At 39.9% G+C, this 242,906-nt stretch overlaps 1 long non-coding RNA gene across 3 annotated transcripts; it reads left to right on the top strand.

The window, feature by feature from the left end:
- Positions 1-54,054: 54,054 nt before the first annotated feature.
- LOC126865998 (uncharacterized) lies at positions 54,055-229,974 on the top strand. Of its 3 annotated transcripts, XR_007689751.1 has the most exons (8): positions 54,055-54,233; positions 54,668-55,086; positions 55,357-55,471; positions 55,578-55,861; positions 70,968-71,017; positions 227,127-227,386; positions 227,477-228,263; positions 228,372-229,974. It is a non-coding gene; the product is annotated as an uncharacterized LOC126865998 (long non-coding RNA). The 3 variants fall into 3 exon arrangements; XR_007689750.1 differs by having other exon boundaries at positions 227,477-229,974; XR_007689749.1 differs by lacking the exons at positions 70,968-71,017; positions 227,127-227,386; positions 227,477-228,263; positions 228,372-229,974 and having other exon boundaries at positions 55,578-56,695.
- The last annotated feature ends 12,932 nt before the right edge of the window (positions 229,975-242,906 follow it).

A 242,906-nucleotide genomic window follows, 5' to 3' on the forward strand; every position in this document is an offset into this window, starting at 1 on the left:
GATTCGTGGAGAAACGCGGTCGGATTTTTCGGCGAAAAAGCGAAGGATCTTTCGAAAGAGACCGGCGACAAAGGGGCATGAATTTAGAGAGGAGATATTTTAATACGACTCTTTGCCAGGGCGGTGGAAAGCGTTTCGGAATAATTGCGACGACAACGGAAGTACTTCGTCGATAGACAGAACATACACGACTCTTTCCACCCTTAACCGGGCGGAGGTCTGCAGAGGTTTTGAGGGACTGGGGGGGTAACTTCCAACGTTCAAACAAATAGGAACTTTGTTTGCCGAGCGTACAATAGGTGGAAACCGAATGATATGTCTAACTAAATACGTTACCGTACCGGTATCAAAGGGAGAACCGAACCTTTATGATGGTTTCTGGTTGGCTCGCGTCTCCGCAGTTTGCCGCTCACCCTTCTGTGGTTGCGCGTATCTATACGTGCACACGATCCTCCCGTAGCCTCATCCTGCCCTTGCCATCCTACGAGAGCGCACAGACACAACGGCATCGCTTTCCGGGCGATGCATCAATTGCAAAATTGAAATTTCAGCATCAACAATAATTACCATTGTCACCGCACCGACGGCTGCTTCTCGTTCGTTACCGAATCGAAAGTGGTTCTCACAGAGTCTCTTGCCTCTCTCGTCACCAAGAATTCGACTTATAGATTACGTGATTCGCTAGTCACCTGTATCTGATTTTATTCAAGTCGCTGCTTTTAAGTTGTTTCGAATTACTTCAAATATTTCGTCGTGTGTTCTCTTTTATCCTATGCGCCAGTAGGTTGTCACAAAACTTCTTCTGAGTTTTTATTTCGATCAAGCGATAGTTAGATACAGCGCAATAGAAATATAAGAGAAAGATACATTTTTATCTTTTCTTTGCCTCGTTTTCTTCCTCGTAAGGCTCAATGGAGTTTCTTGAAAACATCCTACGGAGTAAGGTGAGAACCACTGAAAATTCAGAACATCAGCAAATGAAACTTTGCCTAAAGGCTCAGAAACATCGCGAAATAGGTAGCTGCTTCAGGCAGCAACGCATCAGCGTTTCCTGATGCGTCCCCCGACCATGTATCACGAGTAGCTGCCGTTTCCGGTTTATCTATCGAGCCGTTGAACGGTATGACAGCCAGCTCGTCTACACGCTAATATGTCAAAGGCAGGCAGAGTACCGAAGACAATTAGCGCAGCGATTCTACGAGACGGTAGCTGCTACTCTCCCAAAGTCCTCGTTTCGGTTATTTGGAAAGTCGACTATGACTCCCGGTTGCTTCCTTCGTTCCGAATGAAAGGCTAAATGCGAGTCCTTCCTGTACGAAGGTGCTTCATCCTTCAACCCTTAACGGAGTACGTGTATCCCAAGAAAATTGCTGCCTTTGTCTCATCTTTGCGACTGCCAAACCTGTTCACCGTATTTATCGTAACGAACGAGACGATTTTTCAATTATTTGGTAGCTGATTCCGGTTCCGCGGATAGTAGACGCAAATTGCTCACTTAAAATTCCTATTTTAAGGTTCTCTCTTTTTCTTCAGAGAAATCAGTTGACACTTTTTCTCTTGCAATTAATTATTTGTTATTAATTGTATATAATACGTGGTTTATGTTCGAATTCACACTTTAGAAAGAAGTATCTTCTTTGATCCCTTAAATGATCTTTAATAAGGTGTCGAGATTATCGATACAATCCTTCATATTCCCGAAAACTCCCCCAAAGCAGCGATGCGAACAGACACAAGCTTAAGCCAGATTACAGAACGCATCTGACTCCCACTTGCAGTAATCTCGTATCACGTGACAAATATGTCAAGCGGATTGAAACAAGTATTTTGTACATGATTGAATGCCTCATAGCTTTATCTCCAAACGAAAGCAGCTTAAATCCCATATATACCAAGCTAAAAAACGTGGTTTCGAGTTCGCTAGCGTAATATTGCAAAAGCCACCGCACAATACACATTACGCGCTATTCGTTTTAAAGCTCCACATACCTATACAACCTCGTATCACGAGTTTCAACAATATCGTCATATCGCATATCTACATACATCTACCAACATCGTTAATTCCATTTCTACCGAGTATTCCACCGAGTATTCCACAGAGTATCCCAGCAACAGGATCCTTCAGTGGAATCCTTTTCCTCGCGGTCATATCCATCGACTGTAGCCATTCGTCTTTCTTGAATGGCAATCGATGGTCGCGCTCGAGATTCGAATTCCAGCGAGCCTGTAAGACGATTATCGCGCGTAGAGGTAAGCTCTCTCACAATTAGAATCAACGCATCCATTGGTTGCGAGCGAATCTCGGGCCGGGGCGCGAGACAAAAAGAGAGAGAGCTCGCGTGGTCTCCCGTGGGAAACCGTTCCTTTCGTGGCAGTGAGAACAGAAAGAAATAAATAGTGAAAAAAGAGGTACGGCGGACATGTGTGGGGCAAGGTGAGGCGGAGAAGGAGAAGGAGAGGGAGGACAAAATCAAATAGAAGGAAGAGGGGACGAATAGCTGGGTGGTGGAGGAGAAGAATCGGAGGTAGGTCGAGGTAAAAAGTTTGGCGACGAACGTGGCCAACTCGCCTCATGGCTAAGAGGAGAGCAGAGGAGATCAGCTTTGTCGGCAGCCTTGCTAATTAGTTTACTAACTTATCGACTCTCTTTTCGCATCTATACGCCTCCACTACCATCAAATCCCACTGGGATGGAACATTGACGCTGCATTGTCACCATATGGTTGAAGTGTTGCACACTCGACAAAATAAACGTCGAAATCGTTCGATTCCCTTCGCCTGCTGAGATAAAGAGAGAGGGAGAGAGAGAGAGAGAGAGAGAGAGAGAGACCGCGTGATCACATCACAAGACAAGACAAGAGAAAGCCCGAAGAACTCGAACTCTGCAGCCCCATCTGCCCTGATGCGGCCTCGATAGTCGCTCGCGTTCCAGGAGACAAATTAAGTTCTTGCTCCTCGCGTATTCCCTGGACAATCGTTCCCCTGTGCTCGTCGATATCTAAAGGTTGGGATTGAAGCATTATCAGCTAGACGGGTGTAATTAGATGCCAGCAATGAAAAACGATCGACCCTCCTAAGTCTTCTGGTCTGACATTTGATAGAAGATTGGGTTAGATGTAAAAGATATTAAAATTAGGCATCTTAATGTTTCATTTGATATTCCAGATCTCTTTTTCTGTGAAGATCCTCTTAGAAACTGTTGTTCGCTCTTTCCTAACATATCTCTATCATGAATCTTTTTTATTTCATTTTGTTCTCTAGCTTTTGAGGAGAGTCTGCAATTTACCTACTTGTTAAAAATGTCTTACAATTTGTGATAATGGTTTTATCTTTAAAAGCTTATAGTATGCGATACACTTGGGAATAGACTATAGCGTAGACCTTTATCTTTGAACCAATAACGTCTCCTTCAAGCTGTGTAGCGTCACCTCCATACAATATTTTTATCTAGATGAAAGGGATATTTTGCAGTTACATAATTTAATAAAATATACGAATATAGTAATATCTAAATATTTATTAGAAGCGATAACAACAATTTGATGAGATATTTTGCCTGACGCAAAATGCGAAAGAAGAAAGACAATTTCTCTAGGTATAAAGCACAGTTGTCTTTTAATGCAACTCGTAACCTGATCCAAAAGATATTTTCATTTCCTTATTTTCTCTTTTTCTTAATATGACATACATAAAATACTCTTCTGATGCTATAAACACGCATTTTTGATTAACCGAGGTTCATCAAATCCGCGCGATACCATAGTCGCGTATTTTTAAACAGCTTGCATATTGTCAGCTATTCGAAGCTTATTCCCAACGAAGTTATTTCGCTTTTACAACCGGGAACAACATTTCCATGGACGGTGTTGGATATTTAGCAGCACGCGAGCCATTATTCCCTTTATTTCCAGCCCTTACTTGACTCGCGCTACGAATTAAAAAGCGGGAAGAAGACGAGAAAGGGCGAAGTAACGGGCGAGCTGACTCGACGCGGAGGCGGCGCGGCGGCCAAGCGAGCGCGTCGAAGCGAACCGATGAAATTCAGACGAGGGATAATTTTTTAACGTTATTACTTGCCGACCGTCCTGCGAATCGGTTCTCTCTTCCACCCTTTCCCCGGTCTGCACCGTTCTCTCACCCTTCGTTGATTGGCAATTTCGCGTCTTGAATTTTTATCCGGCTCGTCGGAATCGGGGGTGCGAGCCCGGCAACCCCTTCGTTTTTAAATTATCCGCGAGATTAATCAAGGCGTCATTTTTCACGTCCAATTTGCAATAAAAAGAAGCTGGCGAACCAGGAAGCGGTGGGAACGAGACTGGAGGGGGATAGAGGCCCGGTGACGTTAGAAGAGTAAACCTTATTCTTAATTGATATATTTTGAATTAATTAATCCTTCCGAGCGTGATGAGCCAATGGCGAGAACGCGCAAAATAGGACTCGCCTACCCTTTTTTCTTAATTAGCGCCAGTCGTAAATTTTTTTCATTGGACACTTTTTTCTTCGATTATTAGCGCATATATTTTCCAACCCTTTATTGGCTCTGCAACCCTTTCGTCGCTGATGTCCGACATCTGCTGGCGTCCGGGGTGGTTTGCGCAGCTTCTTGTTGTCCCTTTGCATCTTGCGAGAAAGTGAGAAGTACAGTCGATACGAAAAATTTAATATATTTCTTGTTATCAACGTGAAATTAATGTCAGATATTTCTCATTATATAATATAATAATATCGTATATATAAAGTTTATTAGGTCTGCGATATAGCAATAAATAGATTAAAGAATATCTAATAATAATAGAATCATGGATTGTACTTCCCGTAAGATAAATTTAAAAACTTTCTAATGTCAGTATCATCCCCAGATACAATTACATTCTCAATGTATCGATATTCTCAGTGTTCCACTGAAAAATTCATGTCAACGAGAGGGGAATGAATTCGCGGCAGAATTTCATTTTCAGCATTGAAGCGAACAAATTACTTAAAGAAACGGGGAAAAAAGAAAGTTTCCTTGTAAATACGAAGTATTCCGTCGTCTTCGGTCTCACGGTAAAATACTGTTTCCACGAGAGGGTTGAACTCCGATTCTCAAGGGTGTTCAGGATGGAGAATGCCACCGCTTAATAAGAAAGCAGCCCGATGGACTAAAGATCGAAGGACAGAGGCGTTGAAGCGAAGTAATTAAAAAATATACGTCGATAAAATAATATTGGCTACAAATTCTGTTGCAAGCCCACAACGAGAGCGAGAGAGAGAGAGAGAGCGACGGTTTATCTTCCTATATAAAATATAAAATTTTATTCGTTCTCTTGCGCCTACCCTCCAACCCCTTTCCTTCTTTATTTCCACAGTGGTTCTTCGATGTTTTCGAAACTTTTTCATAAATCATCTCTAGATATGCACGTTCTGTGCACTTCTGCACAAATATTCCGATACTTATGCAACTTTATATTTTTATTAATATAACTATACGCAGATATTTTATCCGTTAAATGTTAAAACTCTTACTTCGCATTGAAAACTTTTTTATCTTCCAGTGATATTACGTACACTTGGACGATATTGCATCTTTAAATGTTTTATGACTGCACACAAATTTGCATTCTACTCACAACTAGAAATATCCAGGAAAGACGTCGGAAATCGAAAGGTTCCTCCTTGTTGGCGGTTGATCGCGAAAAATTCCGCCGATGGAACCCGTTGGTCGAAGCGGAGATCCTTGTGGCTGGCAACGTACACGGTCGCGTTCCGGCGGCGAGGGGGAAGGGGCGCACCATGCCGCGGGGTGTCCGCTCGTTTCCATCCTGGGAAGGCGACGGAAACGTTATGCAAATGGGTTTTTACGGGGAGAACTTTCGTCGGCGACGAAACGGAGAGGAGAGCAGGAGGATGCTCGGTGGGGTTGCGCGGAGAGGGATGCTGTGGAATCAGTCTGCCGCTCGTCTCCCGCCCCCTCGAACCGCGCCGCGGGATCGGCCAAGAGGCCGGATCATTTTTACCGAAATTAAATCGAAAATTAGACTCGCATTAAAATGCGCTCCCGATAGGGCTCGCCTCGAATCGCCGGTGGCTCAGCCAAGGAGGAATAAAGAGAGGGAAGGATAAAAGTGGGAGAGAGAGAGAGAGAAAAAGAGGTAGAGAGAGCAAGGAGGAGCGGCAAAGAGACGACGGATAGGTAGAGAAGAAAGGAGAGCGCGTAGAGGGCTTCGGGGGGTTTAAACCGAAGGAATTCCTTGCTCATGCAAATCAGAGATTCACGGCAGGCCGCGCGGGTGGACCGGGATTGTACGAGTTAATCAGGATCCGTTCGCGCGGAACACGCGGCAACGGGCACGGTTGAAAACCACTGAGAAATAAGAGTCGAAACGAGGACGCGCGCGCGAGCCGAGGAGAAAGGGATAAAATGAAAAAAGTTGGCCGGCGAACAATCGTGTATAAATCAGGGGTGGTTAATAGGTAAGAACAAAGGGTTAGAAGCTGGCGGGTTTTCGCGGTGGCAGGCTCCGTGGAAGGAGTACCGGAGGGATGCGCTCTCGGGGGTTGAACGTGCACGGCTCCAATTTACGATTCATTTCGTCGAAACGGCCGCCACCGTCGGCGCGCCTTATATCGCCATTTTCCCGATCTGAATAATTAATTTTAATAACGAATTTCCAGCCCTAGCCGCCTTCGTCGAACTTGCCCCGACCGTCACATTCGTTCCTCTACTCGGAGAACGACAGACTGCTCGGTGCCTGTCTACGACGTTTGACGGAATGTCTCTATTGTAAGATATATTTTTAAGCGACCAAGCGGATAACGCGCCGCGTTATTTGGTTTGCTCAGATTCCCTTCTCGCTACCTTTTGCTACTGTCGCGTTTCAATTCACGCGAATTACGATTTCTTCTCTGGGAGACGGATGAATTTCTTGTGAATGTATTTTAGAAAACAGGAAAAAGTTAGAATATTTGTTTAATTGGATAGAATGTTATTTCTTCTTTCGATTATTTAAAGATGATATAAAGTTGATACGAGATTTACCAAATTAAGTGAAGTAAAGAGAGAATGAAAATACAGAGAGGAATATAAAGCTTTAGGTACATCCTTGCAATTTTGACGAAAGCAGAATTATTTGAAAAAATCTATTGCTACGTTACTATTTCTTCTTATCTTTATTGATGATTCCATGATCTAAATGCGTAATACCAGCGGTTAGCAAAATTGTATCCTACATATTATAATCAACGTTACCTTGTGCATAGTATAAATGTCAGCGAATCGATCAGTCAGTTAAACTGCTCAAACATCGTACTTCAAATTTTTTTGCAATATCATCATAAATATCGCCACCATATCGCCACTTTTGGATAATGAAATTACGTGCCGTAAGCGAAACGCAATAACTTACGATCAGTTCGTGGTCTCGAGACTGTGTAACTAGAACAAGTTAGTTAATGAGCTGTTTCGAAGGTGAAATTGATACTCGACTCGAATTAAATACCAACATGACTGAATTATTGATTATCGCGACGCGTATAACAAATTGACTTGCGATGCCAGGATCGATCACTTTACAATCTGACTTGCTACCGATTATGGATTGACCACGTTAACAGTTGACTCGTAACTGATTCCCTAAAGAGTATGCCTGCCATTAACCGTTTGAAAAAACATTTCTGAACTCTACTGGTACTTCTGTCGCTTAAAATATTCTTCGAGCCTGTTTCTGACGCTAATTTCTTCGTAATGATTCATGCAAAACCATTCGATCAATAAATTCTTCACATCGAAACGAATTATATTATCGTTAATCATAAGCAGCCTGCGAATATTCATGCATTTATGAAAAATATAAAAGTGCGAGAATGCACGTAACATAGAAAAAGATACAAAATATCCTAGGTATAATACTTGTTATAATATTTAGCGAGTACGATCAACTTCTGCTTAGATTCTATTTCTATAGTTTTGCCCATACGAACAGAAATTCTTGTTTTATTCAGTTTCTGAATTAAACCATTCCAAATTTGCCAGGTTTCTTATAACATTTTACAATTAACATGTACGATGAAAATTAAAACATTATATCTTACGTGATTTTACTACGGCTATAAAAATGCATTGATTTTTATCCTGTACTGTCAACGTTTTTCCAGTTTACGGTAACGATTCTTAAATAGTAATCCCTTTTGCAACGATAGGATAGAATAAAAGATGGAGCTGCGATATTCCATTCCGAAAACGATGGACAAAACGGGACACAACGATTAACGGTACATAAACGTCAATCTTATTTATCGGTAACTAAAGTTATTGAGTTTTTCGTGTCATCGCGCGACGGAACCGGAACGATCACATGTCAGAATCTCTGTTCATAGCGGGATTAATCCGCGATATTTACAATATTTCGAGAGACCCGTCATTTACATTACTTAATTGACAGGATTGGTCGATAGGATCGTGAATATGAAATTTCGAAATTCGAAGAAAGCTAGTCGCGGTCTGGAGATCGATGAATACTTGATCGATTCGTGTGTCGAGCGACGATACGATCGTCTCGAACGACGAAATCGATGCCAAACGAGAAAATAAATATCGAAAAGTATTTCGTTTCGTGTTATAACGCTAGGTACGTGCCGCTGCCATGACGGTGAATAAATCTCCGGTCGGAACCGATGATAATATCGACTTTGAAAAATAGAACACAGCGTGATAGGAACCTCCCGAGATTCGATTACAGTGGTACTGGTCGGGCAGAAGTTTCGAATACGAGTGAAATTTACAATCTAATAAAAGAACGACACGTACCATAGAAAATTCAACAGCCACGAAACGATACGAAGTGCAGAGGCGGTCAAGTGTTACCAGATAATGGATGAAAGGGCAATGAAATTTCAAAATTACCGGATACGCGGTCAAAAGTTCAATCACGCGATCTGATGTTTCATGAAACGGTTATAATCGTTCGAAGTCTTTTTCAAATGGATTAACGATGACGCGTGAAATATGACATTTTTCTTTCTAAAAAGAAATTGGAATTTATTAGCACGATTCTCTATGTGACAACACGTTTTATGGAATTTCTGACTAAATACGATTATTCACAAAAATGAAAGAATGGAGAGCGTAGAAAGATATTAATTAGAATATCGGCTTTGGAATAAAATATCTTCTTTGTATGTATTCGAGTGTCATCGTGTTGGCAGTTCCTGACATTTAGTAATTTTATTATTTTAACTATTAATCTTTATGGATTCGAGCTGCGATATCTTATAAGACACATATCATGACCACTTTCATTATTAGTTTCCTCATTGTAAAAGAAACTTGACCCTGTTTCATTGGTCATTTCGAAACAAAGAAAAGTGCATTAAGGGGTTCGTTCTACTTAAAGACATCATCTTGTCAGGGTTGTGATTTTCTATCAAATTTTGCATAAAAAGGAGACTTCCCAACGAATATTTCAAATGACATGTTGCTCTTAAATTCTATTAGAAATCATACGAGAAAGCGACGATGGAGTATGTTTACCAATCGATCGGACGATAGCTTCTTGCCGCGATTAAGCATCGTGTATGTTAAATCGTCGTGGTTCGGAGAAACTCGGTATCTCCGTTATGTCTCCAGTGATACACGAGCCTGGAGCGGATGGTTAATTGTCAAGAATTCTCTCGTCTTGATGTTATGGCATTCCGATAACTTTCACGGATCGAATAAGCGCAATACTAAAATGAAACGACAAACCGTCACCAAGTCCGACACGTTATCGATCATTGCTTCGACTGGTACAAGCGTGAAGAAGAATCTGTATTGCAGCTAGGCAGTGCAACTTTATAAGTTGCGTAAGTACTTGCGCCATAATAAACATTAATAATGCGTTTAATATTTTGCACGTACAAGAATATACATATATGTTATCGTGTATTAGTGTACATGTGATTGTCACGTTTAATATGCAATATGCAACTATCTGGTATTCTATACTGACGGCGACAGTGGTTTTGAGTTGATGGTTGATAATATTATAGCCAAGCCAGACTTTACCTGTGCCACAAAATCAAATTAGGGAGATAATTTGGTTAACTATTGGTATCCTGTTGCTAATTTTCTGTGTCTTTTAAAGTACCTTCGTTTGTCAAGAGAAAGAGAAACAGATAGAAATGACACAACGCTGTTATGGTAACAGGTTTGTAGTCCTAAAGAATTGTAATTTTTCGAAGGATCCTCTCTATATCTGTAGTTTTTCTTTTTAAATTGTATGTAAATCTTTTTATTATTTTTTGAAATCAAATGTATTAGTTACTCTATGTTAATGAATTATCTGTAACTTAAAATTCTAATATGGTTGGTCTATAACTGGTGACTTAGTTCGAAAACATTTTTTATTTTTTACGTAACCGATATAAGCAGAAGTAAGTAACAGTTTCTAATCAAGTTTCGATAGTGACATGTTATTAACATACAGCAAGACAACGCGGCATTTCCTTTTTCAATAAACGACATTTTTCCCTCAAATATCTGTCGTAAAATTTCTGTTCGTCTCTGTATTGGTAAATTCATAATTCTGATTCTCTGATTAGCTTAGAGAAATCCATCATGTCGATATTGTAGATTTTTACGATTTAATCAAAGCATTTCTCTCTTTAACATGTATAATAAATACATGCAATTTTTATCGCCTGTTCAAGTTCACGTCCTATGTTTTATAAATCATTTTAATTGAGCCTGCTAAGATCTTCTGATTATAAAGAAAAAGATGTAGCGCCGAATATTCACTTTATTATATTCCATCTTTACGAGATTCATAAAACATTAGAATGTAACAAGATCGTTGAAGATTTAAGGAAGAATTCATTTTTTGAAAATCATTTATCTTAATAACTTACGAAATGCGACGATTATTACTTCCATACGCACGTAACATTTTCTTCCAAGTTATCTCTATAGACATCATCTATCTACAATCTGCGATAAAAGCTACAAACCATATAAACCCCTTCTAGAAAAACAAACATAGGAAACTCCACTTTAAGATTTTCACAAGCTGCATATCTGCAATTCTCCATGATTTACGCACTTCTAACAACATCAAGATCTGCCATCAACGTTCTTCGTCCAACATCACACAGTGAACAATGAAACACAACATCCCCGCTTGATATCGATCTATAGAATCTAAAAGCAGAATCAGCCATGAAAAACGGAATCGAACCGGGGAAGGGAATCGAAGGAAGGTAGGAAACACACGGCAGGTCCGTACGATTTTCTAGCCACTTGGTACCTGATGCGACAATACAAGAGTGGTGGCAGCGGTGGTAGTGGTGGCCCAGTGATATACAACGCTATCACCCTCGTATTTACTGCAGTGTCAAACCAGGGCGACAACTTGGTTACAAATTAGTGCTTTGCATCGCGCGCCTGGCCACGTCCCGCTCTTACACCGTACTCTCGGTATATATGTATGTATATTGTATATGTATATATCTACATCGGTGGCCCTTCCAGCGGGCTGTACGAGTCTCGTATGTTTATGTTGCTGGCAGCTGCGCCGCAGAACCTTGCCAATATTGGTTCTCAATTTAATGATCAGCCGGTTGCGTGCACCCTTCCTAACGATTCCGATCCGAGGCCCCGTAAAGTCACCCGCTTTTGGAATCGGAATAAAGTTTCGATCGACGAACGTGTGCGTGCCAAGGGCTTTCGAGGAATATATGTCGCTGATTAAATCTAATTGCGTTTCTTGGAAAATACATGTATACGTATGTCGAATTATTGCTTTTAATAAAAAGGTGGTTTTGTGTGGGAATTCGAAGCATTATGTTAGAAGTTAAATTTAGGCAAATTACGGAGCGAATTTCCGAGAAATTTGTTTCAGTGATCGAATTTAATCGTACACGTCAAGTACACGTATCGAAATATCGCTTCATTTAAGGATAGTTCTTGGGTAGGGATATAAAGTTAAATATTTGAAGGAGGTCTTCCACAATGGTTAGTCAAAATATTTTACGAACGCGAATAATGGAGCGATCTGTTTCTTTTGAAAAAATCACATACTTCGGACGAATTAAATTACAAACGCTATTAACATTCGAGACTTAGTTTCTTATTCGACGGATTATTTTTACAGTTCCATTATTCACGAACTTCCTTCAATCGATTAACCTGTTAACTGGAGAATTTAGTTTCAAAAATCCCTTACGAGGTGTGCAGGTAAAATCAAGCAATGACGAGTATACACGTCGATCTACTATAAATTTTACGCAAAAAGTAAAACAAAACGAGGAAGGATTACATTTCCATTTGGTAAAAAATTAACGATTCATTCTTGAGAAAAGATATTGTTATTAAACACTTAAAAATTACCAAAAAAAACAATCCGGTGAAAAGCCGGTTCATTGGGGAAAATAATCAACTCAGTTTATAAAAAGCAATACATTATACGGGGCATAATCGATATACCAAAAAGAATAATCAAGTAATCAAATTCTTCTTTTTCAAACTTTCTTTTTTTTTTATAAAATACATAATATTTTTACTGCAAGTATAAAGAAAACATATCACTAAATGTCATTTATATTGCTTTTTGCTAAAATTTTCAGTTCTTATAGTAAATGGTAATTTTATATTTTACACGACGAGCATACACGTCAACGGCCGAAATAAACCGAAACAAAGTTTTCGACTAACGTGTATACTGGTTAAATAAAATACCACAAATTATAAAATTGACTCGTACACATCGCTTCAAAGTACACAAATATTAAAAAAAAAAAAAAAAAAGAAACAAGGGTCTGATCCCATATGGATTTTTATTAACGTTTATGGTTCAGGAATGTTCCCAAGAAAGGTATTTACACCTGCTCAGGTGTTTCTAATCGATCAGAATATCGTCGTAGGAATTCTAATTCCAAGATCTAAATCACGGAATCGATGAGATCGATAGGAAGAACTGAGAACCGCTTGCCAGTAGAAGAGGCGATATATCAGCCACGGGTCAACAATGTGTAAGCAGTATCGTCCCCGAGCCCCCAGGTCGTTCGACCCAAGTTCGCTCTCGGTGACACTTCTGGAGTTTCTGCTCTTTGGATGGTGCACACCAGAGATACATGTTATTGACCGTCTGTGTGACTACGCGTGTATGTATAGGCTGTATAAAAAGTATATGTTGCTACTATTATGGATTATACATTTCTGGTTCGATACAGATTAAGTTGAACAAACTAATATTTCATCCAGGGATTCAATTAAATTTTTTGTTTGCGCTATTATAGTAACATTCGTCAAATTTTGGAATGTGAATTCCATGGGGTGGAGTGGAAGTCATTTCAAATTCAAATTCACATACAAATTTTCAAGTTAAATTAGTAAAAATCCCTAGCCCTATCCTTTGTAGTCCTATGTTCAGTCTAGTGTAATATGGTGGTTTTAAATTCGAAGTACTTAACGTTTGGTTAAATGACGGGAAAACTTTTAGGAATAATTACATTAAACAAAATATCTCGAACTTGCAATATTGATCTTTATATTCTGCTAACTTGTTGCGTGTGCTCAATTTAATATAAGGTTTGAAAAACACTGGAAAGTAAGGGCAGAGAAATAATGGAATCCCTGAATACTCACATCCGCAATTAATAGGTCCCCTTTTTTAAAGATATTAAAAAACAAGCAATTTATTCTACTACAGAAAGAAAAATCATAAAACTTTCAACATCCACGTGCAGAAGTGCAATCAACGTTTGTTGATCATTGAAAAGCGGACCAATTAATGTTTCGGATAATTATGAACATTTCCAAGTGGACGTTTAACGTGTACTCAATAAATGGCATCGATATAAAAATACGGGGAACCGTTGGGCCTGTGTTAATGAGCAAAAACGTATCGTCCGCCCCCGCGGTGGTGGGTAGCAGCGGCGTCGGCAGCAGCGGCGACCAGGAGCTTTTCACTCGTGAAAAGTGGAAAATTGTAGCAGCGGTATCGAACCGGTCCATCGTGCCGTGAATCGACAAATTACTTTTCATTGCCGCGATGTAATCACGGATTCAGGTGTCGCCCTCATTACTGGCGGGCTCCGGCAGGAGGGTGCGGAAGGGTGGGTAACAGGAAAGGGGCGGTTGCCTTCGAGGGTGAACGGTGGAAGCAACAAATTGAGGTTTTGAAAAAAAGCACTCGCCTCCGCGTCGCTTTACCACAGGGAAACCCATTGATTTCCCCCATTCAGCCCCGTGCGATAATTAAATGCATTTTATACAGTTCTTCGTGTGGTCGGTATAACGGCGAGTAATTAATAGACATTTAAAATTTTTAATAACGCCGCTTTTATGCGTGCCGTACTGAGCGTCCCCCCGAGTAATTATAGCCAGTGAATGGATCTGTTGCATTTGACTTTTAATGCCTGCCGGATCAAGCGGTTACACCACACCTCGGCGACACTTATCAACCGGTGCTAATGACGAGAGAAAATTTTCGTGACATAGGTTTTTCACAGGCCTGAAGCCGTTTTTTTCGGGGCGAACTCCGAAGAAAAACACACACCCGGCCGAGAAAGAAGGACGTACAGAGCTCCGTTACATCTACATGTCTAACGAGCTGTACCAACCTTTTTTTCATTTTTTTATCGTTTTTTTCTCTTTTTTACTTATCGCTTTTTCTGCTCGATTCTTTCCCATCGTCGCGCGTACTTCATTACGTTATAAGATTTGGGATTCCTGTTTTCACGTGAACCGGTGAAGCGCGAAGTAATGATAAGGATTAATTGGAAGCAAGTTAACGACTCTACACTGACAATATTTCACATCTTCAAAGGTGAAAACAGATCCCACTTGGCGGAGAGTTTACATAAAGTCTTCATTCGGCCAGTGCGATAAATCAGAGCTTCTTTTCCGTCCGGGAAGAAGAAGCAGAGAGGAAAGGAAAAAAAAAGGCTGTTGACTCTGCGTCATTAAAATTAATGATCGCGTGATCGCTAAACGCGTTTGCGCTCCATCTCTCACATTCTCAAATCTGGTCAAACCGAGCGGCGATAAATCACGAAACACCTGTTTCATAGGAACCAGTAACTCGCAAGACTTACATTCAATTAAGTTCTTAAGCAACGAACGTTGAATTAGGACATACGAAGATTGAATTAGCCGCTTGAACGTAATTGTTCGATGGTAACCGAACCTGCTCTCGAACGGAACATTATAACCTATATTCTAAATAATTTCGTGCTTCCTGTAGAAAGTCTTTGCGTTTCTCGGTGTCGAGTGCTACGATGAATTTTTTCACTCTTGAAACTTTCCAGTATATGAATAGGAGACTACTCGATCCATCTTTGAAATAATTATTTTATTTCACCTATGACTTTTGCGCTATTTCTACGTTGTCTTTCCGATGATATTAAACATAAGATTGACGACTGTAATATACCAACTTCATATTAAAATAACGAGGAAACTAAACTATTTGAGTAGATTATCGGATAGCAGAGGAAGACTATTGTTCAAAGCTGTAGCACATAAATTTGAATATTCTAAAGAATTTGGTTTATTTTCCAATTTTTCTTCTAATACTTCAGGAAAACGAATACTTATCGACAACCATCGGTTCGCTTTTAAGATCAGTTTCAGCGCCTCGAGTTCGCGTGCTATTTCGTATTTGAAGAAATCGAGCCGGCTCGTAAAGTCTCGTATAATTTTAACGGTGGACAGGTAACGCGTCTATACTCGTCGAAAACGCCGCCGATCAAATTACTGGCGTCAAGGCTGTGTATCGAGAAAGTGTCGAGACTTGGTCTATAAATTTGGCCAATTTAATTGGTCGCTGATTTATCATTATGTAAGCAAATGGAACTCGTTGTAAATTCGCTGTGACAACTAGCTGTGCAGTCGTCATGTCCAATGATAATGCGCGATTAATTATTATAACACCGATTCTCTGGGAAACACAAATGCAAAGAATTCGACGAAACGTCCTTATCCTGTTAGAGAAACGAACTTCTGCTCTTTTATCCGAAACAAATGAAAAGAAACAGAAAGAAATGAAAAGAAATGAAAGATAGTAATAAATGCAACGAAGGTGTTGGAAAATAATCAGAGCATGGATTGGAGAGTTTTCTCGAGTCAGATTTCATAAGATAAAATGGCGAGTGGAATAAATTAAGTGGGAAGTTCCAGTTCGAGATTTTTAACATCATTACATTTGTATCGATAGTTATTGAACTGCGTATTTTTACGCAATTTCATATTTTTACAAACGTAGCTAAAGAAGTGGAATCTAAATAAAATATACTCTACTTAATAAATAAGATAATAACGATCTTTATTTCGGACATTTTCTATATTTTTTTATATTTACACCCTAAATAAATTTCACATAAGTGGATAAATATTCGCAGTGTAATAATGACAATGGCTCTTATAGAACTCGGTAGAAACTTAAACACTCTATCCGACTAGGAAATGCACTTAAAACCGTATGCCCTTTTTCAGAAAGTTCCTCAGTTAATCAACAATAAAAGAAAGAGAAGGAACTGAAAGTGTTATTAAGCAAAATATTGAATTACGAGGAAGAGACACAGCAACGAGGAAAAGATATCGTGCGATATAAGAACGATATAGGGAGCTGGAATGATATCGAGTGGGTCCTCTGTCTTGATATAGACCACCATGAGCGAGCTGGGCCCAACCAGTAGGCTTTAAATCGTCCTCACACCGGGAGGGCAACCGGTGCCCCTCGGTACCACCTAAAATATCCTCGACCTAAGGTATACCGATCGAACGTGTCCACCACGACTGTTCTTCGTACCCTACAAAATCGACGTTCCTCCGCCTTTAAATCATTCAACCCACTAGGTGTGGTGCGACACGGTCGGTAGTAGGACTTCCGGGAACGATTACGCGCTGAAACGACTTTACCATCCTCTCCTGAAGACATCGTCCGAGAAAAATCAATCCTCGATACTGGAAGTCGTATTTATGTTTCATATTTTATCGTACTTTCATGAATCCACGTTCGACTGTGCAATATCATGCAACGAAGAAAATGTAAGAGTTCTGTTCCACAAATTGTTGAATTCTAGGATACATAATTCTTGCATATTTGGAACTGTGAAAATGGATAATCATTGGAAAAGTACATAGAATCAGGCGAATTGTATGATGTTTTAAGAAACCAGGCGTAGTTAAAGTTTTCGTATGCACCAGCTTAATAAAATTAAGCCTGACGAGGATATCGCTTAAGATTGTGACAAACTCGAGGAACTATCGTGACTGAAATTCGTGGACGTCGGGTCGCGTCGAAAGATAAACGAATCAGTTTCGTGCAAGTGTCAACGAGGTTGATCTTCTTCGGAATCGGCACACTTGACCAGCGGCTGTCCTCTTGTTTCAATACGAGGAGCCCAATTTGTCGTCGGCTTCGTGTCGTGAGCTCGCATTGCATGCTCCAGTCTTGCCTCCTTCTTTTTCTTCTTTTTCTTCCTTTTTTCCCTGGTTTCCTTCGAGTTCACGCAAGAGCCAGGGCTGACAAATAAGCCCACCGTGCAGCAGTGGAACGGGCGAACGAACAAATAGCTTCGCGGCCGGGTGTCAGAATCAAGATTATGACAGCGCGTCGGGTATAAATTTGAAATTTAAGAGAATTCTACCTTTAGTGGGGCGCTACACTGACCGCGCCCCCCCCCCCCCCCTCTTGGCCAAACGGCGGTACCACGTAAATCACGGTGATATGCGGGTTCGCCCAAAATTCCCGGCTAATCTCGAAATCAAACAGCCAGGAAAGACATAAAAATGCTTTATCGCCGGAGGTTGAAATACACCTAAGCCACCACCCTCTTCGGGCCCGGGCGTACGATCGCCTTGTTCGAGATGGGACACCAATGTAGCACCACACTATTTTCTTTACGAAAGATGGATGAGATTTCGTTCCACAGCGTTCAAGTTACTCGAGGATCCGATTCGGGGACGAACGTTTCGTGCACTGTTTCTCCCGTGTCCGTTATCTCCTTTGGTAAAGGTGTTTCACGTTAGTCACTCTCCGATCGATGTAAGCGATCATTTATCGAGAATCGATCGTTGGTCGGTACTAAAGTATAGTTGTGTTTCGTATGAAACAGAATTTAGTAGTATAGAATTTCCAGATCTGATCGAGGATATCTTGGATATTTCTAGGTTATATTTATTCTGAGTTTTTCTTCTCTTTTCGTAGATCCTAATCGTGTGACTTTCTACCGTTATTTTTAAAATACTTTTCTACGCTTCTTCTAATATTTTCGATCCTTTTAAGACATCGATGAAGCACACAGTGTCGCAAACGCTCTTGACTTGTTGCTATTCTTTCCCCATTCCGTCAATATTCTTGGCATTTCTACCTATTAAAGAAAATTTTGTTTTATTTTAAGAGATTTTAAGAGATAACAAATTATTCCACTGCTTTATCATTATACTTCTCATTCCATGTAAAACAATTTTCATATGAAATCGATAAATAATATTGTTTGAAGCTTAACATCACCAATTATACGAAGACTAATTACTACACAGCGAACCGAGAATTATTCAAAACCTCTCCAATTGTCTCCTCTCTTAAAAAAAAAAAAAAAAAGAATTCCATTGAAAGAAAAGGGATCTGAGGAGAGTAACGATATATTCGGTGCACAGTCATTGCGCCGGAGCGTTTTACGTCGGTTTCGTGGACCGATACGATCTCGGTATCACCGTTCCGACGATTACGCGAATATCAATGACTTCTGGGAACAACCGGATGGATTCGAGCGAAGTATGCAAACAAGAAGAAATAATTGCAATCGGATATTCGGAGGCCGAAGAAGGGCCCCGAAGGTGTATCGTATCGGCGGACGGTGGTTATTGACGACCGGCCAAAGCAGTGGCGATGCATTGGCGGACGAGCATAAATTTCGCCCCCCAAACTGACCGTTGCGTTTTTCGATGCGTCTTAAATTGCCTGGCAACCGTATTCTCGCGGCCAAGCCAACCCCAGAGAACGCATGAAATGCGAGGCGACGCGGACATTAATCAATGTATTTATAGATAAAGTCCTTTTGAACGTAAACTGAAACATTTCGAGGCTACGGGATCCCTGTACATGCTGATTTTATGCGCACCGGATTCCCCTACGCGTCAACTACCGAGACAATTGAACATCTTCGCGATCTCTCAAGATCTTTCATACTCTTTGGTCTTGACACGAGCAGTAGACGAACCAATAGCTTCCAGTTTATTAACCTTAAATCTTCTAGGTTAGAATTAGATCTGGTTGAGCCACGTATAGGTTAGGACGATAAACTGCATCAAGGTTAATCGTTTGATTTTTGAGTTAGAGTTAAATATTAATCAGGTACTTTGGTATCAAAGTCGTTTTAATGTTTAGGCGATTTAATTAATTTTTTAAATAGGAACTGTTGAAGTAATTACTTCAAGAAGAACTCTACAGCTTTTCTTTCGTATACCCGTGACCTAGAGACCGCTGTTACGAAGAGAATAGGATTTAGTGAAACAAAAAAAAAAAAAGAATTCAAAATAAGGAGAGGTGCATATTATTGTGCCCTTGAATGTAAATGTTGTTTTGGGTTACAAGGTCTAGAAACAAAAGAGCTATAAGTAGATTTCTATTTCTGTTTCTTGTAGCCCTCAGCTAGAGCTACACACCAAGGTTAACTTTTGGTAATGTCCTTTGCTATAAATATATGAACGTGCTCCCTATTGTATTCTATTGTATGGTAACACTGAAAGAGTGAGGATCAGGATCACCATACTCTGTACTTGTACTTATACTTACACTTATACCTATACTTATTTCAATATATTTTTCTATTACAAATTCATCCACTCATCATTCATCTTATTTTTGATCCCCTTGAAAGCTTATGAGCATGGATATATTCATTCAACTAAACATAAACAGAGCTCTAATCTATTTCACTAATTTTCAATGTATTTAAAGTAAAAATGAAAAAAAGGAAACAATCTTTATTTACTGTACACGATTCTACAAAGTCGAATAACACCTGAAACATACATTTAATATCCAATATTTATATTCTGTGCATCTACACAAAATCCATAGTCTATAAAAAACGTACATGCACAAATCCGAAATTCAAGCAGGATTAACCAGATTCAAAGAAAATCAGTGATACTTCGTACATATCGTTCCTTGTACAACACACTACGCTCGACGGATTTCCTTGAAGATCACCGCGTTCGGTGCTCACGAAAGAAGAATTCGTAGAAAGGAAGAAATAGAGGCGACAGATTCAGCGTTCAAGGCGAGCAGAATACGCGGCGGCGCAGCGTTCGGTTCACGTGGTGAACCCTTCGAAAGCCATCGGCATATTGCCATAGGCCGCGTGCGGTTGGCCCCGCTCTTATGGGGCCCCCACGGGCCCATAAATATCGAATTTTTATTTTGAATGGGAAAACGAACGATCGGTCGATGCCGCGCGTCCCTGGCCCACACTAAATCAGCGTTACTTTATTAAGTATTACCTTTAGTTAACAGATACTTAATCAAAAGGTGCACGCCGTACGCCACTAATTTGACTTTGGCCCCCATAAATATTCGAGGACCGGCAAGCGTCGGCCCTATGCCGCCGTCGAGCGCGGCGCATCGCCCGAAACCGGCGCTGCCCTCCAAATACCAGACGCACCCGGACGTGAACACCGACAGAACGACGGATGAATGGGCGACCAATGGCTTCGTACCGATAAAATACTCCTGTAATTAAATGCGAGGCGGCAGCATTTGTTTCGCTCTCTATGCGCGTTCCTACGCTCGCGGTCCTATCGATCACGGTTTTCGAAATTTTCAACGGCGGCCGAGATGCACGCGGAACCAGCTATTGCCCACGTGAACCGCGCCTGACTCTTTCCACAGACAAATGCCGCATCAAATTCTACGGATAAAAAGGGTTCGCTTGTCCTCTATATCTTTATCCTTGATCCCCGATGTATCGCTCCTGTTCTGGACTTGGATAACGATTGATGGCACAGTAGGAGTTACGTTATCTCGATCTAATTAGTTACAGGGTGATAGGCTGACCAAGTTTTGATCAGCTAAGCGGATCGTTGAAATTGTGATCACGTTCGATATGAAAAATTATAATTTATTACTATATCTATTTATAATTCTATATTGCCGAATTAGAGATTCTTTTTAAAGTTAGTATATCGTATACAATCCAATTTGACATTCAATGCAAAATGTTCCGCGAAACTCGTACAACTAAATTTGCTGTGAATCGTAAATAATTTAATCTCCGTTTAATATGATTCAGGTGATGATTCTTTTGGCTCAAAGTGATGGAATCTAACGTCTGATTGTTAACTGTAAGCCAGGGAGCGATATTTCGGTGATTAATCGCACTGTATTCGCAAAAGACGCGGCAGAAACGTATCGTGTGCTTGAATCTTCGGATGGCCAAGTAAGGGGAAGAGAGCTGGAACAAGGGGCACGGAGAAAGGTTATGGCAACGAGGGCTGCTGAAGCACAAATCAATTAGTGGGGGGCCTCGGGCTCTTCGGGCACCAGAACTACCCTTTCTCGGCCGTACAACCCCGGATCTCCCTTCTTCTCTTGACGTAACGAGTTACCATGGCCTTTCTATCCGTTTCTCTTCCTTTCTCCCTCCGTCTCTCTCTCTCTCTCTCTCTCTCTCTTTCTCTCTCTTTGCCGCACTCAAGGTAGCCACAGCGAATACAGATTGCGTTTCAATCTATACGCTAACGAGTGTTTAGTGTTTACCGAACCGCGAGTCGACCGCCTTTGCTTTGGCCACAATTTCCCGTGGCCCCTGTCTACAATAAACGGGGAGGATATGACCGTCTCCAACGCGGTAGAGTCTTAAAATACGCTTGATTTTCCATTTACCCTTCCTAAGTATCTCGAACAACTCGAATCTGTGTGGAAACGTATGATATTTCTCTTACAAATACGGTTGTCGATAGAAATTTTATTTCTGTTTGTCTTGTGCAGGAAATTAGTTGGATACTTAGCGCAGAAAACGTTTACGTATACGTTGTATGTTTTACGTAGAACATTGCAAGGTTTGAAACCAATCTGAAAATGTATATATTATAGAAGTTGCAAGATATTCACAGGAAACATATATTTATAATATCGCATAAAGTATCGAAGCTTATTAATATAACAAATAATTGGTTATTTAAATATTTCTGCGATCTTTGATGTGACTTGATGCGTGTATCTTGTAATTTGTATGTACGTTTTCAGATCGGCTTCAAACTTTGCCAACATAATATTACGTGTAAAATATTAAAGCAATAGCTTTTACTAAAATGAGAATTTCAAATTTCACAGTTGTCACGGTTCGCGAACGTAACCATTTTTCAAGGAAATACTTTTAGTATATCGATCCAGCGTAAAATTCTTTTATACAGGTGTGATGGCCCGAATAATGTCGCCAGGCGTCGTTCGAGAAGCTCCGTAATTATATTCGCCGTTAATTACACGGACGAACGATGCCTTCGAGTGCGTTGCTCGAGGTGAAAAGCAACGGACCCTTTGTCGCGGCTCCGAGCTGTCCACTTTGCTTTCGTCCGGCATTTTTCTGACTTTACGTAATATCCTGAGCGGCCAGCCTAATGCAAACAAGCTGCCGTGAAGCGTGCGTCTCCTTTGCAATGACACGCTCCTGTTTCTCTGTGTACGTGCATGTGAATCTGAATAGTGTTGGTATGGTATACACGGATACTGTCTGTGTCAAACATGCATGAATACTTTGAACGAGAGTAAGAAAGGCAATAGTATTGCGTTATCCATGGATCATGGATAATTTCGAAGTAATTTTCTTGATGTGTCGCACAGAAGTTTGTGTTACGTTTGTTTAAATTTAATCTTTAGATATTGATCTTTTCTATTTTGGATATTTTTCAACTTAAAAGAACAACAGGAAGAAATATTTATTAATCACTATGCGAATGTTATAAAAAGATAAAATCAGGAAAGAAAATTCCGTATACATACACTACGCTTTCCCCTAGAAAGCATCGAACAGTTAAAGATTGTTCGTAAATCGTAAACAGGAAGGATAGAGCAGAATTGCATCGGGCAAGGAATGTTTACAACTTATCTGACTGCAATCATGTAGCGTATAGTATAAGCTTATGCGAGATATTTAGTCGCATATCGTGGCGCCACACCACCCAGGGGACCCTCTCATTATTTGCTGCCAGGATGAGCCTTTATTAGCAGTTATCCTGTTCGGTCTCGAATCTATACGTTCGCATATCCATAAATTTGCGTTTACGGTGACCGTATCTTATGCAAATGAGACGATTTAATCCGTCGGATATTTCAGGGCATTTTTAATAACCCTTTCGCCCCTCCTACCCTCTCGTTTGAGAGGTTCGCTGATCGCTTCGTCGTTCCTACAACACGATCAATTAGTGACGATTCATCGTACTGGCTCTTCAATCTTGTCAGGTTTTCGAGGCCCCAGGTTTTTGCCAGATGCAGTCATTTACGACTCCTCTCGTCAAGCAATGAAACCCTCTAAAGTGTATTTCGATATTTGATTCATTCCAATATTTCTGTATCCTAAAAATATCTTTAGCGCTTTAATATAATGTTGGTAACGTTCAAAGTTTAAAAGAAAAACACTGTTACAAAGAACGTACGAATAATTTATTAGACGATGGGAAACGTTAAATTTATTCGGAAAGATTTTTAAAGAAAATTTATTTTCAGAGGTTTTATTACAAGTAAATTGCACAAGTATTTATAACCATCCACGTTATTTGATTTCTTTCAGTACTTACGCATGTAATTTAAATTGCATCTATCTTACCATCTCTGATAAAGACAACACAATCATAAAATTATCAAACGATTTATGTTACCAGCTGCATTCGAAACGGTTGACCGAATAATAGAGTCATTGAAACGATGATTCGTTCCATTGCCTTAAACAGCCAATGGTTAATTCTCCCCTGAGAACCTGAAGATTCGAATCAGGCAATAAGAAGTCGAAGAACTTTATTAGAGGGCTTGGACGTAAAATCTCGATAGTGTCTCAAGTCACGAGATCGACTATATATTCCAAAATGTTCTTTGATTCGATTAGATCGATTCGCGTTCAGATGGAAGACTATGGAGAAAAGAAGGCAAACGGAATCGAAAGATTATGCAATGCTTCTGTAAATCGGGCCTCGAAATCATCGTGTATAGTGAATCGAGCCGACTAAAGCAGCAATTTCGCTCGATGTTTCGAGCCGGCAAAGTGCGATAATAAGCCCGCGGGCAGTCGGTGAGAATCTGCAATTCGCTCCGCTCAAATTGAATACTCCGTAGGCAGAATCTGGACTCTCCGTCGAGGGTTAACCTAAGATCAGCGATCCGTGATATAGTTGAGCTTTGTAGTCGACTGTACAAACGCTCATTTACTTTGTTCGACAACGAATGTCGTTTCATCGCGCTTAAGGGGAGAAGACATTACATTAGCGTGAAAAGTAGCGATATTCTTCGAAATTTCTTTCAGATGAACAATACAGGCAAATAAATTTATTGCTTGTCGTGGTTAATATATCTACTGAAGAATGAAATATTTTCAGCCTATGTTGTCCATCAGTTTTTGGATCATTTCACCTTGGAATATTTGTTACGGCAAAAATCGATACTCTCTCGTTGGCAGTGATCGCACCACACGGTAACTATAAAATTAAAGAAGATATTTAGAAAATAGAAATCTGTGTTTATAATAAGTATGAAAGAAAGAGAAATTACAGTATCTCAAAAAATTAAGAAAATATCGAAGCGCTTATTCTTTCAAATTTCCAAGCATTTATTTTATGTTCAAAAGAATTTATAAACTTTAGAAATAGTATCGACTTTTCAAAATGTATGTCATTTCCACGGCAAATACCTTAGACATATATTTCTCTTGAGAATACACCATCACGTAATCATCTTAAAAGAATCATCAACTAAAATTACATAGCAGCAATATCTCAATCCAAGATAAATTACTGGAATCTACCAATCGACCACTCGATAGGAACATTCTTTTAAGTAATTATCCTGTTTTTCCATCTTGTTGTTTCGCCACGAAGCATTAATGCAGAGAATCCACGGCCAGGCAGTTACAGTCGCTCCTCGTGTACGGAAAAGCTTCGTTAAGCGCGGAATTGCCGGTCGTCGTCTATGCTTAAGATTATAAGCGAATGAACGTTATAATATCCTTCGACGAGCCACCTTAACGAAAGATACGATAGTGTTTGCTATCAGGGGATCTTCAACAGGCTTTTTACGCCAGCATACCTGTGCTGGCACGTGCCGCACCTCGTTACAGACTGCGAAATAATATTACCGTTTTCGACAGTGCAGATTTTCTGACACGCGCAAGATTAATCGATAGATTGTTTAAAACGTGTTGCCATCCTGGATCACGTTAATTTAATTACAGCGTATATACGTGAATTGAAAATGGCTGAAATAAATTTTAACGGCGAAACCACTACGAAAGATTGCAATCGACAGCAGCTGCTTTGAGAAATGAGTTCGTGCGTCTTGGACAGCTGGAAGTACGATTTAAAATTAATTCGTAACTTTGAATATTAGGTGTATGACTCGGTGAAATTTGTTGAAGTGTAATCATCTAGGTTAAAAACAAGAAATCATACGTATAGTGGATACGGATAAAGTGTCACAAATAAATTTATGATAAGAATATTTATATTTTAAACGCTAAGAAACGAAACACAGAAGATAAAAATACTGAATCTTTGGAATTGATTAATAATTTCATCAGCGTCGAGTAACTTGCGACCTTAGAAAATAATTCACTAGAATTACTGTACGGAGGCATTCATTTTCCAATGTACTGTACAATTATTAATACTGTTGAACATATTAGTACATTTTTAAAGAATTGACTAGGAAAGGAAGGTGACACAGATTTATTAAATTTATTTTATCTCACAGATTTAAATTCCCACGAAGCAAACAAGTTAATAATCGTTCGTCTGAATATAACCATAAAATAAATAACAAAGAACCGAGTAAAACGATATACTTTCATCGTCACCTCGAATTAATGTATCAAAAGACGGTAATTGTTTCTGCAACATACCATACACCCATGGGTGCAGCTCACGAGATTTCCAGCGGATATAAAGCCCGATTACCGCGGATATGCTGAATTGCGTTGGAAAATCGGAAGAAATTCCCGTAGGTCTCGTTCAATCGTCGTTTCGCAAGAGTGATTTTGTGGAAACTAGAAAGAAAGGAAAAATATAAAGGTCGTACGTGTAAATGATGGCACGACGATAAATTAATCCAACGCAGCGTCGACGGTGCTGCGAGCTCGTGGTATACCAAATTCGCAAGCTGTTCCCTAACCCCCACCCTACTGCCCCACCCCCGCGTATCCCTTCGCCCGACCACTTATCCATGATTTATTGAAATTACATCTCGACACGCGAAAAAAGGAACGTTTTCCCGCGGCATTATCTTCCGTTCTCTCCTCTGGCCCGGCTACGAACGACAATCCCCCGTATCCGTGACAGGACAATATAACTATCATCTCTTTGAAGATTAACGATCTTTTCAGGTGAGCCGAAGGGCGGAGTTGTACAGATCGACCGAACGTCTTTCTTCGCTTTCGCGTCTTTGTGCACGGGTTACCAGCATGTTATTTCACGATTAGAAACGGCTGTTAGCCGGAAACGTACTGCCTTCGATTCGTTCTGTTCGCGTTACTCGATGACCTACGAAACTTCTAAAAGCGTGATATTTTCACGTTAATCTATCCCATTGGCTCATTCAGTTTCATCGACTCTATGATCTATTACAGAACCTTCAAGAGAACGTAATCTCTCTGCGCTTTCATAAAAATCCAATTCTATCCTATTCATCAAACGATGTACGTGTACCAGAAATTAATTATAATTTTCTTCGTCAGCACGTTGCGACGTTATCGCCCAAGGCAAACACTCATATTTCAAATGAAACCAGTCTTCAGCGTGACCCAGTCTTGGTCATGCGAGATCCAAATGACCATTGATTAGAAGCAATAAACGCGAAGTAAACCGTATCACCGGGTTTATATCCACAGACATGACTAGGAAATATAAACCGAACCTTTGCTGACGATTATTAGAGTACCAGGTTCTCCAGAGGAAGCTATCGACCGGCCTTGTCGCCAATTAGATCCTACAGAACATTGGGTCGAGTCGGTTTTCCATCGATGGCGACGATATGTAAACAACTTCGCTAGAAAAACCAAGCTTCATCGCGATATTGGAATTCCCGGTTTTAACGCTGCCTTGAATTAACACGCGATAGCGGCTCGTTAACGTTCGCCATCACGGCAACAACTCCGACGCGCGTTGTTCCCCGCAGGAAGGCCACCAAGCAATCTACACAGAAACCATAATGGAGTGCGTGCTCCGTCCGCGCGATCGAACTGGTTTATCGATGAAGGGAAATCATAGTTTGCGGAGTTTACACGAGAGGCGAATCTAACGAAATGGCTAAATGAATAAATAAGTACACGATGACTGTGGTTGCACGTGTTTCTTCACCGATAGATATCCTCTACAAGCCTCATTAGATAGCGTTGGGTCTACTTAGCTTCTTATCGGGAAGAAACCGAACCATATGGGACGACATGGTGTTATCTCTGACATCATTACGTACAAATAAGTACTGATTTTGTTCATTTTACGAGGTTGTACAATGTTTGGTGTTAGGCAGTTAATAGATAAGTGGATTTACAAAGTTGAATTTAATACTGTTGGCTATACTATATGTAGTATTAAATAGTATACTATGTAGTTTTAAAAATAATCAGCCATATCGTCATCTCTCATATGTTCTCCAAGTTGAAGAAATTTCTTGATGAAATCATGGCAAACATCTGCTTTGACATTGATAGTAGTTGTATGTGATATATAGGGAACAGTTGGTGAAATCATATTTCGTCTTGTGTATTTTTTCGTTTACGCACGAATAAATAGAAATTATCGATAACAAGGTGAAGTCTAATGGATCGGTTAGTCTTTCGATTGATATCATAATCGAAAATGGTTAAATCTAATAGATAAGCGAGAAGATGATTTGAGCACAGCCTTCAGAAAATCCCCAGTGTCAGTAACATGAAGCGATCAAGAAGCTACGTAATCGCATCATTGAAACAATTTCAAAGTTCCTTTCTATACAAAATTACTCCATTAAAATCACTGTATTAATTATCGAAAGCCAATACGTAATTACAGCAAATCTCACAGCAAGTAACCCGCATCAGTATCTCGAGTATTGGGCTCAGATGACACAATACGATCGTAAAAAGAGAAAAGGAGAGTTTCAGCAGAGCATCCCCTGCATTCAGCCAGCTACTTTGCCGTTCCCTCGTACACCAGACGCTTCCTGTTTCTCGTTTCCGTCGAATTGACGCTCTCCAGATCCAGATAATCGAAGCATCGCTCATTCGAACGCACGTATTTACTGGCGCGGAGAGGGTGGAATCGGCCTGAGTCCCGTTGTATCTGGGCGCTATTAACGCGAACAATACCGGAACCAGTCCGTGATGTATCCTGTCCTTAACGCCTCTCTCTTCTCCGTTCCCATTTCTTTCTGTTTCTTTCTTGGGCCCCTCTCTCGCGCCACCGAACAGCCTCGAGTGGCCGATGCTTTTTCTCCCGGGCAATTTATCAAGGCTCTCCGATGTTTTTGTGTCTGTCAAAGTATGGCGGCCGGTTGCGTGTGTGCGCGACGCTTCTGCGGCCCCAGTGTACGCACAGGGGCTGCCCGGTCTGTCGTGGTGAAGTGGCAGCTCGACGAAAAGGGTTTCACCGCGATTCCTTCTCGCGAAGAATTACGGCGATCCGGTGCAACTGGCGCGCTCGCACAAGGATTTGATGCATCGCTCGGTGTCACGCTTCAATGTCGCCGTTCGACGTCGCCACGCTTGCACCTGCGAGCTCAAAAACCCGGCAATCGGGCTTCGTTTAATTGAGATAACGCACGGCTACCGCCCTTTCTCTCCGATTCCATCATTCGGGATAAGTTATATTAGAGCATAAAGCTGCGTTTCCTTTGATCCTGCGAAAATTATTAGCGGAGAATAAATAGGAATACTTTTTGGTTAAAACTCTCCGCCAAATTATTTTGAGACTTGTTTTATACGATACGAATAAATTTACTGGTAATATTAATGTTAAGATTGGAAAATACGCGATAAGAAATATGGATCATTTACGTAATGTTAAGTGTAATCAAGCTAATATTTCGATGCTTTCTTCTACATATGTTGCTTACTTTCAATTTTGTTTCTATTCAACTTCCAAAATCTTTTATTCAGAAATCTGATCATCTATTCGGATTTAGTTTAGAATTCAAATTGGCGATTAGATTATACCCAAAGCTTTTTTCCAGTTTAAATGGGGGCTGTCGATTTTTTTCGTTCAATTTTTAGGTAACTAAACTTGTTATCAACGGTGAATGTCATCGATAGGAATATGCTTCTCGAAGTAATTTATATATTTTCTTTTGTCTGATATTTGTCATCAAAGAGTGGCCATTAGTAGACGAGTGGAGCAAAAGAAAGATCTTTGGGAGACACAGCAGGAGGCATTAGACCATGGCTCCCATTAGGTCGACTGGGTTTTTCTCTCGAAAAGAAATTAATGGCCGATCTTCGCACGAATTTTGTTGGTACCAAGGCCAGATAGACTTCACTTCCATAATCTTTTTCCTATAACTCACTTCTACTTTTCACAAATAACTCCACTACTCCGAAATCTAGTAAATGTTACATTAACACATAATACTTGATATTACGTTATGCAACAACATTTATTAACACTAGTAACTTGTAACTTATGGCCCGTAAATCTTGTTAATGATATTTGTCCGATCGTGCAAAAGGCTCGGATAATAAAATATTCAGCAGATAGCGGCGTTAGAACATGATATAGGAATGATATAGCAAGTTCATAAAAGACGATCGCCTAATGGAATTGAGTCCTCCTAGCTAAGGGAACGTGTATTTGCTTCGTACGACAATAATTCGTTTGACCACATTGTAAGAACCATTTATTTATCCGAGTGGAAAATTTATTTTCAGTGTACGGGACAAGACTTTTATTAAACGATCAATCAAACCACAGCACGCGGCAAGAAACGTCCTGGTATAAACGTCGGTGTTAAGCGCTGTACCTTGAAGCTATAGTGCCTCATAGTCGTTCGCACTCGCAGTTGGGAACCACGTGAGTGGCACGTGACTAAGAGGATGTAGCAATTATATCTTGACTCCATCCTCTCCTCCGGTCTTCCCTCTCTCTCTCTCTCTTTCTCTCTCTTTCAACACCACAATCACCTCCTTCTTCTCTCCGTCCTCTTATTCTCCTTCAGCGTCTCCTCAGACGCGGTCCCGTCTTCGTAACGCAACAATTAACGTGGCTTCGTGATATCAAAAATGACCCTTCCTCGAATCCGAAAACCGGCGGCCTACCGTCAAAGGCGGCTGCAATAAATTCTTATTGCCGTTCATCGGGGTATTTACGGTTCCCCGAACACCAACGACAACTCCTCTTCCCTCATTATTTCATCGCCTGATTTCGTCTATCGATGCTCCGACCAAGCGTGCCCACTCCTACGCTCCGATTCGTGAAAAGTTTCAAATCGCCCTTCTACAAGGAAGTAGATACGTCTTTTTAACGTTTAATTGATCGATTTGCAAAAGTGAATCAATCTATCGATGAATAGCAAGTTATATCCTATGTCCTATCTATAGGGTATTTATTTTATTTATTCTACCTATAATACAGGACTGTGATGTTCTTTCAAGTAGCTGGCAGAATTCTTGAAAATTACCCTCGAAATAATTATTAAGCAACAAATTGCAAAAATAATTTCGCGAAGGAACTATACTACTTATAGGCTTATAGGTACTAATCAAGATAAGGTATTATTCGAAAGCTTGAGCGAATCGTATCACTCATACATGACAATTATTATATGAAGAGCTACCGACTACCAAAGTGCGAAATTTTTATCAGAGAAATCGAAACGAAAGATATCTATACAAAGAAATATACAGCGTAAAACGAGAAAAACATATATAGATCTTCGTCTATAAATTGATAAGATAGAATGTATTGTATGTACATATACGAAAATGTATATGAAAAATTATAAATCTATCCTTCCGAAAGCTGCCGATAAATTCCGCCACGAAAGAGAAATAAAAATGCCTGCGTACATCGGGCACGTCGGAAAAGCGTGAAAATCCGTGAAATCTCTTTCGACGGCCGAAGATAAACACAGATCGAAATGCACCGCTTTCACCAAGATGACTTTACCTCGGATCTCCATCAAGCACGTGATAGCCCCACGCACACGTAAACGCACATCGGACGTGATACGAAGGATCTACCCTCTTCTATAACCCGTGCGCACGTCGACTATAATTATCCTCGGGTAATCACGACTCACACCACTGTCTTCCAACGGCCGCTTACCGCAGTCCGGCCACCGTATTCCGCAAAATTAGTATTTCCATTCTCCGTAGAAGAGAAGCGAACAGGGAAGTAAGAGGAGGGATTGAGAGAGAAAGTGAGAGAGAGAGAAAGAGAGAGAGAGACAGACAGAGCAAAAAAAGGACGGACTTCCAACAGCAGCGACTGGTTGTTGGTCTTCTCGATTCAACCGTTCTCCTTCTTCCCTTATCCCTTTTCTCCTTGTAACCCCTCGGCCTCAAGCTTACTCCTATCTGCCGTTGCCGCCACCGCCACTGCCGCTACCGCGGCCGCACGCCGACGTGTTTATTTTTGCAATTTGCCCACTATGTCGAAGACCGACAATTAGATTTCCTGGGCTACGTTGTTCGGCTACCGTATAAGTGCAAGGCACAGGGAGATCGGGCTCCGATCTGTCGGCCCAAAGGGCCTCCGCAAATGTGCCGGAGGAAATGGAGAGGACCACCTACACCTGCCCCGTGTAATTCCTTCTTCTCTTATCTCTTTGAATTCCTCCTTCCTGATGGATCACCGTGATGCGCTTACAAGGTGAAATATCGTACGCCAAACGGACAGGTACACCGGTCCTCGTCGAGCCTTGGATTTATATGAGAGAACCTCTGTTCTTTGATCGAATCTTCCACCCGACCGAAAGGGTAGCGACGAAATTCTTCAACGCACTTCGATCATCGCTATACGAATCGCTATATTCCCGTTACGGTATGGAAAATATAAATTCGCTTTTCTAGATCGAACGATGCGTAGAAGTGTTGTGAAAAAGATGAAACAGGGTACACCGTGAACGAGTTGAGAAAACGACAACGAGGTCATGAACTTGCGCGCGGTTCAATTCGTGTCTTTGTCTCTTCGATGAAGGGCGCCGCGGCAGATATCTCTCGGGGTATATACGCACGCGGTTTGAGGTGGAGGCACTAAATCAAGGCCCCGCATGCTTTGGATGGCGTCTAACAAATGAGCCAATGACAACCAGCCCGGCCCTGGCTCGGTTCTCTCGTTCTCCGCTGTTCCATCTCGCTCCGACTCGCACGAACAAAACGATAATATATTCCAGCGAGCGAGCGAGCGAACGAGCGCGCGAGAACGAGCCGAACGTCGAGCGAGAGCGCGAGAGAGCACGGACGGGATCTGGACGGATCGAGCGAATACTATACGCCGTTTCGAGGCCCACGCCACGGAACGATGATCGAGCCTGAAGGAGAAATGAGGCGGCGCGGCGTAGGGTTAGGTCAGGGGGCGGCGAGGGGAGCAGAGGAGGAAGGGGGGCCAGCTGAGCCTTTTACACGTCACCGGGAACTAATACCTCGACGCACGCTAATGACGGCCAATAATTTAAAATATGAATTTGTATAAATCACCGGTAATCGTTAATTTCTCGGAATGTTAGATCGGCCCCGGTCCATCAGCCGAGCGCAGGACAACTGGCCGGCCCCTTGCGTCTTTGAGGTCCTCGCTGAGGTCATTTGTGCTCGAGAGCCTAGATTAATTGGATTAATTAGGCATTACCGTGCCCCGGGGCACGGCGCTGCATTAGTCGGGAACGAAAGGGGGAACCGTGCGGTAAGGCACGCGGGAGAAGGCCTGGCGCGATGCGACCTTCGTCGTGGAGATCATTTCAGGGGATTCGCGGGGTCTTTGATTTTGGAACAAACTGATTTCGTCTTTCGTCACACGGCGACGGGGACAAATCGTTTGTAATTTTTATCCATGGCCTCTGATAGCCCCAAGCTTCGAATTTTGGCTACGGGATTTTCTTCTCTCACCTAACGGACCTCTCTTTGTATTCTTTCGCTCTATCGAGAGAAATTCGTTGTTTCTCAACGTTTGCACGCTGACGTTGCTACATATGTATATAGAAAGACGGTGACGGGTTCAGGTTTATCCAGAGGAAAGTTCGCGAGAATTAATCGATTCCTCGGTGATTGTCAAACGCAAGTAACGCAGTTATTATTTACTTTTTCTGTTGCATGGTCAAAAGTCATTACTGGCCAGCGAAATTTGACATGGTTTTTACTTTTATTGCGCGACCGTTCGCCTATAATTATTTCCACATCTATCACTCCGACCTGGCAATGACCAGCACGGCCGTGGCTCGAAGATTGAAGATCGGCTCGGTAGAAAAAAATGAGACGCGAAACCAGGGCCTTTCGAGCAATAGCACTGAAGGAGAAGAAGAAGAGGAAGGAAGGCCAAGGGGTGGGTGGAGGAGCGAGGGACGGCGGGGGCCTCGTCTATATGGGCATTCGTTGTCGACTGAATGCCAGTCGGTTTCCTCTTGTTCGACGAGAACACGAAAGGCTTCGATGACGTATGGTTCGTGGAAGAAGGAGAAATAAAGAGCGTGAAGGGAGGAACGAGCGTACCTGTGATTGTCCTCGGCCGGGATGAAAAAAAAGTGTCATTGTGCTCGAGCGAACGAATGGTCATTTGGCCCGAAACCGCTTGACATTTCTTCGCGTTCGTACTATGGCCGCGGCGCGACCGTCAATCGACGAACGCTCGACAGTCATTAACGATTTCAAATACACCTGGCCCCCTGTTTCATCTCTAGAGAGAATCCTCCTTTTCTATTAATATCTCTAACGAGTGAATTTCTTTCAAGTGTCCATCAATATTTCGTCCGACGAAACAAAAAAAGTAAACCGAAGAAAGAAAAAGAATCCTTTTTCTCGTCGTCGTTGAGTTTTAAAAAGTTCCACGAAGTAAAAGCGGATTCACCGAAATCCAGCTGGCTTTCGTTACATCGGCCCATTCTTCATCGAAGAATGTTTCACCGTCATCGTGTAACGTTCACACTCTCTGCTGTGCGTCTTCAAACAAGACGATCGAAATATTCCAGCCTTTTGCTCTCGATAAACGTCGTTGCGTACCACGTACTTGAATATTCCACGATTTCTATGGAATCCGAGCAAATATATCTATCTATAGTGAGCCGGTCTCATGTATTTCTGAAGCTTGGCGAGCGGCCACCATTATGCACATGATAATTAGAATGCGTTAGCGCGTGTCTCAATATATCCGCACGTGCTATACGCGCGCCATGTGAGTTCGACTAGCTAACTGGTCGCGCCGCGTCCACTGGATTGGACCTGGTGCTCCTGTCGTATCATGGGTGGGTGGTGACCACTTCTTCCTCTCGTCTGCGACTCTGCGACGTGACCGTTGTACACGCCGTTTCTACTGACGCGTGCTACGTAAACGCGCTGCCTGTCTCGGCTTTGAATAAATTGGCTGATTCATCGCCGCGTCAAAGGTGGACAACAACAACCACCTTCACGCTTTATCGACAGACTGTTTTTACTGGTGAACTCTTTTTACTCGTGAATTTTGTTCGTTTCTAGAAAATTACAGAAATTAATCGTAAATCTCATCGTTGAGATTCTAAGATTCCTGCAAAATCATCCGTGGATAGATAAACATTATAAATGCAAATGTTTCTCGTGGGTTATTGATATTATCGTTTAGTATTTACGTTGGAGAAATCGAAGCATAGGAATTGGCAGCTTTGGATTTTCAAAGAGTTTACTTCAGAGTTTACTCAAAAAGTATTCACCCCTGTCGATGCAACACATGACGATCATTGAACTACCAAAGCTATCCGAAAATACAATTGCGAACAACGTGAGACTTTTTTTCCTTAGAATTTTCTCCCTAAACAATAATGAGAATCGATCGACGAGCTATTTTTGAAGCGCTCGGAGTTCAAGGTCGACAGGAAAGAGACGAAGCCGTTCTCACGTTTTCAGCGGCAAGAAAGCGGCTACGACGAGCATAGTCAGCAGGATATCGAATATGGTAGAAGCTCGCACAGGAAATCGTTGAAACTCTGTCTGATGATCAGGACAAGCAGGCTTACGCGTTTTTTCCCTGGCTGTCGCGGAGACGCAAGTGCGTGCCATCTGCAGCGAGCAGTAATTCTCGTGACTTTGAATATATCGAGTTTCGGTATCGAGTGCCTTGAGCGGGCAAGAGGTGTCCATAGGTAAAGAAGGACGCCACGTTTTCTCAGGAAGAACTCCGACTTCGGAATCATCCAGCCAGACAGCGATATCTTGTTTCTTTAATAAACGGAAACGGAACGTAATCGTATTATTTGTTTCTACCTTTAAGAACACTACCCTCCTTCTAATACTCGAGTCGACGTGGAGTCACGAGGGGTGGGGAGGCGGAAAGAAGGAGGAATGCGAAGATCTTCCGAGCCGAGAGCAAGACGGAGGAGGGAAGAGAATGGGGGGAATATTTAAGAAGGTATTAAACTCCCCCACCAGCCCTCCCTGCACACCCCGCCGCGAGGATAAGGAAGCATTAACGTTGTACTTTATTCGCGAGTACTCGATGAGTTCTGAAATATGGAAAGTATCGTGAATTCCGGTTTCGGGTAACAAAGTTCCTTCCTGCTGGTTGTCGATTCGCCGAATAAGACGAGTCCCCGCTGGCTCAGACAGAGAGGAACGGCTAATGCTTCTCCACTAAACTTTCAGAGGAAATATTTCCGCGGATGAATAAATGGGTTGATTCGAAACGCTGGGAAACTGATAAAAATATAGAGAAATGAGAAATGCTTTTTTAATTGATCGTACGAATATACATTTGTATATAAATTCTATTGTTAGAAAAATTGAATCGCAATGCTTCATATAAACATTCTAACATGTTTACTAAACTTGTTGGTCGAAGAGTTCTGTGTCTTTTGCTTCCTAATAATTACTATCCACAATTTTAGCAATCTTCTGATATTTACAGGATTTTTAAACGAGCTTGTACATCTTATCAATTTAGCTCCCTGCTAGGATTCATTAATCGAGAGATCTTTTGTTCCTAATATTGATATTGAATGAATCGCGGCTAATAATAGGATTCTGTATCGCGTAACAACGAAAAATACTCGAATTAAATTATACTAACGTATAGAAGAAGGTGTTATTATTGGCGAGATGCACCTGTGATCGATTCTTCAATCGGGCACTACCATAGGTACCTTTATCGAAGATCGATAGAAAACGAGAAAACTCCAACACATATGCAATTGTCAAGAGACACAAAGGCAATACTAATTCCAGTCGTAGCTCCTGCTGCGATATTCTTGTAAAGAATAGTAACGAAAGCAAAACGTCGAAAGATCACTGAATGGACTAGCAGAGTCAGGTGTTGAACCGCGAACCAGAAGAGAAACGCATTAACAGGTGCTATGCTCAGGGTAATAGCCAATATATCATTGCCTGGACCTACCTGAAGGACCTCGCGTATACTAGAAAAGGAAAAGATGCATTCTCCGCTTTTTTCAACAGAAATTTTAGACGATGCGAAAAGATGTTTGAATCGAATCAGACGAGAAACAGATGGCTGATGAATGTTGGAAACACATGTCACATCAAAAATCCTCAATTTTGAACTATCTATAAAAATGAACTGTCAAAGTGAATTGTCTCCTAAAATGGACGTATCAACAAGAAACGCGCTTCAATTGAGAAGCTTTTTTTGCTAACATCTGAAGACTTATTACCTAAATCGTAAAAGAAAAAAGCTAGTTCATCGGTAAATGGCCGTAAATAATTTTCCATCTTGACTTATCATCATCATCATCATCGTTCGCAGCAATTTGATCTTAACATATCTTATATATATAACATATTTTATATATATATGATACATATCATATATATGATATATATATGATATATATATATCATATACATATATATATATATATCATAGACGAACTATAGTACGATTCTTCTTAAAATGAGTAAATGAGGAACGTTACCCTGTAATGTACGCTCCTATGAAAATAACCAGTAAAATAAAATTGCCTGTATATCGCTCAGTAATCTCGAGCTAAGTGCATGAAACCACGGGAAAGATTACTTGCCAACAAGAAGCGTTTAAAAAGTGTCGCCCAACACGGGGATCGCGCATGTACCAACGTGCGATTCCTCTCGCGATCACGCGCGAATAACTTCTACGTTACGTATCTTGTCTCCAAAAGGACCGACCAGTGGCTGAAGGCTCCGAATCGGGCTCAGTTAACGATTACAAATTGGCTGGCCGATCGGTGCCTATTCGCGGATTAATAGAGTGATAAATAATCGAAAGCTGATTACTGGGAACGGCGTCGGTATATACGTATGAATTCCAAACGTTGTCGACGTAACTGTTAGAGTTGACGGGAGTGGGAGAGAAGAGAAATAAAGGAAAAGAGAAGGGCGCAAACAGGCGAGAGGAAGAAAGGTTGAATCGGCACGGCGGCGACGACGATTTCTTAAGGGCCAATGAATCCTTGCGCACCCGCGATACACACCAACCCTGCGTTACGAGCTTGGTCTTAAGTTATACCAGAAGGAACGTAAACCCGTAAACGTGCCCGAGGCCAACATATTACGTGCATTAATTCGCCGTGGTTGACGTGAGAGGCGATTCGTAATACGCGGCCACGAAGAGGGACACGAAGAGCAACCGGTGAGAGGGCTGGGGCCCAAGAGGAGCGCGCGAGATGACAGAAACGAGGGAGAACGCTCCAGTGCGATCCTAGTTTATAACGAGATCGGTAGGGCCACGTCCGATATGTATATACGCGGCGTTGGATTTCTCGGTAATTATAAACTTAGATTCTAGTAAATATTCCCGTCAACTCTCGGCGACGGCAATTTACGAGATTAACCGAGGGTACGGATGGAAGAAAAGGAAAGACACAGAGCAACCGGAGAGGATGTTTAAGCGTGTTTTTCAAGAGTCCTTAGCGGAACAACGCGCGACCAGAAGCGAATACGCGAATATGATTTACTCGCCTTGTTTGCGCGTCACAGACCGCGATTATTTTCGCGATAGGTAGGTAAATAACGTGGATTTTCTCTTGTTAGAAATCACTGTCGATAAACATACATGGAAGACATGTGTATTGCACAGTGTAACTTGGTACATTCTACTTAAAATTTATGAGTATGCTGGATATATTTTTTACACAGGTTGATGTATATCGCTCATAGAATGGTAACAGAATGTTTAAGAGACGCATGGTACGAAGGAACAATATAATTTGACAAAACAAAATCATATTTGTCAAAAGGAATGGATAGATGATTGATATTAACACGGTAAAAAATGTTTAGTACGAAAATTACTAATATCTATATACATTAATATTCATACATATTAATTTTATATCTTCCTTTATGTACCAGAGTATATAATATTCGATAACAATTTGTGATGCGATAACAATTTTTTATTAAGTAAAGTTTCTATTAAATGTCGTCTAGAATGTAATTGAATATCGTAAGACGAGAAGTTAAATGCAATTGTCTTTTATAATTTCTTTCAAATAACACCTATCGGAGCATAATCCGGGCAGTGAGCTTATTTGCAATCATCTATTCGTTCTTGGCGAGATATTCTACGTTGAAGAGTTTTGTTCTTCATTGGAGACGAAAATATTGATGGCACGATAGGGATTGACATACAGACAACATTGAACAGGTAATGAAAATTACACGGCCGCAAATGATCGAACCGCGAACACCAATTACTCGAGTTGGAAGAGACGATTCCTTGATTCGCTTTAGCATCTGTCGTGGCCGCCGCCCTTGATGGACCACCCGTTGTTCACCGTTATGAACGCGCATCAAGGACGTCCAAAAGTGTCGCTGATTTGTAAGATGATCATACGTTACTATGCTTTTCTCTCGTGTCATCGAGTAAAAGTACATCACAGAGGATTGTTGCTCGCGTATATTTCTAATCTGGTGAAATTTTCCGAAGCCTTAAATCGAAACGCCTTTCCTGGTTCGTGAATTGCGAAAGTTTCATTAACATACTTTGATCTATAAACTTGATTATTTCATTAAATCTACCAAATCCTTAATGAAATAAAATATCAGTAGGAAAAGAAAATAAATCGTGAAACTATGAGGAAGTGGAAGTTATTCTTTAATTAGAAAGATAAAAGCTTTCATCGCAGTTTTAGTTGAAATTATGTGTAATTGAAACATTTGCAACGATCAACAAGATAACTATGAATTATATTATCCAACTGAAATAGCTATAGATGTATAAATCGTAATTATTCATTTGGATTAAAACATTAGAATGATTATTAATTAAGATAAAGTGTTGCATAGAGTAAACTTGTAGATCAACATTTCCGACTGTAAATTGTTGCATATTAAAATCGGCACGTGTATGAAATCAATTAATTTGCTTATCTAAAGAAATTAGAAATATCCAGCTTCATTTGCATGACATTACTCCTGATGCATTTTTACGATAAGAGTAGCGCCGTCATTTATATACAGATAAGAAGGCATTTAATATTTCAAGAAAATTTTAGTGATTTTCAATTCTGATTCTAAAAAGATCTAGATGCTTATCAATTCGAAAATTTATCTTTAAAAAATTAATAGTATTGAATTTTACACGAATAAATGAAGAATGTAAGGGAAACGTTTCGCACATAATTTATAAATTTCGTTTAAATAATATTCTATATATGTATAGCCTGCGTTCTCTTGCCGCAATATCGCGAGTAGGGTTGGTTCGCGTGTTAAACGCAAGGTGTGTGAACTACTCATCATTGATGAGTCGGAAACTGGAATCTAATAGCAAACTTAGGGTAAATTTCCCACGTGTTAATTACTGTTTTCTCTAGCCAGCGATGTCGGTTTCACTTATTCTACCGGTGTTATATCACATTACACTAATAGGAAACGTTCCATATTAATCAATGTTTTTCGTGCGGCGCAAACGAGGGGAGCGAATCGTGAAACGTTATCGGTCTAAATGATTCCATTACTAAATCGATTAATGATATTCTTCGTTCAATTTAACGTGAAAGAGTTTACGCTACTTTTGAAAAATTTGCAATACTATATTATTTTCCAAATGACGAAAAAAGATCTCTGAATGCTTAACCATATCTTCTCTTAAGGAATATTCATAATATGAATTTCTTTAAAATATAATATTTCCAGCAAGACAAACGCATCTACACGTAGATACACAAATCACCGTTTATAGAAATTTTGTCGAACAAAGCTAATTACATCCCTTCGTCCATCAGACACTCTAATTAAAAACTTATTAATTTCGAATACAAAGACGTAATACGACGATACGCCTATCTATCCAGCTTAAATTCTCTTTATAAAATTACATAACATCCAAATATCTAACACAGTCATATACAGCATTAGAGATGGTATTTTCTCCATCTTCCACGCAAGTTCCATAACGAATATCCGCACGTGTATTTGCAAGAGGGGGAAGAACAAAGAGTATTCATAGCTCGATTTAAACAAAGACGCTAACCGTCCTGCGAGTGTCAAGCGGACCGACATCACCGAGCTATTCGAATGAATGTTGGTAGAGCGTGGACGTTTGTAATACCATGGAATTAATCTATGCCCGCGTTCGTAATAATAAGGAAATGTTTCAATCTCCGTGATGTATAGCACACGGTGCCGGTTCGTTCACAGTGGGGAAAAGGGTCTTCGTTGTTCCCAAACGACAACGATTGTCGCTGAGAAGCGATCAATCTCGTCAACGAGTCAGACATTGGGATCAGGAATCCCTTTATGACAAGTTCTATCTAGGAGAGATGCCGGTCTTGGAACAATAAAATCTACCAAATCGAATAGTCTTGATTGTCGCGGTGATTAGAAGAATTGAATCGCCTGGCAGTGAATGATTTATGAAACGTAATTAGCTTTGTTCTGTAAAATACCGTGTGAAAGACGTAGCCGTAGGAACAGTGACAAGGTACAGAGGATCGTTTTAGAATTAGTCAATCGTTATTGCTGACGATTAACAACGTTTAAATGTCTAGTGTTAAATTCTTCTTCAAAGGTTGACCACTTACTTAACGCTTCATGGTTTTCGAAGCTTTCTAAGCAGTATTTAATCGCCAGATAATTCCTCGAGCTGTTAACACTCGGTTTACGTGGAACAATAATTGGAGATGAAATAATGTGTAGAATTAGAGGCTATTCAGACTTAAAGTCGTTTAGTTTCGATTAACTTGTATTAGAAATTTCAAGTTTTCTTACTGAATAGCTACGGTGACTTACCATGGGAAAGAATTCCATACACAGAGATTATGGCAATTGAATTTTGGTTACCTTTCGCAATGATGAAATTCATTTGTTTAATTTTACACGTTTCTCGCGCGATGGCAAGGATATTTAAAAATTAATTTATTTATTTCATTTGATTGAAAGTAATTTTCTTAAATATATAGATTGCTCGTCAATTTCATTCGAAATGAAATAGCTCAGTAAAATTGCTGCAAAGTGTTTATAGGAAAATTTTCGTTCAAACGTATTAAAAATTTCAACGAACACCGTAAAAAATAAACGAAACCAGTACCACGAAATAATCATCGATCTCACCATAACGTTCCCTTTGATCGATACCTTTACATATTCAAAACGTAACCGAACTTTGATAGGCGCGCAAAGGCGCATTCGACGACCCGTTGTCTTTTAAGCTATCAAAGTCGAAATACTTTATCGTAGTCACATAGGAACGCGAGTCGTCGTTCGTGGTTCACGTGCAACGAACTCGACGGGATTTCTGATTTATCTGGATAAGTTAGCAGGACGTCATCCCCTCGGTGGCAGCCCTCCTCCGTTGACGGTGCCCCCCCGGAGCTTCGGCGTCCTGCTTTGACTTTGATAACTATACGATAGTTGCTTTCCGCTGGTGGGGTGGAAAGCAGAGACGCGGTAGCGCGGTACGGCGGTTTATCTTCGATTACGAACGTCTTGGCTCTCGGTTTCTTGACTCCAGATTTATGGCGAGCGATTTGTCGGTAGCACCCAGATTAGAATTAGTTTGCGGAACCTCAGATCCGCGTTTGTTTGTGATCCGACACTCCGTCGGGGTTCGTACCGTTGGGAGATCGAGATCTTCTCCAAGAGAAGAGACGTAACCCTTGCTCGCTCGTGATCCTAGAACCAGTTGATCGAGGGCACAGCGAAATTAAAATCGTGCCTCGATGAAGAAATCTCGTGGTTATCAGAAAGATCGTTTCATTCGTTATTTGATAGGCTTTCGCAACGATTCGGTGCTTAGGAAACTCAATCGAGAAGCTCGGCAGAAAGGTGATGGATATTTTTCCTCAAAAATGCAGCGATTATAGGAATTAGACTATTAGAAGATTATTACAACTTGTCAAATAATTATTTCATTTTCCTGAACAATTTGCGTAAGTTGTGCCATTTTTCAATATTTAAAGTGTTTTCATAGAAATTGAAGGTTACCGTGGAAAATGAAATACATGCCATGAATCGATAAAATATAATCGTTAGAATATGATTGTCCGAAATATGTATGTCTTTTTTGACATTTCTGATAGGATTGATAGACAGCGATAAGCCACGATTCAGTCGAACCAAAGACTGTCTATAAATTTCTACAGTATATGTACAGAGGATAATGTGTAAAGCACGTATCACCCTTTCCGTAGGACTTTGGTAGTTTGCACCCTTCTACCGAGCAATATTAATATCTCTAATCATTCACCAACCCCTTCGTACCCTTATCAAGGGACACCATAGCCGTCGGTTGAAACGTGTTATTCAGATTTATCCCATTTGCCTTTTGGGACCGTATTTATCCGTAGAACAAACCAAGTACATAGTCTGATAAAGCGTTTGTTTCGCGAGTGGGATTAATGCTAAGCCGCGAATGAAGGGTTCGAATAATTTTTTGTCTTATACAATCGCAAACTCTCGAGCCGTTTCTGAACAACCAACTAACTACTCCTTGACCACGCTGAAATTCTAAAACTGAACGCTCGTTAGTCAATTGTCAAACTGTAAAGACATCTTTTACAAACTCGGTAAGTGGAAATAATATAGTTTTTGAAAATGGAACATTTAACTTTGCATTAACAAAGAAGCATTTTAAGTAAACCTTAGACTATAAGAGAATGAGAATTTTTGTTAAGGTAAAACGAAACACACGCTTGAAACTTGGTTTCTATGAATTGGAAACTATATACCTACATTGAAGGGGATAAAAATCATTAAAAGCTCGAGAATCTATATCTACTTATTACTTTCACGATATCTCCATTTTTACCAGCAACCTATCAAACAAGCAGACGAAAGTTTTCCAGCTTCCTGGCTGGCCGAGCAGATAAGGTCGTTCCAAGAGACGGCGGATCATTGGTGAGATATTAAAAGCTCGCAGAGGAGAAAGGACATGAACGAAGGGAGGAGACGTTCGGCCATTTAGCCGGGCTGGTTCACCTTTGGCCAGCTTCGTCTGGTTATTAATGAACTCGCTGATAGGAAGTGTCCGTCTCCCGGCGAAGAATCGCCTCCCAGAGCAAGGCTGTCACGTATTCGGCTTCTATTTCCCTTAGCTAACGCTCTCTATATGCAAATACGTACGACCGGTCCCTCCACGTGTCCTCTTTCGCGTGTCTCCTCTCCGCGTGTATGTATGGAAATGCGTATTATCGAGGCCGGCGTGTGTCGAGCCGCGTCTTTACGCCACATAGCTCGTCGGTGTTGGTGCACGACCTGACTCTTTATAAATAGCGACTTTGATATCCAGTCGCGCCTTTATAGGGGATGAAGCCGCCCCTATACGCTGGCCCTATGGGCCAGACAGAGAAAATGCTGACTGCGTTAAAAATTAGAAGGTCAACATTATGTATTAACCGGACCTCTTTTATCAAGCTGTTGTGCGTGCGTAGACTAACACCCCCTATGGAAAAAATACATTCTCGCTTATTCTTGAAATTAGTCGACCTAATGAATGAATTTCATTCGTACGTTTGCTCGCGTGATACTCCGTTTCTCCAAAAGCTTTGGAAATTCGACGAGGTTCCGTGCGAAGCTCGTTAAATTTTCACTTAGAAATGGACTGAGCAATTTTTAAATTAGGGGAAGGTAGATACGCGAGTTTATTCCATCACACAACATCCTAATAATTTTGTTACTATCTTGAATATATATTTTTAAAAGACGCTTTACAAAAGCAGTTACGAAATGTGGATGACGAAACTTCGATGTATCCATTTGTTATTTCATAACTGTTGCTCGGCGAGTTTAAACATTGTAAATATTTGTGTGTAGAAGAGGAATCAGAATCAGTTATTTCTTGTACCAGTACTCTATATCTGGAAGAATCAAATATCGTTTCTTTGTTCTACTTTCAAACAATGGAAATGACTTTAAAATATCCAAAAAATTTAAGTCTGACAAGATAACTTTCACAAATAAAGTTGTTCGATCGTACAAACGATCCAGTAATCGAGATATTCGAATTATCGCGATACTTTGTGCAAAAGAAATGATCTTGGCCCATCTGATCTGATGAATCGAGTAAAAGCATCGTCTCAGAATTTTAAATAAAAAGGCGAGATCTATCGATATTTCTTTCGGCTCGCGTTCCGCGATCGTTGATAAAGCAGCCAGTGCTGTTCAGTTTACCTGCAAGAAAGACACTTTATCTTCCTAGAATGGTCTGACGGTAAATATATATTTTGCTCGGCGCATAGTCGTTTGTGTTTTCACGACACAATAGCATATTCGATAAGGAAACGGTAGAGAAACAATTGCTGTCAGAAACTTGGGGCCGTATGAATGATATTGGAAGCGAGACAGCAGCTGGGTGGCGCTGAGCGCACCTGTCGACTTCCTCAAAGAAACAACCGGAGCAAACAATCTTTTTCTCTTCATCTAATCAAATGTGTCATTCACAGTCGAGTTCAACCTACTTTCCGACATAATTCTCGCTTGAAAAAAATTGCTTCGTGTAACACGCATCCTCTACTTCGGCTTCATCGTTCGTTCCGTAGATAGAACACGTGTTACAATCTGCAGGTGCTTGCTTCCGTTAATTCATGACTGTAATTAACACGTTCCACATCGGAAATTAGGTTTCTGCGGACGTTTAGGAGAAAATTTAGAAAATTCAGCGTATTAGGATTCAGTGGAAAATGTTTAAGCATTTAATTGGCGTAAGATTGCAGTTGCGTTGATTTTTATTTCCATCTATTATCATAGGTTAATAATGGTCCACATGAGAGGTGGGAATAGGAATTTCTAAGTTAGGATAACTAAACTTATGAAATTATATAAAATAATTCAAATGTTCAAGGATAATACCTTGATTATCAACGCAAATCCATCGTGTGTCTAAAATTATTATAAAAGACTCTAATGATTTCTGGAATAATAATATGAAAAATGGAAACTTATCTCACAAATTTCCTAACAAAATCGTTCAATTCATCTGATTATCCTTCATCGGTTCTTGCAAAAAAGGACACATTTCTTTTAAAAAATACACCGATATAAATATAAGCGTAGAACCCATACAAAGTACGGATGAATTGAATTAAATTAGTATCGCCGAAACTCCATGCAATCCAGTCCATACCTACAAATTATCAGACCTAAGCCACAGTGAAACTTCTACTTACTGATTTCGAGAAACCCGGACAACCTCATAGAGATTAGGGCGACTCGCGATGATAAAGAAGCATCCACCAATCACGGGTCCGGATAGATTCGGTCAAAGGTGTACATTTTAGACGCGTGAACGGTTGGCTCTATTAGGGTCGCCATAAGTTACAATTAGGTCAGTTGGGGTGTGCCAGAGCTCTCTCTAGATGTAGGTGTCGACATGGAGGGTGTGAGGAAACTCCAGTGGTCGACCGGGTAATGGTGAAATCGGTGGTCCCCGTGCCCGACGAAGAAAGCCAACTGGTCTCTGCATCTTCGGGAGATATCCAACAGCTTGGTCTATACTGATTTAGAGGCTGTCTAATTTCAGCCTTGCGACACTTACTGTCATGCCATCTATAATGCATAAATAATTACCACTTAGCCTCTTTGTTGTTGCAGTGCCATGTCCGGTCCTCGCCTGTGGTCGATGCTCCACTCCGATGTTTCTTTGTCCACTGGAATCGTTTAGGACCGCGAGATTTATTGGTCTGTAACGCACGGCTTGCCGGAATCATTAAAGATCGATAATTTATAGCTATCAGAACGCTTCTGTTTTCTAGAAAACGATCACCCCGCCGAGATTAACGAGGCTCGCACAAAGGATACTTTAAACGAAGTAGAAATTTCGATGACTAGTTTGCGTTAGGATAAAATTGACGGAACATTTCTTAAGGGGATTTTGTATAGATCGTTTATTTACTTAGAAATATATCGAAGGTGTGTATTTTCTTCAAATTTTCTTCCTATGGATTTTTACAGGAAGAGAAGTCGAATGCACGAGATATGTTTGATTATAATAGGCAGATAGAATTCATGATTATTACGTAAACATTTCCCTGTAATAGAGTGTTTAATGGAAAATATCTTTGAATTTTACTACTACGGAAAAATTATCATGGCAGCCATGCAACAATATTTTTGCACACACTTTTATGAACTTCTAATAAATCCATTATTTTCATTTGAAAAAGATTCAATATATAGCCGGAATCTTATCTAATAAAGTTACAGAACTTCAAATTGATACGTTAAACATCTTTCCTTAACAAGATTTCCCAAGATCGCCACATTTTATCATTGCCACACGAGTCTAGCTCGTTAACAAAGTACAATCTCAAGTGTTGATACGCGATTCCACCTCACATTTCCATCCCTATTGGCCTATTTAAGCTCGAGTCGACGTCGGAAGGATTTAGAAACATAGAACGAGGTTTTAGCATCGGTCGGACGATTGTACGTGTCATTAGATACTAGCCGTCTACTCTAGTCGGTTTTACGGTCGAATCGAGAGAGCAGATCCGATGTTCGATAAATTTTTTCACGTAAAGCCATCGTCGGTTCGATTCGACAATATCGACGCGCGTCCTGTTCCACGAGAATAATCGTCCTCCGAACGAAAAATCAAAGTGGACGTTAAGATAGCCGGGCATTTTGTTATCTTTACGGCCAGCCAATCTGCCGACCATGATTCTCCATCCACTTGGCTGGTCTATGAACGCATGCAGGCGGGAAAACGAGCTCAGGTGGACAACGCGATTTCCAAAGGTACACGACGATACTCTCTGGTCCCCCGTAAACGTTTTACGACACCGAGTTATAATTATTTTATTATCGTCGATCGTAAACGATCGGGCAAGTGAAGGTAATAATATGCAGTAAATACCTTTAATGGACAGCCTGGGACCCGACAGGACGTGTTAAGACGTGGCCGCCGTAAAACAGCAGGACGTCGACATGTTTTCCTGCATCGATCCTCGATTCGCCTCGATTCAACTTAATTTATCTCGAGTCCTTGCAAATGGAAGGAGGACAGGGCTGTGCGCGCCGATTGTCGACAGGCGATTTATACCGATTTTCTTGGTAAACGCGCCGATCCATTCACGGCGAACACGCGGACCTCTAATGTCCTGGCTAATTAAGTACCTATTCGTCCTTCGAGAAAATAATTAGCTTTATGCTTCGAGGTGTGCAACGGTATTAAAAACATTCTGTAATATCTGCCGAAAGTATAGAAAAATTCATAATTCGGTCATTAAATTAAAATTTAACATTTTTATTTTATATAAATATATATGTATAAAATTATATCAAATGTATATAATCTGTCTTTTACGGTCCGCAGAAAAATATTACAAAAATCTGCCAATAGTTCACGATATGTGATTAGTCTTTATTCAATGTCTTGGTTTCCTTTATTTACGCAAAACTCGAACAGACGTTCGATCCGCGGAACTGCTCCGAGAACCCCTGCCGCTCTATTCACAATCACGGATTTGATTTAGCGGTGGAGAGGCAATATAATGTCTCTAACGAGAGTGTAGTATAAGGATAAGGGTAGGAAGCCGAATGGAAGAGGCGGCGAACGAGCTGAAGGAGGACAGCGCATAATACCATAATGCCAAACCAACACAGTCCCGCTCATCAGTATCTTTGATTAGAGGCTCTATCCTCCTGATTTGCTTCTAATAAACCCGTGAAATCGCCAGGGGTTCGTGCTATCCACCGGGCATGTGAGCCTTGAGGATCCGCTAAGGAGGGTAACCATTTTTATCGATAAGCCCGGTATCATTTGAAATTATTAAGCAGCTGGAATTACACGGGGCGAAATTCTCGAAACGGAAGTCCGTGAATGGCGGATGAAACGAATCCCGGGTGGATCTGTTCTTCCTGATTACGCAATTGCGAGAAATTATCGATAATTCATCTCTAGTTTGGTTAATTCTGTGTTTTGAGCGTGTTTTGAACTGAAAATTTGAAGATGTTTCAGGGAATTTTTACGTCTAACAGATTTATTAGATCCATTCGAAACATACGCGAAGACGTAGTAAAGAATATTCAGCGCGGGAAATACAGAGGAATTGTTTCAAGCAACGGAACAAGCGTGAAAATTTCTTCACTGAAATTGAGAATGTACGGGACGATGATGACAAGTTGACGAATTAATGAAGAACTTCATAAACTTTCAAGCTAATGTTCCATAAAAGAAAGATTCAACACTCCAAGCATCGATCTGTTCCTAAATTTGTCGCAGCAGTATAAATTGTAACGAATGTTATGGACTCGAGGAAGAAAGGTTTCACATTTGATAAGCCCAGTTCGATTTAGGAGTAGCCATCTACCAATGCTTGGCCGGTAAATATTGCGGCGGAAAGTTAGCCAAGTTACATCGTAATTTCCAGGTTGAAAGTTCCAATACGGCGGCCGTTTTTTCCGGCGCGTTTCGAATCTGAATCCTTGGAAAGCGAATGAGCCTCTTTCGAGGAGAGGGAAACGAAAGGAGAGTGGGTTGACGGCTGCTCGAAGGCAGCATTATATACACTGGGAATACCTCCCGCTGGCTGCAGAAATCACTGGCGGGACTTAATAAGCGTGGAAAGAGCCGAAGAGATAGAAGATAGCTAGCCGGATGATGCGAAAACTTTGCTATATTAGCCGCTTTGGCGATCCGTAGCGCTTTTGCCACGCCGCGAAAACTTGCGGGATACGGGCACGCGTACCAACATATTCTCTCTCTCTGCCTTTTACACCCGTATCGAACTCCAACTTCCCGTGGAATATGTTTTCCCTCGGAGTTCCGACGAAGAAACGAAATATCGCCTTCCGGTATGGAGACCGAATATTTGTGCTTCTGATTCTAATCGAGGGGAAAGCCGCATAGAAGTTCCCTGTTTCGCTTTAAACCACCGAAATTAGTAGCTAGTCTAGTTCGTGGGATTTTCTTTTCGATTTCGTGCTTATCACGTTGCCCTGAAGTTTTGTCAAAATGTAACTGAATATCGATATAGAGATCAGAGTATAAAAAAATATGATTAGCGATATATCGTAAGTAATACCTAATTTGTATAATCGAGCAGAAATATCACAATACCTATCAAATTCAAAGGTATTTATTATTATTTTAATTCAGTTACTCTAACCATTAGGCAATTTCTATGTCAAAGTTTTAACAGTTCACACGCTAGAATTCTTCTGAAATCAGCGAATGTCCGAAAATATTTCAGCTAAAGCTACAGGAAGGCGTTACTAGCTGATTTTCTTCCAACTCCGGCAAAACTTGCGACGCGTTTCCTTGCTTTTAAATCCGCGAATCCCACGCGGCTCGTATTTAAAAGGTCACGAAAAGAGAGGAGAGGACGGAGAGGATCTTGACTCGGACCAGACTTTATCAGACGCCTTTTCTCTCTTCCTTTCTTTCCGTTCTTTCAGTGGCAAGAAGTTAATGAACGACAAACACTCTCGCTCTCAGTCTTTGATGCACTGGCGTCTTGGCCCACGCGTCACCATAATTACGTCGTGCACGCACGCGTGTCCCATACTGCGTGATCGGGGTGCTAAGTGCATTCGCAGCTTCTTCTAGCCTCGCTATTCCACCGATGCTGATTTCATTTCTCTTCCAATGATCCTCTCACTTACTCAAAATTTCATTTTCATATTTTTTCTTAAGAAGAGATAGATGATATCATGTATACCGAAGTACAATTCCAAAATGAAATGAATTTTTACAATACTTTTTTGAATACGTGTAAATCAAAGACTAACAATATTCGTGCAGAGATATTTGAACGAGTAATTATTCGTATATTGGAAACACGGAGACTGTAATAATGCTTCAAAATTTTAGTGTGACTTTTAAAAATGTTCGAATATTCAATATTTAAATTTTTCGATATTTTGACCTAGGGATCAGTAATCTATATCTCACACCACGTAGGTAAATCTCAGTATATCAGGAAATAATAAATTGTCAAACTTTCGAAGGAGGAGAATAATACTAATAAATATCAAACATCGGACAACCGCATAGATATTCTTATACGTAATTAAGATCCGATACTCGTAACACAATCGAACGAATAAGTAAAACAGTATGTATAACAAAAAAACAAAAAAAGAAAAAGAAAGAAAAATTGGCAACGATATCATTCGTTACGATCATTCGAGATCAGTGCAACAAGTTACGAAGGGTATATCGGAATGACGTTATGATGTCACGATGACATCATTGTCCGGGAGATCTGCTGCCGCTGCACCGAACGGAGTCGGCCAACGCTCCAGACAGGATATTATCGCGGCAGTCATTCGCTAATTGATCCACCGTAGTGTTTTATTTTACGCCGTCCAAACGCGGTTCTCAATATCTGATTGATGCTCGGTTTAGAACCAGCTGTGCACAATATCGTCTTATCTGTAATTGCATTACTTCGATCCTACAGTGTAATTATGCTTGTCGCGCAGATGTCTCTCTGCTACGTGGTTCATGCAAATTTTTCAGCTTGCAAGATTGAGACGTTTGAGCTCTGTTCATGTTGCATTCATTGAGAGACGATCTTCCGTCACGGTTGTTTCGCATTCGTTTCGATAATATCAGTTTTCTTAACTTTTTAATTATCGGCTATACGATGCATGTCACAAGATATAATTGCGTCATTGCAACTGTCTTTGTGCGTATATGATATGTATAAGGTGTTAAATATAAGAATATAAGACCTTAAGAGTTCAGAATACTTATTAAAACTCTGGAACATGATTAACGAGTTAAAAAAAAAATTGTATGTGCGAGTATTTGCCAACGTGACAAGTAAATAATCTACATGTTTAGAGGTCTGTTTGAAAAGAGAAATCGATCGAATATGATGTTAATTTAAAAAGAAGATTGATAGATGCTTCATCTCGAAGCGGAGAAATGAGAACCGTTTCAGTGACGATGCTATTAATTCATAGAGTTCATAATCTATTAGTTACGTTAGCGGAGGAGCGTTAACGAGTGTAATGGCAGCACACGCCATCTACGTGTCATTTAATTCTGACACCCTCACACCATCGATGATCTCATGCCGCGAGCCGACTTGACTTCGCTTAATTGTTTGTTATCATTACCGAGCGCGTGCTATTGAAATTAATGTTGATCTGTCTCAGTTAACATGTGCGCTCCCATAAAACCTGCTTCCGGCGCGTTGGCCCAGCTCACTTGATGGAATTAAGCTGCATGCGTCTCGTGTCGACGCTTGTTCCCCTGAAATAACCAGTTTTTCGACAGGCATCCGCTTTTCGATGTTACGTTCACCTCGACTGCACTCAATATGCTTGTTTGATTGCGTGCGTACGACTACAGTTTACTTAAATTAAATTACCTGAAGCAATTTTATTTTTTCATTTTATTTGCTTACAAGAAAAATCCAATTTTAATTTGTCTAAATTTTATAAAGGCAGCAATTCATAGCGGACTTCACCTTCGTTCTCCGTGCAGAAGTTTGTTCCCGATCAGTCAACTGAACCCTGAAGTCGTTTCTGGTTGAAGTTCATCCCGTTGATCGCAGAGAGAACTTCCTCTCATTGATGGACGATAAACGATTCTAATCTAACGCGACCAGCGAGCCAACGCATAATATGGTCGTTGACCCTCAGCCAATGATTCTGATCTCTCGACCCCAGCGTGTTATTTGATCGTTTGAACATCGAAAATTGTAGAAATGCAAGCTATTGTGCGGAAGTAAATAGCTCCGTCTACAGAGAGTCTACTGCAATTTGTGTTCATTTCCCAACTATGAAGCTAATATTTGTATTCATAGATACTTCACACTGGTTCCACGTTTTCTCTTATATTTGAATTAATTTGCATATTTATCCATTTGATTAAAAAAAGGTTTTAATTTATGGTATCGTACGAACATATAATATATTATACAAAATATATGGTGTTCAATGAGAATATTCATTCGACTATTATATTAATATTATATTATCTTACTCACTATAGTCGTTACTTTATACATACTCGTACCTTTTTAAGTTGAGGATTTTGTAAAATATCAAAGCAACCTACATATTCTTAAGTACCACTTTGTGACCTATAAATAGAGGAATTCGATATGTACAGGTACAAAATTGCATAAAAGAACGAATATTATTCGACATTCGTCAAATGTGTAGATATAGTATATACTCGTACACGATAGCTGGTGAACGACATTATCTTGAACAACAGCTTTTCCGAAGCTGATAGGACAAACCTGATTGGCCTTGCAAAATCCAAGTACATATAATTTGCTTTTATGACTCGATAGCTTCGCGAAATGTGTTCCCAACGACGAAATCGTCGCCGGAGGAATCAGAAAGTCATTCTGGATATCGATCCCAGACGAATCCAAATGGACAACCCACTCGCGATATAATTTAATGATCATCGAAGGTTTTTCAAAGAACGCGGAGCAGTGTTGTCCGTAGCGCTAAAACCGGCTATCGCGATCGGACACGTCCGCAACGGACACACATAGTCGTTGATCGCAGTTTATTACGAATCGGGCACGGTCCAGATACGGCCGATCGTCGTTACGTGTGCTGCTCGATCGACGATATTATTACAGATTGCCTGAACGGCCTGTGAAATTCATGATGAGCCGTTTAATGGCTTTCGACAGCCGCGAAAATGATCCATTATGTTTCGACGCAGCAGCTTGGCCTTTGTTGATCAACCTCGAGCATCATCGATGCACGAGAGAGCTCTATTAAACTGTTGGTGCAATGCTTGCTTCATAGTCGCTAACAGTTCTATTCCGTTAACCTGGTAAACAGAAAAATTGAGTTGATTCGACGAAATCGTTCACGTAATTCAGTTGTACCTCCAGTATTTGAATTAATGGGAATAAATAATACGTAATTCGAATAGGAGAATGTGAAACTTGTTAAGATTTTCAGGAGTTTCGATACTTTCAAGAGTTATCGAAACTTAGAAATTCGAGACAAAATTCAAAACTTACCGATGGTCCGCGGATATTTATGCAAATTCATTGTTTTATGAACACAATTTAAGAAATAAAAACCTAAACGACGAATTGTTTCGTCTATTAAATAAAATATTACAAACAGTATTCCACTTGAAATACTTTATACAATATATTTCTACGAATTATATGCATAATAGACATTTTTATCTTTGCGTTTCTTATACTTACTAAGAATTTCAAGAGTTTTAAATATTCCGAATTATTTGAAATAATTTTGCTGTTTCTAATACACAGTGAGAAACTACGAACCGCTTTGAATTTAAAATTCAAATGGGCCCGCCGCTAGTAGCGACGCTATAATTGTAAATGACCAATCACATCAAACGTCGAAGATGCGAAACGTCATTTCTAAGATGGCGAGGATATTGATGACACGTAGAATTTTCTCGCGATTGAATATAAAATTTGTGATGTTTTTTAAAATGTTCAGTGTATGAGTATGTGTATATGTGTGTTTGTGCTGTGAGCTGATTGCTGCATATGGACTGATATTTAGCCGATAGCAACGTGAAATATCAGGTACCCTCTCTTTGATATTAACCTACACAGTAAAGGCTAGATTTCGTTGTCATGTTTACGAATGCAACATAAGAAAAATTAATACAATAAATATGTCAATGTATTATTACATTCGTATCTGTAATCTATTGTCATTATTTGAGTTTGTTATTGTTCAATTCTGCGTACGAAAATTTTTATATGATTTAGAAGGAACATACGCTGTATGTACATATATATATATACACATATTTGACAGTTTAGTTGCCACTAAACTTTTGGTAATATAATTACAGAAGTACAGATTCGATAGACAATTATTTTAATTATCACTATTGACGATTCAAATATAGTAAGATCGATGGAGTGAAACGTTTCTTTTTTTATTCTTTCTTAGGATCTCTATCTATTTCCAAATTTTTAAGCGTTCCGTTTTTCTATTGTACTTTTTCTAGCGATCCATCTCGGTGCGCGCGCATAATTAGACTGAGTTATCGGCGCCAGATTCGGGGACAATGGCTGTATAAATATTCTCGTCGGGAGCGGTCCACGTACGTGGGCAGATGCGTCTTGCGGATACAGGGTGGTCCTGACTAAATGCAACGTGGATCAGAACAAGGCCGACTCGTAACGAGCGCGTCGCGAAGCGCCTGTTACGGCCACGCTTGATGCACGACGATCTGTCGCGTTTTTGACGCGAGTCGTTACTTGCCACTTCTCAGGCCATCGCCGAATTCCCTTGCGTTTCGTGTACGCGTTGCGATTCCACGATCTTTCGTCGATCCTTGTCAACTAGCAATTCTTCTAACCAGCGAAATAATAGTGTCTCACGTGTCTTCAATAAATCCAAGATATTAACGGATCAAAGACCTGTGTAAGTTACTTGCAGCTTAGGTTACTGTTATTCTTACCATATGTTATGTTATGTAACTGAAATCTAAAAGCGTAATAGTTCTGAAAGAATTTATTTATGTGATGTAAATACAAATGAATGCTCTATTTATCTGGATGTCTGAAGATAAACGGTTTATGTAATAGACATTCATTGATTCTGTCCATTACGTTTTTTTATTCAAATAAAAGAATTTATTTGATAGAAGTTCAATTCGTCCTAATAGAGATTTACTATAATTCTTCTTTATAGGGTATTCTTGTAAGTAGTCCTGCAAAGTATTACTCTGTTTATTAGAGTGCTGAGAAGAACTTAAAAACTTGAAATAGGTTGAAAATAATCTGCTGAGAAAACAATCGTTTACTAAGTAAGTATAAATTATCTAATATATTAAACACCATTTTAATACTACTTATACTGAAAAAATCTAAGAAAATATAAACCTCATTATATCTGTGTAACTCCATCGATAGGTCTACTACTTCTTAAAAACAAGTTACGCTATCAAAAACTCTGTGTTTGCAATCTTCAAGATGTTAAAAGTTATGTAAAAATCTAATTCCATTCTCGCAACGAGAACCACCAACGAGATAGTGAACTGATCGACACATGGAAGAAAGAAAAGCTGCAAGCATTAATAAACGTGCAACACGACATCGTAAGTGGGATGGTAACTCATGCTGGGACCGGAAGAAGAACGCGGTTATAAAATAAATGTAACGAGTCCTGTTCGATAGTAAAAGGCTAATGAGAATAGGTGCGTGCGAATGCTGTGAGACAACGCCCCAATTAACATAACGCATCGTGCGGAGACATTTATTTATTTATATTCGTCTCCAGAGAGTGGTGGAGGCGGTTGGTGGAGGGGGCGGGTCGAGCTTTATTTATGGTCTATCAAGTTAATTAATAACGCTCTCTATCCTCCGTCTCTGTCGTTCTCTTCTCGGGCGTGTGTACGACTCGTCGTCGCATGGAAAAATTAATTCGGTCATTAACGGATCGTATCCGTAACAGTATGATTCGTGTCCCTCCTGAGTCTCCCGAGACGACCGAGAAAGATGAGTTCGGGTCCCATGGGCGTTTTCAGAAATATCGATTAATCAACGAAAGGGAGAGGTTGTGGATACAATTGATGGCTTCTACGGTCTCTATCGCTTTGCTTCGGCTCTGATGTACAATTGAAAAGAAAAACAGGCAGGATATGGCAAGGGACAAGATGATATAATGTGATACACCTCGGATAGATTATTAGTGGATTAATGGATGTTATAGAAATGCTTTTAGCTTTTCGGTTAGTTGCATAATTGATAGATTTAATTGATAGATACGTATAACGATAAGATGCTGGAAATGAAAATTTCATATAAATAGGCGATTCACTATATTACTAGAAACTCATAAATAACAAGATACGAAGGATCTGCGATTGATTGTCTTATTGTGTAATACAAACTACCAATTTCCAATTTAAAAAGAAATGAATTTTTGATATAAAGCATAGACGAAGGGAACAGGCTTGTTAACAACTATTGTATTTTTCTCAAGACTAATTAATAAGAGAGAAATAAATCAGGTGATATGGTAAAACGAATTAAGTAGTGAAATGGATATCGAAAGAATAAGAATAATTAAAAACAAATATACAATGTCTACAGAAAGTCTTAATATTAAATACAAATTGGAAATTTAGAATTCTGCACGAACGTATGGCAAGAGGTAGAATTTATTTCGCAGGCGTAAAAAATGATGCCCACTAATTGCATAAACCAACAAGTGTAACCCAATCCAAAGTGTCTCCATAGTCAAGAGGATGGATAATTACCATGATACGAGGCCCGAAATGCCGGTGTAACACGATCGGGCCACTTCTCGGGAAAGAAGGACCTTTTCAGACGGCCGTTTGAATTCGGCTGACCTTCCCTGTTCGAAGGATACTATCTCCTTTAAACCGTAGAGCCCTCTATAAAACAAAAGTCCTCGTGGCCTCTTAATGACCCGACCTAGCGTGTTTCTCGAGGTCGCGGACCACGAATGCGCCACGTCGTAAAATATCGAACAAAATCTTTCCATCGACGTCTTTCATCTTTCTTTCGACGACGTTCACGGCAAGATCTCTTACTTCTTTTCTCTCTATTTTCCAATTAAACGAATTTCCATTAGAAACGATCGTTGGATCGTAATAAAAAATAAAGATTGTATAGTATATATTTATCGAATCAGCGACGTGTAATCGACGTTTTGCAACGTTTCGCGTGATGTTTCATGTTATGAAACGTCATTTAAACGTGGAATGAAAAGAAATCGTGTATAATAGAGATCGTATGAATCTTGCCGGCGGAATAAATTCTGCAATTCGAGATGGAAGTCGTAACAATTTTTTCTCTTCGGATCCGGTTATTTTAGAGTAACGTTCAAACCAGCCGCAGAAATGTCGCACCTTCGGTCTTAACAACATGATAGAGTGCGAGCGACAGCCAACTTTATCATTCTTGAGCGTGGTGGGTGCGTTAACTGCGGTGCACGCTAGTATTTTGCTGGCCCTATTAATAGATACGTCTGTGTCTATGTAGCCGCAGCATTACAGATATTAATAGCCCATAAATTCAACGCTATTTCCACAGGTAAAAGTTGTACAGCAAAAACTCGCAGGCAATTCTTTGCTATTTCGCGGAAGCTATCGTTCAACTGATACTGACAATAAGCGACGTACGAACAAGGAAATTACATTTCTGACGAACTGATTTCTGATATGATTTTAATTGTTATTTGGTATTCAATAACCAAAATACTAATTATAATATTGATTATATTTCATAGCAATCATTGAACAATTGTCTCTAAAAATGAAAATTTTTAGTGATGAAATAGCGAATAAAGTATATGTTCTGCAAAATATAATAAATAACACGTTATTAGGTTTCAAAAGTTTTTATATAACATGCGAAGATAAATACAAATCACTTCGTAGGAGGACACCGTATCAGTACTTTTTAAACAATCAATTTATTATTTAATCAGTTTGTGTAAAACTAATGATCAAGTTATAGAAGGAAAAATCATATGAAATTACGTAAGCAAACTTTGAATCCTATTAGAGATAGATAAATCTACAAGCATCGTATTAATTTATACGCAAAACGCACTAACCATCGAGCCAACAAAAGCATGAACAGCGTAAACAGATTTCGCTGTCCATTAAAATTCCCCGATTACCCCGTCTTATTACCAAAAATACTCCAACGACGTACGCCAATTTCGTTAACAAACATCATCTTCACGCTCCTCTCTAATACTTTTCGCACCTGCAACAGGACAGGTCTTCGAGAAAAGGTCTACCGTTGCAGACATTCAGTCCGCGATGGAGAGGAACATAAAAACTCGGGTTGCTGGCTTTTCGATGGAGCGTCGCATTTTAATTATTTCGCTAGGTTTCGTGATGACGGTTTCGCGGGGGAGCGAGGAAAGGCGGGCAGAGGTTGTGCACTGGGCGGACACAATGGGGCACCGTCGAACGAAGGTCTCGCGGTTCTCTGCCGAGCCCTGGTATAATGTTTTATGGCTGCGATCAGCCGTAGAAGTATGAAGTGTCGATAGAGCGAGGCAGAAGCGAAGAGCGGCAAAGATCAAAGGGCCTATAGACGCCGCGTGGTAGCTCGGGACACGCTCGCCCCCCTCCTTCCAGCTCTCGCTTGTTCTCTTTCTCCTTTGCCGACTGGATGGGTCTTGCTCCATCCACATCGTGATTTCAGCTATTCTCACCGTCCTTCTCGCTCCTCACGAGACCCGCTTACTCTTCGAGCAAATGTCTCTCTCTCTCTCTCTCTCTTTTTCTTCGTTTCTTTCTTTTCCTTTTCGTTTTTTCGCCTTTTTCCCCTATTTGTTTCCTTTCGCGTTCGCGATGCTTCTTCCACTTCTTCGCGACCGCGACCGCGTCCAACACTTTTTGCATCTTTTTCCCGAAGATTCCGTGCTTCTCGCGAGGCCATTGGTCCTCCATGCAGTTCTCCAAGATCTAAGATTCTAAATGGAAGAATTCTGAGTTTAAGTGGTTGTCAATGATAATAGTTTGAACGTGCGACGATAAGCGAGAGACTAGGAATGATTAGTTAATATTTGATAGCTTTTGTATGATTTGTATCGTATTTGTATTCTAGTATCGGACCTTTTTAGATTTTTATTTTGCTAATGTCGTAAATGATTGGTGCGTTAAGTGGGTTGTGAAACCTTTACGTGATTTATTCGTCGGATAGAATGATAAATTACAATAAATGGACAATGTGGAAGGGTCAGTTTGCAAGTTTGGATTGCAAGTTTGCAAATCGTGGTGTATATTTAACATAAACAATTTCTTTCTAGAAAAATGTTGCAAAGAAGAATTGATGTACTCAAGAATTCATCTAGTAGTAAATTTTCAGAAAATTGCGGAAATATTACCATCTTCTAAATTAAGACATTTCATCTGTTTAAAAAACTTTCAAAAATTAACTTGCTAGGAAAACCTAACAATTTTATTGTTAACAAAAAATTTGCTGCAACTTGTAAGAAGGTTCTTTCAAATTTCGCCGAAGGGAAAGTTTGCTAGAAGCGGTTGAGGAGTGGTAGAAGACGTCAGAGCTTCGTAAGTTGCGAATTCGTTCTGACGACGGAAACCCCGGCCTGAACGTCGCGTTTCGAAACTAATAACGGCCAATTGTCGGCGTATCGCGTACCCGGCGTAATTGGAGGAATAAATTGAAAAATTAGCAGAACGGCTCGGTAGCTCTGAGTCATCAGAGTCCCTCCAGATCCGCCGGTCTGCCGATAATAACAACGACTGGAATGTCAAACGGTCGCTTCGGCCTGCAACGAGCGGCCTAACTCCTTCATTTCCCCGCAAATTGCGAACCTCGTGTCCCCTTATCGGCGTCTCTTTGCGATCTGAAAATTTCATCACGTCATCGGTGACGCGCAACAAACCCAATACAGATTATATACTTTGAGCAACCTATTTTCCAAATTTTAATTTTATATCCGATTCGTCGGAATCATTTCCAAAAAAAGTACCGAGAATATAACTATAGAGTTTGGTAAAATTTGATTTTGTAGCTCTATATTGATACTATAGAGAACTGTTCCACTAACGAAACTCTTTCGATTATTTCATTTTATTCTCATTTTTCAAACTACAAGTTTTCCATCGGTAACCTCAAACTTTAAAGATATACGTAAAGTATTACATTTTCCTTAGTTATGTTCGTGAAAGTATGAAATTGCATAAGAATTTGCGACCTAGTGATCACAATCAAAATTATACATATATAATTCTATCGTTAAATTTGAATTTCAAGTTTGACAATCATGTACCAAGAATTCCTTCTCGAAATAATTAGCAAACTTTTTCCAAATTCCCTTGACCATATACGTAATTCTCTTTTGATTCAAACAAAAAATTCAAAGACATTGGGAACACTGTTTACCTTGTAAACAGTGCAAAGTCTAACCATGAAGAGCGAAGGGGTCAAGAACCCAGTTGCTAATGAGCGGAGGAGGCATCTCTAGTCGCAATCGCATAAATCAGGGCAAAAGGGGCAGAGAACGACGAAGAGATGACAAGGGGAGGGGGGAGAACAACGAAGAAGCAAGTAGGAGAGACAGAGAGAATACGTCGGGCAGGTACGTCGTATACCTGGTGGGTTCAGGAAAACATTGACACGACACGAGGCAACGCACCCGTCCCGCCGATGACACAGCGGCGCACGTGCACTCTGAGTAGTCGGGCATAAATAATACAAGACGCGGACAAAGATGCCGCCCTCTTGACCATTTGTTTAAATTAAAATTATCCCTGGACCGAGCAGAGTTCGTCTCCTCTGGTGTCCGCACGCCGGCTCTTTTATTATAATTGTTAATGGACGCTTGTCTATGTTGCCCCGACCACCTCTGCACGTGGCCTATTCGCGCGCTGATCTGCTCAAACCTCCAATCTGCGTTAATTTGTTCGTTCTGACGCTTAATTTGATTTTTTAGCGCCTATGGTTCTTTTGGTATCGTAAAACATAATTTATAGAGTGTGTCTTTGACCATTATAAATCTATTTGCAGAACGTTGTCTTTAAAATACCAACGTTGTTACTGTTCAATGTTGTTGGATCACAGATGATCTTCGAGATTATAGGTTGAGTTACATAATGGTTTCCAGTATTTCATAATAATTTTTTTGCTGCGTTTTATGCGACGAGATTTACCAATTGTACGTACCGCGAGAAACATATAAATTAAACTCAAATACTTTTGAGCTTAGAACTTATCATCGACTCGAAGAACAAAAAAGCCCGAATACTAAACTTTCGAATAGTCTAAAACCAGTGTACCCTGTTAAAGCCATTATTCTTGACGTATCAACATATCAGAACCGTAGTAGAACCGTCATGCTGTTAAAATCGAGACTTTTATTAGTCGAGGAGATGGGATGGCCCGGTATAGTTATCGAGAAAGCTGATGACATAAAGATGGGCCAGGATCAGGCTGGAAAGGCAACGAGGTTGAAATAGAATCATCAGGAATTCCGGGCATGACCTTAAATCGACTCCCCGATACCAATCTCTATCGATAGCCTCTCGCTTCGAGGACTCAACTGGATCCTGAAAACACGATAATTCGTCGAAGACTTTATGACGGTCATTTCAGACGTCCTGTCGATTCTCATTCGTAGCTAATTGAACGTTTTCTCACAGGGTTCAAGCGAGCCAAAACAGAAAGGGATAAAAGGTTCGTGACGTTCTTCGAATCCTCGAATCACCATCAGATTCGCCGATCTGCTCGCGTATGCCCAAACTAATTTTCCAATTAGCAACGAGTGGATTAACACCGTTGTGTAAAATTGAAATTCGAACGAGCATCGCGACTATCATATAGTGTCGCTATCTTATAACTGACTGCCGTGATGCTGAACCACGTTAAAGTTTCCGTATATCTAACGATCGGCTAGTAGAAGCTAGACGCTATCGGTTAGCCTGGATCACAGGACAGTTTCGTAAAAACCGTGCTAGACCTGCTGGAATCTTTTTACGCGGGGAATACATTAAAATACGCAATAAGTAATTACGAGCTGATGTTACTGTTAATTAAACATCGTTTTCGCTACGATGTTACAGAAAGTCAAGTCGACTGAAGTCTGAAAGTAATAAAGAGGCAAATAGGTAGTTTCTTGCGCCCGGTAATTATATCCATATAAATATAACGCTTCCTTTTATGGCAACGGTTGATGCAACATATTTTCTGTGATATTATTTTCATACAAAATTTCTATGGACATCGAAGTGAAAAGTTATATCATGAATGATATTGTGTATTTCTAAATTCCAGTTATAATTGTCAATCTATATAAGTGAGACGAATAATAGAAGCGCAAAGAATTGAAAACTCGATAAAAGTAAATCAATTTTCCACGTTTGTGACAGTAGGCTGATTTAGGAATTTTTGTATGTTTCATTCTTATCAATTAGCCACACTAAATCAAACATTTTGTCGAGTATCTAATTTGTAAGAAATATTTGTCTGATGATATAAAACTCATAAGCATAAAACTCATTCGCGCTAATAAAAGAAAATAGCAGAAAAAATTATAAAGTTAAACGCAATATAATTGAAACTGTCTGACAACAACCCTTTATCGACGTAAACCGACGTTTCATCCAATATGATGTTCCCGCATTCGGCGAACTTAATTCCAGCAAAGCGTGGAATCTGTGGGAGAGATGCGGGCAATCGAGAGGAGGACAGCCAGAAAAATGTTCTTCGGAGCATTACTCATAGCCCATTGAAGGAACTATCCAAAGGCAAGCAACATCTTCAGAAAACACGAACGTTAACGTGGCCGTGGCCATGACGCATTGGCGCGTAAGAAAAGCACGACGGGACGACCACGGAGAACAGAGTTGCTCGCGCGTTCGTTCTTCGTGGCTCGAAGAGTAAATAGCCCGACAACGGATCCATTCGAGGAGCGAATAAACGGGGGATCCAGTACGATTCGATTGGTCGTTTAGTAGAACGATCACACGCCTGTAAAATGCGAAACTCGTTCCTACAAGATCCGAACGCAGCACTACGCGCAATTTACCTCCTGCTCCGGAGCGCGGTAAAGCACTTTACACCGGGGTCTGGAGCGGTTTTATCGAATTCTGATCTCCTCCCGGTTCCTCTGTCCTTCACCGCCGTTGAATGTGATCCGACTGATAGGCAAACACGATGCCAGATGTTGGGCCAAGGCAATTTGCGCAACGATCGATTTATGACGGTCATATACGTGCACGATGTTCGCTGCTTTTCCCGTTTAATGGAGCTCCAATAAAGTCGTTCCTCGACGAGGCCAATCGCGAATTACAACGGGTCCTCGCGGCGATTGCTTTTTTCATGAAATTTCGAGAGGTTAGACAGAGATACCACGGGACGATAACAGCCGCAAATATCGTGTTTCAACGAACGTTGTTTATGAAATTTGAAAATCCCCGGGAATCAGGATTTTCGTTAGGTGTGTTTTTGGGTCCGATTAACGACGTGCTTTTCTGACGAGAATGACTGACAGTAGGGACCCAGGAATAAGATTTCAGAAAATATTAACACCGCAAATGGCTTCGTGTGTTTTCGATTCAGCGTCATTAAAATATATCAGGCGTTATCTTTCACAAAAGTTTTAATGAAATTCTTATTTATTGCAGAAAGCGTAGCTTGTGTTCTTAATCCACCACATGCTAATTGAATGATTTATGTTCAACCTTCATTCTTTCGCTTTTCTCAATCTCCAAAAAGCATGAAATTTTGGGATACTCAGCAATGTCTTTATTAGATTACCATTCGTCGAATAAAACGTTTGAAACTTATTTCAGTGATATAGTAATTCCGAAGGAACAAATACAATTTTGAAATTTCGTGGGGATTATCTACGATCGCAAATGAAAGTCAAACTTTTCGATTAGTCGATGTCAATGCTCTCCAAATTGTTTCATTCCACTATTCGTTTACCTTCGTGCAAGACCTTGCACTATCTCTGGAGATCGTATCATCGTTGTAACCGCGCGCTGTATGTTCTGTTAAGTAACGAGACAATCCCTCGAATAGCATAAAGAAACGTTCCACGCGATCATTCACTCTAATAGGAGTTGGCGAGCACTGTTCGAATGGAATGATAGATCGGCATGGCGTTGATCGCATCGAGCCCGCGACGAGAATCCGTCAATGTCGTCGGGTGCGGGGAGTTTCCGTGGCCCTCCTCGTTTGACACGGATACCTTTTCTCTCCCCCTTCTCTTGTTCGCCTTCTTCAGAGACTTTGTCTTAGATGCTGCGAGAAGATACCGCGTGGAAGGTGTAATGGATCGCCACACGACCAGCCGCCCCAACCCCCGTAAGGAACACCGGCTGAGATCGGTCAGATTACAGAGAAGCGGGGCATAATGTCCAAACAGTTGCTCGTCAACAACCGTCTAACGGTCCTACAAAACGTCTACCATTGCCGATCGCGCGGCCGACAGTCGAATTCCTCGAACATCGGCCGATCGAGAGCTGAAATCTTCACGAACTGTCTTGGATACCGTTACGAGGCTCTACAACATGGGCTATCGTGGAAACCGACGATGTTCGCGCCGATTCCAAGCTGCTCCGCCAGTAAACCAGATCCCCCGTGATCTGGAAACGAAAATTTTACGGTGGCAACCGTGGTTCGTGTTAACTGGCTCGTCTCTCAATGAAATCGTGGATTCCTCTGACATGACGGTAGGCTTAAAGGCTTACTTCGCTGAAGTCGTATTGTGCGAACCATTGAGCAACTTAGATGAATCAGTAACAGGAATATTAGCCAAGTGTGACGCGCAGATTTCGATACAACTTTCTAGATTCATAGTGTAAGTTACTTGCAACGCATCTGTTTAATGCTACGACGATTAGTAACGTTACAGTCACTCCATATAAGGGTCAATCTTTTTTGATTGTTTATTATTTCCAGCGAAATATTCAAAGTTACTGAATTTTTCTACTAACGTAACAAAAATAATATTTCATTAATTTTTGTTGTAAAAGCCGTACTCGACTCTAGTCGATAATCATGACAATATTGAAGATTCGAAACTAATGCATCTTGATTAGGACGAAGACCCTAATTTATAAAATGCTTCTACTATATTGCTACTATATGAGGACCATTATCGACAAAGAAACACGACACCAAATTGACTTAAAAACCCAGCGAAACCCCTTCGAGTCTAACGAACTTAACAGCAGTACAAACAGCAGTGCAAACATAACCAAGAGTCGATTTAGACTCGGGAAATTTAAGAACCTTCCAATCCAACGGTAGAGACATGGAAGCATTTCAATCCAGTATAGGGCAGCTGAAGGGATTATTAACCAGGTAGAAGGTAGCGAGAAAATCAAAGCGTAGGATTGGTGTTCACGATGAACAGGCTGAACTATCCCACGGTCGAGCTTCTCCTCCCGCAGGATATTCGATTTCGGTAGCTGTGGCTCGCGTCCGTACGGACTCTACGTCGTAGGAAAACGATGGACGTGGATCTGCGGAAAGACGTGGCACGCCGCGCCGTGGGTGTGTACGCGGATGGGACGAGGAGATCCACGAGCACACGGCCGGAAAAGGAAGAGGAGAGGGGCTGGTAGAAAGAGCAAACGAGCTGTGGAAGATGAAAGAAGGACGGTGGTATCTCGTGGGTCGTAGTCGAGAAGAGCGAAGAAGGAAGAAATAGTGGTCGTGGGTCGAGGGGGGTGAGTTGGAGGGCGGGTGGGTGGTGGGGGGGGAGGCAAGAGAGACACAGAGGGAACTTGTTATGCTTTGAGAGATATGGCGGAGGCCTGCGGAATACATAATTTTGTAAAGACAAAAATGCTGCGGTCGTGCCTCGGTGGAGTCGCATTTTTCCTTGTTTCACGAAATGTTCAGGCTCGCCTTCCCTCCCACTCCCTCTTTTCCGTTCGTGGCCTGCTCCTTGTCCAAGCTTCTCCCCGCGCATCATCCCTCTCTCGTTCCTCTAGTAATGCGCCGCGGAATGAGAAACGTTTTGTAAAAAATGTATCCGCATCTTCGCAACGCCGCGGCTCTACCGGCCATGTCCCTTTCCTTCTTCCGTTCTCTCGTTCTCCCTTCCTTGCTGTGTATGGGGTAACATGCTGCACAGAATCGTGCGCGTGTTCTTGGAACGCGATCAAATGAATTCTGATGCACTTGAAGCGTTCGTTTCGCTGTCGATGAGGGAAACATGCGGCACGGCACGTGCCATTCAACTTTTCTAATCTCTTCAATGGCGGAGCGGATTGAACACCATTGTTACTAATTGATCTTTATGGTGTAGAATTAGCTAATCTTGTCTCTCTCCCTCTTCTGTTCTTCAGATAAGAACGTGTGAATCTAGATTGATTTCCACCGATGAAATTTTATGAGTTCGTGAAAATAATTCTTAGTTGCATCAGCCTTGGAAGTAAACGTATACTTCATCCAAATCACATCATCGAAATGAACAATGTTTATTTCTTATAATTATAGAGGGTTAATTATTAAAAACCGTGTTTTTCGTTTCAACATATATTACGTAAATAACAATGACGAATATCACGATCAGAATATCCAGATGATGTTTTTCCGTACGATACACGTAACGAAAAAGTGCAGCGTTGTATTGATAGCGCATTGAGATTTCAGCTTCTCGTTTTCCTCGTTTCCTGTAGGTCGCATGGGTCGGGACATATTTCACGATTTACAGACTAAAGGACACACATTCCCGGACAATAATTCTCGAACTGAGATATCGGCGGGGTCGTAAAGAACGACAAACTATTGTCTTAAGGACAAAATGTAGCCAATAAGTGGTCGTGCCACGGAAATAGGCGAAACGCGTGTAACGGTCCTTTTCTGAGGGAAAAAAAATTTCCATAAACTCCGCCGATCCTTTCGTGTGATCTCCTAGTCCCTTCCTCGTCGTTGGAGTCTGTTCTCTCTTGTCCCCTCTTACTTTCACGCATAGTTGAGATCCCTAACTGATTTTAGTGGTTTCCCTTTGACTTTTTGACGTCTTACAAGGGCCGACAGCCATTCAAATACTTCTGTAACCGCGCGCGGGGACTGTCGCCGCCATAACTAACCTAGGATAACTCTCTGGGAACTTCGCCTCTCTTTCCCTCCGCCGAATATTCGCCATTGCTCTCTCAACTACCGCTCCTTTTCTGCATCAACTTTTGTTCAGGGTTAAAACGGCCCGTTTTGTGGTTAGGAAAACTGTTAGGGTAGCGTGAATTATTGGAATTTGATTATGCTTAAGTTCTCCAGCAACGAAGGTTGGACAACTTTGGCAACGTTGATAGGATCAAACATAATCGCAGGGCTAATTAGGTATCGTTATGTTGCACTTAAAGTTGTGAATAATTGATGAAAAGTTCACTTCAACGTTACACATGATACTTTTATGTTAAATTATGATTTAAACGTTTCTGTAGGTATATTTGTAGCTTTTGTTAATGTCAATGTACGAAAAATGTATCTTGCAATGTGATTTCTGAAAGTTTTTAAGTATATTTCATTTTTTTACGTATAAATGATATCGAAAATTATGATATTGATAATCGAGCTTTTAAAAATCAGGTTAATTGAAAACTTTTCGTCAATCACATAGCTACAACAATGATCTCCAAGGAATGTTATTTAACGAAACTTCTCATTACCGAGAATCTTAATACGTTCCTTCTAACTGGAGGAACCGTCTCAACTTATTGGCAGAAGAGCAAGCGCAATAATTCGAAACGGCTCGATCTTCTTCAAAAGCGGAACTTCGACGATCCACCGAACTACGGTGGAACTTTTCTAGGTCAAACCCCTTCGCGTTCACATAACCCACTTCCGTCCAGAGGTTTTCCAACCACTTATCCGCCCTAACACGACGGTTCTTTCAACACAGAGAGGAGCGGATAGACGGAACGAAACGAAGGAGACTGAAAAGCTGAAACGGGCAAAGTGTGTCCGTGAGATTCAGAGAAACGCGAGTTCGCTTCGCAACTGTGGAGTTTGCATTCTGGCACGTATAGCAGTTTTCAAGATGGGTATTTGATAGGATGTGGACACGTAGGCTATGTATACGCGGCGACTCGGTAGATTAGGATGATATAATTACAACATTAACATAAGTCACCGGACAGGCACGGCCGCGGAATAGTAATCGTGTCGAACACGTGTGCGCGTCATCGCTGTTTCGTTTTACTGCACTTCGTTTCTAGGGACAGTGCCGCCTCGACGGGTTCACGTGCGTTTTCGTCAGTTGGATATCCTTCTCTTAAATACCGAGATATTTATCGCGACGATTCGCGCAGTCGGCCACGGTCAACTTGTTTTCCGAATTTAATCGTTCGACCATAATCACCTACTATGCATAATTATTAATCAATTGAGCTTAACTACTTAACTTGATATCAAAGTTATTGAGAACCTTTAACAACGATTACTCGGAGTAACTTCAGCAAATGGGAGCAAAGATTGATCGATTTTTTTCAAATTAATCGAAATACTGCTATAAAATTTGGAAGATATATCAGAGAGGTTTTGATTATTATTTTTGTATTGTTTAGTTACTCCAAATATACTTGTGTACACATTACATTTGGAACTCGTACATAAAAAATTGTAATAGTTTGGTTTCGTTTAGCATATTGGGGTTAGGATCCAATCGGTGTACAAAGAAACTTTGTCATTTTACGAGAAGCGCAGTCGTCTTCTTTTTATTCTCTTTCTTGTGATCCATATCTTTGTTATATAACGTTTCTTCAGACCCTTCGGAAGGATATTTGTGAACGTGAAAATAGCGATGCAGGTGATCGAATGGCATAATTCTATTAACACAACAAACATTTCAAACAAGTTCTAAAGGGAATGGGCATGATATTTCGGCCTTAAACTTGATCCGTAAACGCGATACGTAGCTCGAGCAGCAAAGTTGATACAAATTCTTTCATTCGATGAACGTGGAACGAAAAATTTCCGCGATTCACCGGCTCGTGGCCCGTTGCAAGGGCGGTCGAGCTTGTCGCGTAACAATTTCCAAATTGCCGTGAAATCCGCGATCCAAACGTTCCAGTGGAGCACAAAGAAAAATCCGTTCCGCGGCAACAAGCAATGAACCAGAGAAAACAGAGACGAAAGAAAAAGGTGGAAGCGAGGAAGATAGAACGGATGGGAAAAAAAGAGCGAGAGGGAGAGAGGAAGGAACACCATGAAATCAGGAACCTGACTGGGCATACAGCGTTCGGAAAGTTGGTGAACTGATGAAGCAGTCAGACGATCATAAAAGGTAGGCAAGTTGAGCGTTGCCTGATGAAGAAATAAAAGTGTATACCTCCGTCTGACCCCGCTTCCCTCTGTCCGCGGTCCAACCGGTCGGAAGGTACAGAAAGCACCGAGATAGGGTTGCGGAGGCAGGCAGATTTCGCTCCCTCTCTCTTTTTCTCTCCCTTTCTGGGTTTATCCGAGTCACCGATCGCGTAGATTCCGAGAAGCAGCCGAAACAATATCATAACTCGTCGGCCCCGGGAGCCCATGGCCGTAAATAGAAATGCCTGATACCGCGAGAGAGAAGAGACTTGCTGGCTGCCCCGGCTGCTTCGTATTCCACCCGCGCAAACGGGGCTCCATGATAATTATGATGCGTCTTGGAGTCCCGCGCGATCGGTTTTTGATGTGGTTGAGCCGCCGAAACGGTCCCCGGTACCGGTTCGCCTTCATTCGTGATAGAAATTTTTGATCGATCTTCGCTAGTTCCACATTTTTTCGGCGGCTCCGCTTGAAATAGTATGGTTGGTGTTTCTTCGTATGATAAATTATTCTCTGAGGATAATGCCCTCCGATCGTTATCGATACGCGGAGGAGAAACTAAATGGTTTCGTGGAAGTACGCTGGCAAGATTTAACGATCGGGAATATTAGAAATCGCTGTAAAATATTTATTACCTTATTATTTTTTATATTAAGTTACACGTAGGGTTAATTAGTTCCGAAGAAATACATCGTCGTTTTGTTGGAAGAATACTGAAACTAGGAAAGTCAATTTTTTAGCAACTCGATACGTATCTGATAAGACAGAAACGTGACGAATGTAATTTCGATCGTGATACTGTTTGATGTAGTAAGAGCAGTTGTGCAGGGATGGAGTTATTCAAAGGAAACTGGATCGTTTTGGCGATGCTTTCATAGATTCTGGTCCCTTTGACGATTTTATCCATTCTCTACGGTCCGAATCTTTCAACATTCGCCACGGACAGCTCCGGTTGGCTAGCTTCGGCTTTCAGGACGAAGAATAGACACTAGAACCACGGGTTGCGCTCGCTTAATCCGCGAATCGAAGCTTTCATGCATAATTCATGGCCGCGCCTTCGCATCCCCGCTTCTCCACGCGGCGTCTTTTGAATCGGAAACTTTTGGAATTCCCTTCCCGACGGGAAATTTATCGCGCTTACGGCATTTACGTCGCCGAGAAAACTCCGCGTTTTACACCTCCGTGCTGCCCCCAAGAAGAAGAACGATGCAACGTTGTATGAGATCTATTTTTCTTTCTTTTTCCTCTCCTCTTTCTTTTTAATATGTTGCTAGCAAAGCATTTTTGGCGCAAAGGGAAAACATTGTCTCGTTCAGCTGAAAAATAGAAACTATTTGGATAAAGTTGCTTCAGAGGTCGGGGCGTTTCACGGGTTTCTATCTTTTATTTTTTATTGCATGTCAAAATGCGATGCACTCGACTTAAAGATACTTATACTTCATTTGAATAACATTACGACAATTGATGAAACACGAACTTAGCATTGTGTGAAACTGACTAATCGTGTATTCTTACGTTTATTTGTTACAGCACCTTTGATGAACACCTCCTGGATTCTGACCAGTGAATGCGCAGTACGAGTAAGTAACCTGTATTTATATTTCTACGTCAAAAAGATTTATTTCGATTTAACCACCGTCCTGAAACTCAAAAGTAGAAAACAAATCATTTTCCATGTTTAAAAACGCTTTATTTAGCGTATCAATCGCTCCATATAGCCTTCCATTCTTGCCACAATGCTCATCATAAGAAACGCAGGTATCGAACTCTAAAAGCTCCAATAAAATCATCCTAATATATTTCCTTTTCTTTTTTTTCTTTTTTGTCTAAACGGCCATAAATTTTCAAATATCACAAAGCAACCCCAGCGAGGGTGGTAGGAAGGAAAAAAGGTCGTGATTAATATTTGAGAATTTATTGGATGACGGTGTTGGATGTGCACACCGCGTTAATCGTGGAAATCGGCCCGAATGGACCGAGGACCGCGACTGATTCGCTGATACAATTTAGGCATGCGGGTGTGAGACCTTCCTCCCCTTGACTCGGTGTCAATTTCAATTGTCCGTTGAAGAGATTGATACGGGCGATTTTGGCTGGCTGATAGCAGTGTCATTCAACGACAGGAGCACGTCTCCCATAAATGCAGAAAACGTCGTTTCTGTTCCGGAGGACTCGAGAGAAGTTTATGAGCACGTTTTTGGTGGCCGCTTTCGGGGAACGATGATTTGGGTAATTCTCGTTGGACGGAAGATTTCGGGGCCCGATTAAGCGGAACGACTGATGAAGAGACTTGGAAATCCAGCTCTCCGGCTGAAAGGTACTGCGTACTTAATAAAGATGATGACAGTCGCGAGAGCCTTTGTGAGAGCTACTCGAAAGGCCTACTAGGCTCTTCTTTTTCGTGGAACCAACTTGTACGCTTGAAACAGCCCTGGTAAATAAAACCGGCGATAATCTGGCCAATTATCTGATCTAGATCTGGCGAGGAAGTAATTTTTATTAGACGTTCTCTCGTAATAATAAGCAGTTGGCCCTTGTACGTGCCTGTGTCTATGTTTCTTATCAAGTAAACTGATCTATGAGCGTGTAATAGAGCTGGATTCAGGATCGATCGGGAAACGATTCGGTGAAACGAGTCAATACTAAGTTCATTAGAAAGTTTTCAGGGTAAAAGAAGTATAAGAAACTGTAAGTGTTTGTCAAGCCACCATTCCCATTGTCAGTGAGCCTTTTTCACGAGCGTGGCTAATGGATTTATGGTCGCAAAATTCGCCGACCAGACATGTCTCGCCTTCGTACAATTTCGGAGACGATATTAGCATTAGAGAGACGAGCAAAGTCTGGTTGTGGGCAAGGTATGGCCCAGGTAGATCATCCTACGCGTTGCTCCAACAACGACAAACCACACCCGCCTTTGGACAATGGGTGACGCACTCCACTGTGCCCCGCTCGCCTCCCTTTTTCTTGAATTATGGCTTAGCTGCTCCTTTCGCGCCGTTTCAACTATCGTTCGACCACCATTCTGCCGATCGAAGATCTTCGAATTACGTATGCTTTTACGTAAGCCTCACAGCTCTGAAACAGGTAGATCTCGAGAAATTAATAGCGGTAGATAAATGGGGATTATAAGTTTCTATTTATTGGATTTTACGATATTAATCGATTCTCAGAGGTGTTTTTATTATTGTAGTTTATTCCTTTCATTTTTCTACTCAGCCTTTATTTCTCCTTGTTTCAGGAGCTTATGAGCTACGTCTAGGGATGCGTGTAAAACAGATTTGAGAAACTTATGTACCAATATTAAAATGCGATATTTGACTGGAAATTTAGAAGTTTCAGATCTTCACTATCAATAAATAACCGATCGAAGTAACTTTTCTGTCGACCTAGAAAAGGACTAATCGATTCTATTACGGACAATCTTTCAATACTTTGTGATATTCGTGCAATAACTTAGCAATAGAAAAATCGAATTTAATGTTTAAAATACGAATTGCGTACGATAAAAATGTGAATATTCCAGTATATCGGCGCTTTAGTACACATATGATGTGTATTGGATGTAAATGAAGACGCACGGATTAATGTCTTTTTAATTAATCATTAGTCAAAGATATAAGGAATAACGTACGCCATGACAAATGTTTTTCTATAGCCTATGAAATAATGATAAATTAATACGTTGATAGTTGTACCAGGGCTCCTGTTGATTGCGCAATTACTCTGGCTGTGATTTAGCATCAGCGCAACTTTACGCTCATCGAAATGTCGTCAGGTTCAACTTATAGATTGTTTTGCATCGCTCGAGATTAATGAAGTTTCGTTGCCATTACATAATTACTGCAAAGATTTTTATTGTCCCATCGTATATCATAATCGTTGACATTCAACGAACACCATTCAAATCATATCTAACTGCAACTTGTAACTCTGAACTGTTTCTCGGATAAACTCTCAATGATTATACAAGCTATATGTAACTTTCGAAATGTCAGGAAGTGGAAGAAATTTAGGAATTTAACGTTAGTTAAACGTTAGTATCAGTAACATACTGTTCTACAACTAACTATACGTTCATCGAAATCTCTTTTCCGACAAGCGAGGAAAAATTCGCTTTCTACAAAATCTACAGCGAATACCGGTAATTCTTCAAAAGAAAAATAACATGAAACATATAGCCCACGCTATGCCAAAACCGCAAATGTGCAAATTTTCCCAATAAAACATAGACTGAAGTCTTCTTTCCTCTTCCTTTAATTACATAAATTAAAATGACAAATACGAAGTTACAACGATGATTACGCTATGAAGCTTCACTCGTCTTCAGGATTATTCGATTATCCTTTATTCAATTGCAAACATCCACTAGCTATTTACATAATCTTCTATTCCCGACACCGATGTCTTACAAGAGATATGAAGACGATGCGACGTAACCTTCGATTTCCTCCAGGAAGTTGACCAAACAGAAAGAAACGTGAAGGGAAGAAGGAGACGAAGCTTGATTACATTGGAAAAACAATTTAGCATGAGCGTGCAGTACAGTGGCGCGCGGGGCCATCAAGCCATCACTGTCACGTCGACAGGCGACTATCCGCGATCTGCACAATAAGTCAATCAGCGGGTCGATCAGAAGTAGACAGACCTCCAGCCGCGCGACGTGAAACTCCTGACAAATGATTCTGCCGATACGAGGCTCGAACCGGAGCCAGTGACGTCTTCATACGGTCTCGCGGTGGCCGTATAGCCCGGTCGCTTGTCCGTCACACAAATCGCCCAACCAGCCTTCCAAGATGTCACCGATTTATTTTACGAGATGGCCCATCGTCCTGGACGCGCCGCGCCCCCTGTTCACGCTTGTATTGAGTCCTTACGCGACGCGTCCCACGGACTCCTGATATACACCGACACGTATCGATGCTTTATTGGGATCCATTACCTTTCTACGGCCGCTATAAGTCGTCTCCGGTGGAACGCGGCTCCGGATATCGGTACAGGTTTCGGCCTGGGCCCCGGGGACAAACCGGGGAAAAAAGGGAAAGAAAGTCATAAGGCATCGCAATCACGTTCTCCGCTCGGAAGATCGAACGTTCAGATACAACCAAGATTTCGGCTATGTTTCCTTGCTTCTTCGATGATTTTGACTTCTCGGTTCTTTCTATTGCTGTACTATTTTATCGTCTCTGGCAGCGTCGCTTCGCAGGATCGGTTGATAATCTGTATGAAGCATTGTTTGAGATTGAATGACGCGTGTGGAACAGGTGTTGGGATTCCTGAAACTACTAGAAAGTTGGTTTTGTATATGTCTAGATGTGTAGGGGAAATTGATTTTCAGTAGTGATATTATTCGGTTCTTTTGGGCATTTTCAATGGAACATCCAGAGGAAGTAGATATATTTCTTTATCCTCGACATTTCTTGCATGTTTGGCATTTTAGATATAAGAAATACATATTCTCAATTCCTTATGACGTTTAAGATGTGAAATTTATCTTACGCTACACCGTCACAAGGATTAAATTGTTAGTTTAGAAATTATGTAAATGTATTGAAATTTCCCATAATTGCAACTAATTTTTAGCGTGATTATTCTCCGTTTTCTCTTGTGCCTACATATTTTAAAGTATCTAAAACAATTCTTCCCAAAATTTCAAAAGAAAATGTACAAGGTTGATTGTCTACTATTAACACAATAGAAGAGTCACCCGGATGACAACTGCCCTTTTCCATAAAACTGAACCACTTTCTAATAGCACCAGGTCCAACAAGCAAATTGGTTGACTTGGTCGAAGCGAGAAGCCTACTAAACGCAAGAATGCCGAGAAAGTGGTGAGGACAAAAGGTGTGGGACCGGCCAGGCAATTTCCTGGTAGCCCCAGCCGGAAGACGGTCCTTGGAATAACCCTTAATTACGGCCAGCAATTAGAAAATTGCGTCAGCCCAACCTAGGCGCGATTTATCATCATCTCTTTCGAACTATCGACCTGTCCGATTCCCCTGTCTGCCCTCAGCGTGTCTTCTCGGGATTGCTCTGGATTTCGAGTCGATTTTACCTGACCAGAATGAACCAGGTAGAGAAAAATAGAGAGAGAGAGAGAGAGAGAGAGATCGGAAATTGCAAAAGTAGCGAATAGAAAGGTTTACACAGGTACGAGACCGGGATGCAACTTTCGTTCCCGTGGTAAGAAAAATTGCCGAACATATTTCACCCGTGCTTCCCGACGGGGCTCCTAACTCTCGATGGCCTGGCCGATATTCGTCCGGTCTTGGAGAAATAGATCGACGATCGGAACCATTATTCAGAGGCGACCGCTCGAAAACCAGAGGACGGATTATGCTGGTGGATCTCCGGGTAAATTGGATCGCATTAGATGCACGCAGGAATTAATGGACTGTGTTATCGAGGGAACAGGTTGGTTCAAGAAAAATGTGTGACGAAAAAGTTTGAATTATTTGGAACTCGATGGCTTATTAATCGCGTAAAACTTGGTTATTTGATTATTGGTAACAGACTTGTACAGGTGAAATTTGATTTCTCTGATATCTGAATTTCATTATATTTCGTTTCATCGTTTATTAATAGGGCACATTATAGAAAAAGAAATTTATTACCTTTATTAGGAAGATTTATAATAGAAATATGAAAACCATGAAAAACTGTAACATCTTCGTTCCAACAATTCCCAAATGTCAAATAATAATTCTCTATATTGCTTAAGAATATTTGTTAAGAATCCATTAATTTCTTAATTCTCTTAGTAAATAAAATAAACGAGCAAGAGATATTCCGTGGTTCGAGAACTTCGGATCCTGAATCGACTGCTATTTTCCACAACATTCCTAGTCGGTCCATTATTTATCAAGTTTTGATATATTCCTATTTATTATAATTTATGCGCGATCAAGCGTGTCCAGACTGACTAAGAATACCGGTTTCTATTAGCAAGATTTAAATCACGATGTCTAGCGGTGCAATTTATCTCGACCACGATTCTTCTTCGTTTGAGAAGTATAGGTATCCACAAAGACAACTTTTATTGCTTTCTTAACACCTTTCAGATGCCCGTACACTTTTAAACAATTCGTATGTATATCTCCAATTCTCGTTGATTCCCAACGACTGCTGAGTCAACATATACAAATTGCTACGATTTCATAGGTGTCTATACAAAAACAAGAAACAGAGAAAGAAGAACAAAAAATTAAAAATCTAGAAGTCTTCCACAAATGATGGTTCCCAAGCAGTAATGTAGTTATTGCTGGGTTACAGTTACTATGAAAGATAAATGCATATCTACACTTTAATTTTCAAATGATACATTTTTTAAATAGATTATACATTTATACAAGTTATACATCACAGGAAATCTAATATACTCGAACCTAATTAATCAACATGTAAATGTAAATACTTCTCCTAGCCACTGTACATATCCTTATTATCTCTGCCCACGCGCAATTTTTCGCATCGACATCGTGTCACCAGGCCGCAATGTAGCGCGTCGATTTTCAATCTCATTCGGGTGCAGCGCGGCGGTGGCATCCCGGCTACAAGAAAAATTGATACGTGGGCCTCTAATGGCCCAACAAAAACGGACCCAACAGGGACGCGACAACAAAAGCGTATGCATATTATGAATGGATGGACGAGGCGAAGGAGGAACGGATGCCAGAAATATATTGCCTCGGTGCACCCACTCTCTACGAGTTGCACACGTGGTCTCGACACGGGGGTGGGGGGGGGGGGGTCAAGGGGGAGACAGAAAAAGCAGGGAGGAGGTGTAGAAGCGCGGAGAAAGAAACGGAGACAAGAAGAAAGAGAAAAAGGCGGGGTCCAAGGAAAACAACAGAGACAGAAAGAAGCAGAAAGGGGAAGAGAACAGAAGAAGAATCAGAAGAAGAAGAAGAAGAAGTTGAAGAAGGAGAAGAAGGAGGTGGAAGTAAAGGAAGAAAAAGGAGGATAAAGTTGCGAAGCTCGCGCATCCCTCCTTTTATCTGCCTTTGTGACGAGGAACAGGCGAGGCCTGCACGACAGAAAATTAGTAAAATCCGGCGGGTAGCGCGTGGAACTGTCTGTCCTGGTGCCCAGAGTCGGATTTATAAGGAGCGAAGCCACGATTTATGCCGGGGCCTTGGTTATTTATCGATTTCGATGGTGCACGCGATATCGTTGCACGGATATCGATACGTTCTTGCCTCGAACTCCGGTCCTGCGTTTCTCTTTTTTCCTCTCTCTTTCCCACTCTCGTTCTTCCTTGTCTTTTTAGATTTTGTCTTTTTAAGTGATTTTCAGTTTTCCACGTGTTTTTAGAAAGTGCCTACACGTTGGCGGAATACGGCGATTGAAGCGTTGAAATTTAGAAAGGACAAATGAAAAGGCCGTATATTCGAAGCAGAAAATTTTGCCGGCTGCCACGGCAAAATCCTATAAGCTGTCTATCGCGTTTCCCGAGCTCCTTGGAACTTCGGAACTTTGACCCGTAAAATTTATCCGAAAACTCAGCGGGAGCTCGTATCGGGAAAGGAAGCGAGGAACCACGCAATAAGGGGATGGAATAAGTTTTCAGTCAACACGTTGAATCTCTAAACACCTTATAAGTCTTTGTTTATGTAATATCAAGAACCAGTAGCGGATGCTACCTTTCCCCTATAACTATTAAAATTACGTACCATTGACTGTATTGTACAACTTAATATATCAGCTCCCATCTTTCTGCCGTGCTATACACAGAGTTCCTTATACGATAGGAGAAACAAAAATTTATTTTCGCAGAAATCTCATATCTTTTAATTGTGAACGATCGATCGACCGTGTCGTCGATTCGATTATTCGAGAACGATGTTCCACTGAAAAGCTAGTTCGAGACGACTGAATAACGCGGCAGTCATCTCTCTGTCCTTAAAGGCCTTCCTCTTCGAGAGAAATCGTCCGTCTACTTTTTCTACGATAGATTAATGCCATAAACGGGGGAGCCTCTCTGAAAGACGAAAGATCAGGCCGATTACCCACAGTGAACGGGGCGCAGTGTTAGGGACGGGAGTGGTTTGCCGTGCAATTATTAATTCCAGGAAATCGATAAGCTCAAAGAGCTCCTCCCGAAGCCGCGCTTGTAATTATTGCCGGCAGAGTAATAGGAAGAAGAAGAGAGCAAGGAGCAGAAGGCAGCCCTCAAAGCACAATGCCACCCTCTAATCACGCATCGACTTATCGACAAGGAGAAGACTGAGAGCTCATGTTTTACCTACACCTTAGGACGTCAACAGTTCTTCCAGTCTGTCTAATAGCTAACCGTTCGACCGGGCTCAAACTACAGGAAGCACTTTCTTCTCCGTTTCACGCCAGTTTTAAACGAGCTACCGACGAGTTTCAAGCTGAGCCATGCTTCATTTGAATACTTTAGACCCCCATCGATGTCACCTAAGTGTGGTGAAATTTTGAGAAAATTGCTTCTTCTTCCATGATATTGGAAAAGTGTATAATCGCTTTTAGATTTGATGCTTTAGATTTGTAATCGAATTCAAAGTTCAGCTTCCATGCTTTAAAAGAAGTTGGTCGATGTTTAGGACATGTAAAATTGCAACAAGTTTCTTATTTGAGTACGAGAGAAGTTTCTGGGAACTTTGGAAAGAAGTTTGGAAACGTGTGGCAAGGGCTTAATAACTTGGTTTCAGCTAGTTAACCTTAGTTTTTGTTTCTAAATTACGAACGGCTCCGCACGTGTCGCGTTCACCTTATAATTAACAATTAGAGCATTTCTTACATTTATGAATATTCCATGAGGAGCGATGTTAAACGGTAGTAAATTCGTTAATGTGATTTCGCGGAAATTTATATGAAGTCGCAAACATGTCAAAAATCTCGAGCTAAAATGGTGATACATTTATGTACAAAAGATATTCTTGTAATCTTTTATTCTTCATAAATCGCCAATATCTGTGATATAATTTAAAATTATTGTATAATCTTACTACTTTCACATTCTATATTAATATTCTATTTTCATTTATAATTAAATTCTTTTAAAGTAATTTTTTTAACGAGCAGAAAATAATTTGAATAATTTTGTGCATTAAGATTAATTGTAGTGGACAATAACAGTATATTTTAAAATGTAGCAGCCGCTCATTGTTGATAACGCTGAACGTTAATTAACGGATCGATCGCAACGTCTCGTTAAAAATGTCAAAAGTAAATCTCTGGTTTATTATCCGGAACGCTTAGCTTTTTACGAAGCTAGTCGGCAGACCCTTCGATGGCTCCGCGCCAAGCTGTTACCGGGCGATTAATGCGTATTTGTGTGTATTTCGTAAGGATCCTAGAATCCAGTAACGTCAAGTTATTTTCTCCCCGGACACGATTTTTCTTCACGAACACTTCCATAACGAATGTCTTTGCAATTATGATTGTATATTTTCGAAGTAAAATCTCCGCTGCCACGGTAGTAAATTTAAATAGCTCGCGAAATGTTTTCAAAATTTACTGGATTATATTATTCATGTTTGCATAGTTGGAAAATTAGATTTCTACGGTTAATTATTGTAGGTTTTAGATTTGCGAAAAATTGGAGAAATGGCAGAAGAAGAAAGAATTTCACAGAGCAATTGTATTAAGCTTTAATACTTATTGTAAGATATTCTTTTTATATATATACTTCTAAACAGGCGTATTGCAAACTTTCTGATGAATTCCTACGTATTAAAATTTTTAATTTCATACGTATATCTGAAGTAGGCATTTATATACACGTATATTTGGTCGTGCAGCTAAATAGTCAAACAAACTGATGAATAAATATTAATTAATATGCTTGGAACAATGACCCATTGTAAAAGATTTTAATACAGGACGCGCCACGATGCATGCCTTGTACAGGATATATTGCACATATTCAAAAGAATTGTAATAAATTTCTGCGACTGCAATTACAGCTAATTAATGACTTGTGGGAATGCCTGTTGTATAAATCATGCGTGTTACTGCTGTCGCTGACGGATGAATCATTCCTTAATATTTATTTTCGCTTCAAGGATAGGGTTGTAATCACCAAAGGAAATGAAGTTTGTAATTTTTAAACGAAACAGTGCACAATATTATTATTCCGAAACTGTTAGGCTATTTATTTCATAAATTAAGTATACGATGTGTTCCGGTATCCTATTAAATTTATGCTAGACTTTTAAATATTGTTAGGATCCCAGAAACGGATTTCGATAGTTCTTGCTTCTTTTGTATTCACGTTTTGTCTTCTTGATACTCCTAATCTTAGGATATGATCAACAACTCCTCATACTTTTATTCAACTATCTACATACAAAATGTACTAGTCGTATACGTAACTAGGAATTTGAAATTAGTTCACTACGTGTTAGATTGCGAATAAAATTTAATTCTGTTGTTTATGAAGTACACCTCTATACGATGACTAATATTTCATTTTTTACATTTTCACATTACACCCAGCATTCCGCTGAAAAATTGACTACGAAGTTACTAAAAATACTGAATATTACCCAAAAAGATAATACCAATGTCCATTAATAAAGATTTACACGGAATAAAATTTTGTTCTTATAATTTTCCTCGGATTAAATAACAATTCTACTAAACATTTACGGTTTAGTTTCCACGATAAGGGGAAGACAAACAAAAATAAAAGTATCAAAGATCGGATACTGACAGTGCGTTTAAAGGGCTTGAAAGGTAGAAAAGAAACGGGAGGAATGTTACGATACCGGAAGCTGAGTGATAGCGGTTGCGATATCGGTCGCGGTACGACCTCTAGGAACGAGCCTCTGACCACGGTGGGCCCTGTTCTCTGTGGCTGTGGCACGGTGTGCCCTATAAGAAGTGATCGTTACTGCACGCCGCCCTATAATCTACACGGGCTAATGACGTCCATTACGTTACTGCGCGCTTCGGACCGCTCGCGTCGTCCTCTCCCTTGGCCACGGTCCCGATGCGCGACTCGGTGTGTTCTCGTGCCGGTACCACGGCAAAGAACACACAGAACACACGCTAGGATTTCACACCGTTCCGTAGAGTAGTTCTCTGAGAGCACAACGACACACGGGCCATGTGATTTCTCGAACGATTTCAATTTTCTGCCAACGCTGTATACGCTTCCCTTCGTCTCTCACGACCTCGGAGCTTTCTCGTTCACGCCATCTCGACCTTTAATCGACTTTAGGTTGGAAACGAACGCCCTAACGTCGTTTCTGATCACTCGGTGAAGTTGTCTTTGACTCGCGCCATTTTTATGGCTCTTTTACCCCCTGCCGGCGGCACCTTTGCGACGCCATAATGGGAACCGCTGAACCTAACGCTTCGACACAAAACAGCTCGTTTTAATTCATCCGCGCGTCTGACGTAGCGTCCATTAAAGGCGGCGCCTTTCTAGGATCCTTTATATCCTTCCCGCTAGTATTTCGATGGGAAATATCGCGCTGTTCGTGGATTACTCTACCTACGAAAGCGAAAGGGTGAAATTTCGAACACGAAGAAGGTAAAGAGGAAACTTAATCGTATTCCCTTCTTATCAGAACGACAACGTGGCTCATCCGGATTGATCGTGGAGCAACGTTCATGCTTCAACTGGAGAACAGTGTCTCCTTCCTCCTTCTGCCTGGCGCGCTTCGTTTCCACGCCCTATTCCATCGTCCCTCGACAGCCATAACTCGGTCGAGCGAAACAGAGGAGCGCGCGAGCGAGCGAGCGGAATCTGTGTGTGGCCGCGCGCAGGCATGTATAAATACGCGAGGAGAGCCGCGTATAACAAGTTATGGCAGATAAATTTATAGCATCTCCAGTGAAACGCCATTACTTTAAATGCACCCCTCTCCGTGCCGAGTGCGCTATCCTTCGCGGTCCTTCGTACTGGCTTGTCTTCCACCTCTGCCCGCGTCCCACAGCACCGTCCGCGGTGTGTATCGGCTTTTACGATTTTTAAATAGCCCGCGCGAATACCTTCGACGTTGCAGGAACCGCGCCTTTTGTCCGGTCTCGATCCACGGATTTCAATGATCCCTATGGATCCCTTCCACTCTGCTCTCACTGGCTGCGATTTTACGGCCGGTGCTTCAATGCCGCTCCACTGTTAGTGTATCTCGAACGCAGTTCCCAAGGGAACGTTTCAATGTGTGCCACTTTTTGCTACGTCGTAAAGAATAATGACGATGATCGCGACTTCGTTGCGTCACAACACAAGTTGTTCCTTGCCTCGCTACCTTTTGCTTGGTTTGATGTCTCAGCATAATAGTTACACTTTCCTTTGATGATTATTCAGATGTTTAATCGGACTTTGTTCGAGTATTCGCGATAAAGAACTTGTAGGTTTTCTATTTATCTTTACAGGAAAATGATCAATTTTTCGTAGAAGTTTAGTTAGGCTTACTGCGATGTATTTTTAGGGATTTTGTTTTTGTTAGATGTTTTCTACATATCCTTCATTCTAATTTTCTCGGTAGAAAATTTTCGTTACAATTTACAGTAGTTCTAATGTTGTCGTTATTATACAAAAACTCATTGGAAAGTGAGTACTACACTTCAAAACCGGCCCTTGTTAGCTTTCTTCGACTACTATGAGTGATTTTGATCCAAACTTGATATTCTTTAAGTATTCTTTTTCAAGAGAATCGCGACAAATAATTGTGCGGCTTTTCTTGCATTTATTAAGATACTGTTATATCGCAAGAAAATATTTCTTTATCTATGTATATACGCGAAGAAAAGTCGATTTTTAGTGTTTCAATTATAACATTAAGAGAAAAGACAGAAGAATAAAAAATACTATAAGTGCACAATCGAAGAATAGTATAGGTTCAAAGAAAACTGCACAGATAAATTCGTGGGCGATAAGTCGAGAGGGTCGTGTCGTTGGTTGAAAACCCACCCCGTTCGCTGCTCTTCGCGAGAGTTCAAAGTTCAACCTCCATAATCTGGCCTAATCATGGCCCGGTGCCCCGAGTCGCTAACTTCTGTGACGTGTGCCAAGTCGTGGCGGGGATTCAGGAAGAGAGAGCGAGCAAGGGCTGGACGAGGGTTGGCGGGGAATATGGCGAGGGATATCAGTATCGCTGCGAGTAGGTTGCCAGGCGGGAATAAACCGTTTATCCCATATTATAATTAGTTAAATTCTTCGGGACGTGGAGGTGTCTTTACACGTCAGTCAGCCCACTTCGCTTCCAGGCTCACCCACCCCCGGGTCCCCATCTTTCCGCCTCCTTCTACTCTTCCTCCACCACCTCCTCCTCCCTCGACGTCGTGCGATCATCTCCAACGCAGACGAGCCAGTCGTTCCGACTCAACTCGTTCGCCTGGCCAGGTCGAGTAGGGATACGTAAGATATTAAACTATCTGAAAATTAGTTAAATCTTGTTTAAAAGTTGGCCGGAGAAGTATTTGCTAGCGGAGAAAATCGACAGCGGCTGCTGCAATGCGGCGAACTGACGCGCGTTCCCTTCCTTTCGCCGATGTTTTGTTCTTCGATCTCCTGCCACGTGTTTCTGTTCATTCCTCGGTTCAATAATTCTTCTTTTTATTTTTCTACGAAAGAAACGAAGAAGTTCAAAGAGTCGATCTATACGAACTCGACGTTTTGCGTTTAGCTTTCTTCTCTTGACATTATTGATCGATGCGGAACGAATACTTCGTTGCTTGATTACTTGCACGGCTATAAAGACGCGGGTTGTGTCTTTCTTTGTTCCTCTGCCAAAGAAATATATGCATTTACAGTGCTACGATAAAGCACGTTGTTTAGCTCTTAACGTAGCAATACAGATAGTCGATAATATTTTCTTGTTTATCTACGGCAAAAGTTTGAAAAGTCAGCGAGGAAGAGATGAGACAAGGGGAGAGTAGCTGTTTTCGGCGAGGCGGCACGGCGGCGTGATAATTTATTCCAAAGTCGTAGCGGTTAAAAATCGAAGAGCCCGATTGGAATCGGAACGGGCGAACAGGACGAGCCGAGCACGCGTGTAATCGAGAACGTCCAATTCTGAACGAGAGATTAACACGGTATTATTATTCTGACAGGATTTTAATTTCGTCCGCGGCGAAGCGATGCCCCAGCTCGCCCGTGAGAAGTTCCCGTTCGGTTTTCTGTGGAACGTGACGCGCGCGCGGCCATCAACTCCGAGGTGGGTGTATCGATATTGACGAGGGTGCGGGCCGTGACGTTTCCAGCTAGAAAGGCCAGAAACACCCCTGGTTGCTTCTCAGCGGGGGCTGCCCACAAATTATAACTACTCGACGTGATGCTAATCTGGAGAAAGTTTGGAAAAGCAGGCTTGATTGATTCTAATTTATACGCGTCGCCTTGCTCGACCAGTCTATGCTAAATCCTCGGAAATCTGTCGAATCCAACGCCATACGCTCTTCAGGAATTCGGACCAGTTTTTCTGGTATTTTTCCAACAAAAAGATCTTGTATCTATGCAAAACGCTGTTATTAAAGAAACCTGTTCTTTCAAATTTTCACATAAAATGCTGACGTAGATACAGGAAAGATTCTCTTATAATACAGTGATATGGAAAAATGGAAATGTTTCGAGTTTTCCAATGGATATAAAGATGTTTGGTATTTTTTTTCAATTCTGTCACTGTCCAGTAAAGTAACTACGTAGTTTGATTGAAATATGTCGATTAACCTATAACAAATAAAATTAATATTTTATATTATCCATGTAATTTTTTCACTATGCAATCACTGGATTAAGGAAATTCAAGGCAACGTATTACGTAATTTAACAATTCTCGCAAACCTAATGAAAATAAAGCACAAAAGACGTTAAATATTACAATAGTAGCCTCTGCAAGACACTAATTCTTGACAAGTCGTCCTCGCTTCTACACCTCTGCGAAAGAGAAAGAAAAGAAAAGATTCGTTTCACAAGATGAAACTAACCACTATACGATGTTAATCTCATTGGAGCACGTATCGTGATTTCGGAGCGGCGATCGGTTGGTGCGAAACGTGTGATTCGATCGGATTTTCAGGTCCACTAGATGAGAACCAGTTCCTTCGGTAGTTCTTTCCTTTCCTCGCTCCTCGCATCGATAGAACTCCCCCTTGGACAAATCCGCACCCGCACGCAACGATCGAATGTGTGTGCAGGGGAACGCGCGCTCGGCCCAGAAAGTCGTCTGACAATGGCGAGTTACCTGTTGAACATACGGACAGGTGACACCCCACGTCCTTTATTCGTTGTATCCGTTGCGTCGTATTTTATCGCTCGGAAAGTTTGATTTCTCGTCGAGCGTGGCCTACAATAAAATACTTTGGTTGGCTCCCACGCCGATCAGCAGTCAAGTGAGGCCGGATTACTTTCATAAATTTCCTCTACCCCTCTATCGGCTCGAGGGATTCGTCGATCGCGACTGGAGAACTACGAATAATCCGAAGGTGCACCCACGTGCAGCCGTGGTATCGTTCTGTCTTGGAAAAAAGCGAAGAATGAATCGTAGTACGTCGAAAGAAGGCGAAGAATGGGATGGATCGAAACGTCGTTAGGTTTTTCTTCTTCCTGCAAAACGCAGGAACAACGATTCAACGGTAAATGGTAGGTAGAATGAAGGAAGAAGTTATGATTTATCGCATGAGTCATTAATATAAAGAGTCAAATTTGTTTGACTTTTGGACAGTTCGACATTAGCGCTGGAATTGTCAAGTATTAGGTTGTCCGAAAAGTGTCCTTTTTTTACATTTTTATACAAACATGAAACCTAATCTGTCGAACGTTGTGATCTTTATTTTGATAGAACAAAATGAATCGTACGTAATTCGATAAAATAATATGAAACGAAAAATGTTGTGCATCCATTATTTCCTTATAAAACGAAAGAAACTTTTCGGACAACCTAATACTATGGTAAGGTACTGTGTTCCTCGTTTGATTTTATTTCAGTCATTTCCAACTAACAGACGGTAGCTGTTTATTTATGTCTGCTTCAGTTATTCGTAAGTGTCAGATTTCATTTTATTTGAAGAAGTTGTCATATCAATAAAATTATTTTGCAACCATTTGATCTCCATGGATATTCATTTTCATGGGTGAGATACTCGATCTTTTGGTAATAAATGTATATCTTGGTACTAGAATTTGCAGAGTTTCAAGAAATGGAAATATTAAGACAGTTATATCGATGAACTTTATCATTTAACGAAGCGTCATTTCACTAATTGAGAAATCGATTTCCAAGCACCAGTATAACAGGTTTATACTGATTTCATCACGTCCAATTATCAACGCCCCATATCGCATAAGTTTTATCGCGAGAGGAAATTTACGATCGGTGTTCGATCAGATTCCACTACATGGAACTGGTTTTATCGTTCTTATCAATTAGAAAACATGTTTTTGCATGTACACAATATTAGCATATTAAACAGGTACGATTGTTTCTAGCTTTGGTAATTACGTCTGTCTTCGCTTCTTGTGTGCCGCGTTTTATTAAAACTCATCTGACTTCTTTTTTGCAACAATTTCCTCTAATACCTGCTCTGTCGATCATACTGATAAATTTCACGGTTTATGTTCCTTCAAATAAGTACGGTATGGCGTGTAACACTCGCCGCGCTTTATCTCATCTAATGTTTTATCCAAATAATTTGAATCGTTTTATTGCCGCACACGCGTATTTCTGAAAAGTATTCGACGTATAACGAGAGCTATATGAATGATTTTCTAGAAAAACAAAGTATGTACCTATAATAGTACTTTGCAGAAAGTATGTCGGAGAAATTGTGTGTAGAATTCAAAATATTTTATGTAAAAGCTTATTTATTTATTTTTGTATATTATTTGTCATCAGTTTTGGGGACAGGTCAGTTTTTACTGATTCTCTGGTTGTCATATTATACAGGGTGTGTCTCATTATAGTTTTCCCACTCTATTATTTTCCAAACTATTCGAAACTATCTACTGTATGGAACATTATAATAGAAATATTGCTGTTTCGCTATCCAAACGATTACCTACATGTCACCGTCAATTTAAACTCTAGAAATTCTACTACACTTGGTTATGAAAATTCATAGTCAGAGATTGTCATAATCAGAACAAAGCATAGCATCAGATATGATTCGTAGAAATTAAATTTTCAGTTCTTATTGTTTTAATTATTCAATCTACTCCATTATTCTGTATGATTCTTCAGATATCGAACTGATGAATGATACATTATCCAATCTTGTTTTATTCTCTAGAATTTATTCTTAACATAGATTAATGTATTCTTAAAAAACTGAGCAATCTACCTCCACAGTATTATCGATCGTCCCGAAGCTATTCGTACACTATGCGTTCTTCGAGTAATAAAGACTGTTATAAATTTATGGAATATCCATAATATAATATAAAACTAACATTTACATAGGAATGTGAGGAATTCCATATCATTTCCGCCAAGGATTCAAAGGCACGTACGAAATGGGGCCTCTAATCTGCACCGAAGCACCTTCGTCCCATCGAGACAGGTACGAAGCCCAAAACGTCATGGGTTTCAGATCGATTCCCTCATCGATGGCTTCTCGAGTGTAGCCTTGGATCTGACGTTCGTTTCTACGAGCTAAGCCAGCACCGATCGAAGGTCATCCGATACACACGCAGCCGAAAATCGAATGCGTTCATCCAGCAGGTATTCCAATGAGGCAAACAAGTCGAAAGAAAGAACGAAAGAAAGGCTAGAAGTGGAGGAAGAAAAAAGGACACCGGGACGATGAGATGTAGACGGATGGCGTGCTAGGATTTCGTAGTCTTGTTTTAGCGTCTACGAACGCTACCAGAGATGCTACCGGAGCCCTTTAGCCGACGCAGGGCGTAGCCTGCAGGTCCGATCATTACCGACATTGTCCGCTAATGGATATTTATGAATGCACCAATCAACGCCGCCACTACCGGGCTTCAATGCAATCAGAATCGATTATATAGATTCCGGCCGCAGACGCAACCTTCGATCGTCCTTGCGGACGCCTGCCTCGAGCTTTCGAAGCCGGCCTTCTTACTCGTGGGCGGTCTTTGAAAAGCTTCGAGGAATCGGGAATCAGCGGCAAATTGTTAGCGGTGCAATTGTAGCGAACATGAAGCAGCTCCTCTTCTTCGCAGACTACTTGAATGGTATAGAAGAGGGTTGATATTCCTTCTTTCTGTCATTTTAACGGAGCTATTGAGAGTGATTCTAAGTGGAGCTTGTAATTTGGCTGTTGGATTGTGGATAAATTATGTTCGTAATCTGAATGATAGTTGACTAATGAATACCGTGTTTCTGTTAGTACAAAGTCTTAGATCTTTCAAAGGTGCAATGTATCATATTACGTTGCTATGAGTTTCTAAATATTTGCAACAGGAAATCTATTATAAAGTGTGGTATACCGTAGTATCTGTGAGATATAGTTTCATCGCGTTTAAATTTTACCGCACAACTTTCGACGTATTATTATATTAATTCATATGAAATATTAGGTAACAAATACAAATTCCAACACCATATAGAAACTCATATTTTTAATTAAGAAAAAAAATATGAGGCAAAAATTACGACGTTTGTTATCTTGCAGCAAATGTCAAGTGACAATGGCTGCAGTACGAAAAATACAAGAAAATATATTTTTTCATAGCACTCTGAACTTTCCAGAAATACATAAACATTCCACTGGCAATAACAATAAGCATTTCTCGATATTCGTTCGAAGAAAACGTGCGTTGCGAAGATACCGGGTTTTGATCTTACCGCCCACGCCTCGGCCAAAGACGTTTTGTTTCCTGTCCTCGAAGAAACAAAGGGGCGATCAACCGAACTAATGAGACCCCATTCTCGGACCTTCGTATATGTGACGTAATCGCGACGTTTTTAAAAAGTCACGAATGCGTTTGCAGTTCGGCACGCGGTGAATGCCGTCACGGGGCTTAACACGGCGTGACCGCAGCGTGTATAATATCGCATGTAGCTGGCGCGTATTGTATGTTTACGAGCCGGCCTGGAGGGCCAAAAGAGCAGCCATAGGCACGTCGGAGAAAGGTGTCGGGCAACACGTGTCCATATCGACAAGGATGTATCGACGACAGCCGCTGCCTTCGGCCATCCGCGTGTGGTCGCAAAGACTGCCTCCTCGCGAATATTCCTTGCCGGAGAATTTCACTTTTTTTATTCGCTTCTTCTCGCGTATCGGCCTCTTCTTCCTTGTATACCGTGCTCCATAAATACTGTGATCGTCTTGCAAGAAAACTCCGCTATGCTATCGAATAATTAAAGCAGATTGATATTATTTGAAAGAAATCGCTAAGATATCGCTACGGTAACCATTAATGTAATATTAATACGATTGTATGGTGGGCAGATAATTAGTCGTGTTACTTCAGTTTAAACTAGGGCCACGAGCGAGTCTAATGTGTCGTATAAACAGCAACACTAATTAATTGTTAGCGAGTAACGACGTAATCGAATTAATTATAATACGCCATTAACTCATTGCTTTAATGGTTTTTTAATGGCTCTTTTATTACAGAATTCGTTGTTTAAGTGTTTAAGTAGCATTGTATTATCCGTTTAAATGCATATACATTATTAGCATAATATTTATCAGGATGTTTTAACATGAATTCTAACCCCACTACGAATCCTGACACTCTCTCGTTTCAAACATATCTTCGATTGTTTTAGGAGAAAGTCTCCTCCTCGTTGTAGAAAACAAAGAGACGAAGCTGTATCGTGAAATTGAAAGAGAATATTTTCACGTTTTATTCTCAGACCGTTCATCTGTATATAACACAAATTCTAATTCTACACCATAACTGTGTTAAATGTTACTTCTATAAACTTTGTAACCAAGCAATAACGTATCAACATCTCCAAACGAGAACGTACCCCTATACTCTGTAATCTGAATTAGCCATAATTCGAAGTTTCTGAGAAAAGTGCGTAGCAGCGAGGCAAGCTGGATTTTCCGCGCAAGATAGGATGCACTCATATGCGTCCGCGTAACGACCGTTTCATGGGAAATAACGTATAAAATGAATTGGCTATAAAGTTGGTAGCTATGCAGCCAGCGAAGTTATTCGTACCCTGGTTCTACGTGTAACTCGTGTACCCTATAACTTGACACCCAAGCCGCATCGGGCCAACCATAACGCGCATACGCGTCCTTCCCAACGTATATCAGTATAATCCATCTTAAATCTGGATCCAATTTCCCTTGGACGCTGGAGTAAATTCGACATTACGAATTTCCCTTGGTCGCGATACACGTCGCGGTGCGATAATCCTGAAAATGAACGTTTCGTTTCGACCAATGGAACTAAAGTCGTTTTAACAGTCACCTGTGAGACAGATCTCCGATCTACGACGCAACGCCGATAATAAAACATCGTTCCTATCTGGTTTGATGCCCCTATCGTTACACATGGCTATCGAAGATACGGATGCGAGAGAATAATCCGCCTTAAACCAGGATATGAGAATTTTAAACTCATCCTGCTATGGTGGATAGCAGCTTCTGTCGGATAAATTCGTCCTGCTAAACTGTGATAATATCTGTTGCAGGGTTTGCTTGAGTTTTACGAAATAATTGCTAGCAACGTCGACGACACGCATTATTTCGGGTTTAATTGTGGAAATGGTGGTCGCGGTAAGAATTGAGAATTTTGTAGGTTTTATCGTCTAACGTGTTATAGGTGTAGAGTGGATAATATTGAATTAACACGACTTTGGTCAGTTTGTACAAACGATAAGAATTCTCCTCGTTCCAGTTAGCGAGATATAATAACGACGACAAGAAATGGAAATATCGTTTGCGTATGTTGTCAGAAATGAAGGATAATTTTCGTTAAAAAGAAAGTAGTCCAAGTGTATTGAAATCTCACGATAATTTTCATTTCTTCGCCGAAACTCTTCATCAAGATCATTGTCACAGAGAAACAAACAAAGGTACAGCATCCTTTGTACAGAGTTTCACATATCCTAGCAACCGCATTAAAAGCTTAGTAGCCGATAATATTTCAGAAGAAAACGATAAGTCAGAAGTCGAACGCTATCTGGCGAAAGGAAAGTGGAATCTCCAGAAGTGGCGTTGGTCCGAAAGAAACTTAAGAAAATATTTTAGAATGATCGGCTTAGATGGCACAATAGATCACTGGGTGAACAGTAGCAGAGGCCCATTGAATCCCTCGGTTTCTGATTCCTTTCAACGTGCATTGAACCTTCGCCCGGGGAAGCAGACGTGCTGCCGGTTTCCTCCGAGAACCGGCGCAGATACGGTGTCGGTCGCCAATGACGACGCGGATCGGTGGATTCTGAGGCAGTGGCATCATCAGAATGAAGAACGACTCGGAGGTGTCCACCTAACGTTACTAATGATCTCGTGGGCCCCGTAGAATACATATGGAGCGGCCAGTCTGAATTAAAATCGCTCCGGCTATAGCGACGGCAACCTACCCTTCTCTTCTCCTATGATTAATGGAGAGTTCACACTCAGAATGCACACACAGGATAATTAAGGGGATATATTCTGGCCACCGAGTCCGTGTGTTGTTTGAAGAATGTAACGGGTGACGGGATCGTCAGCTAAACATTCGTTCATCGATGCTTCTTGCTTTAACCTTATCCACAATTATCATCAGTAAGAAACCGCTGGAAATTTATTTCAAGTTGGAAACATTTTCTAATCACCGTGTCGTTCGATTATTTTATTAGCGTATGGACAAATTTGATGTTTCTAGAGAAATGTCGTTATTTTCCTGGATAAGATGAAGCATGATTGGAATTGAAAGAGTGGAAGGTCGCAAAAAGACACCTTGTATACGGCGTTTGGGCGGCAAGCCTTAAGATCTGCCGCATCACGGTACGGAGGAAGGGTGCTCTAATCATTAATTCAAGGCTTAGGTGTAAACAAACGATAATTTGATAACGTCCAGAGACGGAGGGGCGTCTCTAACGGCTACCGAGCGAACGCGGAAAGGGCGGACGGAATCTTCTCTTGATCCATCCACGCATGATGCGTGTTGAGGCGGTACAGGGGTTTCGACCTGTAACTACAGGTGCTGCACTTGCTCGTTAATTATGTATACGACTTGCAAGAATTACGGTCGATTAATTTTCGCTGATGTCCGTCCTCTAACAGTCGCGTGCGTTCTTTGCAAATGGTATCCGTGTTCTTGTCCTACGATCGTAAAATGCCCCTCTCATTTATGCTGGATTATAGAGGATTCTGCATCCGGCGAAATGTTCGAACAAGGAAACGAGTACGAAGGTTCGAAGAATTTAAAAACCACCGTTGTTGTCGAACCTTTGTCGAACTTGTCGATTTTATTGAACTTGTAATAAATTTCTGAGTTTATAAGTGTGAAGATAGATAGCGGCCTTATAAAATAAACGTAAAACGTGATAATCGTCCTAAATCGTCGGACGAAAGGTTAATTTGTTAAAATTTAGTAATTGAAAGAGATATTAATTAGGTACGATATCTTACAATTTCCTAACTTATATCGTACGAGACAAAACAACAAATATTTACCTGTCTTGACAAAATCAATTTTCCTCGTTGAAGAATAAAAATCAAACAAATCCTGGATTAACAAAACTTGTGCAGTCGTTGATACACTCGTTAGAACAATGGAAAGTTTCTCTTTAAATCGCATTCGCGTTCATAAAAGAAGAAATCGGAAAAGTAAAATGAATTCCTTGGATGCACGTAATCCTTCAAAAGCCCATTTTACTCAAAAATAAGCCACGGCCACTCTAACTTGCTACACTTAATCCTTGTAACCAAGAATGTATCTCACACTTGACGATCGCACAAAGCAGAAAATTGAAAAGTGGATTCATCGGAACATCCAGGGACGTTGAACGCCAGCAGCAAATCCAATGGCAGTAGGTCTGGCGGAACAGGACATTAATTGTGAGGTAGGCTGACTATAGTAACTCGGCGCGAATTTATAACCAGCCTAATCTCTGACAAATTGGTCAGAAAAAATAAACGTCGTCTATTCGGTGGAACGTTGGCCTCGTGCGCACAACGTCATTGAACCTACCAACTTTCATGGTGCTGGAAACGTAAGAGGTGGGGGGGTTTGGGGGTGGAGGTTGGCCCGAGGGGGTGATACAAGCCACCGTAACGGAAAAAGGGGGGGAGAAGGAGAGATTGGGATGGCGATGCTAGTCCGGGTTAGTGGTGATGTGTACGGGAGCGAGAAGAGCGCCATTCTTTTGTAAGAAGCTCACATAAATTGCGACACCCAAGAGTTAAAAGCAGTCTTAAATTACGTGCCGTCGACTCCTTGATGAATTGAGTGCTCCCACCTACCTCCACCTCCGGTTCTATCCCCTTCCGCTACTTCCTTTCTTGACCTCTTCTCTAGCTTCCTTTGCCTAGTAGTCCGGTGATATTATACATTGTTTTTACGTTCCCCTTTATACCCTTGGTCCAACGTTCGCCACCCTATCTTCGCCAGGTAACTAGAGCAACTAGTCGTAACGAACAGCTCCTTTATACTTTTCAAGACTCACTGTTTGTACAGCGTACTCTCTTCGCCATTCTGCACACCGAGGTCTTACTCACTTTCCCTTAAAGTCGACCAGTTTCGCGTCACTGGAAAATTGAATAGCCGAAGGTGAGGCGTAAAACGGGAGAATGAGATGGGATGTTGGTACCGGGGTCACTTGATGATCTGGTGATACGGGATTTGAGAACACTTCTTAGGCAACGTTGGACGTGTTTCGAATATCTTATGGGAGATATTCATTGGTTTAATCAGTTCGTAACTATCTGGTCCGTTAAAGTGAACCATGTTGATGTGGAAACTGTTCATAGGATTAATTTAGTGTACGTACATGTACAGATACAAGGGTCGTTCAGTATCGTTTTATGCCTATTTTGTATTATAAAATGTGTATTTTGTATTTAAACTAGTTGAAGGTTATAGATAACGATATTTACAACGGAGACAGCTTCCATTGTTTTACTTGGATATGGTTGGTTTGTTTAAGTCTCCGTATAGCTTTCTCACAGGAAAGACGTTCAATACTCTGATTCAAACTGTACGTAAATGCCATAAAAGAATAATTTTGATAAAAACGAAGCGTTCTACGACAACGAAATAATTTAGATGGATAGGTGAATAGAATTAATAGAAATTGTAGATAAAACGACAAAGAAGAAAAATGACGCGTTACTCGATCGAATATTTTATACATCTGTGCACTAGAAAATATACAATATACAATTCTATCTTCACATCGTTACTCATATTTTCGAAATTCCTTCACGACGCGAGCATTTCGTTCGAGGCTCGATTGAACTAGTTTTGGTCGGCGGTTGTTCAGGTCCCCGAATCCCGCAGCTCGCGGAACGCGTATAAATTAGCCCGAAATTCGCGTAAACAAGTTGTATCGCGGGCTGAATCGTGGCCACCAATCACCGCAGCTTCTCTTGTCCCGCCGACAAGCTCCTTCAGCATCGTTCTCTCCCCCTTGAAGCCGGCCTCCGCCGCCGCTTGTTCCGTGCCACGGCCTTGCTTCCTTTTGTTTTTTAATATCGCCGTGTATTTTATATTTCTGAAATCCTATCTGATCCTCGTCGACTGATTTATATGCACGATGATACACGCGTGCCGGCATTACCAACGAGGGGGCCCCTGAGAGCAGCCATCATATCTGGGGGAATCATCGGGCCAGCGCAAACAGAAAATAACTGGGTTACCTTTAGTTTTATTTGGCGCTGTGTGTTACGTTGCTTGAGAGAAAGAGAGAGAGAGAGATAGATAGATAGACAAACAGACAGACAGACAGTGGAACGGGCGAAGAGGGGAAAGAAGGGGTTGACACGGCGGGAGGGAGGACGCGCGGCGGAAGAGGAAAGGAAAGGCAGGGTGAGAGGAACAAGGGGATAGGAGGTAGATACGTTATTGTTCTTGGAATGATTCCAAATAAAGATTTCACCGGCACAGTGTGTAGAAACCTGAATAATAAAATTCCGACGATGGGCCAGCGCAGCGCTAACCTCCATTTAACTCAGCTGCCGGTTGCTGTGCACGGGTGTAAAGGCTGCCTCCTCGTAACAAATTGTCCTGTTTGGTTTTACCACGGGCCGCCGTCTTTAAGATATCAGAAAACGTAACGATCCGAGCAGTGCTGATGGAATTAGCACTTTTCAACAGGGACTTTGTTGTATTATTGTCTTATTTGTCGTTCTTCCATTCCGAGAGTTGCTATTTTAACAACTGGAATTGTTCATAGAATTGGATTTTGTTCTATCGTGTTTTGATGACGTGTCCTTATGGGTAATTAATTTTTATCGAATTACACCGAATAGAATAAATTTACTATGAAGAAATTTTTATGACTTGGAGTTCTGTAGATGTTAAGCAGAATCCACTAAATCTTTCCCATATTATTTGGAAAATGTATGTCGTAGTTAATGTGTACGTTGTTTGTGGTATAATTTGATTAATTTTTCCATTTGTTCACGATCTTCATAAAACGACCAAGAACTTACCTATCCAGGCCGCGAATATGCTTCATCGCGTTAAACATCTCATTAATTTTAATTAGTGACATAAAATAAACAATCGATTAGAAAATTACTGAAGCAAAAACTAATTTGTCAAATTTTTATCGCTGCCATATATATTCGGAAATCCATTTATATCTTCCAACAGTATTATTTAACAAGTTCACAGATGTCTGAGATCCAAGTTGGCACGTAGTTTTACGATATGCGCGTGAATCATGCGTTACTGGCTGAGATATAGAAATTAAACATCACGAAATTTTGAAATATTAAAATGAATTGTATACGTAATATTTTACAATACATAAGAAGATCTAGTGGGAAAATTATTTGTGGGCATACAGCATAGATAATGGAGGTTCCATCCTGTTAAATTGCGTTCTGGTTTGTTACAACGCGAAGAAAATTAGTTCTTCAGCCGTTCATGTTTCGTTAGAGATCTGGCATCATAAATTCGTTCTCGTTATCCTGTTTACAATGTACAGCCATACAGGGGAACAGGATGGAGTAATGATGAAGACATGGGTCACTGTAGAAGGAAAAGGGACGAAAGTATGGCGAATTAATATGAAAGGAGTTTTAAAATGGGATTTGCTGAGATTTACACCTTTTTGATCTTGATTATTTTTATACGAATATCTGTACGTACTTAAATCTTTCGAATACTACTCTGAATATAATAAGTAACGGAAGTGCTAAAATTAAAACATTGATTATTCAAGTCAGTATAGAATATCATAGGATATTGAATATTCATGTTGAACATTAAGACGGAGAATAGTAAGAAAATATATGATTATTTTATACTGAATAAAATATAAATGTACTACTTTTTCTCCTTCGTTTTATATTAGTAAACATAGTTTACTATGTATTATACAGGATGTCTCATAATTTTCTGTGTAGCATTTATCAGTACATCCTATCATGAGAAAAAAGATGTTTCTCAATAAAATTATACAATTTAATACAGTAAGATATTGAATGTGGCATTTTCTGTTCATCTCATGTCTTCGTTATAACGTTATAAGTCTTTAATAAAACATTGACGGACATATTTTTGCATAGAATTTTTATCGTATTTTCAGTGCTATTATATATTCACAGAAAGACAGTCCGTATAATAGCATAATAACACGCATAAATGTTATGATGAAATTCGCAATTTTATCCTTTGTCTTACAATTGTTCATTGTATATAAATAATACTAATTTGTATACAAGTAGAAAATATCAAATTTTAAGTTCTTGATAAACATCTTCAATCGTCTAATCATAAGCACTTGTATCACATAATCGAAGTTATAAATTTTAAAAGACAATAGTTTAGAATTCTTCAAGATACTTGAAGTATTTTAACAAAATTTATTTTAACGAAAAGTGTATCTTTCAAATAAAAGCGTGCCATTCGTATCTCCCAATAGCATTAATTTCGAATTAGGTAATAACGAAATTGACAAAAAATTCATTAGTCTTTAATTATAATCTTTAATAAAGCAATGAAGGTATGATACGAGTATCTTTGCAAGATTGTACAAATTTAGATAAATTTACAAAATTACAATTTCCCTGCGCTCGATATCACTTTCGTTTTATTTAGCTCGTTTTTTAAAAGAACGAAGAAAATGGTAGACACAGAACGAAAGAAGGCAGGGAAGAATATCTCGAGTAAGAAACAAAAGAAAGAAGATCGGAACGCGCGGGGCGTTGTTGGTTACCAGGAATGGTACCAGGATACAGAGATCAACCTCGAACCGAGCACGTGATGTATGTCCCCGTCTTGTCGCCCAGATCCGCATCAAGTTTATATCATGGTAATCAAATCGCCTGGCATAAATTTTGCTTATGCACAGTTATGCGCGCGCCATGCGACCACGGCGAAATTGGCTGAATCGAAAGAAGTGCGAACTTCGTGACGATAAAGATCGACTCGCACCGCATAATTCGTGAGAAAATGTATCCAGATCTTCGGAACCGTATCTTCAAATATGATACCTACGTATTATCATAACGTGTACTCTAATTATTCTTCGGGACTCTTCTTTAAATTTCAGACATTCAGATAATATCGAGATATTATTGTAGGCAAATAATGAAGAAATTCTATTTCTTGGTATTTTATAGAATTATCTATAAGTTATTTTTCAAAGAACACCACTCGTTTCTTTGTCAATTCTGATAAAGATTCCTTATTAAGTCGCTATGTATTATATTTCGCTTATTATTCGTTTACTTATTATTTTCAAAAATTACCACTATCATAAACGAATGATTATACGAAGCTATCTCGTATACGTTTCTTCAAACATTACAATTAATTTGAATTTAAAACCAAACGCACTCGACAGACATTGGGATCGCATAATTACAAGAAAGAGGTACTTCGACTCGCGACTGTTATAAATATTAATGGGAGAAAAGTTGGCACGATAGAATTTACTGATCTTCGAAACAGCAGAGAGGGGACAATTAACACCCACCGATTCACCTGCGTTTGTGCACACACGTTCACATGTGCTGGTGTGTATCGTTCGCGATGATCCCGTGGTCGATAGGGGCCTAAATCACCAACGTCTCTTGACTCACCTTCGTCACACCCAGGCGGCACCCAGGAATAATAGCGGACCGGGGCCGGAAGTCCCTCACCTTGCCGGACCAGTTCGTTCAGAAGAATCGACGGTTTCGACGCGTTTGTGTTGACTACGGTTCGTACACGTGGCATTCGATTTCATATACGAAACCTTTGCGCTAATGATGCCTACACGCAGGCAAAAAGTCGCCTGTACGTGGGCGATGAGATTTTCTAATTCGCATCTTTATGAGGGATGCCCGCGAGATGACGAAGGGGCGGGTTTTTAGTCAACTTCAATATTTATAACTTATTGTCTCAAGTTTAGTAGTCGCATAATCGAAAGGTTCTATTGTTTCTTCTTCGAACTAGCTTTCGTACTTTGAACTTTACGATAAGTTCGATTTTGTTCATCGTATTGTACTGGCAAAATCAGTTTGGTAGATAAAATGGTCATTATGGTTATTACGATATTAATGGTTATTATTATACGAATGACTATCCTCTTCTATTACTGCTCTCTGGCCTGGCTTTCCGAGAAAATTGTTTTCATTTGATGTAAATTTTGCGTTAGATTTTATACTTTTGAAAAATGTTCGTATCCCAAACGCAGATTCTCGTTTAATTCATGAGCTCAAACAATTATTTCTACAAGTACCTTAGTCTTTCGTTTCTTTCATTCTTTTAAGAATTTTTGTTCAGAAATATACGCATAGATATTAATGTTGTAGCTTTTTACAAAAAAATTCCTGAAAATTACTCATCTCGGATAAAATGTCCAACTTATCAGGAGAGAACAATTTGTGGTTCCTTTTGAAATACGACAACGATATAAAAATCTACTGTGGCATAACCTTCTAAGTTCGAAGAGTCCTAGACAAGATACGAGATATTATTAATCGTAGTTAGAAAGAAGTTCGATAAACGGCCTTGAGAGGCTATAGAAATTGTGCGGGTATTCGCGAAAGGACAACGATTATAGGGTTCCCGTGGTCAGAGAGCATTCGATGCTCGATGCTGTAGGTACAGGCGACTATAAATCATAATTAGGCTGCAAGCGGTAGCCGCGAAGTGGCTGCAGTCCCATTAGCAGCAACAATGCAGCCAAGCAGCTTAAGACGTCGTTGTTGCCAGAAGAAGAGTAAGTTAGCTGCCTATTCAGAGCCAGATCGTATCGAGACTATAGAACAGGATATTTGCGAACGGAGAATAATGAGTGGAATGCACAATGGGTCGTTTTAAGATATTCCCAACCGAGGTAATTGGAAAATGCACGATGTCTTGAAATATGAAAATCGCCGATAATCGAACTGCTTAATCTTGGCGCGTTGATTGGTTGGGAAATGAAATCTTTGTCGATTAAAGTCTTTGCATGAAAACTGACAATGCCGTTTGCATAATACCATGTAATACTATGAAATAAGAATTTTGTATAGCATCATGCCACTGAAATTAATCGTCAAGTTAATATTAAAGGATATTTGTACGATTGTTCCATCAGTCGTGGTAAATTGATCGCAAATTCAGATGTAAATGCAGCTTAAACGAAATGTTTATCAAACATGCGATTATCCCGACGGTAATTTAATTATTTCTCCGCTAAAAAGGGATAGCAAATAGCCGTTTTGTGCCGTGACTGCATTCAACACCCACGCACACAACGGTACGTCGGTACACGGTAGGTGTATGTGTGTCTGGTACAGAATGAACAAAATCGTGACGAAGCAAATAGCGACTTTTGTCCTACTGCTTCTCTTTACAAACGTGCCGGGGGATTTCAGAGTAAAAAGAAAGAGAAGAGGATCACGCGTCACTGTCCATGATTGCGTTATTCGACAGGTAAACAGATCGATTTCTAGCTTTTTATTTATTGAAGGATAAATATAGAAGTACACAAATAAAAATAGAAGGATATACATGAAAGAATATAAATAAAAATCCTGTGTAATTAAATGTGATGACGATTGATATAAGTTGCGATTTAATTGAAAGTAGGTAAAAAGTAATTTCTTGGAAATACGATGACAGTGCAGAACACGCTCTACCTTTTCCCTCGTTTCACGAAGACGGGGAATCACGGGCTACTAATTGGAACAAACCTGCTCGAGCAAGCGATGAAATTGAGCAGAAAATTTTCAAGTTAGACAAACCAGTTGCCGCGTAATCGTCGATTTAACAGCTGATTTTTTGTTACCCTCTTTAAGCGTGACGCGATTAAACAGGTACCTGCCAGCAATGATTAGGCATTATTGGAGCCCGGATAAAAGATGTCCAAACGGAAGTAACTGTCCTGTTAAAAAATTCTTATTCACATTGAAATTTCTGTGCTGAAAAGTGATCTATATATGTATATCATATTACAATACAATTTTAAAAATATTGAACACTCCAAATTGACGAATCACAGATACGTTAAGAAAACGTGGTTCTTAACAGATCTGATTGCGAGACATTTGGAATATTTCCACTTATGAGTGGACTTAATTTTGAATGTAAAGAATTTTGGACCACCAAAGGTGATCGTCGGTTGAATGGAATCTCTTGTGAACACTCGTGCCGTTGATCGAAGAACACCCAGTTGATGTTATAAAAACTGAAGATTCATCTTTGAATACTTAACTCGACTATTGACGTATCACAATATTCCTCCACATTATAGACAGATGGTATAACCCTACAGAATACACGTCTGAAAAGAAGAGAGTTCATGAAGCACTAAAATTTTTTCGGAATAAAAATAATAATTTCCTTCGCACTCTAAGAAACGTTTAGCTTCACTTTTGTAATAAAATTTGTTAAAAGATAATTCGAAACACTATATCACGCGATAAACGTTACGGTCCATTCAAGAATTCTCCAATTCTCGCTCTCTGTTTATCACGTTATATCAATTTCCCAAGGTGCCTCGAGTTCGCACTTTCGAGCGATAGAAAGCTGCATGCAGTTTTGCGTCGATGCCAACCGTTTCTCTGTCAAATGACGAATGAACAGTAGTCATGACGAATTATTGCACGCGGTACGCCATGCATCAAGCTGCCAGCATTTGCCGGCAGGGAATAACGAAGAACCGAGTCAGCCGAGTGTCTTAAATTTCATACCAACACCTACTTGCCGAACTGTTCACCGACGACATCCCACCATCGTGTACGTTCGACATATCTGATCGTTGAATGAACGCAGAGCCGATGATTCCAATCTGCTGTCAATGGCGGCCAACCTTCGGCCGACGAACCATTTACCAGCCAGCGGGACGCGAATGCTACTTAATCATGTTTCGAATAAGCGCACGGAAGCGTTCGAAGACGAAACCCTACGATTTGTTAGCCAACTGGAATCAAGAAGTGACTGCTGCTACCTTGAAACTGCTGGTACATGCTATTGTTTAATTAAACAGCAGACTGCATAGTGAGAAAATGTCACATGAGTTGTATTTGTGACGAAGCATTGCGTTTAAATTGAGAAATTTAAATTTTGTATAAATTTTTAATACAATTTCGAGATGTGTCTCTTTGCGTTCATATTTATTGGATTTATGCATAAAATAATTAAAGATCATTTTATCTTTAAATTAAACTCCAAGGAGAAGGACTTTGAGAGAAAGTTTTCTTTGTACAACATATTTTTGAAACGGTTTTATCTTCGTGAATACAGAGGACGATAAATGATCTGTATCTATTATCTCAAATACGAAAATCAGTCAATGACGCAAAGAAGAAGAAGAAGAAGAAGAAGAAGAAGAAGAAGACTCTACAACGAATATGGAAGACTATTGTTCTCCCTCCACATACCGATGTCTTCCACACAGAAAGATTTGGTAGTCGAGGACAGGTCTTCTACGTAGCTTCTTGAGGAAATTGTTGAACGATTGAATGGATCATGGAAAGGAGGCGGCCCTGACAAATTTTTCGGATATCGTCGATTTATCAAGCGGCAACGATTCCCGGGCCGAGGTGTCAAGACAGGTTGACATCGTCAGAAGGGGCTCGCGTTTCAACGGCAACGACGTCGAGGTAGACGTCGACGACCATTAGTCGCCGGACGATATACCTCTGATGTATTCCGATGTTGACGGAAAACCTGTAAAACGGCCTCACGCCGGCTTACCGGAGATCTATTAGCGACCGTTATAAATGGTCCGACGTCTCCGTCGATGTCACCGGTGTCGCTGAAAGGAAATTGACTACTCATCCCACTGTACACCCGCGACTCCCACGTTCCTCTCATTGCGCCGCCTACTCGAATCGCACAATTCCAACGGAAATCAAAAACGGTACACTGATCGTGAATCAGAATTCTGTACTTTCGGTCAACTAGTGCTGGATTACGTACGATGGTTACGTGAATTTTGGTAGCCGTGGCATTTAAGGGAAGTTTAAATGTGTGGAAATTGTACAAATTGCATACAATACGTAAAAATATATGCAAAGAAATGAAAGATATCCAAACATCCAAGCATACAGGTGTCTAAATATTCAAACACACAAGTGTTATCAAATTATAACCTAAATATTTCGAGGGCGAGACAAATCTCTAATCGGCTTTCATTTTATTATTTCTATTTACAATGTACAATTATTTTCTTGATTATTATATTTCCTGCATATATTACATTATCCTGCAATTTGAATATAAAAATAGTTCACATTAGAAGAATCTCCCGCACTTGTTCAAACATTTCTCTATTACCTAGTATTCTTTAAAATACGCGCGTAAATAATCCATAACCGAATTATCAAAGGAACGAAACGAGACATCCTTGATCGGCAGGATTGAAAAGTGGCGAGCGGTGAGTCGCGCGGGAGGCTTTTAAGATTCCAGTAGCCGGTGGCGAGCCAATAACGCTGGCGTTAAAATATGGTAATCGAGCCGCGGGATCGGCATATCGACGACTTGACAAACGATGCGACGCCCGGAGCATCAGACCACCAACAGATCTTGCGCGCGCGCGCACGCTCTCGCGCCACCGAGCTCACCATTGCATCCCCATTCTCCTCTTTGCTGCTCCATCTCTCTCTCTCTCTCTCTCTCTCTCTTTCTCTCACTCATCTCTGCTCTTGCTCGACCGACCCGCAATCATTTGTTATGTACGTGACTCGAAGCTGACTGCTATCCTGGCATTCTGCCATTCCTACGTCCTGGCTGGCCGAGTACTGACACCTGGTCGCATGAACCGCGATCAGCATGAGCCTCGCACAAGGATTTTGATGCGATGAGTGTGATTGCTTTCGATAGCCGTTGCTCTTTCGTTGGCCGAGGCAACTGCCAGTAATCTCATGCATCCACTTACCCTCGAATCGACCACAGAAATAAGGGGAAATCACTCGCAGAGGAAATCTCTGGTTTTGGAATTTTAACAGATAAATGTGATACAAGATTTATGAGATCCTTCTGGAATTGGTTTATGCTCCTTCATGGATACAGATAGTGATACAATGAGATTGAAATTAATTTATCGAAGGACTAATAGTTTTTAAAATCGTTCGGACAGTGTCTAGGTTATTTTGTTTATAAATTAGTTGATAGGGTAGTTTGTCCTAAGATTAAGGAGATGTAAATAATTCGTTATTGCAAATGATGAAAGTGTATCGTCTTTTAGACTTAGATCTATGAGCACTGTCAAAAGTAATTTAATAATTGGTTATTTCCAATGATGGTACTAATAATATGTAGGGGACAAATACTTGAAGAAGTATTCAATTTTTGATGATAATCGAATGTTTCTCTTTGTCAGTAGTAATTCACGATACAATGATGTTACTTCAAACGTAGGAATTAGGGACAAATGTAGAGACAATTGCAACAATTCCGTTTCGCGTGTTCTGTCAAGATCGGTCGGAGGGATTGTCTGAAGGGCTCTCCGCAAATCCCTGAAGCCTCTGCCAACTGACCGCATCAATCCTATTACAAGACGCGCCTATCTCGACATGGATCACCATCGGTTGATCGCTTTTGACCCGATACGTTTAGAGAATTGGGTTCTTGTCTCATTGGGTTAGAATCCCTGATGAAAATCACGAATTTTCTCACCTTCGGCTATTTTCTGCTTGGAAATGTATTTTTCACTTAAATAAATATCTATTATACACGTGTTACGAGTATGTATACTAATTACTGTCTTAACTCGAGCAATCTTATCCTTTGAACTTTGTCATTAACAAAGTTCTAAGAAAATAATTACGTTGATTGGAGAAAGCACATTCTAAAATAATAAATAATACAACAAGCTACTAAACTCCTTCTAGACAATATTCGATACATCACAAGCTTGCAAGTACGACAGGAACATGTTCCATCACCGAAGAACGATTAATAAACCACTTTTCCAAAGGATTATCATACTCCAGTCTTCGAAGTTGAAACTTGCACGAACCTAACTAAAAAACTCAATCGATTAAGCGAAACGGTCGAACGAATGTGCAAGAGTGTATAGATCGTACGTCTTGCAGCTCCTATGGAAGAAAACAGTGGGTTCTATGAATTAATAACAAAGTGGTCATCTGGTATCAGACAGTCGCGTAGCCCATCTAAACGTGGCAGAAGATTCTAGCAAACGGGCGATTTCTGTCAGCGTGACGGTAATATTCTTACACGACGGTCAAACATTAAAATACAGAGAACGAATGTATCAGGGTAAAGTACAAGCACGCGGTGCATGTTGCTAAATTACGTGCGAGCATTTAGCAGCGCGCCCAATAATAGACAGCCACGCCGCGCTCCGCTCTCTGGAACATCGAGACACGCACGCTACTTTCGTCGGACCGTTTTATAGCGTTGTATATCTCGAAACGCTTCATTACTGTTTACGCGACAACATAACAAACATTCGGCGAGGTTTAACATCAACTAACGCGATTTTACTGTGCCCTGTAGATTTGTAAAGTAACGTTGGATTCTTCGCGGACCACGTGGACACGCAGGGAGAGAAAGAGAGAAAGAGTAAGAGGAGGGGAAGGTTCCCTTACGAATGGAAAATTCTCGGAGGACGGTTCGAGCGGTTTTAAACGCGGTCCCCGCTGGTAATCGTCCAGTACGTTCGCCCGGCAGTAAATCTCGAAGAGAAACATTCGTTGAGACATGCCTGGAAATTCGATAATTCGAGCCACTGTAATGCGTGTTTCGGGCTACGAGTCGGGCATCGCTGAATTCAGAATCATGCCCCGAGGACTGTTTCGTTAATGTTCACGATTTACTGGCTACTTCCGTTCATAATGTTAAGGGCTGCGTTAAATGTTACGCTTTATTGGTCTTGTATCTTGCGGCCGAGTTGATTAATGCTTCGCCGCGGAAGAAAATGTCAATGAGTGTGCATTTGCAAGTCGTTCGGGGATAACTAGTGGAATATATTGGAGGGTTAAAGTAATTCGCAGTAATTTATAACACCGTGGATGTTTCTACTAAAATATGGGAATCTTTAATCTCTTTTTTTTTTCATGTGTCGTGAATGAGACTCCTTTCGCTTTAGTTTCTAAGAATGCTTCTAAAAATTACTCTTCGGTATTCCTTTGACGACGATAGCAAAGAATTCAAAGTAGAAAACGTTAACTTCAATTTGGAGTTGTATTCGTCTAGAGATACCAGCAAGTTATGAAATCTCTGGATGATTGAAATTACTTAGAGTTTACTATATGATAGATACTTAGGCTAAGATATTGATAAATTGATGTGATGATTATAAAATGGAACTTTTTCGATGCTACAGATAGTTGTGCCGATTGAACGAAACTCATTATCTTCACTTACGATCACGTACATAGATGTGGCAAAAAAGATCTTTGTTGTTGTATCTATCTACAAACTTTTATACGAAGAGTTCTATGAGGACTTTGTTTAAACGCTTGATACGAAGATTTTAATGAAGTATCGATCAACATGTGTCTTACAAATCATCGAATAAAAAAGTTATACCAACTAAATTAAAAAAAGTGCAAATACGAGGAAGATAAGCGAATGGACCAGCACTGGTTGACGCGAACGAGCGAAGGAACGACGAGTAACTTCGTATCACTGGTGCCAAGAGCACCTCAGGACTTGGGAAAGGATTGAAGGAAAGAGAAGCGGGAGGGTGGTCAAGTGGGAGACAAGACTCGGAGCTGTGGAGAACGTCTCCGTAATGACGGAGCATAAATAACTCGGACGTTTACGTGCGCATTGATTTAAGCAAACTAATGATTTCACTTTGACCGGGCGGCGGCAGAGTCTCGGAGGAACCACGGGTATGGCAAACTCCGGCTGTCATATTGACGTTTATATCTGGCCAGTATAATTTACATGTCTATGTATGACAATTATTGCATGGCCAGGTTCGCACGTTATTAGTTGCCATCTTGCTGAATCGGCCACTGTCCAAAATTATTGGCTTCTTAATAAACGTTTTGTCCATTAGCACAATATTAATTTATGGTTTAGACCGCCTAATCCGTGGTTGTCATAGATAAAAAATTACTTCGAATACTGTACTTTACTCTAATAATCATACGCCAATAGCATTTATAACAATATGTGCCAATCTTTATTAAATTGTGCTATTCTTTTCTAATAAACAAAGTCAAATAACTTATTTCGTAATAAATAATCCCATTGTAATATAAAAAGGGTTTTTAATAAGGTAGAGCAGTTGATTTAGAAACAAATGGTTTGGAATATGAATCTAACTTAGTATTTAAAATTGTTAAAAAACGTTAAAAACCTTCTACACTTCAGGAAACACATCGCGACCTCTAGGTTGGGAACCCAGGGTTTATGGTCTTTCTTATGGTTCTTTTCTTTAGAATTATCACTTGAGCGTTTACGCTGCAAACGTGCCGATTAGAATCTGCAGTGCTGTTCTCGATTGTTTGCCATATTATTGTCGCAATTAACTCGATTCGGTTTTGGCCAACTTAAGTATAAAGTCCAGGCGAAAGCGAATAGCGACAAAGATTAATGTAACGTTGGCTCGTGCTTTGCTCAGTTATGTTGTGCGTGCACGCAAATGCGGCACAGACGGCAAGTCGTATATTAAGAGCAGGGGTGTTGAGGCTGAAAGAAAATATATTAACTTGTTAGGAGAAATAGTGTCACTAAATTCATACTATGAGTCCTTTTGTAGGCTATAGCAGGAGCGCATAAATCTCCTTTGCATTAACTTGGAATTTGCAGTTAGCTTAAATCGAGTATTGGTATCCAATGATTGTAGTTGAATTTTTAATATAAGACAAATTCAAATATTTTAATTAGGGAGCCAACAAGAAGCAATTACCAAGTAGAAAGCAATAACGAAAAGATATCACAATCATCTCGAGAGGTAAATCAACCAGGAGGAAGCAGTAAACATTTACAATTTCTTAAAATTTAATTGTCTTTGTAATGAGACTGTGGATGCTTGAAAATTCAGATTTTTATCAATAGAACTGAAGAATGGAAATCTAAATACTGATTTGTTCGACTATATGAATATTAGAAGGAATTCTTGATTAATTCTTGGTCTGAAACTAGTATGGAACACTATGAATAAATGAATCGTCTGTCGAATAAATAATTGTTCGTTTTACTATTTTTGCACGCCTGTATCTTTAATTATTTTCCTACAGTTTTATGACACAAGTTCTACAATATTTTACTGTTTTTAGACAAATGATCTATTTGACAGTTTATTTGATCGAACTTGGCGCCAATGACATCATCCCACGCATATCCGCGTACGATTTACAATACACTTCTACATTTTAGTAAAATAGTTGGTTGTCCCGAAATCGGAAGCTTTTCCATTAGACGCGGATGGAAGCTAAAACAAGAACCGAAGGAATTCCGACATTCAGCCCCGTCTAGAACAGTGAGAATATCAACTTAGACAAACAGTGGCCAAGTATGTGTATCGTGTACTGACGGATGAGTTAAGCCCCAGGCTTTAAGTCCCGCGCTTAGCCCGTCAATGTCATCTTCTCGAGCTCAGCCCCTTCAGACTTATCGGGCCGCGCAGTAAACGGACTGAATGTATGGAGAATCGCCCTCTAGCGTCGCGGATTTCCGCGTCGTCAAGTTAGAAAATCGCGAAAATGCCGACATTCGACCGCTTCGGATCGTTGACGCTGCCCAGGACAATGCCGAAGCAAAATGTCCGGTTGAATGCTCGCCTAAATTTACCCAACCGTGAACCGTCTCTCGATTTCTTCGATTCGCTTGCGCCTTAAATTCTGCTAATTTATCTAAACATAGCAATGGCTTACTTGATGAAAGAAGAATTTCTGCAACTGTTTAGGGATGTGGAATGAAGCATTTTTTATGATTTATATTGAAGCTTGTCGAGCTTTGTTAATGTAAAGTACTCACATTTATTCGCATATTTACGTATCTTGGTAGATGTTTTTGGTTGATACATTTCGGTATTTTATAGCAATTCTTTTGTTTAAACTATTTTACACATATTAAATTGTCGATTAAAGTTAGAAATTAGAAATAGAATGTGCTAGGTCGTAAACGATAAATTGCAAGGATTTCCATAGTATTGTGATGGAAATCTAATTTGTGTGCATCAATCGAATATCTAATTGTGACCGTTCATTTTACCTACCCTTCCTTCAAAGAAGCAACGTCAGACGTACATTTCACGAGTTTCCGATCGGTCAACCTAGATGCATAGTAACATGCTCGTCCATACGCTCTTAATGGCACAGTGTAATCTTATCGAAACTGCTCCGTGATATGAATATTCTATAGTGGCCGAGTATAGGTTGTTAGATGTTGCGTATCAGTACAGGTGAATACATGTCGTGAAGAAATCTATGTATGAATGACACAAGTTGGCAATCTGCATCTGGGCATCTTCAGATTCTCTAATTTTTTAATTATAACTTAGTATATGGAGTCTTCTGATCAGTGCACTTTATATAGTACGAGTATGTAGTATTGTTATATTCTTTAACATTCTAGCTGTTGATTCATCAATAATTTATACATAGCTGAAATTCAAAGACAATTATTATAAATGAATTACTATACCTGTATATATGGTGTATATTTACCATTAGTCTGTCGTCTTCATTGGAACAAATACTTTTCCAAATTTGAAGGAACGAGCGGCTCTGGAAAAATGACAAAGATAGAGCCGCGACGCATGCTAATGCTTTCCAGCCACCGCAATCAAGTGCCTCTCGTCGAAATGATTAATTATTGCCTATAGCTAAACCGATGCAGGAACGCAGACAGGGGTGGCTCGAAGAGAGTGCACCACCTTCTGCCGGAGCACGAAGGACACGAACCGGTGTTACCACGGCACGCTAATAGCTTCGTAATAATTCTGATTTATGCGCCGGTAAGCAGGCGCGCCGCGTAGCGACGCTCGACGTCGGTGGGGGCGACTTCGTTTACACGTTCTTGGCTTTCGCGCCCGAAATATCCTTGCCCGCCTTACTACGAGCCGTCGACGTCTGCGCTATGTTGTACGGGGAGAGAAGAGACGTTCGCAGTCTGCGAGCTTTGTCTAGCTCGGGGATGAAAGTGCGAACGGGCCAAGCATCTTTCTTATACGAGGCTAAAATCGTCAAACTGAATCGCCCAGACTCGTTTCTTCCACTGAATCGCCACTCTTTTTCTGCAATCGAGCCACGTATGATGTGATGTCTTCATCGATTTTAAAAGTTCCTATTTTTACTATGCTTGGTTATAGACGTTCGATCTTGTGGAATCTTTTTTCGTCCCATAAACATTGGATTGCAAGTAGTAAATTGGACTTGAATAACGGGTATCTAGTAAGATTCTTCATGTTGGTTTTAATACGCATGTTAATAAACATATCTTTTAATCTAGGCAGTTCCATTTTCGGTTAAATTTAAAAGAGGATCTATAAGAGGAGAATTTTTTATGGAAATTTGTCGTTAACTATTATCCTTTGTTAGAAGCAAAGAATAGAAGGGTAGAGATATTTGTTTTCATAATGGATCCTTTAAGTTTCCTTTCGTTAATGTTTATGTAATTATTTCAACGTCTCCAGCTGTAGTTATGCATGTTGAATATCTCCGAAGTTACAGAACAAAACAAATTGTTAGAATTTTTAGAAATTTTTATTTCACCAAACTGTCTCTTTTAAAAAGTTTATATCATAATATGTCATAATTTATTTTTAAATATGAATAATTCTATATTTACGCGATGATTATTTTACAACTCAGAATCATCATTTTACATTGCGTTCGTCGATTCATAAACAGCTCTGTCTTTTGATTCTCTTATTCGTTGCGTCTGCACTCAACGTTATCTGCAGGATAGTCGAGGATTTGCATAAACTGATTGGGAGAGAGGGCCATCGACGATAGGTCGAAAATCAGTGAGCCGAGAAAGCAGAAAGTGTTTACCCAATCGCGTTCAATTAATCGCCAGCGGAGCGATTCGATCTTCCAGCCATTATTCAATTTCTATCAGGCTGAGGAGTCCATTTTCACGGGCCATGGTGAACAGAGTCGAACCCGGGCACGCGATCACTTTCCTCCAAGCATGAATTACGCATGGAGCGGATGCTCAATCACACTGGAACACGCTAACGACATGCAAGATGACGTTCACCGTGCGTGACTTCCAGCATTCATTCCAACACTGTGTCATTACAGGTAGAGACAGTTGTCTCTGTGCATTAATAGATTTTACAATGATCAAACGTGATTGTTTGTAACATGGAATTTTAGCGTTTCGGTTACAATTTTATAAATGCTCTCCCTAGTTCGACAAAATTATGATGTTGGACAATGATATTATTCTTATATATTATCAGCATTATAAAAGCAAAAGACACAGATAGGCTTTTTGGTAATATTTCGATGTCAGTATAATGAACAGTATCTGTTCTATGTGAAAATTGAATCGAAAACTTGCCAAAGCTCTTCGAGTTCTCGTCTAAAAACATATTAAAGAAGAAGCGAATCGAGATTAAATAATCTTGAGTTATTTTGAATAATTTTGATCGTGTATGCCAATTCTAGACGCAAACGATTGAAAATTCAAAATTAAACCACAAACTTATAAATCCTTCGAAGAAGGATGATCGTCTAACCCATATCAATCGAAGAATATCTTTTCTGGGATTCATTAAAAGACGACGGATGCAGCGCGTTTTCCTAGACGCCAGGAACGCCTCCATACGGTAGTTAGTCATTGGCTGGCAATTTATCACCAGTCACGGGATTCCGACGGTCTAAGCCTTACTTATTATGCGCGTGACTGTGCAGTCACGTTGCCGATTACATATAATTACGAACAGATTAATTAATTATAGCAACGTAGACCACCTGAACCTCTATAGATACGTACATATACGAAATAACAAGTGTCTTTGATAAAGCTGATAACTCTTCCTTGAGAGACACAAATATATATATCCGATGTTTAACGAACAGAAGCTTTTCATACTTCGAAGAGAGACTTTTATAATGTTTTCTGTGCGGCAATTATTTGTTGTGTTCTGTTGAATTATATGTTATATTACCTATTATTATTATATTAGATAGTATAAATTCCTCCTGCTTTTATATATATTAGATAAACGGAAAATATGGGATGAATATATGTTACAACATAAAATGTCATGTTAAATTCTCCTAATTAGTTAGGCAGGCATACGAGTCACCGCACATGTCATTCACATTGTCACGGTAAAAACGAAAGACGTCGATAAAATATTAATATTACCAATACACTCGTCGCAAGTGAACTACGTACAAAACTTCATTTCAGTTCAACTGCATTTCATCATTGAAACGTTTACGATAAAGCTTCATCTAGCGAAACACGTCCGTCAAACGTTCCTACATATCGACGTATTATACGCTACATTTAAATACGTTAGCACGTGTAACACTAACTATAGAGTCTAAAAAGACTAGAATCGCGAAGCAACTACTATTTTCCTTAGCCTTCGTCCTCGGCACGATACCAAAGAGTGCGTTCTGCAAAGAAACGCCTACGACAGTAACAGCACACGGAGACACGTTGAAACTTAGTAGCGGCGAGTTTAAACAGTTCTAGGCCGGCAAGTATTCAGAATATAAGCAAGGAACAACGTTGCAAGAAGCGTCTCGGCGTCGGTTGAAATTACTTTAAAATAGATAGAAAATAAAAGGACGAAGGGTAGAGGGTGGTATGGGCAGAAGAAACGAAGCAAAGAGCGAAGAGAAGAGAAAAGAGACGAGGGCACGCGAAAGACACGGCATTGATTTATGTCTCCGGCGTGGAGGTGGCCTCTCAGCGGTGAGCTACATCTTAATATTTTCGTGGCGCGTCGAAGCCAATTGCTTTGGCAGCAGCTCCCGGCGGCCGTAATGAAACAACGCGCGGCGTGCCGTAGGAATAAATATCGCGACGATGCTGCGTATCTCTCGATTACCACTGAAATCCCTCCATAGATCCTCGGACCGCCTTGTCCCGTGGATGCATAACACGGTTCGCAGTGCAGTAAAGTAGCGTGGGTGACACGCTGCATGATGGACCGAGAAGCAGGTGCAGGCCTCTCGCTTTTACTCCTCCCGCGTGCCACCTCCGCGAATCCATACGCGGTACGCATTTATACGACCACTGGCGTAGCATGTCGGCCTTTGTCGCTTTGATGCGTGCTACTCCTTTATGGACTACCCGTATCTTTCAGCCTCCCGGTTCTAACTCTTTGCTGTTCAATGGATTCGCCGGGCTTTCTTGTCCCGCCCCGGTTACTCTTATTGTACCGGCACAGACTGTTTTCAAGAACTCCCACTCGATGTTCGCCGCGGTGTGTTACGGTAGACTGTCACGATACTGACCAGCCAGAAAAGGATCACCAGAAAGATAATTAGCGTTCGAAAATAATCCAGTGCGCGAGCTTGGTTATAAGAATACGTTGAATTGCAAACGGGTCAACATTGATAGATCCTCTCGTTTTAAATAGTTGAATACATGAAATATTATTTTTCAAAGCTTCTCTCGGCGTTTAAAGCTATTTATAAGCTTAGGGAATGAGGCCTTTTGTTTTTTAAGAAGCTACAAATTGTAGGTAATATAGTAGAGAATAAATCGTAAATTTAAACATATAAAAATTGTATAGAATGTGAATAAAACGCGAAGATATACAAAATATCTAAGGTAAAGTATCTGGCATGATATTTGGAGGGTGAAATAAGTTTCTTAATTTGCATAGATAAAAGCATGAATTTGTACAAACACTCGCAGTTTCTTAGACATTTGTTCAAAAGTTGAGCTAATTTCAATAAACATCGAAGCAAACTGATTTATAATTTAGCAATAGTTGAACCATAGTATAATGCTATATAATACTGCTAATACTAGGCTTGCAAAAGGAAAGAATACAATAAAAACATAAGATAATGGAAAATATAAATATAAACAGCAGGAGCTTTCAGATACAACGATCATCTTATCCTACGCCTTTTCAAGAGAACTTGCGAATAGCTTAACGAAGAATCGTCGAAAGACGCGAGGGAAAAGGGTGACGAAAGGAGGCTCCGCGAACCACGAAGTGTCCAGGAAAAATTCTTTCCATGAAACGAGGGATGAGATGCTACTCGCGAAAGTACCTCTTCGAATCTACGTACTCAATGAGACGTGGAGAACGAGATGGAATAAACTTGGGCACCGGGTGGTCCGTTCTGAGATTTATGAATGGCCCGTTCTGGAACATTCGAAGGAAACAGTGCGAAAACTCGAAATGGATTTCGAGCTCTGCTCTCGCAAGAAGAATGCCGACTGATTCTGAATTTAGACAAAATACCTGCTTACAATATTGTACGCGTGAAACGAGAATGCTTTGGTTTATCCTCACGAGACGTTTATCCTCTTTTACGTGCCTGTTTTTGCGCCAACAAGTCCAATTTGATACTCTTTTAAGTTCCTAAATTAACCTACATATTCTTAAATTTTATAGCTTTCGTTATCAAGTGGGTGTGACACGTGTGTTCCAAAATTATTTCTCACTCTTCCTACGATAAAAGTTATCGATAAATATGAATAAAATTATAGAAACTATGTGATATATAACTAGTTACGAAAGCCTTCATACAGTTCATCCTATGCTATGAAGATTAATCAAGAGCTACCTTGATTGTAAAAGAAGATTCCCAAAATATATTAACGTAAGCTATGCTTCTTGTAAAAATGGCACATTTAGCTGTAAAATAAGACGTACGAAGAGTTGCATAAATAACTATATAACGAACGACTTGCCACAAATAAGCAAATTTAGGTAAATAAAAGAATCTAAGATAACGTTCAAAATTGAAGTGTCGCATTATCAAGCGTTGGCAGGAGAATATATCAAGTATGCGGTTGAATAACTGTCGAGAATATCAATGCGGATCTTTCAGCGTAAATACAGAAGCGAGTCGTTGTCTCTGTCCGAGTGTCTTTTATTCCGAGAAGTCTTTTAAAGTGCGCACAAGAACCGAGTCTCTGGAACCCTTTCGATGGTCCATGACACTTCGCGGAAACTAAATAGATCACGCGGAAGGGTAATTACAAGCGTCTCCGTGAAAAGGAAAGAAGCCCCGACGTTGCCTGGAAAAATAAAGAGAGAGAAAAAGAAAAACAGAAAGGAGAAAAAATGAAGGGAAAAGAAGGAAGGAAGACGAAAAGCCTGAGCGAGCAACGTAAGCTGAAGCTTCTTTGATCCTCCCAATGCGTTATGCCCGCCAATGATTTAAGGGCGCACTTCGTCGGTACCTGTGCGCGAGCGCGCGCGCTCACACTCGCGACGGCCACTAACATCATGTTTAATTTGATTTATCGACGCTATTACGCGTGATGAAAAATAGCTGAACTAGGTTACGGGTTTGGGACAAGCGTCGCGGGCATCGTTGACAAGCCGAAAGTAGAGAACCGTTCAGGAACTTCCGCGTCAGCTTTATAACCGTTAATTTAATCTCCGCGAAAATGATGAATACCGTGAGTTATATGATCGGTAATTAATGTACGTTATTAGCTTGACTCTATTCCCTGCTAATTCGGATTTCTACTCTGAAGTGGACCGTGGCGGATGTAAGAATTTTGCAATTTTACGTTGTGTTTGATTCATGTTTCGTTAATGTTGCATTATTTTCTTCGTCGTTTACTAATGCCGTGATATATCAGCGAGCTAGAATATAAAATATGCAAATACGAATGGTACTTTACACAGTCAGATTTTATAAGTTGTGAACCAACGATGTGCTAGGATTTCGATAAAGGTTTAAAAGGTTACGAATAGATCAATAGATGCTACATTTTTGCCAGATATTTGATCAGTTGCCAATGTGAGCAGAATGTGCCAAGAATTATTTTATAAAATCGACGCGGTCTTCGACGCAATCGAACGTAGGTAGAAACCTTAATAAGACCGTGAAGCAACAAAGATCACGTAGACGATAATTAAAATATCCTCCTCGGTGCTGTCTCGTTCGATGGTTTTGGTGCAACTCGTGGCTGGGACGTATTGAACGTGCCTGGAGCGAAACGACGTTGGTGATCCCGGGTCAAGCATTTACAAAACATTCGATCTGAATCCCTTTCCTACATATTATCCTATATTTAAATTTCAATAACTCGTAGAATAATATCATAAACGTTGAATAGCAAACAAACACTAAAAATCCATCCTTTCGTTTCTTAGTCGAAAGGGACACGAACTTTTTAAATGACAAAAGATTAATGCACTTATGTCATTCCAAATTTGCATTGGAATCTTGTATATATTTGTAAAAGACTCTGTTTCCTCATTTCCCTGTTCTGTATAAAAATCAATATATGTAGCAGTTCCAACAATGAAAACTTATGAATAGAGGTGCTTCAATCACAAACTAAAAAACCAAATTAAAAATGTCGATTCTTCGAATATTGCAACTTCGAAAAGTGATTCTAACGTGCATGTTGTCTATTGTTAGAGGGAACTTTGGTATCGTTGAAAGGCAAATCGCGCGGTTAATTTCCATGGAGAACAGAGGCTGCGCTGTAACCGGAGGGCGAATTTGTAAGCGTGCATCATGCGACTTGGTCGTCCCTTCTCCCTTCTGCCGCGGCAAAGGTGTAGCGGGCGAAAGGTAATGGTCCCGGTAATATCGGTGCTGTGTGTGGGGCCCGAGTTGCACTACTAGTAATTGATTGGTCATACCCCCCGTACCATTACTCGTTCAAACTTCGCCTCTCTTGGTTTCTCGGCCTTCCGTGACCCTCTTTTTGTTCGCCTCGAGGTTCTCGCATTTTTCGACGTGGAAATCCTCCTTTGTAGCAAAGATTGCTTTGTTTTTCACACATCGAACACGTGAATTTCAGCCCGCCCGCGTAACATACGCCACGTATTTTGCATAACTTCTCGGGACTTCGATGATATGGCTAAAAAAAAAAAAAAAAAAAAGAAAAAATGACGAGCTGGGCATTGTTGTTTGAGCCCTTGTAGAAGTTTTCAGAAGAAAGTAGTACTTTTAAATTTCTGACAGAAGAGTAATTTGTTTTACAACTAAAACAGTAATGGCTGATGTATAGTATAGGTATGATCTTAGTGGAAAAATTTTAAATAGAAGCAGTGTGTAATTAGAATATATATTAGAATGAGTATAATAATAATGAGTATAAAAATATATTCGAGAGTTTCTGCGATAAAACGAAGGAGTGTCATCGTCAGATTCGCGTCTGATAGCTCTCCTGTCTCCTGCTGACCGGGCTTTGTAATTTTATTCACTCGGAAGTTTATCGTCATAGAGCTGCTTTCCTTATAATTGGAAGAATTTATTGTGCCTGCTGAAAATAAGATTATAGTCACGGTTCGAATTTATTCGGATCGTAAAGCGCTACATTATGTTATTTCAAAGGAAGAGTGCGCTCTTGCATCTATTTCGAACTATGAGCGTTCACCATATCCACTGGTACTTATCACGACCAGGAGAAATATTGTCTCATCCGAAAGCGTTCGGATCGTGAGTTTTATTGTTCCGCTTGTTCTCTATGCCAAGTGTCATTTTAAATTGTGCCATTAACAGCTATAAATACCTTTTAAATGTTTCTATTTTGAGTGAAAGGCTATTGTGCCACGATAAATTATGTCATCAAAGGATTCCTTTGTGTTTTCGATGATGGCGAAACGCTTCTCACATACAGACGGAACTTTGTATTAGGAAATTTATATCGTCAAGCTTATTGATACGCTCATTGTCGCGTGTGTACTGTGAAATTTAGCAAATTACCTATAGCAAACGATAAATTATTGCTCGTTTACTTTTGACTAATTACGTGTTGCAAACTTCTATTTTTTTTCATTTATTTTATTTATTGCTTGGTGAGGAAATCCTTCCATAACAAGTGCCATTTAATATTTCACCGATTAAATTCCAAACTCTACCTTCTTTTGTACTTTTCGGAGGGAAATATCTTATTCTGAATTAATATTTTTCTTTTCTGTAGACGACAAGAATTTTTGTCCACCCTGGAAAATCCACTAAAGCTCTTCTTATTTTAACGCTGCTCAATTATTATTTTGATTTTCGTCATCTCTATTTTCCAGTTGATAACATCCTGCAACCTCCTACAAAAGAGTCGTTATCGATAAAAGAAAAGTGAGTCGATGGTTAGTCGTTGCAACGTTTGATCTGTCTCCTTTCGTCGAGTGATTGTCGCGGGTTCTCAAGTCGACCGCCTCATAATCCCCGTAACACTTAGTAATGGCCAGTTAAAGAGCAATCTTCGGCGAATTCGAAAATGGCCATAAAATGGCCGGTGATCCCCCGCGCGCGTTCACGCGAGACTACATTACCGATTGTACGCGATAATTATAGAATAAATAAATTCACGTCGTGTTGGAATGCGTATAATATATCTACGTCTGCCAAATGGTACCGAGATACAGTCGTATATCACTGTGCGAGTTATAGGCTCCTCCCGGTAACTCATTGCCGAGCGTATGTCGTTTCTAGCAATGCGTTTGGCTCGCATCCACTAGTCTATGGCGCGTATCGTACGGTCTTCGGGAATCGATGGCATTTTAAACAGATGAAAATTCCTGAGAATTGGAAAACCGGTTCACGCAGATTCAACCGCCTCTACCATGTTGCGTGCGTGATTCGAAAGCTGGTGAATAATTGATAGTTATCGATAACGAAATCTTTTCCCTTCTGCTTTTTCATGTTGCGTGGAAATTGGTAACAGATTGTGAAAATGACTAAAGTTATGGATATAACTTTAAATTTATAAACGTCCAACAAGCGATTCTTCCAACGTCAAAATAACTAATGGAGTCAGATTTTCCAAACTCTTAACTTCAGCTATTTTCAGAAATTATTATTGGCACCTCCACGTGTGAAACTATTTTTAGTTCATGAGTAACAGCGAATAAAATATCGAACAGAAAAAGAATTGGCAACTTGTAATAACCAGAAACTGCTACCACCTAGTCATAGATCGTAACGTTTGGATTAGATTTGAGTTAGTTTATCGCGTAGAATGTAGATAGAATATAACAGAAATAAAATGTTGCCAATCTTTTGCCAGTACAGTGCAGGTAGCCTAAATAATTTAGAACGAATATGCATAAAATATCACGAGTATCATCGAGCAGTGTACACATTTTACACACCTCTTTTAAAAGATGTATGGCGTTACTTAGTATTTCTCTGTCTGTCGTTATTGTACATCCGAGCTATCTTAGAAAGCTTAAGGTGTACGGAGAGTAGATTGCAGTTTCTCTGCAGCTATACATCTTGCTGGCCAGGCTTCGCGGTAATATAGAAATTCAATCGTTCAGGCAATTATGCGTTGCGGCTGTTATTATGGCTCCACTGTGTCCGCCGACCGGCCCATTCTTCGGCCTCGTCCGCCGCGTATATATAATATTTTATTGGCTTTGTTTATGACTCGCTAGTGTTTCTTTACTGTCTCTCAACAGCAAAAGCCTCTTCCGAACACCTACGTTGCACGCTATATTTTTTAATCCCCATTTTGTTAAATCTTGATCTTTGAATTGCCACTTGTATTTATCTTACGGTTCATTGTTGATACAGGAACGTCAATATTCATGCGAAGAATCCAGATGAACAATGATCATAACTTATTAAAGAATGAAATTAAGATTTTACTAGTTTGTAATGTAAACTAAAGGAAATAAGATTAATATCATAGGGTTATTCAAGTTATTCAAGGAAACTTCTTTGCCTTTTTTTACATCAAAAATACAAAAATACAAAGTATTCGAACAATGAAAAATAAATAAATTTATGAAAGCACGTCTTCTGCTTTTTTTAATCAAATTAAACACTCGTCACTAGGCTGTAAATATTGAGTGATTAAATATTGATTTAAAAAATAGTGAAACCTAAGTAGAATTTTCTTTTACCTGCGAAATATTATGACATTGCATTATCTACTTTCGCGTATCGTCCACATTTGCCCACCTTTCAGTTTCCCATAAATGACTCAATGATTCACTTTTAGATCGCCCCTGCAGGGTTAAACAAACGCTGTTTTCTAAAATCTCCACTAATTGCTATAATCCGTTACGCACAATGGTTCCTACATGGTCAGACCGCGTGAGTATAGATACAGAGAAAGCTGTCAATGCATTTTTGATGGCAGCAAACTCCAACATATTGCCGGAAGCAACCGGAGCCCCTCACGAAACATTTTTTACGTCAAAGGGAATGGCAAATGAAATAACGTTTGCGATCTTATCTCGTCAGGTATTTTGTCCATGCCCTCCCGCATCAAAGGTTATGACCAAACTCCGACTGACGATTAAACACAAGTGCAGCAGCACGTGTGTGTACGTGATGTGCGTGTATCGAAGATCCATGTTTCGTGCGTGGGGTACGATCATCTCGACGTAGACGTTCACAATAGCTTCTGTTTAGAGTACTTATGGCCCGAAGGGGGTTGAGGGGCTGCCGGGTAACCCAAGTCAGCCATCTTATATCGAATAAATCATCGCGGACACGTCAGAGATATCATTGAGTCAGTTGACGGGTAGCATCGCCGTGTCCGATGCAACGGGTGTCGCAAGAGTATCGGACACGCGTGTGCCCGCCTCTCTTATCAGTAGATGATGCGGGTTAATTAATCGTCCGGAACGCGAGAACGTGATAATGGTTAGACTTGATGAACTTTATCTCGATAAATTCCAAACTGAATGGAATTCGTATTACGTTCGAGTATACTTAAGCGTGTACTTTGAAATTAATTAGAATACTTGAATGTTTAATTTGTTAATTAATTTATTTATTAAACCGGTTGAGGGGTGGACTATACAGCGATTGGTTTTACGAATTTGATATTTAATAATTTTTTTTTTGCTTTAATATAAAAATAACACATTTCAGTGAATTTCCATGAACACTGTCAATTATTATTATTAGATACACTCTGTATTTTTGTAATTTAAAATTATTTCATTTAGAATCAGAGCGTTGTTGAGGAAAGTTACGTTCAAAATTATTTGAAAAAATCTGGAATTAAGATTGATCTAAGAAATTAGAATGACTAAAAGACAACGCTAGAATGGCTTAAAGAAGAAAGATGGACAACAAAATTACGTTGCAAATCCTTCTTTCATGCTACTTAGTGAAATATATGTGAAGAAGATTAAAATATATTTTTCAGAAGAGTTTGACGCGTAGAAAAATAATTCAGGCAATACAGCGCAGAAAATACACGGGGTATATTTCGAAGCGTAGTGTTACAATAGGTGGATAGTATTGCGTATCAATCAGATGCCGAGGGCCACATTGTCTTACGCGTCAGGCGAATAAAGGGGCGCCTGGCCCTTATGCTTGAGGCCCCGAGTGCCCAGCAGCTCGGGACCACCCGGACTGAACCTATAGACCCGACAAGGATCGTATTGACTCCGCACAACTCTGTCGAATCGTAGCCACGTCCTTGAGTCAAGTGGCTTACGGTGCATCTTGCTGCATCCGAAGGTGCCCTACGAGATAAGAAAAAAGAAACGGTTATCCGGTTCTTTCGAATATGACTAGTAGGAATTGTTAACCGTCGAATCAAGAAGTCCTTTGTCAAGATTTCGATAATTTCTCTTCGCGTGTGTCGTTCAAGCACTGGAATTTTTTAAAATAATATTGCACGACATTTTTCACTTTCACTTATTTTCATGAAATTAGATCTTGATCAAAGTACTCTCAATTAATGCTCCATATGTGAATATGTGATTTCTTTTTAATATCTTTTTTTTTATAAATTTAAAGTTTTTAATACTCCAGTCTTTGAAAACATTTGAAAAAATTCACGAATGCCTATCAATGTCGTCGATATATCGTATAATCTTTTGTTGGGTCAACGACAGATATTTGGAAGTTTGTCAATAAAAATGTAGATTTTTTTTCAAGAAAATTCAAACACGGAATTCGCAATTTAATTGAAGGTTAAAATTTCAAATAATGTTGCAAATAATTTCCAATACTTACATGTATAATTTTCAGTATCTCAATACGTTCGAATCAGGTATAAATCGAGAGCAAAATGGAAAATAATTCTCGTAACAGCGTTATTCATAATGATAAATTTTTCGCGGACGAGTGATCAGTTGGTCAAAAGCTATCCGTGGACAGGAGTCTGCGAATGGAGAGGCCCAAAGAACCCGCGAGAACTGAGTACACAGTAGCAGACTTCTCATATAATGCGATATAATCACCTGGCATGACTACACACTATCTGATCCGCACGCACATCGAACCAGACGGCGTACGGTGATGGCATTGGGACCTCTCTTGTGCGTGTACGGAAATCAGTAGTCGGGCTGCGTTTCAATTCGAAGCGATCATTACTCACTGCTCCTGATATTACTTCAATTCAATCAGTGTCTTCCTACTGGCTGTGGCCTGGCCGACTCGTGTGCGGGTCTCCCGACGACATTCACATTCGAACACGCACCTATGGCCACGCGTAGTTCAACGCGGTCAGGTGATGAATGGCTTCGGCCAGTTCTGGAATGCGGTCTCGCGCATCGATGTTATTGGCTGATTTTTTGGTCGATCCCGTGGGCACAAACAACTGCGGGAACATCTTATCTCGAATACCTTACGGTTGCTCCAGGCAGACGCCTCCCTGTTAAATTGATCGTCGTCAAGGTTCGTACGATTTCGAGAAATTCTGTAAAAAGTGTTTAGCGCTCCCTTGCGTTCGGCGTCGTTGATGCGTATAATTTTACTAAGTGAGGTAAAGTGAAGTATGGTAAGTCATAGATTGAGTCATAAGTAATATATTACTTCCTTCGGCAAATCCTCGAGGAGGTTTCTAATACTGAAAAGAAAACAGCTACTATTCATTGTAATATATCAGTCATATGTCGATGACTTGTGCTTTAAGATCATGTACGAATGATGAATTATATGCACAAATTATAGTGTCTTTTTCATTGATTTACAAGCTGTTCGTTGTAGCTATTAAAAATATCCAGGTATTTTGGTAAAATTGGTGTTGACTTTCATTTAAGTAAAAACATATTTGTAAGTAATAACAAATGACTTTTGATTTTCATTATAGCGTTTTAGTGATAGTCATATATAGTATAAACCTGTAGTTTAATCTTCAATTCTAATAGTTTTTCATTGTTTATACATGAAGTGTAAAGAACCTCGCCTGACTGTGAATAAACGCAAGACGTCTGGTCATATGTTCAATTTGATTTCAATCAAATCTACTTGAATTCATTGTGTTATACCACTGAAGCTACGTTTACGTATCAAGTCTGGAACCGATCTTGATATTCTTTTCTATCAAGTAAAATTTCGTAGGTGAAACACAGAACTCTGAATAATCGTGCTTCCTTCAGTGACCCTCGTTCATCGTATCGTCCATCGGCGTAGCAAGTGGATAATTCGAAATTGGTAATCACGCGATGGCGCCAACCTTTCCGTCAGCAATCTCGAGTTTTGTTATTCCTCGATACTCGGTCCTTCTCTCTGCTTCGCTCCTTGTTCCATTTCCTTTTCCTTAACCGAGCCCTTCGTCTCTCTGTTTTCGTCTTTCTCCTGCTTTGGTGCAGTCAGTGTTCATCTTCCTGGCGAGAAACTCGCGTTGCCAGTGTACACGGCATGTGGGATGATTGTGTGCAGAGTGGAACGTTCCGGTGCCGCGTCAGAGGTTTGTCTTTGTGATGGCCGACGCAATGTGCAGGGACGCGACCGGCTACTGGGATACGCGTTGAATTATCTACTACGATAGTCCCTTCAACTCGTGCCTCGGATACCCACGTTCGCTGCTATCCGCCTACTTCTCCTCCTACTACTTCGCTTCTTCATCTCGCGGAAGAATAAAGACCGAGAGGAACAAGGTCTATCGTCCTTGAGGATCCCCCGGGATCCGATACCATCTTTTACCTCCTTTCAAAGCAAATGATTTCCAATTTTTAGACAATAATTGGAACGACCCTGTGGACTTGGGAAAATTTTATTTCGACATATAGATGAAAGGTAATAATTTAAAATAGTGAATTGTGCTATTTCTATTTTAGGAATAACGTACGTAAGGTAACTCTACTTTCTATTAATCGTATTTTTTCAAGTAGTTGCCTATTTTAGTTAAATCTTCCAAATAAGTGTGAATTTTAATATTAATTCGAATCATAAAGTATCATAGTATTGGATCGTAAAGTATTCTACAGATATCCTCACCCTATGGGTTGGAATAGGAAAAATTTAGCCAGGTAAATGAGACTAAGTTAACGCTTGTTAAATCAGTATTACGACAACATTTGGATAGATAAGATCTACCTTATACATCTCAAGATCGCATTTATCATCAGGAATTAGAACTGCAGGATGTCTGGAACAAGTTTTTGCATCTGGATCAGTGTAGCAACGTATCGCAGACAAGTTTAATTCCGAACAAGTGCCCACACCGTCAATTCGAAAAGGAAGATGCAGCCGGCTGATATCAAGTCCTGGCTCACGAAGGTTAGAGTCCAGAAATTACGAGGTCACGATCTAATCCTTCCGCGTGCATCTAATGTAAGTCTCTGGTTAACGATACCGCAACGACTGGTTTCTCGTCGCAAATAGATTGCACCGTGCGCCCAGACAATGATAATCGCTGCTCCTTCTGTCAGAGACGGATAGGAGCAATCGGTACACCCAAGTCGGACCGTGTGAATTTCCGATCAAATCGGTCTCCCTCGGATTTTTCACTAATTCTATGTATCGTTGAATTTTCTTTTTTAGATAATTACGCGATCTTATTTTTATTGATCTTATAGTAGATTTGGATTTTTATATAAGAAATATTATCTATTAGCAACGTTTGATCAATTGTTGGCATTCTTGACTTTTTTATAATTTATTTCAATGAGGAGCTAAAATTAATGATATTCTCTGTAACATCTAGTAACTATCAATATTTACGTAAATTCATATTTTTGCGAATATATTTTAACAAATGGAATCCGGAGTATTGTTTTGCCCACTAAATAGATATTGCAATAAGTATATTATTCTTTGGATATCTTCGTATTGTGTTTTTTCCGTACATACACTCTAAAAATATTGAAGAGCTTAATGAATATCTTGAATTGCATTTTTATAAATTATATCGTAGGTTTCGAATCGTTCATTGCTCTAGCTTCCTATGGTTTCGATCTTCTAACGACCAAAGATATCGAAAATGTTTGGTGTACAATAATACTTGCATCGACATTCAGATTCGCCAGATTTCCTGAGATCTCTGACTCCCTGCAACCGGACAATAAATGCTGCGGTAAGAACAGGGGGCAGTAGATTATTTCCAGTCAAATGATCAAAATTACAAGGTTCGCCTGATGATGTTCCCCCGGACGTTGCTAAGGGTAACCTCGACTTTACCCTACCGTGCTGATTTTTCTCCGTTATGATTGGTTAAGTAAACTTGCTGAAATCTCGTCGTCTGGAGTGAAGAATATTAAACACTGTGGGAAAACAAACAGTGATTATTATATTATCCAATATCATGCTCGCCGCTGTTATTTGCATAGCTTATTTCCTAAGAGATTTCAAAAATAACAATTCACTTTGCTAGGTTATAATTTGAAAATAAAAGAGAGTAGGGATTAACTGTAATACAAATCTTAAGTTTTACTAGGATTCGCAAAATTTAAAAGATAAACAAATTTTCTGTCAGCATCGGAAATTTCAAAAAATTGGAGATGTCCATTGACGACTAAGAATACTTGTGCAGTGCAATGATAGTAACGGAGAATCTTTTTAAAATTCCAATTCGATAGAATAATTTTCTCTTGAAAATAAGATCTTATCATATTCTAATCATTTCTACTTCGAACAGAGCCGAACTCTCGCCACGATTTATGACGGATTCGCAACAATATTTAATGACGGTCCGATAACAGCGACCAGGCTAAATTGTTTTCCAGCAAGGACTTGCGAGCCGAGCAAAGGAAACGAATTGTAAAGAAGTCAGCATGGTCAGGACAGGTCCGATATTCTCGGAGATTGGCACCGACCCACGCCAGGAGGAATTACAAAATTAAAATTCAATTATACGCCGGGTCGGACGTGGGCTGCCGAGATATTTCCAGGAGTTTTCTCCAAGTACGGTTTCGAAAGACATCCGGGGAAATTGCGTCGCCCATTCACGGGATCCCGGATGATCGCCGGGAGACGTCGCCGGTACGGAATGACAGGAACAATCTGCCGTTGTCATTCGTTTCGTGCCTGATTCAAGGCATGGCCCTCGAAGAAAAGAAACGGAGAATCTCCAAGCAATATCGCGACACTTGGAATCGGCATTTTTCTAACGAACCTCGCCTACGATCGAAGCTTCCGTACGAAAAATGACCCATACCAATTTTTACCGATTTTAAAAGTACAGAAAAATATTTTATGCAACATCTTTCATTTTTATTCAATAGGTTTCCATCTTGTCTCTAACTGCCAATATATCTAACAAGTTAGAATAGGCTTTTGTTATTTATATCGATAGTATATAATCGTTAAAGTTAGATTTGGAAAATATATATAAATTCCACAAAAATCTGTACGACGATTGTCATATATGTATATAAAAGTACAATACACTCTGTATTAAAAATATCATCTATCAAAAATGAAATAACACTATATAAAATTGTTTCACCTAAATACTTTGAACTCTATTGGGCAAACAACTACCAACTGTATTGATAACTACAAATTGATTAGATTTTTCTGAACTATAGCAGATGCTTTACTATAATTGTAGTATCCACAAACACAAGGTGTATCTACGCTTTTTTCTCTAAAAAAGAAAATAAATTGTTTGCCTTGGTTTATGAGCAGAATGCAGGAACGAAACATGGAAGTTACATCTGGTAATAGTTGATCGAGTATCCGAAGGATTCGACATCAAAAACCAGTGGAATCGACGAAACGCGGGCCAACGTAAACGGAAATACAAGTGGCTTCGGGCGGTCCGTTAATTATTAAATTCCAGAACGATCTTCGTTGAATGAGGGAGGTTTTGACTTTGACGAAACCGTAGTCCCGTCGAAATACTTTCGCCTCCTCTCTCCGCCGCCGCCGTTCACGGAGTCGCTTTCAGGTTCCCCTACGTTCCTGTGTTTGCATTTCGTTATATTCAATCGCGAACGGGAAAAAAGAGACGAGAACAATGCGAATTATGATATTTGTTTGCTCGGCCGGTCAGGAGAGTCCCTGGGGCGCGCGGCTCCTGCTAGAGGCCGAGATCGACCTTGAATTTATCTGCGCAAATCTGTACGCCGGGATGAATAATTATTGAATACGAGTAACATAAATATGATACACTGTGTACGGGGACTGGTTCTCGCACTGGGGACTGCCTTAAGGAACGTCCACACGAAACATGGAATTCGTTCGATTCCGGATTTTACGAGCGTCTCGCCTTTGTTCCATTGGGATAGCTTATGGTCCAATTAAAAGAATATTCCTCCTTTCTGTGAAATATTCTTCTAAGTGGTTGAAAGTAAGAATAAATGTAAGATAAGCGTGAATAATGTTCACTACAGTTTTGGAAAGCTATGAGAAATAAAAAATGTTGGTATAAATATCAAAGAAGATTTCGAAGAGATTCATTACTAAACCTAAACCAATATTCATCGCTCAAATTATAGTTGATACAGCAATTTCGATCGGAGAACCAATTCGAATCGGTCGAACGATTGAAACAGGATACCCGATAACTAATACAGGAATTGGGATCGTGCTCACAGGGGGTCCAGGCTCACTCTTAATAGCCAGTTTTTGATTTATATCTAATTGAAGTTATACTACACTCGCTAATAAATTATATTACCTGTACGATGTTGCATACTACATCGGTATCATAATTACGCCATTATATCTAAAAAGAGCAAACTGTTAAATTGAACATCATTTCTTACGTAAAAGTTAATTCTGATGAAATGAAAAAAGTTACTACTTACGTATAGTGGCTAGAAAAATACTCATAGCATCCATATACCAATTAATTTATTCCGAGTATATCGAATTTCATATTATTTGCCAGTACGTACTTTCATACGATTACAAAAATTTCATTCTACGAACATAAAATGTGAAACCTGATAAAAAAAACTGCGTTACGAACTAAAGGTATGTGCAAATATTTCTTCTTGCCACTATATATAATATCCACAATCTACTAGTAGATCATTAACAAATAACAAAACCGATATAAAAACGCAAAAAGCCATTGATTCCAATAATAGGAATCTCATAGAGCATCAACTAGCGCGAATTATATTTTCCCTGATACGCGTTGATATTTATATATTCAGCATCAAGGTATGGGGTGGAAGGGAAAAGGGTGGATAGCGGGTGCAGCCGGTGTCTCGATAGTTGGAGGCCAGGAGTCGGGCAAAGTTTGGCTGTTCGTATATCGGATGCTCGCGGATTTTAATCAAGCAGCATCTGAAGGGGGGACTTCGGGGGAATAGCCTGAGTCGCGAGATGGTGCCGGGGCACCACGGGGGTTCGACACGTACAATAACCGGCGTGAGGCGCGGGGCGCCTGTACCCCAGGCCAGCCTATATGTATGTTTATATACCTGGTCTCCGGCAGGCAGCTCTTCCCTCCGTTCATTCTTCCTCGACCTGGCGCCTTCTCTCTCTTCTCGCGCGAACACCTCTCGGAATCACCGATTTTATGGGCCACCTTCGACGTTTAATGAAGGAACTTTACGAGGCGGGATTTTGTTTTAAAGAGTGTATCCGGCCTCGTCGATAATTTTCGCATAACGACGAGCCACTATCCTGCCTTCTCTCTTGCCCCGCTGTGTGTCCTGTTTCGGACTGTTCCTTCCTTTTTCATTGTTCCTCTTTATATTCCTTTTCTGGGGGAATCGACTGGCTATGGTCGTGTCTGAATACTGCAATTTTACCTGTATATTTTTTAACGCTAGAATTATCGGTGATTGAAATATGAAACTTGTACCAGAGATATTAAGGAAGATACGCGAAAAATGATATATAACGGAGGAAATCTTTCAGATCCCTAAAAACCTGTAAATTTATAAAATTTCCGTGGAAAATTATGAATTGGTTATTTCAACCATTCTGATAGTTCTCGTAACGTATGTTCTAAAAAGTAACGTATTTCATTTCTTTCGCTGAGAAATATGAATTAAATGGTATTCGCCATCACTGAAACTATCCTCGAATTTAGGCAGATTGCATTTTTTGATAGATTCGTCGAGGTTTATCAATTGATAGATTTGCCATTGTCGTGAAATTACTATTACAAATTGCAGATTTTTCATTGTTGGATAATACGACGTTGTTACCGGTGCAAAATTCCGGCCGAAACTCATCGGCTGTATCCGAATTCAAATAAGTATGTCGCAGGATCGTTTATTTATTCTCGGAAGATCTCATAAATAATTCCAGGTTATCTATCGCTGCGTTCAATCGGTAATTACCCTAGCCTGGCGAGGAAACCGAGGCTTTCCCCGGGGCCGCGCAGCACGGAGTCTTTAATGGCTTTCCAATTAATATTTCCGCTGCGATTCAATTAAAATTCAATTAATCAGTCGACCGAGTTTGGCCTGCCGCCGTTGACTAAGTCGTGGAATTAAATTTTAATCTGTCCCATATTAGTTATGGATCTGTTTGTTGCGACGTGTTCTCGGTTGCTTGCCGGTTGCCGCTTAAGAACTAGATCATTTTGTATCTCAATGAGGAAGAGAGAGAGAGAGAGAGAGAGAGAGAGAGAGAGAGAGGGGAAGGAGCATGGAAGAACGGAAATTTAAATAAGGGAGAGGAAAGTATCGATGGAATTTGTATTTCATGAAATAGCGTAGAATCAGGTTCATAAGAAAATTTAGAAGAAGGAAATCATAAAAATAGAAGAATAGTATCTACTGAAAAACTTATCTACGTTATATGGATTTGTAAAATGTCACATAAATAGATCTTTTTTCTTAATTATTAGGTCCAGAAACAGACAAGAGAATTGACTATATCGCTTATATATTTCATGGGAAGATTAGTTATTTCACTAAATGATTCATTTTATATATCCCATACGATATCGTTATTTAGAAGTGTCACGCTCGGTATCTGAATAATTCAATTATTTTCATATAAATGGTATCTAAAATGAAACAAATATACGAGAAAATTCCACAACAAGCTAAAGATAGAGAAAATCGATAGGAGAGGACAGAGGGCGAAAGATGAGGTTGGAAAGACGCCGGGCTGAAAGTGAAAGTAAACGTGTCGCTTAAAAAGTGAAACAAGTTAGAGCGGAATAAGACACGATGGAAGGAAAAAGGGACGAGAAACTAAGAAAAAGGAAAGAATTAAGAAAGAAAGGGGATGTTGTTGGAGAAGAGGGAATATCTAGACAGAAGGATCTTGGGAGGCAGAGGTCGTCTAAGAGCAAAAGAGAGACGTACAAAATAGTCTGCATCCCACCCGCTGACGCTGTGCACAGTATCGAGCGTGCAAACAAATTGTCTTGTTTTAAAGGAGCAAAATCAAGCGTACGCTGGTCAAGCATACCGGTACGGTTGCTAGTATGTCGTCGTTCCTGGCGGCTGCTGATATTTAATACACGATTCTTTGCTGCATATTCATCGTATTGGCGCGAGATCCACGGGGGCGCGGTGAATCGTGTTCCTGGTAAACTTACACGGTGTACGCGGCAGTAAATATATTCCTGCATCGATATTTTAACGGCAATGCGGCGGCCACGTCTCCAGAAGAATTTCGAGGACGATCCTTAAGCTCCTTGCACAGAGCGATCGTGTTCCTTCTACGCGCGCTAACTGCGTTCCCACTGCTTAATTGTTCGCCTGGATCTTGCTACCATTTAATCTTTAATTGCCGCGTTAACGATTTACGATCGCTTAATGATCGTTTAACAGGGCTCTTCGAACTCGACATTTGTAAGAAATCAATTTCTTATGCTTATGCCACGGACGTAATTTACTTGTTGGAAGACTTAACAGGTACTTTAGTAGTTGAACATCTTTTTTAGAATTCCTATAGATTTCAGTTCAGACATAATTTTATATTGCACGGTTTCGAACGGTTATATGGAAGTTTTTCCACGAGGAAAATACAGACGTCAGACGTGCGTAAATTTCTTGCTCTTAACGCGAAGAGCTGAAAATGAAATTGGTTATTTTCAAAGATAGATATTAGATATTGGTCGGAAGTGAAAAAAGTTGTGTAAATAATCCCACAGAGGTAGCATTAAATCGAGCGAATGTGAAAAGATATGACTAAAAGATATACCGTCTTCCTATTGCAGAATATTAAGTAGAATAAAACTGCGTAAGTAAGTAGATTCAGCCGTGGATAAGACTGTTCTGCAATTTCTCATGCGTTCAATCAGCAATTATTTATTCCCTTTTTTATACATCGTTTATATAGAGCCTCCTTAATAAAAGTTATTAACAAAATTGTTTAAAAATAATCAAAAGCAAAGAGTCTTAAAATAAAACTTCACGTCAATTGATAAATAGCTACTTGACTAGAAACGATCCGAAGTTTTAGATTTCCCGTTAAAAATTTCATTCATAGGTAATTACGTGAACCATTTCTTGCAAAAAATACAACTGCGTAATTTCTTGTTTCAAGATATTTCAAACGTAACATCGACCTGTTCTCTTTTAAAATTAGATTTATATTATCTTGGAGTAGGGTAGCTGTAAGGAAAGTAGGCAGGAAGTAGCTACGGTGGAGTATCTTGGAGGAAAAATTGATCGAACCTGAAACCCGGAACTTTTATTCGCTAGATATCCGGGGGTGAGTGCCCCGTTGACTGTTTGCGCGATATCGCAGCTAGAAGCTTCTGACCCTCTCTCCAACCCTTTCTTGTCTGTCCTGTTTGGGTGCAGGTGTTCCGGAGGTGGTGATAACTCGACTCGATCCATCACTGCCTCGGCCGCCGGTCGAAGAGGTAGTCGAAGGTGGTTTAAGGCGGTTTAAGCTGTACGAACGGGACGTGCACGCGCGCAACCGTGTAGACACCAGGCCTTCATGCTCGAATTGCCTTGGTCGTTACCAGTACAGGTAACTAACTGCGTGACGAAATATATCACAGCAATCGATAGAGCCGGCCTCGACCCCAAGTCGAAGATCAGTGCGACTAATCGTCCAAGTAAGCCTTCCCAGATTATATTCTGTTATTGGACAATATTCTTATAGTTTCTTGCGTTGGTCACTTTCTGTTAGATTTTTGCGATATGAAATATAAATAAGTATCGATGGAGTATAATAAGGAAGTCCTAGGAAAAGTAACAATTAGAATATTTTCATGTAATGTCAGTTGACGTTGTTTATGATAAGTTTACGAATTTTTAGACTCATGACAGAGGCAATAAGATATGATGCATTGTATTATAATTGGTATTATATCATTTAATCAATTTCATGCAATGACAACGTAACAAGCAAAAACAACAATGCACATTACACTTTCAGATTTCTAATTAGTATATGTAATAATTCCTATAATTAACCATTAATCTGTAATTAAATTTCTATCATATATTAAATCAAGCAGGTTGAAAGTCCCAGTTATGAATTCATGTTACAATATCAGGAGGTAACAGTATGAAATCTTGAATAAATTTCGCTCGTTACATTTTGTAACTCCATTTACTGCTTCACCTATTTATATCATAAAAATGTATTGTTATATATCTTTGACGAAGAATTTATATTAAAATTCGCATTGTATTATTCGCATAATCTATTGTGTTTCAAACGACAATCTAAACTTAAAGCACCTACATGCGCTGATAGAAATATACAGTAAAGAGTCGAAGTGGCTCCAATTTCATGGGCGTACATCGAAGTTTTTCGTTGTTTCCACGCGACTTCGATATTTCCCCAAATTTATCGCGCAAAACTAATTCAAATTGCTCGCCGTTCCCGCGGCAGAATTCCGATGCGTCTTTGCATCATCAATTACGGGACCCGATGCGCCGGTCATGGTAGTTTCACCCGTGAAAATGCCCGCCCCCTTCCCTTCGTCCCGCGCATTCTCTCATCCCTTGGGAAAATTCAGACGATTTTCCACGATCGTGAGCAATGTCGATCACGCGACACGGTCGCACGACAAATCCGTACAATAACCTCGCACCTCCGCTGCCACGTGAAATGTGCAAATGTGGCCAACCGACACGAATCGGTGCGCAAACTGGTTGAGTTACAACCACTACCGGTTATAAAGTCCAAGGAGAGACGTCGATACGTACAGTACAACAGGCAACTGTGGTGAGACTACAGGAAAAAGGGGAAGTGTATTACATGTACAACATTCGTGCACGGTATTTAAAAGAAGAGTCGTGATAGTGAGATAGAATTTGTAAGATAATTCGAACAGGAGTAAACTATGTAAATTGGTTACAGACGTGGTTCGAGTTTGCAAAACCAGTCACTGATATTCACTTTGCAAAACATGAGATTTTGATGAATTTTATAGTTAACGTTAGGTAAGTTAGGAAGAGGTTTTGCTAGGAGATGGCAAGAATCAGAATTTTGTACTAAATTTTGTACATGTATCTACTTTGTAAAACCAGTCACTGATATTCACTTCACAAAAATGAGATTTTGATGAATTTTATAGTTAACGTTAGGTAGGTTAGGAAAAGGTTTTGCCAGGAGATGGCAAGAGTATTTCAGAATTTTGTACTAAATTTTGTACATATATCTATGTATACATAATTTTTAGAGCGAGAATGATATTAAAAAATTGGAAAATTACTAATTGATATGGAGTAAAAAAAGTATTCTTCGAAACCTAGTATAAGTTCCTTGTAAAATTCGGGTGAAGACACCTTAATAATAATAATACCGTTAATGTACATGAGAAATGTTTAGAATCATATTTTTAACATATATGAAAACAATAGGCACATTATTTGTCAGTAGAATGTATAACAGTTTAAGCACAGATAATGAAAATCATAACTGAACGATAGAATGATGAATTATCAATTTAAAAGGAATCTGAGAAGATGTACAGTAGACACACAATTAACGGTGAGATACAGTAAACGCAACAATTAAAAATAAATAGGTTCGTTACATGCGCGTGTAAATTATTGCGTTTCCTTCGATAATAACGGCCTATATTACACAAGAACCTCCGACTGGTTTTAACAACTCGCGTATTCTACGCAATGAAAAAAAAAAAGGATTCTAATATTAGACGATAAATGTGTTAAGAGTAATCTATGCAAGGAAAAAAGGGGTATCCTGTGCGCCATTGTGCGTGCATGCAAAACGGGGGAGTAGGATGTGCATTTGCATTACGCGTATTATGTGCATGAATGAGTGTCTGCGTAAAGGAGAAGGGATAATAGAAAGCCAACATGTGTACACATGATACATTCGAACGAAAGGAAAAGAAAGTATACCTTTCGTTGTGTTACGTTCGCCGACTGCATAAAGGAGTCCAATATGTAAAGGGTGGGATCGGAAGGGGGTGGAAATCGAAAGAAAACAGGCGTAAAAGAGAGCACGAAACACGGGAAAAGAAAAGGAAGGTGTGCAAAAGTCAAAGCAAAACGAGAAAGAGAAAGGGGTGGTTGTTAGTAGCCCCTGGGTAATATCTCGGTGCCACGCAATTTTTAATATCGAAGGGTGTTTTCTCACCTTCAGCACAACGCTGGGTGGCGGATTTTAAATTTAAAGGTCGCGACTCTCCACTATACCTATCTATCCGATATGCTAATGGCGTAATATGTAGTCACGAGGTCGATGTGATAATTCCACCATAGTTCAACTTCTTGGATCTCAAGAAGCATAAACAATACGTTCGTGTGGTAGATAGATAAGATAGCGAGGTCGAGCAAAAAATTTTACTTTTGCGGTGAATTTAAAGAGACACACATGTTATGGGGATTCATTTAATGATTTATTTGAATTTTAGATTCTTTTATTTATGATACTTTCGTGTCCTCAAAAATCTGATAGAGAAATTTGTTTAGTATCGACACGAGATTCTTACAATATAATTAACTTTTTCAATACGAATTATTCTTTCGTACTATAGAAAATAAATTTTCTTGTCTAGCGCTTTCATTCTTAACCTTCTTAGCCAATCCTCAGACCTTTGCTCGAGTCAGAAAACTTGCTAATCGGTGCTAATACAAACTATCTACTGCTAAGTGTAGATAATCGTACACAGATAATATAAATTTTTCTAGGGCGTACGAGAGTATTATGAAATATCCAGAAGAATAATCAGATATTGTGATGAAATTGTCCAATATTACGGTTCGCAGAGTGTTTGCAACATGAAATTTGCAACGGTCTAAAATGCAACGGGCACAAATGAAAATTTCCACGTCGGTATGCTGGAGGTTTGGGGTAAAACGGGGGTTAACGCGATGGATGGAGTGAAAAACGTTCTATCTTGCAATTAATAGTAATACGCAATAAGGTGTAGAGTGGTGACCTATAAGAAAAATTGACTTTCTAGCTTAAACGACGACGATATAGCTCGGACTTTCTTTTCTCTCCCTTTTCTCGTTTCTGTCGGCGTTGCGTGGCACGCGGGCTAATCTCGAATAAACTTTATGCACCGCAATTGTACGCTCCGCGACATTTACGCCTATTAATAGCGAGCGCTATGAATGTACATCAGAGGCCAGTTGTTCAAACAAACAGGGCTACTCGTGCAGCGCATTGTGTTAGGAACGCACGTGAAAACAAACCCGTCGACCTCGACAGTGTAATTCGGAGTTTATATTGCGAATGCCTAATGATTACCGAATCATTCGAGGGAGAATCACTTCATCCAAAAAGGAAACCTGTAAGTCAACCTTGATGGAGTTATTTTGATTAATCTCATATACAAGAATCGTTTTCAATGACGACTGTATTGAGTAGTTATCGCTGTACAAATTGACGTTTGTTTCGAAAACAATGAGATTTGTAATACTCTAATTAGTAGAGAGACGTAACTTTCGTACTTGTAATTATCTTGGGTTTCAAGATGGATATTATAATGATGGCGGGAGATAAGATTTCTTCTTTGTTAGAATATTTTTTTTTCTTTTAGGCATTTTATGTATTTAGCGATTATATGTAGATACTGATACTTATATAGATATTGGGTTGTCCGAAAAGTTCGTTCTGATTTCTAAGGAAGATTCAAGCGCAGCACATTCGTATTTCGACATACGTTTATTGAATTGTATAGGTGCCACAATCTTTCTGCATCTTTCAAACAACTTCCTAACTAAACTAAATATTAACTAAACTAAACTTCCAACTAAATATTCCATCCTTCCAGAATCTCTCAGGCTTTTCGGCGAAAATCTTTTCAATATGATTTTTATGTCGACCAAAGAGTTGAAGCTTTTACCATTAAGGGAATTTTGTAATGACCTAAATGGGTGAAAATCTGAGGGTGAAATGATCTTTAATAATCTTAAACAATAATGATTATGATAGTTCGTTCTCCTCAATATTAATTTTAATCCTATTTTATAGCTTGTTAGTGGTCGAAGCTTAATTTTTAATTATTAATAATATTCAGACTCTCTTGAAATTTATGTTATCTTACGTTATATTATTATTGTAGTAGCACTTAAATAACGTAGATATTATTCGATGTAATACATGTTGCTAACCGTCGAGGTATTTTATTGTTAACAAGATTGGATTAAAGGAATTATGGTATCTAAACATCGTCGTTTCAATCTCTATTGATTGAAATACGATATTAATAGTTTCAATGGATCTGAAAAAACCTACTTTTGTAAGAATTGTATGATCTTTGATTTCACTTTACGTAATTATTTGAGATGGAGCATCGATTTCAGGAAAAAATAAGAAAAAAAAAAGGGAAAGGAAAATGTGTAATAGCACTCGTATAAATGAAGAACGTCACGGCACTGTGACCTTGAATAAAAATACTATACAGAAAACCAAAACGTTACCAAGACTAGTAAATTTGTCACCGGGAACACATGAGTTTCTTTCGTCCTGCCTCGGTACCAGCCAACGATTGATTTACACGAGGCGAGCATGGAACAAGTATTTATGGAGCTTATTTGTATGCACGTGGAAGATAATTAAAAATATGGCGCTCAGGTCAAGGCTTTGAGAAAAAGAAGAATGGAGTTGAAGCGAAGTTTGAGAAAAACGATGGAGTAAAGGGACGCAAAGCGGAAACCGTTCATGGAAAAACGAACACGAACGGTATTCAAATTTAAAGATCAAGATAATTAGGAAAATCTTTTATACATTTTTAACCAGAAATGGATTCACTTGTTATAGATAAAATTTGATATGAAATACGCATTTTAGTGTTTTTTGAACTTTGTAACGTTTTACTGAGAAACACGAACTGAAGAATATTCCGAAAGTAATTATCCTATCATTACTGAAATAATTTTTCCACAAAAGATTCTTCGCAATTTCATTTCAAATTTTTATATGCAAATGTACCAAGATGAAGATCGTATTCCACGTCAATATATTATTTTTAAAGAAAAGAGAGGAAAAAACGAGAATAAAGTCGGATGCGTACGAGAACTAGTAAAATTCATTTTTACATTAAAACGTAAAAATGGCGAAAAGGGAACGACGTCGTGCACCCTCTGTTGAATAGAGAATAACGTACAGGAAAGAGGCGCCACCCTCTGACTTCGCCGAGCTGGCCACACTTAACCATGAAATGGAAGAAGGATAGAGAGAGATGGAAGAACATAAACTCCCGGGAGAAAGGAAATTAGAATTGAATAGTTGATGAATTTTAGGAGTGAATTTTAACCGCTGATGCACGCGAGTGGTTAATTCGCGATGTAGTAAAACGTTTTCCGCATCGAAAATTCGCGTCCGATACTGTCTTAATCCACCTACGTATGTCGTACAAATTCCAGTAGTTGCGTTTAGTGTATTGAAAATAACGATGCACAGTCGATAAATGAATAGGCACGTTATTAGCATGAATTCGAATAACAAATATACGAAGAAGATTTTATTAACATATAGTTATTGTGGATCATTATTAATATACAATAATGTTTTCTTATGTATTTCTATTGCAATATTTCTAAACAAACAATTTCTGAGTAATATTAATATGATCATCTTAAAGTATAAAGTATACGTATCAAGTACTTATTTCTAGATTATATTGCTCAAGTTCTGTAACCATCTATACAGTGATGTAGATACGTATTGATCGTCCGCAGAAAATAATAACAATAAGATAATAAAAATACATGTTTGTATTCCAAAGGTCCACTTCTGAAATATAACGTTGCATTTTCTGTCCTCTATTACAATAGCGAAGGCAGAGTTACTTCCCTCACACAGCTCTCTGAACCAAAATATAATTTGGACACTGTCAATCCAACTTACCATAGTTTACGTTAAGAGTGAACGACACTTGAAACGCATTGGTCAAATAAACAAAATTAATAAATGAATCAAGTCAGCCTGATTATGCGATTTAATGTAAGACAATAAAATTGAAATTGAAAAAATTGGAAACTGTTCGTGCAACAGGTATCTATAACATAAAACTACTATGGATACTGTTGAACCTATCTACGAATATTATTACTTAATAAATTATCCCACAAAAAGCCTCAAATATAAAAATTCCGAAATAATAACCTGCCAGTTCTTTCATCGTTGCTTTACACCACTGACATCACGTTTGTGTATAGAGTAACAAAATACAACGTTCAGGATTACATTGTTACGCTCCTGATCCACGTCTTCGCGCCTATGCACAGTGCCTATAATAAAGTAGCAGCGGGGCCGTAATACATCGCATATACGGCGACCAGCGATCCATCGTGGCGTGGAAGCCGGGCAGTAAGTAATTAGGAGCTGGGTGTGGATTGAGCTAAGGCAAATATTACGTACTTGCTCGCGTACTCCCTGATACATGCACGAATGCGCATTGGCGGACGCAGTCTGGAACAGACTAGCCGTCGAAATTACATATTTATGTGTATACACGTAAGTAACCGACGAGTCTACCTCTCTACGTGCGCGTAATTTCTACACGCTTGTATTAAAATATAGATGTGTATTTGATTTCACGTTTGCGAAGAATGCGCGCGCGTGCGTGCAACGTCTGCTTGTGCACGTGGTCGGTAATAAAATTAATGACGGGATCAAGCTCAATACGTACTTATAAATCCGGATCAGTTCCGATACTCAAGTTCATTTAATTCGATTCGAATACTATGTGTAAGAAATATTCATATACAGGGTGTTGCATTTGTGCCTGATTATCTTTGCAACTATTCATTATTCGGTGAAATATTTCACATAAAATTTATTGTATTTAGAGGAACATACTTTATGTTGATCGCGGTTATTGTTTAAGCGGATGTGTTTCTAAGATTTTAAGGTGATTTTTGTCATTTTAAGAGTAAATGTATATTTTCGTTTAGCTGCATGTATAGTCTTTTCAGCTCAGGCAAATTGAAAATACTTTTCGTTATGTTACATTGTACAATCTGAGCGACAATTTGGTATTTAAATAGTTCCTTTCCTGACAATCATTTTATTATCCCTTTTACATCCTTACGCGTCCTTAATATTTAATTATTACCCTCAGTGTATATAATTAACGGTTATTATCGCATACAGAAAGATTCAATAAATCGAATCAAACGAAAATATAGTTACCGATAAAAAGACGTGCGTATCCTCTTGTTCGATAATTACTCAATGCAAAAAAAGAACAAATTACCTCGAAGAAGACTTAAATAGTCGCAGGAAATGCTGTCGTTAACCCCTGCAGATCAATCAGCAGACATCCGGAAGTGAAACGAGCGACAAGAAAAAATCTCGCATGTCACGGTATATTTAAGACAGGACTACGTAACACGCATCCTGTGCAGGATTCTCGGCGATTTCATCCGGTTAGCGACACACGGTCGCACACACGCGACGCGCCGTTCAGAAACCGCAGCCACCCTCGACGTATCTATCTATTAAACATCGGCCCTGAGTTTTCTTTTCCCCCCTGGCAGCCAGTCGTCTCCACTCAACGGCGGCTCTCGCATTATCGATATTAAAGGAAGATACCCGTCTGGGGCGTACCTGACCGTGTCGCGTCGAGAGGATTAATTAACTCGAGCGCGCGACATCGAGAGCGGAAACCGGGCTTTTGTTCTCCGTCTCGCTCGTCCATTCACCCCTCTCTTTATCCAAGCTGCGGAGGATCTGCGCATTTCCGCTCCCGGTTCGCGAAATTCTCCCGTGATTTTCGCAGGCTCGATGTCAGGGTCGGCACGCGTGAAACAACTGCACGAATAAACTCGCCCGGATAGAGCCGGATTTGTTGCTCCCTGGGACAAAGTCTCTTAAGGGCTGGTCGAAAATCCTGGCTACAGTCCTCGCTGTCAGTGATGGCTGGTAGTTGGATAGTCGTCCGTTAACGTTTCCATTTTCCTGTTGATAAAACTGGTCCATCGTCTATTATATGATACTTGGTGAATTCTGTTGCTTTGAAGTAGGTGTCGGTAAATCGTTCGTAGGTAATGGATTCATTGTGAATCTTTCTGAAAATTCATATGAAATCTAAATAGAGGGTTGTTTTATTTATAAATAGATATTTACAGTGTCTTCTTTTGCAGATACTTATTTATAAACAGCGAAACGACTGTGGATATCTTATGTGTTTTCACATATTATGTGCATTCTATGCGAAATCCAATGAACGAGTAATAGTTCTTTCTATAATTCTGGATGCTTCGTAGATCTTTTCTTTGATTAATTCGTCTTTGGGAAACATGTTATATGATAAATATACGTAGACCGATGGAGAGTAGAAGAATATTAAAGCTGGCATATAAAGTTCTACCGATCTAAAATATCAAATTTCTTCAATACCAAATCTTTAAAAAGACGAGAATCAGAAGGAAGATGTCACTGGAAGGATAAATGAAGGAAGAAACAGAAGTAGGGGACCCATAGAGATGTAGAAATCGGAGATTGAGAAAGCGCTATCAGGAGTCGGGAAAATCGGAAGAGGGCAAGATTAACGAAGGATACGAGAAGATTGAGGCGAAAGAAGATGGAGAGAGTGGTAGATGGGAAAAGAGGAGTCTATCGAGTTCCAGCCCTAGGTGAAAGGGGTATCTGGAGCGTCACAACTCGGCCCCGTAAATCGGGGCAACGCAATAATTTACACGACTGCGTTAATAACACCGACGACCGAGGAAATCGCGAGGAGGGTGGCCGAGGTGTTCTCGCTGAAGGGGTGGCGATTTATTTTATTGAATGTTAAATTTCATGCGGCCACTCCGCTTCGGGCCTTCGGCATTTAATTAATTCACGGGCCGCGATAAATTCTCTGTAATATATTTGATTAAAGGATAATGCCGCCAGTATTTCCACCCCCTGTACTCTTTGACTCGCCCTTCTGCCTTTGCTGCCAGTTCCCTCAGTGTTTTCACCGTTCTGTGTCTTCCCTACTACCTCTAATCCTTTTCTCTCTTTCTCTCTCTCCTTTCTTCTCTCTATTCGAAAACTAAAGCTTCACTTAAAATTGTCATCGCTATTTCGTTATCACGATTTGTTTGATTTTTGCATTTGCTAGGTACAACACACAACTTTTCTTTGTTTCATTAGGTTGTATCACTTAAAACGTAAGAAATAATTTTTAATCAGTAATTTTGTTAGAATTCTATGACGTGTAGGTCATTAAAGTAATTATTCCTATCGTTGGTATTGAATTACTATTTCGTAGTGAAGTTTATAACCGAAGATTACAATAATACGACGTACATTATAATCGTAGTACTTCATCTGTGCAATTTTTAATGTGTAAATTATTTTGCAAGGAACTATAACGTGTAATCCCATTCCGAAAATCTTTGAATTCTAGGACTAACAATTTTTACAAAGGGCTGACGGATCTAAGTAGTCATCAGGCAAGTGGATTAAATCATACGGAAATTATTTTGATTAAATACATAATTTGTCGAAGAAACTACGAGAAATTGGAATTTTATCCGATCGAGACAATTCGATGACTTTTCGATTCTTAACTTCAACTGTCGTCGTCGACAGATTAGTCGAACGTTACACCCGTATGTTCGTGCTCCTAATTGACGTCAGAAATTGCCACCGCCGAGCAGAACTAATTAACTGACATTTTCTGTTAATTAGATCCTTATACTTTCAGAGCAACGATGAAGAATTGAAACGCGTGACATTTACGGTCGCGAGTGAAATTCGTGCGGCTAGCAATTAGTCAAAGGAAACTGCAACGGTTGATTTCTGAAGTGAAGAAAATCCCGAGAAATTTTTCCTGCTCGTAAATCGAACAACAATTTACCGTCATATGTAAATCGGATGAATTTTTAATACGTTTTTGATTCGATCGATTTGATCGCCAAATCAGCTTTCTATTTAATCTCGTCTATGCAAACAAATTGCGATAATTCTACTGTATCCTGTGATTCACTGCCAGTAACATTTATGTATCGAATTATTTGATAAATCATGCTGCATTGTCAACTGAACAAGTTTCGCGTGCAAGTAGTTCCTTTTGTCGGTCAAGTTTACAATTGACACGCTAGAAAAAGAGACCTTGCACACATTTTTAGATATACAGTGCATTGGCACGCAACAATATGCACTATTTTTGTACTAGTTCTCGTTGTAGTGACATGAGAAGACGACATGAAAAACAGACATTTATCCTGGCAGACGGTTCATACGTAAACTGCAGCGTTAGAGATTCGAGATTTTATTGGAATAAATTTGTTGAAAGAAGAGATTTCCAACAAGTAGTCTAATGATAAAACTTACAAAGTTGCGTGACTAAATAGTTAACGTATTACTTTTCCGTGTAACTGGCAAGCAAAGGCTTTCTTCTTCCCAATATTAAAGCAAAACATAGTTGTTTAAAATTTTCTAGCAAAATGATCAAAACATCAAGAAAGTTTTCTCGAGGAGCAGAAACAATTCTACGAAAATACTACTAAATATTGTAAGAATATTAAAATATACAAAAGAAACAAAAACATAAAACACAAATACGGAGCCAACACTATAGTCATTAATTAACATACATTTCTTTAACCTAAATATTTCCAAAGTTTTGCGATTTCAATGAAACATTACTATTCAAAGTAATTCGAAATTCTCCCTATACTCGCAATTGGCCATTAAAAAATAGCATAGAAAATAGCGATTGCAATCAAAAAGATATCTGACCGCTAACGAATAAGTGGCAGTGATAATCTAGTTTGCTCTGGTATTATTCTAATTGAATTGGAATTCAGTGCAATACCGATTCGCAAGTCGTGGAACAGGTGTTGGAGTTTGAAGCGGAGTTTGTACGAACAGGTTTTAGCGAAAGTCTTGCGTAGAGAGCAATTAAGGCGCGATCAAATGAAATTTTACTCGCGTGCGCTCGCCTCTGATTTACATACGCGACCGGGGCAGCCGCAGTATTATGACGTCACAACTGCCCCGACTATCGCGTGCACGCACTCGTCAAAGCGTTAAAGTATAGTTCGGCTGGCTTCTGGTGACGGTCAATAAGTCCTCAGGCTCGTTCCACATTAGGAAATCGATCGAAAGTCGGCGGTCTAAGAAGGTCGTGCTGACTCCTTGCAGTCCGTGTTCCCCTGCGTTTAACCTTTTCGATAATTCCTCCTGATCGTTTCACTATACAGCTTGATAAATAGGGGTTCGTGGAAATTGATAGATAGAACCACGATACAGGGTTCGATCGTTTGCATACCCAGTGTACAAAGTAATCCGATATCTAAATAGAGATCTGGTCGAAACCCTTCACAGCAACAATTCAAAGGGCTAAAAATTCGTTTGGTTTGTTAAATGTTGCGAAAGTAAGCCCGTATTATCCATAAATTAACGAAAGGTAACTAATTAGTGAGATCGAAATTATTCAAGAAGATTTATCTATTGAAAAATTATTGAAATTATCGAACAGATCTATTTTATTGCCATTAACTTATAATATTTTCATTTAATGCTTTTTGTGCTTTATCATCATTTTCTGTCATTTCTAATATTAATAAAATAGGAAAATATACTACTATTTCACTCGTAACTGGGAGGAATTTTATAAAACAGAAGAAGGGCAGTAATTTTCGATTTCTTTTTGTTGAACAGTGGCCCGTCGTAAATTTCACGCTCGTGTCTTTCGAAGAACGGAGCACACGTTGCGAATCATGAAAGAAACAGCGCGATATCGTGAACCGTGGAAAATAATAAACGGTACAACAGCATGCGGGGCTATCGTTCAAGCTTGATAACGCGAACAACGTTTACAGTTTGCTTTTTCAATTACATACCGGAAGATGAATTTACATAGTACAAGTTCTCTGACTTCGACTTTCGGCATGTTTGTGTATCGTGTTGTGTATTGAATCGTTGCTGTAGGAACAATTTGAGACTTTATATCGTTTCATTTTTAACGAACACAATCGATCTGTCGAGCATAGCTTGTAACATTTTTCATTACCTGTCCTTTAAATATCGTTCTTTGACAAAAATGAAGTCAATCGAGTGTCTGATGAATCATATTCGCAAATATTAAAATCGAAATATCCCGATATCTAAATGAAGGCTTTCTATTATTAGAACATTTCTTAACTTGCCCCAAAGTTATCTTAAACTACGAAAGAATTCTTATTGTTACGTGTAATTTCTCCTCTCAATTTTCTTGAAATATTGAAATTTCTTTTCTCGGCTAGAACGAAATCCAGATTCGGATGCTAAAATTTGAGAATCGCAGCAAAGTTAATCAAATGTAAATAATTCGTGAAATAAATGTTTTTAAAGTCCTCAACAATATATATAGATAAAAAAAAATGAAACAACGAAACATACTCTATATAATTTCAAAGTAAGTGCTTGGTTTTCTAACTTTAGTCGACAAGTGTATCTTAAGGTCGATTTCGCCGGATCGATTGCTATGGTCAGGGCAGTTAGTGATTTTATAAAACGGCGTTGACATAATTCGAGCAATAAAGTGAGAACCGCTGCTTCGTGGGCGAATTTACTGCCGCGAGGTTGGCACTAATATAAAGGGGGTTGATAATGATCTTAAATTATCGATCCAATTGTTTATACGCCGGCGCAATTCTATTTAATGCTGCGAACCAAGCCGAGCCACCAACCCACTCGTTATTTTACTTGCACCTAACACCTTTCTCGTCGTTCCATGCATTAATGTACGAGCATGCCTGCGAAATTTATCGCGTTATGCACGATTTCGGGCCAACTAATTCCCTCGACTAATAGTGACAAGTCTTGGGAATAATTCACCTTAATGATCAAAGAGTCATCTCTACGGTACCGTCGAACGAAAATTCAACCGATATTTTCTGCTCTTTTCCTTCTTAGAAAGGTGTGTTTCTTCGGAACTTTCACAGGTTGGACGTGATATTTACGAAAGTAAGGAGACAACTTTCATGTTATCGTCTTTGAAATGTTTTACGTCGTCGTTTTACTCCATAATGCTTGATATAACGATCATAAACATAAGAGTAGTATCCTCATTCAATTTTTGTCGACGCATTTATTTAAAGTTAGATTTATTGTGAAACATTATTATATATTTAACATTATCGTTGCAATACAGGCTTTCCTGATGAATTGATGGATAACATACGAATTATTTATTACACCACATATACGTATATTGGAGATTAACGTTACAGATAAGAATTTGCTGTAACCGATACGATCACTAAAACAAGGAATAAGTTTCGTTAATCGAATTTTAATTAATTCTGAAACTTTCAGAAGGATGTCGAATTATATTGTTAGTAATGAAAATGGAAAAGGAAGGCCGTTAATCTTATCAACGTTGATGAAAGATTGAGGGAAAGTATACATAAGAAGTAATAATTCCTAGTTTTAAAAAGATTCATCGACGTGAATATCGGTTTAATGATTAGAATGAAACGAAATAATAAACGAGTTAAGTCTCCGACCATTCACAATGTTCCAATTAACGTGAAAGTATGATTCGCTTTAATATAGAGATTTTCTTTGTCGATGTGCGCACACGAAAAGCACGCTGCTTGTAAATTCCATAACATGGAAGAATGACTTTTAAGTTCTACTCTTCGCAATTAATCATAAAATCATAAAAATGTCTGCTATTTGCGAGAAACTACATCAAACTGTAACTTATAACGAAGCGTTTGCAAGTAGTTACTCATTTTTCAAATTCTATGTTTATTATTAGTATCACAAACTATGTAATTTAAGCTACTTTTTGCGAGATTTTCAGCAAAAGATATTAATATTTATAAACACAGAAAATAATAGCGTGGACTGTTTCAAAAAATTATTTCATACATTAAAATAGTATCAGGCCTAAAAGGATTCTAGCGTTAGACAATTTTGCATTGTTTAAAATATGATTTATTCTCGAAATTATACACTCGAAATCGATCTATCGATTTTTGCAGAACCACTGATGATACCAAAGGTATTACATAGCACAAATTTCTAAACCTTTTACTTTTGATAGAAAGCGAATATTGGTAGATACAATAAGTGTTATCTTACGTAATGTATAGCAAGGAACATTCGCATAACTATATTTTGTATGTAAAACTCTGTTCTACATACATGAAACATTCACTACCCTTTACACTAATATCTCATTTAGAATCCGTTTCGACAACGAAAGTGAGATCGTTTCGGCTATATCTTTTCCAGTGAATAATTACATAGATTTAGATTATTTACATAATACAAAGAGTAAGGAATGCACGAAGCAGATTGCGAAAAAGCATCAAATAGAACAAATACTATTTAGTAATGAAGTACCCTTAACGAAGCAAATGTTTAAAAACATATCACGTCTTTATTTTAATTTTTAAACGACCAATTTCTAAGATTCAACACAGAAACATGCGAATTAGAAAAGTTAATCGTTATTTCAAGAACTCTGTCAGTCAGTGAAAATGATTTAAAGCACAATACAAGTGCGTCGATGCTCTCATGCATTGCCGCTTTCACCGGACTCTGGAAAAACATTAAAATGAAAATTAAATTAATCATTGAGATTGATTAAGTCAGTACTTTCGGCTTTCCAATGAAACCCTGGCAAAAAAAATGGGCTACCTTTATTTCCGCGAACGTTATGTAAAAATTCAGTCACTTTTACTCGAGGTGTTTCGAAGAATGTTAGAAGCGTTACGATTACTGTAAATTAAGTGCCATTATAATTAGACATAAATATTCCTGATAATATTATTGAAATACTTCTTACAATTTCAATGAAAATGGAAATGCACGATGCATTTATATAATTTTGCATTAATTAATTAATTAATTAATTAATGCATTAATATAATTTTCATCGATTAACTCGGCCCAAAAGAAACGTTTTGTTACGAAATGTTGTAAAATTTGGTAAAAATTTCAGTTTGTATTTGTGTTAGAGAAGCTACTTATTTTCAGGGTATGTAATTTTAATATATATGGCATATTTCATTCTATGTAAAATATATATTCAATATTTAGAATTCTATATTTAAGAAAGCATAAGAAAAATAAGAAATGTAAAAGTAAAAATATTCTCAATTTTCGAAAAACAGAGAAAGCTGGCGTTGAATTAGCAGCGTACGCAACTAGTAAATTGCCGCATCAGGGAATGTCGCTGGTCCGGTATTAATTGGAAACGCATTAGGGGTAATGATCGAAGAATAGATTGTGATCTGAACGTGGCTAATGTGGATCTAACAATTTAATGACAGACGCCCGTCCACCGGCCATTATTTAACGAGTCCTTTCCCAGTAACGTGACTGGTCGATTTCTTAAAAGCTGAGCCTTGCTCGTTGAATTTCATGGCCATTCGTGGAAAATGATATTAGTTTACACTAACCAGCGACAAACCAAAAGTTTCGCGTCAATTTTGTCACTTAAAGACGAGATGTTTAGAAAAACTTCATAGGAATTATAGTGGCACACGAATACCTTTTTCGAGGATAGGTACTGTTGGTTCGCTGTAACAGAATTCGAAAAAGTAGAATCGGGAAATTAGTTTAAAATAAAAGATTCGGCAAATGAAAACACATCTTCCATTGAGTTAACATATATATATATTCTTTATGATATTATCCAAGATTTAAAAAAAAGATTAAAACAACCCTATTTCGAATAGTTGTATCAGTCTAATTAACGATTACAATCGGTTTAATTAACGATTACAACGCTTTATAAATGTCACTTGTCTGGCAACCCACGATGCACTGAATATTCAACGACACAGAAACATATACAATAGTTGTGATATAAAAAGTAAAGAATTGAATTCTTCCATAAGAAGACGGTGGAATTGTGAAAGATTAAAAATTTCTTCGAATCGAGCACAGTCTGTTAGACTCGTCGGAGAATGCAAGTACTATTTTTGCGCATGTTTTTCATGTTACGCTAGACTAACTAACGATCCCTGATACGAACGGCGTGGAGATTTATTTCTCCTGATACCGTCTCCTAATTATCGTACTAACTTCTCGAGGCTGAGCCGAGGCTTAGCCGGCGCTCAGGAATATCGGAGTCCTTATGCGAATCGATCGGCGAATAAAAACTTCACCGCGACGCATTTATACCTCTGCCTATCGTGCTGCACGCTTAAAATTTATTGCCCCGACGATAAACTTCTTTCCTTTTTTTTTCAAATCCCTTCTTCGAAAGGCGTTAAAAAGCCTTTCAAATCGTCTTATCTCCTTCTGCATCCTAAAAATCTTGAAATCAAATCCGTTCTCGCCACAAAATCCTCTACACTTATGCTGTTTTATCTAGAAAAATAGCACTCACGCAATAAGACAAACAAAAACTGCAAACTTCTAGATGAATTGTTATTATCCGAAGAACCTTCGAGCCACAAAGGGACAAGACACTCGTTTAGTTGGAGCATTTTCCTACGGAACACCTTGTATATGACACCATACCCAAATATTCCCTAAAAGTATAATTAGTTGCCATTATAAGATCCCTATCATAAATAACCTAAGACTTGGACACAGTGTCGTGTATCTTACATATGGCTACGGTATCTTAACGAAATATCCTGCAACTGGTGCCTAAACGCTGATGATACCGTGCCTAATCACGCGGTTAGACGTTGCTGGCTATCATCGTGCATCTATCAACCGGTAGAAAATAGAAAATCGCTACTACTACTGTCGACGACTCGTTCAGTGACTCGTGCCTATCACAAACACATCGATCGTACGATGCAGATAGGGTCCGTAGATTATCGTCGTTTGCGGTTACTCGATTGTAAGGAGCGAGTCAGAGAGATGCAGGTGTACGTGTCGAGCAGGCAAGTTCGATCACGGTATGTATAGTCGGTGGTCTCCGAGTTGGCGGGCTCTGGCGTCCTTTTAAATTTGGAGTACACGGGACTAAATCGATCGGGGGGCGAATTCCCCGCAACTGTATTGAGTAGTTTATTGCTTTCATGCATTTGCATGCTAAGTAGTCGCGTGCTTACGAGTAATACCAGCGTCCCTGATACCATACACCCCCGGTAAGAATGGCCTATCTAGCCTTCGGTCTTCGATATTGCGGCCGGTGGGACACTTATAAATTGAGATTTTATCAGACCGTAAGTCGGGGATTACGAACGGACCGACGGAAACGTTATATGCGCCGTGAGCGGACCTCGCCTCGTGTCTATATATCACCCGCTCCTTTTCCGCCTTTTTGCAAACGTGGCCGCGACACCACCTGCGCATTCGTCGGGACGCGGTAACGCGCGGCGTCCCGCGTTAAGAAACCGGCGGGGATAAAACTGAAAAATGGCGTTCTTCTAACGGCACACACTCTTGAACCGGGGCTGACCGTAATCATATATTTTAGGAGATTAGCCGAGTATTTCGCGGCAGTTACGTTCAACAGCGCGAAACTACACGTCGATCTGTTTACCGGAACACTTCATTAGAACGGCGATTAGGCCCGCTTACGATCACCGATTTCACGCGCTCGCGTGTCTCCCGAGTTAAGCGTAGCGTTCTCTTGTTCTGTATCTACGATTGAGGCTCATAATCGAATCGCTCTGCCACATTAATCAGCTTCAAAGTAGGGAGATAGAGAAAAGTGACGTACAAATACTATATTTTTTAATTTACCTTGAAATTTGTTGTCACTCGCATACCACTTTTTCTACGATAAACCAACTTATGGAAGTAAATCTTTTATTTTTTCAGGATTCAACATTAATCATTAAATAGATAATAAAATAGACTGTATTTTGGTCTTCGGATGGTTCATTTGTCAGAGGAGTACTTGGTCGATACTCAGATCCACTATAACGTAGCTTGTCTTTAAAATGCTTTTAAATGCTGCATCATCTATTTTTTCACTTTCAAAGTTTAATATTATTTTAAGGAAAGCACTAGTACATTATTCATGTGTTACGCGATCTTAAGAAATTTTTTAGTCGAAGATAGTAGTAGGACTAGAATATCATCGATTGGAAAATTCTTTGAATTGAAGCTTCCAATATACTTAGGGATAGAGATCGAAAGGGTAACCGGTTCTTTAATTCTGTGATTTTAAACGAGCTTGAGGATTTGCCGTTCCAGGGAGAATCACATTGTCGAAACAAAGGTGAAACTAAACCGCAAAGAAGAGAATCCAATCGCTTCGTGTCCGAAACTGTCGGGACCACGCTCTACAAGGGTCTCCCCTTTATATTCCCGAAGGGTTGCGTGCGCTCAGACGCGATCGGAGGCACCGTAATTTCCTGTCATGTAATCGTTCGTTTCGAATCTTCAACGCTGCGCGGACTTTCTTGCGATTTCGGTTGAACGAGCGCCGCGTTTCTTAAGCTTCCGGAAAATTGAATGCTCGAAAGTAACAGTAAGTTCAGCGGTTAATCGTGCAACAAAAATCACTCCCTCGAATCCATAAATTGCATTAAGATAATACAGAGAATGAATTTTGAAGTTATATCTTTTAGAATGATCTTTAATGTGAAATATTTCAAATGTTGTGATGAAGTCATAATTTATTTCCATATCTCACCCAGTTTGTTTCTATATTGTTCGTACATAATATCACGAACAGGTTATTCAATTTGTGTTATTTTACTCAAGCGTTATTTTAACGAATTATAATAGCAGTACGCGTTCTTTTCTATTCAGTTCCGCGTCAAATCTTTTTTAACTTCGCAAGAAGCAATTGACGATCTTGAAATTAACTACGATATCGTTATTTCATATTTAAATATTTAAATAATTTTGTCTATTATTATATACATACTTGAAACATCGTTATATAATATTAATACAAAACCAATAATATAATATATTAAATATGACAGAATATAAAAGGTTGAAATGCAGGTGAAGGCAAAAGCTTGGAAAGGGAGGAAAGCAAGCAAAGCAGGTTAGAAAGTGAAACGAACGGGAGTGACTCACAGCGGTAACCTTTGGAAGAGGAAGGGAATCTTGAAGGTAGCTGACGTCTCGCTGGCAGAGCCAGAAATTCCAATTTCCGAATCGGAGGCCGGATTAACCCCACGGCATAATCGTAGCTTTATCAATAGGGGATCGTAATGAGTTCGCAGATAATGGCGGCCTATCAGTCTTCAAGCGAGGAACAATGATGGATGTAAAGCTGGTGTTTTCGTGCTCCCGCGACAACCCCGTGGCCGACATTACCCTCTCACTTTTTGCTTCTTACGTCCCTGGGGCAATGCCGTTAGCAGCGATGGGATTTCCAGTTCTCCAATTACCCTACGAATATATAACGAGGCTGTTTAATAATTACGTATGCCTTTTGAGAATTTTTAGTTTTAACTTCTGACAAATTTTAGTAATTATTGCGACGCGAATTAACGTTGCGGCTAGATATTTACTAACATGTATGAAAGATAAAATGATAGAAACTGTATTTAATGACAATCTGGGAACAGTGACTCTTAGAAATCTCTTTTTTCGATTCTCGGCTCCTTCTTTTAATCCTTCGATAATTCACTTCTTTCCTTTATCTTCCTTTTTCTCGTTTCGTTTGCCGCAATCACATTCTATGCATAGTCTGTTATAATAAAATTTTATACAAAAATATTGAATTCTAGGAATATAAAACGACACAACGATAAATTATCTAATATTTATCATATCTAAGAATGATATAAAAAATATAATTGTATCGTATTATTGTCTTTAAACGTAATTTGATAAAGATGCTTAAGAGAGTTTCCGTTCTTGTATGATGAAAATTTTGTGAGTCAAAATATCGAGCGTCCAGAAGGTGCCTCGTCGTTGAAGAGAATCGTAAAACTCTAGCAAATTGAATATTCGCACGCCTATGGGTGAGGCAAAGAAAGAGCGGTCTTGTCTAACCGTAATTACAGTGGAATACACTTGAAAGTTATTCACTCCTGGAAGCAATGCAAAAGGTATCGCGTCGCATTAAAACGGTGGAAACGTTTGAAGAAAAGCGCACACTCTGTAGGCAGTTTTGTTAACGGGAAAGAGAACGAGTAGCAGAGAGACAAGAAACTCGGCGTCACTTACAGATTATAAAGACACCTGGTGTGCGGAAAGTTCTCTGGAACGAGTTTTATATTAATTTTTATTCTCGAAAGAGGGACAAAGAAAAAGAGAGAAGGAGAGCAACGAAGAGCTATCTTCCAAAATGACGACCCTTTTCGTCAAAGGGTGCACCAGAGAAAGAGAATGCTTCATCGAAGTCGAGAATGTTTCCTTTATTTAAACAATATCGGTATTTGTCTTTTGTTCAATAGAGCGGAATTGTGTCGAATATTATTCGTTTTTAATTAGTAATTGGTAAAAATTGATAGGAGGAACAAATCACAAATTCGATATAACTTTGTAAAAAAGTACTTTCAATTATGCATAGATTCATAGCTTAACCATTGAAGCAACAATTTACTTTGCATTTTGATTAAACACAAAGTTATTTTTCCTTAGATTACATCATACTTGAACAGTTCTGCGTATATCGCAAATATGAAAGACGTAACCGAAAAAGACAAAAATACGCTCAAGAGCCATGCGGGTCCAAGAAACCCGGGTACGCTGTCAAAAAAAGAAAAAATGCAACAGATGTGTTCGAACAGGGTTGGTAGAAAGTGGTCGTGGATTGCCGGTATATAGAGAAGAAGAAGAAGAAGAAAATGAGGGGAAAAAAAAGGAAAATCATCGGGCATTCTTCAGGAATTTTCGCAGTCGAGCCGACAAAACGCGAATTCATAACATTTCTCTCGCGCAAGTGGTAAGAAGTCAACCCAATGAGGGTTGAAGTGGCGGCTGCAACGACGGAAGTGCTCCTTCCCCCCGTGTGCAGCCGCCCCCTCGTCACGCCGTTTTCCCCCTTTTTCCTTCATTTTCGATTACGCATGAGCGACCGCGTAAAAATTAGAAAGGAATCCACGAGAATGAGCGCTCGGATTAAAAGCTGCGGCGCGCTCGAGTATTTTCCCCCAATTCCCCGGCCCCTACGCTTATCCGGCACCCCTTCTGGCCTTCTCCGTCGGCCGCCGCCTCCACCTCCATCATTCCTCCAACCCTACGGTACGCACCCCGCGGACGCCAGCCACCCCCGGTCTCGCCCACGATCTCGCGGCACAAGGCGATAAAATGGGCCACTATGCGGCACGAAAAATTTTACAATCAAGCCCAGACAAGCTAGTCCTGCCGCAGTGGTGCATAGTCTGCACCGTTGCTTCTCATCGGGCCGAGATGCCGAGGCTGAGGTAGAGACGGGAGCGTTGCATAGCGGAGAGCCACTCACTCCACCGCACACGCCTCGGATATAATAAGTCACGTGACATTAATATTTGAAAGCAGTCGGTACGTGGATTGCATTCGGAGTGCCTCCGTTTCTGCCTCGCAATATTCCTTCCTTCCTTCCTTCCTTCCGTCTATTTCTTCACGAGCATTCACCCTCCACCTTCTCACGCTCCCTTTCTCTATTTCTCTCTTCTCCTCGCTTCTCTTCTTCGGCACTCGTCAAGCTATGTGCACCACCTTTACCGCTGCTATCCGAGCTCTATCATCGTCCCCACGGAGCAGCTGCAATTCCTCTTGTTGTTCCGTGTACTGGCCCCTAGACCAGCACGTGTTGAAGTCACGAGATTGATTCAAACGTAATGTTCAGTCGCGGTTTTGAAAACTATGACTAACACTGACGGCTGATAACGTCGTCATTCATAAGTTCAGGAAATTTTTATTTTCATATTGAGTCAAACAATTAAGTTCATGTTAGCGGTATAACACACGATTAAGAGTTTAATCTTTTAGAAACCAGATGATCTATCTGGACGGAGGTGACTAACTGCACGAATGTATATAGAGTCATGTATAATCCTGCCAGCGGTATAGCGGGTCTTGCAATCAATCGACCAGAAAGCTATAAGTTTCGATTAGCGTAATAACGACTTAACCCAGATATCCGAATTCTCCGTTGTGTTTATCCTTCGTTTGAGATCTAAATCGCATGTGTTAATACTTTTGGTTAGTTTTCAATCATGCTGAAAAACCCACCTAAGCAAAAGTATAAGAAATATAGGAAGATTAAATTACAAAGGATAATAAGCAAATAATAGATATATTAAGATTTTTATTTCAATGAAGAGCTATTTCAGTAACACCGATTATAATCTCTCGATCAATATTCTCCGCTATACTAAACCTTCTACTACTATCTGTACTAACCTATACTAAAACTTCTCAAGTTTCTAAGATCTCGATATGCCTCTAGCATTCTAAACCACTCGAACCTAAAATGATCAAAGTATTTATCGCGTGGCGTAAAAAATAAAACATTGTACTGTCTGTGCAATCGAAATACTTGAAAAATCCGTATGAAGTCTATCGTACGCTCGTTGTCGATTGGTAGAAGGGCAAGTGGAGCGTTTTAAAAAATTAAGCCGGCGCATCCGTCACAGGAGAAAAGAGAGTCGGAGCCGAGCCGTTTTCCGTATGCCTCGTTTCGTGATATATTTCCGGAAGACGGGAGGAGGGGCGACGGTCTTAGAAATGGAATACTCCACTTTATGTTTTATGCGATAGATCAGCTGGCGCGGCTGTCATACGGAGCACCGCGTCCTGGGGATAAAGTAAGATAGACGGATACCTTCGTGTATGCGGATACGCCGCGGATAAATTCAACGTTACGTCCCGCGGCTTTGCCGTTTTACCTATACCTCCCCCTCCTTCTTCGCCCTCTGCATTTTCCCGGTATATATGTGCACGTTTCGCAGGGGTGCTCAAGCGTCTTGCACGAAAAAATGCGATCAAGGCGCTCCACGTGCCCGAAAATCCTCCACAAACTCTGTTTTTCGCTTCGCAGCGATTTCGTGTTTGAATAAGTAATTTTTGAAAGTTGTTCGATGCTTGGAATTTCCGGATTGAGTTCCTTTTGCAACGCAGAAAAGATCCTCTTTATCAATTACTCGTAATCGAACGTCGTGTCGTAAGTTTCATCGCAAGCAAATTTATCGTTTGGTTAATTAGTAACTTGTTAAGGCACAATATCGCGAGCAAAGTAACGCGTGAGGTTTTATTTAATTTCTTTGTGATTCGAGCATTGCTTCCCAGTTTAAGAACACATTCTGATGGAACATTTAGAAATAAATGTTAATACCCATAAAACAGGCGATACAGAGACGACAGCACTGGCAATCGAGGGGACATAACTCTGGAAGGTTAAAAAATAAGAACATGAAAGAATCGACGTAAGAATACAAAATATGACAGTAAAACGAAGCAATAAACGAACGAATAGCCGATTTAGCAAGAAACAGAAAGGCTCTCTATAACGGGAGAATAATCGAATATAAGCAAGCACCGGATGGTCGGAAATCATGTCCCTTTCGTCGTGAAAGCGTCCAGGTATTTCATTAAGCACAACTCGTACATGCGTATAGTTGAGAGAGAAAGAGAGAGAGAGAGAGAGGGTAGGCGAACGTTTAACGAAATATCATCGCATATCGCACAAATGAGTTTCCTCTCCTCCCTGCACGAGCGCGGCACGAAAAATCTCGGTTTGACCCACGCGGTTGTTCCGCATAAAATGTATAGCTTAAGTAAATATCGGGGAAAGGACGCGAGGGTATGGAAGAACCGGGCCAGAAAGCGTAGGTGGGGGCGAGACGCGGAGGGATCGTGGAAATCGTGAAAAATACCGCGGCAGTCTCGAGTATCCTTTCGAGTACGATTAGCGTACTCGTGGCGGCGTTCCGCCGTTATCAATTCTCCGGAGAACGCCAATAAAAGAGACAAAGGTAGCGTCAGAGGGAAAGAGCCATGGAGGGAGACCACCGCGCTCTTCTGCATCCACGTACATACGTCATATTCGGGGTGAGTTTTTGCCTCGCAGCTCCCCGGAACACGGTCGAGCGAGAGGGAAAAGGGGGAAAAACGGACAAGTCGCATGGACAGACAGAGAAAAGAAATCGGTATACGACCGCCACTATATGCCCCTATGTTTTATGCATCCCTCCGTTGGAAGCTGCTCCAAGGTCGATTCCTTCGAGAAGCTATTGCGCCGTCGTTTTGAAACTACGTACGACGATCTCGAATTCCTCCGCGTGTATTATGTAACAGACTTCTCCTTCCATGCCTCGACAGTTGGAGCAGTAATCGGTGTCATTTAGGGAAAATTCTTAACGAATGTTTTTATTACGAAAGTCGTACACATGTATTTGTTAATCCTTTGGGATTGAGCGATTTGAAATTATTCGATTATTCACTATCCCGGAGATTATCCTGTCAGTGTAGTTTGTTGGTTAATTATGATGTACACGGATTAAAATACAACAGCAAGAAAACATTTAAACAGTTTAACTGTACCGTGCGAATCGTTCATAAATAAGCAATCGACGTAAATGATATTTAAGTGATAATATCTCAAGATTTCATGAATAAAAATTACAATCTTCCTCGTGACATTGTTCCACTGAATTCGTAGATTTGCTAAACCTGTTCTACAGCTTGTCCAGTGGAGATCTTACAATTATACAGAAATCGGATATAAAACTCGTACAAGATTGGGTCAACTCGATCGAGGTTCAAGTTTGCCAAGCAGTTCGAAATTATAATAGCAGCTTGTCCGCCCACTTTGCCCATCTTCCATCGCATTAACAACAAGGCGAAATCTCGGTTCACGCAAAAATCGTTAGGAACTTTATCGTATAATAATTGCACAGGTACGGGGAAAGTTTATGCTGTATAAATCGTCGTTCCGCGGAATCGTCGATCGTTAATACGCACGGCTGCGCTGGTCAAGCGGCTCGGATGATTTTTAACACGAAAAACCGTGATCGTTTTTGTTCGTTAGCCCGTGCCTTTCGATCGGGCTAAATTATAGACTCTTGATTACCTCGAAGTTCGGGCAAGAGGAGGCGAGCAGGGCGGGGTCCTGCAAGAAAGTCGTACACAGACCGCGGACCGATCAACTCCCTTCGAATTGCCAGGTCTGCCTGTTCGTTAGAGGGGCGAGAATGAAGTACTTCGGTGTAAAACGTTAGTTCGTGGCAGTCGGCCGACTTATCGGTCTTGATACAAAGTTACAGGTTGGGAAGGGGGATCGTAAAATCCTGCAGATTTTATTAATGTCTGCTGTCCCGATCCTTCTAGCAATCTGCATCGAAACTTAACGACATTGTAGGGAGAAAAAATACGTTGGCTTTTAACGATCGAATCCTGTCGATCCCCTTTTTTTTTAGTGTCTGAAGTAATGTGAGAATCGTTTACGAGTGGGAATATTATGTGTGACGATTTTTAGAGTTTCGTGTGGTGTCAAGTGAAAATTTACGTTATTGTAGAATTGTGGAATATCCTGCGGAATATGTTTATATATAACGAATAATCATAAAATCGCTTAGTAATAAAAATAATATGATCGAAATAAAAATGCGGTGGTAGAGCAAATAGAAGTTGGCGTTAGGTTAGGAAAAGTGGAAAACAAAATAATTCGAGAGCTAAGTAAATTTATTTTATAATAATTTACAATACATTAATGGAATAAAAGTCAACTTGGAAGAAGTTTTAATTTGTAAATAATTGTAGGTATGTTCCATACAGTATTGTGGACATTACGAAGCATTTGAAATAACCGCAACTCTAACCCGCTTATTTTTATTAATGTTTAAAAGTATCGTGTCATTTTATGCAACTGCCGTGAAAGTCGAACAACTAGCAGGCTCGAACTTTTTCGACTGTTTCGGTGATAATTATTACCTCTCGTAAGTTCAAATGGGTCGGGACACCTGATCTATAGATCCAGATTATTAGACGCGTGCAGCTCGGCATTCAGGTCGAGCACCTGCCTCACCTGTTGCTGCAAAACATTATCTCTCCGGCAGCGTTCCGCGGCACTCAGCGCAGTCATCTCTCACCGATAAATGACAGAAACTATTTCGTACCGTTGCTCCTTCTCGACCTGTCGTCCACGGCTTTTTCTGCCGACATAATCCGCTGGAACGATGGTGTTATGTAGAATGTGTGACGTCACGTTAATTATATGTAAACGTGGATATGATTTCAATGTACTCGAATCTATTTTGCTGACGGATTTAATTTTTCAAGTCTTAGGAGAGCAAGATTTGTGTAAAAAAATACTTTGTGTTACTTTCTGCGTAATACAACCGGTTTAGCAAGCTATTTTTAAATCTTCGAAAGTATAGAAAGATTGCTCGATAGTTAGAGAATTATTATAACTTGAATTATTCGTGCATTTTATAATACAACGATTGTTAAAGAAAGATTATTATAACGAGTTTTTACTACAAAAAGAAAACTCATTTGTAACGTTGATTTTATTCAAGTAATTGTACATACCTTATTTCTTCGAAGTATTATACTATATTGGTTAGTATAATATTCTTTTTAAATTTGCGGGAACTGCTTTCTCATTTGATATAAGTATTATTCAATTTGCAACAAGAAATGACATAACGTTACGTTGTATCTGTTTTATATCTAAAATACACTTTTATTGCGATTGAACTGGCATCGATGTAATAAAAACTGAAATACGTTAAATTCGATAAAAAGTTGATCGAATACAACGAGTTTCTTATTCTTTGCATATCCGAACAAAATTTGCTGGTGTTAAAAAACTTATTTACTTAGTATTTCTGTAGTTATAGTTAGAGGATGCTCGGAGAAACGGAATGTTCTTGGCACTGTCGTTAGTTGTTGAAGTGTCCGCTGCTGGCTGCTGCGGCGCCAGTTGTCAGCAGCATTGTTTCTCGACATCGCAGCTATTCTTTACTCTCTTCAACAACTTTCAACAACACATCTTCGAATGTTTCTGCATTTTTCTCATTCTAATTTCAGAACTGTTCATAATGTTCCGCAATTTTGTATCTTCAGATTTAAATTTATGCACATTAATAATTCGTATTATCGATCGTTAAAAATAGGTCAATATTTCTTCCAGCACACAAATTTCTTAAATAAACAATTTAGTTATCCACCAAAACTTACCCAACATTAAAATGTCCATTATCGTTTATAAAATCCGAAACAACCAAATGAAAATAGTGAAATTTTCGGGAAAGATAAATTCTCATTTTGATATAAAATTTTCGTATTAACTCGCACGCATACCGTGAAGTCAGAAAAAGCATCCTCTGTGGATTCGGACGTACATCGAATCAAGAATAAATGTCGTTCCAAGAATAGGAAACGATGGAAGAAAAAGTTCGATGGAAATCAACTTGACCTGGATGATCATGCATGTAACGATCGACTATAATGACGGTCGGGTTGGTGTAAGGGTGAGGAGAATGAATGAGTGGAGAGCGGTTTCGAAACTGAAAGCAAAAAATGCCGATAGCCACGGGTCAGGCTTCGCATAAAGACGAAATTGATTGATGATTAGGAGTTGATAATTAAAAGCGGTGGCCGCGACCGGATTTTGCCGACTTTCTTCGGTTAGTCGAATACTATCGATTGGACGAACCGATTCTAAAGTTGAGAAAAGGATTAGACCGTGGGTTATTGTGCCAGTTTGTTATCGTTCATTGTTCTTTATCTTTATACAAATATTTTTTAGTAACTGACATATTAGCACAGATGGGATTAATGGCGGACTATGCGTCGGTAGAATCGGATAGATTTAGAAGTTTGATAATTTCACGATACGACGTAGAATTCTGATAATTTTCCTCTGCAAGATATAACTTTGAATTTCTAAGTAAATTTTGTAGAGAATTAGAGAAGTAGATTTTGAATAGACTGGCAAATTTAATTTTCGTATTAACCAGGTATTGTTCAAAGAAGTAATGCTCGAAAGTTTGAACTGTCATATTTCATTTAGATTTTCGCACACGATATTTATTCTCAATGTGTTTAAAACAGTAATAAAAAAAAGCAATCAATTGCATTAAAACATGGTAATAAAAGTACGTTTCACTTAATCTCTCTTTTATTTCTTTCTTGATTCACTTTACAAAAACACTTTATAAAACATTGCTTACATGGAAAACGTTCAGAAAGTTTAGATTGAATACTTTAAACAAAGATTTATGAAAGCAGTGTCTATCAAATCCCTACAATTAGCCTTTTCCTCTTCGAATTCCCGATTACTGCTTCGTGAATGATGAGGGCGTATCGTGTATGCGTAGTAACGGTTTTTGGTATCCCTTTTAATGGCCAAGAATTAGAGGATATGTGGGACCAATGGTTCGCGGACCATACGGTTATTAGAAATGCGAAGGGTCCAGAGAGTCAAAGTCTCTAATGGAAATATAATTGTCGTCGACGTTCGAGAGGCTCATCAGACATTGCCGCATCGAAGCAGATTCACGAAGATCATCGACAAAAAAGTACCAAGGGTGTCTCGAGTTGCATATTACAAAATAGCTCAAAGAACTTGAACGTCAAAGTCATTTAATCTAACTTCGTTTAGTCATTTCTTTCGTCTCTCTACCTTTTCCTATTACCAAGCAACAAAAAACCATCGATCCAACCTATAAAATTAAAAATGATGTGTTTATTTAATTATCGTTTATTCGATATTTATAATCTTTTTGCTGCGTTAGGGGTCGCAAATGTTCATCGAATAAATGGTCTTATTCCCTTAATAAATATCGCTCGTTGGGCAAGCATCGTGACAGTGTCGTTTTCTCGTGGTTGCCAGGCCGTTGCTAAACAAATTCGTTCTGCCCGAAAGACCGTATAAATTATTACGAAAAATTAAATTTATAATCGAGCAACTGACCTTCTATGCAGGACGGCGCTCGTCGGTGCCGTCATTACGAGGCTGGTATCGTATCTTAATACGGGTTGGTTCATCGACCAGTTACCCTTATCGTGACGAACGATCGAGCTTTAATTGGCCGATTCGTCATCCCACGACGAATTTGATTATCAACGTCGACCGAGAAACTTATCGTGGCTGGCTTCTGCACGCGAATGACTCACACTTTAACACATATTGCGCCCCCCCCCCCAAAGTTTGTAGGAGATATTGTATATCGAATGGTCAAATTAAGATTTTTTTTTAATTTCCACATGTTATATATATATATTGTGTTTATATATTAATAAGACACGAGACAATTATTTCTTCCTACTATATTGTAATATTGAGAGTTATATCTATATGTTTGGTTTTTAAATTATATCAATCATAGCAATATGTATAGTCTAGCGGATTTTAATTTGGTGCATTATTTTTCTAGATCAATTACTTCATCTATCGTTTTGCTATTTTAGTTAGAAAATTTCCTCTCTTAATATCCATAGCTTGTGTCTCAAATTCGCAATATATATTCCATTTCTTATGCATAGTGCCTCAATTTGGGACAATTAATTTTCTAACTTTGCAACATCCAATTATATTGTTATCGCATAAGTGTTTCATAAACATGTTCTCGATATTTCCCTTTACCTCTTTATACGCAGAACATATTACAATTCACCAAGTCTGAGCTAATTAGCACATAAAACGGCCGCACGAAATTCGTGTTTAATTAATATGCGAAGATTTAATTGCAAATGCGAAGAAATTAAGCAAAAAATATGCAAATGCATAGAATGTGGAAATTCAGATACGTATAATGATAACATAAATCTCGAAGCTGCGCGTAAGGCTAATGTTTGGCATCGACATACTGAGAGGGAGCCGATCGTCGCGGCTAATGCCGATTTGATGAAATTATAATACCACGGGACCGTTGGACTGTCAAATGATCGGTCATTAGGTGCGCAGCTTTCAATTTCGGCACGCTCGACTGATGTCAATATAATAGTGCAATTCTTCGAATAGTGAACTTTAGAAGTCAATGAAAATTACACGTGTCCACGTGTAAAAGTTCAATTTGCGTGTTATAGCTTGCTTTAACGACTATCGTTATTTGTTATGGAGATTTCGAAATGCCCATAAGTTAATGTTTGCTGCTCTCGAATGCGGTTATCAAATTTCAAACTATAAACTCCAGTTCGTTCGATTCTTCTGGTCTTCGCTCTGCTGTACTATGCAAATTAAATAGGCATTATTGCCGCACGTTAAAGTTCTAAAAGTTATGATGTACGGAGTGTCCTAGAAAATTGTTACAAATTTGATGCAATCCATTCAGAAGATTCAGTGATACATTAAACTGTCTGTTAATGTGTGAATATTCACCGACATATCGTTCAATGTATGTTTAATCCGCAGCAAGTGTTTAGTCTGCTATGGATTTATAGCCATAAAAGAATTAAGGAGTTGCAAGAAAACAAAGGCGCTTTGTACGTTGAGCAAAATTGTATAACGTTTGTCAGTTTTATGATTCAATATGTTGCGATGCGATTTTTTAATAATAAAGTACATTTCTTGTAACTCTCCGACAGTACAATGTATCTATAGCAACAAAGTAATACGCGTATCTCTTCTGCTAACTCATATCGATTATTTATATTTCACGAATGACATTTAGTCTCAAAAATACTTTCTTCGTTATCAAACAACGCTTTCTACATATTTTAATTATTACCAGATTTTTTCACAATTTCCACTGAAACATATTTCCTCTATCGACTGTATCTGCTACAAGTAGATTGCATCAATTTGTCATCAAAGTTACAGAGGCGCCCCGTATAATAGCCACTAGCCAAACGCGATAAACAAAGCAACTACCAATCAACGGATAAAACCGAACGACACGGTGGCACGATTAAAATGGATCGTAACGAATTTGTATCCAGGGCCGATAATTGGTCGGGACGTGTTTGTACGATAGTAAAAACCAGCAATCGACGACAATGGTCGTTTTAATTAGCACAGTCTGCATAGCAACTAGATCTTCATTGTCGGCTCTTTTCATTGCGATCCACGCTTGTGAGCGTACAGTTCATAAACCGGCGATTTATCGCCGTGAAATTCGCGCGCCGCGTAAAACAATTCCGCATATAAATATCGAATATTTAAAGGCAGATAAGAGTGGCAATCCCGGCGGGCAATTAACGCTCGTGCAGACGCGACGCACGTGCGCGAGACCGTGCATTTTCGAACGAATCGACCTGCATTCGAATCACGAGCAAAGTTACTGCATTTAAGGGAGCATTAATCTGTTTTCGGGAAACCGCGCGTAAATTTCGCCAGCCTGCTTTTCCCCCCTCTCCTCGGTCTAGCAATGAACGTCGTGGAGAGTTAGCTACGTGCCCGCGCCATACGTTCTTCCCTCCTCTTTTTTCCCCTCCCTTGGTTTTATATTTTTTCCTTCGTTTTTTTTTTTTTTTTTGCAAGCTGTATCAGTTGATATGCAAATGGTCGCGAGTCCATGGCCAAAGGCAGATAAAATATTTTATTCGCGGAACGAATGGCGGGCAAAGACCGGGGGAAAAAGTGCGACTCTCTTGTTAATCAATTTTTGATGGACTGGGACCCGCTGCAGCCGCATAAACATTCGTTAACGCTCGCAACCGTTATTGTTTGCCAGCGTTGATGGACCGCTGCGACGTTCGTCGTTTGAGAACCACCATTTTTTTTCCACCTGGCTCTGCTTCCTATTTTCGAAATATTCGGAGAGCAGGCAACTCGCTGAGAAGTGGATCGTTTCTATTAATTTTATATTAGATCGCTTCTATAAATTTTTACTGCGTACTTTGAATACACAATTTTTGATAATCTGAATCAAATATTAGTAGGTATATACTGTAACACATAAAAAGGGAGTTGAAACTTTTGCATAATACTATACGTAGTATCATCTAGTATGAGAGAATCGTAGCTCGCGATACTTGCGAGTAACGAACGACATAAATTTCAGTTATCGTTACTTACTGTAAACAATCGCTGCGTTCCCCTGCGCAGTCGTAAAGCGTTGCATTTCGAGGCGATAATTTTTTATTCGAGTTTTACTCGAACAACGATGATCGAGCCCCGTTAAAGACGCAGCTCGCCTGTAAAATCTGAAGCAGGCCGCGCCCTATATTTTTTTATTAGGCCACCCCCACCGGCCAAGGAGATCCGTAATAAAGTTACGAAGTTATTTCCAGTTGATTATCGTAAAAATTTCAGAGCACTCGACGATATGCTCTTCTAGGACGATCAGTTAAAAAACGCCATTTTGATAGCGTTCCTATGGTAGATAATAAGTGGATAAATTTCATGGATCTTCAGCCAACGCTTATGATTACAGATCTTTATGCAAATTCGTGTTTTTTTTTTAGAAGTAAATAACGAAAATGGATGCAAGTAGTGACTTGTTTTGTTCGTTAAATATTATGGAGTGTATTTTGCTTTGAATATTTTATATGTTTTTCATACATTCTAAATTTCTGATAAATTCATAATTGTCGCGTTTTGATAGCGAAGAATTTGGAAAATTGTTTTAACTGTCGTAAATATATACAAAGAAATTAAGCAGCGTGATATCGTGTAGAATTCTATTGAACATATCGAAATACCGATGAATGTTTACGAATTAGGTATTTATAATTAAATAGTCCGTCTGTCGTTTATTGAATGTAACGAACAGGTGCTGGTGTCAGGTGGAAATTATTTCCGAGCGAAATCTTGCTGGCTGCGTATTGAAATTCGAAAATCGAACTGCTGGGTAAACCGCAGGTGTCCGTTCAAATTACACTTTTAATCGCTGTGCTGGAATTCGTAGAAACTTTTCATGGATTCAATAAGAACTAGATATACGTAGAGATATACTTATTATGGATGTCCACTCGCCCAAAATCTCAGAAACTTAAAATCTCGTTTACATTATTCAAATAATAGGAAATTTTCACAGTCGAATGGAAGTTGGAAAATCGAAAATCCACAGAATTAAACAAAATACCAAAACCGTACAATCTTTTTACAATTATTTAAAAGACAAGAAGAATTTACAAGAATGTCAATTTCCATTATACGAACAATAGAAACCTTCGTGTTCAAATGGAAACTGAAAAATCAGAATCTCCAAGAACTAACTAAATGAAGAATTCCAAAAGCCCATTGTCTGCTATCCATTACTCGAACAATAAGAAATAATATCATTCAAGTGTGAAGTAAAAGATCAAAACTTCCTTCCAAAAAAGGAAAAAACCAGAAACCTAAAATTTCTTCTCCATTATCCGAAAGATAAGGAACTGCGAGTTCAAGTAGAAGCAGAAGGAATCGGAACTACCGAGAAACTAGAGAAAAAATACCCTTAAATCCAAACATTTCTTTTCCATAATTCGATAGAAAACCTCGCCAGAGTCGAAGTGTAAGTCTCGGAATCGGAACTTCTTCTTCTCGGCACCGTTGAAAAGAAGAGAGCCAAAGGACCAAGGGGATCGTTGATTGCAAAATAATTGAACGGTCTGTGCGATCGGTCGGTCTCGAATCTATCGGTCTGATTGGCTGGAACCTGGGCCGGGCGCAGGGGGGCGCGGGTCTGGTAATGCGTTTTTAAAGACCAGTCCTTCGTGTGTGGACTTGAGAGGGCGGGAGCAACGCGAGAAGCATCGATGCGGCCGGGTTTCATCGTTGATGGATCACCGGCACCGATCGGGCACCTCCAAACTAATCAATAATCATGCTCCTTCGACCGGCAGCTATTACCTAGCCCGCAGCGGCGGGATCATCATTTCTCTTGGTCCCCCTCGGTTTCTTCGTCTGCGAGCGCGGAGCCGCGCGCGGAGTAATGACAAGTTATCATTATAAACGTATTACGCCGGGGCCTCGGTCGCTTCACCTGGTTCTCCTTCTCGAGATCTTTTCCCTGAACCAAGATAACGACGCTTCCGCGCAGATACCTATCTACCGGTTTCTACGGCCGCAGCTGATCGGTTGCTCAATCGGCCACGCTCGAGGGAGTACGGTGAGTTCGTCGAGAGACGATTTCACCTGTTGCGGGTTATCGAGTGTGATCGATATTATCGCCGACCGTAACGGTCTCGCTCGCGACGGGAATCCGCTGATCACGGGAACGCCCGAGTTTCCATCGATATTCATCATTAGGAACAGCTGGTCACGCGTGTTACGTTCCATCGATGCAAGCTTTAGCCTCTTACGTTTCTTTTATCGTCGTCTTTCAATCGGATTTTTCTATGGGTAGAAAGTTCTTTAGGCTTGAGAAACGCCAAGCAAGATTCTTTTTCAATACGCGAGGTTTTTCACTTCAATTTTATATCGAAACGTTAACAATTCTTTATTTTTTGGAAAATCACGAGAGCCTTTGTTTTCTTTAAGATAGATAATGTATGTATTCTTGACGAATCATGAAATTTTGGTGGTTATTTCTGAGTGTAAGATATTGTTGTTTTAAAACTCTGTTTCATTTGCGATTACGAAGGAGAGATGTTCGTAGGGTTTTCAAAGAAGGTGAACTTGATTCTTGGAACGAATTTGCGAACCACTGCTAATACACTGGGAGTCCCCAGAGGCGAGATGTAATATCGACTGCAAGCTAAAGCGCAGAGCGACTACATATTGCACTAAAGTGCACGCTAAACACGTGCTGCGCCTATGGTGTGTACCTGTGATAATTTGCAAGCAAAGCTAAGCATCACCAAAGACCGCCCCTGCTTGGGGATCGACCGCGAACTTTTTCGCGGGACGACAGTATGACTGAGCACGTACTTGTGTCGACTCGAAAGAAAATGTTCTACTATTTATTAGCCGGTTGCTCCGCCAACGTCTTATTCATTTTCAACTAGCATTTTCAGCCAACATTTTCAACAACCATCGCGATACCATCTGATTTTTCGAGTTACAGCGACGAACCTACTCTTACCTATGGAACATTCGTGTGTTTTCAAATTTGTTAAATTAGTAAGTTACTAGAAACTATTCAGCGATTCTTGAATTCTTGTGATGGTCATCGTTACATGTGTAAGGTTTTGAAGTAGAATTATTATTTTCATCAATTATCGATAAAGTTTATGAAGAATTTTACGTATTTTTAAATGCAAAAATGTTTCTATGGAATCTCATATCCACTGAAAAATAGATCGATAAATTATAGATAAATATTAAATATGAAATAATTTGCAAATGGAAGAATTAAGATAAGTTTCTAAAAAGGCCATAAAAACACAATACTGGTTTACTTTGCAATATAACTAGCACTATATAATTATATAATTATACAATTACTATACAGTAATTACAACTATACATTATTATTATATTATGTAATTATATTACATATATATTACATATATATTATTATATATTATGTAATTACATTACAACTATATAATTGTTAGCTGCATTTTGTAAACTTAATGTAATATTTATCTTGAATCTACTAATTATCCAGTGACTTATGAAACGAAAACAAACGTTAAATAATTTCTATTTCGTCACAATGAATTATCAAGCGATTTCAAAGCGGTCTTGATTTAACCCATATTAGAGTAGCCACAAGCACGCCGAAAAGCCATAACATCTATGCGCGGTGGAAGATATTATTCTGCAAATTTAACCGGTCAGTGATCAATCAAATTTCAGCATTAATAAGCGGCGGTCGTTTTCATTTTCCGGATGAGTAATTCTCCAAAGAATATCGTAGATAGCAAACAACATGGCGATCCAATAATACGATAATGCCGGTTGATAATCCCGTTGAAAAATTAATCGGGCACACGTTTAATCCTCTCGTTGTTCAACTCGATCGTTCAATTCTAATTACCTTGGAAAATCGGCTCTCGTCGCGAGACCTATCGGGAAAGCGGATCCAATTAAGTCGGAAACAAACATCGCCCATCCTCGATGGAAATGCACCGTGCGTCCCAATGAACCAGAGACTTTCCAAGATACGTGGTAAGCATTTTTATACTACCCACTATCGAGCATAAGTATTTGAACATGACACTTCTGCACGATAATTGACCGATTAATAATATTAGTAAACTGACAAATTAAAAGTTGTAGATTTTATATAGATTTTTCTTTAGTCAAATAACGGTTCAAGTAAATGATCAGGTAATTTGTAATTTGTTAAATTTACTCTTACTATATTATTTGTTTTGTTATCAAACGTGTCACTGTTGCGCAAAGGTATTTACATAATATCAGCAATTAGTAACATGATTTGTAAAATTTGCAAAATGTCGCCAATAATATTAATTAACATTTTTGTTATATTATGAAAGTTATTGTTAAAATACGTTTCTCTATCGTTAATTTCTTGCCTCTTGCCATAATTGCAAGATTTTTTCATAATCGAATTTCACAACTTATATGACGAATTACTTAACACGACTCGAACGTGTTAGTGACTCAAATAACGCTACATCACCCTATCTTACGTATTTGCAATAATGTGGAAGTCTGAAAATACTTATGGACGGTAGTGTACGTAGAGACGAGAGGTCGCGTGATTTTCATCGCTGCAGCGCGACAAGTGGAATTTAATTTAGCCCGGTGGCGGTGCTCGAATGATACATCGATACCCTTTGGCGCGGCTTGGATGCAAATCCGGTTCGGGAAACCATAACCACGAACGGAAGGGGGCAAACACAACGAGGGAAAAGCGTGCAGAGGCACTCTTTAGTGGCGTAACGGGGATGGTGAAACGAGGAAGGGAAATAGCTCGACATTCGATAGCTTATAAAGAGCCGAAGCGAGAAGCTATGACAAGGTGAAAATGCAGTAATAAAACCAGCGGACGGGCTTCCTCTGCTTCCTTCGTTATCAGTTCTCACTCATCCCCTTTCCAGCCGGGGCGTTGCAATATCGATGAAAGCTTGGATGTATTGTAAGCTCGTCCGCGAACAGAACCCGCCGCCGCAGATTCACAGGGAGTTGTCAGGGTATGGGAAAGCCATCAATTTCAATGGGCTTTGAAAACCGAACTACTTGTTGCATGCCCACCCCTCCCCCTGTTTTCCCTCCCTCTTACTTCTCCCTTTCCGGAACCGTTCGCTCACCCTCCTCTCGATACGCGAGCCGATAGCTTCCCCCGGGAACGATGCCTGTGAACCGTCCCGAACGCGTTTCCTTCCTCCGATCCCGGGACCCAACCCTCCTCTTTTCACGCTGAATCGTCCAACCGATATTCCTCACTTCGACGTTATCGCGCGCATATTACGGTCCGCGAAAAATGAGCGTCAATTTGCGAAGGTACTTGACAAGCACCTGTGATTTTCTTTAGAATCTTAATAGCATTTGAAGTGAAATTACAATGGTGTCAATACGAATTTTTATTTGAGCAGCACGTATTACTTAAATGTATAGCTTTCGTAGAAAAATCCCTCGATCATATTCGTCTCAAGTAGTCATCATATAAAATATACATATAGTTTGTTTGAGAATTATAATGGTGTAAATCAGATCATGGCTAATCTTCATAAAACAGAGCGTTGTCTGTTTATTATTACAAAATCGCATTACGTTTTTTCAAGTCATGAGGATGTATCTCGACAGAGAGTAAAATTATAACTTAATTAGTTATGAAACTAATGCACGGTGGAATTAAAAGGACGACGTTTCTAAGACTTGAGGAACACACATAAATTTTATATTAAAATTCTCAAAATCTCCAACTGCTACAATTTTTAGCTCGCCATATGCTAATAGCGAAATATCTATATGGTAACTTAATTTTGTATATTCCCAATTTTCTGACATAGTGATATCTATATATTCGAACTTGCCAGTTTATTATATTTCGGATCACTTATTATCGGGCCATCCTAGGCACCTAGCAGCTGACGATGAACTCATCAAGGACGTAGAACAATAAACTGTAAAACCCATAAAAAATGATGTCGAAATTTGAATATCTTGGCTCGTGCAAATACGAAGCAATCACGAAGCAATCACGGACCAATTAAACACACCTCTGTCTATTGGAACGAATCTGCAGTGCAAATGATATTATAGTCCGCGTGGAGGAACACGTGTACACACGCATAAGGCCCGGTTCGATACAGTTACCACGTAATTATAAGAAGCCACGTAGATCAGACTAGACAATGGATGATCAGAATATTCCCACGTTAGCATTAACAGCGCTTTTAATTCGCCCAACTAATAGCACTGTTGATTATTCTGCTATCCTAGGCCAATTAACGACGTTCCGCGGTAGAACATCAAATCTACTCGGTCAGTGATTAAAAACAAAGGCAAAATCGCGACGCTGTTCATCGACATCCTGCAACCTGTCATCCCTCTCGTTACGTTTGCCTCGCGATGTATATCAGCATAGAATAAGGAAGATACCGTAACTTGTTCCAGTGAAACCTATTCCTGGATCGAGCGAACCAATTCTTCCAGACAATAGCGCATGAATAATGCGGACGCCTTTGCACGACCGCGACATCATGCGGTTCTTGTAGAAAAATGTCCTATTAATATTGCATCGATCGGTATTATCTGCTTTAATATCGGAATATTTATGGTAGAATTATTACATTAATTTCAAGATCAGCCAGCGTAGTCGAAATGAAGTTGCTAATGGTAACTGATACTATGAGTTACGTAGAGTTACAGATAGCTGGAATTTGGAACATATTTGGAGAAAACGGTGACATACTTGCAAGTTTAAGGAATTACGCATTGTGTAGAATATATCGAATTATTTTACAGTGTCAGTTACGACAGACAAATCTTGGGGAATCAATTTTACAACAATCAAATGTAACAAATAAGGTATAACATAACATCATTTCCTCGAAACGAAAATTCCAAAATGCGAAGGAGGGGTGAAAGTGAGTCGTCGAGTTCATCGTCTCGAGACAGAAATCATTTTATCGTCGCAAAATTCAACTTTTACCCAAAAACATTCCAGAGTTCATTTCTTCCTGAAACAACCTCCGTTAGAAAAGATACAATGACTTCTAATACCTGTATCAAACAAAAGGATCTTGTATATTATTCCAGAAAGTTACAACCTATTAAGTAAACCTATTAAATGAAAGTTAGAACTTATGGAAAAATTGATCATTTCAGCGTAAATAGGGCAAGGTGCCTCGATCACATGCGATCGTGGTTTTGGCTGGTTTTTGCTATGGACCAGACTGGGGGACATTCGATCGATGAGCCCAATTCGCGTATAGACTCGGTGAGGTTGGGGTGAGTCTTGGTGGGAAGAGGTTGTGCAGGCTGTGGGGAAGCTTGTGCACAGTTCACCCCCGACTGATATCGAGGTGGTTACGCGAAGCTTCCACGTTAATCACATATCCACACACACGAGTACCCGCTGTTTGTTTACCCACTGACGGCTCTAATGAATAGCAAAATCGAGCCGCTACGTTACGCATCCTTTCTCCCTTCTGCAGCGATGGTGTGTTGTCTGTGTGTCCCCGTGCTTTCGTGTCGCCATTGATAACCTCCAGGCGAGAATTACGCGCACCGGTGCAACTATATTGGCCGCAAAGATGAACGGTCCCCGCTCGAAATCGCGAGATATTCCGCCGTTACTGATTTATTACCGGATATTCGGTTCTGTACGTCAGTTTCCCGATCGGTCACGTTTAAATCCCGTGACTCGGCAGTGAAGAATCGTTACTTCATATTGTCACGGTGTTTCTGAATTTATAGAAAGGATTAGCGACAATGGTACACTGGAAGTCCGTTTATTCGAGCTCCGTTTATTGGACAATTTAATTAACGCACGACTAATTGAACTTTTGCCGATTGAAACCACTTGAACTGAACCTGCAGTCTTATTATGTAACGAGAAGAATTAGTGAAATCTTATTATTTATATATGAGTTTGAATTATATAAGTTGCTGATCCTCCGACAGGTTCAGATAAATACAGTTCTACGGTATTTGATGACTTGTTTAATACTTACGAGAAGAAATGGAAGAAAATATTTTTATGCTTTGTTACACTACTTACAAATATAAAATATATTATTAAACAAGTAAACAAGAATGTTATTAAGAATTATAAGAAGGAAACCTATCAAGCGAATAAGTAAACCAGTAAATCCGTGCGAAGCGAAGCGGACATAGCAGAAATCAGTATAAATCCGTTCCGATCGGAGGAAGCCAAAGCGAAGAGGGAGCCTCGATTGTTGGGAACACGGATCCTTGCAAGAATTTTCGCCAATCTTCCACTCAATATCCGGACTTTTATATCTACAAGGTATTGAGGAACGAGCCGGGTTCGGAAGAGAGGAAAAGCTGCCCTCCTTTTCGGATATTCTTTCAATATCGAGGGGAATCTTTAAGTGGCCTCGCTAGCAACAGGTTGTAAATCCGTTTTTTAAGGGATTCGCTGGCACCGTTCGGTTTGAGGTCGCGAGGGTGAAGGAAATTCCTTCGGGAGAATTTCTCTTTCCTTCCTTTCTAAGTCGCAAACAGCTTCTCTCTTCTCGTCTAGACACGAGCCAGTCGACCATCGCACGTTTTCCAATCACGCAATTTCCATCCCCTTTGACTGGGTTGGGAAAACCGGATTTCCTGATACTGGGAACCACTTGTGCAGAATGTATAGGAAGGATTGCCCTCGAGCAGGATGTTCTTTTGTAACCTGACAACTTTGTTTAAACGAGAAACCCCTTGTAACAAACTGGAACGCGCACTAGGGAGTTTGATGTTTACGGGATCGTAAATTTTTTTAACGAACTCTCTTGCTACGTTGAGAATGCATCGCATTATACCTCGTGATTATCGCGAGGAGTGTAAATCGCGTTTCGGTTGTATGCGTTTAGTAGGTTTCAAAACGCAACGTGTGCGAAAAAATGCATTGTGAATATTCTTGTAAGTACTTTGTATATCAATGAGATGTTAATGTAGCGGCAAGTTAGTCTAAACCTGCTCTAAAAGAGGAGTCCGTAGGAAAAATGTTAAATTGAATAAATTCCACTTGGCTTTTCATTCCTTTTTTATTAAAATTTACGTTTATGAATTTATATGATAATTAAATAATCCTTAAGAAAATGTGTTGCTTTCACAGCCTGGTTTGTCTCAATAATGAAAATAATATTTAAAGAATAATATTTAGGTGACAACAAATTGCTTTAAATTCCATTTCTCCAATTGTTTTCGTAAAAATATCAACTTACACGTACTAGTATATTACACGAGATATCGTTGGAACAAAACTTTCTATAAAATATATGCTTTCTGCAGGTCGAAGATCGACACAATCGAGAAATAACCTGCCTGCAACAATTGCAGGTAGATCGGAAACGCGTTGCTCGACAATTCCCTTGGACAATAAGCATGAAATAACATTTAACTAGCCGTGGTGGCTTGACCGACAAATTACGCGGAATAATCGAGGAAAAGAGACTAAATCATCGGTATAGTGGAGGGGACATTGAAGAGTCCAGTCAAAGAGAAAGAGAAAGAGCCTTTTGTGAGACCGGATGCTTGGCAATCATTTATTTTATATTAATCATAGCCGGGGCAGGAAGAAGGGCGGACGAGTTTTACGCGGCACTAGACACAATCCGAAAAAGCAATAGCTCGGTCAGGCAGCGGATGAAAGAATCTGAGCCGTGCTCGTTCGGTTTTCGAGCGTTGTCTACGAGAAAAGAGTCGGTGCATGTCATTAGCTATGATGGGGCACCCGGATGCCCTCCAAGGAGGAAGCCGCTTTCATGGAAGACGTGTACGTGGATTGACAGATTCCTGTGCGCCATTGTTGTCGCAGTCATGCCCGTTGCCCTCTTGGAATCGCTCCTCACGCGTGTTCCGTCTTTTGTACAACGATTTACTTTGTCGTTGAGATGTTGGCATTTTTCTATTTAATATGATTCTTGAAATAGTGATGCAGACATGGTAACGTGTATGTGTGTATAAATTAATAAATTAAGAAGAAAGATTTTTTTATTTTTTAAATATTAGATATGATTAGTAGATACTTCAGTTGAAATATTTTGTACATTTCTGTATAATATTTATCGTTCTATACATTTTTGCACGTTTCAATTTCACGTAAATGCATAAACGTCTGCAGTTTAATAATTAATTGAAGGATCGATGAATATTTGTATTTTAGCTCTTAACTGAAGTACAACGATAAAATGGAATGTAGTCTTATTGAAATTCTATTAAAAGAACCTGATCGTGAAGTAATATTATGCAGGAGTTACGTTAATAATACATGGAATGAGGAAGAAGCAATGTGGCTGAATAGTACGTCTCATTCTACTTAGAAAATACTATTCGTCCATGAAAGAATTTAGTTTGAAAGAAACGAGAATATTTTGTTTCACTGGGAATTAGAATAACAATTTTAGTGGCATGGATATTGCTATGATTAACTTTCTTGTAAACGTATCTTTTTTTCTTTCTTTTTCTTCTGTAGAAGTAATAGATTTTCTATGATTTGTCTTATAATTCGTTGCCTTAAACAATTCTTCTTAACTCATATACATATAATTTTTTACCATATAGTATCAAATTGAGCTAAAATAAAGCATTCTATTCCATAGCAGTCCAATCTTGTCATAATTAGTTTAATAAAATCAGCATAGGTATATCAAGAATATCTTAATTAACAGAAGTATTCGAATCGGATTTCCACGAAGGGAAACTATGATGGCATCGATTCCGAGACCTCGTTAAGGTTCCCAACATTGTGAAAGTGAAGGAGGAGTGGTTTTCTCGGAGGTGTCTGCAAGATTTCAAGGGCGGAGTTTCTGCCGCGATCGCAGCTTCTCCCGCAAAACCGGTCGTTATCCGTCGGTTATTGATTGGCCCTCGTTAGTGCCAGTTATTTGTTTTGCAGAGTGTGAGAACCGGAACTACTAATCACTTGTCTTTAATCCTTACCCGTGCAGACATCACTTTGCTGGACCTTCTAATTTTCCACCCGTTCGATGCAATTCGCGTTTTAAGTTTCTCTCCTCTCGCTGCCAGCAACACTCTACTACAACTTGAAGGTTGTTTTAAACGAATCTTTTGTACGTCGTTTAACCGAGTTTCACGAAACACCCCTTTCATCAAGTGTCATTTTATAAAACCACTTGTGCTCAACCAGTTGAACTGTGCTCGATAAACTATGTAATTTGTGGCGTATAACGTTAAATGTGTGATGTATAATGTGAAAAAGTAAGTTCGTTTAGTAATTCTCTTTGCCTATGGAAGTAACAAAAATATTTATATTAATGTAAACTCGAAAGGTTTTGAATATCTAAGATAGGAGAAAATATTCTTTGCGTTAAAATTATCGTTACGGAGACAAGATTAATAGAACAACATAAACACACTTCTTTTTAATGAAACTCCTAAAAATGATTAGAGAACAAACGAAACCAATATTACAATCAACTTATTGGAATATACGCTAAACTAATCATCAACTCTTTCCTACGCTTCTCGGAAATCGAATTGGTCCAACTGTAAATTTCTCAACTTCATTGCGTACAATGAATATCCAAATTTCAAGAAGCAAACGATTTACTTCTACAATTTAATTTATCAGAAGGAAATGACAGAAATAAATGAATTCCAAGGTAGAATTAAAAAGTATTGTTTGTAACGTTAGTTTTTTCTATGCATAATCTACGAAGTTCATCGTTGTGGCTTTTGAATGTTTCATATAGAAAATTGCATCTGATAAATATCTGTGGCAATCGAAGGATTAATGAACGAAAGACACGCGATGTACCACGTATAGCGTCATGGATTTTCCAGCGTTTTGGAGCGGGAACACAGACAGTTTTTCTCACACTTTTCCACATGGGCCCCGGTACTTTGCGTGGCTTCTTCAGAAAATTACTTCTGCCCGTGGCTTTAATGCGCGACCAGTCAGGACACCAGGGTGGACAGGATATGACCTCCCTGTAGAGCGTCCCTTCGCGGGATCTGGCATGTATGCCGAAATGAGCCCACTTTGACTGTTCAACCACTATTGCGAGCCAAGCCGACGCCGCTCATCTCGGAAATTACTTCCGCTCGGACATTGTTGTTGCCATCTGCGTTTGCAGTGTATGCAAAGGACTCGATTTGGCAAGGAAGGCTCAAGGAAACCGCTATCTTTACCTTCCGATGTTTGTCGTTCGTCTTTGCTCTTCGAAGTTTCGTTGTACGTTTCTTGGCGACTTTCATAGACATCGATTCGTATGTAGGTGTATTATAGCTTTGGAAGATTCATATTTTGGAACAAGTCGAATGAATCTAACGACAATTATAGAAATCGAATTGCTACTGAGCATTAAGTTATATCAAAGACGTAATCGAAACAACATTCCCTGCACTCGTACGTTTTTATTGAAATTTAATCTGAATATAATCATGACCATAGCCAATGGCAGTCGTTTGTTATATTTGTTATGAAATTATCGAGAAAGTTTACAAATAAATTGTTTCAATATCCTTTTCATTCGCTAGAATCTGTTATCTTTTCTACTCTTACGTAATTTACCATTCTAACTCATCGACCATGAAGGATATTATAAAATTAAGTACAAGCAGAATTGTAAATCGCGATGCCAATTATCAAATTTAACACTGGCTATCGAAATTACTCGAAACAGGCTGTCTGAAATCCCTGTATTTCGATGGAAGGTGTGCACAAGCAACAAGAACCGGTGGACATGATTCGGCAAGAAATTTCTCGGCCGTGGTTATGTCAAGAGGGACGATGACTGGTCGCTTTCTGATGCACGTGACTGCAGGACAATGAATCTTTTCTCGCCTCGACGACGTACCAATCACTGCCCTGTCACAATACGATCGACCGTGATCATTCATGAATGAGGCGAGAGTGACGACGCGCGGCTACTGTGCGCTTGAGAAGGGATCCTCTCTATTCACAGCTTTAAAACGTAGTCACGATCTCGCGCGTGATCGTGATTTCGTGTTCTGGATTTGTTGCGTGGATCATCGTGAATCCTCGCCTACCGACGATGACAAATCAACCGACTCGATTATTTGTTGACTGGAACAAGGGTGCAACGAAATCTATTAGGTCGTCGCGTGAGTTGTTTGAGTCGCTTTTTATAATTAGCTTCTAATCTTTATATGTACAAATAGAACTCACAGAGAATTTTTTCAGACTCACAGATTGCTGGTTACTTAAAAGGATCACGTGTAAATGAATAATTTACGAGAAATAAATTAATATAATAAAAACGAGAATATCGAATATTTTGGAATTTTCTAGTATATAAAATATTGAAACGATCGATGAGGATTACAAATTGTATATTTAGCATATCAAGTCAAGCTGTGTAATTTTTTTAACGCTAAATCGATATCCTTATTCTCTGAGAAGAAGCTTTCATATTATGCTATATCTGGTTCTTAGTATTACGTACTGTTCAAAAGACTGCTTAATAATATTACGACTGAACTGACTAAAACAAAATGTAATAATAAATTACCAGTGCCTTCCATATTTTCATTTTTTGATAGAAACTACATATTACGGCCACTACTCAGGGAAAATGTATAAAACATTAATATGCCATTTGGTCAGTTGGAAAACGCGCAGTCTTGCAGCGCGCACTTGGAAGCTGGGCAGAGCGAAGTCGATGCGACATGCTCGTCTCCCAAAGAAAGCAGGAAAGGCGACGCGAATTTAAAATGCATACACCCGGGGCCATAATTCGATTAACCTAAGCGAAAATGCACTCGTTTGTAGCGTGCATATATAACAAATGAAATCTCCTGCATAGTAATTCCATTCGGAATACGAAAGTGGAGGATGCGCCGCGGGGTCGTAGCTACGTACGACGTCGGACACGGAGGGTTGGAGGGTGGTCTGCTAGAGAGAGAGAGTGGGTGGCTGTGCTGGCGGTAGAGAGGGCGGATTAAAAATGTAATCCAATAATAACGCGTCTCTGGTGCCCGTGGAAGTACGTACGTACATATAGTATGTACCAAGATAGTGGCGTAGAAATAAGGGATGCACGGGTCGTCCAGGGTTTCTTTCTCAAACATAATTACTCCGTTCGTTGCTACATACAAACTATACATTTACCCTGATCGATCGTTTCATTTCTTTAAATTTCTATCCCGAAATTATTTTTTCTCTAATCAAAGATTCTCTTCTATCTCAAATATATTTTTCTTGTAAAATAAAATTTTCGACACCTTTTTCCAATTAACGTATATATAATTATACACTTGGCACGTGAATATTACAATTGTTAGAAGTCGATTGCCAGAAGTGAGAGGTAAGGAAGTTCCGCGAATAGCAAGTGCCCCGAGGAATCCAACGAACTAGGTACAGCACTGCGCGAGCATTTCCTCATGCCTCGGCATGTCTATGTGCGGAGTACGTGCCAGCACCTACGTATATCTGTAATGCCGGTAGGTACACCCCCGGATGAATCTTGAGGCAGTGAAAATATCACGATGTCCGCTGCCACCGGAGCGTAGCTGGCCGAGGGGATGAGCTGAAACGGGTAGATGGAGTCCATTAGCAGACCAGTGAGGATGTGTGCGATTATACACCCCTCTCGACAGTCCACTCAATAATGCATCATCCTTCTCTATTCGAGGACCTCAAGCCCCGTCCATATATGACCACTCGGGAAGACTGTTCCTTCCCGGTACCACCTCCTCCTCACCCTCTTGCCTACCTCCTTCTCCACTGGTCACCACCTCCCTTCGAGCGTGGGTCCACCTTCTGTGCACGGCGCCGCGGCTGCTTATTACTGCCGCAGCTTTGATTTGCGAGGGGTGGCAAGGGGCTGGCGAGCCACCGGCCTGGGGCTGCTTCGTGTGTTTCAAAGAAAAACCACGCTCGCGCTACGTGCTTTCCAGATTCAAGTTTCGGTAATGGGCGACGTTGTTTAATACCAGTGGCTGTGTTTCGTTTGAGTCAAAAATACTGTCACGTTTCAACGTAAGCCAGCTCGTTATTCTCTTAACGGCCGCACAAAGTAATTTGCACACCATTGAACCCATCAATTTATAAATGACAAAGAATTAAACAAATGTCGATAACATCGAACTATTACCATTCGATTCTCTAGTTCCTCGTTTGCACCACAAGAAAATGTAAAACCGCTACAACATAAACTACATATCGAGTTTAATTCTTTAATGTATGATCTCGCTTGAAAATAATTGATCCTCATTGAGGCAACTCGCTCGATTCGGCGAACTACACATCTCTGGCAAAATGCTCTCCAATGTGAGACGATACTGAAATAATACTTGATACAGCTGGTACCTGGAAGAGAAATTCGCTCGACTGAAGTGCTCCGCCTCTCCCCGTTGGCCCGCGCAGATTAACGGCTAATCCGTACAGGAACGAGGAATTGTTGAGAGAAAAGCAGAAATGCTAATCTCTCGATGGGTATCCCTGGGATACCTACGCACTACGAAGTCTTCCATTTTCGCGTGTGTCATGGTCTCGCGTGTCGGTGTCTTGGTTACATCGACGACCACCAGGATTCCGAAAGATACGTGTGAACGAACCTGCGCGAGTGTTTAAGTACGTTTGCCTCGATTGCGTGCGAGGGGCCAGGGGCGTACAGGAAGAACGCTTCAACGCGTCGCGCAAATCCTTTCAGATCGTACTCCTATCTACCGAACGACATTTCCGCGCGGAACGTTTATTTTGCGGCGATGGACTTCCGACTGGCTCATATAATATATTCCATGATTTCACGGAATTCCAGCTACGCCCGTACTAAATGGAAAATCACCCGTTGGAGGGGGATTTAAAGGAACACGCGGATGAAATTACGTGAAATTGATGTTGATCGTATGATTTTCCGGTATTCAATTTCGTTGATGGGTGATCGATTGGTGGATGACGTATCTTTAACTTAACTTCATACCTCGAATACTTTCTTCGTACAAATTTGACGATTGTATCTTTATGTCTTTTGTACGACATAATGTAAGTACAATTTTATGACCACTTACAGCAAATCAGTTGAAAATAATTGATTCTGATCGCCAACTAGAATGTCAGTGTTTCTAGATGAATTATACGCCTTCTTTACAAATATGTACTCTTTAAATGATGACAGAGATTGCAAGATGACTAACGGTAAAACATGTAGTATTAATTATCCGGACAAAATCCATAGGCAAGGAGGAACACAAGTAAGGTAATAAAATCAGTCACTTTCAGTATCTAGAAATGAAACTTACAAAACTGTGTTGTTAGAAACTCGATTGAAAGAATTTATAAAAATCGCAAAAGTGGTAAAAGGATTTCAATGAAACATTTTCTAACGGTTCGCAAACTTGAGAATAATTGAAAAGTGTTCGCTTTAAACCGATCAATAATTCTACAAAAGATTATCACAGACACCAAATACAACAAGACTGAACAGCCGATAACTAAACGCCGATTGGGAATTTAGAAAATCAATATTATACTGCACAAATTATATTCATGAAATTTAAAAAGAAATATCTGAAGCATCTTGCTAAATCAATAAATCCCTTAAACCTCCATGACGAGGAACATTTTCTCCGAGTAATCGTGTAGGTTCGGCGTCGATCGAGGTAACACGTATAGCTTTCAGGAAAACACATTTCCTTTGTTAGCCAAAGTGCAGGCTCTTTGTCTTTCATCTTTCGATGTTGCCGTGCTTCCCCACATCCAATCAATTCCGGCTCTCTCAAGCTCTGGTGACAGACGTGGCACGACGAACACCTCGTGACTTATAATCGCATTTTCCCGGCTCGTCGCAGCACATGAGCAAGCAAGCGGCCACGCGGCGCTCACACGCCTTCACGAAGAACGAAATCAACCCCTCCGTTAATGGGCAACGGGAAAGCTTTCAGCTAACCGAGTCTCCTTTTACCCATCGCGTCTGATCTATTCTTCGGCTAATCTGTTGATTATACGAGGCCGTCTGGCAATACGTTATCAGGAGCCCTCGCGTTTCTATATGTCTTTCTCGTTCGCGCGTTGAAAGGCTAAATACGTATCTTCTGCAAGGAGGAGTGCCCTTTCCGAAACGCGTTCGTCTCCGGAAGAGATCACTTCGAACGGAGTTAATGGTGCATGAGAGCGAATTACTTCCGTTATTAGAGGCAATGCGTGTTGCCCGAGTGTTGCTATTTAAATGCGCGATACGGAGTCGGCTTACTCTCGAGTTTTCTCTGAGAACTTCACGTTAGACGTCCGTGATTATTCTCGAATGTTCAGAGCTACGAGGATTTGCATGTGGCGGGATGGCTGTAAACGTAAGGACGTAGGATTGACCAGTTGTGTTTTTTAGCCTTTTGGTTGGAATTTATGAAATTTGATTAACATCGATTAACACGAGTCTACTTGAAATTATTCTTTTTTTTTTTATTAATTTTCTATTACTCTTTAAGTTACTTTCTAGACGAAAATCATTGTAAATTTGTTTCGAAAGATTTCTTTAATACCGTTCGTTTGATCGCGACATTGATCCGGAATATCTTTTACTTTGAACATTATATTATTCTAAAATATAAATACCGAAATATAGTTCAATTTGTTTCCTATGTTGCGAGTAACAACTTCTGACTAAAACCAGTAATTCTGATACATCGTGAGTAGAATTTCGTCCTGTCCAAATAAATGTCTACATATTCTCGATATTAGACCTTCATTGCCCTGTATGATAATAAATATCCAAAGTTTAAACACAACTAATAGTCAGTCTTCGTAACCATTTCTTCGTGATAGCAATCTCTTTCCCAAGCATTCAGTTGACTTTCTTTCGCGTTCCAGACAATATCATCCTCTAAGAATCGAATTTTCCAATTATGCATGGACTAAATAACCGCAATTCCCCGAATACTTGCTATATTCTCTGAAACAGTCTGGAATGCAGCAGCATTTCGAAAGGTGTTATTCGAAGGAAACGTGGGAAGTCTATTCAAGTCTGATCCATCGGCAACGATTGTTGGGATTTTTCTGTTTTATCCGGAATACCGTTTCAGGAAGAGGCGACCTCCTTAACTCGCGCCGATCGCTTTTCCTCCTCCTCCTCCTTCTCCAAAGACGGTTGAAGAAAGAATAAGAACAGATCGTTGCTCTTTATTCTCCCTGACTCGACGACAAACGACGGATTGCTTCAGAATCCTGTGCACAGCCGTTACCTGGAGTCCGCGGGGCAATTAGCTGGCAGATAGCATCGTAGGACCTAACCTACTATCACTTTAGTTTATTGCGAGTTATATTTCAGCACGTGGGAACCACCTACGGTTTTCAATGGGACCCCTGTGCGAAGAAGGTTGCCCAATGATCGTCCGATAGCGATTTCAGATCGACGGAAACCCAGTTTTCCATAAAACGCAACCGTTCCATCTAATTACTCGCTCGAATGCCGTTGATGACACGAAAGGGAAAACGCGACGCGGGAAACACCGAATGGACGAGCAAGAAACGTTTCGGCTCAGGATCCGTAAACCGCGTACGGAGTTTCACACGAGTGCATGGAACAATCGCGTTTCACAAGAGAAGGTGGCCATGGAAGGGATACTGGAAAACGCGTACAAAGGGAATGCAATTTAATGTTAGTTGCAATTTGTTTTTGCTGATACAGATAGGTGATTTCATGATGCTGTCCTTTTTGAGTTGACCTATAAGTTGATTTTATATGCTCACGAAAGTATTGGAACACGTGTAGACGCCATTTATGAACACATCGTGCGTGTTATACGGAACATTTGAAAATTTTCTTAGCACTGTTATTTAGCACGTTGACTGGTACTGTGATCGTCGGTGATCCACGTTTTACTAAATTATCTAGTGACAGAAATAAAATTAGTTTCTGTAAGAATTTTCAACGATGTGAATGATTTACATAACATTGACAGAAAAAGAGCATAAGTACGATACAATATTTTGTAAAAATCTTATGACATAGTATAGTACAATCAATTGCAGCCAGGGCAATAATACAAAATTCACATGAAACAAGAAAACCATTTTGAAAAAGATTAAACGTTCAAATTATAATTTGGTGCCGCTGTATTGCTTCTATAATTAGAGAATAGACAAAATGTTGAAATCTGGTCATCAACGAAACGCGCGTCAGAGATCCATATGCATAAGCCGCAAGAAGCTGTGCATCTAACGACGCGTTAGTTCTTTTGTGTGATAATTTATTTATTTTCCTAGAGGAACGTCTAGCCGAGCGATTTAGACGCGGCCGGCCACAACGAGCCTTCGTTCGCTGCTAATTCTTGCTTGGCTAATTACGGAAAAATCTCCGGATCCCTTTACTCACGGATCGGTGGAAAACCATTAACGTTTCTACCATTCGGTTTTATAATCTTCTTCGCATTACTGACTTCCAGGAATCAGCTCCGCCTATGGAACAATGCGTGAAGTTCGCTCCGAATTCCTCCAAGCTGTTGTTACTGTACCGAGGCTTAAAAAGGAATTCGTTCTGTGTTATCTACATTCATAAAAGTATTTGTAATGAAATAATAAGAAGCAATTAAAAGTCGGAACTTTAGCTGTCGTTTGTGAAAATGTTGCCGAGTCTAGTACGGTGATTTGTCAATTCTTAATGCCATTTAAATTCACTGCTGTTTCGTTACGATGATTGTAATCTTGTTTGTATCTACGACTTTTACGTCGTGTCACTATAAATGAGAGAATCGGTATCTGTTGATGAGATCAGTATTTCAATTTCTGATAAAAATAATAGTTCTTCGCGTGAGGTTATAAAAATTACCGTCACTCTATACATCATTTTTTAAAATATTAATATAGAGGAGATGTTTAAACATGTTGCAATTCAAAAATTCTGATCGTTGAATGGATATCATTAACTATTATGAATTCAGCTGAATGATAATTTTAAGTGTATTATTACGTTTGTAGTCTGTGCGTCGCATATAATACAATTGTATTTTTTATGTAAATTTTTAATATACATATAATGCAAATGATAAGAGAAGAAATAGGAGAATCATATTGCGCGATACGTAAGAAGAACCCACCTAAAGTACTCAGTCGGTGAAGTTGTTTATGTAAGATATGAAATGTGAATAAAATAACAAATGGATCAATAAGTTGCAAATTACAGGTTATATAAACTTCTTCTTTATAATTTTATCTTTGTAATTTACAAGATTCACATGTAGAGATTCATTTGTTGCATTATCAACCTTTCTCTTACTATGCGAATCTACCGTCAACAATTTGTGACCATTAACTTGTAAAATTTCACCGATATTGGTTCGATTATACAAGAGGGTCCAGACGGTCATTTTCCATAAACAAAGTATCCTTCGAACGTAGAACGTACCAGGATATCGTAACGAGAAAAGGCGAGGAGCTTTGCCAGGAGAAGAAATGTATATAGACCAGACGCGAGACAAAGAGCCGCGTAGCCTGGCCGAAAAGCTGGCGTTGCGGCCGTTAAACGTGAAAGTCTTAAACGACGACGCGTTACTCGCCACTTCTTTTCCTTTTTCCCGCATAAAGGGGCAAAATCTGAGCCGACGTTTCGCCTCACGTATCCGACTGTTTGTCACAAAAGGTAGCGTGAGCCGCGAGGCACGCGCGCTGACGCACGCGCGTCCACAGGGCCACGCGGAAAAAGGGGTAGGGAAAAAAAGTACGCGGCAAGGAGGTGAAAGGCTGACGCTTGTATAGGAACAAACGAACGGACTGTGTCGACTTTTATGATGGACGTAATTAAAACTTTTAGAACGAAGCACGCTGGAATACAAATAAAAGGACATGCACGCTCGCGCTTTACTGCTCACTTTTGTATCAAGGCATCCACGATAAATGACACGCGTGTACGTACGGTTTTTCACGGCGTAGCCCGGGCTTGTCTATGACTCGAAGCCCGCAAGGCGTTCAGCGTGTAAGAGACACTATAATTACGGCGATAATGACCGTGAACAAGAGACAGAGTTACAGCTGTCTGCCTCCGTTCTTGCTTCCCAGCTACGACTACTGGCTACGATACTGGGTTACCGTTTGAGAAGCGTTGAACAACTAATTGATGAAATATTCGTCCATATCGAATAACAGTTGCAATGGTTGATCGTAATCGAGAGGTAGTTTTAGGATTGAGAATTCTACATATTTCTAGGACTAAATAAAATTTTTTATGTCATTAGCAAAAATGTTAAGTATTTCAATTGGCTGTTGGACAAAAGAAATAAGACGTACATTATTTTTTAACTTTTTTTGAAAATCAAAATATTCCCTTTCTTACTTTAATCTATATCATTTTGTCATGTAGACATATACGTCCAGTTGTACATGGGTTAACGATAGAATACTTCACAATACGTGTTTTCCAAATTATCGTATAAATAAAAGTTCTTAGAGTTTCAGAGTCTTCTAATTACTAGTTATGGCTTAATAAATATTCATCGGTGTTGAAATTATAACTAGAGCACAAAAGGATAAGAAAGCTAGCAAACTGTATTTTAACATATTTTAATCCAAGCATTTTAGAACTATGGTAGGTTGAAAAATGTCGCAGATATTACAAAAGATGATCCAGATTATAAGATTCATAAAATTGGCAAATTCGTCGGTGGGATGAATAGCGTACACCTGGCGACACGAGATTTCCGAATAAATTCTCGGATCTCGGTTATTAAACGCAACGACAGCGTCGGCTGCATTTGCGGTTATCGATGTCGCCGGGGCGGTTATCTCGAGAAAGTTAAATACACGCGGCGGAGGTGCGTTGGCTTCTTTAGCGTTTACGTAGGTAATCCTATCTTACGTACAGGCCCGGCGATAAATCATCGAAGATGTAATTTGCCTGTGATAAATCGTCGGGGAAAAAGTCGTTAAGGTTATGCACGGGAGTAAAGTTACCGTCGTTAATATTAAAGTGGAATAGATAATATCAATGATAAATCATTAATTCGCTCGTCTCGTCTCTCGCTGGTGGAAGACGAAGGTCAATGAAACAAAAAATATAGAAAAAGAAAGAAGGAAGGAGTGAAAAAAAGAGGAGAAGCAGAAGAAGAGAAAAGGGAAAAAACGTTACAGCTAATTAATTCGCTTTATGTTCACCGCGGTTTCTAATTCTCACGCTTAACCGCGCGTCTGTGTATATGCAAATAGGAACACAAAAATCCACGAAGCTCGAGTTTCTCTTGTCGCAATAAGCGAATTATCTTTCTTGATCGCGTTCGTCGATGCATCGCCATGACAATTAATCTAAACTGTTCTTTGACTCGTCATTACGCCACTTTTCAAGATAATGGCGAAATTCGTTTCAAAAGATTCGCATTGATTTGCTAATGACCGATTTGCACAATCGACATTCGAACCACACAATTGTACAATTGTACGCCGTGGATATTCCAACTCGTTATGAATATCATAGTAACTAATGTTACTCATTGTTGGATTTTCTGCCATTATAAATATCAATTTATGAAGCAATTAAATAGTTTATTTATCATTTGAATTTGCTGAGATCAAAACAGACGATAATCTTATCAAGCTTAGTTTGAACGTGATAAGAATGGAATTAGTAACTAAAATGAATCGATATTACAAGTAGCTTATATTATATTAAACCACTTTAAGAATGACGCCATACCAATATTTAATTGTAAGCGCTTATTGTTGAATAACGATCGAAGAATTAAATGTCACAGAAATGTCTAGACAGTCAACTATTCTTTGCAATAATTTTAAATAACTACGTTTCTCTGAGTCTTCAAACGAATCCAGAAGATATATTAATTAATTTTTCCAATTTTAAAAATTAGAATACCAGCTAATACGTATTACGAAATCGAATCATGTCCTTGTATGGTATTAATAAACAAATAATCTTAAATTTGAAAAAGGAATATTACGCGCGTCATTAACAACTCGTTAACATAGTTGAATGTTAATACGGTGTAACTGATATTAGTATTAACTGCGTAATTAAATGTACCTATGCGGTTAACCGTATCGCGGAAGAAACTCAACCGACCGTATGTTTCGCGATAATTTTGGAAAGTATATGATTCTGGTTCGTTAGTAAATCACCCGGGGATTACTAAAGACGTCCTTTTTATCTGTGATAAATCGCTTACCCTGACGTTGATATCATCGAGGATAAATCATTCATTTGTTTCGCGAATAGTTGTACGTCGGCAAAAAGGAACCGCGGTCTATTAATGCGATTAAAATTCGCACATTGAGGTTTCTAATTCTCACGCTTAATGAGCAACTTTGTTTCATTTACATATGTATCTATGCAAATTGATAGAATCCCGGACCTAGTTTAATAGATTCCATTGAAGTTTCTTCTTCCACCGATAACCGATCTTCGCTGTCTACGTCGTGGATAAAGTCATTCCACCTTTGAATCGAATTAACTGTAAATCAGAATCGTTAACAAACAGTTACGCGCAGGATAAACTGATCAACTTACAATTATACTTCTTAATATAGAAAATTGTTTAATTGAAGCTGATGCTATCGAAAGTGAATGCTCGTCTTTCTAGACATTTTACATACCTCAGATGCTTCTCTTTAACGCTAATATTGAAACTAGAGCAGAGTTTCGTTCGCCTCACGAAGTTCAATAATTGATTTAGAATAAAGACAAAATAAAAAATCCGCAAAAGTAGTAATTTATTAAAACATTTTCATGAAATAATCACATTATTCTTGAAAAGTATAGTAAATAATGAAAATAATCGTAGCGAGCAAAACATGAAACCCTTTCGATGCTAAACTGTAACTTTCACGGCACTAATTGATTGCAGCTAGAATTCTAAGCAATCAATCACTCCAATAATTGTATCTACTTGAAACGTGTCCAACGACAATGTTCGCAATGTTTCAATAAGACCTTTTCACTTCATAGAAACGAACAAGAAAACGTATGGTTTTGAATGATAATTTACAACGTGTTAATTCTGACAAGCGCAAATTAATAACAACGAAAACACGTGTATCGAAGTACGAATTCATTCATTTTTCAGCGTGAACAACGGCTACTCGTTTCTATCGTCGAACGTTTTAAACAATGTCTTGAAAAAGTACGTATCATATGAGCATAGCAATTTAAGATACAATAAAAATTGATGAATAGATCAGATTTCGATACGCCATGATGTCCGTGTAATAAATTTCAACCCTTCGCAACACCTGCCAAATACTACACCCGATACATGCCTGAACGAATCCCTATTTCACGTAATAATTACATTGCAAATGAAGGTGTGCGCGAGTACAGTCCAATTATCCATCCTGCTGTCTTCATTTTGTTCGTGCTTTTGCTAACGATAGAGATACATCATTGTTTTCATATTTTCGCTTTCGTCGTCAACTTTCTACTAAGGTGTCCTGCGAAAAGTGCAATGATTCCCGATGACTAAAAATTAATCTTTCTTAGATATTCGTCTAGTAAGATATTAGATCATTTTATAAGTAATACAATATTTTTGAGAGCAGGGTTTAAAACTACAGGCCCATCCCGAGGTTTTTTTTTTAGAAATTGAGAAATTTACTTAATTGATGGAAAACAGGGAACTCAAAAATAAAAATTCGGAGCGCCGGTGATCCATCGATTATTAATGAAGCGAAAGATAATATTCTTGACGAAACGAAATCGAAAAAGTTCCTAAAGTTGCAGTTGACACTGTTATGGAAACAATAATTCGAGCAACAAAGAGGTCCTGAAGCCGATGATCGTTGAACTTGAAACAACCATGGATCGGTTTCGTAGTTAAATTCAGTGCGCCACAGGTGCCAGTTAACGCTGGTTTGCCAATTAATTCGGGTGACTTTGGGGCACACAGTTACATCAGCCAACGTCCGGGATTCAGGAAGATAGTGGTCCCGCGTGAAGAGCCGCGAGTTGATTAGGCCCGAGGAATAATTAGCATACAATAAGAGAGGCATCGGATAGATCGGAGGCTTGGGTAAACGAGTCAGAAAGTCGAGCCTACAGGCAGCACCCATCACTCCTCCCACCTGATATCAATCGCTCGCCATCAGCACCCCTGCCTACCTCTCCCAGAATTCCCTTTTCCCCCTTGGGCTTGCTCGTTCCATGACAACGGGCCTGGCCTAGCCGTTTGACTTAATCAGTAATCGCTAATTGCTCGCCTGACGCGGTTTGGCTTAACGGACGAGGAAACGTATGCAAATTGGGAGGAATTATCTCTACCGAACAATTAGACGAGTATTCTTACTCGCGCGTATAATGCTACTTCCGGTTGCGCGAACACCGATCCTCTTTGTGCCCAGTGCTACAAGCGGACTATTATCGAACCAGCCAGTTCCCCCACAGGGGACGGAGGAACACTCTTTTCCTCTATCGATCAACACCTGCGTTTTCCGCATACTGTTACGTGTACGCACCTTTTCACCTTGCGTTTAGATCCGTATTAGAACTTTGTAGGAACTACGAGAGTAGGGAGAGAGATTGCTGAGTTCAGTTCTTCGAAATTCAGGGATTCGTATCGATAAAATGAACCATATCAGATGATTCTACAAATAATTTGGTATTTACTGTACATTGGTATACAGTGTGCATTTGTATATAGCTTGTGTACATTTTGTATATAGGATAGTGAAAAATAAATAACTCTGATCCATAATTAATGCATTGATTTTCATGGGAATTTGAATTATAGATAATTATAAGAACGTATATTATATGAAAAAAGCCAGAAATCCAAATATGCATAATAAATACTTGTTATCTACAGTATCTACTTGTATATATCCAGAACAAAATACTCGTTATAATATTTAGAGGGTAAAATTAATTCGTAAAAATGTAAATTTGCATAAACATCCATCATTGATATACTTCTAATTTTCAATCGTTTATCATCTTCCTATTGACAATAAGTCTTCCATTATTTTTTATCGTGTAGAATTCTACAGCTTCGAAGTTAGTTCTTTGAATAGCTACGATATTTATCCAATAGTATGAACTTGTAGTATGCGATACATGAGATATAGTATATTATATATGAGTATAACAGTATACTTCACCGTACGTTTTGTTTTATTGTTAAAGAGAAGGGAACTGCAGGAAAGAATCTGATGCTTTCGCAGTATTTAAATTGCGGTTGGAAGGATATTGCGAAGTTGGTTAGAAATTTGATAGGGTAGAACGAGAGTAAATGCGTTCGCAATGACACAAATCAATAGTGCTTGCAGATGACGTTGAATTTAATTAACGAATTTAGTCGGATTTAATTAACAAATTAGACGTTGTGTCCACGGTGAGGTATTCCATTGTTACATTTCCGGGATAATGAAATGAAAACTACGTAATGCAGAAGATCGATCGATAAAAGCTAAATTACCAGGTATAATACACCGAGGCACAAAATATTTCCAACAAACGGCATCCTTTATCGATTATATCTCTACCTGCAACACAAGCATCTTATAATTGTCATATACGTTTTCAGATTGATTTCAGACTTGACGATACGATCATGCTAGCCGTGTCCCATAAAGGTGCCAATGAAATTTCCTATAATAAATCATCGCATACTTTCATGAGCTAACATATGCCTCATATTTACACGTTGCACCGTAATAAATTCACACTTTCGGACAACAATCGACGTATCTATCTCATTACGTTATTAATACCAACATTTATAAACTTGAAGAATCGATATTTGCACGAAAATTTGGTATTCTGTTGGCATAGTCGCTCTCGTTCTCATTTTATACGTGTTCCACGTCAGTATCATTTAATTTATGCAAATTTGAAAGAATCCTGGAAGGTAGCTTCTCTCGATCCTGGACGTCGACCGATCCTCGGTACCCTTTTTCCCTCCGATACGGTATCGCGGATACTCAGGCTTGTCAGTTGATCACCACTGACGTCCGATGGCAAGCACGACAGCGGCGTGAGGGCATGAATATTCATCCCCCTTTCGTAAGGAAGGCGTTCACGGCTGCGGGGACGGGGATTTGTCTGCAGGATGGGCAGGAAAGGCGGTGGGTTGAGGGGGAGGGTTGAGAGTGGAAGACGGAACGTGAGAGAGCAGGAGATTGATAACGAATACGGGACCGGTGATCCTTCGCTTTTTCGCAATGTTTGCCACGAAACGGCCGGTCACAGCGATAAGCGAAGGGACGCGTCGCAATGCTAACTGCGTCGACCGCGACGCCGCGTTTTTAATTAATGTCGATAAAGTTCATCGCGGTGGGCCGAGAGACGCCCGCCTGGAATTATTCAAAAGCCGTCCGGCCGTACGCATACTAATTATAAAGTTACACCGACCTGACGTTTCTGTTTGCGGATCAACACGATCGTCGGCTAAGACCGACGCTTTTTCTGTCATCTCAAGAACCAGCATGTGAACGAACGCGTGTGTTTTCCATCTCATGCGATATGAACGTTGGGTCTCGTATCTATGTAGCAATGTCTGATTAACCCCTTGCTTTATAGTACTGTGTCGCTATAAGACATATCAATATGCTTGAGTTTAGCTTTAACTTTAATCTTGCCTCAGCGAGAACTACTATTTCAAAATGTGTCTGCAATGTATACTTAATAAGACTTCATTCTCGAATAAATATCGTAATTCCAATTTTCTCTACTTTATGCGAAAAAGCACTTGCTCTTCTCTCGCCACAAAACATGTTAACGTATATCTGCATCGCACTGTATATTGCGAAAAGCATCATCGTTGTGTATCGAGTAGCACTGGCTGCGAAAATAGATTCAGTACTTGCTAAGAAGTGCGTTGCGTATCGCCTAATTAGATCTGTGTTAGATTTTTAATCTATCGTTAGGAGAATTCTGTTGAAAGATCCGGTTTAAGGAACTTTCGGCAATCAAATGGGTAAGGTAGATCCACAGCGTGTTAACCTCAAGTTTCGTCAAATTGTCGCGATAACAAAGAAGTACATTGAACGACGCAAGAGCAGAGATAGCTTCGAGGACAGATAACGATATGCACACAATGAGTTTTCCTAAATCTGTTGGTTACATGATGTCTGCCAGCCGGCGTGCCTGATACCATTAGCTATGCTAATGGTAATTGCTCTTATAATCTGCGATATCAATCGGGTGCGTACATATACGGAGATACCTTCATTGAGTAATTACACATCTCTGAAGATGCGTCAGCTTGATAGGTACACGAAGAAACGTTGCACGCGGATTGCGCGAATCCGCACACTTTCGATGAAAACATTATTACGAGCGTCACGCGGCTCAGCTCGCGATCGCGACTTGAAACGAAACGTGCCTGCTTATTAACGCATTCTATCAACAACATATTTAATACCGTCCGCGCTTTTAATCAAAGTTATTACACGTGTGTAGAACATAAAACGTCCCCTATATAATTTATTTCGTTAAAACTTATCGCATAAGTATATCGTGCGTTTAAAACGAATTACAACTTATTAAAATTGCGTCTATCACATTAAAATGGGTTGAGACAGAACAAGTTCAATGATTAAGAACTTTGCTTAGCCCCGAAAGATCTATAGAAAATGTTTACCGCGTAAAGTAACGTGTCGCGTAGATTGAAAAAGTAATTTGACATGGAAAACAGTCTGGAAGCCGTAATTGCTTTGCCGTAATTAATATCTCGGGGTTAAGATCATCTATATATTACATAGGGGTCAGCTTCTAAGCAATTTGGCGCGAAATCACTTTTCCACGCATCTTAATTATTACCTCTGGCTGGCTGGCTGACTGGTTAACCATATTCAGAGAGAAGGTCATTACGCCTGACGCAGTTTTTACGATAACCGGACATGCGACTGGTAACGTGTTCCACTGAAGGAAAATTGTTTGTGTGTGTTGTGTGGAAAAATCCAGACAGCGGACTCGAGCGAATTACGCTTCCTTTCCATGCTTATGATTTTAATGGTCGTTGATTGTTACCTTTATTTATAAGATAGCTTCGAGGCATAATTCCTAGACCGCAGCTCTACCTCGTTACAATTCAATAAACCAACTATTTGACGAACATCTACCTTCTCGAATTATGGAATCCATGTTATTATACATTTTCCAGTTACGTGACTGCTTGCCAAGTCGATTCGTTAAAGTTTGATCTTCAAATGGGAATCTCGCGTGTTTCCTATATTTATTTTGTTGTTCTTCTGGTAGCATCGTGAAATATCTATGATTAAAATAACTGAGAATCGTGAAAGATCGTGCACTTTGTATTGTCAAAATTAATTCTTGTTCTTTAACATAAAGTTTAACGAAATATTATGTAACTTAGTCTGAAGTAAAGTTGTCTAATTGGAATAGAACTTCGGAGTTCTAAAAGTTCGGAGGCGTTGAACCCTTCAGAGCAACATTGCAACAGTGGCTTAATTCTTATGCATTCTTCTTTTTGCAAAGTATAATCAAGTGACTAAAGATTTGACAAATACACAACATGTAGCCAAGTGTTATTATGTAAAATAACGGAGTCATTTCTTCGATTTTTCATCTTGAACTGAGGAAGTTGTTTCATTTGAATTCAAGAAGTTGTAGCAAATGATGTCAGTCGCGGACCATTAAATAGTCAGCATGATCTTCCTTCAAGATGTAGGTAGCATTGTCTTGGAAAAGTGTTGCGCTGCTTTTGCCATATTTGAAGTATTATGCAGAACATCTACGTTTATTATACATCATACATAAAAATTCCATCAAGAAATGTTTACGTCCGTTTCAAAACGAAAGTGTAGAATACATCTCGTAACAGGAATTATTTCAGTTTCATTCAATTCATAAAGTTAGGTATATTAAGCACGCAAATACATGTAGTAACAAAGGATCTCTATAGTTTTCAGCTCGATGCAGAATTCATGTCCCCTATTCCAATGTTATCATCATTTCTATATGCTCAACATTTGTATTAAACATATATTGCAAACTAAATCATCGCGCATACACACACAGACTACAGATGTTATACGATTCCTAAACACTGTTAAACGAGTGAAATATAAATAGAGATTTCTTTAAATACAATTAAAACAGCGAAACTTAAATACACATTTATTACGTCCCTTAAATATTATAGTAAGTACCTTGCTTTAGATATTTTGTATAATATTGAACATCGTGCGCATACTGTACATTTTTACACGAACATTTACAGTCTATTAATAACTTTCTACGATTTCCACGCGAAACAGTAGCGCCCAAAAATCAGTATTGCAAAACTTCTATTCATACCGAAGTACATAATCCTAAATTAATTCCAACTACGGAACTCCGAGTCCGTTTCTTTCTTCTTTCTATTCACGACAAAATAGTTGCAAATTATTAATTCGAACCACAATCGAGTCAATTTCCTTCCTTATTCCTGTTCGTAACAAAATAGTTTCAAATTAATTTCAGCCACTAAACTTCGAATCCATTCCTTTCCTTCGTAATGCGGTTCAACTACCTTCCACGCAACTAGAACACGTAGACGTTACAGATCCTCGAGGTTAATATAATACCACACCGAAAATAGAATTTCTTAAGATGAAGACATACAGCTGTCCCGATAACTCGTAAATGAATTCCAAGTTCTGCGGACCGTGACCGGCCATAAACGATAAGGTAATCAGGGACGTGGGCGCGTTTTCTTAAATGCGCGCGATTAGCGAGCACGTCACAACGCCTCTATAGCAAACGCGTACTCTCTACAACTTATACAGGGTTGGATATAGGAGAGGCGGAGGGTTGGTGGATGGCGTACGGCTGCGATTTCGATCCGATTCGTTAATTTGTGTGTTGCACACGAAGCGTTACGGCTTGACTTCCTTTTTCGCCCGCAGCTGGGGGGATCGCACGTTTTTTCCATAGGCGAGGATCGCGCGGTGGCATTAAAATACAATAGCTGACACAGTGTGAGCGCGCACCGCTCGTAAATAACCTTAATCGGGATCGCTAATTACAGATTACGCTCGCGCTCACGTGTGCACCCGTCCGCGGCGTTGTTCCCATTCTTGACACACGGGTCAGACGGACTCGTGCGTGTACACGCGTGTATACCTAAAGTTGCGTAGGCGCGCGTTTATGCGCCTAGCCGGACATTAAATTTCTCGAAAAGCAAAAGGCATTCCACAAAAATCGTTCCTACTGGGGGAATCTAAGTGGTAACTAAGTAACGTTTTAACAGACAGATATACTGGGTGGTAGGAAGTAAAAACTGTGACAGGGTATTGTATCGTACATTTTTAACAAATCAATTTTCTTAGAAAATATATCTCAAAGATGCTCGAGAACACGTGCGCCGCTTTAAAACTCAAACTGTAGTTATTGTGAACCTTTGATACAATTGATTTCCTTTCTTTGTTGGATGTTCTTAAAAAATGTAATCTGGGATATATGTAGAAAGATGCATGTTGGAATTGCTAAAACGAGTGAAACTATAGTTGGAAAGATACAAGACTCAAATGTACAACTTAAGAGCTCACGGAAAAAGGTGTTTTAAAGGCAGTCTTCTCAAGATCGTATTTTCTAAAGTAAATTTCGTGACTTGTCTTTTTCTTATCACTTTAGTTCACAAGAGATACCAAGTAGATAAAGCATCGTACATCTTGTATTAATTGTTATAGACGAGTAAATTTAATTCATTGGACTAAATATATTGATTTTAGAAATCCATTGAGAATATCTTATTCCTTTTGACGCGTATTATAAGTATTGAAGCTTTATCTTTTTAAGACCCTGTATGCTATTGATGTTACGACGATACGGTTACAATGTAATATGGTTTGTACGCTGTATCATTATTGTATTAATGAATCCTAGTGCTATCAATTAACAATGTTTTACAGCCACAGCATAATTATGATAACGCGGTACTGTAATAGCCTTCTGTTGAACGTTGTTTGCGCAGGACTAAACTCTGTGTCATCGGTTGTATGTTGTAGCACGAAGTTATAAAGACTAATGTCACAGTAGTGTAATATAAAGGTTTAACAGCTTTGGAGCGACGCTTTCTGTCTAGCATTCTTCGTGTATCTCATAGTAGAGATATACGTGTTAATTGTGCAGTAAAATTAGCATTGTAATAACATTACACTGCAACAACGGCATTATGTCTTCATTCTGTTGTCAAAATTAGCGGTACCATTATTGCCGTGACATCGTGAAATATGCAAATTGTAATATGACGAATGTTCAATTTCGATATCAAAGTTCACATTTTTAACTATTTTCATATGGATTGTTTCCCAAAATAAAGCATCGTGGACAAATAATGCAAAAATAGTCTTCCAAGGAAAAATTCGTTTAACCATCTTTGTTTCTGTTCATAGGCTACCGCAATCAAATCTTGTCAAATGCATGTTTCATGAATTTTTGAAGAACCTTTATAATGCTGTATTAATTTCGAATTAATAACAAAATGAGTAGAAATAAATTGAGATAGCGATTCCAATGCTTTGATAAAGACGTTCGTAAGTCGAGAGAATGAGTTGTGCATATATCGATATGAGTTTAAACTCAGAAAGCTTTAAATCCAATGTACAATAATTGATCGTTGATAGTTGATCTCCCAATTGAAGTTTGTAAAAGATATTTCTACAAAGAAGAGCTTGTAGTTGAAGCTCAACCAAATACCAAGATGAACACACCTCGAGATACACGCTGGATAAACCGAATTGAACGTTTCGTACACGAAAGTAACGTGGCTTACCTACCGGTCACGTCCATCCGGCGATACTCTGCATAGATAGGGAAATTAATTATAATAAATTTAACGGTAACAAGAGCGTAAGAAGAGAAGACACTATGGCCTCGTATATATGTGCACGTGTATCATTTGTCTGGGATCGTCTCATGAAAGGGCAACCGGTGACCAGTGAAGAAAATAATCGGTAATTTAATGCGAACAGAGGAACGAAACTCGAGTTCGTAATTGATACCATTGTGCGGATACAGCGAATTAATTCGTAATAAGAAGCAATTGAGGGGCTGAGTGTGAGCATATCAGACCTTAAGCCCTGAAATGTCAGGTTTATACTTATTTATTCGCTAATCAACGTAAAATGTCTACACCTTTGCAACGTACTTTCATTAATCGTGTTACGACTCATCGCACTTGCAACTCTCAGTTATTTATCGCTTGATAGTTTGGTACAATGTAATGGATTTCAATAAATTCGTCAATATCGATACACAGTGAAAGAAACTAATTCTCGAACGATACGAAATTGCCAAGGGCGAAATCAGAGAGCGCGACGTAGTCTAGTAGAACAAATTAAAACGATCTTACACGGAACAGTTCCGGGTATAGTAATAGATCTAACACCCATTAACTCAACAAGAGATTTCCATAATACGAGTCTGCTATTTCATTCGATGAATAATTCAATACAATTTCGTTTACGGCACGAAGAGATCATTGTAAATTTCTTGGTATCGGGACGAAAAATAAACCAACCGTTCGCATACAATGTGAAACTGATTTTTTATTGCTAAGCACAATGGAGAGATTTTATTCGTCAGCGTGATTAATGGTGTTCAAAGCGGTTCTACCAAATCTCGACGAATGTGCGGACTTGTAAAATGAACGAAATTACTGAACTACTATGACAAAATATCGATTTCCTGAGTAAAAAGGGAAACTTAAAAGACGTAGGTAAGACAGAGGGTTGATTCGGTATATCTTCAGAATTGGTGACTTTCATTTTCCATAATTGAAATTGAATTTGTACAGTATCACATTGTAGTTAAAAGATAATCTTATATTTTGACAAAATTAAAATTCTGTTGAAATTCAGCTTATGTTTAACTTCAAACGTCGTTACGTTCGAAGCTTTCTTGAAGCTAATGGAAATGTACTCGTATGTAGATTAAGTAAAATAAATTTTTATGTATGAAATGTAATATATTTTTAATGAAGAATCATCGATTCTGGATTGGATGAAATATAAAGATACAAAGTCAGATTTTAAGAGATTAATGAAATATAAAGATACAAAGGAAGATTATTATCAATTTCGAGCAAATGACGTAGATCATTTTTGAAAATAATCAATGCATATATAGTAAATCTTAATATTGTAACCTTTTAATTAAACATTTTATCCAACATCCAACAAGAAGAATATTCAATTATTTAAACGTGTCCAAAAACGAAATAAAACTCTTTACGTTTATCCAGTAGAAACTAATCTCAATCCCAGTTCACGTTCCTTTAACTTTTTATTCGCGCAAAACAAGCAATCTATCGGATGGCAATCAAAAAATTCAATCTTCTTGGGCGTTCGACAGGTAAACAGCCGACCAATTACCCTCTGCTCGTCTTCGGTAGGGTGAAAAAAAAACAAGTAAGAAACGGTGGGCGGATAAAACGAGGGAGACAGAGACGGGGGGATCCTCAGACGATTCAACAGAACGCGACGCAATATTGCAAGACAAATCAAAGTAGGCATCCACCGAATGCTCCCGGGTGCAAAATGCAGATAGAACAGAATAGACGGAACAGCGGCATTCGCTCGCGGGTTAATGAGAACGGTCTCAAGCCCCGTTATAGAGGCGGCGTCGGGGAAGAGGCAGAGTCGCGCGGCACCGACAACAGCCTATACCAGGAAATCGTAGCAGCGAACTGAGCTGTCGCACCGATCCCAAGCACCGTTTCTCTTCCCTCTCCCTTTTTGTTCCTCGTTTTTCCTACTCGCCCGGCGCTTCCTTCCGTTTCCTCTTTCTTCCTGTCGCCATCATTCGGCTTGAATAATTGCGTCGGACCGAGAGTAGACATTAATTTGCGGGCGATAATTTGTTTATTTTCCTCCAGTCATTCTTTCATTTCTGCGCGAGCTTTTTCCCGCGTTTCCTTCTCTTCCGTGAAAAGAAAAAAAAATATATCAAATCGTTTCGTTCTTCCCTTCCTGCGAGTTGCGCATACACGGCAATTAAGTTATTGGAGTTTGCTATCGTGCTCTGGATTGTAAATTGATTCTGAATTATACGTTCGATTATTTATTCGACGGTAATAATATTAGGGTAATTCAGAAAGGGTGTAATTATATAGTATTGCGTGTAATTATTCGAGAATGATTTAGATCTTTTATTTTAGTTTAGTTCTTTTTATTAAAGCTAACGGAATGGAGGTGATGTGATTTCTACCGTACTTTGTTTATATAGTATGATTTAAGCTTAAATTGTTTAAGCAATGTTCATTGATCTTTGATGTCGTTCAAATAATTATGAGCGGCAATATGCATATTTCACGTAGAACTTACTCCATAATCGCTTGCTGTAATATGTATTACTCGATGTTATAGTACGAAATAATGTATGATAGTTATATTATAATGTCGTGTTTTCTTTGCAATTCTTAGAAACATCAGATAATTTCCAAATGAATGGTAGGCTCAAACGACTTTACATCGATTGCAACGGAAGTCATACATAATAAAGTGTTAATACGCTTCCCCTCCGAATTATTGTATTAACTAATAACAGCATAAAATTGCTGTATCAAGTTCCCTAATGGTGAAACGTTGTTTAATTACCCGTTCTTAACTTAATCACAGCTCGAAAGATGCTGCTAAGATGAGTGCTAATGAACACCAATTACCAATTCGCCGGCTTTTTATGTCGGACAATTACCGTGCATAATTTCGCAGAAAAAAACCTTTAATTTAAAACACTGAGCCGAAACAAAAGAAACAGATGATTGTGCAATCACGATTTTTGCATTTTTATATCGAAGCACCTATACCATAAAAGTGAAACATACAAATACGAAGATCCGGAACCAAACCACCCCAAGAAGTTACTTACATAGTCTGACTCGTTACATTTACGTAAATATTTTCTCAAAAAATGCTGTACACCATACAATGATTTAAAGAATCGTCTAACTTCGTATTTTGAAGATTCATGTGCTATTTTACCGGTCCAATAAAAAAAAAAAGGAATAATTAAGAATCATGTGTTAAGAGAAGAAGAAGCAAATAAATCGCATTAGCTCGAAAAACTTTAACATGTAATCTTAACACAATTAAATCTCAATGTACCTCAAAAGAAACAACGAGAAAATGATTTTCGAATTACTTCTAACACGCCAAATCAAATAATTTCGCAATTTCATTTGAAAATTTTAACAAACGTCGAATGATTCGTTAAATCGGTAGGACACGGCGGAAGCACAAAGCTCGAAAGCCATCCGCAGCGATGAAGGATTAATTAGCAGTTGGTTTAAAGCAGTTTGCGGGCTGGAAATCAGAGCGTCAGTGAGGTGTCGGTGATAAACCTCTTGCGGACAGGGCGGCACTGTCTAGCTAAGGGTGGCTTTCCATGGCGAAAGAGAAAAGTGGCAGAGCCGATTGAGCGTGAGACCGAGGAAATTCCGCGTCAATTTGTCTATCGGTTAAGGGAGCGACTCGCGAAGGGAATCCAGACATTCCGTGGCATACCGAGCGTTTGATAGCATACACCCTCTCTTGCTCGACCCTTTCGAAGTCAAAGCATCTCCTCTGTCCATCCATTGACTAGAATTCCACCGGTACTGGCTGTCCTTAATCCTGTTCAGTGCAGCTCCTCAAGGATGTCCAAAATCTCGGATTGCCTTTACGATGTACCTGACTCCTTGATTCCTATGGTTGTTGGTCCGTTTTGATTTGCATTTAGCTTCAATGAAAATTTCCCCAAATTCTCCGATAAATTGGTATCTGCAGTAACATTAGAGGGTAGTTAAATGGATCGCGTTGCCCTGTTCGCCTTTCTCAAAGTGTATGATAAAAATAAGAATAGAAATAGGGCGATAGTATTGTTATGATTATTGTATTTTTCCAAGTCGAAAGAGAATATATTTATCTGGACAAATGACGATTAACATTATTTTATGAATTGTCCAATATAATTATCTAGTATAATTCCTTCGCTTATATCAGTTTAATTTGCTTGTACATATACAACTTTATTTGGGATTTCTAGCATTGTCGAGAATTCGATCAATAAACTATACTATAACAAAGCGCAGCTTGAACATTGCATCTTGCACGAATGTTAGATACACAGAAAGAGATAGTATGGTGGTAACTTAAAGACCTGTTCAGAGTAACAATATCATCTAGAAAAGTTCGCAGACACTACGTGTATCTCTACGATCAATTTTCACATGAAACGTGATATCTCAGCAAGTTTCCTCTCAGCGGACCGGTATCACGAGGCAGAAGCAAGAAAAAAGAAGAATCGCGACTCAACGATTGCTCTTAAATCCGGATCCGAAGGAGCCTTGAAGAACCACTTGCCATCGACTCCTCGACTTCCACCCCATTTCCGACAATTGTCACGAACGAACGGGTATCCCTAGGAAATGAGAAAGATAATGAAAGAGCGTGACGTAAAATAAAATGTAAACACGGGGGTGAAAGACGAGGGAGAGAAGGCACGCGATACGGGACAAGGGGGAAAGAGGCGCAAACGGAGAGAAGGAAGAACGAGATGACGGGGTGACGGGATGACACGGGGCAGAGGGGAGGTGGATCGGAGGTACAAGGTGGGCAGAGGGATGAGGATGAAGAGGGGAAAAAACTGACGGAAGGAGGACGGAAAAACGCATCGACCAATAGTGCCCGCAGGCAGGCAACCCAAGAGCCGACCACTTATCTGTAGGAGCAACATCAGAGGAGCTCTTGGCTGCTTGGTTGGTTGGTTGGCAGGAGGCAAAGAAGTGCCTGGCATGAGAAGGACGCCGAACCAAAGTGAAGTGCGCGAGAGATACGAAAAAAGGGGAAGTAAGGGAGCGGGGCGAGTGGGTGGGACGACGGGGAGGCAAATGATAGCTCCTTAGGCAATTTTAATTTTGCAGAAATCACTGTTGGGCTAATAAGAATAAAGAGATCTTCGTGAAGCGCGTTCTCTTTCTCTCCCTCTCCCCTTTCTCCTCGCCCTTGCGGAATTTGTCTCGTTCGCTCTCGTCTCTTGTAACATTCTGTCTTCCTTCCCATTACTTCGTCTACCTTCTGCTCTTGGCTTCTCTCTCTCATGGCCAGTCGAGGGAGATACACTGTCAGCCACCAGCGACATTATACGACCGTGTCGACGACCCGTGTACTGAACTGCGTCTACCTTTCGTCTTTCTCCTTGTCTTCACCACTCTACGGCTCCTCTCTGCCGTTTTATTCCCATTTTTCTTTTTTAATCCCTTTCTGAAGACAGGACACACTGCAGTCGTAAAAAAATATTAATCAGGAAGGCCTCGCCACCTTTGCCTCAGCTCGACTTTCCGCCAGACTTTACGTCTATATCTTAACACGCTCTTCCTACCGATACGCTTTGCTAATTGCTCGTAACAGGTCTAGGAGAACTGCCACTTTCTTTATTCTCTAAGTCATTAATTACAAAAAATGTCTAACCTCGCGTGTTTCTAAGATTGTAAAATCGACGCTTTCTTAGTCGTAAACACAGAAGCTTAACATTTGTTCATCACTGTCGTCGTTAGTCGACATCCTGAACAAAGATCGTTCAGCCATCTGGAATCGGTCCAAGTACATCGTATCAAAGGGCGTTGATTTTTCGGAAGTTGAGAAACGTAGGGTGGTACGAAGGAGGCACGATGACGAAAGCTGTCACGAGCACGTACGTTTAAATATTGTACGGTGGTTCCCGGTTTCGGATCGCAGCGGATCCCGATGGTGGCCGTGTGTACGTTCAGGCGATCAGGAAAGCTCGCGTCTACGTTGAAGTCTAAAGACGCGAAGGGTTGAGAACGTAGAAGGGTTAAAGTGTTGGAACGGGCTGAGGGCTTGAATCGAAAGGAGGATGAGAAATATCCGGGAAGAAGGGCGGCGAGAAGAGACACGAGAGTCGTACAGGGGAACGCGCGCGCGGGTGGAAGCTGGGGGTTGCTAGCGGAGGCCGGCGCCTAGTGGGTGGAGGAAGAAGGGGCAGGAGACATATTTATTTGACATGCGACGCGACTGCACCCGAGTTTCATTAATTGAAGATCGCGGGAATGAGCACGGCAGACAGCACCGGAGCAGACACAGGCCCTGTGCACGCGCGCGCGTTTCGTGTCTTTCTCTCTCCCTTCTTTGTAGCCTTTCTCCCTTTCCGCCCCCCCCCTTTTACCTCCTACCAACCCTCTGCCGCCCGTTACCTGTCTCTGTCGCATCAGCGCCCATCGTAGCCCATCTTTCCCTCTCCCCTCCCCTGTATATGTCTCGCCCTGTCTCCGTCGCTCTGTTTAACTCCTTCCTCTTTGTGTATGCATGTACTCGCGGAAACGGCAAATGAGGATTCGCCATTTCTCTGACATTCTAGCATTCAAGTTCGTCTCGATCTAGGCCATACAGAGAAGGCTCTCTCTGATGCATCCCTAGCCTCCGTCCCGGGCGCTCGTATGTTCCGCTAAAGAGCGCCCACCTATCCTATATCCCAGAGCCTAGGCTCGGCTACGGGTTTCGCTTCGAGCCGGGTCTTCTTTCCATAGGGTTCGTCCTCTCTCCGGATGAATTTAACGGGTGACGGCTGATGCGAGATCGTTACGAGTGGTGGGTGGACGGCTGGCTGCAGGGTGTTCGCTTTTTTCTTCTGTTTCCTTCTAACTCCACCACTGCCTCCTCCCCGTGCCGCTGCGTCTTCCTCCGCCGCCCCCTTTTCCTATCCCTTTCGACGCCGTCAGCGCCCGGAATTTCTCTCTTCCTCTCTTCTCGTTTCTCACCGTTTCCGCCGGTGTTACGGAAACAGCAACAACGTTTTCCATGACGCATCTAGCAGCGACTCGTTCGTTCGTTCGTCAGCCAGAGGTTGCTTCTCACACAGAGTGTAACGCGCGCGCGAACGGCAAACGGACGAGCATTAAATTCGTCGCTTTCGTTCGTTCACTGGTTCGTTCCGTCGAACGAGCAATGGGCCTTTGATTAAACCCCAGACTCGGGTCTGCTCTACGATGAACGCGGCGGAGGCGGCGGAGGGGCGGCAGGGGTGTATTAGAGGATGAAAGGTGGTGGAGGTGGCACGGTGGTGGCGTGGCGATATCGGAGATGGCGGAAATTTCATTTACCCCTCGTAGAGTTATCTAAGAGCAATACCGGGTGGCCTTAATGAAACATTCAGTCGCGAGAATAGCTCAGCAATCTCGAAGGGTCGCGGCTAAGGGGGCAGCAAGGGGAGGATGCTCACCGAGCTGCCCCCGCTCTCTCTGTCGACCGATCCAAGCACGCGGAAGCGAGATAGAGAGGAATGGGTCTGATTCCTGGCAATGCAATTGCAGCTTTAAAGTGGCGTTCCCCCGTTTATTTCGACGGTCTACCTTCGTCCTCTCCCTCCATGTTGGATTCTCATTTCGGTCCTGGCCAAAATAGACCGGAGACTCCAGCCGTCGCTCTCGCGATAAATCCTTGATGAAGGTCAATTCAATAAAAGTGGATGTTCCTAGACCGATCGTTCCGCTTGGACGTCTTCCCCCGTTATCCGCATGGATATTCCTCACCCTAGTCTTGATGGAATCTTTTTAATTTTGTCTACAATATCGGTATTAATTAATTTTTACATCATCGCTGTGTCAATGAGAGAGTTACTTTTTCGGGCTGTTCCAAATGTTGGAACACGAGGGAAAACAGTAACGGATTGCTGTTATTACAAATATTCGAAATATTAATTTTTTATCTTTTCTCTTTATTCTTTTGGTTTCGGTTATTACCTTTTTTGAATTTATCTTTTCATCATATACACCTAGTTACAAATCTATCTACGTTTTTATTGATGATTGTCATTAAACGTTACCGTCTCGTCTCGTTTAATTATTTCATATGATCAACGGTCCCATTAAATTCTCTGAATCATTGTCAAGACAATCCAAAAACCATGAAAGAATTTATTATCGATACGCACAATGTCACATTTCCATTTCATCGAGACGGAAAAATTCGTGGACGATAAATCTGCTATTCATAAATCGTTAATTCTACGATTCGTCATCACCTAGTCATAGCTTCACGAGTCATTCGCGAATCGTAAAAGCCCATCGAAAACGCAATTGTATGGCGAGCGTTCGCGGCAGAGGCGCGTCTCTCGGCGACTCGCCACCGTTATTTCTTTTATTATACGGGGATGAAAATGATGGCCGCCGGCGAAAACAGAAGCCGAGAATAACGAGCCGCGCAATTATTCCATAATGTAGTTCACATAGCTGAACTCCGAAGAAAATTAGAGAGGCGCCCGCCCAGGAGAACGAACGAACGAGAGTTCGGCGTACGTGAGCGGCAGCCTGGGCTCGCAGAGAAAACGGAGGCAAAGACGTGGAATCGGTAACGATGAACGAGGACAGAGGGCGGCAGAGCAATAGAGAGACGTTGCGCCCGGACACAACTTTCCCGTTTTATCTCTCAATTCGCATTCTCAGAGTCGACGAACGTTTAAACTACAAGCTCGTGGAACCGAGCCTACCTAACGGCGGACTCCTGTGATTAAAACCCTCCCAGCCGCCTCCGTATGAGCCGTCGTTCGCGCCACCTTACCAACCCCCGTCCCTAAACTTCGTCCATGACTCCGACAAACTAGGAACGCTGCCCTCCTTGGAACCTTTAAACGGGCCTCGATATAATTATTGCTCGACATACGTTACACCGCCCCGGCAGAATTACTACTACCAACCATCCCCAGGTTCAGGGATCATCCCTTTAACCAACGAACGCCTATGCAGAGCTGGCGCCGGAGACTCGACGTTTGCCCTATGGGCTGGAATTGAAGAGCACAGGTCGCTGACGAAATTCATTCGTGTGAACTCTCGTTGCGGCAACTTCGGGAATCTCCAATTAGTCGGCGAACCCACGCCCCCGGGTTCCACGTTAACCACCTGCATGCTGGATCATTTAAACCTTTTCTTTCGCGACGTTAGACAACTGCACGATAAACACGGGGGTTGTTTTTACATTTTGTAGAATGCGAGTTTTCTTTTCATTCTTAGTTGTTGTTAGGGCGATATAGCTTTTTAGAGAGCAGCTGATATGAAATTATCGAATAGAGAATTTGGTTTTTCAAGAAAATAAGGAGGTTTGCTTGTGTAGGTGCATTAATAGAAACTTTCTTTCATTCTTTTTTTTTTTGTTTTTTTTTTTTCATAGGGAAAGAAACTTCACAAAGTGTCTAATGTCCGATATTTATATTGCTAGGTGTAGAGGAATGACATATCCAAAACTTCGTTGATTTACAGGAATTAGCTTCAGAGTTCTGTTTAATAGAGATCAATAGAAATGTGCAAAATTTAACTCTAAAAGCAAAGTATTTTCAAGTATAATAGAATCTTTATATCTCACTTAATAAATTTACACTATTTGACTTAAAGTACAAAGAAGACTACGGGGATATTTAATTTAAGATGCGTAACTATTTTGGAAAATACTATGGTCAAATTCAGTTTCTAAAGACACCCTGTATTGCCGGGAAGCGGAAGGAAAAGGTTGGGGCAGATAGACGCTTATCGAAGTGTCCCAGAATCTGTCGTTTTGCTACAGCACGACGTGTTGCTTTAATCCTGCCGTGTAATTACGCGCGTCAGCTCACGAGCGTAGGGCAAAGCTGCTCGATTCGTCGCCGACGAACATCACACCGGTAAAGACGTAATTTTGTTTTAATCTGCAGCATTGGCGAAACGCATCGTGGCAACTACATTAATTGACTATCCTGACTTTTTTAGTAATGCGAATGAACATTGATGAGCGCGGGAAATACTGTTAACTTTTCGCGCGCGTCGCTCTCGTCTCTAATCTCTGAAGTAGATATTAATTTAGATTATCTCAATAATGCATTATTGAGTAATAATAACATAGAATTTATGCAAAGTTGAAATATTTATTAGATCGAATTACTTACATTATTTTCTATTATTTTTTAAAGTATCACAGATTCTGAAATAACTAAATTTCTTTAGGTCAGATATTTTGTTATAAGATACAAAATTATTAAAGGCTAAAAATAAATCTACGTATGATACTTTGCTCCATTGAAAAGAATATAATTAATAATAGAAAAAAATAACGTTCTTTCCTTTTACAAAAAGGATTTGCGATAATTCGCACTGTCAGGATGTCAGGTCTCGGAGAATGCATTCTTCCAATTACAAGCAATCACTAGAACTCTTGATGGTTCCTTCCTTCGCGGACAGCTATTTTCTAATCACCCTTCTCGAACCGTCATCACGATCGTTCTCAATGCAAATTAACTCGTTTACTCAAGATTCCCGAGTGAACGCGACTTTCATGTTCATCTTCGTTCACTTGGTTTGTTTTCTGCCTCGAGTGAGAGCGGTGAAACGAGACGAAGGGTTATATCCCATTTTAGTTACGTGTTTTTTCTGTAAAATTATTGGCAATTTTAATTTTGTTCAATTAAAAAGTGCTGTTTTTCCGAAGAAAAAATATAATTCGACCATTTGGCAGTAAATCTTCTTCACTAGAAATGTTTAAAAAGTAAAGCGAATTAATAGAAAGAATGGATAAAGCGAATAACGAAGAAACAATATATCGACATAATAAAAATAAATATTTCAGCAAACTGATGTGAAACTAAAGATTAAGCTACGAATATTTCTGCAATTTGCCATAGGCACAATACCAAGAGATGCAGGTATTATATAAACAAGATGTATAAAAAAAAAACGATACAGCATTTTCCACCAAAGTACCATCCATCGACTTTTTAAATGCACCATCCTAAGTTTGCATCATTTAATTAAATATCTTTGTTCGGAATTTTGAGTGGCCGTCCGTTTATGGCACGGACAGGCCCATTCCGTTCTTTAGGAAATTCCGAATTACATGTCCTCCCCGAACTGTAAACCTAATGACTCTGAGGTCAGGTAAAAAACCCCGGGAAAGGACCAGCCGGAAGGGCACGATGGACAGACGAAGCCCAACGGTTGGTAGGGAGAATCCGGAACGTAGGAGGACAGTTCATCATCAGACATAGTACCGTGCGGGTGAAATACTTCACTCCCAAACAAGATCTTACCACTGCCGTGTTCTCAACATCACACTTTACGTTTATACAACAAGTGCAAATACAGTGCTGGATTACTCTAACACTCGATCTATTAAATCTCCTCCACCTTGAGCGTTAATTCATTCGAGGTACGCGATATCGACCGATCGGTTTGACCTGACCAGTTGCTCTTTAATCGATAATTCGCAACAATCTTTGATAAAACGTTCTTCATCTGAGTTGGCATTTCCAATTCCTACTAACGTCGACGCGATGTTCCTACATCTGCAACGTAGAAAATATAGATGTCTCTTAAAAAAGCGTTTCGAACGTTTAACATTCTATAAAACTGCAGTCAATGAAATTTAATCAAGCAACCTTGAAGAAGCAAAGCAACCGAAACACGTATCGAGACCGCTGTGCAAGCAGATCAATGTACAAAGTACATATTTATCTGAAAGGTAAATCGGCTGCTGTCTGCGGAATAGCGGTCGTTCCGGGACTTGACATCGTTAGCTAATTGAAACGACGATATTTCTAAACAAGAATCTGAATCCAGGCAGCATCTCTGTCCGAAGAACAATTCGGCTGAAGCACTCCCTCGCTAAACGATAGCTTTTGACGAGTGCGTAGACAGCATTATCAAAGACGCCTCATTCTTAAAGCAAGCATAATTATAGTTCTTCCGACAGACGGTCTGGTTACAATTCGTCCCTCGTTTCCTTCTCGATGCACTGAACACACTCATAGTCCCGTTTCAAACGACAAGTACCTTCGGGTGCAAGGGATGGGAGGTGGGCGAGGGTGCAAGCAAGGTTTGGATGGTTTGCCGGGTTACTAGGGGGTGGCGGAGTGGTGGGAGCTAGGAATTTAGCAACGAAGTTGTTGTTCAGGCGCACACTCCGCGAAGACTATATGCATAGATGAATGGATGAATGGATGGTTGGATGCAGGCACGAGGAAATCAACCCTCAGAACGGGCATATAGAACGGTACAATTGACGACTCTTTAAAAGAATGCCCATACGAGGCTGGATTCGCACCCCCTCCGACACCATTTCCATCTCCCTGCCAACGAAAGACAAAACACTGAATCTTCATTCTACCGTATTCCGACACGCTAGCCTGCACCCTCTCCTCCGCATTCTCTCACCCTTTCCCGCTCGCGCTTACTTCCACGTTCGTTCCGCGACCACCGCCTCTTCCCTCTATCTATCTTCTTCAGTGGCTGGCAAACTCTGTCCCTTTGCTTTCCCTAAAGCAGCTCGCAATTCGCGATCGCAATTTTCAATTTCCGCCGACTTTTCAATTAGACTAAGAGGTGCCGCTTCTCGCCGCGCCTATGCCGGTTTCTTCACGGCGAGAGTATCCCATCATCACCACCCCTTAAAAAAAAAAGAAAAAAGAGAGAGAGGAAAAAAAGACGGAGGAGAGAAAAAAAAACACGAGCGAAAAAAGAAGATGCCTGTGTCCCTTCTCGTGTACCGAGCACACGGCGCATCGAGAACGCCGTAGAGGATTGAAGAGCGAGAATCCTCTTCCCGCCTGCTGAGCCGACCCGCTGCAAACCGAGATACAACTCTCTCTCGGTGGAATTAGTTTGTTGCAACCAACCTTCGCAACTTTGCTCAAGGAAAGAGATATCAGCAATCGGAACGCCTTTTCGTTCGTGGAAATGTCGCCGCGGATAAATAAGACACCCCGTTTCTTTATGTTTAGCGTTGAATGACGAAAAGAGGACTTACGTATGCGTGCTAATATATTGCTTCAAAGATTCAAAGAAGATTGTGTCATCGATAAATGTACCGTCATTGGCAGCTCATCAGAGTTAGCAAAACTCTCATCAACTTATATATTGTGATATTTTTCAATGGTATATCTCCTTTCGCTGATTTTCCAAACTAACTCAATTCCCAATTATAATTACATATCTTGCAATTATTTCCTTAAAAGAACAATACATAGATTAGTCAAACAAAAATATATTTTCCCAAAAGCGGGAGCGCTTTTATAGAAATAAGGATCTAAATATATAGTAATTAATAATTACCACCAGCTTTTCTCTATGGTAATAGTGAAAATAACCAGTCGTATTATCGTTGCTACAAAACAAGAACAATCCAAACATCACACCACACTAGACTGCAACTGTTCAGTTCGCAGCCGTATCAGTTCTTCTGATCAGAGGCTGCCTTTCGGCGGAAATCAACGTAACTTTCGGTCGGCGATTGAAGCTATTGAAAAAAGCGTTCTTTGGGAAATCTTGAAGAGTCTGAAAACGCTAACAGACGAGCACATTTCGTTCGTGATTCCTCGTCGGCAGAGATAGGGACAGGGAAGTAATAGATAGGTTTGTAATCCATCGAGAGCTCGAGGCGTTTGGGAATGAGATATTTTGGAAGGGGCTGGCGATATCGGCAGTCGGCGAATGAAATGGCGCGTCTCTCGATCCTCGACGTGCCCTAGGGGGCCTGCTGCCGAATCGAGCCGTAATCCACCTTCTACCACCCCCTCGCAGGCTCACCATCCTCTTCGTTGAAGTTGTCTTCGCCGAGATGGGTCTTCTCTGTCACTTCGAATAGCTGCCGCTTTGATACGAGATCTGTGTTCCTCGAACTGTCCGATTCGCCACTTTCATACGTAAACTATCGATCCTACCTGTGTTTTCATTTTCACTGTCCATCTTCCCATTCAAAACTTGGATTTCTAACGAAATCGCTCTATTACAATAGAAATGATCTCTTCTGTGACGATAATTTCTCAATGCATGATGATTATGTCGGATTTAACAAATGGAAGCATCGAGTTGTTTTCAGGGTAGTAGTAATGCACGTAAACGGAAGAGGAACTGAACTTTCATTACTAGTCGGATCGGAATTCGCCAGAGGAAGGTAGCCGACCCCCGATTTTAATGCCCGTAAAAATGACAACAATGACAGTCGTTCAGCTTCGCGTTCCATCGTCGTTGCGCCCCCGGCGAGAGTCCAACTGAATGGAATCCTCCATTCTCCTCATCGTGATAACCGTACCTTCTGCAATCTCGATAACTGTCCATGTTCATAGAGGCTGATGCCATCCACGCTTTTTATTCGATCACGTATCGGACCTCACGCGCGTATCGCCAGCTTCATCGCATAATATCTGGGAGTGTTATATGTAAAAGTGTCAAGCCTCCCCCTTTTCTGATAATTCCGTTAATAATAACGTCCAACAGATACTAATTATTTCAAAAACCGTAGAAAGTAAATGAAGAAGTCGAAGTATGTTCTTACTCTAGAATCTGAGATAAGTTGATACAATTTTCATATTTTGAATATATTCTTTAGCACTAATTTAATATTAACATAACAGAAAGTCATCGAAAATTATTGTCTTCGCTAATAAGTACAATTATTCGTAAGTTTTTGACTCGAATGAAAGATAATAGGTTTTTCTGTATGGCGTTTAAAGTAACAGCAAGTTTAGTTACTGCTTCTAAAGCCTAAGAAAGAACACCAATCTTTCATATATCCAGTATTAAAGTCAAAGATTATACGTGACACGAGGAAAAGGATGTTGCAACAAAAAAATCATAGATCAATTCTTTGTTCCCGTTTCGATCACGGCTGGATCGTAATTCTCGTCAACATAAAGCCATCCATCCTACATTTTCATCAGGTTGCGGCAGACTGGAACATTAGCAATTCCAATATGGCCGCGGGCACGCTTCCGAGAAACAATGTCGAAGATTACCGACCGTGCGGGAACGTCAGCGAAGCTGGAGCATTCAGTGAAGGCGATCACATTGTTCGACACGATAATATTTGTCACCGAAAATAACGCCGAAAAACCGGGAAGGAATAGAGAGTCGGGGCGTATCCATTGAAACGCAGACAATGCGAGAGATTCATCTGGCTGCCCGCTCGTTCCGTTCTCGAATCCTCTTCTACCGGCCGTCCAACCTGTCACGTGACACGCGCCAAATTAAAAACTCGGTTTCGCTGTTCCTTTTGCTCGGCCGACATCAGATATCGAGATGGTTTATCGAAGAACCAGAACAGTCTGGAGACTCAATCCCCTTTCGTCTTTCTTCTTTTCGCTTTTTAACTTCCTTTCCTAGAAAAGATTTCATGGCTAACTAGTGGATTCGCAATTCCTAGTAACTGGAAATTTATTTTTTAAATAGACGGGCCAATTTGTTATCCACGACGCTGGAATGTTGCTGCCTATTTCAGTACAAACACTGCAATTGTGATAATTGATCAACAAATTTTGACTTAATCTTAAATTACAGAAACTATACAATAAGCCATGGATAAGAAAGATTGTTTTTCGGTAAGAAGAAATGCAGAAATGAAAATAGAATTCAAATGTACACTAAATGGTCTCAGTTGGATTTCTATCTACAATCATTCCTAGACATTTAGTTCTTCCAATTTCCGAATACTGAAACTCATTAAGCAGGCAATATTTTAACATCTGTGATTGCTATCGTAATCGGTGCTGAACGAAATATCGCGAATGACGTCGAAAAGAACAAAAGGAGGAATGGATATTGAAAAATCGGAGAACCGCACGTTAGAGTGATGCGCGAGTGCAGGTAAATCGTGGAGGGAGAGATTCAGGTATGGGTGGCTCACTTTATAAAACATTGGGTCGCGAAGAAACGTATGCGCCGAGGCAGACGAATAAAACGAAAAAAAAGAAGCGAAGCAAACGCGACACGGAGTACGCGTGTATTTTTTTATATCCAACAATAGATATTGCTTGCACGTCCGTAAAAATTCAGCCGTGACGCTGTACTTAGCGAAATGATCAGCGGGAACGGTAGGCAATATCGAAATTATTGTGATCCGCGGAAACCAGACAGAGAGTACAAGCAATCTATACTGAAACACAGACATTATACTCGTGGCTTGGATTTGAATATCACGGCAAGCGATGTCACCGTGAGCTCTAATAGTTATTGAGAATGCATGTTCGCGAAATGTGCAGTCGGTGGGAAAGAACAATGCCAGATTTTGTTCGTTATTATTATTGTCTATGTATCTTAGGAAATCACGTATTCTGGGTAAACTAAATTTTTAGTTTCTCGTATCGTCGAAATTCAGTTACGAGTAATTATGCTATATAAGAAAGTAATTTCGTTGGTATTCTGGACTAATTAAAACATTAATAATTGATTAGTATTATTTGATGGGGTATACACAGTACTGCTACTTTTTACTGTCTCCCTTCATTTCTCCCCTTTCTTACTTTCCTTTATCTTTTCTCTTCCTTCTTCTCTTGCTTCTTTCTCGTTCATCCCATTCCTAAGGTATTTAAGATCGACTAACAAAAAGAAAACCGTTTAATTATCAGACATCCACAAACCAGGCAACCTCCTTAATGCAAATTGGTAATTCTTTAATGCAATCAATATACACGTTCTTCCAGGTATTCTGATCGATATTTCCAAAATACCTTTCATATATCATACCTACATCAAAATTTTAAATCTCAATCTCGATCTTTCGTCCCACCTATCGTGCAGAAGAAATGACGACCCAATAATTAGGCCAGATCAAATGGAGCAGAATCTAAACCGGAGGATGCGAAGTTGCAGGAGGGAACCGCAGCTCGGCCGGCATTTGACTGACGGAAACGAAGTGTAAGGGACGACCTTAATCCCTGGCCAACCTTATTTTTAGGACGACGAACTCGGATAGAGCCAGGGTAGCCTGATTGAGATGGAATCGGCGAATAAAGGAGTTGTAAATAAGAGATAAAAGGAGGTCGGGATGGAAGAGCGTCTGAAGTGACTGGTCGTGTCTAGTCGGGACAAAGTACAGTTTTATTGGCACGCAAAGGGGCATGGCCGGGTCAATAACTCGCATTTATAGCTTATAAATGATTTCAGTCACCGCGGGGAAGGTGCATTAGTCCGCGTTTAGGCGCGTGACACGTGGTTACATACGCGACGCGTGAAAATCGGGACAGAGAAGGAGCCGCGTGTCTGAAAATGCGCCACCTTTTAAGGAACTATAAAGCCAGCTGGCTGACTTTTTGTGGCTAACAGTTTTCTTGGCCCCGCCAGTTTGCTAAACATTTTCTCGGGGAAAAGGCGGTAGTAAAAGTAGATTCACTTTTGGCTCGGGAAAACAAGGGTCCTGTTGGGGAGTAGCGTTTGTAGGTCGACGAGGTGACGAGTTAACGTACTTCAAGCAGTAAAATGTACCTCCAAGATTGAACATGTCTATGTCGTTCACCGGTTCTAGGAAACTTTCCATGCTTATTGTTATTGATAGTAGTATGATTTAGAGAATTAGGATTCACAGAATAAGAATTTTAAAAATCGGTATTCTTAAAGATGATCGAACCTTGTGTGATTTAAATTTACATATTTGATTGCTACTTCATAGATGATTCATCTTATAAGATTTAAATATTTATTGCCTATAGTTCGTACTATTATTATTATTACAAAAAGAAAGATATTTTTGTACACGACTATTTTATATCAATCATGTAAAACACAATTTTTATATTATGTAGAAAATAATTCAAATACGATTTTTTAAAATAAATCTTAACAAGTACAATTAAATTAACAACTAATATCAAATTGTATACGAATGTTATAAAGTTAGAAAGTTTTCCTTCATCATCTACGCCTCTAAGAGATCAATCGATAGAAATTCTGGTATATTTCAAATATAATTATTATTCATGAAATATTTAGAAGAACATCGTTCCCGTGAGATCGAATTTTATATGGACGTCGAAAAGAGCTTCGCAGTCGAAGTTCAGAAAGCAGGCGTCCTGCCATAAAAACGTTATGACCGCGTTATTGCGTACATATTTTAGTGGTGCGTGAGAATGCTAAGAAGCGGAAGTAATCATGCGAAAGGACAACTGTAAGAGGCAATAATACTCTCGTGACCTACGAACAGGGGTGATGTATCGTACGATAAAAGGCGAGCAGGTTGATGGTTAAACAAAGAATGCGTTCAGGAGAATGACGTAGACTTGAAAAGCGGCGTATTATAACAGAAACATCGTTTTATTTGGCTCCAGGCCGAAAGGAAATTCTCCATAAACGCTTATCTCGCCAAACGCACAACCAATTTCCTCCCATAATACCGTTTTCCGAGAAACCTTTCAAAAAATTAAACCAGGCATTCTATCACAAATTTCATAAATTCCAAGGCAACACATATTAAAATCCGCCAATATGTTGCCTAGAAAGCGTAATGAATTCGCAATTTCGTGAAGAACATAGACATTTCTTAACCTGCGAACCAATGACAATGGTATAGCAAGGAAAGTTAAATCAATTAATGCGCATCCTGTTTACCATGCAATTCATTACACTTATTTTTGTTATATTATATTCACTTGTATGTAAAGTGTCTGTAGCTTCAAGTAGAATTTTTACCGTGATCTCTGATGAACATATTTGCAATACTGACGAAAAGTTGAGACACATCGTTTTCAATGGCGCAGCTCACACCTGATTGCCTTGATTCTAAAAATTGTATAATGCCAGACTGCGCATGTGTCAAATCTTTGATTAACTTTAAGCGTCTTATAATATATGACTTAGCATTGTGCATTACGTATTCTCTATCCACTAGTTGTCTTTTAGAACGGCGATTGATAATTAAATCCGACGATACCTGATCGCTGCCTCTATCGCTAAGAGTTTACACAGTTCTTATTTATTACACTAATTACGTGTTCATTTGTTACGAACTGCCTGCCAGTATTATTCGAAAGTGAACCTTAAAATATATATAATTCAGGATCATCTATCAAAAAATGGGAGGAAATGGCACAGTATGTGGAAGAAGTTGGGGCGGAGCCAGACGTCGGTCATCTTGGATTAGAAAAGGAAAAAAAGGAGCAAGGAACGTCAAAACCGAGAGGACCCCGAACAATTTCCATCGCACGAGCACGGTTTCGTTTGTCGGACGCTTCCAAAACACGACATTGCGTTTACACGGTGGGAAAGTGGACGGGAACGGGGGAGGTCAGAGGGTGCGCGAGGGTGGCAGGACAGCGTCGTCGACGCGTGCAGCACGTAGGTTGATAGCCAAAAGCAGCGGTTGGCAGGACAGGGGAACGTGTCACGCGATCCGTGAGTAATTCGCACGAGCCGAGGCCCGAGCCTGCCTGCCTGCTTAACAGAGTGTTATAATCTATTTACGTTAACATTACCAACGTTTAACGTGGTTGCTCCGCATCCCCGGGGTCAGAGAAAGGGGTTGGTTGGGTAGGAAGGAGGTAGAAACAGCCGTAGAAGGGGTAGACCCGGTAACGTATCTCTCTGTCTCCCTCTCACTTTACTATGTCACTGATTCTCCGTCTCTCTTCATCTAGCCAACGTTTCCTGCCGTTCTCTTTAGCCACCTCTGCAGCAGACAGCACTCAAGAATTGTCGCGGCCACGTTAGGGCTTTTGGAAACAAGCGTTAATTCGTGCGGTCGCTCGCTCTCGCATTAATCGCGGCTTCGTGCATGCCTCTGTGCGTCACTCCGTGTCCCAGTTGCCATTTCGCCGCATGGAATCAAGTGTACCGATTGGAGCGATGCGACGAAAAAAGAAAAACCACCATTTGTTACTAGAATTTCGAGTTACGAATTATATGCTTTGACAGGGATATCGTCGTGTCAGAGGTTTCGCGTGTTTCGCTATGAGAGAATACGAGAATATTGGATCACAGAGGTATAATGTGTATCGAAACTAGAAAGCTGTTCTTTTTATCATGACTGTTAATACGAAGGTAGAATAGATGTTAAGGATTCAGACTAATTTAAGAATCGTTAATAAAGAACTTGTAATTTTAAAATAAAATTGTATGTTATAAAAACCGATAAATTTCTAAGAGATTGTAAAATTAGTGCTCGACAACAGTTTCCATCAATATCTCCTAACCTTTCTCGAATCCTGAAAAAATCAAATATTCATCCCGATGTATCTGAAGTTTCTTCGATATTTCCATCCACTAAAATATTCCTACGTACTCACATTAAGATATCTAAATACTAAAGATGAAAATAAAAATTTTCCATAAGAATAATTCTACCTAAAAGTAACAGAGATAATAAACTTTTCACGGTTCTTGATGATCGCGGCCGACAGACAAGGAATCCCCGAGATCCAGACAGAGAAACGAAGTTATCGTTGTTCGTACGCATAATTTTCCTTTGTGCGTTCTAAATTCAATACACAGCGAACGTCAGAAATCTCGCGGCGGTTAACATAACGACAGCGATTATGGAGTGGGACGGCGCTCGGTAGTCCGAATCTCGCACGATTCGAGGCATATTAGCAGCACACAATGAGGCGCAAGTTCAAGTAACAGAGCATTGTACGGAAGCGGAGGCGGCAGTTGGTCCGTGAACGGATTACGGACACATTCGCGTTGTAGAAGGTACAAGGCTCACCGCCGACAGCCAGAGGAACACGTACCTCTACGTACGTTCCGTTTGAACGAGCCTGTAGGCAAAGAGGCCTCCGAGCGTGTACATCCACGCTCGGCATATGCACGACAATACGGGCTAAATGCCCAGCTCCAAGCAAACCGGCAACTAACTCCGCGAAACGTCCTGAAACTTTAGATGCGATTATCTGGAGGTTATGTCGTAACAATTATGGGGCTGCCACTCCGCGGAATCAGGCGACTGCTAACTTGTTTGCTGCGCGCTCACCTATTGTCCTTCTGTCACAAATAATTTTCGAGGACGCGGGCTAATGGACAAGGGAGCCTGCGCGTAGAAACCGACGCTGCAAAATCACTCACATATGACGTTCTTTGGCCTTCTCTTTCGTTTCGGTTATCAGAAGGAGTATCTGTTAATCTACGATTTTCATCGAATATAGTTAATTAAGTAATAGGTATCGGAAATTTGTTATCATAATTATTTAGGGAGTTAAGTGATTGGCAACAGAAAGAATTTGTAGCATGAATAGTTTCAGTTAGAAAGTATTTTTTAAGTTATAAAGATACTTAAACAAAGACCTTGGGCAATTGAGTTGCCGTTAATGATTTCAGCAATGAATGCCAGAAACAGCAATGGACATTACATTGAGAAATAATTGACATAATTTTCGATAAAGAAAGTTAATTTCCCCTTCAAGAATAGTTTCTCAATCAACCTAACATAACATGGTTCACATGAAATTCGAAAGAACTCAGTTCAAGTATCTGACTCTTTATGTAATAAATGATATGATACAAAATCACTCTTTTTATATTCAAACCAGTTATGCCAAACCAACTCTGTCTCTATCATAGGTAATAATTACTCAAATCAGACGGCAAAATTTACCTATTCTGGACGTTTAATTTTCCTCCTTATTGATCCCGCTAAAATACGGACGCAATGGCTGTAAACCACAAAAGGTGTTCCTCGGGGTGCGGGCGCGGACCGCGCGAAGAAAAGAAACGACGAGCTGGCACGTCGATAAAAATCCCTGTCCAGCGATTGTAAAATTTTATAGTCGCGGGGAATAAAGATGGTATCACAGGCGAAACCGGGACCTCCCGTTATCGGTACGCACGAGAAGGGGAGAAGTTTAATATTTGGCCGTCTACGGATTTCTGGCGGGGCTGGGGGAGGAAGGAAGCGCCGGCCACTCAATGCGTTTGGGGACGATAAGCGAGAGAGAAGGCGAGAGGGAGACGGGTGCCTGCCGGGCTTGACAAATAAAATCTGAACAACCTGCTGCTTCGTTGTTTACCGAAGGATACCTGCGGCATTAACGGTACAGGTGGAAGGGGGTCTTGCAGGGAAAACCAAATATGCGACGATAACAGAATGACTCCCAGGTGGTGTCAGCGATTTTTTCGTGGATCCACCGCCCGCTATCAACTCATTCCGTGACGCAACACTGTAAACGTATGCGTGCATCTTACCGATGAATTTCTGCTGCTTCCGCACAATCAACACGACGTGATTGCTTCATTTTCGATATTCGTTTCGATCTCGTTCATTTAGTGGTAATTACAGAAAGTCGATTAAGTGAGATACCGTGTCAATGAAGTTGTTATACTTTACTATTGACACGCACTGTTTGTAACACTATTCTTGAAAGATATTGTTTAGCAAAATATTAATTTTGTAAAAATATATTGCCTAACGATTTTACTTAAACGAACCTCTCAGAAGTCGAATTGGTCAGCTTCGATTTTAATAAATTTTTCGATTTTATTACTTATACATATAAAGCATGTGAGGCAAATAATCGTAAATTCCATATTTGAAAACGTTTGTAACATCATCACGATTTTCTACTATTCAATTTACAGAGTTGACCAATGTAAATTCTGAGTGATACAACACTTACTATGAGTTTTTTCGAACTACCCAATATTACATCAATAGGATCGTCTTATACAATAATTTACCAACTAATAATGTTAGTAAATTGACAAGTTGCAAGCTACAGATTTCTTTCCTATAATTTTATAATCTTCGCACGAATAAGATAATCCAATACATTATGATTCGTAAAATTCATTTGCGTCTTGTTGAATTATGCGAGGATATTTACTAATGCTGATAACTTATGACCTGTAAAATTTCGTCTACAATCTATTAGTTCAGTTGTGTAGGATAATCCATATGGCACTAGCGCAATCTTAAACTACTAAAATAAAATAGAAAAAACGGAATAAGTATACTTGAATATACAATTTTCCATTCTCGACGACGTTAATAGAGGGTTAACAGGGAAAGGCGGTGCATTTCATCACCTAACCGCATTCATTTCCGGTTGGCGAAGGAGCTCGTAGACAATTTCTCGTGGCGCATCTAGCATATCCAGGCGAAGAAAAACACAACCGAAGCCGGATGAAATCGGATGTGACCGCGTTCTCTTCGTATATTACGGTAGACTCACCCCTTCCGGTGAGCCGTTCGCGCTGAGGGCGATATGAGCAGCACGTGGTGCGATGCGGTCGTCGTACGTGGTGGCTGGTATGGTGGTAACGCGTACGCAGAGAGGAGGAGGGCCGTGTCGCAACGCGGCTGAGAATTACTCGACGAACCTGGCCCCCTTCGCGAATTATACGATTCACCTGCTTCCTATTTTACGACGTTTATATTACACTGCGTGCCCGAATCTTACCTCTGTCTCGCCCGCAGTCGCGGACTTTTCTTCGCTTTCTCGACGTTTGTTTTATCGTGGCCGAAATGAAGCTTTCGAAATTTCGGGAGCCAACGTTTTACCACCTTCACATTTTCACCCGTGAGGTCGTACGTGGAATAAATCTTACACAGCTGTGGACGAGCCTTGCTTAGTGGTCATTTGTTTAAGAAACACTAGTATTCGTTTTTTATTCTGGTTGTTGATTACAAGGTAATTATTAGGGAACCGATACGAAGGTTGAAAAGAGGTTTGGATGGAGATCGATTCAATTTTAAGGTATTTTCATATAGGAAATTATTCTTTCTTTATTGGTAGTGTATTCATAGAAAATTACATCGAAAGCGAGGACACCTAATTGTGGAACGCCATTTTCTAGATATCTGTAAATAATATTAAATGTTCTAAAATCATGTTACCTCTATCCGAAATCCTTACTATTACTTATATCTGAGAAACACCAAGTAAGATTTTATGAAGTTCAACGTACAGAACACATGGTACGAATTAATCACCACAACTAATTTACATATCTTTTGTATAACATAGTATATCTTTGTGAGAAACTGGAAGAACACGTATGTGTTTCAACGGGAACTTGAAATACATTTAAATCAATTAACGTTATCTCAAGAACGTCCCACCGGTATTTCATGGTAGCAAAATAATCAAGTAAAAGATTCGAGTCTTCGAAGTCCTCTAGAAAATTATTTATGTTCTAAAAACCCTTGAAACAGACGGTAGTCGAGTGGCTGCTACCGGTCGTACACCCTTCGTCGTGCGTTTATGTATACAGACTAACGCCACGACCTATGACACTGTTTAGTCTAGTTCATGGTCGCCGACAAACAGGCTATAATCCTGCCTATTTTCGTAGACCTGTCGTGACAGATGCTCAGCGGTATCGACCTACCAATTACTCATGATGCATTCCTGTTTATTCCAAAGGGAGATTGTTTAGTGTTCTTTGAGAATTTCTGGAAACACTTGACGAAGAAAGTGACCCATTCAAACTGCATTCCTTATCCCCTGTGAAGCTTTCTTAAATAAAATCAGTGAGAAGAAGGAGTGTATTTTGGAGGACACGATAAGTCCAAAGTTCACAGACTGTCTATAAAATGTTTAAATTACAAGATATTTCTTAGAAGCTGGTTCGATTAAATCACGATTTGAAGATTATCATAGAAATACATTTTAGGAACGTTATGATGTTATATACGACATATATATGATAGAATCTGACAAGTAACAATTACAATTTATTGTTCACCTTGTTCTATAATCTTTCTCTATCCTCAGTTTGTCATTCCATTCTCGAAGAATTTTTCGTTCAAGTCTCCAGATTTTCAAAAGTTATCCATTAAGAAAATACTGTAAGCATTGAATATTTTTCAGTTATTGTTACATGCTTACAAAGTCAATGCAACATAATAATTATTAATTTTACGAATAACGGTATTATCTCTTTTCGTCGATAATCGATTTTAAAATAAAACTTGATATCTACGCTCCCAAAATGTCAATAAATTTAAAGAATACGTTTCTGTCTGATAAATTTTGGAAGAATAAAAATGTACACAATTAAGAGAAACCGTTCTTCTCTGAAGAAGATTTACCCACGGTACATGTATACAGGTCCGCTAATGCCTGAGACCGTATAGATTGTTGTTAATGGGAGTTATAAGGACGCATTAGCCTGATAAATAGTAATGGGGTTTATTGGCGGAAAATCAGAAAATATGAGGAGGTCGCGTCTCCCTCTTTTCTTGGCCCATGCCTGGGTACACGGCATGCCGTTGCATTTTCTTGGGGTCTGCCACGCCGAGACCATAAGCACGTATATATGGACTTGGACTTTATTATATTTGCTGACCATAAGGAGGCTTCATCGGCTATTTCCGTGAAATACGGCTTTTTGAGGGTTTCTGCGATCATTCTTCCGTTCCGTTGTTTTCGTGTATCCTTTCGTTTCTGCGAAAGATACCCAACACAAGAGCTTCCTTACAGTGTAATTAATTACTGGATGAACGTTTTCCACAAAATTAAATATCATAAAATCTAAAATCAAATGAAATAGTAGATTGTAATTATTACAATATATATTTAACGTATTTTAATAATAATTGCGATAATTAAAATATATAGTTTCTATTTAGGAAAGTACAAAATATTTGTCGAAGAATTTTTTCAGAACACTCTTGCAATTAATAGTTAATGATTCTTTAAATAATACATAGCAGATATGGAGATGAATTATATCATACCACCTTATAGGTAATTCTACTGACAAATATGTTAAATGCATAAAATTTTACAAATGATTTCTTTCGATCTTCTTTAGACTTAGATTTCGAATTTCTGTAGACTTAATGTATCTTGAATAGATTTGAACGGAAACAAAAATTGAAACTTTTTATGATACGATGAGTATGTAAAGAAAAGATCGTTAGCTATGGGCGAATAAAATTTGATAGCGATAAAGGCAGCCTACAATCATGCTTGGGATATATTTTTTAATGAAACTGTATACATAAAAATGTGTAACTGAACCCATCCCATTACCTCTACAATCATCGAAAAAGGAATATCTATACGATGTAATAACTACTGTATCGTTCGATTCTTTTAAATTTCCTGAAAATACTTTCATATACATCCACCTTATTTTGAAATATTTATAAAGTTTTCTACAAACGTCATATATGAAGATTAATCAATAGCCATCTTTTAAAACTTGCGATCTCAATCACCGAAAAATCTCTCCTACGCGTACAAAAGAGTTCGTTGAAATAATCGAGCGACTTTTTTCCGACGGTTCGCCCTTCAATACCGGGCAAATATTCGCGTGGCGGGGAGAATCAAAGGTTGGTTTTGTACTTGTTCGATGATTAAAACGTCGTTTCATATCGGCAGCCGTGGCGTTATCCAACTCGGTTCGCTCGAAAAAAAGGGGGTGGTCCACAGGGATGCTGGCTGGAGCGGGGGTGGCGAGCAGGGGACAATTAACGTGCAGCGAGTACACAATACCTTTTCCCAAACGGCTCGATGTGAACTGCACACTTGTTGCTTATCTCCGCTTCGGCGTAGACATGTCTGTAACACGTTAGGATAACATGTTTAACATGGTAGATAGCTACTTATCAGTTGGTCTTGTTTGCCGCTACACCATAAAGCCCGTTATAAAGTCCAGACAGAGTGTCACGGTGTCCTATAAATTACCTGTACCGTTTGTTGAAAAACGCACGCTGCTTGCGTTATCGAAACGACAAACCTCGTGGCGACTGAACCTGATTTCATATTTACATGGCAGATGCGGAGAAAGCTTTCTGGCGAAGGTAACGTTCGAGGAATTTCGTTGCACAGACGATATGAGAAGAATTTGGCCTCGTTATGTTTGCCTGTATAAGTCTTAGGATCGTTTACGCTACAGAGTTACCTGCAATTACGTAATATTATACTTGAATGATTTAAAGAAATTTGACGTTTCATGCACGACGAAAATAGTATGGAGTTGGAAACTGATTATTTCTTCACTCAATGATATATGATTTAAATCTCGTTTTATACATCTCGTTCTGGTACAGAATAAAGTCTAGTTTCGAAGAAAATTCATATATAATACGACACATCGCTTAATCATTCAACGCACTCAGTGATGCAAGTACATTTCCTTTCAAAGACAAGCTGTACGTTGATACGTTAATGGGGAATTTAACTGTGAAAAAATACACAGAGTGTAAACAATATGGAAAAATGTATAAAATATCCAAAGTGCAAGTATTCTTTATTACAGTATTCAGCGAGTGAAACAAATCTCTCCTCGGGTTTCGTTTCTTTAATTGAATTCACTAAAATATACATTTACATAAATATATTCGCGTTTCACTGATGAATGTAAAATTACTTACCACGGCAGTAAAGCACGAATGTTGATTCTAAAATTGGCTTGTTCGGCCAAGATACAAAATAAATCTTGATTTTCGCAAAATTAAGAGTAGGTACAACGAGCAAGTGAACCCTTTACCCCTGGCTTGTTCTTCCGAAAGACGGCGGCCATATCGGTGGCTGTAATTCGGCACTGGTTTCATTCGCATAAATAATGTCTTGGGGACTGGAGGTTCCCTTTCCTCGAGTGTGTACCCTTTGTCTTCCGGGTTAGAGGAACCGGTACAGCAACGAGTGGCCATTTTAACCCCTTTTCCTCGCGAGACATAAATAATGATCGTTGCTAATTTGGACCTGGTACAGCCCTTGGCCGGCGGCGAACGTAAACCGCGCAATTATAATGCCGCCACATTAGAATTTATACCGCTTCCCGGCAGCTAGCCTTCCTCCTTCGTAACCTTTTTCTAAAGCTTATGTCCTTAATCCAGTTGAAATATTTTTCCCGCAGCCGTATCGACCCCCGGATTTTCGTCAGGACTTAAGCCATTTAATTAAGTCAGGCCCACTGGTCGGTAATGTCGTTCGTCCCCGCTCCATAGGGAAACAACACCATCGGGAGTGGTATCCTTACGCGGTACTCATGTTACATAATCAGAGAAAGTAAAGCCCCGATGGAAAATCTCGAAGTATTCTTCGGTGACTTTTACGGGGTAGAAGTACGTAAATCGCGATGGATTTTAAATATCGTGGAAATTAAATAAGATGAAGGTGTTAAGATAGAGATACAGATAATAATCGTACAACAGAGCCTTTGGCAGTAGTATATATTAGCTTAATATGATTAGAAAATTGAAAGAAAATTAAATAAATTTCTGATTATCTGGCGGTGAATTTATTCTTATGGTGAATTACGAAACTAAGTATTTACGAATCTCCAATTCTGTAATTTTTAAATTCACGCTATATATTTCTTAAGTAAATAGATACATTTGATACGATCTTTCAAATATAAAAATAAGCCACGTTTTAATTAAGCGTTTTAATTAACCACGTTCAATATATATGAATTTTACCAAATAGTTGTCATTTAATATAACGAAACTAAAGATTTTCGTGAAGTGCATCAAAGATTCATGCATGTTAGATTCATGCTATTTGACAATAACTTATATGAGGAGAATTAGGTATTTCAAAATATTTATATGTACAGAAACATCGCTTACATATTTCTAATACTTTGATTATTTCTGGAAAATTCAAGCCCAGATTAAAACGAAAATGTTCATTATTTAATTATATATAAATTTGTAAGTAGAAAGCGATGTTAACGAAATAAGAGGAATATCAGTGGTGTAACAAATTCGACGTTTTATCTATTGTGAACTGCGGGAGAACCGATTGGATGGGGCGCGAGAAATTGCGATATTTCTAGTGTGTAATGCGCGGCAATACGCGCGGCGTTAAATCAAATCCAATTTGAGCTCTTGCGCGTTGCACACCGTGGCATAGAGTACCACCTGACAAACTCATTGGTCTGACAAATTGAATCATTCGCTGTTCAATCGCTTTACATGCACGTGTGTGTATGATCGTCGAACGTCTGTCGCGTTCGTTGTTCCTCGCAGCCCTGCAATTGCTGCAACGCCGTCGATACATCTACCCTGACTGCGTCTTCCGTTCCCTCGATCAACGTAAGTTTCATGTAAATCTCTGTTAATACGATCAATTAAATGATTAAATGGAACGCCATGTAGATCAGTCTCAGAGTAACGATAAAAATAAAATGTATATGTAACATGTAACTGGTATTAAAATGTTGCTTTCGATTTTTGATCTTCTTCGGCACTTCTTTTTCGTTCAGTTACGATATTTGAAATCGAGTGAAATGTAAGTAATTAAAAATTATCTATAATTAAAAATTATATTAAAAATTAACTATAAATCGTCAATAAATTTGTTTCAGAAAATATGTATATCAAACTGAAAATATAGCAATAGTTTTATAACATTGACATTGCAAATTCGGATAACAGAAGCTTCTATTCTCTAATTATACATCTTAACATATATATATATACGATCCAGATACACAGTATGTTAAAGATGTGCTCGAAACTAGAGTGCAACGACACTGATTAAAATAAGATGAGCCTACTTAACTGAACGTGATTTGCGTCAATTAAAATAAAATGACCTATGTAAGCACGACAGGAAGTCAAACAGAAATAATAGAAAAATTCTACCATCATACATAATCATTTCACTATAAAACTAAACAAATAACAAGGATTCAATTAATAGGATTCAACTTCGTGTAATTTTTACCTATTTTTCCGTAAAACAAAGAACCATTAAATAAACGCTGGAATTTTGGTAGTTTTACCGAGCATTTAGACGATTTCCAAGGAAAACAAGCAATTTTCCAAATGGAAGCGAAGGTTGTCGTTGCGTGAAATCCTTCCGTGGACCAATCGCGGGTAGAGGAGCGCACATGCGGAGCGCACATGCAGAGCGCATCGAACGCAGGATGCCGAGGCGTTGGCCGTGTGACGCGGTCACACGGTGTGTGACGTGTGAAATGGAGCACGGTCCCTCCATAATTATATGTATCCTATCCCCTATCTTCGATGTCGGTACGATCAACGTGCAACCGGCACGAGCGCAAAACGTGGAGAGTGCATTGATGCAGCGGCGCCTCCGGTGCACAGCGTGCATGTGCATTGCCCACCCATCGGACGTATGGATCGTTCCCCTTCATCCGCGCCACCCCCGATTCACCACGGATGACTGGTCCATCGTTTCGACCAGCAGGACAATCGAGATCATTGCATCGCATTCCCGTGTATCCGACGATTCGCTGAAATTAGTGGCCAGTGCTTTCGGTTAATTATTGCCATCCACCGAAAACATACGACGATCCGCTTTATTTCACGAAAACTTCGAATAGTTCGAATGTTTTGGGTGTGATGAGGTGTTTTAATTGTTCAATCGAGGATTGAGCTACAAACTTTAAGCTTCGATATAATCTCCGATTTATAGAAGCTTTAATATTGGAATATTTGTATAAACTTTCAACGTATAGCTACATCGTTTGGATATATAAAATAAGAGCGTTTTGAGACTTTATTAGTATGAAGTATGGTTAATTAATGTCATATCAACTACATAAATGTAATTAGTAATAGAGACTATTGTGTTTTCCAGATTTAGGAGACTAAATCCAGAAGATGGCAAGAAAAGAGAAAAATCAGGTCCAAAAGTCAGAATAACTGTTCAAGAAACGTGATTCTGCTTCAAAACAAGAGTTTCGTTTCGACAAAAAGATACGCTGCAACGACAGCGACTACGCTTGAAAACAAGAGTTTCCTTCAAGCAAAGAATACAGAACCTTATTAGGAAATGGACCAAATGCGCTTCGGAACTTCAGGGAGATTATGCAAGAAACTGACCCACATTTCAATCGCGTAAATAGTTTTTTTCTTCCTATCTTCCTATTTGTAATTACGGACACACGGCATTAAATGGACATTTAACTGACATTTATATACTTACAGGAAATTAACAAATGCAAAGATACATAGAATATGTTAAAATATGAAAAATATACAAAGCAGCAGTATAAATCTTTGTTTAGGTGCCATTTCTTTGAAATTGTGTTTGTATCTATAAAGATACGATCTTTGATACTCATTCCATCTTACGATACTTTCTGTGAAACAAGGAAGAGAAGATCGAAATTCGAATGACAGCCTGAGTTTCCGAGGAAGTACATTCGATTAACCGCAAAAATCACGACCAATGATGGCGAGTGTCAACGTAAGGGAGATAATGCCCAGATACGTATCGAGCAAGCGCTGCACGTAATGACGAGCACGAATGCACGTAACATGGATGCGCGCGATACAACTCGGCCCGGATATCGTAGTGGGCGCACATGTGCATCGGTGATGTTTCGAGCTAGAACGATTTCGGAGCGTCGAATTACGCGGCACCGGGTGCACGTGCAGTAGGCGCCTATTGCACAAATCACACGCATTATTGACTACCTTTGTATTTCTCCGGCCGACGCGCCATTGTCCGTGTCACGTGCGTTTCCTTCTCTAAGTACCTACTAGCACAAATAAACCGAGAAAATTTGCTTTTTATACTTAAAATCATCTGCAATTTCAATTAACGTTTTAGACAGTTCTCTTCGATGGAATATAAATCCACTTAGATATTGGACCATCTAAACGAAAATTAGTATAATGATAGTAACAAAAATCTCACAAAAGTATTCGAGATCTGTGTGTAAAATTAATGAACATAGACTATTGAAATTATTTCAGAATACAATTAAAGGTATTAAATTTTAATACATTTAATGAAAATCCATATGGAGCTACGTTTGTGTAGTTTTTAATAATTCACAAAATAATAATCTCTAATTACGTAATTTTCAAAATAAAGTACACAGCAGAGATGTTGCAAGTTTCAAAGAATTGGCGACCTTGTAAAGTGGCTCTCAATGGAAATGAACATATATAGCGGAAGATTCAGGGTGGTCAGTGAAAGTGGTCCATGTCCCCAGTGGCCTCGAAATCTCAACTAGAAACCTCGGTACCCAAGACTGGCGCCAGACTTGTCTGCATCTGTTTGGAAGATGAAGTATCTGGCTGGCTTTTCCTGCCTCCAAATCCGTTGAGAAGTGTTCGACCTGCAAACCGGCTTCCGTTCGACCCTCCAAAGACGAACACTCGAAGGGTACTCGATCCATCGACAAACCTATCGTCCGACTTGCAAGTCACACAGAGAGACAGACAGCCGGTCGTGTTTTCTTTCGAACGAGATCCTCGGGAGAGGGAAGTTTATTTACGCGTATCAAGCCTCCTGCCGTCTTTACGATCGTCCACGATATGCTTCGTGTTAACCGGATCTCTGTTAATGGTTCAACGTGTTTTCACAGAGCAAACGGAAGCCTGCTGCCGCTCTTTACCATTTGACATTTAGAAACTGGGAATTATTAGCGATGTGCTATCATTGCAAACGATCGACTGTGAATAAAGTTGTATCTTGAAGTCGTCTTAGGCTGAAACTTTAAGTATTTCATTTCATTTTTAGTTTATTTGATTATCAATGTGCGCTGGGAAAATATACGGACAATACTAAAATTTTAAAAAATCATTGATCAAATTGAAATTATTTCTTTGAAGTAATTTTGGTGATTATTTTCATTCATCTAAGCTTCTATGTATATATACCTAATACGCGTGAATTCAATTCCTTTGATCGAAATATGAAGGAAAAATAAAATTACAATTTGGATGTTGAAGCCACTACTTAATTGCTAATTAATTACGAGTTAAATATTTATTTTAATGGTTTAATGGATATTTAATACCTTGGTATGTAGGTATAACTCCACCTGCCACACAGGACTTTATCAAAGAAATATGTATGTATATAGAAATTACAAGCTTGTATAAATCGAAGTTAAGAGCTGCCCTAACCTGTCTCAAACGAGACAGGGGCTTCCACGTCGACTTAAGAAAACTACCAGCCCTTCATGGATGTTTCGAGTGGCTCGACTCGATCTGTCATGTTTACACGAGATCGTGTATACCCGATACAACCCCTCACTAAACTAGATGATGTTTGTTTAAAGTCCCCCAGCTCTTCTGCTAGAATAGACGTCGATTCATCGCATCTAAAGGTCCTCGTAAGCCTAAGTAAATGAAATTACTAGTTTGGAAGTACTAGCCATTCCAGGTTTTCGACGATGTCAGATATCTTAATTTCTCATTTGCATCTTTTGATTTCACTTTATTAGATTGCAAAAAAGGTTCGTAGATTAGCTTTGGATCGGTAAAAGAAAATATAAACTTAAGAAAATACACGTGAGTACTGATCGTCACATTTACAAAGCACAGTATAAAACCTTCACTCAAAATTAAATATCTTGAATTGAAAAGAATGTTTTTTATTCAGGAAGGAATTACAAATTTAAGAAAGAGACAAAATCTCTGGTTAGGATATTTTACTAAAAAAAAAAAAAAGAAATCAAAATAGAAATCATCGTCGAATATTTCCAAAACATCTTTCTTTTGGAGAAGCCAAAAATCTTCGTAATAATTTTTTTACTACCTTATACTTTTATAATTTTAAACACATTGAGGATGATATCTAATAATTACTATGAAAAATTTGATGGTGTCTTAGTAAACTGAATACAATGCTGGAAATGATCACTGACACATTATATATATATATATAAATTTCGAACATTAAAACAAAGATCGTATACACTATGTTATGTTATGTATATATTTTGTTATGTTAGTGCAATAATATTACTCAAGCAGTAGGAACTTGGTATAAATTTCAACAGCACGATCGGTACTGATTGCATCCATTCCTCTTTCCATACGGAATGCTATTCAGACGACTTTCTGTATTACTCTGGCTTCCTCGTGAAAACTTGTTAGACGTTGATCGCCTAGCTCGTCAGAGGGTTAACCTTCTGCGATCTAACTATGCCTCCTAGGCGATAGCGGTGTCAGATATTATCATTCAAATGTATCTTTCAGTTTCAGACTGGATACTTGTGAATCACTCTATATAATCGAAATACAGTGAGCTATTATGAGAATGAACGATATTACAGTGAACTGTTTTTGTCGATAAAATCAGGATCCTGAAGAAAAACAGATTCTCCAATGATAGCTATCTATTTCTTTTCATGCAGGTTATATATGTTTTTTTACTAAAGAAGATTTGTAATAAAAGCTAAATAAATTGATCCCATATTACTGTTACTGAAAAATTCCTTATTATTTCCAAAATTGATGACTTTTTAGATGTGTCTTAACAACTGAATGATATTTAAAACAAAGTAGCTTGAAATAATGAAGTTAAAAGGTCATTACGATTATCTTTGAACGTTTGACCGCAGAAGGCTACTGATTTTATGCAAAATAACAAAACAAGATTGAAACGTTACTCTTTTCCCAGTTGCCATGTGTCGAATCGAAGAGTTTCTTTAATATTACAGTACATTTGTTCGTATTTCAGAGAAACAACTTTCCAGTAACACTTCGTTATTTACGAATAAACACTTTGAACGATACAAAGTTAAATTTGCTTAAAATATTCCACAATGACTTTTCTGTTTATTTTTTATCATAAAACTCTTACACGAACATTTACATATTTTTGTCTGAAAAATGCACTATTGATTTGCACTGGAATCCAGTGTGTAATGATGTGTGGTAAATGTAAGAAAAGAAGAGTTTTGGACCAGTTATGGATTATTGTCCGTCGGTGCATGCAAATTGAGGTGAAACGCGATGCCCGCGAACCGCAACGGGGATAACCCACGGGGAAATTATTGATAATCTCATCAATATTCGCGTTATTGTCAGGCACAGGGCACCAATAATTAACGCGCAATTGGACGCGAGTATCGATACAACGCGAGCGATCTGCAACACATGTCGCTCTATTAATAACACCGTGCCCGGTGCTATCGATACCTCACTAATTCATCGAAAAGCAGATTTACAGGTCCGCCGCAGTTGCATCGAGTAACAAGGACGTAAGTACTAACTGTCGAGTAATCATTTTATGCCTGATATGCAGTTCGAATAATCTACAGTGTCGTTGCTAATTGATCGTGTTGATGATTGAATAAAATCGTTATTGAAGATCATTATACTGCTGCCCAGTAATAAGAGTTAGGGAGGTCATTTAGTTTATATTGTAATACCAATTGTTAGGCTGTTGATCGAGTTATTTCAATTTCGCGTGACAATTTTTTTATTAAAAGGGGCAAAGGCATTAAATAATGGGACGAAGCTGATCAATAAAGGAGCACCATTTAAGATAGAAAGAACTTTGAGAAGATCATTTGTGGTCGTTGAAAAACTGTTCCGAAGAACAAATTCTGCAAATTTATCGAAACACTGTCGAAACTATACATGCAAAGGCTATAAAGAAATTACTATACGCGTTATACGTTATATGGAACGTATTGCACTACAGAAATATAAAAATTTCCATAATATACGGAACCTGTTTATCGAAGAACGTATATCCAACGATGAATGTAATCCAGTTACTGAAACTTGATCAATTCATAAATAGTAGAAACTATAAGAAATATAATATAATAAAATTCTAAACGCATGAAGAGGAAGTTATTTACAAATTTGAGTAGTATGTATGGAGACCACCCAGCATTCCTTACCACATTTTAATAACAGAGACGTATGCAATCAGTTAGCATTTAAAGTAAGAAAGGGCTGAAGCAGAATCATCATCGCCGGGATGAGAAGGTAATTCACGAGGGTGTTCGCGATACGGCATTAAAACATTGCTTTATTACGTCCACCGTTGAATGTGTCAACGGTGCCGGTTTATAAGGTAAATTTTAATGAACTGGCATACATGCACACTCGACATGCTTCGACTCTGGCTCCGAGTCCCGGGCTCGAAGCGGTAAATACGTCATTAGTCAGCGCAAGCTCAGCCTTTTTATTTGTGTTTATTAATTCAACCATGGGATTGAACGTATCATTTATGTCAGTCTTTGAATTACTAATGCAAACGGTTACGGAATACTTGGTTCGAAGACGCGGCTTTTTGCAACGAGGGACCTTGCCTTCAACACAGGATGCACGCACTGCCAAGTAGCGAGCTTAACGTTTCGGGAATACTCATTCAGGCTATTAAACGTACGCTTGAAAGGTTTATAAGATCTAATTGGAAACGAATTAATTCCTTTCCCTTCCGACGATTAGACGGAGTGTCGTCTACTCGTAATTGGACAGTACGTAATTTGACTCTGTGGTCGATATCGTGTTCGATAATCTTTATGTTGCATGTAGGAGAAGTAAAAAAGCTTTTTCGTTCAAGGATCGAGCGTATGATTATATGATGTGATTAATCATAGTCTTGTAGCAGAGGCTCAGAGTAGTTAATAGCTTTTTATTCGACTTATCTTCTTGGAGCATTAGGCTATTTGAAACGAATGCTTCAAGAATGAACCGAGAACTGTGAACTAAATTGTAAATTCAGAAGAGCGAAAGAAAAAAAAAAAATTCAGAGTATGATAAAAAAAAAAAAACGATCAGATTTATGAAACGCGATTTTGTTTCAAGATAAATTTTATTCGAGGGAAAACTGCAAAATACGACGTAACAATCAGTCTGAAGCTTTCTTTCAATAATGTTCCAATAAGTTTCGACTTGTACGAAAATGTCAGAAACGTCTCGTATAATCGAACTAACATTGTTATTATTCTCCTATAGAATGGATATTATAAAACATAGTACTGCAAGTAACTTTTACAAATTACAAATCGTCGAATCTTCGTGTTTAATATTCTTACATTATATTCAACGATAATTACAAACTACTATTAAAAAGTCACTGATTAAATGTTTCTTTGGATCATTGATCAATTACCAATTTTGTTACTAATTAATTACTAATCCAACTTTATTCGAAGCACGCACAACTTTTCCATACGAAACACCATATGTAACCAACACCAGTAGCCACCTTTCGAAACGCTGTGAGAGGAGAAGAGGCCTAAGGATCTGGATGGACACTGGGGGCCAGGTCACATGTAATCGTGGTCTGGTCGCGTGCGGATAAATCAAAAGTATGAAACGCTGCCGGCAGAATTTCGGCATATTTATGGCGGTGGCAATTCAATGATACACATTCCCGGTCGCGCGTAATAGTCAATATTTCCATCAGAAGCATACCTACAACTCACGCCCACGCCGACGAATTGGTGCAGCCAACGGTGCTTTATGAGAGTTCAGGACGCATTTGACAGCGCGATGCGCCCGGCCAGTTGTTGCTATTTATTCGCGCATTACATTACTCTGTTACCGAGTCGAGTGTCACCAGCTAATTTGCATTATAAGTGCCGCTGATGTTATCATCGCTTCGCTTATACGTTATGGCGTCGCTGACGGATCATCAGCGCGCCGCTGTCTCACGTGTTCGCGTGTTATCCCGTTTCTATGCCTGTGTGTGCGAAAAGTGTATTACCATGTGCAGCAGCCGGTTGCCCGAAACGAACCAGTAATCGCGGTTCGTTTATTCCCGGCTGATAATTACGCCAACAGCATCGTTCTATCCATCAATTCGTACTCTTTTTGTGAATTTGAGGAAATCAAAAGATGGTCAAACACGATGAATTTAAAGATGCAGGAAAGGAGATACATTATTTTTAAGTTTTTGATTGATATATTCTATTTTTTGAAATTTTCTCAGATGACTTCATATATTGCGCCGCTATCAGTAAATGTATATCAAGGTGGTAGTAGTAAGGTTCTGTAGAAAAACTTTAAATTTTTTACTTATAAGATAGAGGCATAGGTGTGATGTATGTAGATTATGGATTAAAAGCAATGACTTGTTGAAATTTCTTTCACATTGTAAAGCTGTATATTTCTGAACATTTTAAATACGAGCACAAAAAGAAGGAGACGATATTAATTATGTACGTGAATGTAATTTTATTTTAGTCTATTGATATTTGTCATATTTTATCCCCCCCCCCCCCCGCCCTCCCACTTTATCAAACGTACGATTAAAACCTGTACTTTTCCCGATAGTTGCAATTTGGACAGAAAAAAAGCGAGAAGAGATACGACGATTATAGTACTTTAATTTCAACAAAATTGTGTTAGGTATTAATTTACAAGCGAAAAATTACCAGTTGTAGACTGTACAATTCTCGCGTGCATTTTCGAAAATGAAACAAAAATCACGAGTTAAATCATTAATATTATTACAGCGTTTTGCAAGTACTTCAAAATAAATAGAGAAGCTGGTAGATTTCCAAAGCTTATCGTGGTTTTCGACATTTTTATCGATGTATTCAGGCAAAACGAAATGCACGAGCTAAAAATACTCGAAGCATGCTATCGGGCGACAGACAAATTGTCGGACGACACCGGTAATAATTACCACTAAATAATTTTCGCGTAGAGAAGAGCCATCCAGCGGACCAGCGGCAGATGTAAATTCCCTCCCCACGTGGTCGTCGCCCGGCCCTATGAATTCCGCACGAGTGTCCGACCTTTCCCCGAGTATATGTATGTTGAGCAGCTGAAGTGGAGATTGAAGTGAAATATGAAAATCCGGGCAGCGCAACGCCGGTCGTAGCTGACGCCGGCGTTTTCGTATTGAGCACGTCGCGTTTAACGAGCCGTATAAGACAGAAAAATATAGGTAATGAACGTGAATACAGGGCCGGGACTTTTCTTTTAAGCCGCGTTCCACGGTATTCACTAAAATCGTTCCCCGTTCCCCCTTGGTAGAAAAACGTGGCTCACGGTTGGAAAACGGACCCGAATCGTGATCCGGTTGCTGCTGCACCAGCTCCTCGTATTCCTTTCCTTTTCAATATTATCCGGACAAAAATTCTCGCTCGCCTATATTTTTAATTAAAATCATTCCACGCGGCTTACACGAGTATGTGAAACTTATTAATGAACTCCGCCGCGTATGTTCGTCCGCTTGTACCGAATCAGTTCGTCGAATTTTAGCAAGATCCCCGCGGTATTCGTGTTTCATTCCTGCTTTTCAGAATGCCCGTATTTCCATGGCAGTGAACCCACGGGAGCATCGGAAAATGTGTCCGCTAGGTACCATCCAGTTTTATCGGTGTAAATGAACACTCCCGTCGATGGTTGTTAACATTCCCTTCCAAAGAAACCCTGTATCTCTTAGCAAAAACTTTAATTTACCAACGTTCGTTTCATTTTGAAGGATTATTTGCAAGTCGTCTTAAGAGACTACATAGAAAATGGTCAACGGCTACACGTTAGAAACGGACGCACGTGTTCGAGAAAATTAGTGACGGCTTGAAAATGTAATCAGCTGGTGGTTCCCCTCCCCACTCAAAATGACACCCCCATTCCTCGTTTGCACGGGAACGCGGCACAATTATTATGTACACCGGCCGCGCGTACAATGTGGGTCCATTTCAGAGTGGCAATTCGCACGATACATTATCCAGTCAGCGCGATTGTCGACCATACGATTCGCAGTTTCGTTTCAGTCCGCGTAATAACGCTGGCATTTCGACCCTCGTTCCGCCGCTTCTGTAAGAGGGGGTGGTGTCACCGACAATATTTTCCTTCGACGAGAGAGAACCGTACCGATATTTCGCCGCGCCCGACCCCTTTTTTCCCGTTCGTCGCCGCGCGCCGCTCACGAAATAACTCATTTCGAGAACGCGCGCCAGCGTGAAGCTGTCGATAGCAGCCACGTCCGGGAGCCGCGCCACGACAACGTGTAAACAACCGCCGCGTCAACTTTATATTATATGTCGCCCAGCGAGAGGAATCCGGATCGCCGCGCAAATCTGCCGGCTCGATTTTGACCGATCCACCAAAACGACTTCTCGTCCCGCTTTTTTTCCGCGGTTTCCTCTGCCCCATCTCGCCTCGCCACCCTCGTCCCCGATTTGCGTAGATTCTTTTTCGGCATGCGGCCACGCGTGCACGTGAAACTGCCGATGATAGGATAGGGGAACCTCTCGACTCCCGGCCCATACACCTGGCAAGTGACATGAAACAAATCTACCGATACCACCCGGCTGTAGCTCACTTCATCGTCAGAGTTTATCGGGGGGTTGGTGCCGAACAGAAACCAAACGTTATAATGCCACCGTAAATCCTTGATTTTCACTCTGAAAATTTATGTACGCCGACTGGGGTGGTGACCGATACTTGTAAACTTGATTGTTTGCTGAAAGTTCAGTTTTTTATATAGTACAATTTTGTTGAAATGATTTGTAAGGGTTTACGTTCGTGTTCAGGTTATTTACTCGGTTACCGATTAACATTCCCAATATTATAGCATTCTATATAAATATGTATTTAATAGAGGAAAAAGATTTGAATCCATACAAAGGATCAAAGATCGCAGCAGGATGAAGAACAGAAAAAGAGATTCTTCTATAAAAATTGCTCGTTAAAAATAACATCATGAAACTACAGTTCTACAAAACATCTGAAAAACTTAAAAGCATCGACATAAACCAGCATAAATCACGGAAATGTCTATGAACGTAGGATTTCTATTTCTCACGCTTGTTATTAGCGTTCCAGGTTGCTCGGTAGATAATGTCCTTCTTTGCAGCGATATAACAAAAATAATTGAAGCGAGGGTATCATTCAGGAAGAAGTTAAAAAGCAAAACGATGGAGCGTTCAAACGTGCCGCGCGAGGGACACGAGGCGGACCCGCATTATCGATGTAGATCGGTTCGAGCGTGGCGCAAAACCCAGCGAATCTGCGTGACTAATTATCGCGTTCTCCTTCCATCTATCTTTACCAATCGCGTCGATCCGTGGCTGCCTGCGGCCGAGTCCCGACACATCCGTCTTACTTTCGCGAGCCACATCGCATCAATTTAAGTTTTTCTCGTGGCCCGTGGAAAAAACGGTGCATGATCTTACGATTGTACGCGCTTACAAAAGCGCCGACGCGCCGTTGAAAACGTCTGGATTCATTTGCCCCGTACTTTTCTTCGTCTCCTTTTCTGTGACTCCTTCTCCTTCTTGTCTTCGTCTCCGTCTTTTTCTTCTTCTTCTTCCTCTTCGTCAGCCACCACCCTTTCCCTTTCACTTGCGGCAACGATCTTTTTCTTGCTTGTCGATTTGACTCTTCGCGTTCTTTCTTTCACCGCGACGCGACGTTTGATGCTTCGCGTTCGCGCTGGTCATTCGATGCAAAAAGCGCATTATGAACCATAAATGCTAAGACCAGATGCTGAATCGCTGGGCCTTGATCTTTGAAAACGGCGCGTGTGTGCGCGTCGATCGCTCTGCTCTTCTTTCCCCAGTTGTACCAGCATAGTTACCTTATCGTGATCTGTTTCTCACAGTTTTAAGTACTATCAATGTATAGTATCATTGATTATCGACTTACTGAAAATTTCAACCAATTTTGTCAGATTACACGCGAATGTTAGTAGGATCCAGTGATCTTTTCCTCCGGTTTTACCGAAACGGTAATGCTTTTTCACTCGCAAATCGGTGATTAGTGGAGGTCACGGTACAGCGGCCAAGACAGAAGAGTAGGATCAAAAACGAGACACATTCATAGAAGCAAATTAGAGGGTGTTTCGAATTGAAGCGATGAGGGCTGTTCGATGCGGAAGAGGGGGCGGCAGAACGTGGAACGGGGGGACGAACAAATGAAACGAAATGTCGCTACTCTCGACGAGCAAACGAACGCAGAATAGGAAACGAGAGAGGGAGGAAGAGAGAAAGAGAGGGAAAGAGAGAGAGAGGGATTGTTTATCGTTACACCCTTCCGTTCGTCCCGTACCACTCCTATTCCCAGTTAGACTGCTTATTTGCCTAATTGCGTGGCACACCCGATAAATTTGGACAAATCGTCGCGTTGTAACGTTAATTTCCCTTTTTTTTACCCTGCGTTATTCTTTATTCTATTGACTCGACTTTTTTCTCAGATACGATCAATTAGACCCTGGATTTGCAAGTCGATGAATTTCATGTAAAATAGTCTTGTGTGTATTGAGAAAAATTTTGACAAACTGACGCAACCGGTGATTACAAAATTTATCACATTCTGTATTATTATTTTCAAACTTATCCATAGTGTATATTTGACTTTTAATAATTCAAAAAATATTATCTATTATATAGATATAAGAATAATTGCTGTTTATTGTTTTTTGATATCAAAGATGGAGCAGAACTACACTTATGCACTTATGTAAAGTGAAGATTTTATATGATCAACTACACGTGTGTAATAACAATTTTCCATAATGTCGCGTCACGAAGCTGCACTAAGCCACGAGGTCCATCGGTATGATAAGAACTCTGTTGCAAGTGCGGTTTGTTCTGGAAGAAACCTAAGTGCTGATATTTCTTATATTTTCTATCAATTGCAGGAAGTTCAATGTAATGCGTGTGATTTACGTAACGGTTCAGCTACAGTTATAGAGTACTCGCATCGCGCTCCTCTGTATGTACATGCATGATTCGTGAGAAGTCACGAGAAATCAGATTGTCACGTAGCTATACAACCACTGTCAAAAGTTTTCGATTACAGTGTAAGTTTCATCAACAACCGCTAATGAATAAGTTGCGAATATTTACGCGAATTCACATGTAAACTAAGTGAACATTTATCAAATCATAATAAAGTTATACAAAAACGACAAATCAGATAAATATTTGTTATTAAATCCTAGAAACTATTCTCAACGCGCAGAAGCCTATAACCTAGGATTTTTCACCAACGTTATTAATTAATAAATGATTACACAAGATAACCCAAGTAATATTTAAAACTAAAACGAAATTACAATTTTACAATTGGAGTATCGAAAACTTTTGCTAGCAACTGTACATGACGTTAGTAGCGAGCGTGTTAATTGGAATCGAACAAAAACATCAACGCCTGCAAATGACACGTTTAATCATACTACAATGTTCCTGAGATGATAAAACGAACCGAATTAACAATCAATTCGACAGAAAACCCCGCCGTACATCAGAGTCAATTGATGTAATGCATGCACACAGGTATGGGGTTGTAGCTTGATCGAAAAAAGATTCATCCGCAAAAAAGACGATTCGCGGATGCTCTCGTGGCTGAACCCATGAGCCGCGCGGCTCGTTAGGGGGTCAGGATCAATGGGTTCGTCGCGGTGCTCGTAATTTTATGGGATTTCATAACAACGAGCGCATCGTTTGGTATCGAACAGGGGGGATCGGTGAAGTGGAGAGAACGATGGGAGAAGTCGTCTTGTTAAAAGTAGCCCGCCTCATTGCCTCCAATATCTGGTAGGTACTGCTCTTCTGTCAGGGTAGCTCGAGAATCGAGCATCTCAATAGCCACTCGAACCTCCTACCATCCCGTCTTGTTACACGCGCGCGTGTACGAATTGAGAGCGCGATTTCTGCTTAGACTTGTAACCTTTTATACCGGTTGCCCCTATACATACGCAGAGATCGCGACCCATGCTTTTGATTTTATATTTGATTTTGATATTTGACGAAAAGCGGCATATACTTTGATGCAATATTATCTTGCAACTATCAGTGTTGTATCATAAAACTTGTCTCTGGTATATAATAATTTTCTTCTCGATGGTCAGGTTGTTTCTTTTTCACCTGTTTTAGAACACGAAAAAGAAAAGAGTGAAGGAAGTAATTCTGACGTAATGAATAATTATTTATTTGTTATTTATTATTTTCACCACTAGCATATGATTTTAATGGCGAATTGTGAAGTCAAATAATTTTATTTGGATAGGGAATTGGATTTATTCTCATTGCACAGAATTTCTCGATTCTTCAAAAGGCAAAACCTTTTTCTTTTCGCCAGAGTACACCACATTTATATGCTGCACATTCGCGTACATTCTGTCTTAAGTTTCATTAATAATATGTCATACGTCGACCGTGAAACAACTGACGAGTGTCGCATTCGGAAATCATGAAACGCTTGGAGGTAGGAAAAGCGAACCCCGTGGAAATTGATGTAGACGTATACGGACTGGTCCTTCGATAAACGAACATTTCTCTCCAAGGAACAACTTCCCCGAAAGAAACAGCAGGATCGAAGGGAGGCAAGGTTGTAGGAAAGGCCATCTTGGTGGACGAGTTTCAGGATTACGGTGTATCGAGTTAACGAGGCTACGGGTTTCTAATGGCCTGGGGCTACTTATTTCGCATATCAGGCGCTAGCCAGACCACGTAACGTTTCTATAGCGAGGGGGCGCAAGGCCAGCCAACACCTCAAGGCAAAAGCGGCCGCGTATAAAAACGTGAAATATCATGGGGCATTTTCTTATCGCTAGCCCGGCCATATGTAAAAACGAATAAAATTGTGGTAAGTTGCGTCGAGGGAACACGCTGCGGTCGCTTCAGGCCAGCAGACCGAATCTGATGCGTTTTGTTTTTGGTGAATAAATTTAGACATAAATCGTAGCCACGCGAAGGAACATATTTCTGAACCAACCTCTTACCGGTCGAATTCCCTTCCTTCGTACGACGAAATGTTGAAGGCGAGGGAGTATCAGAAATTCTATATTTCATAGCCCTAAAATTTGAAATGTTGCTAAAAAAAAAAGATGCCATTTCTGACGTATTGCAATTATACAAATTCTTTGAGATTTTGTTTCAATAAAATATTGTTGATTATAACAAAATAATTTTGAAATATTGACCACTGGTTCATGAGCCAATGATACTTGATATAATTTAATTTGCTGTTTGATACTATCCTTATTTTCGCTTGAAAAGCATCTCTGTAAAACTTAGGAATACAGGAAAACACGTAAACGTACTAAATTGCTGCTATTATAATTTTAACTTTCGCCGAACTATTAGCAGGTCACCTAATTAATAGAACTTCGATTTTCCCAAGTGTCTCTATCGAGACACTACAAAAATTCTTTTCAAGACTCATATCTTCCCTAAAATCAACTAAGTCCAAACTAAAACAATCCGCGAAGGAGACGCGATTTCACACTTCCAGCTTATCATCCGCAGCAAACACTCGTAGCGTTTCTAGCCGACTAACCCCATGTTCATCACACTCCATACGTTTCATCTTTACCGAGAGCAAGTTCACCGATTCGAGCAACTTGCTCCGGCTGAAAACGCCAGCATCGACGGGTTTTTCGCGCGCAAGTTGCCAGCGTTCTCATCGGTGCAAATGATACGGCGAATCGAGCGGATTAAATACAGCGGAACTCATCAACAAGGACTACGGCACACGGCGGATAAATCGTGATTGCGTAATATCGCGCGAGCAGCATGCGCGAGTAGAATTGCGTAAAAGCAAATATGCAATAGACTACCTGAACGTCCTGTATTGTACGATTGTCTCCGTTCTCCTCTCGCCGGCGCTTCGCAGGAAATGCCTGCCTTGCATTTCCCGGCATTGTAACCACCCCGTTGGCTTCGGAGTATTGCCAGCCTCAACGTTTGAATTGCATTACCTATTATTGCTTATTGTTCGCCGCTAGCTTCGTGCGCCGAGCTTCCCGTCTCTCTTACACCGACTCTCCTCTTTTTGATCAACCCCTCCTCTTCTTTCCATCCTTCGCCAGTTTCTTCCACCCCTACACCCTGCGAATTTCATGGAACAGGGTTGTTTGGGACACCGTAAGAGACAGGATGGAGTGTACGAAGTAGAATTTTCTGAAACAGAATGTGATTGGTCAGTGTGTTGACAGAAATTTATAAAATAGTGCAGTTATTGAGTTCAGGCTTTTAATTCTTATAGTTACACATGTGAATTTTTATTTATTGTATAAGAAACTGGATATATTGTATAGGTTTTATATGCTTATTTTAATATATATATATCGATTTATAATACTGCCAGAAGATTTTTAGTTTCGTTTAATATCTAACAATTTCTTGAGGAAAATATGTACAGATTTTGTATTGGTCGATTAGTTTTGTCATTAAAATATCAAGAAAAGTAAAGATAAATTATGGTTAAAGTTTAGGCGACAATCCACATAGAATTTACTATTTTGTTAAATTTCTGTTTTTATATGCATCCAAATTTCAAAAACAAATATATCTTCCGTTTCTAATGAAAAGTTTCACTCTTGGCACACTCACATCGCCCGCCGTCTGAACCTCTCAATTCGTCCTTGCTCGCGTAACGAGACAAAATCCTCGAGAAGAGGACTTCAAATGAAACGCCATTGATCTAATTCACGAGGTAAATGACACGAGAAATATAATCTGTGCTGATGGTGTGCTTCGAACTCTAGAAATACCTTACCCTTTCTCGCTCACGGGAGTCGTTCGAACTCCTTGCACGTCAGTTTCTCTTTCTCGTAGTTTCACCCCTTTCGTCCGTGTCAGTCCCTGGGAAAGGCCAGGGCATTGTCGCGTTGAAATTGTGCGTAACTACGACAATAGTTCGGTAGAATTGGCGAAATTAATGAAAACTCGCGCGGGATTTTGCGAAG

Source organism: Bombus huntii, chromosome 5, assembly GCF_024542735.1.
Source record: "Bombus huntii isolate Logan2020A chromosome 5, iyBomHunt1.1, whole genome shotgun sequence".
NCBI lineage: Eukaryota > Metazoa > Arthropoda > Insecta > Hymenoptera > Apidae > Bombus > Bombus huntii.